Source organism: Coregonus lavaretus (genome assembly GCF_964263955.1).
Source record: "Coregonus lavaretus genome assembly, chromosome: 2".
In the NCBI taxonomy this organism is placed as follows: domain Eukaryota; kingdom Metazoa; phylum Chordata; class Actinopteri; order Salmoniformes; family Salmonidae; genus Coregonus; species Coregonus lavaretus.
In genome coordinates, this window is record NC_139989.1 from 63,754,952 (window position 1) to 64,012,451 (window position 257,500).

The 257,500-nt window shown below is 43.8% G+C and overlaps 7 protein-coding genes across 7 annotated transcripts; 3 read left to right on the forward strand and 4 right to left on the reverse strand.

The window, feature by feature from the left end:
• Nucleotides 1-40,248: 40,248 nt before the first annotated feature.
• On the reverse strand, nucleotides 40,249-137,525 carry tbcd (tubulin folding cofactor D). Its single transcript, XM_084179877.1, has 39 exons — nucleotides 137,412-137,525; nucleotides 136,891-137,083; nucleotides 136,630-136,680; nucleotides 136,424-136,521; nucleotides 133,593-133,694; nucleotides 130,010-130,156; nucleotides 129,838-129,893; nucleotides 129,482-129,614; nucleotides 127,385-127,430; nucleotides 126,219-126,351; nucleotides 125,847-125,989; nucleotides 125,484-125,544; nucleotides 125,115-125,189; nucleotides 123,463-123,557; nucleotides 112,327-112,483; nucleotides 101,250-101,307; nucleotides 100,643-100,672; nucleotides 99,833-99,918; nucleotides 96,130-96,210; nucleotides 95,767-95,840; nucleotides 95,198-95,315; nucleotides 94,834-94,894; nucleotides 93,488-93,510; nucleotides 93,242-93,336; nucleotides 91,892-91,968; nucleotides 89,984-90,065; nucleotides 89,724-89,842; nucleotides 88,974-89,059; nucleotides 86,622-86,762; nucleotides 84,379-84,462; nucleotides 82,474-82,632; nucleotides 81,546-81,684; nucleotides 74,451-74,572; nucleotides 74,109-74,186; nucleotides 72,113-72,202; nucleotides 71,613-71,700; nucleotides 71,409-71,518; nucleotides 41,090-41,174; nucleotides 40,249-40,620 (listed from the first exon to the last, which is right to left on the reverse strand). Exons 2-39 carry the CDS (start codon nucleotides 137,072-137,074, stop codon nucleotides 40,606-40,608), a joined length of 3,582 nt encoding a protein of 1,193 aa, XP_084036003.1. The 5' UTR covers nucleotides 137,075-137,083; nucleotides 137,412-137,525; the 3' UTR covers nucleotides 40,249-40,605.
• Nucleotides 117,827-124,327, forward strand: LOC311143978 (zinc finger protein 750-like). The gene is made up of 3 exons (XM_084179888.1): nucleotides 117,827-117,953; nucleotides 120,532-121,862; nucleotides 122,041-124,327. The coding sequence occupies exons 2-3, from the start codon at nucleotides 120,559-120,561 to the stop codon at nucleotides 122,852-122,854; spliced, it is 2,118 nt and encodes a 705-aa protein (XP_084036014.1). The 5' UTR covers nucleotides 117,827-117,953; nucleotides 120,532-120,558; the 3' UTR covers nucleotides 122,855-124,327.
• A 1,115-nt stretch (nucleotides 137,526-138,640) lies between the features above and the next one.
• On the reverse strand, nucleotides 138,641-153,409 carry LOC311150561 (ketosamine-3-kinase-like). Its single transcript, XM_084188039.1, has 6 exons — nucleotides 153,140-153,409; nucleotides 152,454-152,605; nucleotides 152,161-152,252; nucleotides 151,948-152,021; nucleotides 151,514-151,636; nucleotides 138,641-139,486 (listed from the first exon to the last, which is right to left on the reverse strand). Exons 1-6 carry the CDS (start codon nucleotides 153,278-153,280, stop codon nucleotides 139,145-139,147), a joined length of 924 nt encoding a protein of 307 aa, XP_084044165.1. The 5' UTR covers nucleotides 153,281-153,409; the 3' UTR covers nucleotides 138,641-139,144.
• A 180-nt stretch (nucleotides 153,410-153,589) lies between these two features.
• LOC311103418 (ADP-ribosylation factor-like protein 16) lies at nucleotides 153,590-157,669 on the forward strand. Its single transcript, XM_084144985.1, has 5 exons — nucleotides 153,590-153,733; nucleotides 154,129-154,187; nucleotides 154,301-154,417; nucleotides 156,459-156,574; nucleotides 157,031-157,669. The coding sequence occupies exons 1-5, from the start codon at nucleotides 153,673-153,675 to the stop codon at nucleotides 157,191-157,193; spliced, it is 516 nt and encodes a 171-aa protein (XP_084001111.1). The 5' UTR covers nucleotides 153,590-153,672; the 3' UTR covers nucleotides 157,194-157,669.
• Nucleotides 157,670-159,748: 2,079 nt separating this feature from the next.
• On the reverse strand, nucleotides 159,749-208,903 carry LOC311103407 (epsin-3-like). The gene is made up of 15 exons (XM_084144975.1): nucleotides 208,588-208,903; nucleotides 199,827-200,002; nucleotides 198,001-198,536; nucleotides 197,512-197,670; nucleotides 193,387-193,470; nucleotides 193,091-193,204; nucleotides 192,331-192,508; nucleotides 174,707-174,828; nucleotides 173,021-173,098; nucleotides 172,039-172,128; nucleotides 169,253-169,339; nucleotides 165,883-166,078; nucleotides 164,232-164,405; nucleotides 161,675-161,917; nucleotides 159,749-161,368 (listed from the first exon to the last, which is right to left on the reverse strand). Exons 3-15 carry the CDS (start codon nucleotides 198,067-198,069, stop codon nucleotides 161,079-161,081), a joined length of 1,884 nt encoding a protein of 627 aa, XP_084001101.1. The 5' UTR covers nucleotides 198,070-198,536; nucleotides 199,827-200,002; nucleotides 208,588-208,903; the 3' UTR covers nucleotides 159,749-161,078.
• Nucleotides 208,904-229,738: 20,835 nt separating this feature from the next.
• LOC311146579 (dexamethasone-induced Ras-related protein 1-like) lies at nucleotides 229,739-231,148 on the forward strand (the record flags this gene model as incomplete). Its single annotated transcript, XM_084183096.1, has 2 exons — nucleotides 229,739-230,426; nucleotides 230,622-231,148. The coding sequence occupies 2 exons, from the start codon at nucleotides 229,739-229,741 to the stop codon at nucleotides 231,146-231,148; spliced, it is 1,215 nt and encodes a 404-aa protein (XP_084039222.1).
• A 7,502-nt stretch (nucleotides 231,149-238,650) lies between these two features.
• On the reverse strand, nucleotides 238,651-249,591 carry LOC311106181 (radical S-adenosyl methionine domain-containing protein 1, mitochondrial-like). The gene is made up of 11 exons (XM_084148497.1): nucleotides 249,198-249,591; nucleotides 248,616-248,749; nucleotides 247,720-247,924; nucleotides 246,587-246,809; nucleotides 246,090-246,232; nucleotides 245,495-245,558; nucleotides 245,187-245,334; nucleotides 240,770-240,824; nucleotides 240,249-240,352; nucleotides 238,886-238,988; nucleotides 238,651-238,796 (listed from the first exon to the last, which is right to left on the reverse strand). Exons 1-11 carry the CDS (start codon nucleotides 249,339-249,341, stop codon nucleotides 238,731-238,733), a joined length of 1,389 nt encoding a protein of 462 aa, XP_084004623.1. The 5' UTR covers nucleotides 249,342-249,591; the 3' UTR covers nucleotides 238,651-238,730.
• Between the last annotated feature and the right edge of the window lie 7,909 nt (nucleotides 249,592-257,500).

A 257,500-nucleotide genomic window follows, 5' to 3' on the forward strand; every position in this document is an offset into this window, starting at 1 on the left:
TAGTGGGTTCGATCCCCGGGACCACCCATACACAAAAATGTATGCACGCATGACTGTAAGTCGCTTTGGATAAAAGCGTCTGCTAAATGGCATATTATTATTATTATTATTATTATTGCCATTCAGATTGGAGAGGTTCAGTAGAGGGTCAATGGAAGTAAACACAGTTTACCCTCCTTTTGAGGAAAAATGCATTAAAAATAAGCTTTACTTTTTTCACGGCGACAGGCGATCAGAGTTGACCTATTTTTTTTACCCCTACATGACTGAAATACACACATTGAATATTAAAACTACTGGTCTAAAGGGTCAGATACAGAACTGGATCAGCACACTGCCTCTCCCTCCATTCATACCAGAAGCCTCTCTGTGATAGAGTTACAGTCTACAAAAGCGTCAGATTTCATCCAGTGGCCCTATCATGAACCGTGTAAACCATGCACTCTGAGTTTTGGGCTGTGTATGGGTAGAAGTTTGGTTTCAAATTCATCCCACTCCTTCCAACTAGCCAGCTCAGTCTCCCCTGGCTGTTTTGATCCCTCATCTCTCTCTTCCTGTATCTCTGTGTTTTGGTAACTTTCTCATACTCATCCTCAACACATTGACTGAGACAAAACATGGTGGAAAAACGGAACTGAAAGTGACCAAATCAAATGAAAATAACAATAGCTTTATTTTATCAAAATGGTGTTTGAATGCTTGTGTTTGTGTGTGAGTTCAATACATCCTATCATTAATCACAATCACAACCCTGTTGTCTGACTGTCTCTGTAACTAAGGACCCTGTAACCAAGGGAGGGCACCGTTTTTTCCCCAGACTCCTTAACTCAGTGTCAGGGTGAGGCCCTGGGTCGGGATCGGCTGTTTGCACAGTCCAATGAGCTTTGTGTCAATGTGGGATGTCGTCATAGCAACCAGACTGACCCCCGCCGACCCCTGGACATATGTCACGACTTTAGGAAGAGAGAGGAGACGCAACCTGGATATAACCATATAAATACAGCCATTAGACAGAGGAGACACAACCTGGATAAAACCATATAAATACAGCCATTAGAGACAGAGGAGAAACAACCTGGATATAACCATATAAATACAGCCATTAGAGACAGAGGAGACACAACCTGGATATAACCATATAAATACAGCCATTAGAGACAGAGGAGACAAAACCTGGATATAACCATATAAATACAGCCATTAGAGACAGAGGAGACACAACCTGGATATAACCATATAAATACAGCCATTAGAGACAGAGGAGACACAACCTGGATATAACCATATAAATACAGTAGATACAGAGGAGACACAACCTGGATATAACCATATAAATACAGTAGAGACAGAGGAGACACAACCTGGATATAACCATATAAATACAGCCATTAGACAGAGGAGACACAACCTGGATATAACCATATAAATACAGCCATTAGAGACAGAGGAGACACAACCTGGATATAACCATATAAATACAGCCATTAGAGACAGAGGAGACACAACCTGGATATAACCATATAAATACAGTAGAGACAGAGGAGACACAACCTGGATATAACCATATAAATACAGCCATTAGAGACAGAGGAGACACAACCTGGATATAACCATATAAATACAGCCATTAGAGACAGAGGAGACACAACCTGGATATAACCATATAAATACAGTAGAGACAGAGGAGACACAACCTGGATATAACCATATAAATACAGCCATTAGAGACAGAGGAGACACAACCTGAATATAACCATATAAATACAGCCATTAGACAGAGGAGACACAACCTGGATATAACCATGTAAATACAGCCATTAGAGACAGAGGAGACACAACCTGGATATAACCATATAAATACAGCCATTAGACAGAGGAGACACAACCTGGATATAACCATATAAATACAGCCATTAGACAGAGGAGACACAACCTGGATATAACCATATAAATACAGCCATTAGACAGAGGAGACACAACCTGGATATAACCATATAAATACAGCCATTAGACAGAGGAGACACAACCTGGATATAACCATATAAATACAGTAGAGACAGAGGAGAAACAACCTGGATATAACCATATAAATACAGTAGAGACAGAGGAGACACAACCTGGATATAACCATATAAATACAACCAATAGACAGAGGAGACACAACCTGGATATAACCATATAAATACAGCCATTAGACAGAGGAGACACAACCTGGATATAACCATATAAATACAGACATTAGACAGAGGAGACACAACCTGGATATAACCATATAAATACAGTAGAGACAGAGGAGACACAACCTGGATATAACCATATAAATACAGCCATTAGAGACAGAGGAGACGCAACCTGGATATAACCATATCAATACAGCCATTAGAGACAGAGGAGACACAACCTGGATATAACAATATAAATACAGCCATTAGACAGAGGAGACACAATCTGGATATAACCATTTCAATACAGCCATTAGAGACAGAGGAGACACAACCTGGATATAACCATATAAATACAGCCATTAGAGACAGAGGAGACACAACCTGGATATAACCATATAAATACAGTAGAGACAGAGGAGAAACAACCTGGATATAACCATATAAATACAGCCATTAGAGACAGAGGAGACGCAACCTGGATATATCCATATAAATACAACCATTAGAGACAGAGGAGACACAACCTGGAAAAAACCATATAAATACATCCATTAGAGACAGAGGAGACACAACCTGGAAATAACCATATAAATACAGTAGAGACAGAGGAGACACAACCTGGATATAACCATATAAATACAGTAGAGACAGAGGAGAGACAACTTGGATATAACCATATAAATACAGCAATTAGACAGAGGAGACAGAACCTGGATATAACCATATAAATACAGCCATTAGACAGAGGAGACACAAACTGGATTTAACCATATAAATACAGTACAGACAGAGAAGACACAACCTGGATATAACCATATAAATACAGTAAAGACAGAGGAGACACAACCTGGATATAACCATATAAATACAGCCATTAGAGACAGAGGAGACACAACCTGGATATATCCATATAAATACAACCATTAGAGACAGAGGAGACACAACCTGGATATAACCATATAAATACAGTAAAGACAGAGGAGACACACCCTGGATATAACCATATAAATACAGTAGAGACAGAGGAGACACAACCTGGATATAACCATATAAATACAGCCATTAGAGACAGAGGAGACACAACCTGGATATAACCATATAAATAAAGCCTTTAGACAGAGGAGACACAATCTGGATATAACCATATCAATACAGCCATTAGAGACAGAGGAGACACAACCTGGATATAACCATATAAATACACTAGAGACAGAGGAGAAACAACCTGGATATAACCATATAAATAAAGCAATTAGAGACAGAGGAGACACAACCTGGATATAACCATATCAATACAGCCATTAGAGACAGAGGAGACACAATCTGGATATAACCATATAAATACAGCCATTAGAGACAGAGGAGACACAACCTGAATAACCATATAAATACAGCCATTTGAGACAGAGGAGACACAACCTGGATATAACCATATAAATACAGCCATTAGACAGAGGAGACACAACCTGGATATAACCATATAAATACAGCCATTAGAGACAGAGGAGACACAACCTGAATAACCATATAAATACAGCCATTTGAGACAGAGGAGACACAACCTGGATATAACCATATAAATACAGCCATTAGACAGAGGAGACACAACCTGGATATAACCATATAAATACAGCCATTAGATACAGAGGAGACACAACCTGGATATAACCATATAAATACAGTAGAGACAGAGGAGACACAACCTGGATATAACCATATAAATACAACCATTAGAGACAGAGGAGACACAACCTGGATATAACCATATAAATACAGTAGAGACAGAGGAGATACAACCTGGATATAAACATATAAATACAGCCATTAGAGACAGAGGAGACACAACCTGGATATAACCATATAAATACAGCCATTAGACAGAGGAGACACAACCTGGATATAACCATATAAATACAGTAGAGACAGAGGAGACACAACCTGGATATAACCATATAAATACAGTAGAGACAGAGGAGAGACAACCTGGATATAACCATATAAATACAGCCATTAGACAGAGGAGACAGAACCTGGATATAACCATATAAATACAGTAAAGACAGAGGAGACACAACCTGGATATATCCATATAAATACAACCATTAGAGACAGAGGAGACACAACCTGGATATAACCATATAAATACAGTAGAGACAGAGGAGACACAACCTGGATATAACCATATAAATACAGCCATTAGAGACAGAGGAGACACAACCTGGATATAACCATATAAATAAAGCCATTAGACAGAGCAGACACAATCTGGATATAACCATATCAATACAGCCATTAGAGACAGAGGAGACACAACCTGGATATAACCATATAAATACACTAGAGACAGAGGAGAAACAACCTGGATATAACCATATAAATAAAGCAATTAGAGACAGAGGAGACACAACCTGGATATAACCATATAAATACAGCCATTAGACAGAGGAGACAGAACCTGGATATAACCATATAAATACAGCCATTAGAGACAGAGGAGACACAACCTGGATATAACCATATAAATACAGCCATTAGAGACAGAGGAGACACAACCTGGATATAACCATATAAATACAGCCATTAGACAGAGGAGACACAACCTGGATATAACCATATAAATACAGCCATTAGAGACAGAGGAGACACAACCTGGATATAACCATATAAATACAGTAGAGACAGAGGAGACACAACCTGGATATAACCATATAAATACAGCCATTAGAGACAGAGGAGACACAACCTGGATATATCCATATAAATACAACCATTAGAGACAGAGGAGACACAACCTGGATATAACCATATAAATACAGTAGAGACAGAGGAGACACAACCTGGATATAACCATATAAATACAGCCATTAGACAGAGGAGACACAATCTGGATATAACCATATCAATACAGCCATTAGAGACAGAGGAGACACAACCTGGATATAACCATATAAATACAGTAGAGACAGAAGAGAAACAACCTGGATATAACCATATAAATACAGCCATTAGAGACAGAGGAGACACAACCTGGATATAACCATATAAATACAGCCATTAGACAGAGGAGACACAACCTGGATATAACCATATAAATACAACCATTAGAGACAGAGGAGACACAACCTGGAAATAACCATACAAATACAACCATTAGAGACAGAGGAGACACAACCTGGATATAACCATATAAATACATCCATTAGAGACAGAGGAGACACAACCTGTAAATAACCATATAAATACAGCCATTAGACAGAGGAGACAGAACCTGGATATAACCATATAAATACAGCCATTAGACAGAGGAGACACAATCTGGATATAACCATATAAATACAGTAGAGACAGAGGAGACACAACCTGGATATAACCATATAAATACAGTAAAGACAGAGGAGACACAACCTGGATATAACCATATAAATACAGCCATTAGAGACAGAGGAGACACAACCTGGATATATCCATGTAAATACAACCATTAGAGACAGAGGAGACACATCCTGGATATAACCATATAAATACAGTAGAGACAGAGGAGACACAACCTGGATATAACCATATAAATACAGCCATTAGAGACAGAGGAGACACAACCTGGATATAACCATATAAATACAGCCATTAGACAGAGGAGACACAACCTGGATATAACCATATAAATACAGCCATTAGAGACAGAGGAGACACAACCTGGATATAACCATATAAATACAGTAGAGACAGAGGAGACACAACCTGGATATAACCATATAAATACAGCCATTAGAGACAGAGGAGACACAACCTGGATATATCCATATAAATACAACCATTAGAGACAGAGGAGACACAACCTGGATATAACCATATAAATACAGTAGAGACAGAGGAGACACAACCTGGATATAACCATATAAATACAGCCATTAGAGACAGAGGAGACACAACCTGGATATAACCATATAAATACAGCCATTAGACAGAGGAGACACAACCTGGATATAACCATATAAATACAGTAAAGACAGAGGAGACACAACCTGGATATAACCATATAAATACAGTAGAGACAGAGGAGACACAACCTGGATATAACCATATAAATACAGCCATTAGAGACAGAGGAGACGCAACCTGGATATATCCATATAAATACAGTAGAGACAGAGGAGACGCAACCTGGATATATCCTTATAAATACAACCATTAGAGACAGAGGAGACACAACCTGGATATAACCATATAAATACAGCCATTAGAGACAGAGGAGACACAACCTGGATATAACCATATAAATACAGCCATTAGACAGAGGAGACACTATCTGGATATAACCATATCAATACAGCCATTAGAGACAGAGGAGACACAACCTGGATATAACCATATAAATACAGTAGAGACAGAGGAGAAACAACCTGGATATAACCATATAAATACAGCCATTAGAGACAGAGGAGACGCAACCTGGATATATCCATATAAATACAACCATTAGAGACAGAGGAGACACAACCTGGATATAACCATATAAATACAACCATTAGAGACAGAGGAGACACAACCTGGAAATAACCATATAAATACAACCATTAGAGACAGAGGAGACACAACCTGGATATAACCATATAAATACATCCATTAGAGACAGAGGAGACACAACCTGGAAATAACCATATAAATACAGTAGAGACAGAGGAGACACAACCTGGATATAACCATATAAATACAGTAGAGACAGAGGAGAGACAACCTGGATATAACCATATAAATACAGCCATTAGACAGAGGAGACAGAACCTGGATATAACCATATAAATACAGCCATTAGACAGAGGAGACACAATCTGGATATAACCATATAAATACAGTAGAGACAGAGGAGACACAACCTGGATATAACCATATAAATACAGTAAAGACAGAGGAGACACAACCTGGATATAACCATATAAATACAGCCATTAGAGACAGAGGAGACACAACCTGGATATATCCATATAAATACAACCATTAGAGACAGAGGAGACACAACCTAGATATAACCATATAAATACAGTAGAGACAGAGATGACACAACCTGGATATAACCATATAAATACAGCCATTAGAGACAGAGGAGACACAACCTGGATATAACCATATAAATAAAGCCATTAGACAGAGGAGACACAATCTGGATATAACCATATCAATACAGCCATTAGAGACAGAGGAGACACAACCTGGATATAACCATATAAATACAGTAGAGACAGAGGAGAAACAACCTGGATATAACCATATAAATAAAGCCATTAGAGACAGAGGAGACACAACCTTGATATAACCATATAAATACAGCCATTAGACACAGGAGACAGAACCTGGATATAACCATATAAATACAGCCATTAGAGACAGAGGAGACACAACCTGGATATAACCATATAAATACAGCCATTAGAGACAGAGGAGACACAACCTGGATATAACCATATAAATACTGCCATTAGACAGAGGAGACACAACCTGGATATAACCATATAAATACAGCCATTAGAGACAGAGGAGACACAACCTGGATATAACCATATAAATACAGTAGAGACAGAGGAGACACAACCTGGATATAACCATATAAATACAGCCATTAGAGACAGAGGAGACACAACCTGGATATATCCATATAAATACAACCATTAGAGACAGAGGAGACACAACCTGGATATAACCATATAAATACAGTAGAGACAGAGGAGACACAACCTGGATATAACCATATAAATACAGCCATTAGAGACAGAGGAGACACAACCTGGATATAACCATATAAATACAGCCATTAGACAGAGGAGACACAACCTGGATATAACCATATACATACAGTAGAGACAGAGGAGACACAACCTGGATATAACCATATCAATACAGCCATTAGAGACAGAGGAGACACAATCTGGATAAAACCATATAAATACAGTAGAGACAGAGGAGAAACAACCTGGATATTACCATATAAATACAGCCATTAGACAGAGGAGACGCAACCTGGATATATCCATATAAATACAACCATTAGAGACAGAGGAGACACAACCTGGATATAACCATATAAATACATCCATTAGAGACAGAGGAGACACAACCTGGAAATAACCATATAAATACAGTAGAGACAGAGGAGACACAACCTGGATATAACCATATAAATACAGTAGAGACAGAGGAGAGACAACCTGGATATAACCATATCAATACAGCCATTAGACAGAGGAGACAGAACCTGGATATAACCATATAAATACAGCCATTAGACAGAGGAGACACAACCTGGATATAACCATATAAATACAGCCATTAGACAGAGGAGACAGAACCTGGATATAACCATATAAATACAGCCATTAGAGACAGAGGATACACAACCTGGATATAACCATATAAATACAGCCATTAGAGACAGAGGAGACACAACCTGGATATAACCATATAAATACAGCCATTAGACAGAGGAGACACAACCTGGATATAACCATATAAATACAGCCATTAGAGACAGAGGAGACACAACCTGGATATAACCATATAAATACAGTAGAGACAGAGGAGACACAACCTGGATATAACCATATAAATACAGTAGAGACAGAGGAGACACAACCTGGATATAACCATATAAATACAGCCATTAGAGACAGAGGAGACACAACCTGGATATAACCATATAAATACAGTAAAGACAGAGGAGACACAACCTGGATATAACCATATAAATACAGTAGAGACAGAGGAGACACAACCTGGATATAACCATATAAATACAGCCATTAGAGACAGAGGAGACGCAACCTGGATATATCCATATAAATACAGTAGAGACAGAGGAGACGCAACCTGGATATATCCTTATAAATACAACCATTAGAGACAGAGGAGACACAACCTGGATATAACCATATAAATACAGCCATTAGAGACAGAGGAGACACAACCTGGATATAACCATATAAATACAGCCATTAGACAGAGGAGACACTATCTGGATATAACCATATCAATACAGCCATTAGAGACAGAGGAGACACAACCTGGATATAACCATATAAATACAGTAGAGACAGAGGAGAAACAACCTGGATATAACCATATAAATACAGCCATTAGAGACAGAGGAGACGCAACCTGGATATATCCATATAAATACAACCATTAGAGACAGAGGAGACACAACCTGGATATAACCATATAAATACAACCATTAGAGACAGAGGAGACACAACCTGGAAATAACCATATAAATACAACCATTAGAGACAGAGGAGACACAACCTGGATATAACCATATAAATACATCCATTAGAGACAGAGGAGACACAACCTGGATATATCCATATAAATACAACCATTAGAGACAGAGGAGACACAACCTAGATATAACCATATAAATACAGTAGAGACAGAGATGACACAACCTGGATATAACCATATAAATACAGCCATTAGAGACAGAGGAGACACAACCTGGATATAACCATATAAATAAAGCCATTAGACAGAGGAGACACAATCTGGATATAACCATATCAATACAGCCATTAGAGACAGAGGAGACACAACCTGGATATAACCATATAAATACAGTAGAGACAGAGGAGAAACAACCTGGATATAACCATATAAATAAAGCCATTAGAGACAGAGGAGACACAACCTTGATATAACCATATAAATACAGCCATTAGACAGAGGAGACAGAACCTGGATATAACCATATAAATACAGCCATTAGAGACAGAGGAGACACAACCTGGATATAACCATATAAATACAGCCATTAGAGACAGAGGAGACACAACCTGGATATAACCATATAAATACAGCCATTAGACAGAGGAGACACAACCTGGATATAACCATATAAATACAGCCATTAGAGACAGAGGAGACACAACCTGGATATAACCATATAAATACAGTAGAGACAGAGGAGACACAACCTGGATATAACCATATAAATACAGCCATTAGAGACAGAGGAGACACAACCTGGATATATCCATATAAATACAACCATTAGAGACAGAGGAGACACAACCTGGATATAACCATATAAATACAGTAGAGACAGAGGAGACACAACCTGGATATAACCATATAAATACAGCCATTAGAGACAGAGGAGACACAACCTGGATATAACCATATAAATACAGCCATTAGACAGAGGAGACACAACCTGGATATAACCATATACATACAGTAGAGACAGAGGAGACACAACCTGGATATAACCATATCAATACAGCCATTAGAGACAGAGGAGACACAACCTGGATAAAACCATATAAATACAGTAGAGACAGAGGAGAAACAACCTGGATATTACCATATAAATACAGCCATTAGACAGAGGAGACGCAACCTGGATATATCCATATAAATACAACCATTAGAGACAGAGGAGACACAACCTGGATATAACCATATAAATACATCCATTAGAGACAGAGGAGACACAACCTGGAAATAACCATATAAATACAGTAGAGACAGAGGAGACACAACCTGGATATAACCATATAAATACAGTAGAGACAGAGGAGAGACAACCTGGATATAACCATATCAATACAGCCATTAGACAGAGGAGACAGAACCTGGATATAACCATATAAATACAGCCATTAGACAGAGGAGACACAACCTGGATATAACCATATAAATACAGCCATTAGACAGAGGAGACAGAACCTGGATATAACCATATAAATACAGCCATTAGAGACAGAGGATACACAACCTGGATATAACCATATAAATACAGCCATTAGAGACAGAGGAGACACAACCTGGATATAACCATATAAATACAGCCATTAGACAGAGGAGACACAACCTGGATATAACCATATAAATACAGCCATTAGAGACAGAGGAGACACAACCTGGATATAACCATATAAATACAGTAGAGACAGAGGAGACACAACCTGGATATAACCATATAAATACAGTAGAGACAGAGGAGACACAACCTGGATATAACCATATAAATACAGCCATTAGAGACAGAGGAGACACAACCTGGATATAACCATATAAATACAGTAAAGACAGAGGAGACACAACCTGGATATAACCATATAAATACAGTAGAGACAGAGGAGACACAACCTGGATATAACCATATAAATACAGCCATTAGAGACAGAGGAGACGCAACCTGGATATATCCATATAAATACAGTAGAGACAGAGGAGACGCAACCTGGATATATCCTTATAAATACAACCATTAGAGACAGAGGAGACACAACCTGGATATAACCATATAAATACAGCCATTAGAGACAGAGGAGACACAACCTGGATATAACCATATAAATACAGCCATTAGACAGAGGAGACACTATCTGGATATAACCATATCAATACAGCCATTAGAGACAGAGGAGACACAACCTGGATATAACCATATAAATACAGTAGAGACAGAGGAGAAACAACCTGGATATAACCATATAAATACAGCCATTAGAGACAGAGGAGACGCAACCTGGATATATCCATATAAATACAACCATTAGAGACAGAGGAGACACAACCTGGATATAACCATATAAATACAACCATTAGAGACAGAGGAGACACAACCTGGAAATAACCATATAAATACAACCATTAGAGACAGAGGAGACACAACCTGGATATAACCATATAAATACATCCATTAGAGACAGAGGAGACACAACCTGGAAATAACCATATAAATACAGTAGAGACAGAGGAGACACAACCTGGATATAACCATATAAATACAGTAGAGACAGAGGAGAGACAACCTGGATATAACCATATAAATACAGCCATTAGACAGAGGAGACAGAACCTGGATATAACCATATAAATACAGCCATTAGACAGAGGAGACACAATCTGGATATAACCATATAAATACAGTAGAGACAGAGGAGACACAACCTGGATATAACCATATAAATACAGTAAAGACAGAGGAGACACAACCTGGATATAACCATATAAATACAGCCATTAGAGACAGAGGAGACACAACCTGGATATATCCATATAAATACAACCATTAGAGACAGAGGAGACACAACCTAGACATAACCATATAAATACAGTAGAGACAGAGATGACACAACCTGGATATAACCATATAAATACAGCCATTAGAGACAGAGGAGACACAAACTGGATATAACCATATAAATAAAGCCATTAGACAGAGGAGACACAATCTGGATATAACCATATCAATACAGCCATTAGAGACAGAGGAGACACAACCTGGATATAACCATATAAATACAGTAGAGACAGAGGAGAAACAACCTGGATATAACCATATAAATAAAGCCATTAGAGACAGAGGAGACACAACCTTGATATAACCATATAAATACAGCCATTAGACAGAGGAGACAGAACCTGGATATAACCATATAAATACAGCCATTAGAGACAGAGGAGACACAACCTGGATATAACCATATAAATACAGCCATTAGAGACAGAGGAGACACAACCTGGATATAACCATATAAATATAGCCATTAGACAGAGGAGACACAACCTGGATATAACCATATAAATACAGCCATTAGAGACAGAGGAGACACAACCTGGATATAACCATATAAATACAGTAGAGACAGAGGAGACACAACCTGGATATAACCATATAAATACAGCCATTAGAGACAGAGGAGACACAACCTGGATATATCCATATAAATACAACCATTAGAGACAGAGGAGACACAACCTGGATATAACCATATAAATACAGTAGAGACAGAGGAGACACAACCTGGATATAACCATATAAATACAGCCATTAGAGACAGACGAGACACAACCTGGATATAACCATATAAATACAGCCATTAGACAGAGGAGACACAACCTGGATATAACCATATACATACAGTAGAGACAGAGGAGACACAACCTGGATATAACCATATCAATACAGCCATTAGAGACAGAGGAGACACAACCTGGATAAAACCATATAAATACAGTAGAGACAGAGGAGAAACAACCTGGATATTACCATATAAATACAGCCATTAGACAGAGGAGACGCAACCTGGATATATCCATATAAATACAACCATTAGAGACAGAGGAGACACAACCTGGATATAACCATATAAATACATCCATTAGAGACAGAGGAGACACAACCTGGAAATAACCATATAAATACAGTAGAGACAGAGGAGACACAACCTGGATATAACCATATAAATACAGTAGAGACAGAGGAGAGACAACCTGGATATAACCATATCAATACAGCCATTAGACAGAGGAGACAGAACCTGGATATAACCATATAAATACAGCCATTAGACAGAGGAGACACAACCTGGATATAACCATATAAATACAGCCATTAGACAGAGGAGACAGAACCTGGATATAACCATATAAATACAGCCATTAGAGACAGAGGAGACGCAACCTGGATATATCCATATAAATACAACCATTAGAGACAGAGGAGACACAACCTGGATATAACCATATAAATACAACCATTAGAGACAGAGGAGACACAACCTGGAAATAACCATATAAATACAACCATTAGAGACAGAGGAGACACAACCTGGATATAACCATATAAATACATCCATTAGAGACAGAGGAGACACAACCTGGAAATAACCATATAAATACAGTAGAGACAGAGGAGACACAACCTGGATATAACCATATAAATACAGTAGAGACAGAGGAGAGACAACCTGGATATAACCATATAAATACAGCCATTAGACAGAGGAGACAGAACCTGGATATAACCATATAAATACAGCCATTAGACAGAGGAGACACAATCTGGATATAACCATATAAATACAGTAGAGACAGAGGAGACACAACCTGGATATAACCATATAAATACAGTAAAGACAGAGGAGACACAACCTGGATATAACCATATAAATACAGCCATTAGAGACAGAGGAGACACAACCTGGATATATCCATATAAATACAACCATTAGAGACAGAGGAGACACAACCTAGATATAACCATATAAATACAGTAGAGACAGAGATGACACAACCTGGATATAACCATATAAATACAGCCATTAGAGACAGAGGAGACACAACCTGGATATAACCATATAAATAAAGCCATTAGACAGAGGAGACACAATCTGGATATAACCATATCAATACAGCCATTAGAGACAGAGGAGACACAACCTGGATATAACCATATAAATACAGTAGAGACAGAGGAGAAACAACCTGGATATAACCATATAAATAAAGCCATTAGAGACAGAGGAGACACAACCTTGATATAACCATATAAATACAGCCATTAGACAGAGGAGACAGAACCTGGATATAACCATATAAATACAGCCATTAGAGACAGAGGAGACACAACCTGGATATAACCATATAAATACAGCCATTAGAGACAGAGGAGACACAACCTGGATATAACCATATAAATACAGCCATTAGACAGAGGAGACACTATCTGGATATAACCATATCAATACAGCCATTAGAGACAGAGGAGACACAACCTGGATATAACCATATAAATACAGTAGAGACAGAGGAGAAACAACCTGGATATAACCATATAAATACAGCCATTAGAGACAGAGGAGACGCAACCTGGATATATCCATATAAATACAACCATTAGAGACAGAGGAGACACAACCTGGATATAACCATATAAATACAACCATTAGAGACAGAGGAGACACAACCTGGAAATAACCATATAAATACAACCATTAGAGACAGAGGAGACACAACCTGGATATAACCATATAAATACATCCATTAGAGACAGAGGAGACACAACCTGGATATATCCATATAAATACAACCATTAGAGACAGAGGAGACACAACCTAGATATAACCATATAAATACAGTAGAGACAGAGATGACACAACCTGGATATAACCATATAAATACAGCCATTAGAGACAGAGGAGACACAACCTGGATATAACCATATAAATAAAGCCATTAGACAGAGGAGACACAATCTGGATATAACCATATCAATACAGCCATTAGAGACAGAGGAGACACAACCTGGATATAACCATATAAATACAGTAGAGACAGAGGAGAAACAACCTGGATATAACCATATAAATAAAGCCATTAGAGACAGAGGAGACACAACCTTGATATAACCATATAAATACAGCCATTAGACAGAGGAGACAGAACCTGGATATAACCATATAAATACAGCCATTAGAGACAGAGGAGACACAACCTGGATATAACCATATAAATACAGCCATTAGAGACAGAGGAGACACAACCTGGATATAACCATATAAATACAGCCATTAGACAGAGGAGACACAACCTGGATATAACCATATAAATACAGCCATTAGAGACAGAGGAGACACAACCTGGATATAACCATATAAATACAGTAGAGACAGAGGAGACACAACCTGGATATAACCATATAAATACAGCCATTAGAGACAGAGGAGACACAACCTGGATATATCCATATAAATACAACCATTAGAGACAGAGGAGACACAACCTGGATATAACCATATAAATACAGTAGAGACAGAGGAGACACAACCTGGATATAACCATATAAATACAGCCATTAGAGACAGAGGAGACACAACCTGGATATAACCATATAAATACAGCCATTAGACAGAGGAGACACAACCTGGATATAACCATATACATACAGTAGAGACAGAGGAGACACAACCTGGATATAACCATATCAATACAGCCATTAGAGACAGAGGAGACACAACCTGGATAAAACCATATAAATACAGTAGAGACAGAGGAGAAACAACCTGGATATTACCATATAAATACAGCCATTAGACAGAGGAGACGCAACCTGGATATATCCATATAAATACAACCATTAGAGACAGAGGAGACACAACCTGGATATAACCATATAAATACATCCATTAGAGACAGAGGAGACACAACCTGGAAATAACCATATAAATACAGTAGAGACAGAGGAGACACAACCTGGATATAACCATATAAATACAGTAGAGACAGAGGAGAGACAACCTGGATATAACCATATCAATACAGCCATTAGACAGAGGAGACAGAACCTGGATATAACCATATAAATACAGCCATTAGACAGAGGAGACACAACCTGGATATAACCATATAAATACAGCCATTAGACAGAGGAGACAGAACCTGGATATAACCATATAAATACAGCCATTAGAGACAGAGGATACACAACCTGGATATAACCATATAAATACAGCCATTAGAGACAGAGGAGACACAACCTGGATATAACCATATAAATACAGCCATTAGACAGAGGAGACACAACCTGGATATAACCATATAAATACAGCCATTAGAGACAGAGGAGACACAACCTGGATATAACCATATAAATACAGTAGAGACAGAGGAGACACAACCTGGATATAACCATATAAATACAGTAGAGACAGAGGAGACACAACCTGGATATAACCATATAAATACAGCCATTAGAGACAGAGGAGACACAACCTGGATATAACCATATAAATACAGTAAAGACAGAGGAGACACAACCTGGATATAACCATATAAATACAGTAGAGACAGAGGAGACACAACCTGGATATAACCATATAAATACAGCCATTAGAGACAGAGGAGACGCAACCTGGATATATCCATATAAATACAGTAGAGACAGAGGAGACGCAACCTGGATATATCCTTATAAATACAACCATTAGAGACAGAGGAGACACAACCTGGATATAACCATATAAATACAGCCATTAGAGACAGAGGAGACACAACCTGGATATAACCATATAAATACAGCCATTAGACAGAGGAGACACTATCTGGATATAACCATATCAATACAGCCATTAGAGACAGAGGAGACACAACCTGGATATAACCATATAAATACAGTAGAGACAGAGGAGAAACAACCTGGATATAACCATATAAATACAGCCATTAGAGACAGAGGAGACGCAACCTGGATATATCCATATAAATACAACCATTAGAGACAGAGGAGACACAACCTGGATATAACCATATAAATACAACCATTAGAGACAGAGGAGACACAACCTGGAAATAACCATATAAATACAACCATTAGAGACAGAGGAGACACAACCTGGATATAACCATATAAATACATCCATTAGAGACAGAGGAGACACAACCTGGAAATAACCATATAAATACAGTAGAGACAGAGGAGACACAACCTGGATATAACCATATAAATACAGTAGAGACAGAGGAGAGACAACCTGGATATAACCATATAAATACAGCCATTAGACAGAGGAGACAGAACCTGGATATAACCATATAAATACAGCCATTAGACAGAGGAGACACAATCTGGATATAACCATATAAATACAGTAGAGACAGAGGAGACACAACCTGGATATAACCATATAAATACAGTAAAGACAGAGGAGACACAACCTGGATATAACCATATAAATACAGCCATTAGAGACAGAGGAGACACAACCTGGATATATCCATATAAATACAACCATTAGAGACAGAGGAGACACAACCTAGACATAACCATATAAATACAGTAGAGACAGAGATGACACAACCTGGATATAACCATATAAATACAGCCATTAGAGACAGAGGAGACACAAACTGGATATAACCATATAAATAAAGCCATTAGACAGAGGAGACACAATCTGGATATAACCATATCAATACAGCCATTAGAGACAGAGGAGACACAACCTGGATATAACCATATAAATACAGTAGAGACAGAGGAGAAACAACCTGGATATAACCATATAAATAAAGCCATTAGAGACAGAGGAGACACAACCTTGATATAACCATATAAATACAGCCATTAGACAGAGGAGACAGAACCTGGATATAACCATATAAATACAGCCATTAGAGACAGAGGAGACACAACCTGGATATAACCATATAAATACAGCCATTAGAGACAGAGGAGACACAACCTGGATATAACCATATAAATATAGCCATTAGACAGAGGAGACACAACCTGGATATAACCATATAAATACAGCCATTAGAGACAGAGGAGACACAACCTGGATATAACCATATAAATACAGTAGAGACAGAGGAGACACAACCTGGATATAACCATATAAATACAGCCATTAGAGACAGAGGAGACACAACCTGGATATATCCATATAAATACAACCATTAGAGACAGAGGAGACACAACCTGGATATAACCATATAAATACAGTAGAGACAGAGGAGACACAACCTGGATATAACCATATAAATACAGCCATTAGAGACAGACGAGACACAACCTGGATATAACCATATAAATACAGCCATTAGACAGAGGAGACACAACCTGGATATAACCATATACATACAGTAGAGACAGAGGAGACACAACCTGGATATAACCATATCAATACAGCCATTAGAGACAGAGGAGACACAACCTGGATAAAACCATATAAATACAGTAGAGACAGAGGAGAAACAACCTGGATATTACCATATAAATACAGCCATTAGACAGAGGAGACGCAACCTGGATATATCCATATAAATACAACCATTAGAGACAGAGGAGACACAACCTGGATATAACCATATAAATACATCCATTAGAGACAGAGGAGACACAACCTGGAAATAACCATATAAATACAGTAGAGACAGAGGAGACACAACCTGGATATAACCATATAAATACAGTAGAGACAGAGGAGAGACAACCTGGATATAACCATATCAATACAGCCATTAGACAGAGGAGACAGAACCTGGATATAACCATATAAATACAGCCATTAGACAGAGGAGACACAACCTGGATATAACCATATAAATACAGCCATTAGACAGAGGAGACAGAACCTGGATATAACCATATAAATACAGCCATTAGAGACAGAGGAGACGCAACCTGGATATATCCATATAAATACAACCATTAGAGACAGAGGAGACACAACCTGGATATAACCATATAAATACAACCATTAGAGACAGAGGAGACACAACCTGGAAATAACCATATAAATACAACCATTAGAGACAGAGGAGACACAACCTGGATATAACCATATAAATACATCCATTAGAGACAGAGGAGACACAACCTGGAAATAACCATATAAATACAGTAGAGACAGAGGAGACACAACCTGGATATAACCATATAAATACAGTAGAGACAGAGGAGAGACAACCTGGATATAACCATATAAATACAGCCATTAGACAGAGGAGACAGAACCTGGATATAACCATATAAATACAGCCATTAGACAGAGGAGACACAATCTGGATATAACCATATAAATACAGTAGAGACAGAGGAGACACAACCTGGATATAACCATATAAATACAGTAAAGACAGAGGAGACACAACCTGGATATAACCATATAAATACAGCCATTAGAGACAGAGGAGACACAACCTGGATATATCCATATAAATACAACCATTAGAGACAGAGGAGACACAACCTAGATATAACCATATAAATACAGTAGAGACAGAGATGACACAACCTGGATATAACCATATAAATACAGCCATTAGAGACAGAGGAGACACAACCTGGATATAACCATATAAATAAAGCCATTAGACAGAGGAGACACAATCTGGATATAACCATATCAATACAGCCATTAGAGACAGAGGAGACACAACCTGGATATAACCATATAAATACAGTAGAGACAGAGGAGAAACAACCTGGATATAACCATATAAATAAAGCCATTAGAGACAGAGGAGACACAACCTTGATATAACCATATAAATACAGCCATTAGACAGAGGAGACAGAACCTGGATATAACCATATAAATACAGCCATTAGAGACAGAGGAGACACAACCTGGATATAACCATATAAATACAGCCATTAGAGACAGAGGAGACACAACCTGGATATAACCATATAAATACAGCCATTAGACAGAGGAGACACAACCTGGATATAACCATATAAATACAGCCATTAGAGACAGAGGAGACACAACCTGGATATAACCATATAAATACAGTAGAGACAGAGGAGACACAACCTGGATATAACCATATAAATACAGCCATTAGAGACAGAGGAGACACAACCTGGATATATCCATATAAATACAACCATTAGAGACAGAGGAGACACAACCTGGATATAACCATATAAATACAGTAGAGACAGAGGAGACACAACCTGGATATAACCATATAAATACAGCCATTAGAGACAGAGGAGACACAACCTGGATATAACCATATAAATACAGCCATTAGACAGAGGAGACACAACCTGGATATAACCATATACATACAGTAGAGACAGAGGAGACACAACCTGGATATAACCATATCAATACAGCCATTAGAGACAGAGGAGACACAACCTGGATAAAACCATATAAATACAGTAGAGACAGAGGAGAAACAACCTGGATATTACCATATAAATACAGCCATTAGACAGAGGAGACGCAACCTGGATATATCCATATAAATACAACCATTAGAGACAGAGGAGACACAACCTGGATATAACCATATAAATACATCCATTAGAGACAGAGGAGACACAACCTGGAAATAACCATATAAATACAGTAGAGACAGAGGAGACACAACCTGGATATAACCATATAAATACAGTAGAGACAGAGGAGAGACAACCTGGATATAACCATATCAATACAGCCATTAGACAGAGGAGACAGAACCTGGATATAACCATATAAATACAGCCATTAGACAGAGGAGACACAACCTGGATATAACCATATAAATACAGCCATTAGACAGAGGAGACAGAACCTGGATATAACCATATAAATACAGCCATTAGAGACAGAGGATACACAACCTGGATATAACCATATAAATACAGCCATTAGAGACAGAGGAGACACAACCTGGATATAACCATATAAATACAGCCATTAGACAGAGGAGACACAACCTGGATATAACCATATAAATACAGCCATTAGAGACAGAGGAGACACAACCTGGATATAACCATATAAATACAGTAGAGACAGAGGAGACACAACCTGGATATAACCATATAAATACAGTAGAGACAGAGGAGACACAACCTGGATATAACCATATAAATACAGCCATTAGAGACAGAGGAGACACAACCTGGATATAACCATATAAATACAGTAAAGACAGAGGAGACACAACCTGGATATAACCATATAAATACAGTAGAGACAGAGGAGACACAACCTGGATATAACCATATAAATACAGCCATTAGAGACAGAGGAGACGCAACCTGGATATATCCATATAAATACAGTAGAGACAGAGGAGACGCAACCTGGATATATCCTTATAAATACAACCATTAGAGACAGAGGAGACACAACCTGGATATAACCATATAAATACAGCCATTAGAGACAGAGGAGACACAACCTGGATATAACCATATAAATACAGCCATTAGACAGAGGAGACACTATCTGGATATAACCATATCAATACAGCCATTAGAGACAGAGGAGACACAACCTGGATATAACCATATAAATACAGTAGAGACAGAGGAGAAACAACCTGGATATAACCATATAAATACAGCCATTAGAGACAGAGGAGACGCAACCTGGATATATCCATATAAATACAACCATTAGAGACAGAGGAGACACAACCTGGATATAACCATATAAATACAACCATTAGAGACAGAGGAGACACAACCTGGAAATAACCATATAAATACAACCATTAGAGACAGAGGAGACACAACCTGGATATAACCATATAAATACATCCATTAGAGACAGAGGAGACACAACCTGGAAATAACCATATAAATACAGTAGAGACAGAGGAGACACAACCTGGATATAACCATATAAATACAGTAGAGACAGAGGAGAGACAACCTGGATATAACCATATAAATACAGCCATTAGACAGAGGAGACAGAACCTGGATATAACCATATAAATACAGCCATTAGACAGAGGAGACACAATCTGGATATAACCATATAAATACAGTAGAGACAGAGGAGACACAACCTGGATATAACCATATAAATACAGTAAAGACAGAGGAGACACAACCTGGATATAACCATATAAATACAGCCATTAGAGACAGAGGAGACACAACCTGGATATATCCATATAAATACAACCATTAGAGACAGAGGAGACACAACCTAGACATAACCATATAAATACAGTAGAGACAGAGATGACACAACCTGGATATAACCATATAAATACAGCCATTAGAGACAGAGGAGACACAAACTGGATATAACCATATAAATAAAGCCATTAGACAGAGGAGACACAATCTGGATATAACCATATCAATACAGCCATTAGAGACAGAGGAGACACAACCTGGATATAACCATATAAATACAGTAGAGACAGAGGAGAAACAACCTGGATATAACCATATAAATAAAGCCATTAGAGACAGAGGAGACACAACCTTGATATAACCATATAAATACAGCCATTAGACAGAGGAGACAGAACCTGGATATAACCATATAAATACAGCCATTAGAGACAGAGGAGACACAACCTGGATATAACCATATAAATACAGCCATTAGAGACAGAGGAGACACAACCTGGATATAACCATATAAATACAGCCATTAGACAGAGGAGACACAACCTGGATATAACCATATAAATACAGCCATTAGAGACAGAGGAGACACAACCTGGATATAACCATATAAATACAGTAGAGACAGAGGAGACACAACCTGGATATAACCATATAAATACAGCCATTAGAGACAGAGGAGACACAACCTGGATATATCCATATAAATACAACCATTAGAGACAGAGGAGACACAACCTGGATATAACCATATAAATACAGTAGAGACAGAGGAGACACAACCTGGATATAACCATATAAATACAGCCATTAGAGACAGACGAGACACAACCTGGATATAACCATATAAATACAGCCATTAGACAGAGGAGACACAACCTGGATATAACCATATACATACAGTAGAGACAGAGGAGACACAACCTGGATATAACCATATCAATACAGCCATTAGAGACAGAGGAGACACAACCTGGATAAAACCATATAAATACAGTAGAGACAGAGGAGAAACAACCTGGATATTACCATATAAATACAGCCATTAGACAGAGGAGACGCAACCTGGATATATCCATATAAATACAACCATTAGAGACAGAGGAGACACAACCTGGATATAACCATATAAATACATCCATTAGAGACAGAGGAGACACAACCTGGAAATAACCATATAAATACAGTAGAGACAGAGGAGACACAACCTGGATATAACCATATAAATACAGTAGAGACAGAGGAGAGACAACCTGGATATAACCATATCAATACAGCCATTAGACAGAGGAGACAGAACCTGGATATAACCATATAAATACAGCCATTAGACAGAGGAGACACAACCTGGATATAACCATATAAATACAGCCATTAGACAGAGGAGACAGAACCTGGATATAACCATATAAATACAGCCATTAGAGACAGAGGATACACAACCTGGATATAACCATATAAATACAGCCATTAGAGACAGAGGAGACACAACCTGGATATAACCATATAAATACAGCCATTAGACAGAGGAGACACAACCTGGATATAACCATATAAATACAGCCATTAGAGACAGAGGAGACACAACCTGGATATAACCATATAAATACAGTAGAGACAGAGGAGACACAACCTGGATATAACCATATAAATACAGTAGAGACAGAGGAGACACAACCTGGATATAACCATATAAATACAGCCATTAGAGACAGAGGAGACACAACCTGGATATAACCATATAAATACAGTAGAGACAGAGGAGACACAACCTGGATATAACCATATAAATACAGCCATTAGAGACAGAGGAGACACAACCTGGATATAACCATATAAATACAGTAGAGACAGAGGAGACACAACCTGGATATAACCATATAAATACAGCCATTAGAGACAGAGGAGACGCAACCTGGATATATCCATATAAATACAACCATTAGAGACAGAGGAGACACAACCTGGAAATAACCATATAAATACAACCATTAGAGACAGAGGAGACACAACCTGGATATAACCATATAAATACATCCATTAGAGACAGAGGAGACACAACCTGGAAATAACCATATAAATACAGTAGAGACAGAGGAGACAAAACCTGGATATAACCATATAAATACAGTAGAGACAGAGGAGAGACAACCTGGATATAACCATATCAATACAGCCATTAGACAGAGGAGACAGAACCTGGATATAACCATATAAATACAGCCATTAGACAGAGGAGACACAATCTGGATATAACCATATAAATACAGTAAAGACAGAGGAGACACAACCTGGATATAACCATATAAATACAGCCATTAGAGACAGAGGAGACACAACCTGGATATATCCATATAAATACAACCATTAGAGACAGAGGAGACACAACCTGGATATAACCATATAAATACAGTAGAGACAGTGGAGACACAACCTGGATATAACCATATAAATACAGCCATTAGAGACACAACCTGGATATAACCATATAAATACAGTAGAGACAGAGGAGACACAACCTGGATATAACCATATAAATACAGTAGAGACAGAGGAGACACAACCTGGATATAACCATATCAATACAGCCATTAGAGACAGAGGAGACACAACCTGGATATAACCATATAAATACAGTAGAGACAGAGGAGAAACAACCTGGATACAACCATATAAATACAGCCATTAGAGACAGAGGAGACGCAACCTGGATATATCCATATAAATACAACCATTAGAGACAGAGGAGACACAACCTGGAAATAACCATATAAATACAACCATTAGAGACAGAGGAGACACAACCTGGATATAACCATATAAATACATCCATTAGAGACAGAGGAGACACAACCTGGAAATAACCATATAAATACAGTAGAGACAGAGGAGACACAACCTGGATATAACCATATAAATACAGTAGAGACAGAGGAGAGACAACCTGGATATAACCATATCAATACAGCCATTAGACAGAGGAGACAGAACCTGGATATAACCATATAAATACAGCCATTAGACAGAGGAGACACAATCTGGATATAACCATATAAATACAGTAGAGACAGAGGAGACACAACCTGGATATAACCATATAAATACAGTAAAGACAGAGGAGACACAACCTGGATATAACCATATAAATACAGCCAATAGAGACAGAGGAGACACAACCTGGATATATCCATATAAATACAACCATTAGAGACAGAGGAGACACAACCTGGATATAACCATATAAATACAGTAGAGACAGAGGAGACACAACCTGGATATAACCATATAAATACAGCCATTAGAGACAGAGGAGACACAACCTGGATATATCCATATAAATACAACCATTAGAGACAGAGGAGACACAACCTGGACATAACCATATAAATACAGTAGAGACAGAGGAGACACAACCTGGATATAACCATATAAATACAGCCATTAGAGACAGAGGAGACACAACCTGGATATAACCATATAAATACAACCATTAGAGACAGAGGAGACACAACCTGGATATAACCATATAAATACAGTAGAGACAGAGGAGACACAACCTGGATATAACCATATAAATACAGTAGAGACAGAGGAGACACAACCTGGATATAACCATATAAATACAGCCATTAGAGACAGAGGAGACGCAACCTGGATATATCCATATAAATACAACCATTAGAGACAGAGGAGACACAACCTGGATATAACCATATAAATACAGCCATTAGAGACAGAGGAGACACAACCTGGATATAACCATATAAATACAGCCATTAGACAGAGGAGACACAATCTGGATATAACCATATCAATACAGCCATTAGAGACAGAGGAGACACAACCTGGATATAACCATATAAATACAGTAGAGACAGAGGAGATACAACCTGGATATAACCATATAAATACAGCCATTAGAGACAGAGGAGACACAACCTGGATATAACCATATAAATACAGCCATTAGACAGAGGAGACACAACCTGGATATAACCATATAAATACAGCCATTAGAGACAGAGGAGACACAACCTGGATATAACCATATAAATACAGCCATTAGACAGAGGAGACACAACCTGGATATAACCATATAAATACAGCCATTAGACAGAGGAGACACAACCTGGATATAACCATATAAATACAGTAGAGACAGAGGAGACACAACCTGGATATAACCATATAAATACAGTAGAGACAGAGGAGAGACAACCTGGATATAACCATATAAATACAGCCATTAGAAAGAGGAGAGACAACCTGGATATAACCATATAAATACAGCCATTAGACAGAGGAGACAGAACCTGGATATAACCATATAAATACAGCGATTAGAGACAGAGGAGACACAACCTGGATATAACCATATAAATACAGTAGAGACAGAGGAGACACAACCTAGATATAACCATATGAATACAGCCATTAGAGACAGAGGAGACACAACCTGGATATAACCATATAAATATAGTAGAGACAGAGGAGAGACAACCTGGATATAACCATATAAATACAGCCATTAGAAAGAGGAGAGACAACCTGGATATAACCATACAAATACAGCCATTAGACAGAGGAGACAGAACCTGGATATAACCATATGAATACAGTAGAGACAGAGGAGACACAACCTGGATATAACCATATAAATACAGTAGAGACAGAGGAGAGACAACCTGGATATAACCATATAAATACAGCCATTAGAAAGAGGAGAGACAACCTGGATATAACCATATAAATACAGCCATTAGACAGAGGAGACAGAACCTGGATATAACCATATAAATACAGCGATTAGAGACAGAGGAGACACAACCTGGATATAACCATATAAATACAGTAGAGACAGAGGAGACACAACCTGGATATAACCATATAAATACAGTAGAGACAAAGGAAACACAACCTGGATATAACCATATAAATACAGTAAAGACAGAGGAGACAACCTGGATATAACCATATAAATACAGCCATTAGAGACAGAGGAGACGCAACCTGGATATATCCATATAAATACAACCATTAGAGACAGAGGAGACACAACCTGGATATAACCATATAAATACAGCCATTAGAGACAGAGGAGACACAACCTGGAAATAACCATATAAATACAGTAGAGACAGAGGAGACACAACCTGGATATAACCATATAAATACAGTAGAGACAGAGGAGAGACAACCTGGATATAACCATATAAATACAGTAGAGACAGAGGAGAGACAACCTGGATATAACCATATAAATACAGCCATTAGAGACAGAGGAGACGCAACCTGGATATATCCATATAAATACAACCATTAGAGACAGAGGAGACACAACCTGGATATAACCATATAAATACAGCCATTAGAGACAGAGGAGACACAACCTGGAAATAACCATATAAATACAGTAGAGACAGAGGAGACACAACCTGGATATAACCATATAAATACAGTAGAGACAGAGGAGAGACAACCTGGATATAACCATATAAATACAGCCATTAGAAAGAGGAGAGACAACCTGGATATAACCATATAAATACAGTAGAGACAGAGGAGACACAACCTGGATATAACCATATAAATACAGTAGAGACAAAGGAAACACAACCTGGATATAACCATATAAATACAGTAAAGACAGAGGAGACAACCTTGATATAACCATATAAATACAGCCATTAGAGACAGAGGAGACGCAACCTGGATATATCCATATAAATACAACCATTAGAGACAGAGGAGACACAACCTGGATATAACCATATAAATACAGCCATTAGAGACAGAGGAGATGCAACCTGAATATAACCATATAAATACATTAGAGACAGAGGAGACACAACCTGGATATAACCATATAAATACAGCCATTAGACAGAGGAGACACAACCTGGATATAACCATATAAATACAGCCATTAGAGACAGAGGAGACACAACCTGGATATAACCATATCAATACAGCCATTAGAGACAGAGGAGACACAACCTGGATATAACGATATAAATACTGTAGAGACAGAGGTGACACAACCTGGATATAACCATATAAATACAGCCATTAGAGACAGAGGAGACACAACCTGGATATAACCATATAAATACAGCCATTAGACAGAGGAGACACAACCTGGATATAATCATATAAATACATTAGAGACAGAGGAGACACAACCTGGATATAACCATATAAATACAGCCATTAGAGACAGAGGAGATGCAACCTGGATATAACCATATAAATACAATAGAGACAGAGGAGACACAACCTGGATATTACCATATAAATACAACCATTAGAGACAGAGGAGACACAACCTGGATATAACCATATAAATACAGCCATTAGAGACAGAGGAGACACAACCTGGATATAACCATATAAATACAGCCATTAGAGACAGAGGAGACACAACCTGGATATAACCATATAAATACAACCATTAGACAGAGGAGACACAACCTGGATATAACCATATAAATACAGACATTAGAGACAGAGGAGACACAACCTGGATTTAACCATATAAATACAGCCATTAGAGACAGAGGAGATGCAACCTGGATATAACCATATAAATACAATAGAGACAGAGGAGACACAACCTGGATATTACCATATAAATACAACCATTAGAGACAGAGGAGACACAACCTGGATATAACCATATAAATACAGCCATTAGAGACAGAGGAGACACAACCTGGATATAACCATATAAATACAGCCATTAGACAGAGGAGACACAATCTGGATATAACCATATAAATACAGCCATTAGAGACAGAGGAGACACAACCTGGATATAACCATATAAATACAGTAGAGACAGAGGAGAGACAACCTGGATATAACCATATAAATACAGTAGAGACAGAGGAGACACAATCTGGATATAACCATATCAATACAGCCATTAGAGACAGAGGAGACACAACCTGGATATAACCATATCAATACAGCCATTAGAGACAGAGGAGACACAACCTGGATATAACCATATAAATACAGTAGAGACAGAGGAGAAACAACCTGGATATAACCATATAAATACAGCCATTAGAGACAGAGGAGACACAACCTGGATATAACCATATAAATACAGCCATTAGAGACAGAGGAGACACAACCTGGATATAACCATATAAATACAGCCATTAGAGACAGAGGAGACACAACCTGGATATAACCATATAAATACAGCCATTAGAGACAGAGGAGACACAACCTGGATATAACCATATAAATACAGCCATTAGACAGAGGAGACACAACCTGGATATAACCATATAAATACAGTAGAGACAGAGGAGACACAACCTGGATATAACCATATAAATACAGCCATTAGAGACAGAGGAGACACAACCTGGATATAACCATATAAATACAGTAGAGACAGAGGAGACACAACCTAGATATAACCATATAAATACAGCCATTAGAGACAGAGGAGACACAACCTGGATATAACCATATAAATACAGTAGAGACAGAGGAGACACAACCTGGATATAACCATATAAATACAGTAGAGACAGAGGAGAGACAACCTGGATATAACCATATAAATACAGCCATTAGAAAGAGGAGAGACAACCTGGATATAACCATATAAATACAGCCATTAGACAGAGGAAACAGAACCTGGATATAACCATATAAATACAGCGATTAGAGACAGAGGAGACACAACCTGGATATAACCATATAAATACAGTAGAGACAGAGGAGACACAACCTGGATATAACCATATAAATACAGTAGAGACAAAGGAAACACAACCTGGATATAACCATATAAATACAGTAAAGACAGAGGAGACAACCTGGATATAACCATATAAATACAGCCATTAGAGACAGAGGAGACGCAACCTGGATATTTCCATATAAATACAACCATTAGAGACAGAGGAGACACAACCTGGATATAACCATATAAATACAGCCATTAGAGACAGAGGAGACACAACCTGGAAATAACCATATAAATACAGTAGAGACAGAGGAGACACAACCTGGATATAACCATATAAATACAGTAGAGACAGAGGAGAGACAACCTGGATATAACCATATAAATACAGTAGAGACAGAGGAGAGACAACCTGGATATAACCATATAAATACAGCCATTAGAGACAGAGGAGACGCAACCTGGATATATCCATATAAATACAACCATTAGAGACAGAGGAGACACAACCTGGATATAACCATATAAATACAGTAGAGACAGAGGAGACACAACCTGGATATAACCATATAAATACAGCCATTAGAGACAGAGGAGACGCAACCTGGATATATCCATATAAATACAACCATTAGAGACAGAGGAGACACAACCTGGATATAACCATATAAATACAGCCATTAGAGACAGAGGAGACACAACCTGGAAATAACCATATAAATACAGTAGAGACAGAGGAGACACAACCTGGATATAACCATATAAATACAGTAGAGACAGAGGAGAGACAACCTGGATATAACCATATAAATACAGCCATTAGAGACAGAGGAGACGCAACCTGGATATAACCATATAAATACAGCCATTAGAGACAGAGGAGACGCAACCTGGATATATCCATATAAATACAACCATTAGAGACAGAGGAGACACAACCTGGATATAACCATATAAATACAGTAGAGACAGAGGAGACACAACCTGGATATAACCATATAAATACAGCCATTAGAGACAGAGGAGACGCAACCTGGATATATCCATATAAATACAACCATTAGAGACAGAGGAGACACAACCTGGATATAACCATATAAATACAGCCATTAGAGACAGAGGAGACACAACCTGGATATAACCATATAAATACAGCCATTAGACAGAGGAGACACAATCTGGATATAACCATATAAATACAGCCATTAGAGACAGAGGAGACACAACCTGGATATAACCATATAAATACAGTAGAGACAGAGGAGAGACAACCTGGATATAACCATATAAATACAGTAGAGACAGAGGAGACACAATCTGGATATAACCATATCAATACAGCCATTAGAGACAGAGGAGACACAACCTGGATATAACCATATCAATACAGCCATTAGAGACAGAGGAGACACAACCTGGATTTAACCATATAAATACAGTAGAGACAGAGGAGAAACAACCTGGATATAACCATATAAATACAGCCATTAGAGACAGAGGAGACACAACCTGGATATAACCATATAAATACAGCCATTAGAGACAGAGGAGACACAACCTGGATATAACCATATAAATACAGCCATTAGACAGAGGAGACACAACCTGGATATAACCATATAAATACAGCCATTAGAGACAGAGGAGACACAACCTGGATATAACCATATAAATACAGCCATTAGAGACAGAGGAGACACAACCTGGATATAACCATATAAATACAGCCATTAGACAGAGGAGACACAACCTGGATATAACCATATAAATACAGTAGAGACAGAGGAGACACAACCTGGATATAACCATATAAATACAGCCATTAGAGACAGAGGAGACACAACCTGGATATAACCATATAAATACAGTAGAGACAGAGGAGACACAACCTAGATATAACCATATAAATACAGCCATTAGAGACAGAGGAGACACAACCTGGATATAACCATATAAATACAGCCATTAGACAGAGGAGACACAACCTGGATATAACCATATAAATACAGTAGAGACAGAGGAGACACAACCTGGATATAACCATATAAATACAGTGGAGAGAAAGGAAATACAACCTGGATATAACCATATAAATACAGTAAAGACAGAGGAGACAACCTGGATATAACCATATAAATACAGCCATTAGAGACAGTGGAGACGCAACCTGGATATATCCATATAAATACAACCATTAGAGACAGAGGAGACACAACCTGGATATAACCATATAAATACAGCCATTAGAGACAGAGGAGACACAACCTGGATATAACCATATAAATACAGTAGAGACAGAGGAGAGACAACCTGGATATAACCATATAAATACAGCCATTAGAAAGAGGAGAGACAACCTGGATATAACCATATAAATACAGCCATTAGACAGAGGAGACAGAACCTGGATATAACCATATAAATACAGACATTAGAGACAGAGGAGACACAACCTGGATTTAACCATATAAATACAGCCATTAGAGACAGAGGAGATGCAACCTGGATATAACCATATAAATACAATAGAGACAGAGGAGACACAACCTGGATATTACCATATAAATACAACCATTAGAGACAGAGGAGACACAACCTGGATATAACCATATAAATACAGTAGAGACAGAGGAGACACAACCTGGATATAACCATATAAATACAGCCATTAGAGACAGAGGAGACACAACCTGGATATAACCATATAAATACAGTAGAGACAGAGGAGACACAACCTGGATATAACCATATAAATACAGCCATTAGAGACAGAGGAGACGCAACCTGGATATATCCATATAAATACAACCATTAGAGACAGAGGAGACACAACCTGGATATAACCATATAAATACAGCCATTAGAGACAGAGGAGACACAACCTGGATATAACCATATAAATACAGCCATTAGACAGAGGAGACACAATCTGGATATAACCATATAAATACAGCCATTAGAGACAGAGGAGACACAACCTGGATATAACCATATAAATACAGTAGAGACAGAGGAGAGACAACCTGGATATAACCATATAAATACAGTAGAGACAGAGGAGACACAATCTGGATATAACCATATCAATACAGCCATTAGAGACAGAGGAGACACAACCTGGATATAACCATATCAATACAGCCATTAGAGACAGAGGAGAGACAACCTGGATATAACCATATAAATACAGTAGAGACAGAGGAGAGACAACCTGGATATAACCATATAAATACAGCCATTAGAGACAGAGGAGACACAACCTGGATATAACCATATAAATACAGCCATTAGACAGAGGAGACACAACCTGGATATAACCATATAAATACAGCCATTAGAGACAGAGGAGACACAACCTGGATATAAACATATAAATACAGCCATTAGAGACAGAGGAGACACAACCTGGATATAACCATATAAATACAGCCATTAGACAGAGGAGACACAACCTGGATATAACCATATAAATACAGTAGAAACAGAGGAGACACAACCTGGATATAACCATATAAATACAGCCATTAGAGACAGAGGAGACACAACCTGGATATAACCATATAAATACAGTAGAGACAGAGGACACACAACCTAGATATAACCATATAAATACAGCCATTAGAGACAGAGGAGACACAACCTGGATATAACCATATAAATACAGCCATTAGACAGAGGAGACACAACCTGGATATAACCATATAAATACAGTAGAGACAGAGGAGACACAACCTGGATATAACCATATAAATACAGTGGAGAGAAAGGAAACACAACCTGGATATAACCATATAAATACAGTAAAGACAGAGGAGACAACCTGGATATAACCATATAAATACAGCCATTAGAGACAGTGGAGACGCAACCTGGATATATCCATATAAATACAACCATTAGAGACAGAGGAGACACAACCTGGATATAACCATATAAATACAGCCATTAGAGACAGAGGAGACACAACCTGGATATAACCATATAAATACAGTAGAGACAGAGGAGAGACAACCTGGATATAACCATATAAATACAGCCATTAGAAAGAGGAGAGACAACCTGGATATAACCATATAAATACAGCCATTAGACAGAGGAGACAGAACCTGGATATAACCATATAAATACAGCGATTAGAGACAGAGGAGACACAACCTGGATATAACCATATAAATACAGTAGAGACAGAGGAGACACAACCTAGATATAACCATATAAATACAGCCATTAGAGACAGAGGAGAAACAACCTGGATATAACCATATAAATACAGCCATTAGACAGAGGAGACACAACCTGGATATAACCATATAAATACAGTAGAGACAGAGGAGACACAACCTGGATATAACCATATAAATACAGTAGAGACAAAGGAAACACAACCTGGATATAACCATATAAATACAGTAAAGACAGAGGAGACAACCTGGATATAACCATATAAATACAGCCATTAGAGACAGAGGAGACACAACCTGGATATAACCATATAAATACAGCCATTAGAGACATAGGAGACACAACCTGGATATAACCATATAAATACAGCCATTAGAGACAGAGGAGACACAACCTGGATATAACCATATAAATACAGCCATTAGAGACAGAGGAGACACAACCTGGATATAACCATATAAATACAGCCATTAGAGACAGAGGAGATGCAACCTGGATATAACCATACAAATACATTAGAGACAGAGGAGAGACAACCTGGATATAACCATATAAATACAGCCATTAGACAGAGGAGACACAAACTTGGATATAACCATATAAATACAGACATTAGAGACAGAGGAGACACAACCTGGATTTAACCATATAAATACAGCCATTAGAGACAGAGGAGATGCAACCTGGATATAACCATATAAATACAATAGAGACAGAGGAGACACAACCTGGATATTACCATATAAATACAACCATTAGAGACAGAGGAGACACAACCTGGATATAACCATATAAATACAGCCATTAGAGACAGAGGAGACACAACCTGGATATAACCATATAAATACAGCCATTAGAGACAGAGGAGACACAACCTGGATATAACCATATAAATAAAGCCATTAGAGACAGAGGAGATGCAACCTGGATATAACCATACAAATACATTAGAGACAGAGGAGAGACAACCTGGATATAACCATATAAATACAGCCATTAGAGACAGAGGAGACACAACCTGGATATAACCATATAAATACAGCCATTAGAGACAGAGGAGACACAACCTGGATATAACCATATAAATACAGTAGAGACAGAGGAGACACAACCTGGATATAACCATATAAATACAGTAGAGACAGAGGAGACACAACCTGGATATAACCATATAAATACAGTAGAGACAGAGGAGACACAACCTGGATATAACCATATAAATACAGCCATTAGACAGAGGAGACACAAACTTGGATATAACCATATAAATACAGACATTAGAGACAGAGGAGACACAACCTGGATTTAACCATATAAATACAGCCATTAGAGACAGAGGAGATGCAACCTGGATATAACCATATAAATACAATAGAGACAGAGGAGACACAACCTGGATATTACCATATAAATACAACCATTAGAGACAGAGGAGACACAACCTGGATATAACCATATAAATACAGCCATTAGAGACAGAGGAGACACAACCTGGATATAACCATATAAATACAGCCATTAGAGACAGATGAGATACAACCTGGATATAACCATATAAATACAGTAGAGACAGAGGAGACACAACCTGGATATAACCATATAAATACAGCCATTAGACAGAGGAGACACAACCTGGATATAACCATATAAATACAGCCATTAGACAGAGGTGACACAACCTGGATGTAACCATATAAATACAGGGGGGGGGGGGGGGGGCAGGGTTGAGACAAAGGTGACAAGGGGGGACAAGGACATGCCCTCCTAGCCTTTAGGAGAAACAACACACGTCTCTGGGGCATTATGCTGATGACACACATCTCAAGAGTATTGTGGAATGCGACAATGACCATCAGCCTTGGTAGGATGAGAGAGGAGCGTGATGGATGGTGTGATTGAATGTGTGACAGGCGTCTAAATTAAAGGAATAAAGGATGGAGTGATGGACGAGAAGGAAGTAGAGGAGAGAGGAGACTTGGGGTTTCACACGGGAGAGGACGTGACCTGCTAGCTCTGGGACGGGGGTGATAAATCGATAATACATCTCTAATAGAAACCCCACAACTCTACTGCCATCTCTAATATAAACCCCACAACACTACTGTCATCTCTAATACAAACCCCACAACACTACTGCCATTTCCAATAGAAACCCCACAACACTACTGACATCTCTAATAGAAATCCCACAACACTATTGCCATCTCTAATAGAAACCCCACGACACTACTGCCATCTAATTCAGAATAAAGTCGGTGGAATTCAGGGGTCTCACACAAACTATCCTGACCCCTCCCTGCATAGCACACACAACCCAATATAAACACGCTCACACAGACACCCTCTGACAGTCCACTCACACAGACACCCTCTGACAGTCCACTCACAAAGACACACCCTCTGACAGTCCACTCACACACACACCCTTTGACAGTCCACTCACACAGACACACCCTCTGACAGTCCACTCACAAAGACACACCCTCTGACAGTCCACTCACACAGACACACCCTCTGACAGTCCACTCACACAGACACACCCTCTGACAGTCCACTCACACAGACACACCCTCTGACAGTCCACTCACACAGACACACCCTTTGACAGTCCACTCACACAGACACACCCTCTGACAGTCCACTCACACAGACACACCCTCTGACAGTCCACTCACACAGACACACCCTCTGACAGTCCACTCACACCCTCTGACAGTCCACTCACACAGACACACCCTCTGACAGTCCACTCACACACACACACACACTTGCCTGAGCCTAATTTGAATTCCTAACTCCTTTTCCTAACTGAGATTAAAGATATCAGACTGTCAAATAGCATGTCTTATAATGGTCTGAGTATGTTCATGTATAATCATTAGGGCTTACATAGTGTGTGGTCAGTGGTGGAAAAAGTACCCAATTGTCATACATGAGTAAAAGTAAAAGATACCTTAATAGAAAATGACTCAACTAAAAGTGAAAGTCACCCAGTAAAATACAACTTGAGTAAAAGTCTAAAAGTATTTGGTTTTAAATATACTTAAGTATGAAAAGTAAATGTAATTGCTAAAATATACTTAAGTATCAAAAGTAAAAGTATAAATCATTTCAAATTCCTTATATAAAGCAAACCAGATGGCACCATTTATTTTATTATATTTTTATTACGGAAAGTCAGGGGCACGCTCCAACACGCAGACATCATTTACAAACAAAGCATTTGTGTTTAGTGAGTCCGCCAGATCAGAAGCAGTAGGGATGACCAGGGATGTTGTCTTGATAAGTATGTGAATGAGACCATTTTCTGTCCTGCTAAGCATTCAAAATGTAACCAGTACTTTTGGGTGTCAGAGAAAATGTATGTAGTAAAAAGTACATTATTTTCTTTAGGAATGTAGTGAAGTAAAAGTTGTGAAAAATATACCTAGTAAAGTAAAGATTCCCCCCAAAACTACATAAAGTATTTTTACTTAAGTACTTTACACCACTGTGTGTGGTGTTGTATCCATGTATAACCATTAGGGTTTAGGCAGTAGCGTGTGTGTGTGTGTGTGTGTGTGTGTGTGTGTGTGTGTGTGTTGTGGAACAGTAGTGTGTGTGTGTGTGTGTGTGTTGTGGAACAGTAGTGTGTGTGTGTGTGTATGTGTTGTGGAACAGTAGTGTGTGTGTGTGTGTGTGTGTTGTGGAACAGTAGTGTGTGTGTGTGTGTATGTGTTGTGGAACAGTAGTGTGTGTGTGTGTGTATGTGTTGTGGAACAGTAGTGTGTGTGTGTGTTGTGGAACAGTAGTGTGTGTGTGTGTGTGTGTGTTGTGGAACAGTAGTGTGTGTGTGTGTGTTGTGACAACAGTTAGTCAGAGGACAAGTGCTAGTGACAGCTGAACAGTCAGCTGGTGAGAGAAAGGCTGAGCCCAGGGAAAGTAGAGCTGCACAGGAACACACACACACACACACACACAGGCAGGCATCCATGTACACATGCACAACCACAAAGACCCACACAAATACACACACACACACAGTGAAGGGGTGGACAACTTGATATATGTATAACAGATATGACTTCCAGCTGGGCTGTACCCACAGCTGACCATGATCCTTACCACTGGATATATTGTTATACTGAAGGCTTAAGGACGTTGACTTTCTACCAGGCATAGCCCCCGCTTGACACTACTCAGAGGGGCCAGAGGAAGGTCACAGGTCATCCCCTCTAACCCCTGACCTCTACAGGCCAAGCAGAGAGGATGTAATTAACCAGGGCAAACAGGCATGGAACCCAAACTGACAACCAAAGACAAATTACCACTGCTTTAGTGGCTGTCTGAGGGTAAACAACCCACTGGTTAAATGGTTAATGATTACATGTCATGAAGAGGAATGGAAGCAGGCTGGACAACTCAAATAGATGAGGCTTCAAGTAAACGCTCTACTAGGAGATGTGTTTACGGCTGAAAAAGACAGAGAGAGTGTTTTTTTGTTGTAACGACAAATCATGGCACACACTATAATTTTAAATATAACTTTTTTTCCTAAAACCCAAATACAAGCAATGAAATGAATGAAAATAAGATAAAACAATCGCCAACACTGAACATTCTGTTTATTGTAATGTACAAGGACAGATAGTGTTGAAAGACACAACTACCAACCTGTCACAACAAGCAGCTAAATACTAAACGACAAAAACACAGGCGATACAAGCTATGGACTGAATTAATGAAAGTCAAAGGCCCTTCCTCCCTCCTCTAAATGACTTTCAAACACTAAACAGAGCCTGATTTGTTGATGGAACTTGCATGGATAGATAACCTTGAAAGAAGCAGCAACTCCCAGCCTGTCATAACAACTACCAGCCCGTCACAACAACTACCAGCCAGTCACAACAACTACCAGCCAGTCACAACAACTACCAGCCTGTCACAACAACTACCAGCCAGTCACAACAACTACCAGCCTGTCACAACAACTACCAGCTAGTCACAACAACTACCAGCCTGTCACAACAACTACCAGCCCGTCACAACAAGTACCAGCCTGTTACAACAACTACCAGCCTGTCACAACAACTACCAGCCTGTCACAACAACTACCAGCCTGTCACAACAACTACCAGCCCGTCACAACAACTACCAGCCTGTCACAACAAGTAGCTGCTGTTGCGTTTGCTAGTGGGGCACATTCTCTTCCAAGTCCCAGTCAGTTGATACTATAAGCACATAGGGAAAACTCTTACACGTCTACAGCTGGCCATGCTCAAATTGGATGACATAAGGTCTAGATTTAATGGGTATTTAAGGGGTATTATCACTGCTCTACTATGGAATGTGTAGCATGTCAGAGAGAGAAGAGGCCACAGGGTGGGACAGACGGGAGGGGGGAGAAGAGATTCTCACTATCAAATGTGCTGACGGGCAAATTCCCTCTCACCCGGCTATCTCAGAAATGTAACGCTGCTGAAAGACTGTCTCTTTTTATTGCAATCTCCTCTCTCCTTCATTCCTCGTCCTATATTCCAGGTCTCCCTCCCCTCTCCTCCCCGCTCTCCTTCATTCCTAATCCTATTTCCAGGTCTCCCTCCCTGCTCTCCTTCATTCCTAGTCCTATATTACAGGTCTCCCTCCCCGCTCTCCTTCATTCCTCATCCTATATTCCAGGTCTCTCTCCTTCATTCCTAGTCCTATATTCCAGGTCTCCCTCCCCTCTCTCCTTCATTCCTCGTCCTATATTCCAGGTCTCCCTCTTCTCTCTCCTTCATTCCTGGTCCTATATTCGGGGTCACCCACCACCTCCCCTCTCTCCTTCATTCCTGGTCCTATATTCGGGGTCACCCACCCCTCCCCTCTCTCCTTCATTCCTGGTCCTATTTCTCCCCTTACTAGGAGAAAACTGTTTAAGAGCACTGAACTCATTATGAAAAGTGTGCAGGACGTTTTTCTGAAACAATGGTGACTATTGAGTTCGTCATGACAGGGTTTCTCTATCTTCTCCTCCCCCCAAAAAAGTCAATAAATTGGAAACGGGAAAATCATGATGGTGTTTCTGTTTGTTTATTGACAGATCATGACTTGTTTCGTTTATAACTTTTTCAGTCCACATTCTCATTCAAAGACGTTCCACAACCAGACAGACAGACAGACAGACATACAGAGAGACAGACAGAGAGGAATGATGAATCCCAAATCGACCCAGACTACTTTCCATTTTAATGACCATACCAGCATACCAATTAGAATGTACTGTAGCAAAGTGTGTGGGTCTTGGAATATCACTGAAGACTGTGACCTTTTAGAAGTGCAGCTGTACTTAGTGATGTGTCACACAGAATGCCATCCTGAAGGATCCTGTGCTCCAGTTCTTTAGTTCCTGCTGAGAATAGTTTCCCCCAGGCCTACTGAACAGGACCCTACGGAAGAAAACAGGAAGAGTACAAAAAAGAAAAGCGAAAATAAAATACAATATTGAAGTTAATCAGATGTGTCAAGGAGCTAAAAGTGGATAACATTTGTTGTTTCTTTTCATAGACAGAAAACTAAATCAAGTCATTACTCTGATAAATAGTTGAAGGTCATATCTTTGAAAGGTTCTCTCTTATCGGAGCATACCTCGTTTCCAGACTAATTACACAGTAAAGTGAATCAAGGTTTGGCAGGCAGAGGAAAGGCAGGCATCTGGGTCTAATAAGGAACAGTCAACCTTACTAACAACCAAACACAGTTCTTCAGATTACAACACTGATAGGAATGGGCTACTACCCTGCAACAGCACCTGACTTATGGCATTAGACTAATACAATATTCAATCATTTATTCATTAATCCATCCACACATGCAAAACACACCAAATCTGTTGATTAGCAGTTCTCAAATGGTTACCTTGGCAACGAGCTGGGGCTTCTGTACTCCTAGCCAATCACAGAGCTGGTTTCTGTGGGTCCTCACCGTGGCAATGTCCTCCTCCCTAAAATCAGAGGACAACATCATGTGAAGACGCCAGAATAACACTACAGTAAGACTGACACTACAGGAAGACTGACCCTACAGTAAGACTGACCCTGCAGAAAGACTGACCCTACAGAAAGACTGACCCTACAGTAAAATTGACCATACAGGAAGACTAACCCTACAGGAAGACTGACCCTACAGGAAGACTGACCCTACAGGAAGACTAACCCTACAGGAAGACTAACCTTACAGTAGGACTAACCCTACAGGAAGACTGACCCTACAGGAAGACTAACCCTACAGTTGGACTAACCCTACAGGAAGACTAACCCTACAGGAAGACTAACCCTACAGGAAGACTAACCCTACAGGAAGACAAACCCTACAGGAAGACTAACCCTACAGTAAGACTAACCTTACAGGAAGACTGACCCTAGAGGAAGACTGACCCTACAGTAGGACTAACACTATAGTTGGACTAACCCTACAGTAAGACTAACCCTACAGTAAGACTAGCCCTACAGGAAGACTAACCCTACAGTAAGACTAATCCTACAGTAAGACTAAGCCTACAGTAAGACTAAGCCTACAGTAAGACTGACACTACAGGAAGACTGACCCTACAGTGTGACTAACACTACAGTTGGACTAACCCTACAGGAAGACTAACCCTACAGTAGGACTAACCCTACAGTAGGACTAACCCTACAGGAAGACTAACCCTACAGGAAGACTAACCCTACAGGAAGACTAATCCTACAGGAAGACTAACCCTACAGTAGGACTAACCCTACAGTAAGACTAACCCTATAGGAAGACTGACACTACAGTTGGACTAACCCTACAGTAAGACTGACACTACAGTAAGACTGACACTACAGTAAGACTGACACTACAGTAGGACTAACCCTACAGTAAGACTAACCCATTAGTTGGACTCACCCTACAGGAAGACTAACCCTACAGTTGGACTCACCCTACAGGAAGACTGACCCTACAGTAAGACTAACCCTACAGGAAGACTAACCCTACAGTAGGACTAACCTTACAGGAGGACTAACCCTACAGTTGGACTAACCGTACAGGAAGACTAACCCTACAGTAAGACTAACCCTACAGTACGACTAACCCTACAGTAAGACTAACCCTACAGTAAGACTAACCCTACTGTTGGACTAACCCTACAGGAAGACTAACCCTACAGGAAGACTAACCCTACTGTTGGACTAACCCTACAGTAAGACTGACACTACAGTAAGACTAACCCTAGAGTAAGACTAACCCTACAGGATGACTAACCCTACAGTAAGACTCACGCTACAGTAAGACTAACCCTACAGTAAGACTAACCCTACAGTAGGACTAACCCTACAGGAAGACTAACCCTATAGTTGGACTCACCCTACAGGAAGACTAACCCTACAGTTGGACTGACCCTACAGGAAGACTAACCCTACAGGAAGACTAACCCTACAGGAAGACTAACCCTACAGTTGGACTAAGCCTACAGTAAGACTAACCCTACAGGAAGACTGACCCTACAGGAAGACTGACCCTACAGTAGGACTAAAACTATAGTTGGACTAACCCTACAGTAAGACTAGCCCTACAGGAAGACTAACCCTACAGTAAGACTAAGCCTACAGTAAGACTAAGCCTACAGTAAGACTAACCCTACAGTAAGACTAACCATACAGTAAGACTAACCCTACAGGAAGACTAACCCTACAGTAATACTAACCCTACAGTTAGACTAACCCTACAGTTAGACTAACCCTACAGTAAGACTAACCCTACAGTAAGACTAGCCCTACAGTAAGACTAGCCCTACAGGAAGACTAACCCTACAGTAAGACTAAGCCTACAGTAAGACTAAGCCTACAGTAAGACTAAGCCTACAGTAAGACTGACACTACAGGAATACTGAACCTACAGGAAGACTGACCCTACAGTGTGACTAACACTACAGTTGGACTAACCCTACAGGAAGACTAACCCTACAGTAGGACTAACCCTACAGTAGGACTAACCCTACAGGAAGACTAACCCTACAGGAAGACTAATCCTACAGTAGGACTAACCCTACAGTAAGACTAACCCTATAGGAAGACTGACACTACAGTTGGACTAACCCTACAGTAAGACTGACACTACAGTAAGACTGACACTACAGTTGGACTAACCCTACAGTAAGAATAACCCTTTAGTTGGACTCACCCTACAGGAAGACTAACCCTACAGTTGGACTCACCCTACAGGAAGACTGACCCTACAGTAAGACTAACCCTACAGGAAGACTAACCCTACAGTAGGACTAACCTTACAGGAGGACTAACCCTACAGTTGGACTAACCGTACAGGAAGACTAACCCTACAGTAAGACTAACCCTACAGTAAGACTAACCCTACAGTAAGACTAACCCTACAGTAAGACTAACCCTACAGTAAGACTAACCCTACAGTAAGACTGACCCTACAGTAGGACTGACCCTACAGTAAGACTAACCCTACAGTAAGACTAACCCTACAGTAAGACTAACCCTACAGTAAGACTAACCCTACAGGAAGACTAACCATACAGTAAGACTAACCCTACAGTTAGACTAACCCTACAGTTAGACTAACCCTACAGTTGGACTAACCCTACAGGAAGACTACCCTACAGTTGGACTAACCCTACAGTTGGACTAACCCTACAGTAGCACTAACCCTACAGTAAGACTAACCCTACAGTAAGACTAACCCTACAGTAAGACTAACCCTAGAGTAAGACTAACCCTACAGGAAGACTAACCCTACTGTTGGACTAACCCTACAGTAAGACTGACCCTACAGTAAGACTGACCCCACAGGAAGACTAACCCTACAGTAAGACTAACCCTACAGTAAGACTAACCCTATAGGAAGACTAACCCTACAGGAAGACTAACCCTACAGTTGGACTGACCCTACAATACGACTAACACTAAAGTAGGAATAACCCTATAGTTGGATTAACCCTACAGTAAGACTAACCCTACAGTAAGACTAACGCTACAGTAAGACTAACCCTACAGTAAGACTAACCATACAGTAAGACTGACCCTACAGTAGGACTGACCCTACAGGATGACTAACCCTACAGTAAGACTAACGCTACAGTAAGACTAACCCTACAGTAAGACTAACCCTACAGTAGGACTAACCCTACAGTTGGACTAACCCTACAGGAAGACTAACCCTACAGTTGGACTAACCCTACAGTTGGACTAACCCTACAGTAAGACTAACCCTACAGTAAGACTAACCCTACAGTAAGACTAACCCTACTGTTGGACTAACCCTACAGGAAGACTAACCCTACAGGAAGACTAACCCTACTGTTGGACTAACCCTACAGTAAGACTGACACTACAGTAAGACTAACCCTAGAGTAAGACTAACCCTACAGGATGACTAACCCTACAGTAAGACTAACGCTACAGTAAGACTAACCCTACAGTAAGACTAACCCTACAGTAGGACTAACCCTACAGGAAGACTAACCCTATAGTTGGACTCACCCTACAGGAAGACTAACCCTACAGTTGGACTGACCCTACAGGAAGACTAACCCTACAGGAAGACTAACCCTACAGTAAGACTAACCCTACAGGAAGACTGACCCTACAGGAAGACTAACCCTACAGGAAGACTAACCCTACAGGAAGACAAACCCTACAGGAAGACTAACCCTACAGTAAGACTAACCCTACAGGAAGACTGACCCTACAGGAAGACTGACCCTACAGTAGGACTAAAACTATAGTTGGACTAACCCTACAGTAAGACTAGCCCTACAGGAAGACTAACCCTACAGTAAGACTAAGCCTACAGTAAGACTAACCCTACAGTAAGACTAACCATACAGTAAGACTAACCCTACAGGAAGACTAACCCTACTGTTGGACTAACCCTACAGTAAGACTGACACTACAGTAAGACTAACCCTAGAGTAAGACTAACCCTACAGGATGACTAACCCTACAGTAAGACTCACACTACAGTAAGACTAACCCTACAGTAAGACTAACCCTACAGTAGGACTAACCCTACAGGAAGACTAACCCTATAGTTGGACTCACCCTACAGGAAGACTAACCCTACAGTTGGACTGACCCTACAGGAAGACTAACCCTACAGGAAGACTAACCCTACAGGAAGACTAACCCTACAGTTGGACTAAGCCTACAGTAAGACTAACCATACAGTAAGACTAACCCTACAGTAAGACTAACCATACAGTAAGACTAACCCTACAGTAAGACTAACCCTACAGTTGGACTGACCCTACAGTAAGACTAACCCTACTGTTGGACTAACCCTACAGGAAGACTAACCCTACAGGAAGACAAACCCTACAGGAAGACTAACCCTACAGGAAGACTAACCCTAAAGTAAGACTAACCCTACAGTAAGACTAACCCTACAGTAAGACTAACCCTACAGGAAGACTGACCCTACAGGAAGACTAACCCTACAGGAAGACTAACCCTACAGGAAGACAAACCCTACAGGAAGACTAACCCTACAGTAAGACTAACCCTACAGGAAGACTGACCCTACAGGGAGACTGACCCTACAGTAGGACTAAAACTATAGTTGGACTAACCCTACAGTAAGACTAGCCCTACAGGAAGACTAACCCTACAGTAAGACTAAGCCTACAGTAAGACTAAGCCTACAGTAAGACTAACCCTACAGTAAGACTAACCATACAGTAAGACTAACCCTACAGGAAGACTAACCCTACAGTAATACTAACCCTACAGTTAGACTAACCCTACAGTTAGACTAACCCTACAGTAAGACTAACCCTACAGTAAGACTAACCCTACAGTAAGACTAGCCATACAGGAAGACTAACCCTACAGTAAGACTAACCCTACAGTAAGACTAACCCTACAGTAAGACTAACCCTACAGTAAGACTGACCCTACAGTAAGACTGACCCTACAGTAGGACTGACCCTACAGTAAGACTAACCCTACAGTAAGACTAACCCTACAGTAAGACTAACCATACAGTAAGACTAACCCTACAGGAAGACTAACCATACAGTAAGACTAACCCTACAGTTAGACTAACCCTACAGTTAGACTAACCCTACAGTTGGACTAACCCTACAGGAAGACTACCCTACAGTTGGACTAACCCTACAGTTGGACTAACCCTACAGTAGCACTAACCCTACAGTAAGACTAACCCTACAGTAAGACTAACGCTACAGTAAGACTAACCCTACAGTAAGACTAACCCTACAGTAGGACTAACCCTACAGTTGGACTAACCCTACAGGAAGACTAACCCTACAGTTGGACTAACCCTACAGTTGGACTAACCCTACAGTAAGACTAACCCTACAGTAAGACTAACCCTACAGTAAGACTAACCCTACTGTTGGACTAACCCTACAGGAAGACTAACCCTACAGGAAGACTAACCCTACTGTTGGACTAACCCTACAGTAAGACTGACACTACAGTAAGACTAACCCTAGAGTAAGACTAACCCTACAGGATGACTAACCCTACAGTAAGACTAACGCTACAGTAAGACTAACCCTACAGTAAGACTAACCCTACAGTAGGACTAACCCTACAGGAAGACTAACCCTATAGTTGGACTCACCCTACAGGAAGACTAACCCTACAGTTGGACTGACCCTACAGGAAGACTAACCCTACAGGAAGACTAACCCTACAGTAAGACTAACCCTACAGGAAGACTGACCCTACAGGAAGACTAACCCTACAGGAAGACTAACCCTACAGGAAGACAAACCCTACAGGAAGACTAACCCTACAGTAAGACTAACCCTACAGGAAGACTGACCCTACAGGAAGACTGACCCTACAGTAGGACTAAAACTATAGTTGGACTAACCCTACAGTAAGACTAGCCCTACAGGAAGACTAACCCTACAGTAAGACTAAGCCTACAGTAAGACTAACCCTACAGTAAGACTAACCATACAGTAAGACTAACCCTACAGGAAGACTAACCCTACTGTTGGACTAACCCTACAGTAAGACTGACACTACAGTAAGACTAACCCTAGAGTAAGACTAACCCTACAGGATGACTAACCCTACAGTAAGACTCACGCTACAGTAAGACTAACCCTACAGTAAGACTAACCCTACAGTAGGACTAACCCTACAGGAAGACTAACCCTATAGTTGGACTCACCCTACAGGAAGACTAACCCTACAGTTGGACTGACCCTACAGGAAGACTAACCCTACAGGAAGACTAACCCTACAGGAAGACTAACCCTACAGTTGGACTAAGCCTACAGTAAGACTAACCATACAGTAAGACTAACCCTACAGTAAGACTAACCCTACAGTAAGACTAACCCTACAGTAAGACTAACCCTACAGTTGGACTGACCCTACAGTAAGACTAACCCTACTGTTGGACTAACCCTACAGGAAGACTAACCCTACAGTAAGACTAACCCTACAGGAAGACAAACCCTACAGGAAGACTAACCCTACAGGAAGACTAACCCTAAAGTAAGACTAACCCTACAGTAAGACTAACCCTACAGTAAGACTAACCCTACAGGAAGACTGACCCTACAGGAAGACTAACCCTACAGGAAGACTAACCCTACAGGAAGACAAACCCTACAGGAAGACTAACCCTACAGTAAGACTAACCCTACAGGAAGACTGACCCTACAGGGAGACTGACCCTACAGTAGGACTAACCCTACAGTAAGACTAGCCCTACAGGAAGACTAACCCTACAGTAAGACTAAGCCTACAGTAAGACTAAGCCTACAGTAAGACTAACCCTACAGTAAGACTAACCATACAGTAAGACTAACCCTACAGGAAGACTAACCCTACAGTAATACTAACCCTACAGTTAGACTAACCCTACAGTTAGACTAACCCTACAGTAAGACTAACCCTACAGTAAGACTAACCCTACAGTAAGACTAGCCATACAGGAAGACTAACCCTACAGTAAGACTAACCCTACAGTAAGACTAACCCTACAGTAAGACTAACCCTACAGTAAGACTGACCCTACAGTAGGACTGACCCTACAGTAAGACTAACCCTACAGTAAGACTAACCATACAGTAAGACTAACCCTACAGGAAGACTAACCATACAGTAAGACTAACCCTACAGTTAGACTAACCCTACAGTTAGACTAACCCTACAGTTGGACTAACCCTACAGGAAGACTACCCTACAGTTGGACTAACCCTACAGTTGGACTAACCCTACAGTAGCACTAACCCTACAGTAAGACTAACCCTACAGTAAGACTAACCCTACAGTAAGACTAACCCTAGAGTAAGACTAACCCTACAGGAAGACTAACCCTACTGTTGGACTAACCCTACAGTAAGACTGACCCTACAGTAAGACTGACCCTACAGGAAGACTAACCCTACAGTAAGACTAACCCTACAGTAAGACTAACCCTACAGTAAGACTAACCCTATAGGAAGACTAACCCTACAGGAAGACTAACCCTACAGTTGGACTGACCCTACAATACGACTAACACTAAAGTAGGAATAACCCTATAGTTGGATTAACCCTACAGTAAGACTAACCCTACAGTAAGACTAACGCTACAGTAAGACTAACCCTACAGTAAGACTAACCATACAGTAAGACTGACCCTACAGTAGGACTGACCCTACAGTAGGACTGACCCTACAGTAGGACTAACCCTACAGTAAGACTAAACCTACTGTTGGACTAACCCTACAGGAAGACTAACCCTACAGGAAGACTAACCCTACAGGAAGACTAACCCTACAGTAAGACTAACCCTCGAGTAAGACTAACCCTACAGGATGACTAACCCTACAGTAAGACTAACGCTACAGTAAGACTAACCCTACAGTAAGACTAACCCTACAGTAGGACTAACCCTACAGTTGGACTAACCCTACAGGAAGACTAACCCTACAGTTGGACTAACCCTACAGTTGGACTAACCCTACAGTAAGACTAACCCTACAGTAAGACTAACCCTACAGTAAGACTAACCCTACTGTTGGACTAACCCTACAGGAAGACTAACCCTACAGGAAGACTAACCCTACTGTTGGACTAACCCTACAGTAAGACTGACACTACAGTAAGACTAACCCTAGAGTAAGACTAACCCTACAGGATGACTAACCCTACAGTAAGACTAACGCTACAGTAAGACTAACCCTACAGTAAGACTAACCCTACAGTAGGACTAACCCTACAGGAAGACTAACCCTATAGTTGGACTCACCCTACAGGAAGACTAACCCTACAGTTGGACTGACCCTACAGGAAGACTAACCCTACAGGAAGACTAACCCTACAGGAAGACTAACCCTACAGTTGGACTAACCCTACAGTAAGACTAACCATACAGTAAGACTAACCCTACAGTAAGACTAACCCTACAGTAAAACTAACCCTACAGTAAGACTAACCCTACAGTAAGACTGACCCTACAGTTGGACTGACCCAACAGTAAGACTAACCCTACTGTTGGACTAACCCTACAGGAAGACTAACCCTACAGTAAGACTAACCCTACAGGAAGACAAACCCTACAGGAAGACTAACCCTACAGGAAGACTAACCCTACAGGAAGACTAACCCTAAAGTAAGACTAACCCTACAGTAAGACTAACCCTACAGTAAGACTAACTACAGTAAGATACCCTACAGGAAGACTAACCCTACAGTAGGACTAACCCTACAGGAAGACTAACCCTACAGGAAGACTGACCCTACACTTGGACTGACCCTACAGTACGACTGACCCTACAGTACGACTAACACTACAGTTGAACTAACCCTACAGTAAGACTAACCCTACAGTAAGACTAACCCTACAGTAAGACTAACGCTACAGTAAGACTAACCCTACAGTAAGACTAACCATACAGTAAGACTGACCGTACAGTAGGACTGACCCTACAGTAGGACTGACCCTACAGTAGGACTAACCCTACAGTAAGACTAAACCTACTGTTGGACTAACCCTACAGGAAGACTAACCCTACAGGAAGACTAACCCTACTGTTGGACTAACCCTACAGTAAGACTAACCCTCGAGTAAGACTAACCCTACAGGATGACTAACCCTACAGTAAGACTAACGCTACAGTAAGACTAACCCTACAGTAAGACTAACCCTACAGTAGGACTAACCCTACAGTTGGACTAACCCTACAGGAAGACTAACCCTACAGTTGGACTAACCCTACAGTAAGACTAACCCTACAGTAAGACTAACCCTACTGTTGGACTAACCCTACAGGATGACTAACCCTACAGGAAGACTAACCCTACTGTTGGACTAACCCTACAGTAAGACTGACACTACAGTAAGACTAACCCTAGAGTAAGACTAACCCTACAGGATGACTAACCCTACAGTAAGACTAACGCTACAGTAAGACTAACCCTACAGTAGGACTAACCCTACAGGAAGACTAACCCTATAGTTGGACTCACCCTACAGGAAGACTAACCCTACAGTTGGACTGACCCTACAGGAAGACTAACCCTACAGGAAGACTAACCCTACAGTAAGACTAACCCTACAGGAAGACTGACCCTACAGGAAGACTAACCCTACAGGAAGACTAACCCTACAGGAAGACAAACCCTACAGGAAGACTAACCCTACAGTAAGACTAACCCTACAGGAAGACTGACCCTACAGGAAGACTGACCCTACAGTAGGACTAAAACTATAGTTGGACTAACCCTACAGTAAGACTAGCCCTACAGGAAGACTAACCCTACAGTAAGACTAAGCCTACAGTAAGACTAAGCCTACAGTAAGACTAACCCTAAAGTAAGACTAACCATACAGTAAGACTAACCCTACAGGAAGACTAACCCTACTGTTGGACTAACCCTACAGTAAGACTGACACTACAGTAAGACTAACCCTAGAGTAAGACTAACCCTACAGGATGACTAACCCTACAGTAAGACTCACGCTACAGTAAGACTAACCCTACAGTAAGACTAACCCTACAGTAGGACTAACCCTACAGGAAGACTAACCCTATAGTTGGACTCACCCTACAGGAAGACTAACCCTACAGTTGGACTGACCCTACAGGAAGACTAACCCTACAGGAAGACTAACCCTACAGTTGGACTAAGCCTACAGTAAGACTAACCATACAGTAAGACTAACCCTACAGTAAGACTAACCCTACAGTAAGACTAACCCTACAGTAAGACTGACCCTACAGTTGGACTGACCCTACAGTAAGACTAACCCTACTGTTGGACTAACCCTACAGGAAGACTAACCCTACAGTAAGACTAACCCTACAGGAAGACAAACCCTACAGGAAGACTAACCCTACAGGAAGACTAACCCTAAAGTAAGACTAACCCTACAGTAAGACTAACCCTACAGTAAGACTAACCCTACAGGAAGACTGACCCTACAGGAAGACTAACCCTACAGGAAGACTAACCCTACAGGAAGACAAACCCTACAGGAAGACTAACCCTACAGTAAGACTAACCCTACATGAAGACTGACCCTACAGGAAGTCTGACCCTACAGTAGGACTAAAACTATAGTTGGACTAACCCTACAGTAAGACTAGCCCTACAGGAAGACTAACCCTACAGTAAGACTAAGCCTACAGTAAGACTAAGCCTACAGTAAGACTAACCCTACAGTAAGACTAACCATACAGTAATACTAACCCTACAGTTAGACTAACCCTACAGTTAGACTAACCCTACAGTAAGACTAACCCTACAGTAAGACTAACCCTACAGTAAGACTAGCCCTACAGGAAGACTAACCCTACAGGAAGACTAACCCTACTGTTGGACTAACCCTACAGTAAGACTGACCCTACAGTAAGACTGACCCTACAGGAAGACTAACCCTACAGTAAGACTAACCCTACAGGAAGACTAACCCTACAGTTGGACTAACCCTACAGTTGGACTAACCCTACAGTAAGACTAACCCTACAGTAAGACTAACCCTACAGTAAGACTAACCCTACTGTTGGACTAACCCTACAGGAAGACTAACCCTACAGGAAGACTAACCCTACTGTTGGACTAACCCTACAATAAGACTGACACTACAGTAAGACTAACCATAGAGTAAGACTAACCCTACAGGATGACTAACCCTACAGTAAGACTAACGCTACAGTAAGACTAACCCTACAGTAAGACTAACCCTACAGTAGGACTAACCCTACAGGAATACTAACCCTATAGTTGGACTAACCCTACAGGAAGACTAACCCTACAGTTGGACTGACCCTACAGGAAGACTAACCCTACAGGAAGACTAACCCTACAGTAAGACTAACCCTACAGGAAGACTGACCCTACAGGAAGACTAACCCTACAGGAAGACTAACCCTACAGGAAGACAAACCCTACAGGAAGACTAACCCTACAGTAGGACTAAAACTATAGTTGGACTAACCCTACAGTAAGACTAACCCTACAGTAAGACTAGCCCTACAGGAAGACTAACCCTACAGTAAGACTAAGCCTACAGTAAGACTAAGCCTACAGTAAGACTAAGCCTACAGTAAGACTGACACTACAGGAATACTGAACCTACAGGAAGACTGACCCTACAGTGTGACTAACACTACAGTTGGACTAACCCTACAGGAAGACTAACCCTACAGTAGGACTAACCCTACAGTAGGACTAACCCTACATGAAGACTAACCCTACAGGAAGACTAATCCTACAGTAGGACTAACCCTACAGTAAGACTAACCCTATAGGAAGACTGACACTACAGTTGGACTAACCCTACAGTAAGAATAACCCTTTAGTTGGACTCACCCTACAGGAAGACTAACCCTACAGTTGGACTCACCCTACAGGAAGACTGACCCTACAGTAAGACTAACCCTACAGGAAGACTAACCCTACAGTAGAACTAACCTTACAGGAGGACTAACCCTACAGTTGGACTAACCGTACAGTAAGACTAACCCAACAGTAAGACTAACCCTACAGTAAGACTAACCCTACAGTAAGACTGACCCTACAGTAAGACTGACCCTACAGTAAGACTGACCCTACAGTAGGACTGACCCTACAGTAAGACTAACCCTACAGTAAGACTAACCCTACAGTAAGACTAACCATACAGTAAGACTAACCCTACAGGAAGACTAACCATACAGTAATACTAACCCTACAGTTAGACTAACCCTACAGTTAGACTAACCCTACAGTTGGACTAACCCTACAGGAAGACTACCCTACAGTTGGACTAACCCTAGAGTTGGACTAACCCTACAGTAGCACTAACCCTACAGTAAGACTAACCCTACAGTAAGACTAACCCTACAGTAAGACTAACCCTAGAGTAAGACTAACCCTACAGGAAGACTAACCGTACTGTTGGACTAACCCTACAGTAAGACTGACCCTACAGTAAGACTGACCCTACAGGAAGACTAACCCTACAGTAAGACTAACCCTACAGTAAGACTAACCCTACAGTAAGACTAACCCTACAGTAAGACTAACCCTATAGGAAGACTAACCCTACAGGAAGACTAACCCTACAGTTGGACTGACCCTACAATACGACTAACACTAAAGTAGGAATAACCCTATAGTTGGATTAACCCTACAGTAAGACTAACCCTACAGTAAGACTAACGCTACAGTAAGACTAACCCTACAGTAAGACTAACCATACAGTAAGACTGACCCTACAGTAGGACTGACCCTACAGTAGGACTGACCCTACAGTAGGACTAACCCTACAGTAAGACTAAACCTACTGTTGGACTAACCCTACAGGAAGACTAACCCTACAGGAAGACTAACCCTACTGTTGGACTAACCCTACAGTAAGACTAACCCTTGAGTAAGACTAACCCTACAGGATGACTAACCCTACAGTAAGACTAACGCTACAGTAAGACTAACCCTACAGTAAGACTAACCCTACAGTAGGACTAACCCTACAGTTGGACTAACCCTACAGGAAGACTAACCCTACAGTTGGACTAACCCTACAGTTGGACTAACCCTACAGTAAGACTAACCCTACAGTAAGACTGACCCTACAGTAAGACTAACCCTACTGTTGGACTAACCCTACAGGAAGACTAACCCTACTGTTGGACTAACCCTACAGTAAGACTGACACTACAGTAAGACTAACCCTAGAGTAAGACTAACCCTACAGGATGACTAACCCTACAGTAAGACTAACGCTACAGTAAGACTAACCCTACAGTAAGACTAACCCTACAGTAGGACTAACCCTACAGGAAGACTAACCCTATAGTTGGACTCACCCTACAGGAAGACTAACCCTACAGTTGGACTGACCCTACAGGAAGACTAACCCTACAGGAAGACTAACCCTACAGTTGGACTAACCCTACAGTAAGACTAACCATACAGTAAGACTAACCCTACAGTAAGACTAACCCTACAGTAAGACTAACCCTACAGTAAGACTGACCCTACAGTTGGACTGACCCTACAGTAAGACTAACCCTTTAGTTGGACTCACCCTACAGGAAGACTAACCCTACAGTTGGACTCACCCTACAGGAAGACTGACCCTACAGTAAGACTAACCCTACAGGAAGACTAACCCTACAGTAGGACTAACCTTACAGGAGGACTAACCCTACAGTTGGACTAACCGTACAGTAAGACTAACCCAACAGTAAGACTAACCCTACAGTAAGACTAACCCTACAGTAAGACTGACCCTACAGTAAGACTGACCTTACAGTAAGACTGACCCTACAGTAGGACTGACCCTACAGTAAGACTAACCCTACAGTAAGACTAACCCTACAGTAAGACTAACCATACAGTAAGACTAACCCTACAGGAAGACTAACCATACAGTAATACTAACCCTACAGTTAGACTAACCCTACAGTTAGACTAACCCTACAGTTGGACTAACCCTACAGGAAGACTACCCTACAGTTGGACTAACCCTAGAGTTGGACTAACCCTACAGTAGCACTAACCCTACAGTAAGACTAACCCTACAGTAAGACTAACCCTACAGTAAGACTAACCCTAGAGTAAGACTAACCCTACAGGAAGACTAACCGTACTGTTGGACTAACCCTACAGTAAGACTGACCCTACAGTAAGACTGACCCTACAGGAAGACTAACCCTACAGTAAGACTAACCCTACAGTAAGACTAACCCTACAGTAAGACTAACCCTACAGTAAGACTAACCCTATAGGAAGACTAACCCTACAGGAAGACTAACCCTACAGTTGGACTGACCCTACAATACGACTAACACTAAAGTAGGAATAACCCTATAGTTGGATTAACCCTACAGTAAGACTAACCCTACAGTAAGACTAACGCTACAGTAAGACTAACCCTACAGTAAGACTAACCATACAGTAAGACTGACCCTACAGTAGGACTGACCCTACAGTAGGACTGACCCTACAGTAGGACTAACCCTACAGTAAGACTAAACCTACTGTTGGACTAACCCTACAGGAAGACTAACCCTACAGGAAGACTAACCCTACTGTTGGACTAACCCTACAGTAAGACTAACCCTCGAGTAAGACTAACCCTACAGGATGACTAACCCTACAGTAAGACTAACGCTACAGTAAGACTAACCCTACAGTAAGACTAACCCTACAGTAGGACTAACCCTACAGTTGGACTAACCCTACAGGAAGACTAACCCTACAGTTGGACTAACCCTACAGTTGGACTAACCCTACAGTAAGACTAACCCTACAGTAAGACTGACCCTACAGTAAGACTAACCCTACTGTTGGACTAACCCTACAGGAAGACTAACCCTACAGGAAGACTAAGCCTACTGTTCGACTAACCCTACAGTAAGACTGACACTACAGTAAGACTAACCCTAGAGTAAGACTAACCCTACAGGATGACTAACCCTACAGTAAGACTAACGCTACAGTAAGACTAACCCTACAGTAAGACTAACCCTACAGTAGGACTAACCCTACAGGAAGACTAACCCTATAGTTGGACTCACCCTACAGGAAGACTAACCCTACAGTTGGACTGACCCTACAGGAAGACTAACCCTACAGGAAGACTAACCCTACAGGAAGACTAACCCTACAGTTGGACTAACCCTACAGTAAGACTAACCATACAGTAAGACTAACCCTACAGTAAGACTAACCCTACAGTAAGACTAACCCTACAGTAAGACTAACCCTACAGTAAGACTGACCCTACAGTTGGACTGACCCTACAGTAAGACTAACCCTACTGTTGGACTAACCCTACAGGAAGACTAACCCTACAGTAAGACTAACCCTACAGGAAGACAAACCCTACAGGAAGACTAACCCTACAGGAAGACTAACCCTACAAGAAGACTAACCCTAAAGTAAGACTAACTCTACAGTAAGACTAACCCTACAGTAAGACTAACTACAGTAAGATACCCTACAGGAAGACTAACCCTACAGTAAGACTAACCCTACAGGAAGACAAACCCTACAGGAAGACTAACCCTACAGGAAGACTAACCCTACAAGAAGACTAACCCTAAAGTAAGACTAACCCTACAGTAAGACTAACCCTACAGTAAGACTAACTACAGTAAGATACCCTACAGGAAGACTAACCCTACAGTAGGACTAACCCTACAGGAAGACTAACCCTACAGGAAGACTGACCCTACACTTGGACTGACCCTACAGTACGACTGACCCTACAGTACGACTAACACTACAGTTGAACTAACCCTACAGTAAGACTAACCCTACAGTAAGACTAACCCTACAGGAAGACTAACCCTACAGTAAGACCAACCCTACAGGAAGACTAACCTACTGTTGGACTAACCCTACAGTAAGACTAACCCTACAGTAAGACTAACCCTACAGTTGGACTGACCCTACAATACGACTAACACTAAAGTAGGAATAACCCTATAGTTGGATTAACCCTACAGTAAGACTAACCCTACAGTAAGACTAACGCTACAGTAAGACTAACCCTACAGTAAGACTAACCATACAGTAAGACTGACCCTACAGTAGGACTGACCCTACAGTAGGACTGACCCTACAGTAGGACTAACCCTACAGTAAGACTAAACCTACTGTTGGACTAACCCTACAGGAAGACTAACCCTACAGGAAGACTAACCCTACTGTTGGACTAACCCTACAGTAAGACTAACCCTCGAGTAAGACTAACCCTACAGGATGACTAACCCTACAGTAAGACTAACGCTACAGTAAGACTAACCCTACAGTAAGACTAACCCTACAGTAGGACTAACCCTACAGTTGGACTAACCCTACAGGAAGACTAACCCTACAGTTGGACTAACCCTACAGTTGGACTAACCCTACAGTAAGACTAACCCTACAGTAAGACTAACCCTACAGTAAGACTAACCCTACTGTTGGACTAACCCTACAGGAAGACTAACCCTACAGGAAGACTAACCCTACTGTTGGACTAACCCTACAGTAAGACTGACACTACAGTAAGACTAACCCTAGAGTAAGACTAACCCTACAGGATGACTAACCCTACAGTAAGACTAACCCTACAGTTGGACTGACCCTACAATACGACTAACACTAAAGTAGGAATAACCCTATAGTTGGATTAACCCTACAGTAAGACTAACCCTACAGTAAGACTAACGCTACAGTAAGACTAACCCTACAGTAAGACTAACCATACAGTAAGACTGACCCTACAGTAGGACTGACCCTACAGTAGGACTGACCCTACAGTAAGACTAAACCTACTGTTGGACTAACCCTACAGGAAGACTAACCCTACAGGAAGACTAACCCTACTGTTGGACTAACCCTACAGTAAGACTAACCCTCGAGTAAGACTAACCCTACAGGATGACTAACCCTACAGTAAGACTAACGCTACAGTAAGACTAACCCTACAGTAAGACTAACCCTACAGTAGGACTAACCCTACAGTTGGACTAACCCTACAGGAAGACTAACCCTACAGTTGGACTAACCCTACAGTTGGACTAACCCTACAGTAAGACTAACCCTACAGTAAGACTAATCCTACAGTAAGACTAACCCTACTGTTGGACTAACCCTACAGGAAGACTAACCCTACAGGAAGACTAACCCTACTGTTGGACTAACCCTACAGTAAGACTGACACTACAGTAAGACTAACCCTAGAGTAAGACTAACCCTACAGGATGACTAACCCTACAGTAAGACTAACGCTACAGTAAGACTAACCCTACAGTAAGACTAACCCTACAGTAGGACTAACCCTACAGGAAGACTAACCCTATAGTTGGACTAAGCCTACAGTAAGACTAACCATACAGTAAGACTAACCATACAGTAAGACTAACCCTACAGTAAGACTAACCCTACAGTAAGACTGACCCTACAGTTGGACTGACCCTACAGTAAGATTAACCCTACTGTTGGACTAACCCTACAGGAAGACTAACCCTACAGTAAGACTAACCCTACAGGAAGACAAACCCTACAGGAAGACTAACCCTACAGAAAGACTAACCCTAAAGTAAGACTAACCCTACAGTAAGACTAACCCTACAGTAAGACTAACCCTACAGGAAGACTGACCCTACAGGAAGACTAACCCTACAGGAAGACTAACCCTACAGGAAGACAAACCCTACAGGAAGACTAACCCTACAGTAAGACTAACCCTACAGGAAGACTGACCCTACAGGAAGACTGACCCTACAGTAGGACTAAAACTATAGTTGGACTAACCCTACAGTAAGACTAGCCCTACAGGAAGACTAACCCTACAGTAAGACTAGCCCTACAGTAAGACTAAGCCTACAGTAAGACTAACCCTACAGTAAGACTAACCATACAGTAAGACTAACCCTACAGGAAGACTAACCCTACAGTAATACTAACCCTACAGTTAGACTAACCCTACAGTTAGACTAACCCTACAGTTAGACTAACCCTACAGTAAGACTAACCCTACAGTAAGACTAACCCTACAGTAAGACTAGCCCTACAGGAAGACTAACCCTACAGTAAGACTAAGCCTACAGTAAGACTAAGCCTACAGTAAGACTAAGCCTACAGTAAGACTGACACTACAGGAATACTGAACCTACAGGAAGACTGACCCTACAGTGTGACTAACACTACAGTTGGACTAACCCTACAGGAAGACTAACCCTACAGTAGGACTAACCCTACAGTAGGACTAACCCTACAGGAAGACTAACCCTACAGGAAGACTAATCCTACAGTAGGACTAACCCTACAGTAAGACTAACCCTATAGGAAGACTGACACTACAGTTGGACTAACCCTACAGTAAGACTGACACTACAGTAAGACTGACACTACAGTTGGACTAACCCTACAGTAAGAATAACCCTTTAGTTGGACTCACCCTACAGGAAGACTAACCCTACAGTTGGACTCACCCTACAGGAAGACTGACCCTACAGTAAGACTAACCCTACAGGAAGACTAACCCTACAGTAGGACTAACCTTACAGGAGGACTAACCCTACAGTTGGACTAACCGTACAGGAAGACTAACCCTACAGTAAGACTAACCCTACAGTAAGACTAACCCTACAGTAAGACTAACCCTACAGTAAGACTGACCCTACAGTAAGACTGACCCTACAGTAGGACTGACCCTACAGTAAGACTAACCCTACAGTAAGACTAACCCTACAGTAAGACTAACCATACAGTAAGACTAACCCTACAGGAAGACTAACCATACAGTAATACTAACCCTACAGTTAGACTAACCCTACAGTTAGACTAACCCTACAGTTGGACTAACCCTACAGGAAGACTACCCTACAGTTGGACTAACCCTACAGTAGCACTAACCCTACAGTAAGACTAACCCTACAGGAAGACTAACCCTACTGTTGGACTAACCCTACAGTAAGACTGACCCTACAGTAAGACTGAACCTACAGGAAGACTAACCCTACAGTAAGACTAACCCTACAGTAAGACTAACCCTACAGTAAGACTAACCCTATAGGAAGACTAACCCTACAGGAAGACTAACCCTACAGTTGGACTGACCCTACAATACGACTAACACTAAAGTAGGAATAACCCTATAGTTGGATTAACCCTACAGTAAGACTAACCCTACAGTAAGACTGACCCTACAGTAGGACTGACCCTACAGTAGGACTGACCCTACAGTAGGACTAACCCTACAGTAAGACTAAACCTACTGTTGGACTAACCCTACAGGAAGACTAACCCTACAGGAAGACTAACCCTACAGGAAGACTAACCCTACTGTTGGACTAACCATACAGTAAGACTAACCCTCGAGTAAGACTAACCCTACAGGATGACTAACCCTACAGTAAGACTAACGCTACAGTAAGACTAACCCTACAGTAAGACTAACCCTACAGTAGGACTAACCCTACAGTTGGACTAACCCTACAGGAAGACTAACCCTACAGTTGGACTAACCCTACAGTTGGACTAACCCTACAGTAAGACTAACCCTACAGTAAGACTAACCCTACAGTAAGACTAACCCTACTGTTGGACTAACCCTACAGGAAGACTAACCCTACAGGAAGACTAACCCTACTGTTGGACTAACCCTACAGTAAGACTGACACTACAGTAAGACTAACCCTAGAGTAAGACTAACCCTACAGGATGACTAACCCTACAGGAAGACTAACCCTACAGGAAGACAAACCCTACAGGAAGACTAACCCTACAGTAAGACTAACCCTACAGGAAGACTGACCCTACAGGAAGACTGACCCTACAGTAGGACTAAAACTATAGTTGGACTAACCCTACAGTAAGACTAGCCCTACAGGAAGACTAACCCTACAGTAAGACTAAGCCTACAGTAAGACTAAGCCTACAGTAAGACTAACCCTACAGTAAGACTAACCATACAGTAAGACTAACCCTACAGGAAGACTAACCCTACAGTAATACTAACCCTACAGTTAGACTAACCCTACAGTTAGACTAACCCTACAGTAAGACTAACCCTACAGTAAGACTAGCCCTACAGTAAGACTAGCCCTACAGGAAGACTAACCCTACAGTAAGACTAAGCCTACAGTAAGACTAAGCCTACAGTAAGACTAAGCCTACAGTAAGACTGACACTACAGGAATACTGAACGTACAGGAAGACTGACCCTACAGTGTGACTAACACTACAGTTGGACTAACCCTACAGGAAGACTAACCCTACAGTAGGACTAACCCTACAGTAGGACTAACCCTACAGGAAGACTAACCCTACAGGAAGACTAATCCTACAGTAGGACTAACCCTACAGTAAGACTAACCCTATAGGAAGACTGACACTACAGTTGGACTAACCCTACAGTAAGACTGACACTACAGTAAGACTGACACTACAGTTGGACTAACCCTACAGTAAGAATAACCCTTTAGTTGGACTCACCCTACAGGAAGACTAACCCTACAGTTGGACTCACCCTACAGGAAGACTGACCCTACAGTAAGACTAACCCTACAGGAAGACTAACCCTACAGTAGGACTAACCTTACAGGAGGACTAACCCTACAGTTGGACTAACCGTACAGGAAGACTAACCCTACAGTAAGACTAACCCTACAGTAAGACTAACCCTACAGTAAGACTAACCCTACAGTAAGACTGACCCTACAGTAAGACTGACCCTACAGTAGGACTGACCCTACAGTAAGACTAACCCTACAGTAAGACTAACCCTACAGTAAGACTAACCATACAGTAAGACTAACCCTACAGGAAGACTAACCATACAGTAATACTAACCCTACAGTTAGACTAACCCTACAGTTAGACTAACCCTACAGTTGGACTAACCCTACAGGAAGACTACCCTACAGTTGGACTAACCCTACAGTTGGACTAACCCTACAGTAGCACTAACCCTACAGTAAGACTAACCCTACAGTAAGACTAACCCTACAGTAAGACTAACCCTAGAGTAAGACTAACCCTACAGGAAGACTAACCCTACTGTTGGACTAACCCTACAGTAAGACTGACCCTACAGTAAGACTGACCCTACAGGAAGACTAACCCTACAGTAAGACTAACCCTATAGGAAGACTAACCCTACAGGAAGACTAACCCTACAGTTGGACTGACCCTACAATACGACTAACACTAAAGTAGGAATAACCCTATAGTTGGATTAACCCTACAGTAAGACTAACCCTACAGTAAGACTAACGCTACAGTAAGACTAACCCTACAGTAAGACTAACCATACAGTAAGACTGACCCTACAGTAGGACTAACCCTACAGTAGGACTGACCCTACAGTAGGACTAACCATACAGTAAGACTAAACCTACTGTTGGACTAACCCTACAGGAAGACTAACCCTACAGGAAGACTAACCCTACTGTTGGACTAACCCTACAGTAAGACTAACCCTCGAGTAAGACTAACCCTACAGGATGACTAACCCTACAGTAAGACTAATGCTACAGTAAGACTAACCCTACAGTAAGACTAACCCTACAGTAGGACTAACCCTACAGTTGGACTAACCCTACAGTAAGACTAACCCTACAGTAAGACTAACCCTACAGTAAGACTAACCCTACTGTTGGACTAACCCTACAGGAAGACTAACCCTACAGGAAGACTAACCCTACTGTTGGACTAACCCTACAGTAAGACTGACACTACAGTAAGACTAACCCTAGAGTAAGACTAACCCTGCAGGATGACTAACCCTACAGTAAGACTAACGCTACAGTAAGACTAACCCTACAGTAAGACTAACCCTACAGTAGGACTAACCCTACAGGAAGACTAACCCTATAGTTGGACTCACCCTACAGGAAGACTAACCCTACAGTTGGACTGACCCTACAGGAAGACTAACCCTACAGGAAGACTAACCCTACAGGAAGACTAACCCTACAGTTGGACTAACCCTACAGTAAGACTAACCATACAGTAAGACTAACCCTACAGTAAGACTAACCCTACAGTAAGACTAACCCTACAGTAAGACTGACCCTACAGTTGGACTGACCCTACAGTAAGACTAACCCTACTGTTGGACTAACCCTACAGGAAGACTAACCCTACAGTAAGACTAACCCTACAGGAAGACAAACCCTACAGGAAGACTAACCCTACAGGAAGACTAACCCTACAGGAAGACTAACCCTAAAGTAAGACTAACCCTACAGTAAGACTAACCCTACAGTAAGACTAACTACAGTAAGATACCCTACAGGAAGACTAACCCTACAGTAGGACTAACCCTACAGGAAGACTAACCCTACAGGAAGACTGACCCTACACTTGGACTGACCCTACAGTACGACTGACCCTACAGTACGACTAACACTACAGTTGAACTAACCCTACAGTAAGACTAACCCTACAGTAAGACTAACCCTACAGTAAGACTAACCCTACAGGAAGACTAACCCTACAGTAAGACCAACCCTACAGGAAGACTAACCTACTGTTGGACTAACCCTACAGTAAGACTAACCCTACAGTAAGACTAACCCAACAGTAAAATTAACCCTACAGTAAAACTAACCCTACAGTAAGACTAACCCTACAGTAGGACTAACCCTACAGGAAGACTGACCTTACAGTTGGACTGACCCTACAGTACGACTAACACTAAAGTTGGACTAACCCTACAGTAAGACTAACCCTACAGGAAGACTAACCCTACAGTAAGACTAACCCTACAGTAAGACTAACCCTACAGTAAGACTAACCCTACAGTAAGACTAACACTAAAGTAGGACTAACACTACAGTTGGACTAACCCTACAGTAAGACTAACCCTACAGGAAGACTAACCCTACAGGAAGACTAACCCTACAGGAAGACTAACCCTACAGTAAGACTAAGCCTACAGTAAGACTGACACTACAGTAAGACTAACCCTACAGGAAGACTGAACCTACAGGAAGACTGAACCTACAGTGTGACTAACACTACAGTTGGACTAACCCTACAGGAAGACTGACACTACAGTAAGACTGACACTACAGTAGGACTAACCCTACAGTAAGACTAACCCTACAGTAAGACTAACCCTACAGGAAGACTAACACTATAGTTGGACTCACCCTACAAGAAGACTAACCCTACAGTTGGACTGACCCTACAGGAAGACTGACCCTACAGTAAGACTAACCCTACAGGAAGACTAACCCTACAGTAAGACTAACCCTACAGTAAGACTAACCCTACAGTAAGACTGACCCTACAGTAGGACTAACCCTACAGTAAGACTAACCCTACAAGAAGACTAACCCTACAGTAAGACTAACCCTACAGTAAGACTAACCCTACTGTTGGACTAACCCTACAGGAAGACTAACCCTACAGTAAGACTAACCCTACAGTATGACTAACCCTACAGTAAGACTAACCCTACAGTAAGACTGACCCTACAGTAAGACTGACCCTACAGTAAGACTGACCCTACAGTAAGACTAACCCTACAGTAAGACTAACCCTACAAGAAGACTAACCCTACAGTAAGACTAACCCTATAGTTGGACTCACCCTACAGTCAGACTAACCCTACAGTAAGACTAGCCCTACAGTAAGACTAGCCCTACAGGAAGACTAACCCTACAGTAAGACTAAGCCTACAGTAAGACTAAGCCTACAGTAAGACTAAGCCTACAGTAAGACTGACACTACAGGAATACTGAACGTACAGGAAGACTGACCCTACAGTGTGACTAACACTACAGTTGGACTAACCCTACAGGAAGACTAACCCTACAGTAGGAGTAACCCTACAGTAGGACTAACCCTACAGGAAGACTAACCCTACAGGAAGACTAATCCTACAGTAGGACTAACCCTACAGTAAGACTAACCCTATAGGAAGACTGACACTACAGTTGGACTAACCCTACAGTAAGACTGACACTACAGTAAGACTGACACTACAGTTGGACTAACCCTACAGTAAGAATAACCCTTTAGTTGGACTCACCCTACAGGAAGACTAACCCTACAGTTGGACTCACCCTACAGGAAGACTGACCCTACAGTAAGACTAACCCTACAGGAAGACTAACCCTACAGGAAGACTAACCCTACAGTAGGACTAACCTTACAGGAGGACTAACCCTACAGTTGGACTAACCGTACAGGAAGACTAACCCTACAGTAAGACTAACCCTACAGTAAGACTAACCCTACAGTAAGACTAACCCTACAGTAGGACTGACCCTACAGTAAGACTAACCCTACAGTAAGACTAACCATACAGTAAGACTAACCCTACAGTAAGACTAACCCTACAGGAAGACTAACCATACAGTAATACTAACCCTACAGTTAGACTAACCCTACAGTTAGACTAACCCTACAGTTGGACTAACCCTACAGGAAGACTACCCTACAGTTGGACTAACCCTACAGTTGGACTAACCCTACAGTAGCACTAACCCTACAGTAAGACTAACCCTACAGTAAGACTAACCCTACAGTAAGACTAACCCTAGAGTAAGACTAACCCTACAGGAAGACTAACCCTACTGTTGGACTAACCCTACAGTAAGACTGACCCTACAGTAAGACTGACCCTACAGGAAGACTAACCCTACAGTAAGACTAACCCTACAGTAAGACTAACCCTACAGTAAGACTAACCCTACAGTAAGACTAACCCTATAGGAAGACTAACCCTACAGGAAGACTAACCATACAGTAAGACTAACCCTACAGTAAGACTAACCCTACCCTACAGTAAGACTAACCCTACAGTAAGACTAACCCTACAGTAAGACTGACCCTACAGTTGGACTGACCCTACAGTAAGACTAACCCTACTGTTGGACTAACCCTACAGGAAGACTAACCCTACAGTAAGACTAACCCTACAGGAAGACAAACCCTACAGGAAGACTAACCCTACAGGAAGACTAACCCTACAGGAAGACTAACCCTAAAGTAAGACTAACCCTACAGTAAGACTAACCCTACAGTAAGACTAACTACAGTAAGATACCCTACAGGAAGACTAACCCTACAGTAGGACTAACCCTACAGGAAGACTAACCCTACAGGAAGACTGACCCTACACTTGGACTGACCCTACAGTACGACTGACCCTACAGTACGACTAACACTACAGTTGAACTAACCCTACAGTAAGACTAACCCTACAGTAAGACTAACCCTACAGTAAGACTAACCCTACAGGAAGACTAACCCAACAGTAAGACCAACCCTACAGGAAGACTAACCTACTGTTGGACTAACCCTACAGTAAGACTAACCCTACAGTAAGACTAACCCAACAGTAAAATTAACCCTACAGTAAAACTAACCCTACAGTAAGACTAACCCTACAGTAGGACTAACCCTACAGGAAGACTGACCTTACAGTTGGACTGACCCTACAGTACGACTAACACTAAAGTTGGACTAACCCTACAGTAAGACTAACCCTACAGGAAGACTAACCCTACAGTAAGACTAACCCTACAGTAAGACTAACCCTACAGTAAGACTAACCCTACAGTAAGACTAACACTAAAGTAGGACTAACACTACAGTTGGACTAACCCTACAGTAAGACTAACCCTACAGGAAGACTAACCCTACAGGAAGACTAACCCTACAGGAAGACTAACCCTACAGTAAGACTAAGCCTACAGTAAGACTGACACTACAGTAAGACTAACCCTACAGGAAGACTGAACCTACAGTGTGACTAACACTACAGTTGGACTAACCCTACAGGAAGACTGACACTACAGTAAGACTGACACTACAGTAGGACTAACCCTACAGTAAGACTAACCCTACAGTAAGACTAACCCTACAGGAAGACTAACACTATAGTTGGACTCACCCTACAAGAAGACTAACCCTACAGTTGGACTAACCCTACAGTAAGACTGACACTACAGTAAGACTGACACTACAGTTGGACTAACCCTACAGTAAGAATAACCCTTTAGTTGGACTCACCCTACAGGAAGACTAACCCTACAGTTGGACTCACCCTACAGGAAGACTGACCCTACAGTAAGACTAACCCTACAGGAAGACTAACCCTACAGTAGGACTAACCTTACAGGAGGACTAACCCTACAGTTGGACTAACCGTACAGGAAGACTAACCCTACAGTAAGACTAACCCTACAGTAAGACTAACCCTACAGTAAGACTAACCCTACAGTAAGACTGACCCTACAGTAAGACTGACCCTACAGTAGGACTGACCCTACAGTAAGACTAACCCTACAGTAAGACTAACCCTACAGTAAGACTAACCATACAGTAAGACTAACCCTACAGGAAGACTAACCATACAGTAATACTAACCCTACAGTTAGACTAACCCTACAGTTAGACTAACCCTACAGTTGGACTAACCCTACAGGAAGACTACCCTACAGTTGGACTAACCCTACAGTTGGACTAACCCTACAGTAGCACTAACCCTACAGTAAGACTAACCCTACAGTAAGACTAACCCTACAGTAAGACTAACCCTAGAGTAAGACTAACCCTACAGGAAGACTAACCCTACTGTTGGACTAACCCTACAGTAAGACTGACCCTACAGTAAGACTGACCCTACAGGAAGACTAACCCTACAGTAAGACTAACCCTACAGTAAGACTAACCCTACAGTAAGACTAACCCTACAGTAAGACTAACCCTACAGTAAGACTAACCCTATAGGAAGACTAACCCTACAGGAAGACTAACCATACAGTAAGACTAACCCTACAGTAAGACTAACCCTACCCTACAGTAAGACTAACCCTACAGTAAGACTAACCCTACAGTTGGACTGACCCTACAGTAAGACTAACCCTACTGTTGGACTAACCCTACAGGAAGACTAACCCTACAGTAAGACTAACCCTACAGGAAGACAAACCCTACAGGAAGACTAACCCTACAGGAAGACTAACCCTACAGGAAGACTAACCCTAAAGTAAGACTAACCCTACAGTAAGACTAACCCTACAGTAAGACTAACTACAGTAAGATACCCTACAGGAAGACTAACCCTACAGTAGGACTAACCCTACAGGAAGACTAACCCTACAGGAAGACTGACCCTACACTTGGACTGACCCTACAGTACGACTGACCCTACAGTACGACTAACACTACAGTTGAACTAACCCTACAGTAAGACTAACCCTACAGTAAGACTAACCCTACAGTAAGACTAACCCTACAGGAAGACTAACCCAACAGTAAGACCAACCCTACAGGAAGACTAACCTACTGTTGGACTAACCCTACAGTAAGACTAACCCTACAGTAAGACTAACCCAACAGTAAAATTAACCCTACAGTAAAACTAACCCTACAGTAAGACTAACCCTACAGTAGGACTAACCCTACAGGAAGACTGACCTTACAGTTGGACTGACCCTACAGTACGACTAACACTAAAGTTGGACTAACCCTACAGTAAGACTAACCCTACAGGAAGACTAACCCTACAGTAAGACTAACCCTACAGTAAGACTAACCCTACAGTAAGACTAACCCTACAGTAAGACTAACACTAAAGTAGGACTAACACTACAGTTGGACTAACCCTACAGTAAGACTAACCCTACAGGAAGACTAACCCTACAGGAAGACTAACCCTACAGGAAGACTAACCCTACAGTAAGACTAAGCCTACAGTAAGACTGACACTACAGTAAGACTAACCCTACAGGAAGACTGAACCTACAGGAAGACTGAACCTACAGTGTGACTAACACTACAGTTGGACTAACCCTACAGGAAGACTGACACTACAGTAAGACTGACACTACAGTAGGACTAACCCTACAGTAAGACTAACCCTACAGTAAGACTAACCCTACAGGAAGACTAACACTATAGTTGGACTCACCCTACAAGAAGACTAACCCTACAGTTGGACTGACCCTACAGGAAGACTGACCCTACAGTAAGACTAACCCTACAGGAAGACTAACCCTACAGTAAGACTAACCCTACAGTAAGACTAACCCTACAGTAAGACTGACCCTACAGTAGGACTAACCCTACAGTAAGACTAACCCTACAAGAAGACTAACCCTACAGTAAGACTAACCCTACAGTAAGACTAACCCTACTGTTGGACTAACCCTACAGGAAGACTAACCCTACAGTAAGACTAACCCTACAGTATGACTAACCCTACAGTAAGACTAACCCTACAGTAAGACTGACCCTACAGTAAGACTGACCCTACAGTAAGACTAACCCTACAGTAAGACTAACCCTACAAGAAGACTAACCCTACAGTAAGACTAACCCTATAGTTGGACTCACCCTACAGTCAGACTAACCCTACAGTAAGACTAACCCTACAGTAAGACTAACCCTACAGTAAGACTAACCCTACAGTAAGACTAACCCTACAGTTGGACTAACCCTACAGTAAGACTGACCCTACAGTAAGACTGACCCTACAGTAAGACTAACCCTACAAGAAGACTAACCCTACAAGAAGACTAACCCTACAGTAAGACTAACCCTACTGTTGGACTAACCCTACAGGAAGACTAACCCTACAGTAAGACTAACCCTACAGTAAGACTAACTCTACAGTAAGACTAACCCTACAGTAAGACTAACCCTACAGGAAGACTAACCCTACAGTAAGACTAACCCTACAGTAAGACTAACCCTACTGTTGGACTAACCCTACAGGAAGACTAACCCTACAGTAAGACTAACCCTACAGTATGACTAACCCTACAGTAAGACTAACCCTACAGTAAGACTGACCCTACAGTAAGACTGACCCTACAGTAAGACTGACCCTACAGTAAGACTAACCCTACAGTAAGACTAACCCTACAGTAAGACTAACCCTACAGTAAGACTAACCCTACAGTTGGACTAACCCTACAGTAAGACTGACCCTACAGTAAGACTGACCCTACAGTAAGACTAACCCTACAAGAAGACTAACCCTACAAGAAGACTAACCCTACAGTAAGACTAACCCTACAGTAAGACTAACCCTACTGTTGGACTAACCCTACAGGAAGACTAACCCTACAGTAAGACTAACCCTACAGTAAGACTAACTCTACAGTAAGACTAACCCTACAGGAAGACTAACCCTACAGGAAGACTAACCCTACAGTAAGACTAACCCTACAGTAGCACTAACCCTACAGTAAGACTAACCCTACAGTAAGACTGACCCTACAGGAAGACTAACCCTACAGGAAGGCTAACCCTACAGTTGGACTAACCCTACAGGAAGACTGACCCTACAGGAAGACTGACCCTACAGGAAGACTGACCCTACAGGAAGACTAAACCTACCGTAAGACTGACCCTATAGTGCAATGACTCCTCTAGAAAACACTGTGTGACCAATGACCAGTTAGTAGACAAGGGAAAAGCCTCATTGTCTGGAAATGGTCTTTAGCAGTTTAATAAATTAGTAGCAGGAGACAATATTATTATTATTACCGTATTATTATTAAAATAGTCCACCGCTCATTTCTTGTTAAAACCATTTCCAGTAAGTAAGGGGTTTCCCTTTACTAGTTAATGTCCTTAAAACCCTGCACCCAAAGACCTGTTACAAGGTCTGTCCTTAAAACCCTGCACCCAAAGACCTGTTACAGAGGTCTGCCCTTAAAACCCTGCACCCAAAGACCTGTTACAAGGTCTGCCCTTAAAACCCTGCACCCAAAGACCTGTTACAAGGTCTGCCCTTAAAACCCTGCTCCCAAAGACCTGTTACAAGGGCTGTCCTTAAAACCCTGCACCCAAAGACCTGTTACAAGGTCTGCCCTTAAAACCCTGCACCTAAAGACCTGTTACAAGGTCTGCCCTTAAAACCCTGCACCCAAAGACCTGTTACAAGGTCTGCCCTTAAAACCCTGCACCCAAAGACCTGTTACAAGGTCTGCCCTTAAAACCCTGCACCCAAAGACCTGTTACAAGGTCTGTCCTTAAAACCCTGCTCCCAAATACCTGTTACAAGGTCTGCCTTTAAAACCCTGCACCCAAAGACCTGTTACAGGGTCTGCATCCCAATTCTCCACACTTCTCCCAAAGTGTACATTTGCACACTTCCTCTCCTGGATTTAAAAGCATAGGATTGGAGGGGGCTTAGACCATTGTTAACTTCATGACTGGGAGTGTGCAAATGAAACACCGGGAGAAGGGTGGAGAATCGGAACGCAGCTATGGTCTATTGCGTTGAGCACGCCAGTTCCTGTCTTCATTCCACTGACCAGTTGGTGTCACTCAGCGAGGTCATGACGTCATCCATCACGTCAGGGTCGATGACATCATCGTAGGTCAGCAGCATCTCGTACACCTGGCTGGCTGTGGTCTTCCTGATCTGTAGAGAGAGAGCATGTTACACCTGGCTGGCTTTGGTCTTCCTGATCCGGGGGGGGGGGGGAGCGCGCGCGAGAGAGAGAGCGCTAACTCACCACAGGGAAGGGGTGACAGAGAAGAAGCAGCAGCTGAAACAGAACCTTCTTACGGACCTCTCCCTGGAACTGGATCAGACCACAGAACCTACAGGAGGGGAGAGAGAGGGTTAGGGTGGGAGATCAAGGGGTAGAGTGTGTATATCAGTTTGTCTGTTATGAGTGAATGTGTTAACACTGTATTACAAGTGAGATGCAGTCCAGATGCATTTGGAGTATGAGTGATTGCTACAGTAATGTTAGAGGATCCTCACACAGTGATACAGGAGCAGAGCTTCTGAATGTCGTGTGTGTGAATGAATGAATTACATTTTATTTTCGTGTCAAATCGCCAGTTGGCAACCCATCCCTTATGGGATTAATTGACAGATAAACAAACATTACAATCATTCACTGTGGTAATTAAATAATAATTATTATGTGTGTGTGTGTGAGTGAGTTAGTGAGTGCAGGCGTGAGTCACAGATGTTCCTGTGTGTGTTAAAAGATACCCCACTCACACAGCGATAGCGGAGCGTAGCTTCTGAGTGTCCTTGGACTTTTTAATTTCTTCCTTACAGAGAGCCAACAGGTCCACACAGAACTGATGACTACAGAGAGAGAGAGAGAAAACGAGAGACAGACAGAGAGAAGAGAGACAAAGCAGAGAAAAAGAGAGAGACAGAGAGTAGAGAGAGACAGAGAGGAAATAACAGATTAGTTTAGCTTCTATTAATTCAATCAGACAATATATGACATTTCTTCATGTATTCTAGATATACAACACTATTAATCTTCTATATACAGTGGGGAGAACAAGTATTTGATACACTGCCGATTTTGCAGGTTTATCTACTTACAAAGCATGTAGAGGTCTGTAATTTTTATCATAGGTACACTTCAACTGTGAGAGACGGAATCTAAAACAAAAATCCAGAAAATCACATTGTATGATTTTAAAGTAATTAATTTGCATTTTATTGCATGACATAAGTATTTGATACATCAGAAAAGCAGAACTTAATATTTGGTACAGAAACCTTTGTTTGCAATTACAGAGATCATACGTTTCCTGTAGGTCTTGACCAGGTTTGCACACACTGCAGCAGGGATTTTGGCCCACTCCTCCATACAGACCTTCTCCAGATCCTTCAGGTTTCGGGGCTGTCGCTGGGCAATACGGACTTTCAGCTCCCTCCAAAGATTTTCTATTGGGTTCAGGTCTGGAGACTGGCTAGGCCACTCCAGCACCTTTAGATGCTTCTTACGGAGCCACTCCTTAGTTGCCCTGGCTGTGTGTTTCGGGTCATTGTCATGCTGGAAGACCCAGCCACGACCCATCTTCAATGCTCTTACTGAGGGAAGGAGGTTGTTGGCCAAGATCTCGCGATACATGGCCCCATCCATCCTCCCCTCAATACGGTGCAGTCGTCCTGTCCCCTTTGCAGAAAAGCATCCCCAAAGAATGATGTTTCCACCTCCATGCTTCACTTTTGGGATGGTGTTCTTTGGGTTGTACTCATCCTTCTTCTTCCTCCAAACACGGCGAGTGGAGTTTAGACCAAAAAGCTCTATTTTTGTCTCATCAGACCACATGACCTTCTCCCATTCCTCCTCTGGATCATCCAGATGGTCATTTGCAAACTTCAGACGGGCCTGGACATGCGCTGGCTTGAGCGGTGGAACCTTGCGTTCGCTGCAGGATTTTAATCCATGACGGCGTAGTGTGTTACTAATGGTTTTCTTTGAGACTGTGGTCCCAGCTCTCTTCAGGTCATTGACCAGGTCCTGCCATGTAGTTCTGGGCTGATCCCTCACCTTCCTCATGATCATTGATGCCCCACGAGGTGAGATCTTGCATGGAGCCCCAGACCGAGGGTGATTGACCGTCATCTTGAACTTCTTCCATTTTCTAATAATTGCGCCAACAGTTGTTGCCTTCTCACCAAGCTGCTTGCCTATTGTCCTGTAGCCCATCCCAGCCTTGTGCAGGTCTACAATTTTATCCCTGATGTCCTTACACAGCTCTCTGGTCTTGGCCATTGTGGAGAGGTTGGAGTCTGTTTGATTGAGTGTGTGGACAGGTGTCTTTTATACAGGTAACGAGTTCAAACAGGTGCAGTTAATACAGGTAATGAGTGGAGAACAGGAGGGCTTCTTAAAGAAAAACATACAGGTCTGTGAGAGCTGGAATTCTTACTGGTTGGTAGGTGATCAAATACTTATGTCATGTAATAAAATGCAAATTAATTACTTAAAAATCATACAATGTGATTTTCTGGGTTTTTGTTTTAGATTCCGTCTCTCACAGTTGAAGTGTACCTATGATAAAAATGACAGACCTCTACATGCTTTGTAAGTAGGAAAACCTGCAAAATCGGCAGTGTATCAAATACTTGTTCTCCCCACTGTATATCCTGTTTCTGCTGTTTCTGTGAGATAATGAAGTAGTATTGAGTCCTACCTAACAGGCATCAATAAAGCAACATTATATAACATGAACACTACTAGACTCACTCCTGGTCAGTAGTGAAGGTGTCAAAGCAGGCTCGAGCCAGCATCTGGTCCAGCATCTTCAGGAAGGGGACCGACACCCTACACAGACACACATTACCTTTAGCTTATCTTTATTTTACCAGGTTAGTTTCATTGAGATTGACACTAGGGAGACCGGGCTCAAAATAGAATAATGTGTAAAAAAATACATCGTTTTTTTAAAACTATCAATTTTAATCTCCCACGTATTGCATAAGTGGACTGTAAGAAATAAATAGATAGAAGAGTGTGTGCATGTGTACAAAGGGTGTGTGTGTGTGTGTGTGTGTGTGTGTGTGTGTGTGTGTGTGTGTGTGCGCCTACCTGTCATTTCTCAGGTTGTCTCTGAAGACGCGTAGCAGTGTGTCACTAAACTGTCCCAGAGCGGCTGTATCCTGCTGAATCAACATCAGGTGGTCAAACAGAGACTGGGAGGAGAAACGAACCTGGAGATGGAGAGATAAGGAGAGAGGGAGAGGGGAGGGGGGATGTAGAGCGGGAAAGAGATGGAGGGAGGGAGGGAAAGGGAGAGAGGAGGGGGGAGAGAGGGATGTTGAGAGGGAAAGAGATGGAGGGAGAGGGAGACAGGGGGAGAGAGAGAACCCCATAACAATAAAACATGATATTACCGCTCCGTTTAAAATTGCGTAAGTCTAGATTGACAGTGTGAGAAGCCACATTGAGCAACATTAAGTCTAAAGTCCCAAATGGCACTGTATTTCCACTGTAGTGCACTACTTTTGGCCAGAGTCCAGAGGGAATAGGGACACACACACTGATTTCGTGGTATAATTTCCCCTCACATAGTGATGACGTCATGAAACTGAGTGACAGTGAAGGCTATGAAAGCTGCTCATCGTTCACACAGCTACAACACAGCATCAAGATCCGCTGGAGACAGCAGAAGAAGAGAGGAATTCTGTCTTTCTTTTCTATATCGGCAGTTACAACGGTCTGTGGTGATGACATGGTCTTTCAGGGGGTATGAGAGAGTTGGACTAAGCAGTGGGAGAGGGGCAGGGAGAAAGAGAGGAAGGGTAGTCTCACTAGAGATCGTTTATGTATAATACAGCAACACAAAATGTGAAACGGCAGTAAACAAGACTAGGAGGGTGAGAAAGAGTTTCCAGGGATCCAACAGGATGCTTCATCACTTTGGACTCTGTGTGAGAACCAACTCCAAATCAGCCTAGGATCACAGTTCTGGCTACCTCAGCCTAGGATCACAGTTCTGGCTACCTCAGCCTAGGGACACAGTTCTGGCTACCTCAGCCTAGGGACACAGTTCTGGCTACCTCAGCCTAGGGACACAGTTCTGGCTACCTCAGCCTAGGGACACAGTTCTGGCTACCTCAGCCTAGGATCACAGTTCTGGCTACCTCAGAAGTGTGTGTGTGTGTCTCCAGACCAGTCCATCCAGATTATAGCAAGAGTCTACCAAGCCACAGGTCCAGAGAGTGAGAGATAGTGAGAGTGAGAGACAGAGACAGAGACAGAGACAGAGACAGAGACAGAGAGAGAGAGAGACAGAGAGAGAGAGACAGAGAGAGACAGAGGGAGAGACAGAGAGAGACAGAGGGGCCAGGCCAGATCACCTCTCAGGGAATAGGTTTACAGGCATTGTTGGCAGATGACCGTAGCTTTACCACCCTCACTACACCTATTAAAACCATCACCTTATTGTTCTACATTACCTCCACAAACTGAAATGGGTTAAAAATAAACCTAACCACCACAAATCATCGTTAAGTGTTGAGCGTGTATCCCCATGGGCATTAGTCACACCGGAGGGGTTGGCTTTCACTAGCTGACTGGGGCTGAGGGGGGAGAGAGACCAGGGATGTCTCACATGGCATCCTGCTCCCTTTATAAAGCACTACTTTCCAACCTCTATGGGCCCTGGACAACAATAGTACACTACAGTAAGGGAAAAAAGTATTTGATCCCCTGCTGATTTTGTACGTTTGCCCACTGACAAAGACATGATCAGTCTATAATTTTAATGGTAGGTTTATTTGAACAGTCGGAGACAGAATAACAACAAAAAAAGACAGAAAAACGCATGTCAAACATTTTATAAATTGATTAGCATTTTAATGAGGGAAATAAGTATTTGAACCCTCTGCAAAACATGACTTAGTACTTGGTGGCAAAACCCTTGTTGGCAATCACAGAGGTCAGACGTTTCTTGTAGTTGGCCACCAGGTTTGCACACATCTCAGGAGGGATTTTGTCCCACTCCTCTTTGCAGATCTTCTCCAAGTCATTAAGCTTTCGAGGCTGACGTTTGGCAACTCAAACCTTCAGCTCCCTCCACAGATTTTCTATGGAATTAAGGTCTGGAGACTCGCTAGGCCACTCCAGGACCTTAATGTGCTTCTTCTTGAGCCACTCCTTTGTTGCCTTGGCCGTGTGTTTTGGGTCATTGTCATGCTGGAATACCCATCCACGACCCATTTTCAATGCCCTGGCTGAAGGAAGGAGGTTCTCACCCAAGATTTGACGGTACATGGCCCCGTCCATCGTCCCTTTGATGCGGTAAAGTTGTCCTGTCCCCTTAGCAGAAAAACACCCCCAAAGCATAATGTTTGACGGTGGGGATGGTGTTCTTGGGGTCATAGGCAGCATTCCTCCTCTTCCAAATACGGCGAGTTGAGTTGATGCCAAAGAGCTCAATTCTGGTCTCATCTTACCACAACACTTTCACCCAGTTCTCCTCTGAATCTTTCAGATGTTCATTGGCAAACTTCAGACGGGCCTGTATATCTGCTTTCTTGAGCAGGGGGACCTTGCGGGCGCTGCAGGATTTCAGTCCTTCACGGCGTAGTGTGTTACCAATTGTTTTCTTGGTGACTATGGTCCCAGCTGCCTTGAGATCATTGACAAGATCCTCCCGTGTAGTTCTGGGCTGATTCCTCACCGTTCTCATGATCATTGCAACTCCACGAGGTGAGATCTTGCATGGAGCCCCAGGCCGAGGGAGATTGACAGTTCTTTTGTGTTTCTTCCTTTTGCGAATAATCGCACCAACTGTTGTCACCTTCTCACCAAGCTGCTTGGCAATGGTCTTGTAGCCCATTCCAGCCTTGTGTAGGTCTACAATCTTGTCCCGGACATCCTTGGAGAGCTCTTTGGTCTTGGCCATGGTGGAGAGTTTGGAATCTGATTGATTGATTGCTTCTGTGGACAGGTATCTTTTATACAGGTAACAAGCTGAGATTAGGAGCACTCCCTTTAAGAGTGTGCTCCTAATCTCAGCTCGTTACCTGAATAAAAGACACCTGGGAGCCAGAACTCTTTCTGATTGAGAGGGGGTCATACTTATTTCCCTCATTAAAATGCAAATCAATTTATAAAATTTTTGACATGCGTTTTCCTGGATTTTTTTGTTGTTATTCTGTCTCTCACTGTTCAAATAAACCTACCATTAAAATTATAGACTGATCATTTCTTTGTCAGTGGGCAAACGTACAAAATCAGCAGGGGATCAAATACTTTTTTGCCTCACTGTATGTAAGGAATTGGGTGCCATTTGGGATACAGCCTGGGTCTGAGAGGGGAGAGGAACAAGGGTACTGGGTCTGGGAGCCGTTGGAGGTTGGACCCCCAGTTTGAGAACCCCTATCTGGGCCAGGATCATGCAGAGTGATGGGAACGGGCCAGGACCGTGCAGAGTGATGGGATCAGGCCAGGACCGTGCAGAGTGATGGGAACGGGCCAGGATCGTGCAGAGTGATGGGAACGGGCCAGGACCGTCGTGCAGAGTGATGGGAAAGGGCCAGGACCGTCGTGCAGAGTGATGGGAAAGGGCCAGGACCGTGCAGAGTGATGGGAAAGGGCCAGGACCGTGCAGAGTGATGGGAAAGGGCCAGGACCGTGCAGAGTGATGGGAAAGGGCCAGGACCGTGCAGAGTGATGGGAACGGGCCAGGACCGTGCAGAGTGATGGGAACGGGCCAGGACCATGCAGAGTGATGGAAACGGGCCAGGAGTGGTGGAGTATCAGTAGAGCAAAGCATCAGACACGCTTTATATAAAACCTTTATTCATTCATTCATCCATCCATCCATCCATCACACACACACACACAAACACACACAGAGACACACACACACTTTCCACCTTCATTCATCACACAACGCAGAGACGAATGGCTTAAGATGGGAAAGGACGTTTGCTTAAAGAAAGGAAAGACTACACCAGCCCTGCCAATAACACTCAAAACAGTTCCATTTGTTCTGGATGAGCTCCCATCTTTGTTTTGGGTTTTAGGTTCTTATTTACAGGAACCAGGTGGATGTGGGCCAGAGGAGCGTCAAGCTGATGCCTGGTGCCTGAGAAACAAAGACTGATAGAACAGATCAGAGGAGAGGTACTGGATCCTCAGTGGTTTTAATATTAGCAGTCTGATGAGCTCTAGCCGCCTCTGTTGGCCTACAGACACACACACACACACACACACACACACACACACACACACACTGGAGAGAGGAGTTGTCAAACCACCTTTCACAAAGGTTATTTTCCAGGGACAACATCATGACTTTCATTTGACTCACAAACATGCAGTCTTTGGACCACAGTGTGGGGACCAGAGTGTATGGACCATGGACAGTGAGGTCTAGTAGTGTGTGGTACTGGTACTGGTACTGGGGCAGACAGTGAGATACAGAGTACAGACAGATAGCTACAGACACATAGCTTCAGACACATACAGTGGGGGAAAAAAGTATTTAGTCAGCCACCAATTGTGCAAGTTCTCCCACTTAAAAAGATGAGAGAGGCCTGTAATTTTCATCATAGGTACACGTCAACTATGACAGACAAATTGAGATTTTTTTTCTCCAGAAAATCACATTGTAGGATTTGTAATGAATTTATTTGCAAATTATGGTGGAAAATAAGTATTTGGTCACCTACAAACAAGCAAGATTTCTGGCTCTCACAGACCTGTAACTTCTTCTTTAAGAGGCTCCTCTGTCCTCCACTCGTTACCTGTATTAATGGCACCTGTTTGAACTTGTTATCAGTATAAAAGACACCTGTCCACAACCTCAAACAGTCACACTCCAAACTTCACTATGGCCAAGACCAAAGAGCTGTCAAAGGACACCAGAAACAAAATTGTAGACCTGCACCAGGCTGGGAAGACTGAATCTGCAATAGGTAAGCAGCTTGGTTTGAAGAAATCAACTGTGGGAGCAATTATTAGGAAATGGAAGACATACAAGACCACTGATAATCTCCCTCGATCTGGGGCTCCACGCAAGATCTCACCCAGTGGGGTCAAAATGATCACAAGAACGGTGAGCAAAAATCCCAGAACCACACGGGGGGACCTAGTGAATGACCTGCAGAGAGTTGGGACCAAAGTAACAAAGCCTACCATCAGTAACACACTACGCCGCCAGGGACTCAAATCCTGCAGTGCCAGACGTGTCCCCCTGCTTAAGCCAGTACATGTCCAGGCCAGTCTGAAGTTTGCTAGAGTGCATTTGGATGATCCAGAAGACGATTGGGAGAATGTCATATGGTCAGATGAAACCAAAATATAACTTTTTGGTAAAAACTCAACTCGTCGTGTTTGGAGGACAAAGAATGCTGAGTTGCATCCAAAGAACACCATACCTACTGTGAAGCATGGGGGTGGAAACATCATGCTTTGGGGCTGTTTTTCTGAAAAGGGACCAGGACGACTGATCCGTGTAAAGGAAAGAATGAATGGGGCCATGTATCGTGAGATTTTGAGTGAAAACCTCCTTCCATCAGCAAGGGCATTGAAGATGAAACGTGGCTGGGTCTTTCAGCATGACAATGATCCCAAACACACCGCCCGGGCAACGAAGGAGTGGCTTCGTAAGAAGCATTTCAAGGTCCTGGAGTGGCCTAGCCAGTCTCCAGATCTCAACCCCATAGAAAATCTTTGGAGGGAGTTGAAAGTCCATGTTGCCCAGCGACAGCCCCAAAACATCACTGCTCTAGAGGAGATCTGCATGGAGGAATGGGCCAAAATACCAGCAACAGTGTGTGAAAACCTTGTGAAGACTTACAGAAAACGTTTGACCTGTGTCATTGCCAACAAAGGGTATATAACAAAGTATTGAGAAACTTTTGTTATTGACCAAATACTTATTTTCCACCATAATTTTCAAATAAATTCATTAAAAATCCTACAATGTGATTTTCTGGAAAATTTGTTCTCATTTTGTCATTTTTAAAACAGAATCGGCACAATGAACACACCCCTAATCCCACGCAAACACAGTCTCTTTCATAGCAGCCACATAGAAACAGCTCGCTGTTTATATAATTCCTTCTCACATCTACCTACTCGCTCTCCTCCTCTCACCTCTCCTCCTCTCACCTCTCTCCTCCTCCCCTTCGCTTGTGGACTTCAGTGCACAACACATCAGCTGTCTGTGCCCAGGCGAAAAAACTTTCCAAGCCAAACCTTCATAACATGACCGCTAACAGACTACATCGTTGTCACGTCATGGTAAACCCGCTACAATCATGCAGTACAGTTAGCAGCAAGCAGTTACACCGCCGGGCCCCGGTGGCAATAAATTAATAACACCAAAAGCTTATCTTGACTTGGAAGAGTTCCAGTGTTGGATAGCCATAGCCAGCTAGCTAACATAGCATCCCTCTCTGTTTGAGCAGGGTGTTTGAGTAGGCTAAACTAGCTAGCTGCATTAGCTAGCTAAGTAAGTAAAAGTGAAAAAAATACAAAATATAGCTCTTTCTCTCTCACTCTTGCTTCTCCTACATTTTTTTATAAATTAATTTGTTCAAAACTGTTAAACTATTGGCTTTCTCTCTCTTTGAGTCAACTACTCACCACATTTTATGCACTGTAATGCTAGCTAGCTGTAGCATATGCTTTCAGTACTAGATTAATTCTCTGATGCTTTGATTGGGTGAACAACACGTCAGTTCATGCTGCAATAGCTCTGATAGGTTGGAGGACGTCCTCCGGAAGTTGTCATAATTACTGTGTAAGTATTTGGAATGGGGTGAGGACCATGAGCCTCCTAGGTTTTGTATTGAGGTCAATGTACTCAGAGGAAAATGGAAACTAGCTGTCCTCCGGCTACACCATGGTGCTACCCTACAGTGTGCTGTTGAGGCTACTGTAGACCTTCTTCGCAAAATAGTGTGTTTTAATCAATTATTTGGTGATTTAGTATAGTTTATCTAAAAACGATAACTTTTTTAATGTTTCACTATTTTAATTTTTATGAAATTCACTGAGGAGGATGGTCCTCCCCTTCCTCCTCTGAGGAGCCTCCACTGCTACAGACACATAGCTACAGACACAGAGCTACACACAGCGCTACAGACACAGTGCTACAGACACAGCGCTACAGACACAGCGCTACAGACACAGTGCTACAGACACAGCGCTACAGACACGTACCGTAGACTCAGTCAGTCCTCCTACAGACACGGTCAACCCCAGTAGTGTGTGGTACTGGTATTGGGGCAGTCTCAGCAGCTGGGTGATGTGGGGGAAGGCCTGAGACGGAGCATTCCAGTTCAGACTCTCTGCCCCTTCACTGAGAGAGAGAGAGAGCGAGAGAGCGAGAGAGCGAGAGAGCGAGAGAGAGAGAGAGAGAGACACACACACACACAGGGTTAGGGTCAATTCAGCTTTTCAATTCAATAAGTGAATTAAAATTCAATTATTTCATTGAAATGTGCCCACTGTCTTGTATGAGATGACCCTAAGCCATCCATAGATGGAGAACACATATCCAACACGCTTGTCATGAATGGATACATGGAATGGTCAAAGGCACTAACATGGCGTCCAGTTAGACAAACTCTTAACGGCTCAGAGACGACTTATCCAACTCTTTCAGATCACTGAAGTCCCTACGGGGAAGTTCAGGCTAGGGGTTGTTTCTGGACAGGGCCTTAGACTCACACAGCGAAGAGTAGAGTTCTCTGATCCCCTTCTAACAGCCTGAGGGGTTAGTTAGTAGTTACTTCTTATTAGCACCGACTGCTGATAGCTGCTTAATTTGCTTGCTGACTATGACTGTGGTATGTGGTTGTCTCACCTAGCTATCTGATAACTACTCTATTGAGGGATAATGTGCTGACTATGACTGTGATATGTGGTTGTCTCACCTAGCTATCTGATAACTACTCTATTGAGGGATAATGTACTGACTATGACTGTGATATGTGGTTGTCCCACCTAGCTATCTGATAACTACTCTATTGAGGGATAATGTGCTGACTATGACATGTGGTTGTCTCACCTAGCTAGCTTAAGATATAAGTCACTTTGGATAACAGTGTCTGCTAAATGACTAAAATGTAAATGTATTTAGACTCACGGAGGGAAGATGGCGAGCAGCTCCTCCCGGTGGGGGATGTGAGGTACTGCAGGGTTGTTACTATGGAGGAGCCTGATGAACACTGATCCAGCATGGGCTCTGTAGCGATCTATCTTCTCTGCTGACTGCTGGGCCAAGCTACACATCATACCATTCACCCTGAGGAAGAGAGGAGAGAGGGAGGAGAGGAGGAGAAGAGAGGGATGAGAGGAGGAGATGAGAGGAGAGAGAGGAGAGATGAGAGGAGGGATGAGATGAGGAGGAGAGGAGAGATGAGAGGAGAGGAGAGAGGAGAGATGAGAGGAGGAGAGGAGAGAGGGATGAGAGGAGAGGAGAGAGGGATGAGAAGTGAGGAGGAGAGAGGAATGAGAGGAGGAGAGGAGAGATGAGAGGAGGAGAGGAGAGATGAGAGGGGGATGAGATGAGAGGAGGAGAGGAGAGAGGAGAGGAGATAGGAGAGATGAGAGGAGGAGAGGAGAGAGGGATGAGAGGAGAGGAGAGAGGGATGAGAAGAGAGGAGGAGAGGAATGAGAGGAGGAGAGGAGAGAGGGATGAGAGGAGGAGAGGAGAGAGGGATGAGAGGAGGAGAGGAGAGAGGGATGAGAGGAGGAGAGGAGAGAGGGATGAGAGGAGGAGAGGAGAGATGAGAGGGGGAGGAGAGGAGAGGAGAGGAGAGGAGAGGAGAGGAGAGGAGAGGAGAGGAGAGGAGAGGAGAGGAGAGGAGAGGAGAGGAGAGGAGAGGAGAGGAATGAGAGGAGGAGAGGAGAGAGGGATGAGAGGAGGAGAAGAGAGGGATGAGAGGAGGAGATGAGAGGAGAGATGAGAGGAGGGATGAGATGAGGAGGAGAGGAGAGATGAGAGGAGAGGAGAGAGGAGAGATGAGAGGAGGAGAGGAGAGAGGGATGAGAGGAGAGGAGAGAGGGATGAGAAGTGAGGAGGAGAGAGGAATGAGAGGAGGAGAGGAGAGATGAGAGGAGGAGAGGAGAGATGAGAGGGGGATGAGATGAGAGGAGGAGAGGAGAGATGAGAGGAGAGGAGATAGGAGAGATGAGAGGAGGAGAGGAGAGAGGGATGAGAGGAGAGGAGAGAGGGATGAGAAGAGAGGAGGAGAGGAATGAGAGGAGGAGAGGAGAGAGGGATGAGAGGAGGAGAGGAGAGAGGGATGAGAGGAGGAGAGGAGAGAGGGATGAGAGGAGGAGAGGAGAGATGAGAGGGAGAGGAGAGGAGAGGAGAGGAGAGGAGAGGAGAGGAGAGGAGAGGAGAGGAGAGGAGAGGAGAGGAGAGGAGAGGAGAGGAGAGGAGAGGAGAGGAGAGGAGAGGAGAGGAGAGAGGGATGAGAAGAGAGGAGGAGAGGAATGAGAGGAGGAGAGGAGAGAGGGATGAGAGGAGGAGAGGAGAGATGAGAGGGGCAGGAGAGGAGAGGAGGGATGAGAGGAGGAGAGGAGAGGAGAGAGGGATGAGAAGAGAGGAGGAGAGAGGAATGAGAGGAGGAGAGGAGAGAGGGATGAGAGGAGGAGAGGAGAGATGAGAGGAGGAGAGGAGAGTGGAGATGAGAGGGGGATGAGAGGAGAGGAGGAGAGAGGGATGAGAGGAGGAGAGAGGGATGAGAGGAGGAGAGGAGAGTGGGATGAGAGGAGGAAAAGAAGTGGGAATGAATGAATGGAGAGGGAATTAACGGATGAGAATGTAAAAAGGTGGTCAGGGAGGGAATGAATGAATGAAGAGCTACGGCTAAGACTCTTTAATTCCTACTATATAAAATAACAAATGTCATAACACCTTTCTTACCTTCTATATAGCACGCTTATGAATGATTTGTGAAGCATCTATGAAGGCCTTATGAAGGTTTTATAAAGTTGTTAGTTTAAAGTGGTACAGCGTGATTGAGGAAGTTATTCTACTCACAGGTCTTGGGAGAGTAGTTGTGGAGCGGTGCCGACCACCAACAGAGTCACCTCCATCAGACTAGTCATGGCTGCCTCTCTCACCCTGGAGAGGAGGAGAAGAGAAATTAATACCTTAAACACACACACACACCTGAAATGCCACTTGTCATGCCACCGCCCCCAGGGTCCTAAAAGCTAATATTCAAATCAGTTTGGTCATGTCCCGAGGGCAGCTTTAGTTTGTGTGATGTGGTAATGAGGATATCTACTCTAACGTCACGCCCTGAGAGAGGAGCTACAGTGTCTGTGTGTGCGAAGCGACATTTAACAGGTGGAGAGAATGCCGTAGAAGGGGTCCAGTTCATCAGACAGACAGATTAGTTCATGTAATATTAAGGCTGCAACAGGGAGTAAAGGTCATAGATCAGATTCATCATTCCCTTGAGGCAACCAGTTCAAACTAACAGTTACAGTGGCATGCAAAAGTATTCATCCCCCTTGGCGAATTTCCTATTTTGTTGCATTACAACCTGTAATTTAAATGGATTTTTATTTGGATTTCATGTAATGGACATACACAAAATAGTCCAAATTGGTGAAGTGAATTAAATGAAAAAATTCTAAATAATAAATAACGGAAAAGTGGTGCGTGCATATGTATTCACGCCCTTTGCTATGAAGCCCCTAAATAAGATCTGGTGCAACCATTTACCTTCAGAAGTCACATAATAGTTAAATAAAGTCCACAACAAACCTGCCAAGAGAAGGCCACCCACCAAAACTCACGGACCAGACAAGGAGGGCATTAATCAGAGAGGCAACAAAGAGACCAAAGATAACCCTGGAGGAGCTGCAAAGCTCCACAGCAGAGATTGGAGTATCTGTCTATAGGACCACTTTAAGCCGTACACTCCACAGAGCTGGGCTTTATGGAAGAGTGGCCAGAAAAAAAGCCATTGCTTAAAGAAAAAAATAAGCAAACACGTTTGGTGTTCGCCAAAAGGCATGTGGGAGACTCCCCAAACATATGGAAGAAGGTACTCTGGTCAGATGAGACTAAAATTGAGCTTTTTGGCCATCAAGGAAAACGCTATGTCTGGCGCAAACCCAACACCTCTCATCACCCTGATAACACCATCCCCACAGTGAAGCATGGTGGTGGCAGCATCATGCTGTAGGGATGTTTTTCATCGGCAGGGACTTGGAAACTGGTCAGAATTGAAGGAATGATGGATGGCGCTAAATACAGGGAAATTCTTGAGGGAAAACTGTTTCAGTCTTCTAGAGATTTGAGATTGGGACGGAGGTTCACCTTCCAGCAGGACAATGACCCTAAGCATCCTGCTAAAGCAACACTCGAGTGGTTTAAGGGGAAACATTTAAATTTCTTGGAATGGCCTAGTCAAAGCCCAGACATCAATCCAATTGAGAATCTGTGGTATGACTTAAAGATTGCTGTACACCAGCGGAACCCATCCAACTTGAAGGAGCTGGAGCAGTTTTGCCTTGAAGAATGGGCAAAAATCCCAGTGGCTAGATGTGCCAAGCTTATAGAGACATACCCCAAGAGACTTGCAGCTTTAATTGCTGCAAAAGGTGGCTCTACAAAGTATTTGCTTTGGGGGGGTGAATAGTTACGCACGCTCAAGTTCTGTTTTTTTGTCTTATTTCTTGTTTGTTTCACAATAAAATATTATTTTGCATCTTATGTAAATCAAATAATACAAACCCAAACCCCCCCCCAAAAAATCCATTTTAATTCCAGGTTGTAAGGCAACAAAATAGGACAAATGCCAAGGGGGGTGAATACTTCCGCAAAGACACTGTAGTTCATGTTGGGTGAGCAGCAGCATTGAAGGCCAGGCAACAGGCCTAACCTGATTAATTCAAGGTTAAATCAATCAAAAACAGATATAATTGCCACAGAACTGTCCTGTTAGACAAAAAGGTGATTCAATCCCTCCTTCCTCCCCTCTCTTGTCCACCTCACAGAGGAATGTGTCCCCACTGGAGAACGACAGAGAGAAGGACAGCGAGAGAGAGAGAGAGCGAGAGAGAAAAAGAGCGAGCGAGAGAGAGAGAGAGAGAGAGAGAGAGAGAGAGACAGATAGAGAGACAGAGAGAAAGTCTGTCCCACAGCTGGGTCAGGTGACACGCCAGGTGACATTCCTGTCAGGTAAACTAACTAAGCATTGCCCGGGGCCACCAGGTGTGACACATGCCTGTAGGGCAGGGAGAAGGGGTAAACCAGCTGTCACTTACCAGGACCCTACGTCTCCTCTGCTGTCCAGTGTGTAGTCAGTCATACAGTCCAGCAGAACTCTGTAGACAGCTGACACGTTCCCCTCACACACCACAGAGTCAGAACTACCCTTGGCTGATATCCCCGCTGTCACACACACCCTGACAGAGACACAGATAGATAGAGGGGGTTAGGAGGGGAGAGAGAGGGAGAGAGACAGAGAGACAGAGACACAGACACCGAGAAACAGACACACAGAGAAACATGATAGACAGGTCCTGCAGGTACAACCAGCTGGTTCTTTACTTCTGGCTACAACCCTAATGCTAACGTTGACCTGTTATCCCAGAAGACAGACAGACAGACAGACAGACAGACAGACAGACAGGGAGGGAGGGAGGGAGGGAGGGAGGGAGGGAGGGAGGGAGGGAGGGAGGGAGGGAAACAGATGGGAACAGGAGAGGGAACAAGATAGGCACTGTGTGTAAGACAGGCTGGAAGATGCCAAGAGATGAGGAGGGAGGGAGGGACAGAGGGAGAGAGAGAGAGAGAGAGAGAGAGAGAGGTGGTGGAGAGAAGCTGGGAGAGAGGGTGGAGAGAGGCTGGGAGTGGAGGAGAGGAGAGAGGCTGGGACAGGTGGAGAGATGGAGGAGTGGTAGAGTGGAGAGGTGGAAGGTAGAGGTGGAGGGGTGGAGGCATGGAGAGATGGAGGCGTGGAGAGGTGGAGAGTCGTAGGAGTGGGGGAGTGGAGAGATGGAGTGGAGAGGTGGAGGAGTAGAGAGGTGGAGGTGTGGAGGAGTGGAGAGGTGGAGAGATGGAGGAGTGGTAGGGTGGAGAGGTGAAGGGTAGAGGTGGAAGGGTGGAGAGGTGGAGGAGTCAGGAGTGAAGAGGTGGAGTGGAGAAACGGAGAGGTGGAGTGGAGGCGTAGAGAGGTGGAGGTGTGGAGATGTGGAGAGATGGAGGAGTGGAGAGGAGTAGAGGGGGGAGGAGTGGAGAGAAGAGGAGTGGAGAGAAGAGGTGGAGTATAGAGGTGGAGGAGAGGAGAGGTGGAGGAGTATAGAGGTGGAGGAGTGGAGAGGAGAGGTGGAGGAGTGGAGAGAAGAGATGGAGGAGTATAGAGGTGGAGGAGTGGAGATGTGGAGGAGTATAGAGGTGGAGGAGTGGAGAGGAGAGGTGGAGGATTGGAGAGAAGAGGTGGAGGAGTGGAGAGAAGAGGTGGAGGATTGGAGAGAAGAGGTGGAGGAGTGGAGAGGAGAGGAGAGGTGGAGGAGTATATAGGTGGAGGAGTTGAGAGGAGAGATGGAGGAGTGGAGAGAAAAGATGGAGGAGTATAGAGTTGGAGGAGTGGAGAGGAGAGGTGGACTATAGAGGTGGAGGAGTGGAGAGGAGGAGGAGTGGAGAGGAGAGGTGGAGGAGTATAGAGGTGGAGGAGTGGAGAGGAGGGGTGGAGGAGTATAGAGGTGGAGGAGTGGAGAGGAGAGATGGAGGAGTATAGTGGAGGAGTGGAGAGGAGGAGGAGTGGAGAGGAGAGGTGGAGGAGTGGAGTGGAGAGGAGGAGGAGGGGAGAGGAGAGGTGGAGGAGTATAGAGGAGGAGGAGTGGAGAGGAGAGGTGGAGGAGTATAGAGGAGGAGGAGTGGAGAGGAGAGGTGGAGGAGTATAGAGGTGGAGGAGTGGAGAGGTGGAGGAGTATAGAGGTGGAGGAGTGGAGAGGAGGAGGAGTATAAGTATAGAGGTGGAGGAGTGGAGAGGTGGAGGAGTATAGAGGTGGAGGAGTGGATAGGAGGAGGAGTGGAGAGGTGGAGGAGTGGAGAGGTGGAGGAGTGGAGAGGTGGAGGAGTGGAGGAGTATAGAGGTGGAAGAGTGGAGAGGTGGAGGAGTGGAGAGGTGGAGGAGTATAGAGGTGGAGGAGTGGAGAGGTGGAGGTGTGGAGAGGTGGAGGAGTATAGAGGTGGAGGAGTGGAGAGGTGGAGGAGTGGAGAGGAGGAGGAATATAGAGGTGGAGGAGTGGAGAGGAGGAGGAGTGGAGAGGTGGAGGAGTATAGAGGTGGAGGAGTGGATAGGAGGAGGAGTGGAGAGGTGGAGGAGTGGAGAGGTGGAGGAGTGGAGAGGTGGAGGAGTGGAGAGGTGGAGGAGTATAGAGGTGGAGGAGTATAGAGGTGGAGGAGTGGAGAGGAGGAGGAGTGGAGAGGTGGAGGAGTGGAGAGGTGGAGGAGTATAGAGGTGGAGGAGTGGAGAGGTGGAGGAGTGGAGAGGAGGAGGAGTATAGAGGTGGAGGAGAGGAGAGGTGGAGGAGTATAGAGGTGGAGGAGTGGAGAGGTGGAATAAGAGGAGATAGATGAAGAAGAGGAGAGATTATAGAGGACAGACTCACTGTGCCATGGCCTTGGCAGCATCTCTCCTGGCCTCAGTGAAGCATACCTCCCTCTGACTACAGCTCTGCTGAAGACCTGACAGGATCTGACACACACACAAACACACGTTTCAAAGGTAGTCTGACGAAGTGTGGTGCTGAAACTGACCTGAGGCACTGTGTAGAATGCTACTATAATAGAATATGGTCATAGTGAAAAGAGGTTGCTCACCCCAACATGTCAGCATAATCTATCAGTATAATACTGAATCAGGCTGTTGACGTGTTCCTGGTGTAGTGTTATTAACTATAACAGATGTATAGTACCTGGTGTAGTGTTATTAACTCTAACAGATGTATAGTACCTGGTGTAGTGTTATTAACTAACAGATGTATAGTACCTGGTGTAGTGTTATTAACTATAACATATGTATAGTACCTGGTGTAGTGTTATTAACTCTAACAGATGTATAGTACCTGGTGTAGTGTTATTAACTAACAGATGTATAGTACCTGGTGTAGTGTTATTAACTAACAGATGTATAGTACCTGGTGTAGTGTTATTAACTCTAACAGATGTATAGTACCTGGTGTAGTGTTATTAACTAACAGATGTATAGTACCTGGTGTAGTGTTATTAACTAACAGATGTATAGTACCTGGTGTAGTGTTATTAACTCTAACAGATGTATAGTACCTGGTGTAGTGTTATTAACTCTAACAGATGTATAGTACCTGGTGTAGTGTTATTAACTAACAGATGTATAGTACCTGGTGTAGTTTTCCATGGATCATGAACCTTGGTAGAGAACCCAGGGCCAGTGCACTGCCACACCGGGTCAATACCTCCGTACTCTTTAACCCTGCTATATACTGGGACACCAGGACCTCTACACACAGAAAACACACACAGGCGGACAGACAGATTAGATCACAGGAGTTAGAGTTAGAGGAATCCAGAATACTGTGTAAGGTATGGCAAATTTTTATGAAGCCTTCTAAATGGTACAGTATCCCCCCATGCTACCCACTCTGCATCTGGGGGTCAGCCATGCCTGGCTGCGGCTGGTAGTACTGCTCACACAGTGCTGCCAGTGCTGACACCGCTGCCTCCTACAGGGGGGGAGGACCACATTACACATAAACCATTATACAGTGCGTCGCGTATGCCAACTTGATGTCATGAGAGTCCATAATAAACAGTTGTATTTGTTGTGTTCGCTATGTACAGGGCCTTCGGAAAGTATTCAGACCCCTTGACTTTTTTACATTACAGCCTTATTCTAAAATGGATTAAATAAATACAAATCCTCAGCAGTCTACACACAATACCCCATAATGACAAAGCGAAAACAGGTTTTTAGAAATGTTTGCAAATTTATTAAAAATAAAAAAACAGAAATACCTTTTTTACATAAGTAGTCAGACCCTTTGCTATGAGACTCGAAATTGAGCTCCGGTGCATCCTGTTTCCATTTATCATCCTTGAGATGTTTCTACAACTTGATTGGAGTCCACCTGTGGTAAATTCAATTGATTGGACATGATTTGGAAAGGCCCACACTTGTCTATATAAGGTCGAAGGAATTGTCCGTAGAGCTCCGAGACAGGATTGTGTTGAGGCACAAATCTGGTGAAGGGTACCAAAATAATTCTGCAGCATTGAAGGCCCTCAAGAACACAGTGGCCTCCAGCATTCTTAAATGGAAGAAATTTGGAACCACCAAGACTCTTCCTAGAGCTGGCCACCCGGCCAAACTGAGCCATCGGGGGAGAAGGGCTTTCATCAGGGAGGTGACCAAGAACCCGATGGTCACTCTGACAGAGCTGTAGAGTTCCTCTGTGGAGATGGGAGAACCTTCCAGAAGGACAACCATCTCTGCAGCACTCCAACAATCAGGCCTTTGTGGTAGAGTGGCCAGACAGAAGCCACTCCTCAGTAAAAGGCACATGACAGCCTGCTTGGAGTTTGCCAAAAGGCACCTAAAGACTCTCAGACCATGAGAAACAAGATTCTCTGGTCTGATGAAACCAAGATTGAACTCTTTGGCCTGAACGCCAAGCATCACATCTGGAGAAAACCTGGCACATTCAGTATGGTGAAGCATGGTGGTGGCAGCATCATGCTGTGGGGATGTTTTTCAGCGGCACGGACTGGGAGACTAGTCAGGATCGAGGGACAGATGAACGGAGCAAAGTACAGAGAGATCCTTGATGAAACCTGCTCCAGAGCACTCAGGACCTCAGACTGGGGCGAAGGTTCACCTTCCAACAGGACAATGACCTTAACCACTCAGCCAAGACAACGCAGGAGTGGCGTCGGGACAAGTCTCTGAATGTCCTTGAGTGGCCCAGCCAGAGCCCGGACTTGAACCCGATAGAACATCTCTGGCAAGACCTAAAAATAGCTGTCCAACAATGCTCCCCATCCAACCTGACAGAGCTTGAGAGGATCTGCAGAGAAGAATGGGAGAAACTCCCCAAATACAGGTGTGCCAAGCTTGTAGCGTCATACCCAAGAAGACGAGGCTGCAAAGTACTGAGTAAAGGGTCTGAATACTTATGTAAATGTGATATTTCCGTTTTTTGCAAAATTTGCTAAGATTTCTTTAACTGTTTTTGCTTTGTCATTATGGGTTTTTGTGTGTAGATTGATGAGGGGGAAAACATTTTTTAAATACATTTTAGAATAAGGCTGTAACCTAACAAAACGTGGAAAATACTTTCCAAAGGCACTGTACAATATAAATCCCACAATAAAGGGATTTCACAATATGGTGTGTGTGTGTGTGTGTGTGTCTGTTAAGGTTATTGTTAGGTTTAGGGGTTACGGAAAATAGGATTTAGAATGGGAATCAATTGTTTGGTCCTCACAAGAATAGTAAAACAAACGTGTGTGTGTGTGTGTGTGTGTGTGTGTGTAGAATGCTGTACTGTACCTTGATACCGTCCCTAGGTCCAGGTGAGATGAGGTGGAGGCTCTTCAAGGTGTCGTCTATCAGCCACTGCCAGCCAGCTGAAACAGACAGGGTTTACTCTGTCATGACGTGTCAGTGGTTTGAACAGTACAGAGACATTGCCAGCCAGCTGAAACAGACAGGGTTTACTCTGTCATGACGTTTCAGTGGTTTGAACAGTACAGAGACACTGCCAGCCAGCTGAAACAGACAGGGTTTACTCTGTCATGACGTTTCAGTGGTTTGAACAGTACAGAGACACTGCCAGCCAGCTGAAACAGACAGGGTTTACTCGGTCATGACGTTTCAGTGGTTTGAACAGTACAGAGACACTGCCAGCCAGCTGAAACAGACAGGGTTTACTCTGTCATGACGTGTCAGTGGTTTGAACAGTACAGAGACACTGCCAGCCAGCTGAAACAGACAGGGTTTACTCTGTCATGACGTGTCAGTGGTTTGAACAGTACAGTACTGCCCCTCCTGGCTCTAACGGTGGGGCGTGGCTTGTCCATTATTATACACCATCTGTTAATCATTAACAAACACAGCCCAGGTATAACCATGACAACAGATAAAACAAGTGGTTACTACTGTTAAACAGCTCTCTGTTAGACAGCTCTTTGTTAACTATAGCCCAGGTATAACCCTTTTCCTGTTCCAACAAAACCTTCAGGAAGATAATAGCCAGTTTATTGATGCTATACGGTCCCTAATTACATTCAACCCCTGGTCGATTTCTTCTTGAGCGGATGGTCGGGGGGCCGGAACATAGTTATAAATAATTTGTATACTGCAAATTGACCGCGAGAATCCCAAATAGATGTAGTATTTGACAAAAACAGAATAATTTCAAACCTTGATTACATTGGGATACGATCACATATGCCTCTATTTATGCGTGGGAATACTTGGGAACAGATTTCTCAAAAAGTTTTTCTGGTGATTTTACAGTCTTTTATGTCCAACAACGAAAATGATTTTTAAAAAATCTAATAAAATCTCTGAAAACACATACCGTAAAATGACCCGCAGGATGTATTTGACCTGTGGGCCGCCTATTGAGAAACCCTGCTAGATGAAGGAATCATTCAGATAAGGCCTGAATATTTATGCTCTTGGGGCGGCAGGTAGCTTAGTGGTTAAGAGCGTAGTGCCAGTAACCGAAAGGTCGCTGGTTCTAATCCCCGAGCCGACTAGGTGAAAAATCTGTTGATGTGCCCTTGAGCAAGGCACTTAACCCTAATTGCTCCTGTAAGTCGCTCTGGATAAGAGCGTCTGCTAAATGACAAAAATGTAAATGTAAATGTAAATATCAACGAAATGAAAACTCACTGATGACAGGGTCGTCCTTGAAAGGCATCTTGGAGAGGGACATCTTCTCAATGAGAGAACAGACTGCAGGCCTCATCAGCTCACCACCAAAGCCCCTACACAGACAGGAGACAACAGCACACGTGTACACCCCAACATTTTTTTGCGGTTGCACAACATACTGGTCTGAAACCTTTAAAGGGGCATTAGAACTCCTGAAACAGTCCAAACCAGAATGAGGAGAAAGAGGAAAACAACAGTGCTTACCTGTACTGCTTTCTGTCAAATAGCTGGAAGACATAAAACACATGATGAAAAGACTGCTAATGTACAACTTTAAAGACAACAACATGTACCTATGTTGGTACAACTGACTCAGGTGAATGGTCAACATCAACATGTACCTATGTTGGTACAACTGACTCAGGTGAATGGTCAACATCAACATGTACCTATGTTGGTACAACTGACTCAGGTGAATGGTCAACATCAACATGTACCTATGTTGGTACAACTGACTCAGGTGAATGGTCAACATCAACATGTACCTATGTTGGTACAACTGACTCAGGTGAATGGTCGACATCAACATGTACCTATGTTGGTACAACTGACTCAGGTGAATGGTCGACATCAACATGTACCTATGTTGGTACAACTGACTCAGGTGAATGGTCGACATCAACATGTACCTATGTTGGTACAACTGACTCAGGTGAATGGTCAACATCAACATGTCTTCTGTATACCCCCCTACCTTGTCACAACACAACTGATTGGCTCAAACGCATTAAGAAGGAAAGAAATTCCACAAATTAACTTTTAAGAAGGCACACCTGTTCATTGAAATGCATTCCAGGTGACTACCTCATGAAGCTGGTTGAGAGAATGCCAAGAGTGTGCAAAGCTGTAATCAAGGCAAAGGGTGGCTACTTTGAAGAATCTCAATTATAAAATATATTTTGATTTGTTTAACACTTTTTAGTTACTACATGATTCCATTTGTGTTATTTCGTAGTTTTAATGTCTTCACTATTATTCTACAATGTAGAACTTCTGACTGGTACTGTATGTTGGTACAACTGACTCAGGTGAATGGTCAACATCAACATGTACCTACGTACATCAACCGGTACCCCCTGTATTTAGCCTCGCTATTGTTATTTTTACTTCTGCTCTTTAATTTGTTACTTTTATTTAATATTATTTGATTTTGTATTTCTTTGTAAAAAAAAATTAATTGGTATTCTTTCTTAAAACTGCATTGTTGGTTAAGGGCTTGTCAGTAAGCATTTCACTGTAAGGTCTACTACACCTGCTGTATTTGGCGCATGTGACAAATACAATTTGATTTGATTTTGGTACAACTGACTCAGGTGAATGGTCAACACTTGAGACAACATACATGTGGGTGAAAAGACACCGGAGGAGAGAAAGAGGAAGAGAGTAGTGAGAGAGAGAGAGAGAGAGAAAGGGAGAGAGAGAGGGTAGTGAGAGAGAGAGAGAGAGAGAGAGAGAGGGTAGTGAGAGAGAGAGAGAGAGAGAGAGAGAGAGAGAGAGAGAGAGAGAGAGAGAGAGAGAGAGAGAGAGTAGCAAGAGAGAAGTGAACTAACCCTCTGGTGAATGCTCTTGAGTCCATCCACACAGTCTGAAGAGATGAGCTCTGTCACCGGTCTACAATCCAATGCAATTCAATTTTATTGTCCATATGTTCCAGCGAACAACAGAAATGTTCAATCCCCCCAGATAGCACATATCTCACACACAGTTGGGTCTACAATAGATAGAGACAGTCAATTACCTATGACCTTATAGAAGCCAAGGGCTTAAGTCAAATCAGGAAGTCAAATCACGGGTCGATATGCAAAACAAAAGCTGTCATTGTGGATGGATTTATTACATAACAACGTTCATGTGGTTTTCCTATAAGTACGGCCAATAGTGTAATTGGCTGGTTGAGAGGTGAGGTTTCAGTACCTGTTGTTCTGATTGGCCAGCTTGTAGAGGGCGTGGCTGATCTCAGCAGATGCCAGAATGGCGCCATGGCGACTGTGGAGATCAATGCCCAACGCAACGGGCAGCAGCTGAGGCATAACTGAAAATATAATAATCCAAATATAAAACGTAATTCTAACTCAATAATTGTGTGTCTTTTTCATACCTTGCAGGGACACCTGACAGAACATCAACAGGGCAGAGGTGTGGGTGTGGTTAATATATTTGAATATAACCTGAATGATTTGTGGCCTGGCTGGTCTACCTGTAATGCCGCAGCCTCCGGCACACTTCTACGATGTCGCCATAGTGTCCAATCTGGCCTAATGCCCTTTGACCTCTCTCTGTGTGTTCCCTATGTGTTCAATAAAATACCATTCTAAAAAAATAAAAAATAATAATAATAATAATAACTTGACAGATGTAAGGACCCAGACACAACAACAGTGATTGCAGCTGAACGTCACCCAGTCCATTCCACAGTAAGACAACGACGTCAAAGCTGTGTTGCGTTAGAGCGGGTAGGGAACAGGATGAATGACATAGCTCACCTGTTGCGGCCATATAATCAGGTGCTTGAGGCGTCAGATTATGCAGAGCCTTTGTCGCTAGCTCACGGATCACCCTGCAACACAACAGAGAAACACGCAGAGGAGAATTTCACCTTCTCCATTACATACAACAGTTTCAACACTAATAGGCTACACACAGTACGAATGTCTGCATACGGATATCAGACCTGGGCCAAACACATATGACAAATACTTCCAAATACTAACTTGAGGTGAGCTTGATTTAGCTTCTGGGACTATTCCATTGGTTCCATGGTAGCGGGCAAACTAAATCAAGTACAGTATTTGAAAGTATTTGATTAAAGTCTAAAGGACATGGAGGAGGACAGGAAAGGCCCTTACCCGTCCCAGTGGTTGATCTTCATGGCTACCAAGTGGTCTATCATGGGCCTGGTGTATTCAGGGAAACTGGCGATGTATACACTGAAGAGAACGAGACAAGAGGTTATTACTATTTTACTACTACAGGTAATGCTATAACTACTACTACAGGTAATGTTATAACAACCACAGGTAATGTCATAACAACAACTACTACTACTACTACTACAGGTAATGTTATAACAACTACTACTACAGGTAATGATATAACTACTACTACAGGTAATGTTATAACAACTACTACTACAGGTAATGTTATAACAACTACTACTACTACTACAGGTAATGTTATAACTACTACAGGTAATGTCATAACAACTACTACTACTACTACTAGTACTACTACTACTACTACAGGTAATGTTATAACAACTACAGGTAATGTTATAACTACTACAGGTAATGTCATAACAACTACTACTACTACTACTACAGGTAATGTTATAACAACTACTACTACAGGTAATGATATAACTACTACAGGTAATGTTATAACAACTACTACTACAGGTAATGTTATAACAACTACTACTACTACAGGTAATGTTATAACAACTACTACTACTACTACAGGTAATGTTATAACAACAACTACTACTACTAAAGGTAATGTTATAACAACAACTACTACTACTACTACTACTACTACTACAGGTAATGTTATAACAACTACTACTACAGGTAATATTATAACAGGGTGAACAAATACTACTACAGGTAATGTTATAACAACTGCTACTACAGGTAATGTTATAACAACTACTACTACTACTACTACTACAGGTAATGTTATAACAACTACTACTACTACTACTACTAATACTACTACTACAGGTAATGTTATAACAACTACAGGTAATGTTATAACAACTACTACTACTACAGGTAATGTTATAACAACAACTACTACTACAGGTAATGTTATAACAACAACAACTACTACTACTACTACTACTACTACTACTACTACTACTACTACTACTACTACTACTACTACAGGTAATGTTATAACAACTACTACTACTACAGGTAATGTTATAACAACAACTACTACAGGTAATGTTATAACAACAACTACTACTACTACTACTACTACAGGTAATGTTATAACAACAATTACTACTACTACAGGTAATGTTATAACAACTACTACTACAGGTAATGTTATAACAACTACTACTACAGGTAATATTATAACAACTACTACAGGTAATGTTATAACAACTACTACTTCAGGTAATATTATAACTACTACTACTACTACTACTACTAATATTATAACTACTACTACTACTACTACAGGTAATATTATAACAACTACTACTACAGGTAATATTATAGCAACTACTACTACAGCTAACCCTAACTACAGTGCAGGACACAGCTAACCCTAACTACAGTACTAGACACAGCTAACCCTAACTACAGTGCTGGACACAGCTAACCCTAACTACAGTGCTGGACACAGCTAACCCTAACTACAGTACTAGACACAGCTAACCCTAACTACAGTGCTGGACACAGCTAACCCTAACTACAGTGCTGGACACAGCTAACTACAGTGCTGGACACAGCTAACCCTAACTACAGTACTAGACACAGCTAACCCTAACTACAGTACTAGACACAGCTAACCCTAACTACAGTTCTGGACACAGCTAACCCTAACTACAGTACTGGACACAGCTAACTACAGTGCAGGACACAGCTAACCCTAACCACAGTTCTGGACACAGCTAACCCTAACTACAGTGCTGGACACAGCTAACTACAGTGCTGGACACAGCTAACCCTAACTACAGTGCTAGACACAGCTAACTACAGTGCTGGACACAGCTAACCCTAACTACAGTGCTAGACACAGCTAACCCTAACTACAGTGCTGGACACAGCTAACCCTAACTACAGTGCAGGACACAGCTAACCCTAACTACAGTGCTGGACACAGCTAACCCTAACTACAGTGCTGGACACAGCTAACCCTAACTACAGTGCTGGACACAGCTAAACCTAACTACAGTGCTGGACACAGCTAACCCTAACTACAGTGCTGGACACAGCTAACCCTAACTACAGTGCTGGACACAGCTAACCCTAACTACAGTGCTGGACACAGCTAACCCTAACTACAGTGCTGGACATAGCTAACCCTAACTACAGTACTGGACACAGCTAACCCTAACTACAGTACTGGACACAGCTAACCATAACTACAGTGCTGGACACAGCTAACCCTAACTACAGAACTGGACACAGCTAACCCTAACTACAGTACTGGACACAGCTAACCCTAACTACAGTGCTGGACACAGCTTACCCTAACTACAGAACTGGACACAGCTTACCCTAACTACAGTACTGGACACAGCTAACCCTAACTACAGAACTGGACACAGCTAACCCTAACTACAGTACTGGACACAGCTAACCCTAACTACAGTACTGGACACAGCTAACCCTAACTACAGAACTGGACACAGCTTACCCTAACTACAGTACTGGACACAGCTAACCCTAACTACAGAACTGGGCACAGCTAATCCTAACTACAGTACTGGACACAGCTAACCCTAACTACAGTACTGGACACAGCTAACCCTAACTACAGTACTGGACACAGATATTTGAAGGCTGCTTTACAACAACATTTAGCGTCACTCTACAGTACATATTCTCAGTTTATTTCCTCAACAACATCTTGGGCCTCAACAGTAATCTGCTGCTACAGTCAGAAGTGTAGTAAGTCTACCCCGGGGCTACATTCTTTAACACGGTTTGCTCCGTGACGTGGGAGGAATGTTTACTCTGACAGTACAGGTGGTGGTAGAAACGTCACCCATAGGGTTAGGATGGCGACGGTCCCATTCCACAGTGAGGCAGGACTGCGTCTGAAATGGCACCCTAGTGAACTACTTTTAAGAAGGGAGAATAGGACGCCATTTCAGACGCAGTCAGTGACGTAGTGCACATAGAAATTACTTTTGCAGTTTAAGTTCCCAAGTTAAAATGGGTTTCCATCGCGTTTTTCAATTCTACCGATGGTTTTGTCAACTTTGGTCTTGGCACGTGCGCTCTGGCCAACAGCTCGCAGATACAATGCGGGTAGGCTAGCCTACATGATGAGATTATTATGGATAAGACCTAGATTATTTTTATTTGTCAAACGGCAGCCAAGCATTGAAGCATCGATCATGTCACCAGAATAAGACCCTCGATATTTATTGGAAATGAGCATTAAGCTCATCACCGTGCACTTTCACCACCCTGTGAAGTTCATCATAACTTATTTTATATGTAGCCTAATAAACTGAATGCTTTTCCGAGTCGCAGTGGGAGGACCACACAGCATATCATCGCAGGACTCAAAGTTTACTTCCATATGATGGTTATTATATCAATATTTTTGCATAAAGGCGTTTCCACCGCCATTTCTAACATAATACATTTTACCAACACAAAAAGATCCCACCAAGTTGAATAAACAAATTGTCTGTTGACAAATATGAAATTGTACCGACGTCTTGTTTCCATCAGCCCGGTAGTGACCTTTTTCAAGCGTCAAGTAATTCATCCTCATGAAATGGTTGGATGGAAACCTCAGGAGGCCATTTTGGCTCAAGAGCTCCCCCAGAGGCAAAAGCTCTGTAGAGTATCTTTAACTCACCTGATGGTCAGGTAGCAATTGTTCAGGTTCCCAACAGCAAAGTAGTCAGCTGCTACTACTATGTCGATACCGTAGGGGAATGTGCCCTGGAGAGAGAGGGATCAGATCTATGGTTTTACTTATGTACCAAGAGAACAGTGTTTCAGTGTGACCGGCAGGGTTCGAACCCAGGTCTCCTGTTAGACCGCTGTGCTAAAGCCTATGCATTAGACCAGGGAGCTAACACAAATCTCCAGGTCTCAGGCAAAAACACCTGTGTCCATCAGTAAACCCATGGTGTACGCTATCAGCCACAATGAATGATATGAACAGTTGAATGATATGAGCAGTTGAACAATATGAAATCCCAATGGTAATCACATTTTGATAACTAGTCACTAGATCTGATGCCCAGCTTGGTAAGTGCTGGCGGCACACAAAGCATATTAATCTATGCCTGTGGCCAAGTCAGTGTAGGCATCTCTTGATCAGCACATAATGTCATTTTTCTGGCAGTTGTTGATCTGTTTAAAGGACTTTGGTGACAGTCAGGGCACGTTACAGTTAGACCTGGATGGCAAGTGATCATTACAACCAGTTGTTGATCTGTTTAAAGGACTTTGGTGACAGTCAGGGCACGTTACAGTTAGACCTGGATGGTAGGTGATCATTACAACCAGTTGTTGATCTGTTTGAAGGACTTTAGTGACAGTCAGGGCACGTTACAGCTAGACCTGGATGGTAGGTGATCATTACAACTCTAATTTACTGTGTATCATAGCATTAGTCATGTAATAATAACTTATGGTTTTGGTAACTGGGTTCACAAACCTGTCTTCCCACATTCTCCTGGAAGGCAGCCTGGGAGAGAAGGGAGAACAACAGAGAGTTAGAAGTTAGATTATAGTCAGTAGTGAGATCTGACAGAAATGACAGGGTTAGAGTCAAAGAGACAGAAGTTAGATTATAGGCAGTAGTGAGATCTGACAGAAATGACAGGGTTAGGTTCAATTCAGGTAATCCAGGAAGTTAATAAAAATTCAATTCATGAATAAATAAATAAAATGTCCCATTATTTTCAATGATGTTTTTAAAATGTATTAATTGAATTTCAATTAATTCCCTGGATTTATTGAATTGAAAACGGAGAGCGAGAGAGCGAGAGAGAGAGAGAGCGAGAGAGACAGCGAGCGAGAGAGCGCGAGAGAGACAGCGAGAGAGAGAGAGACAGCGAGAGAGAGAGAGAGAGAGAGAGACAGCGAGCGTGAGAGAGACAGCGAGCGCGAGAGAGACAGCGAGCGCGAGAGACAGCGAGCGCGAGAGAGACAGCGAGCGAGAGAGAGAGCGAGAGCGAGAGAGAGAGAGAGAGAGAGAGAGAGAGCGAGAGCGAGAGCGACAGCGACAGCGCGAGAGAGAGAGAGAGAGAGAGGTCACTCACTGACGCAGCTCTACGACAGTTGATGTTTCGGTCAAACACAGCAGTGATCACCAGAGCACTGAGAAGACAGGGAGGGAGGGACACAAATTGATGGACAGGTAAACATCCACTGATACACAGGCAGGGAATGTATTTACTACCTTTATGGTAGTGGGTATTGGGCCACAGTGAAGTCATTGCTATGATCAGACAGGAGAGAACCCTTGAAGATCACCCAAGTTTGACCTTGTGGTTGTTGATAAAAGCATTATGAACTACTAAGCTACCACTCAAGTAAAGCGTTAGCCAGTTTCTTGGTTGACCTTGTGGTTGTTGATAAAAGCATTATGAACTACAAAGCTACCACTCTACACACTTTTTTGGGGGGGGGGATGGATCAGCTTAATATTGCAGATAGATTGTATCTTCTATCAATGTAATTGTCTGCATCACTTCCAATCCCCCATGTTTTTTTTATATATATACTCCCCTTTATTACTTTTCAACCCCGCCATCCTTTCCCTACTTGGAGTAAATTAGTGAACAACAATGCCCAGGCCTCTACTTCCGGTCTATACTTACTATCTACACCTTATGGACACAGTTAATTTTACAATAATTCTATTATATATATATATATATATATATATATATATATATATATATATATATATATATATATATATATATATATATATATATATATATATATATATATATATATATATATATATATATATATATATAAAAAAATTGCTCCTGAACTTCTTCTACTCTCAACCTCTCCGATCATTTTCATGATGTCCATCCGGTTTGCTTCTATATGCCATATCTTTCTAACTGTGCTCTTTCCCAAAAGCTCCCAACATACAACCTATATACTTATTATGGACACAGTATGCTTACATTATGAGCTATCTTTGTTATTATTTGTTGTTATTTGTTATTAGTCCCATCCTTCAACTCTATTCAATACCTCCCATCTATCTCTTAACACCATCCATATAGGATTTCTATTTGCCATATATATTTCAACCGTTCTGTGATGTTTTACAAAAGTTCTGAACCTTTCTATTCTCATTGCTTCTACAGATTGTGAATTAAAAATAAACATTTTTGCTAAAAGTATTATTATATTATTGATCGATTGACTATGACTTTTCAGATCACCCAGTAATGCGATCTGCAAGGTTAGCTCCAGGTAAATATTGCAATCCTTTAGCCATTCCTGGACCTGTGTCCAAAAACAAGCTACAAATGGACAGAACCAAAACAAATGATCTAATGATTCTGTCTCTTCACAGCAAAATCTGCAGAGCTGGGAAGATTGTATCCCCCATATAAATAACATTCTATTGGTAGCAAGAATTTTATATAATAATTTAAATTGAAAGATTCAAATTTTTGAATCCGGTGTCGTTTTGCGTGTCAGTTCATAAACACTATGCCATGGGATCGGTACGTCAAAAATCTCTTCCCAACTATTTTGCAATCTATATGGGACGGCTGTCAATCCTTTGGTCCTTAAGTGAAACTGATATACTTTTTTATTTATCACAGTTTTCCTTAACCAATTATGTTCTTTAATGCAAGGCCGACAGACAAGTTCCTTACTTTCTCCCCCTTCCACTTTCCGCTTCCACTTTTGCGGTAAGGCTGCAATTATTTGGTTGTAATTTTGGGTAGTGCAGACATTTCCATATGGTTTTGTTAGCTGCATTTGCGACATAACTCCACTAGTCCTACCGATGATATCATTTACGAAGATTATACCTTTTTTAAACATTCTGTCAAAAAATAAAGGTTTTTTGTCAATTAGTATATTTTAATTTAACCACAATATTTGTTGCATTATTTGTTCTGTCGTTTCTGGAGGATTAATTGTATACCCTTTGTTGGCAATGACACAGGTCAAACGTTTTCTGTAAGTCTTCACAAGGTTTTCACACACTGTTGCTGGTATTTTGGCCCATTCGTCCATGCAGATCTCCTCTAGAGCAGTGATGTTTTGGGGCTGTCGCTGGGCAACACAGACTTTCAACTCCCTCCAAAGATTTTCTATGGGGTTGAGATCTGGAGACTGGCTAGGCCACTCCAGGACCTTGAAATGCTTCTTACGAAGCCACTCCTTCATTGCCCGGGCGGTGTGTTTGGGATCATTGTCATGCTGAAAGACCTAGCCACGTTTCATCTTCAATGCCCTTGCTGATGGAAGGAGGTTTTCACTCAAAATCTCACGATACATGGCCCCATTCATTCTTTCCTTTACACGGATCAGTCGTCCTGGTCCCTTTGCAGAAAAACAGCCCCAAAGCATGATGTTTCCACCCCCATGCTTCACAGTAGGCATGGTGTTCTTTGGATGCAACTCAGCATTCTTTGTCCTCCAAACACGACGAGTTGAGTTTTTACCAAAAAGTTCTATTTTGGTTTCATCTGACCATATGACATTCTCCCAATCCTCTTCTGGATCATCCAAATGCACTCTAGCAAACTTCAGACGGGCCTGGACATGTACTGGCTTAAGCAGGGGGACACGTCTGGCACTGCAGGATTTGAGTCCCTGGCGGCGTAGTGTGTTACTGATGGTAGGCTTTGTTACTTTTGTCCCAGCTCTCTGCAGGTCATTCACTAGGTCCCCCCGTGTGGTTCTGGGATTTTTGCTCACCGTTCTTGTGATCATTTTGACACCACGGGGTGAGATCTTGCGTGTAGCCCCAGATCGAGGGAGATTATCAGTGGTCTTGTATGTCTTCCATTTCCTAATAATTGCTCCCACAGTTGATTTCTTCAAACCAAGCTGCTTACCTATTGCAGATTCAGTCTTCCCAGCCTGGTGCAGGTCTACAATTTTGTTTCTGGTGTCCTTTGACAGCTCTTTGGTCTTGGCCATAGTGGAGTTTGGAGTGTGACTGTTTGAGGTTGTGGACAGGTGTCTTTTATACTAATAACAAGTTCAAACAGGTGCCATTAATACAGGTAACGAGTGGAGGACAGAGGAGCCTCTTAAAGAAGAAGTTACAGGTCTGTGAGAGCCAGAAATCTTGCTTGTTTGTAGGTGACCAAATACTTATTTTCCACCATAATTAGCAAATAAATTCATTAAAAATCCTACAATGTGATTTTCTGGATTTTTTTCCTCATTTTGTCTGTCATAGTTGACGTGTACCTATGATGAAAATTACAGGCCTCTCTCATCTTTTTAAGTGGGAGAACTTGCACAATTGGTGGCTGACTAAATACTTTTTTCCCCCACTGTATCTACTAGTTCTAATGTATCCATGACATTCACAATTTCCTTAAGAGCATGTGGGTGATTGTTTGTGGTGTGATTTCCTTTACGGTCCATTGAGCTATTTAAAACAGTATTATAATCCCCCACCATAATAATATTGTCTTGAATTGCTTGCAGGGTTGATAATTTATTATATATATTGTCAAAGAATTGTGGATCATCATTATTTGGTCCGTAAAGGTTAATGAGACATATCTGTTTATGGTCCAATAACATATTTAAAATAATCCATCTACCTTGTGTATCTATTTGGATAATTTGCACATTCGGATCGAAATTACTATTAATTAATATCATCACCCCTTTTGAATTTCTTTGCCCATGGGAGAAGTATATTTCGACCTTGTGGTTGTTGATAAAAGCATTATGAACTACTAAGCTACCACTCAAGTAAAGTGTTGGCCAGTTTCTTAGTCGACCAACTGAAGAAAAACGACCTAATCTGTACTGAGAACCAAAACTCAACAAGTTGACGACGTGCCAACAACAACCTGAAGTAACCTATGATTACATCTGACTCTGGGGGACCCTTCTGTAGTCACTGACTCTGGGGGACCCTCCTGTAGTCACTGACTCTGGGGGACCCTCCCGTAGTCACCGACTCTGGGGGACCCTCCCGTAGTCACCGACTCTGGGGGACCCTCCCGTAGTCACCGACTCTGGGGGACCCTCCCGTAGTCACCGACTCTGGGGGACCCTCCCGTAGTCACCGACTCTGGGGGACCCTCCCGTAGTCACCGACTCTGGGGGACCCTCCCGTAGTCACCGACTCTGGGGGACCCTCCCGTAGTCACCGACTCTGGGGGACCCTCCCGTAGTCACCGACTCTGGGGGACCCTCCCGTAGTCACCGACTCTGGGGGACCCTCCCGTAGTCACTGACTCTGGGATCCTCCCGTAGTCACTGACTCTGGGACCCTCCTGTAGTCACTGATAGTGGTCTTTCATCACGCCGTTGACATCTCATCTCTTCTCTCTCTCCTTACAAATCATTCCACTATTTCTTTCCTCCTTCACAATCTCTTTCTGTCCTCCCTCTAAGTGTTATAGGAAGGTGTAGGTGTGTGAACTAGGCTGCTGAGGGATACTCAGTCCCTCTGACAGCCAGCCAGCCAGGCAGCCAGCCAGGTAGGGAGGGAGAAACTGCCCCAGGCTCTGTTTGCTCTCCCACTGTTCTCTCTGTCCCTGGACACTAACCTGACTAACTCTGTTCTCTCTGTCCCTGGACACTAACCTGACTAACTCTGTTCTCTCTGTCCCTGGACACTAACCTGACTAACTCTGTTCTCTCTGTGCCTGGACACTAACCCTAATCTGACTAACTCTGTTCTCTCTGTCCCTGGACACTAACCCTAACCTGACTAAATCTGTTCTCTCTGTCACTGGACACTAACCTGACTAAATCTGTTCTCTCTGTCCCTGGACACTAACCTGACTAAATATGTTGTCTCTGTCCCTGGACTCTAACCTGACTAACCACTCTGGTTTCAGTGAGCAACAGTCCACGGACTGGGGGGAGGAAAATAAAGAAAGAGATAGTTCCCGAGGACATCCTGCATCTTATCCTGAGTGACAGTGTCTAATAGTGACCAAGCACACCGTCTGTGTGCGTGCGTGTGCACACCCCCGTGTGTTCGTGACAACAAACGGTTGTGTTGCATGCAAACAGCACACTAAAGGAATAAAAATGTCATGAGGCCTTGATGAAATCAGGAGCAGGACCGAGCATGCCTGAGCCCCGCTACCAAACAGCCACCGAAACCAACCACGCCAGGCGAAACCTGGCAGGGCTGGCTGCAGGGCTGGGAATGAACAGGAGGCTGGTGTGTGTAGGGGGGGGGCGTTCAAACTGACACTGCAGAGCTGATCTGCACAGTCACAGGGGCCCACAGGCCCACACACGTCCACGGAGGGAGGGGGGAGGGAGGAAGGGAGAGAAAGGGGGATGGAAAGGGAGGGAGGGAGGGAGGGAGGGAGGGAGGGAGGGAGGGAGGGAGGGAGGGAGGGAGGGAGGGAGGGAGGGAGGGAGGGAGGGAGGGAGGGAGGGAGGGAGGGAGAGAAAGGAGGGAGGGAGAGAAAGGAGGGAGGAAGGAGAGAGGGAGGGAGAAGCAGGGCATCTAAATTAATGTGAACTTCTCTGCAGACACAGGTAGGAAAGGTGTGGAGTCATGCACAGCTTAGAGCTACACCTGATACCTGCACACACACAGAGATACCTGACTGACACCTGATACCTGAACCTGCACACACACAGAGATACCTGACTGACACCTGATACCTGAACACACACAGAGATACCTGACTGACACCTGATACCTGAATCTGCACACAGAGAGATACCTGACTGACACCTGAACCTGCACACACACAGAGACACCTGACTGACACCTGAGACGTGAACCTGCACACAGAGATACCTGACTGACACCTGATACCTGAACCTGCACACAGAGATGCCTGACTGACACCTGATACATGAACATACACAGAGATACCTGACTGACACATGATACCTGAACCTGCACACACAGAGATACCTGACTGACACCTGATACCTGCACACACACAGAGATACCTGACTGACACCTGATACCTGAACCTGCACACACAGAGATACCTGACTGACACCTGAGACCTGAACACACACAGAGATACCTGACTGACACCTGAGACCTGAACCTGCACACACACAGAGATACCTGACTGACACCTGATACCTGAACCTGCACACACACAGAGATACCTGACTGACACCTGATACCTGAACCCACACACAGATACCTGACTGACACCTGATACCTGAACCTGCACACACACACACACACACACAGATACCTGACTGACACCTGATACCTGAACCTGCACATACAGAGATACCTGACTGACACCTGAACCAGCACACACACACATACCTGACTGACACCTGATCACACACAGAGATACCTGACTGACACCTGAGACCTGCACACACACAGAGATACCTGACTGACACCTGAGACCAGAACCTGCACACAAACAGGAGATACCTGACTGACAACCAAGGCCCTCCACTCATCACTCTCTCCTCTCACCACTTCCTCCTCTCTTCTTCTCTCATCACTCTCTCCTCAGCATGGCAAGGAACATCCAGTCATCCACAGTAACATTAACACAAGACCTTCAGTCACCTTTAATCCTTTCAGGGACAAAGGAGCGTCTGCCTGCCTGTCTGCCTGCCAGTGAAATACAATAAGCCTGGACACCGCTCCAAACCAAACGAGTTAGACACGTAGTATGGCTTAACAGCCAGAGAGAGATGGTTTCATCATGCTGAGGTGTGGATGAGGAGCAGGCAGAGACAGAGGCTTGTGGTAATGACCACAGTACATACAATACGGATGTTACTGGGAACTATGATAATGACCACAGTACATACGATACTGATGTTGTTACTGGGAACTATGATCATGACCACAGTACATAAGATACTGTTGTTACTGGGAACTATGATAACGACCACATTACATACGATACTGTTGTTGTTACTGGGAACTATGATAATGACCACAGTACATACAATACTGTTGTTGTTACTGGGAACTATGATAATGACCACAGTACATACAATACTGTTGTTACTGGGAACTATGATAACGACCACAGTACATACGATACTGTTGTTGTTACTGGGAACTATGATCATGACCACAGTACATAAGATACTGTTGTTACTGGGAACTATGATAACGACCACAGTACATACAATACTGTTGTTACTGGGAACTATGATAATGACCACAGTACATACGATACTGATGTTGTTACTGGGAACTATGATCATGACCACAGTACATAAGATACTGTTGTTACTGGGAACTATGATAACGACCACATTACATACGATAATGTTGTTGTTACTGGGAACTATGATAATGACCACAGTACATACAATACTGTTGTTACTGGGAACTATGATAACGACCACAGTACATACGATACTGTTGTTACTGGGAACTATGATAACGACCACAGTACATATGATACTGTTGTTACTGGGAACTATGATAACAACCACAGTACATACGATACAGTTGTTGTTACTGGGAACTATGATAACCACCACAGTACATACGATAATGTTGTTGTTACTGGGAACTATGATAATGACCACAGTACATATGATACTGATGTTGTTACTGGGAACTATGATAACGACCACAGTACATAATATACTGTTGTTGTTACTGGGAACTATGATCATGACCACAGTAAATAAGATACTGTTGTTACTGGGAACTATGATAACGACCACAGTACATACAATACTGTTGTTACTGGGAACTATGATAATGACCACAGTACATACGATACTGATGTTGTTACTGGGAACTATGATCATGACCACAGTACATAAGATACTGTTGTTACTGGGAACTATGATAACGACCACAGTACATACAATACTGTTGTTACTGGGAACTATGATAACGACCACAGTACATACGATACTGTTGTTGTTACTGGGAACTATGATAATGACCACAGTACATACGATACTGTTGTTACTGGGAACTATGATAACGACCACAGTACATACAATACTGTTGTTACTGGGAACTATGATAACGACCACAGTACATACGATACTGTTGTTGTTACTGGGAACTATGATCATGACCACAGTACATAAGATACTGTTGTTACTGGGAACTATGATAACGACCACAGTACATACGATACAGTTGTTGTTACTGGGAACTATGATAACCACCACAGTACATACGATAATGTTGTTGTTACTGGGAACTATGATAATGACCACAGTACATACGATACTGATGTTGTTACTGGGAACTATGATAACGACCACAGTACATAATATACTGTTGTTGTTACTGGGAACTATGATCATGACCACAGTAAATAAGATACTGTTGTTACTGGGAACTATGATAACGACCACAGTACATACAATACTGTTGTTACTGGGAACTATGATGATGACCACAGTACATACGATACTGATGTTGTTACTGGGAACTATGATCATGACCACAGTACATAAGATACTGTTGTTACTGGGAACTATGATAACGACCACATTACATACGATACTGTTGTTGTTACTGGGAACTATGATAATGACCACAGTACATACAATACTGTTGTTACTGGGAACTATGATAACGACCACAGTACATACGATACTGTTGTTGTTACTGGGAACTATGATAATGACCACAGTACATACGATACTGTTGTTGTTACTGGGAACTATGATAATGACCACAGTGCATACGATACTGTTGTTGTTACTGGGAACTATGATAACGAACACAGTACATACGATACTGTTGTTACTGGGAACTATGATAACGACCACAGTACATACAATACTGTTGTTACTGGGAACTATGATAACGACCACAGTACATACGATACTGTTGTTGTTACTGGGAACTATGATCATGACCACAGTACATAAGATACTGTTGTTACTGGGAACTATGATAACGACCACAGTACATACAATACTGTTGTTACTGGGAACTATGATAATGACCACAGTACATACGATACTGATGTTGTTACTGGGAACTATGATCATGACCACAGTACATAAGATACTGTTGTTACTGGGAACTATGATAACGACCACAGTACATACAATACTGTTGTTACTGGGAACTATGATAATGACCACAGTACATACGATACTGATGTTGTTACTGGGAACTATGATCATGACCACAGTACATAAGATACTGTTGTTACTGGGAACTATGATAACGACCACATTACATACGATACTGTTGTTGTTACTGGGAACTATGATAATGACCACAGTACATACAATACTGTTGTTACTGGGAACTATGATAACGACCACAGTACATACGATACTGTTGTTGTTACTGGGAACTATGATAATGACCACAGTACATACGATACTGTTGTTGTTACTGGGAACTATGATAATGACCACAGTGCATACGATACTGTTGTTGTTACTGGGAACTATGATAACGAACACAGTACATACGATACTGTTGTTACTGGGAACTATGATAACGACCACAGTACATACAATACTGTTGTTACTGGGAACTATGATAACGACCACAGTACATACGATACTGTTGTTGTTACTGGGAACTATGATCATGACCACAGTACATAAGATACTGTTGTTACTGGGAACTATGATAACGACCACAGTACATACAATACTGTTGTTACTGGGAACTATGATAATGACCACAGTACATACAATACTGATGTTGTTACTGGGAACTATGATCATGACCACAGTACATAAGATACTGTTGTTACTGGGAACTATGATAACGACCACAGTACATACAATACTGTTGTTACTGGGAACTATGATAATGACCACAGTACATACGATACTGATGTTGTTACTGGGAACTATGATCATGACCACAGTACATAAGATACTGTTGTTACTGGGAACTATGATAACGACCACATTACATACGATACTGTTGTTGTTACTGGGAACTATGATAATGACCACAGTACATACAATACTGTTGTTACTGGGAACTATGATAACGACCACAGTACATAAGATACTGTTGTTGTTACTGGGAATTATGATCATGACCACAGTACATAAGATACTGTTGTTACTGGGAACTATGATAATGACCACAGTACATACAATACTGTTGTTACTGGGAACTATGATAATGACCACAGTACATACGATACTGATGTTGTTACTGGGAACTATGATCATGACCACAGTACATACAATACTGTTGTTACTGGGAACTATGATAACGACCACAGTACATACGATACTGTTGTTACTGGGAACTATGATAACGACCACAGTACATACGATACTGTTGTTGTTACTGGGAACTATGATAACCACCACAGTACATACAATACTGTTGTTGTTACTGGGAACTATGATAATGACCACAGTACATAAGATACTGTTGTTACTGGGAACTATGATAATCAAACTTTAGACCATGCGTACACACTGTTTCTAGTGGGTGAAGTATTGCATAGCAAGAAAGCAGAAGTAGCCTAGTATTTATTTATTTTTATTTTACCTTTATTTAACTATGCAAGTCAGTTAAGAACAAATTCTTATTTACAATGACGGCCTACACCGGCCAAACCCGGACGACGCTGGAACAATTGTGCGCCGCCCTATGGGACTCCCAATCACGGCCGGTTGTGATACAGCCTGGAATCGAACCAGGGGGTCTGTAGTGACACCTCAAGCACTGAGATGCAGTGCCTTAGACCACTGCGCCACTCGGAAGCCCATAGCCTTGCGCAGATGGGAAATATACGATTACGCTCTTATTAACAAAAAAAACAACCGGTAGTTAAATATAATAACAAGATGCAATCATTTGTCGTTAGCGATAGAGCGAAAATCTAAAAAGATTCTTTGCATTCTAAAATAATTTGAAATAGGCGTCTACTCTGGGTGTACAAAACAATAGGAACACCTTCCTAATATTGAGTTGCCCCCCCCCCTTAACAAACCTCAATGTAGTGTCTGTTGTTTATGCTGCTGTGAACTACTATCATTAAGGACAATTCTAACGAGATCTTGAAGTGGACTGTATTTGAAACATTGTCATCTAAAAGCCCATGTTTAACCTTAGGCCAGAATCCTACCTTGAGATGTGCAAGTTTTCAAACAAATCTTCAATTGACATCAATTCATGAACTGAATTTCAATTCACTACCTGAATTGAGCAAATTAAAAAAGGAAATTGACCCCGAACCGGGGTCAGAGAGACAGAGGAGGATGATGAAGAAGTGTTACCAGGCGATCTGCGTGACGAAGGGCTTTAGCTCGGTGGGCTCGTAGGCCCTGGCAAACGCCCAGCAGACGTAGCAGGCTGCGTCCCGTACGTTAGAACCAACGCTACACGCTCCTCTCTTTTCATCATAGACCAGGGCCTTCAGGATCAGAGGCACCACTGGAGGGAGAGAGAGATATGAGAGAGAGATATATATGAGAGAGAGAGAGAGAGAGAGAGGTTAGACAGAGACAGAGAGAGAGACAACGCTAACATTTATAAAGAGTTCAGAAGTAGTGTACAGGCAGTTCATTATAACTTAATATGTACAGTGAGGGAAAAAAGTATTTGATCCCCTGCTGATTTTGTACGTTTGCCCACTGACAAAGACATGATCAGTCTATAATTTTAATGGTAGGTTTATTTGAACAGTGAGAGACAGAATAACAACAAAATAATCCAGAAAAACGCATGTCAAAAATGTTATACATTGATTTGCATTTTAATGAGGGAAATAAGTATTTGACCACTCTGCAAAACATGACTTAGTACTTGGTGGCAAAACCCTTGTTGGCAATCACAGAGGTCAGACGTTTCTTGTAGTTGGCCACCAGGTTTGCACACATCTCAGGAGGGATTTTGTCCCACTCCTCTTTGCAGATCTTCTCCAAGTCATTAAGGTTTCGAGGCTGACGTTTGGCAACTCGAACCTTCAGCTCCCTCCACAGATTTTCTATGGGATTAAGGTCTGGAGACTGGCTAGGCCACTCCAGGACCTTAATGTTCTTCTTCTTGAGCCACTCCTTTGTTGCCTTGGCCGTGTGTTTTTTTTGGTCATTGTCATGCTGGAATACCCATCCAAGACCCATTTTCAATGCCATGGCTGAGGGAAGGAGGTTCTCACCCAAGATTTGACGGTACATGGCCCCGTCCATTGTCCCTTTGATGCGGTGAAGTTGTCCTGTCCCCTTAGCAGAAAAACACCCCCAAAGCATAATGTTTCCACCTCCATGTTTCACGGTGGGGATGGTGTTCTTGGGGTCATAGGCAGCATTCCTCCTCCTCCAAACACGGCGAGTTGTTGATACCAAAGAGCTCGATTTTGGTCTCATCTGACAACAACACTTTCACCCAGTTCTCCTCTGAATCATTCAGATGTTCATTGGCAAACTTCAGACGGCCCTGTATATGTGCTTTCTTGAGCAGGGGGACCTTGCGGGCGCTGCAGGATTTCAGTCCTTCACGGCGTAGTGTGTTACCAATTGTTTTCTTGGTGACTATGGTCCCAGCTGCCTTGAGATCATTGACAAGATCCTCCCGTGTAGTTCTGGGCTGATTCCTCACCGTTCTCATGATCATTGCAACTCCACGAGGTGAGATCTTGCATGGAGCCCCAGGCCGAGGGAGATTGACAGTTATTTTGTGTTTCTTTCATTTGCGAATAATTGCACCAACTGTTGTCACCTTCTCACCAAGCTGCTTGGCGATGGTCTTGTAGCCCATTCTAGCCTTGTGTAGGTCTACAATCTTGTCCCTGACATCCTTGGAGAGCTCTTTGGTCTTGGCCATGGTGGAGAGTTTGGAATCTGATTGATTGATTGCTTCTGTGGACAGGTGTCTTTTATACAGGTAACAAGCTGAGATTAGGAGCACTCCCTTTAAGAGTGTGCTCCTAATCTCAGCTCGTTACCTGTATAAAAGACACCTGGGAGCCAGAAATCTTTCTGATTGAGAGGGGGTCAAATACTTATTCCCCTCCTTAAAATGCAAATAAATGTATAACATTTTTGACATGCGTTTCTGTATATATTTTTTAAATTCTGTCTCTCACTGTTCAAATAAACCTACCATTAAAATTATAGACTGATCATTTCTTTTTTCTTTTTTTGGGGGGGGTGTTAGATTAATTTGGATTTTAAGAATAATGACTAAAGGATTTTACCCCAAATACAGTATAAATGTTAGAATTATCATGTAGTGTCAACCCACTAACAGAGGGGGCGGTACAAAGGTGGGAGGAGTCAAGTCCAGGAGGTATAAAATCGTATGTTTGGGTCTTTGAAACCAGAGCTCTCTCCATGAATAAAAATACAGATAAGACTTGTGAGTTGTGGACCTTGAATCATTGATGATTAAAACCAGAGCCTTACAACCTCTGGTAATGATTCAAGCTTAGGTTGAATTAGAGATAGAAATTCACATGACAGGGGGGAGAGAGACCTGCCATATATATTTTTTTTAATCAACAAGGTTACATAGACAGGTGGGACTCCTACCAAGATGCTTTATGAATACAGGCCAAGAAAGGAGCTGGATGACGGATCCAGAGAGCTTTCACAACTTCACCACCGCAGAATAATCAGTACAAAGGGACAGATTTCCATACAACATGTACTTTAGTTATTAATAATAAAGAGTTTGTTTTACTTTAGAGAAAGAAGAAAAACCAATGAAGCCTTCAGAGACGGATCACCCCGACATGCACATTATCCTTGCAGGAAAAAAGTCTCAAAATCAGGGGTAGACTGATCATTTCTTTGTCAGTGGGCAAACGTACAAAATCAGCAGGGGATCAAATACTTTTTTCCCTCACTGCAGGTCATCAATAAAGTGATATATAACTAATCTATTGAAATTGTGTGATTGCCATTTTGTTGGTGTAAGGTATACATAGCTGCATTACTACTGTTTTACTAAATCCATAAGTCCAATCACATCATAGCTTTCTCCATCTCCCCTGACAACAGTTTTATCACAATGGCAGTTTTATTGTTGTTCATGTGGGATTCTAAGTCATGTGACCTATTCAGAACGTCTTCCTCTCCTGGCCTCATTGGTTTACTTTAATGCAAGAGACTCAGTGACTGGTGGGATTAATAGTGTTGATGTAAACCAACACCTCTCACATCTTTTATTGCCAAGAGAGAAACCCTACGATAGTTTTCGCTACTGTGGTGGAATAAGCAACTTCAACTCCTATGACGGTGTACCGCAGGTAAACCTAGTGGGCAAAACTGGTTGAAATGATGTTGAAATGACGTTATTTCAACCAGTTTTACCCACAAGTTTCTGATACACACTACCTGAGAACTGGAGAGGGAAAAGCAGGGTGACATGACTCATCGGAAATGAAAGCTGATAACAGCCAAGAGTAAACTACTTAAGCCAAAACCACATTCAATGGCAGCAAATTTTGCGTGCTCTAGTAGAGAGCGTCAATTCACATACACTGTGTAGCGTATGCCAACTTAATGTCATGAGAGTCCATAATAAACAGTTGTATTTGTTGTGTTCGCTATGTACAGTGCATTCTGAAAGTATTCAGATCTTGACTTTTTCCACATTTTTGTTACGTTACAGCCTTATTCTAAAATGGACTAAATTTTTTATTTTTATCTATCCCACAATGACAAAGCAAAAACAGGTTTTTAGAAATTTTAGCAAATGTATTAAAAATTAAAAAAACGGAAATATGACATTTACATAAGTATTCAGACCCTTTACTCAGTGCTTTGTTGAAGCACTTGGCATTAATTACTGCCTTGAGTGTTTTTGGGTATGCGCTACAAGCTTGGCACACCTGTATTTGGGGAGTTTCTCCCATTCTTCTCTGCAGATCCTCTCAAGCTCTGTCAGGTTGAATGGGGAGCGTTGCTGCACAGTTATTTTCAGGTCTCTCCAGAGACGCTCGATATGGTTCAAGTCCGGGTTTTGGCTGGGCCACTCAAGGACATTCAGAGACTTGTCCCGAAGCCACTCCTGCGTTGTCTTGGCTGTGTGGTTAGGGTTGTTGTCCTGTTGGAAGGTGAACCTTCGCCCCAGTCTGAAGTCCTGAGCGCTCTGGAGCAGGTTTTCATCAAGGATCTCTCTATACTTTACTCGATTCATCTTTCCCTCAATCCTGACTCGTCTCCTAGTCCCAGTCGCTGAAAAACTCTGTCGCTCTGTCAGAGTGACCATCGGGTTCTTGGTCACCTCCCTGAACAAGGCCCTTCTCCCCTGATTGCCCAGTTTGGCCGGGTGGCCAGCTCTAGGAAGAGTCTTGGTGGTACCAAACTTCTTCCATTTAAGAATGATGGAGGCCACTGTGTTCTTGGGGACCTTCAATGCTGCAGACATTTTTTGGTACACTTCCCCACATCTGTGCCTCGACACAATCCTGTCTCGGAACTCTACAGACAATTCCTTCGACCTCATGGCTTGGTTTTTGCTCTGACATGCAATGTCAACTGTGGGATCTTATACAGACAGGTGTGTACCTTTCCAAATCATGTCCAATCAATTTAACTTACCACAGGTGGACTCCAATCAAGTTGTAGAATCATCTCAAGGATGATTTATATTTACATTTATGTTACATTTACGTCATTTAGCAGACGCTCTTATCCAGAGCGACTTACAAATTGGTGCATTCACCTACATGATCAATGGAAACAGGATGCACCTGAGCTCAATTTCGAGTCTCATATCAAAGGGTCTGAATACTGTAAATAAGGTATCTGTTTTTTATTTTTAATACATTTGCAAAAAAATCTAAAAACCAGTTTTTGCTTTGTCATTATGGCGTATTGTGTATAGATTGATGAGAGAAAAAATTTAATTAATCAATTTTAGAATAAGGCTGTAACGTAACAAAATGTGGAAAAAGTCAAGGGGTCTGAATACATTCCGAATGCACTGTAGGCCTATAAAGAATTTAGCTAGTCTCGTTTTTTCTACAGCAGTATTATCTCTAGAACGTTCCTTCAGTTTCCCAGTCGCAGCCTGCCTTTGCTATAAGCCTGTGCACGAAATCAACAAAAGGTAGGTAGGCATAAAGTTTCAAATATATACTATAGATACTGGCAGCTAAACGTATCAACACTAAATAGACACTTTTTAACTATGTCAATTCCAGACGTAACAATGCACAAGGGCAATTTATCCGCTCACTAGCAGCTTCGAGTAGAAACGAGAAATATAGACATGCTTTCTAATTTGAAGCACACGACGCCGTCGACAGCGTTGACGCTCGCTGCCCGTCTCTCTTTACTGTCATTTCACTACCGTGCATTTCTAATTCCAGCGTGTTCACTTGCGTAAAAAAACAACAACACTTTTGTTTGATTTGGGTTGACACTGAACATTATAAAGGCTGCCGCTGATATAAAGTCACAGGTAGAGCCAAACACCATTACCCTTATTTGCCTGGATGCAAATTACCTTTTCATTGCTACCAAATGTCTAACAACATCCTCGGAATGTTGTGGGAACTTCTGTTAAAGCACTTCTCTCTAACACACACACAGAGAGAGAGAGAGAGGTTTTCTCCCATCATATAAATGGTGGCTCAGGGCCTGAGTAATATTCAGCTAGGATGGATGTTGCCTGAGGGCCCGACTGATGCAGTTGGAGGCTACGCCCCCTCAGGGATCTACTGCTGCTGGAGGCCACGCCCACTCAGGGCCCTACTGTTACTGTTAGGATAAAGTAGGCTCCGCCCCCTAGGTAGCTAGCCCAAGGTGACAGGACAGGCAAGACCTCACAGACAGGAAGTCAGATCAACACTTACCACAGACCAGGCAGCAGAGAGCACACACACATTTGGGACTCGGGACACTACTGGAGAGATTGGTACAGAACTACTGGCTGGTCCTCACAAACAGAGCAGGTAAGACCACTTTCTCACTACCTAACTACGACGGGTTTAACCGGCCAAGGGAAACGGCAGTTGGTGAATGCGATCGAGCTCTTCAGATCACGACAAGCAGTTATTTATTCCACATATCCAGCTTGAACGGTACCTTGTAACCTGTCTGTGGTTCAGTGTGTGCGGGTGTACATGTGAAGCTGAATCTACAGGTGTATTTGGGGTGAGGTGAGACTGTGCACCTGTTATGCCACCTGTTACCTGTGTTTTAATAACCTACTGCCTGCATGGTACTGACGGACGGACCCACAAACACGCCTGGCAATTAGCTCAACAGTCAACACTGGCTTGTTATGTCTGAGACAGAGGAAGTGGACCATAGGACGTGGAAATGATTAAAACATGTTGATGGTTTAGATTAACCAGATGTTCACTAAGAAAGAACACCTGGTAAGATATGGATGAGGGGGGGTTGAGTTGGGAAAGTTGGAAAACTATAAGAAAATTGAGTTGTTTCTGTGAGGGGCTTTGTATCTGGTAGACTATGAGTGTTGGTCATGTTCCAGATAATGAAAGCAAGATATTACAACTAAAAAGGTTTTCCAACCGATTTCTCTTCTTGAGAAGGGAGTGGCGTTCCATTCTGCACCACACCTGGGCAGGAACCTGAGAGACGACTTCTTGCGACAGTGTGTGACGGAACAGTTCGGTCTCTTTAGGCGGAGCCCTGAACCGTGTGTTTGTGTGTGTGTGTGTGTGTGTCCTAAACCTGAAGACATGGCCTTAGGTGACAGCTCCTTCTCAAAGGAAAAAAATCGGAATTGTTATATATCCGTTAAACTGAGATGGTTCTCATTTGAATACCAGTTCCAATTTAGATGTGCATTAATGCCCTTTATTCTGGTGCTGGTGCATCTTAGCCAGTTTACTATGCGCACACACACATACATACACACTTTTCCCTGTAAGTAAGCCCCTGACTCCTGAGTAACAGTCTCTCCAGGAAGACCATGCTGTCAGAAGGCCAGGTAGATCTGGTGTGATGAGCTCCTCAGATAGCCTAGCTGCCTACTGCAATAGAGCTGTGCATAGAGCCCCGTATCGGCTGCATCCCGCTGCACTGCAGGCGTAGTCATGGGAAACAGGTGCCTTTCGGTTCCCACGCCTTCAGGCAGGCAGCGGAGAGTTTAGTGAGAGTGAGAGAGAGAGGAGCATGTCGCTACACGCCCTCCAGGTCGGCTAGGCTGGGTGAGGTCTATGATGCAGGTCTGCTAGACTGGGTGAGGTCTATGATTTTTTTCTAGACTTAACCAGCCACCCATGACAGTGATGGGTCTATGTAAAGAGACTTAACCAGCCACCCATGACAGTGATGGGTCTATGTAGAGAGACTTAACCAGCCACCCATGACAGTGATGGGTCTATGTAGAGAGACTTAACCAGCCACCCATGACAGTGATGGGTCTATGTAGCGAGACTTAACCAGCCACCCATGACAGTGATGGGTCTATGTAGCGAGACTTAACCAGCCACCCATGACAGTGATGGGTCTATGTAGAGAGACTTAACCAGCCACCCATGACAGTGATGGGTCTATGTAGCGAGACTTAACCAGCCACCCATGACAGTGATGGGTCTATGTAGCGAGACTTAACCAGCCACCCATGACAGTGATGGGTCTATGTAGCGAGACTTAACCAGCCACCCATGACAGTGATGGGTCTATGTAGAGAGACTTAACCAGCCACCCATGACAGTGATGGGTCTATGTAGAGAGACTTAACCAGCCACCCATGACAGTGATGGGTCTATGTAGAGAGACTTAACCAGCCACCCATGACAGTGATGGGTCTATGTAGCGAGACTTAACCAGCCACCCATGACAGTGATGGGTCTATGGAAATAACATACAGGTGGTTTGCATACTGTGAAAGTTGGACAGTTGTTCCTTGTTCCAAACATAACATACAGAGCAACGGTTAGTGGACTAGGTTAGTCTGAGTGCCTCTATACACACAGAGGCAGACCCTCACTACTATCTGTCCATCTGTCACAAGTTTGACTCAATTAATACTCCTAAATGTCATACTAGGATGCTTGGCTTGATCCGTTTTGGACAGATCCAGGTGTGTATATATATATATATTTGTGGACTAGACTATATGTTTCACGACTTTAGGGAGGGATCTTGTTTCTTTGGCCTGAGCAGATAAAGGACACAGACAGAGGAGAGGAGAAGTCAGTGTAAACTAGCCTAACTACCCTCCTCCTCTCCTCTCCTCTCCTCTCCTCTCCTCTCCTCTCCTCTCCTCTCCTCTCCTCTAGTTGAACCAGTTAAACTAGCCTATTAGCTATGTTAATCCTACTCAGTAAACGCTGTGAGAATGTGGTGTTAACAAACTTCAACAAAAGGATAATTAACAAAAGGTCCTAAAATACTAATATACCCTGACATTTCCTTAAAGAACATTAATGATGTAAAGAAACCACATTTCATTGTACACATAATGACATGATGTGAAGAAAGCATTATAAATGTATGTCAATGTACAGCACAACTAATCCATCAATCTGTTATCTCCTCCTCTTGTCTTTCCAGTGAAACTGCACACACACCAGATCCAAAATGCTCACCGTTCAGGAGCGCAAGCCCAAGAGGCCTCACTACATCCCACGGCCCCCAGGCAAGCCCTACAAGTACCAGTGTTTCCAGTGCCCCTTCACTTGCAACGAGAAGTCTCACCTCTTCAACCACATGAAGTATAACCTGTGTAAGAACTCCATATCACTGGTATCTCAGAAAGGGGGTCACACAGGGAGGCAGACCAAGACCCCTGGCCCTGCCAAGGACAAACTGTCATCTTTAACCCTGAAAGAGAACTCAGGCCCACTTCCTTTGAAGCGGGACATGACCCCTGAGGGTCACAGAGGAGGAGTGGAGAACAGGAGAGAAGAGAAGGAGGAGAGAGAGGAGAGAGAGGAGGAGTGTGGGAGTCCAGTCAGGAAGGACATTCAGAGTGTGATCAAATCAGACACAAGGGAACTCAAAGAGGCCAAGGCTTTGCCACGCCCGTCAGCCTTCTTCCAAGTCACACCCAATCGGGAGAACCCAGAGGGCGGGCTAAAGTCGCCAAACAACCAATCAGAGGAGCCGTCTCTGACTCCGCCCATGCCATCATTCCATAACCCCACCTTCGCCTGGGGCCCAATGGCCGCAGCCTCCATGCCGCTGAAGCCCCTCCCACCGCACATAATACCCGAGTACCCTCCCTACCCGTTTCCCGATCGCCACCCGGCCCTCCACCCCCTCTACCAGCCCTACTTCATCCCAAGGATGCATCACCTTTCTGGGCCAAACTCCCAGACCTACCGGCCTACCTTCCTGGAGACCCCACAAAGAACTGTGATACCCCTGAACCCGGACCACTCCCACCCTTCTGACATCCCTCCGTATCCCTACAGATACGGTCTCCACCTGCCCTATGGCCTGTACCACCCCCCAGACCACCACCACCCCATCCCAGGCTCCAGGTACCTTCCTCTGGATGTGTACGGCCCAGGACCAGGCCCCGGCCTGGGACCTAGGGACTATGACTTCTACATCCACCCTAGGCTCCATGGTGAACCTCACAGTAGACCCACTGAGGAAGGGAACAGCCAGGGGGAGCAGAGCGGAGACAAGCCCATTAGACTAAGCCCCATGGAGGGGTGTTCTGCCTTGGGCTCCCCTGACAGACCCAGCCCTCCACACCCCTTCACCCAGAGAGACACTACTGAGGGTTCCAGATACACTGTCCTGGGGGAACCACAGCCTGTCAACCAATCAGGAGGACCAGAGCCAGCCTCTCAACCAATCAGAGTAGACGTGAACAAAGAGGACGCACCACAGAGCTTGTTGATGCAAGTGGGGACGAAGCACATGGAAAGAGGGTAAGCGATGATACAACATGCACAAGCATTCTCCTCACACACTGGTTCATGGTTCATTCAAATTCAAAGCTCTTTACCAGCCAAAACACCTAAAGCTCTAAATAGTCAATTCAAATGTATCATTGGATGTCTAATCGTATATGTCTAAGCATATTACATGTCTTCCATCCTCATTCAGGTCGGCAGCCGACAGCGCAGAGCCCTCCACCTCTGACGAAAGCAACGACTCCTCATCTGAACGAGATGAGGATGATGAGGTTGAAGATACTGAGGAAGATCTGATCCCCCTGAACCTCTCCAAAAAGGACCAGGAGTCTGACCTCCTCACCAGCAGGAGGAGCTGTCCTGAAACACGGCACACAGAGGAGGACCTGCCATTAAACCTCAGCCTTAGGGCCACACCAGGCAGTCCAGATCACTGCTCCAAAATGGCCGCCTCAAGAGGTTTTCAACGGGGCTCCAGCACAGATCATTGCTCCAAACTGGCCGCCTTAATCGCAGTGGGTCTCAGTCAACAGGGCTCCAGCCCAGCTCCCACCCAAACAGACAAGGAGCCCAGTGACCAACAGAGACAGACTGCAGCCCTGGCTCTCTGCCAGCTGGCTAGCTCCTCCTCCTCCTCCTCCTCCTCCTCCTCCAGCCTCCGCTCTACTGCAGCAGACAGCCTGTCAGTACGTCCAACACCAACAAACTCTGGCAGCCATAGCTGCCCCTGTCCCCCAACAACCACAGCCCTCGCCAGGGAGGTGAAACACACAACTTCAGGCCTCTCTAAGAAGGTCAAACAGGTACACACAGCCAAGGGCCAGGCTGAACAGTCTAGTGCCAAGGCTAGGGGGGTGAAGAGAGCTGCCAGGGGAGAGAGCCAGCTACCAGCCAGGGAAAACACCAAGCTTACAGCACCTCAGAAACAGAGACCGACTAAGAAGGCCAGGGTGGTGATGGAGACAGGAGGAGGGAGAGCACTGAGGAGGAGACCTCTCTGCTGCTGAACACTAAAGTGCCAGTTGAACCAATCCCCATTCACCTGGCACAGGCAGTCAACAGTGGCCCCCAGTCTAGGACCAGGATGTAAAGGAGCTGTACAGTTGAACCTCCATGGACCCTCCCCTGTCTGTCTATAGGATGATCAAATATTTACCAAACACTAAAAGCAAGACTCATGTTTTAAACCAACATGTCGTAGGCTATAGGGACTGGGGAAACCCTGTCAAAAACCTTCTCACCTGCACTGACTTGGCCCAGGGTAGCCTTTTTATATCAACGTTAACCCTTTCCATTTGATCACAGAACGCTGTATATAACAAGGGTGGAACTATTTAAGTGACTATAATATGTTGTATACTACAAGGTGCATGGTGATGGGATAAGGTGTATATATTTAATACTGTCCTAAAAAAAAAAGCTTTACTAAAATAAAATCTGTCCATATTTATCCATGGGTTGTTGCCTGGCTGTTGTGACTGAGGGTCTATGGAGAAGGGAAGTGCAGTCTAGGGGTTGCTTTGCTGGTACAGAGGACATATGTAGTAGTAGTTGATATACAAGAAGCTCCCGCACACTGCTCTAGCAAAGTATGTGCAGGGTTGTTGTTACGTACCGTCCGGGAGACGAGCGGGCACCAGCAGGCCTCTTCTCCCCAGCTCTGCCAGGGCCAAGCAGCCTCCATGCCACGCGTTGTCTGTCTCCTGGAAACTACAACAGAAACACACAAAGGATAACATTTGAGCTCCGCAAAACTGACCTGAGCTCCGTAAAACTTACCTTAAAGGTAATGAACAGTCAAAATCATGTTTTTCATGAAATTGGATGATATTTGGATGAAATCAGATCAAAATGTGATGACCAAAGTATGAAAAATGACTGTTGCTTCTACATTGATCAAGTTTTATCATAAAGTTACTGGTCCCCTCCCCCATGTCAAACACTTGGATTCAGGAGGTGGGATTATTAAGGTGATATCATCCCAACTCTCATTTTAATACACCAATGGTAACATGATATTCTCTAACCTAAATTAAATAAGTAGCGCCTTGTAACCAACATCAGAGAAGGCGTGTTTGCAGAGGGGCGTGGTTTATATAGTTAGATAGCTACTCTGCTGGTGCCAAGATGTGACTGTAGGGTGTCAGCAAATATAATTAAAAGGAAGGGTCGTTCAAAACTCTGATGCAGTTGTCATGTCAATACATCCGTCAGTGTTGCTGTGAACCGCATCACAAGAGACATGCCAAAACGAGAAATGTATATATTTTTTTGTTACATCAGTAGCTAGGTTTCCATCAATTGGCAACAGATTTTCATGTGAATATTCTAGAATCCGCATAAAGAAAATATGTGAATTTTCCCACCAGTGGTGTGTTTCCACCAAAAGGTCCTGTTGAGGATAAAAGTACGTGCGTGATGACGTAGTGCACACAAAATGTACTTTTTCGCTTAAGTTTTCATTTACCGAATAAAAATTCAAAAAGTTCATTGTGTTTACATCGCATTTTCAACTCTACCGATAGTTTTGTCTGGTCTTGGCACCTGCGCTCTGGCCAACAGCAAACACAGTGCAGGTAGGTTGGATAAGAGCGAGAACATTTTTATTTGTCAAGCATCGATCATGTCACCAGAATAAGACCCTCCATATTTATTGGAAAGGAGCATTAAGCTCATCACCGTGCACTTTCACCACCCTGTGAAGTTCATCATAACTTATTTCATCTGTAGCCTAATAAACTGCATGCTTTCCCGAGTGGTAGTGGGAGGACCACACACACACCATATCATTGCGTGACTCCAAATTTACTTCAATATGATGGTTATTTTATCAATATTTGCTGCGCATAAAGTCGTTTCCACCGCCATTTCCTGCATAATTAATTTTACAGACAAAAAAAGATCCCACCACGTCGAACAAAGAAATTATCTGTCGCCGTTTTATAAAATGACCCCTAAACTTTTCGGTTTCCATCACAGCTGTCGTGACTTTCATTTTGCTTGAGATGATTTTACTACAACACTGCATCCAAGTTGCTTGACATAGGCGTTTCAAACACCTGTCAGTCAAGGCGAGCTCATGAATATAAAGCTCCCCGCCCACTCAAAAGGCTATTTTACATGGGAATCAGAACGACTATTTTTGGAGCTTTAATACCATAACATATCTCTGTAAATTGTCTGATAGGATGTTCTCCCCAGTGGCACAGACAAACAGCATAACATAACACAGATGGAATGCAAAGCTGTAAATGCACCAGTTGTTACCTGAAACACTCCAACACTGATCCAACCACCTCGTCAGCCAGCTCCTTGGGGAGTCTCCCCGTCACCCTCCCAATACTGAGAACACATGTTGGATCTTACCTTAGGTTTGTCTAAACAGGTGCCACATGAATAAGAGTCATTTATTATGTACTTCATCAACATGAGGGAGTGCTTCTGCCTATAGGCAGCTTTCTGGATTTTAGGCGTTTTGTCTGTTCAGATGCCACCCACATAAGAGTCATTTATTACGTACTTCATCAACATGACAGACATTACTCAGTGCTCCTGCCTATAGGCATCATTCTACCTTCTGAAAGACAGACTATTTGTGTTTATCACTGTTAATAAAATGTGACAACAAGGTTCTACCCCTTAGCTGCAGACCAGCGGACGATGGTCTCCTTGTCTTTCAGCCCACCCAACAGCTGCTCTGTGAAATAAAAAAGACAGAGAGAGAGTCACTACCTGAATAGCTGTGACTGAACACCATAACAGACCTGACGTGGGTCAAGTTCAGTAGGGCATACCCTAACAAAATGTTTTGCAACAGAACATGTCAATCTGTGTTGTTATTGGTCAAGCAGTTCAGGATGTTGCACTCCCTACTGAACATAAGATCATTAACACCAATGAGACAGTGAGAAAAACCAAATGAGAGACACAGTGAGACAGAGACAGAGAGACAGAGAGAGAGAGAGAGAGAGAGAGAGAGAGAGAGTAATGCTGACTGACCGATGACGTTCTCCACCTCCTCAGGGATATCATAGTCCTCCTCCTGGCTCTGGGTCTCCATGTCTGGGCTAACAGCCTCTACAGTGGAGCTAGACTGGGACTGGGACAGGTTGGCTGCCAGGGAGCGACTACCTCTCTGGTACCTGAATGAGAAGCAAACACACAAAGTCTCAACACAGTGTTTCCTTTAGGAAATGTTCTACGGCAAAGGCTCCCAAATTAACATTTAGGGAGTGTGTGTGTCTCCTCCACTGCTTGAGGAAGGTGAGACAGTCTCTGCATCAGCTTGACCCCTACCTCAGTGTGTGTGTGTGTGTGTGTGTGTGTGTGTGTGTGTGTGTGTGTGTGTGTGTGCGCGCGCATGCGTCTCACCTCCACTTGGCCAGTCGCGGCTTGAGGAAGGTGAGACCCAGTCTCTGTATCAGCTTGACCCCCAGCTTCCTCAGCATAGCCTGGCTGCTCTCTGCCACATGACGCTGGTCCAGACACTGCAGCACCACCGGAGCTGGGGAACACACACACAGACACACATTAGTATCATGGTAACACTACACTGGCCCAGACACTGCAGCATCACAGGTTAAGCCAGGCATACGATTCAGCTGTCCCAGACAAGTTCTTGAGATCGGAGACAAACTCCTCATGTCGTTGCCTACTCGGGGCGTGTGGCCGTCACCGACGCTCGTTTAATGTGAGCGGGTCAGAGATGCAATCTGAGGGCTACCCATCTCGTCTTTGAGCCATCACGATATTTTTAAAATCTTTTTTCGGCACAAAATCTCAAACGCTCTTGTAGTGTGAGATGTGCAACGACAACTTTTGAGAACGGTGATTAGCAATAGCCAATGAGAGCTGGCCAGAGAAGAAGCCAGTGAGATGACGACGTTGTTTCCCATCACCCAGAATGGGTAGACTCTGGAGCAGGAACCATGACTACTATTAGCATGTGTTTGTACCTGCCTTTAACCAAACCGTCAAATCGTTGCAGCTCTGAAGTTTACAAGCAATGTTATTCAATTCTAAATGCATTGGCTAGATATTTCAACTCCGTAGTTCAAGTGTGAATGTCTGACTGAAAACATTTATGAGGCTGCTTTGAGCCACAGCTCCTTGTAGCTACGTTAACAATCTATTCACATCATTGTTTTGGCGAGACAGCGTGGTATGGAGAATCCTCACTACCAAGTGACTCCCCGTCTGTGTCACATGGTTTAATGTGCTCACCACTACATTGGCAAGACAAAACACTACAGGATAGACGGTGGTTCAATGTGAGAGGCTCAGCGATGTCAGGATTCAGACAGTGGTGAAGTGTACACCCAGCATTAGTATCTCACATCATCACCTACAGCCAGTATCACAACATGGTCACATCAGTCAACATCAGAAGATCACCTACATTCAAGTTATTTAGCAGATGCTCTTATCCAGAATGGAGGGACAACAGGTACATTCAATTAAAGGAGGTAAGACAACTTCTTATCACAATCTAAAGTCAAATTGCTGATCAAAAAGCAACTATTGAAGGACATTCTTACCATACTGGAGAAAGTCATCTCTCTTGCCATGCTTGAATAGCTGGGCCTAGAAGACAGAGGAGAGAGAGGTGAGAGGAAAGAGAGGGGAGAGGACAGGAGAGAGAGAGAGAGCGGTGAGACAGGAGAGAGAGCGGTGAGACAGGAGAGAGAGCGGTGAGACAGGAGAGAGAGAAGTGAGACAGGAGAGAGAGAAGTGAGACAGGAGAGAGAGAAGTGAGACAGGAGAGAGAGAAGTGAGACAGGAGAGAGAGAAGTGAGACAGGAGAGAGAGAAGTGAGACAGGAGAGAGAGAAGTGAGACAGGAGAGAGAGAAGTGAGACAGGAGAGAGAGAAGTGAGACAGGAGACAGGAGAGAGAGGAGAGACAGGAGAGAGAGGAGAAACAGGAGTGAGGAGAGACAGGAGAGTGAGGAGAGAGAGGAGAGTGAGGAGAGAGAGGAGAGTGAGGAGAGAGAGGAGAGACAGGAGAGAGAGGAGAGACAGGAGAGACAGGAGAGACAGGAGAGACAGGAGAGAGAGGAGAGACAGGAGAGAGAGGAGAGACAGGAGAGAGAGGAGAGAGAGGAGAGACAGGAGAGAGAGGAGAGAGAGGAGAGACAGGAGAGACAGGAGAGAGAGGAGAGACAGGAGAGAGAGGAGAGACAGGAGAGAGAGGAGAGAGAGAGGAGAGAGAGGAGAGACAGGAGAGACAGGAGAGACAGGAGACACAGGAGACACAGGAGAGTCAGGAGAGTCAGGAGAGTCAGGAAAGAGAAGAGAGACAGGAGAGAGAGGAGAGTCAGGAGAGAGAGGAGAAAGAAGAGACAGGAGAGAGAGGAGAGAGAGGAGAGACAGGAGAGAGAGGAGAGTCAGGAGAGAGAGGAGAAAGAAGAGACAGGAGAGAGAGGAGAGAGAGGAGAGACAGGAGAGAGAGGAGAGTCAGGAGAGAGAGGAGAGAGAAGAGACAGGAGAGAGAGGAGAGACAGGAGAGAGAGGAGTCAGGAGAGACAGGAGAGAGAGGAGAGACAGGAGACAGGAGAGAGAGGAGAGTCAGGAGAGAGGGCAACAACATCAATATCGTGGAGGAGATCAAAATAATACATTTTCCTTTAAAGTTGTGAAATTCCAACACCTATTTTGTTCATAATGTTGTGCCTCCTGCCCTTTTAAGGGTTCGATCAACATGTTGTTTGGGGTTAAAGCACCACAAACCTCTACCTTCTCCATGTCTTTACATTGTAGCAGCAAGGACTTACATTGGCATTGAAAGTAACCAATAAAGGTTCATCTTAACCACTCTTCTAATAACACTCTCGGTCTCTTTCCCCATTTCTCAGTGGCTCTTTTTAAGTTTTGCTGCATGGTGAAATTCAAAATGCAACTTTGCAAAAAAAAAAGCTTACTAGAGCCAGTCTAAGCCCCTTAAGGCAGTCAGAACACACAGAGCCAGTTTAAGCCCCTTAGGGCAGTCAGAACACACAGAGCCAGTTTTAAACGCTCTGAGTGCCACATAGAGACAAGCCGGTTTCCCCTCCCAGTCATATTACAGAAGCACAGAGAGAAGGAGAAACGGTTTGAAAACAGGTAGCGCCAGTTTCAACGCCAATAATATGACTTTTACACACTGCTCGCTTGAGGGTTGCATTAAATTAGCTTTTTAGACTAACTGACACAACACAAGAGTTAACCTGAAAAAATAGACTAATCCACTGTTTAATCAAGGAGGTTGGTGACGGCACAACTACAGGACAGGAAGAGATGAAAGAGAAAGACAAGCTGGAAGAGCGTGAGGGACTGGGGGTTAGTTAGTTAGGCCACAGCACCTCTATGGACTACTACACTGATCCTAGATCTGTTTGTGCTGTATAGCCAACCCCTAGGGATCTGGGATACCAGCTCCTAAAACAGGTCTGGGACCAGTCATCAAACACTCACAACAGGTACAGCACTATACACCTGCCAAACCTGCCAAACCCACAAGAGCTATGATCTCCCACAAACATACATGTAGGCTCTTGTAAACTAGGCCTTCACACTGATCACTGCAATCCACACTTACATGCGCTCACGGACAGACGAACTGTGTGTGTGTGTGTGTGTGTGTGTGTGTGTGTCGTACCAGAGACTGCAGGGCCCCGTCCAGGATCACAGTACCTCCCATGGTCTGGTCACTGGCCTGAGAGATGGTGGTCAGACTCCAGTCCAGGAAGTCTCCTAGTCGCTTCAGCTTCACATCAGGACGCGTCACAAACCTGCAAACACAGGCAGTTAGATGACAACACGCAAGGACCACTCCGTAAACTGCAAACACAGGCAGTTAGATGACGACACGCTAGGAACACTCCGTAAACTGTGTGTGTGTGTGTGTGTGGCCTAGGCATCTTCAAGTACAAGTCCTCCCTCTTCTGGCTAGAACATGAAATGCAACACAAATGTTGCTTTTTTTGGTTTTAAACAATAAGGTTGAATACTCACTTTGATACCAACACAGAGGCAGCATCCCTGGACTTATCACTGACCATCAGGTAAGACTGGAAATAACAACAGAGAAATGGTTAGCTACAAACTAAATACATCATACATGGACTGGACCTGGGAGAACACGGCGGAACATTGCCCACCGGCAGGAGAGGCTGGAATTAGTTACCTTGGCGACGGCCAGAATGCGGTCCATGATTGGCTCTCTGGCCTGGCCGGGGTCAGAGGTCAGGTGACCGTCAAGACGGGAGAGGTCAAAGGGTATCAGACAGGTCATAGACAGCCACAGCAGCAACATGTAGCGGGTCTCCCAGGTCTAACACAAGGGGCAGAGGAAGGGTTAGGGTTAAAGGTCAAAGGGTATCAGACAGGTCATGGACAGCCACAGCACCAACATGTAATGGTCTCCCAGGTCTGGCAGGAAGGGGCAAGGAGAGAAACATTTGAATTTACTTTATTGAATCCTAGAGGGGAAATTGGCTGTGAGGGTAGGCAACAACACATCTGCCATGCTGACCCTCAACATAGGGTGCGTGCTTAGTCCCCTCCTGTACTCCTTGTTCACCCACAACTGCGTTGCCACGCACGACTCCAACACCATCATTAAGTTTGCCCACGACACAACGGTGATCACCGATGACGATGAAACAGCCTATAGGGAGGAGGTCAGAGATCTGGCAGCGTGGTGCCAGAACAACAACCTCTCCCTCAGCAAGACAAAGGAGCTGATCGTGGACTACAGGAAACAGAGGGCCGAGCACACCCCCATTCACATCGAAGGGTCTGTAGTGGAGCGTGTCGAGAGCTTCAACTTCCTCAGTGTCCACATCAATAAGGATCTATCGTGGTCCAAACATACCAACACAGTTGTGAAGAGGGCACGACAACGCCTCCTCCCCCTCAGGAGGTTGAAAAGATCCTCAAAAAGTTCTACAGCTGCACCATTGAGAGCATCTTGACTGGCTGCTTCACTGCTTGGTATGGCAACTGCTTGACCTCCGACCGCAAGGCACTACAGAGGGTAGTGCGTACGGCCCAGTACATCACTGGGCCGCGGTGTCAGAGGAAGGCCCGAAAAATTGTCAAAGACTCCAGCCACCCAAGTCATAGACTGTTCTCTCTGCTACCGCACGGCAAGCGGTACCGATTCACTAAGTTTGGAACCAATAGGACCCTGAACAGTTTCTACCCCCAAGCTATAATACTGCTAAATAGTTAGTTAAATAGTTAACCAATAGCTACCCGGACTATCTGCATTGACCCTTTTTTGACTTATCACATACGCTTCTGCTACTGTTTATATGTACAGTCGTGGTCAAAAGTTTTGAGAATGACAAGTATTGGTCTTCACAAAGTTCGCTGATTTAGTGTTATGAGATATTTTTGTCAGATGTTACTAAGGTATACTGAAGTATAATTACAAGCATTCCATAAGTGTCAAAGGCTTTTATTCACAATTACATTAAGTTTATGCAAAGAGTCAATATTTGCAGTGTTGACCCTTCTTTCTCAAGACTTCTGCAATCCGCCCTGGCATGCTGTCAATTAACTTCTAGGCCACATCCTGACTGATGGCAGCCCATTCTTGCATAATCAATGCTTGGAGTTTGTCAGAATTTGTGGGTTTTTGTTTGTCCACCCGCCTCTTGAGGATCGACCACAACTTCTCAATGGGATTAAGGTCTGGGGAGTTTCCTGGCCATTGACCCAACATTTTGATATTTTGTTCCCCGAGCCACTTCGTTATCACTTTTGCCTTATGGCAAGGTGCTCCATCATGCTAGAAAAGGTATTGGTTGTCACCAAACTGTTCTTGGATGGTTGGGAGAAGTTGCTCTCGGAGGATGTGTTGGTACCATTCTTTATTCATGAATGGTACCAACACATCTTAGGCAAAATCGTGAGTGATCCCACTCCCTTGGCTGAGAAGCAACCCCACACATGAATGGTCTCAGGATGCTTTACTGTTGGCATGACACAGGTCTGATGGTAGCGCTAACCTTGTCTTCTCCGGACAAGGTGTTTTCCGGATGCCCCAAACAATCGGAAAGGGGATTCATCAGAGAAAATGACTTTACCCCAGTCCTCAGCATTCCAATCCCTGTACCTTTTGCAGAATATCAGTCTGTCCCTGATGTTTTTCCTGGAGAGAAGTGGCTTCTTTGTTGCCCTTCTTGACACCAGGCCATCCTCCAAAAGTCTTCGCCTCACTGTGCGTCCAGATGCACTCACACCTGCCTGCTGCCATTCCTGAGCAAGCTCTGCACTGGTGGTGCCCCGATCCCGCAGCTGAATCAATTTTAGGAGACGGTCCTGGCGCTTGCTGGACTTTCTTGGGCGCCCTGATGCCTTCTTCACAACAATTGAACCTCTCTCCTTGAAGTTCTTGATGATACGATAAATGGTTGATTTAGGTGCAATCTTACTAGCAGCAATATCCTTGCCTGTGAAGCCCTTTTTGTGCAAAGCAATGATGACGGCACGCGTTTCCTTGCAGGTAACCATGGTTAACAGAGGAAGAACAATGATTTCAAACACCAGCCTCCTTTTAATGCTTCCAGTCTGTTATTCTAACTCAATCAGCATGACAGAGTGATCTCCAGCCTTGTCCTCGTCAACACTCTCACCTGTGTTAACGAGATAATCACTGACATGATGGCAGCTGGTGCTTTTGTGGCAGGGCTGAAATGCAGTGGAAATGTTTTTTGGGATTAAGTTCATTTTCATGGCAAAGAGGGACTTTGCAATTAATTGCAATTCATCTGATCACTCTTCATGACATTCTGGAGTATATGCAAGTTGCCATCATCAAAACTGAGGCAGCAGACTTTGTGAAAATTAGTATTTGTGTCATTGTCAAAACCTTTGACCACGACTGTACATATCTACCTCAACTACCTCATATCCTGCACATAGACTCAGTACTGGTACCCCGTGTATAAAGCCAAGTTATCGTTACTCATTGTGTATCTATTATTACGTGTTTTACTTTTCTATTCTTTTTTTCTCTCTGTATTGATGGGAAGGGCCCATAAGTAAGCATTTCACTGTCAGTCTACACCTGTTGTTTACCAAGCATGTGACGAATACTATTTGATTTGTATCCATAACAAGATACAGACAGGGCCAACACAAAGACAAACATTAGCTTCTACACATACGATACATTAAACAACTTGGAAGTAAACAGTTTCAAGTTAGCTAAATCACTATAGGCCTAATCTAGAAAGCAACAAGAGGGTAAAAGTGGCGCAGTGGTCTAAGGCACTGCATCGCAGTGCTAGCTGTGCCACTAGAGATCCTGGTTCGAATCCAGGCTCTGTCGTAGCCGGCCGCGACCGGGAGACCCATGGGGCGGCGCGCACAATTGGCCCAGCGTCGTCCAGGGTAGGGGAGGGATTTGGCCGGCAGGGGATGTAGCTCAGTTGGTAGAGCATGGCGTTTGCAACGCCAGGGTTGTGGGTTCGATAAAATAATGTATGCACTAACTGTAAGTCGCTCTGGATAAGAGCGTCTGCTAAATGACTAAAATGTAAAATGTAAATGTAAAAGCAATGGATACTCTGCTTACGAATGTGCAATGTAATGATTATAAATGTATACTTAATAAAAGGTACCCCTTCAAGTAAAGGGTTATCCTTCCATTGAGGTCTTGTAACATGAGAAATCAGGGGGTCTACATTAGCTACTGGGCTAGGAAGTGACAGACTCACCTTCCATTGAGGTCTTGTAATTAAGGAATTCAGGCTCACCTCTGGGTCTTTGGGGTCCTGTCGACACAGGAGGTCCAGGACTGGCTGGACATCAGCCACCTCATGGGGGAAGAGCTGCATGAAGATCTTATACCCTCTCACCTGGCCAAGACAAAAACACCAGGGGGTTAGGAGTCTGGCTTGTCACAACTGCACAGGCTGAGAAAGCTGAGCACAATACTTCTAACTCTAGTCTGAGACTGTAGGGTAAGACGCCACTGAATCAACACACACAACAGAACACTTGGCTTCGTGAACTGAAATCTTGCTATCTGTGTGACCAACTGGATTCAAACCTGGGTGACACAATAGCGTTAAACCGCTGAGCTAAAGCCAAGACATTAGCTTGAGAAGCTAACGCGAGTCTATAGGTCTCAGTCAAGGTTACTCATCATAGGAGCGTGGTTCATCAAACCACCAACTTTACATCTATCTGTAGTTACCTTGGAGATGATACACAGTGCATTCGGAAAGTATTCAGACTCCTTCACTTTTTCCACATTTTGTTATGTTACAGCCTTATTCTAAAATGAATGACATTTAATGTTTTCCTCATCAATCTACACACAATACCCAATAATGACAAAGCAAAAAGGTTTTTAGAAATGTTTGCAAAAAAACAAAAAAAACAAACATAAATACCTTATTTACATAGGTATTCAGACCCTTTGCTATGAGATTCAAAATTGAGCTCCGTTGCATCCTGTTTCCATTGATCATCCTTGAGATGTTTCTACAACTTGATTGGAATCCACCTGTGGTAAATTCAATTGATTGGACATGATTTGGAAAGGTACATATCTGTCTATATAATGTCCCACAGTTGACAGTGCATGTCAGAGCAAAAACCAAGCCATGAGGTTGAAGGAATTGTCCGTAGAGCTCCGAGACAGGATTGTGTCGAGGCACAGATCTGGGGAAGGGTACCAAAACATTTCTGCAGCATTGAAGGTCCCCAAGAACACAGTGGCCCCCATCATTCTTAAATGGAAGAAGTTTGGAATCACCAAGACTCTTCCTAGAGCTGGCCACCTGGCCAAACTGAGCAATCGGGGGAAAAGGGCCTTGGGGGGAGGCGACCAAGAACTCAATGGTCACTCTGACAGAGATCCAGAGTTCCTCTGTGGAGATGGGAGAAACTTCCAGAAGGACAACCATCTCTGCAGCACTCCACCAATCAGGCCCTAATGGTAGAGCGGTCAGACGGAAGCCACTCCTCAGTAAAAGGCACATGACAGCCCACTTGGAGTTTGCCAAAATGCACCTAAAGGACTCTCAGACCATGAGAAATAAGATTCTCTGGTCTGAATAAACCAAGATTGAACTCATTGGCCTGAATGCCAAGCATCACATCTAGAAAAAACCAGGCACTGGTCATCACCTGGCCAATACCATCCCTACGGTGAAGCATGGTGGTGGCAGCATCATGCTGTGGGGATGTTTTTCAGCGGCAGGGACTGTGAGACTAGTCAGGATCGAGGGAAAGATGAACGGCGCAAAGTACAGAGATCCATGATGAAAACCTGCTCTGACTGGGGCGAAAGTTCACCTTCCAACAGGACAACGACCCTAAGCACACAGACAAGACAACGCAGGAGTGGCGTCGGGACAAGTCTCTGAATTTCCTTGAGTGGCCCAGCCAGAGCCTGGACTTGAACCTGATCAAACATCTCTGGAGAGACCTGAAAGTAACTGTGCAGCGACGCTCCCCAACCAACCTGACAGAGCTTGAGAGGATCTGCAGATAAGAATGGGAGAAACTCCCCAAATACAGGTGTGCCAAGCTTGTATCGTCATACCCAAGAAGACTCGAGGCTGTAATCGCTGCCAAAGTTGCTTCAACAAAGTACTGAGTAAAGGGTTTGAATACTTATGTAAATGTGATATTTCATTATTTTATTTTGTATACATTTGCAAAAACCTGTTTCTGCATTGTCATTACGGGGTATTGTGTGTAGATTGATGAGGGAAAAAAACAATTTAATCCATTTTAGAATAAGGCTGTAATGTAACAAAATGTAGAAAATGTGAAGGGGTCTGAATACTTTCCAACTGCACTGTATATGAATACATCTGTCTGTAGTTACCTTGGATATGATGTAGCTGAATACATCTGTCTGCAGTTACCTTGGAGATGATGTAGCTGAATACATGTCTGTAGTTACCTTGGAGATGATGTAGCTGAATACATCTGTCTGTAGTTACCTTGGAGATGATGTAGCTGAATACATGTCTGTAGTTACCTTGGCGATGATGTAGCTGAATACATCTGTCTGTAGTTACCTTGGAGATGATGTAGCTGAATACATCTGTCTGTAGTTACCTTGGAGATGATGTAGCTGAATACATCTGTCTGTAGTTACCTTGGAGAGGATGTAGCTGAATACATCTGTCTGTAGTTACATTTACATTTACATTTTAGTCATTTAGCAGACGCTCTTATCCAGAGCGACTTACAGGAGCAATTAGGGTTAAGTGCCTTGCTCAAGGGCACATTTACGTCATTTAGCAGACGCTCTTATCCAGAGCGACTCACAAATTGGTGCGTTCACCCTATAGCCAGTGGGATAACCACTTTACAATTTTTGGGGGGGGGGGGGGGGGGGGGGTAGAAGGATTACTTTATCCTATCCCAGGTATTCCTTAAAGAGGTGGGGTTTCAAATGTCTACCTTGGAGATTATGTAGCTGAATACATCTGTCTGTAGTTACCTTGGAGAGGATGTAGCTGAATACATCTGTCTGTAGTTACCTTGGAGATGATGTAGCTGAATACATCCGTCTGTAGTTACCTTGGAGATGATGTAGCTGAATACATCTGTCTGTAGTTACCTTGGAGATGATGTAGAGGAATTTGAAGCCCAGGTGAACCAGTAGAGGAGGAGACTGTTCACTCCTGATGAGGTCCAACAGCAGGTTCAACATCCACTCTGTGGTCACAGGAAAGAAACACTGTCATCATCATGCGATCATAACAAGCGCACGTTTCACTAATGCAGAAGATCATGTGCTGTGCGTGTCTGTATGTGTGTTGTTACCCAGATGTGGATCCAGAAGATGGGGCTGCTCTTGATAACGGTCCATTATCACTGTAGAAAAAAAATAACTGGTCAACATAAAGTTGTTGACTTTTCTTTGACTGCTTATGATTGTGGTATGTATAGGTTATGAATGTGTTATTACGACTTATGTCTGTAGTTAGTACAAGCATTTAGGCCTAAAGCCCACAGACTGTTCCATGCAAGACTGGATTAAGTTGGCCACAACAACAGACTAAACATGTAGAGTATGAATCTCACCGAGGAACCTCTCTATGGCTGACTCCAGTGTCACGATGTTCTCGTGAACCTCTGGTAGGTTGGAGATCAGGGCTCGAATCTCAGTGCTCTCTGTAAAACCTCCCAAGACACTGGCTTTAGCGATCACCTCGGGCTCCCCGCCGCCGCCTCCATCCTCCCCGGAATCCATGTCGGTCTGGGCCATTATACTTGCCTAGATTACCGGTATGACAGATTTGATACATTTCATGCACTTGGTTATATGCATGTCTACTGTCTAATGTTTAAACACACGTCTTCATAATAGCTAGCAAGTGTAGCTAGTTTGCCTTGTAGTTTTCATAGCTAGATGAGAACAGTGTGACGCCTAGCATGGGCGTGTCACTGAATTGGTTCTATCCATGCCGATACTAGCCAATGATGCTAGCTTACTAGCTAGTGCTGTTGGTTGGCAAGTGGCAACATAAATCAAACAGAATTTGAGTGATCAGTGAACACACACAGCTCATACATTTGGTTATCGTAAGCTTATGAATGCATACCTGTAGTTATGAAAATTCTGTCCAGAAAATGAATTATTATAACTTCGGATGATGATGCTCACGCAGTTGCGGATGTCTGTTATCTGTTGTGAAGTTTGCAAGTTGCTCCACCCTACAGTACGTTAAGCGAATGGGGACAAAAAGCGTTTCGTTAATGAGAGACGCGCCACACCAAAGAGGTTCATGCATCATGCATGTCTCTTCAATCTCTTGCATCAGACATATTCAGAGGTGGAAATATTATCTCACCTCATGTATATTATGAAAATAAAAAATAAAATACACTGAGCGTACAAAACATTAAGAACACCTGCTCATTCCATGACATAGACTGACCAGGTGAATGCTATGATCCCTTATTGATTTCACCTGTTAAATTTACATTTTAGTCATTTAGCAGACGCTCTTATCCAGAGCGACTTACAGGAGCAATTAGGGTTAAGTGCCTTGCTTAAGGGCACATCAACAGATTTTTCACCTAGTCGGCTCGGGGATTAGAAGAGCACAACGCTCTTACCCACTAAGCTCCCTGCCTCAATCAGTGTAGATGAAGGGGAGGAGACAGGTTAAATAAGGAAGTTTAAGCCTTGAGACAATTGAAACATGGATTGTGTATGTGTGCCATTCAGAAGGTGAATGGGCAAGACAATATATTTAAGTGCCTTTGAACAGGTTATGGCAATAGGTGCAAGGCACACCGGTTTGTGTGTGTCAAGAACTGCAACGATGCTGGGTTTTTCACACTCAACAGTTTCCTGTGTGTATCAAGCACAGGAGGCTGCTGAGGAGAGAACAGCTCATAATAATGGCTGAAACGGAGCAAATGGAATGGCATCAAACACCTGGAAACCATGTGTTTGATACCATTCCACCGATTCCACTAGTCATTAACACAAGCCCGTTCTCCCCAATTAAGGTGCCACCAAACCTCCTGTGGTATCAAGAATGGTCAACCACCCAAAGGACATCCAACTTGACACAACTGTGGGAAGCATTGGAGTCAACATGGGCCAGCATCCCAGTGGAACACATTCGACCCCTTGTAGAGTCCATGCCCCTACGAATTGAGGCTGTTCTGAGGGCAAATGAGGGTGCAACTTAATAATAAGAAGGTGTTCCTAATGTTTTGTACACTGTTGCCCTTTTTTAGGTTATTGTCCTTATTGAGGTATTCAAAAACCTAGTTTAGTGTATATTGGCCAGGATACAGGAAGAACCAACACCAAAGAAGCAAGTAATGTACTTTATTTAGCATTGCATTATTAGTATTAACACAGCTTTTAACAAAGCTAATTATTACAACTCAAACAGATCATAACCTTGCTTGCTGCTATGTTTCTTATTTAAGCAGGATGTGCAATACTCTGTTTTACACTGTAGCATTAAAATCACAATTATGCTTTCAAACAGCTGTGGAATGTGAACTCAAAAATGATATATTTCTCAAGCATTTCAAGATAAATAGGAATATAGAATGGGATTCTGTGGAATCTCTCTTCTATACCATAGCATCATAGTTTTCTTGTTTCTTGCTTTTTGAGTTAAAAGGTTTTCGAAAGAACTAATATTTTCACCCAAAAATTGATTTGTTCCCTTCTGGATGGAACACTAAGCTGCAGTGTAAGACTTTGTAAGGTCCTTCAAGCTGGTCAGTGTCATTGGTGTGTTTATGTTACAGAGCATTATGGGTAGTGTAGTTGTACATCATGCTACTGTACAGCGATGATCAGTGGTCAGTATTTGACCAGATCCTTCATGATCCTCAGTGAGGACCCTCTGTATCCTCCACCAAAGTGATTCCAGTGGTTCAGATAGTGGAAGAGTTGGTACAGCTGATTCCTCTTATCAAACCCCGGGGCCTTGGGGATCTTGTTGTGGTACCCAGAGTAGAAGGAGTCACTGAAACCTCCGAACATCCCGGCGATGCCCAGCTCGTACTCAGCGTGGCCATAGAAGGAGGCAGGGTCGAAAATGACAGGGCCGTCGGAACACTCTGCCACGTTTCCCCCCCACAGGTCCCCGTGAAGCAGGGCGGGGAACACCTCGATGTCGGTAAATAGCTGAGGGATCTTCAGCTAAGGAGAGGAAAGGAGATATCAGACAGAAGATCAATCACCCATAAAGTCCTCTCAGATCTCAAAAAGTGCATAGGGGTAAGGGGTTGGTTTGGGATTGGGCATAGTAGAGAACCATGTTGAGCTGCTGCTGTAGTCTGTGTTGTTGTTTTAACAGTTACCTGTAGGGGTGATGATATTAATTAACAGTAATTTCGATCCGAATGTGCAAATTGTCCAAACAGATACGCAGGGTAGATGAATTATTTTAAATATGTTATTGGACCATAAACAGATATGGCTCATTAAACTTTATGGACCAAATAATGATGATCCACACTTCTTTGACAATATATATAATATGTACATGGTCACCCCCATTTTCGGGCATCAAAAAACATTGGACAATTTAACATAATGTAGAATAAAGTAATCATTGTTAATATTTGGTCGCATATCCTTTGCATGCAATGACTGCTTGAAGTCTGCGATGCATCGACATCACCAGACGCTGGGTATCTTCCGTGGTGATGCTCTGCCAGGCCTGTACTGCAGCCATCTTCAATTCCTGCTTGTTTCGGGGACTTATTGCCTTCAGTCTCCTCTTCAGCATGTAAAATGCATGTTCAATTGGATACAGATCCGGTGATTGACTCAGCCAGTCAAGGATTTTCCACTTTTTGGCCATCAAAAATCCTTTCATTGCTCTAGCAGAATGTTTAGGGTCATTGTCTTGTTGCATGATGAAGTGCCGTCCAATGAGTTTGGAGGCATTTGGTTTTATCTGAGCAGATAAAATATTTCTGTAGAATCAGAATTCATTGTTCTACTTCTGTCTGCAGTCACATCATCGATGAAGACAAGTGAGCCTGTTCCACTGGCAGCCATACAGGCCCAAGCCATAACACCCCCTCCACCATGTTTCACGATGAGGTGGTAAGCTTTGGATCATGGGCATTTCTTTTTTTTCTCCACACTTTCCTCTTTCCATCACTCTGGTACATGTTCATCTTTGTCTCATCTGTCCACAATACTTTTTTCCAGAACTCTTAGGGCTCTTTTAGGTGCTTTTTAGCAAACTGTAATCTCGCCTTTCTGTTCTTCAGGCTTATCAGTGGTTTGCATCTTGTAGTGTACCCTCTGTAGTCCTGCTGGTGTAGTCTTCTACGTATGGTAGACTTTGACACATCTACACCTGCATCCAGGAGAGTGTTTTTGATCTGTTGGGCTGTTGTCAGGGGGGTTTTCTTCACCATAGAGAGTATTCTCCGGTCATCCACTACAGTGGTCTTCCTCTGTCTACTGGGTCTTTTGACATAATTGAGTTCACTGGTTGTTTTTTTCTTGTTAATAATGAACCAAACTGTTGACTTGGGCATGGCCAGGGTTTTTGCAATGTTCCTGATTGATTGATTTTCATTTCTGAGCCTTATGACGGCCAGCTTCATTTGCATCGACACTGCTGTCTTCCTCATGTTGTCACACCCCAACAACAACCCCAAAGGCAATAGCAAAGTCTAGAATCAATACTATTCATCAACAGCTCTCCTGCATTCACTAACGACACAAATGAATACACCTGCCTAACGACACACATCTGTGAAGCCAATTTAACAAATACTTGTAGTACCTTAAAATGGGTGGACCATGTACAAAAGGTGCTGTCATTTCTAAACGGTTCATCCGATATGTACAGTGGGGGAAAAAAGTATTTAGTCAGCCACCAATTGTGCAAGTTCTCCCACTTAAAAAGATGAGAGAGGCCTGTAATTTTCATCATAGGTACACGTCAACTATGACAGACAAAATGAGGGGGAAAAATCCAGAAAATCACATTGTAGGATTTTTAATGAATTTATTTGCAAATTATGGTGGAAAATAAGTATTTGGTCAATAACAAAAGTTTCTCAATACTTTGTTATATACCCTTTGTTGGCAATGACACAGGTCAAACGTTTTCTGTAAGTCTTCACAAGGTTTTCACACACTGTTGCTGGTATTTTGGCCCATTCCTCCATGCAGATCTCCTCTAGAGCAGTGATGTTTTGGGGCTGTCGCTGGGCAACACGGACTTTCAACTCCCTCCAAAGATTTTCTATGGGGTTGAGATCTGGAGACTGGCTAGGCCACTCCAGGACCTTGAAATGCTTCTTACGAAGCCACTCCTTCGTTGCCCGGGCGGTGTGTTTGGGATCATTGTCATGCTGAAAGACCCAGCCACGTTTCATCTTCAATGCCCTTGCTGATGGAAGGAGGTTTTCACTCAAAATCTCACGATACATGGCCCCATTCATTCTTTCCTTTACACGGATCAGTCGTCCTGGTCCCTTTGCAGAGAAACAGCCCCAAAGCATGATGTTTCCACCCCCATGCTTCACAGTAGGTATGGTGTTCTTTGGATGCAACTCAGCATTCTTTGTCCTCCAAACACGACGAGTTGAGTTTTTACCAAAAAGTTATATTTTGGTTTCATCTGACCATATGACATTCTCCCAATCGTCTTCTGGATCATCCAAATGCACTCTAGCAAACTTCAGACGGGCCTGGACATGTACTGGCTTAAGCAGGGGGACACGTCTTGCACTGCAGGATTTGAGTCCCTGGCGGCGTAGTGTGTTACTGATGGTAGGCTTTGTTACTTTGGTCCCAGCTCTCTGCAGGTCATTCACTAGGTCCCCCTGTGTGGTTCTGGGATTTTTGCTCACCGTTCTTGTGATCATTTTGACCCCACGGGGTGAGATCTTGCGTGGAGCCCCAGATCGAGGGAGATTATCAGTGGTCTTGTATGTCTTCCATTTCCTAATAATTGCTCCCACAGTTGATTTCTTCAAACCAAGCTGCTTACCTATTGCAGATGCAGTCTTCCCAGCCTGGTGCAGGTCTACAATTTTGTTTCTGGTGTCCTTTGACAGCTCTTTGGTCTTGGCCATAGTGGAGTTTGGAGTGTGACTGTTTGAGGTTGTGGACAGGTGTCTTTTATACTGATAACAAGTTCAAACAGGTGCCATTAATACAGGTAACCCCGTGGAGAGGCAGTCAACCTCGGGAGAGGTTGTGTTTTTCTCTAGCTGGAGGTAAGCAGGAGGTAAGCTTCTCATATGGTGTTGAGTAAAGCTTAACCATGTATTAGATCGTAGGTAGGTAGTTAGTTGTAGTTAGGTATTGTATTTATCATAGGTTAGTATTGTTGTTATTGTAGGTTTCCGTAGGTAATAGTAGGTTAGTATCGAAGCACGAGGCTAGCTAGCTAGCGGGTAGCTACTGGTAACGATTAGCAACGGTGGAGAGCTGTTTCCAATGTTAATGTGCTGCTAGCCAACGTTTAATTGTTTGCTGCGTTATGCGTTATGAAAGGAACTAGACACGGACATGAATTATCTGTTTAGTGTGCTAACACACTCTTGGCAGTTTGTTGTAACCAAGTATTGGTGCTAAATTGTGTGTTAATGGATGCTAGCTTGCTAGTTAGCTACGGCGTCATAGCTAGGCATCGTGGGTTGTTGTGGTTAGTTACTGTAGGTTGGCAGTGTCTTCGGCCGTGCCGGCTGTAGCACGAAGCGAGCTAACTAGCTGTTTTTTTCGAACAGAGTCAGAGTCAACACAGTAGCCATTGTGTGCCGGGGGTAGCACGAAGCTAGCTAGCTAGCCGTTCTTCAAACAAAGTCAACACAGTGGCCATTGCTAGCTACCCACCACGACCAGCTAACTGTACTGTAGTAGCTAAATACAATATACTTGTCCTAGCTAGCCAACGTTTAATCATTGCTGCGTCATGAAAGGAACTTGACACAGACACGAATGATCTGTTTAGTGTGTTATCACACTATTGGTGTGTCTTGGCAGTGTCTTCGGCCGTGCCGGCTGTTCGAACAGAGTCAGAGTCAACACAATAGCCATTGTGTGCCGGGTGTAGCACGAAGCTAGCTAGCTAGCCGTTCTTCAAACAAAGTCAACACAGTGGCCATTGCTAGCTACCCAACACGACCAGCTAACTGTACGGTAGTAGCCAAATACAATATACTTGTCCTAGCTAGCCAACGTTTAATCATTGCTGCGTCATGAAAGGAACTTGACACAGACACGAATGATCTGTTTAGTGTGTTATCACACTATTGGTGTGTCTTGGCAGTGTCTTCGGCCGTGCCGGCTGTTCGAACAGAGTCAGAGTCAACACAATAGCCATTGTGTGCCGGGTGTAGCACGAAGCTAGCTAGCTAGCCGTTCTTCAAACAAAGTCAACACAGTGGCCATTGCTAGCTACCCAACACGACCAGCTAACTGTACGGTAGTAGCCAAATACAATATACTTGTCCTAGCTAGCCAACGTTTAATCATTGCTGCGTCATGAAAGGAACTTGACACAGACACGAATGATCTGTTTAGTGTGTTATCACACTATTGGTGGTTTGTTGTGACCAAGTGTTGGTGCTAAACGGTGTGTTATTGTTATTGGATGCTAGCTTGCTAGTTAGCTATGGTGTCATAGTTAGCTAGCTGAATAAAGTGGTTGAGTCTATTCCTTTAAACATTGAACCGCTGTGGTTCACAACAATTCTGATTTCTAAAGGTGGAAGTTGGGAGAGTTTTTGTTCGGGTGGTTCAGTGAAACAATTTTAGTTTCTGAGGTAGAAGTTTTTGGTGAGGGAGGCCCTGCTCTCTCCTCTCCCAGATGCTTAGCTCATTTCATTCCGATCTCCTCTGCATTTTTGTAGCCATTTGCTACAGCCTGTCAACTATGCCTCTGCCTATCCCTGTTCTCTCCTCTCTGCACAGGCTACACAAACGCACCACACCGCGTGGCTGCTGCCTCTCTAACCTGGTGGTCCCCGCACGCACCCCACACCTGGAGTTCCAGGTCGCAGGCAGCCTCTGGAACTGCCGTTCTGCTGCCAACAAAGCTGACTTCATCCCAGCCTATGCCAACCTCCAGTCCCTCGACTTCCTGGCGCTGACGGAAACATGGATCACCACTGAAAACACTGCTACTCCTACTGCTCTCTCCTCGTCTGACCATGTGTTCTCGCATACCCCGAGAGCATCTGGTCAGAGGGGTGGTGGTACAGGAATCCTCATCTCTCCCAAGTGGACATTCTCAATTTTTCCCCTAACCCATCTGTCTATCTCCTCATTTGAATTCCATGCTGTCACAGTCACTAGCCCATTTAAGCTTAATATCCTTGTCATCTATCGCCCTCCAGGTTCCCTTGGAGAGTTCATCAATGAGCTTGACGCCTTGATAAGTTCCTTCCCTGAGGATGGCTCACCCCTCACAGTTTTGGGGGATTTCAACCTCCCTATGTCCACATTTGACTCATTTCTCTCTGCCTCCTTCTTTCCACTCCTCTCCTCTTTTGACCTCACCCTCTCACCGTCCCCCCCCACTCACAAGGCAGGCAATACGCTTGACCTCATCTTCACTAGATGCTGCTCCTCTACTAATCTCACTGCAACTCCCCTCCATGTCTCCGACCACTACTTTGTTTCCTTTTCTCTCTCGCTCTCCTCCCACACTACTCACTCTGCCCCTACACAGATGGTAATGCGCCGCCGCAACCTTCGCTCTCTCTCTCCCACTACTCTCTCCTCTTCCATCCTATCATCTCTTCCCTCTGCTCAATCCTTCTCCCTCCAATCTCCTGATTCTGCCTCCTCAACCCTCCTCTCCTCCCTTTCTGCATCCTTTGACTCTCTGTGTCCCCTATCCTCCCGGCCGGCTCGGTCCTCCCCTCCAGCTCCGTGGCTTGATGACTCATTGCGAGCTCACAGAACAGAGCTCCGGGCAGCGGAGCGGAAATGGAAGAAAACTAAACTCCCTGCCGACCTGGCATCTTTTCACTCCCTCCTCTCTACATTTTCTTCATCTGTTTCTGCTGCTAAGGCCACCTTCTACCACTCTAAATTCCAAGCATCTGCCTCTAACCCTAGGAAGCTCTTTGCCACATTTTCCTCCCTCCTGAATCCTCCCCCCCCCCCCCCCCCACTCCTCTCTCTCTGTGGATGACTTCGTCAACCACTTTGAAAAGAAGGTTGACGACATCCGATCCTCGTTTGTTAAGTCTAATGACACTGCTGGTCCTGCTCACACTGCCCTACCCTATGCTTTGACTTCTTTCTCCCCTCTCTCTCCAGATAAAATCCTGCGACTTGTGACTGCAGGCCGCCCAACAACCTGCCCGCTTGACCCCATCCCCTCCTCCCTTCTCCAGACCATCTCCGGTGACCTTCTCCCCTACCTCACCTCGCTGATCAACTCATCCTTGACCGCTGGCCATGTCCCTTCCGTCTTCAAGAGAGCGAGAGTTGCTCCCCTTCTCAAAAAACCAACACTCGACCCCACTGATGTCAACAACTACAGACCAGTATCCCTTCTTTCTTTTCTTTCCAAAACTATTGAGCGTGCCGTCTTTAGCCAACTCTCTTGCTATCTCTCTCAGAATTACCTTCTTGATCCAAACCAATCAGGTTTCAGGACTGGTCATTCAACTGAGACTGCTCTTCTCTGTGTCACGGAGACTCTCCGCACTGCTAAAGCTAACTCTCTCTCCTCTGCTCTTGTCCTTCTAGACCTGTCTGCTGCCTTTGATACTGTGAACCATCAGATCCTCCTCTCCACCCTCTCCGAGCTGGGCATCTCCGGCGCGGCTCACTCCTGGATTGCGTCCTACCTGACCGGTCGCTCCTACCAAGTGGCGTGGCGAGAAGCTGTCTCCGCACCACGTGCTCTCACCACTGGTGTCCCCCAGGGCTCAGTTCTAGGCCCTCTCCTTTTCTCCCTATACACCAAGTCACTTGGCTCTGTCATATCCTCACATGGCCTTTCCTATCATTGCTACGCTGACGATACACAACTAATCTTCTCCTTTCCTTCTTCTGATAACCAGGTGGCGAATCGCATCTCTGCATGTCTGGCAGACATATCAGTATGGATGACGGATCACCACCTCAAGCTGAACCCTGGCAAGACGGAGCTGCTCTTCCTCCCGGGGAAGGACTGCCCGTTCCATGATCTCGCCATCACGGTTGACAACTCCGCTGTGTCCTCCTCCCAGAGTGCGAAGAGCCTAGGCGTGACCCTGGACAACACCCTGTCGTTCTCCGCCAACATCAAGGCGGTGACCCGCTCCTGCAGGTTCATGCTCTACAACATTCGGAGAGTACGACCCTGCCTTACACAGGAAGCGGCACAGGTCCTAATCCAGGCACTTGTCATCTCCCGGCTGGACTACTGCAACTCGCTGTTGGCTGGCCTCCCTGCCTGTGCCATTAAACCCCTACAACTCATCCAGAATGCCGCAGCCCGTCTGGTGTTCAACCTTCCCAAGTTCTCTCACGTCACCCCCCTCCTCCGCACACTCCACTGGCTTCCAGTTGAAGCTCGCATCCGCTACAAGACCATGGTGCTTGCCTATGGAGCAGTGAGGGGAACGGCACCTCTGTACCTTCAGGCTCTGATCAGTCCCTACACCCAAACGAGGGCATTGCGTTCATCCACCTCTGGCCTGCTGGCTCCCCTTCCTCTGCGGAAGCATAGTTCCCGCTCAGCCCAGTCAAAACTGTTCGCTGCTCTGGCACCCCAATGGTGGAACAAGCTCCCTCACGACGCCAGGACAGCGGAGTCACTCACCACCTTCCGGAGACATTTGAAACCCCACCTCTTTAAGGAATACCTGGGATAGGATAAAGTAATCCTTCTACCCCCCCCCCCCCCCCCCCCCAAATTGTAAAGTGGTTATCCCACTGGCTATAGGGTGAACGCACCAATTTGTGAGTCGCTCTGGCTAAGAGCGTCTGCTAAATGACGTTAATGTGCCCTTGAGCAAGGCACTTAACCCTAATTGCTCCTGTAAGTCGCTCTGGATAAGAGCGTCTGCTAAATGACTTAAATGTAAATGTAAATGTAACGAGTGGAGGACAGAGGAGCCTCTTAAAGAAGAAGTTACAGGTCTGTGAGAGCCAGAAATATTGCTTGTTTGTAGGTGACCAAATACATATTTTCCATCATAATTTGCAAATAAATTCATAAAAAATCCTACAATGTGATTTTCTGGAGAAAAAAATTCTCAATTTGTCTGTCATAGTTGACGTGTACCTATGATGAAAATTACAGGCCTCTCTCATCTTTTTAAGTGGGAGAACTTGCACAATTGGTGGCTGACTAAATACTTATTTTCCCCACTGTATCTATTTATTATTGCCATCGAGATGTTAGCTATTAAAATCAGATCCAACAATAATATCAAGGGATTAGAAATCCAGGGCTTAAAAACAAAGGTGTCATTGTACACTGATGATTCATGTTTTCTTTTAAATCCACTTGAGTCCCTCCACAGCCTCATAGAGGATCTAGATACATTTTCTAACCTCTCTGGATTACAACCAAATTATGATAAATGTACTATATTACGTATTGGATCACTAAAAAATACAATTTTTACATTACCATGTAGTTTACCAATAAAATGGTCTGATGGTGATGTGGATATACTCGGAATACATATCCCAAATGAAATAAATGATCTCACTCCAATAAATGTTAATAGAAAGTTAGCAAAAATAGATAAGATCTTTCTACCATGGAAAGGTTAAATACCTGTCAATTTGTGGAAAAATCACCCTGATTAACTCTTTAGTATTATCCCAGTTTACCTATTTGCTTATGGCCTAGCGAACAGTTTTTGAAATTATATAAGAAAAAAAATATTCTATTTTATTTGGAATGACAAGCCAGACAAAATTAAACGGGCCTATTTATATAATGAATATGAATTCGGAGGACAGAAATGATTAAATATTAAAGCATTAGACCTATTACTAAAAGCTTCAGTCATACAAAAGTTATACTTAAATCCGAACTGGTTCTCTAGCAAAATTAGTAAAATTGTCTCAACCAATGTTCAAGAATGGCCTTTTTCCCTTTATTCAGATTACAACCTCTCACTTTAAGTTATTTGAAAAGGAAATAATCTCCCAAATATCACTATTTCTAAAACAAGCCATAGAAAGTTGGTTGCAATTTCAATTTAATCCTCCAGAAACGACAGAACAAATAATGCAACAAATATTGTGGTTAAACTCAAATATATTACATTTTTTTGACAAAATGTTTAAGAAAGGTATAATCTGCGTAAATGATATTATTGGTAGGACTGGTGGAGTTATGTCGCACATGCAGCTAACAAAAACATATGGAAATGTCTGCTCTACCCAAAACGACAACCAAATAATTGCAGCATTACCGCAAAAATGGAAAAGGAAAGTGGAAGGTGGAAAAAGTAAGGAACTTGTCTGTCGGCCTTGCATTAAAGAATATAATGGGTTAAAGAAAATTGTGATAAATAAAAAAGTATACCAGTTTCATTTAAGGACCAAAGGATTGACAGCTGTCCCATATAGATTGCAAAATAGTTGGGAAGAAATTTTTGACGTACCGATTCCATGGCATAGTGTTTATGAATTGATACACAAAACGACGCCGGATTCAAAACTTAGAATTTTTCAATTTAAATTATTATATAAAATTCTTACTACCAATAGAATGTTATTTATATGGGGGATACAATCTTCCCAGCTCTGCAGATTTTGTTGCGAAGAGACAGAATCATTAGATCATTTGTTTTGGTACTGTCCATTTGTAGCTTGTTTTTGGACACAGGTCCAGGAATGGCTAAAGGATTGCAATATTTACCTGGAGCTAACCCTGCAGATAGCACTACTGGGTGATCTGAAAAGTCATAGTCAAACGATCAATAATATAATAATACTTTTAGCAAAAAAAATTATATTCAATTTACGATCTGTAGAAACAATGAGAATAGAAAGGTTCAGAACTTTTGTAAAACATCACAGTACAGTTGAAAAATATATGGCAAATAGAAATCCAATATGGATGGTGTTACGAGATAGATGGGAGGTGTTGAATGGAGCTGAAGGATGGGACTAATAGCAACACCTAATAACAACAAGATAACTAATGTAAAGCATACTGTGTCCATAATAAGTATACAGTGGGGGGAAAAAGTATTTAGTCAGCCACCAATTGTGCAAGTTCTCCCACTTAAAAAGATGAGAGAGGCCTGTAATTTTCATCATAGGTACACGTCAACTATGACAGACAAATTGAGAAAAGAAAATCCAGAAAATCACATTGTAGGATTTTTAATGAATTTATTTGCAAATTATGGTGGAAAATAAGTATTTGGTCACCTACAAACAAGCAATATTTCTGGCTCTAACAGACCTGTAACTTCTTCTTTAAGAGGCTCCTCTGTCCTCCACTCGTTACCTATATTAATGGCACCTGTTTGAACTTGTTATCAGTATAAAAGACACCTGTCCACAACCTCAGTCACACTCCAAACTCCACTATGGCCAAGACCAAAGACCTGTCAAAGGACACCAGAAACAAAATTGTAGACCTGCACCAGGTTGGGAAGACTGAATCTGCAATAGGTAAGCAGCTTGGTTTGAAGAAATCAACTGTGGGAGCAATTATTAGGAAATGGAAGACATACAAGACCACTGATAATCTCCCTCGATATGGGGCTCCACGCAAGATCTCACCCCGTGGGGTCAAAATGATCACAAGAACGGTGAGCAAAAATCCCAGAACCACTCGGGGGGACCTAGTGAATGACCTGCAGAGAGCTGGGACCAAAGTAACAAAGCCTACCATCAGTAACACACTACGCCGCCAGGGACTCAAATCCTGCAGTGCCAGACGTGTCCCCCTGCTTAAGCCAGTACATGTCCAGGCCCGTCTGAAGTTTGCTAGAGTGCATTTGGATGATCCAGAAGACGATTGGGAGAATGTCATATGGTCAGATGAAACCAAAATAGAACTTTTTGGTAAAAACTCAACTCGTCGTGTTTGGAGGACAAAGAATGCTGAGTTGCATCCAAAGAACACCATACCTACTGTGAAGCATGGGGGTGGAAACATCATGCTTTGGGGCTGTTAAGGGTCCAGGACGACTGATCCGTGTAAAGGAAAGAATAATGGGGCCATGTATCGTGAGATTTTGAGTGAAAACCTCCTTCCATCAGCAAGGGCATTGAAGATGAAACGTGGCTGGGTCTTTCAGCATGACAATGATCCCAAACACACCGCCCGGGCAACGAAGGAGTGGCTTCGTAAGAAGCATTTCAAGGTCCTGGAGTGGCCTAGCCAGTCTCCAGATCTCAACCCCATAGAAAATCTTTGGAGGGAGTTGAAAGTCCGTGTTGCCCAGCGACAGCCCCAAAACATCACTACTCTAGAGGAGATCTGCATGGAGGAATGGGCCAAAATACCAGCAACAGTGTGTGAAAACCTTGTGAAGACTTACAGAAAACGTTTGACCTGTGTCATTGCCAACAAAGGGTATATAACAAAGTATTGAGAAACTTTTGTTATTGACCAAATACTTATTTTCCACCATAATTTGCAAATAAATTCATTAAAAATCCTACAATGTGATTTTCTGGATTTTTTTTCCTCATTTTGTCTGTCATAGTTGACGTGTACCTATGATGAAAATTACAGGCCTCTCTCATCTTTTTAAGTGGGAGAACTTGCACAATTGGTGGCTGACTAAATAATTTTTTCCCCCACTGTATATATATATATATATATATATATATATATATATATATTTGCGAGAGAAAAAAACATATGGGGGATTGGAAGTGATGCAGACAATTACATTGATGGAAGTTACAATCTATCTGAAATATTTAAAGCTGATCTACCCCCTAAAAAAAAAAAAAAAAAAAAAACAGTTACCTGTAGCTGGGACCATAGTTCCCTATAGTTACCTAGCTATATAGTTACCTGTAGCTGGGACCATAGTTCCCTGTAGTTACCTAGTTATACAGTTACCTGTAGCTGGGACCATAGTTCCCTGTAGTTACCTAGTTATACAGTTACCTGTAGCTGGGACCATAGTTCCCTGTAGTTACCTAGTTATACAGTTACCTGTAGCTGGGACCATAGTTCCTGTAGTTACCTAGTTATACAGTTACCTGTAGCTGGGACCATAGTTCCCTGTAGTTACCTAGTTTTACAGTTACCTGTAGCTGGGACCATAGTTCCCTGGCCTCCCTGTCTCCATAAGACGTCTCCACCATGTTGAGTTGGTGCTGTAGTCTGTGCTGAGAGTAGAATGTTACCCAGTCACTCTGCCACTCATTCTCCTGATGAGAGAGAGACAAAGAGAGGTTAGAAAGTGGAACACAGATAAATGTCATTCAAAAAGTGGCAGGTTTTCTCATCCAGTTTGTCTTTTAAATCCCATGTTGAAGGCACAGTGATGCCGAAACGTTGGTGGTTTACCCAATAAATTACTGGGAGCTTGTATATTGAGTGTGTGACTCTGTTTATTTATTTGTACAGCATACAGTTTAAATCCCATGTTACCACATATTCCAGTCTCGTATTCACTTGTGGGAAAGGTGGAAATCTAGTTGTCACCCAATATCAGACAATCTGTTGCATAGTAGCTCACCTGAGGGAGGTATCCACAGCACGTGGGGACATGGAACCCAAACTGGTCAATGACAGGAACATCAGGTCCTTTTCCTGTTTACATTTAATAGAGTGGTGAGTGAAGGCATGCAGTAGTCTGATGTTGTATACGTGAGAAAGCTTGACTTTTAAACTGTACGAATTGTTTTACCCAAAAAAATTGATCAGTCAATCAATGGACTAGGTGAGTTACCAACTGTCTGCTGTTCCTTGTTCTGTCTGTCCCTGTGTCTCTGGTTGTGTAGGTGCAGATCAGCCAGACGCTCTCCCAGCTGCTTAGAGTGCCTGGGGGAATCAATCAGACAATCATTAACACACTCAATCATCACAATAAAGTCTGACATAACACTAATACTTTACTAATGCATACAGAAGAAGAAGAAGACGAAGAAGAAGAAGAAGAAGAAGAAGAAGAAGAAGAAGAAGAAGAAGAAGGAGGAAAGATCAAATACGTGTATTATACAGTATATGAGGAGATTCTCTTACCTGCTGAGACCCCTCATGTCAACATGTTCCATGACGAACACAGCCCCTCCTGTATCCAGCTCTATCACCTTGACAGGCTTGGGGACCTTCACTGTGTCTGTCATAACGATGGCTTCCAAGCTAGCCAGCTCCCCATCAAACATACGCTTCGCCTGGGGGACGAGGATAGGAGACGTGAGGATCATCATGACATTGACCAAAGAATTATACCATACCTTGAGATAGTGGCACAGCCCTTTGTGATGAAATGTATTGTACAGAAAAAGTGATTATGTATGTTTCTATGTACAATTGATCACTTGTTTACAAAACATGCAAAACTAGCCTCCCACGGAAGTAGTCTAGCAGCCTTCAGAGAAGGCAGTTTATGACTTTTCAGAGGTCAGGATTAGGGCTGTCCCATCACATAAAAACATCCAGCTCTGTGCACAACAGTGCCCTGATTTTGCCAGCACATGACTGGATGGCTATATTGTGAATCCTAATCCTTTGCTCTCAGAGTGCTGGCTACTGTAATTCATTTGATACAGTGTGTAGCTAAATAGCTTGCAACAAAATAATGTTTGATATTTCTGACAAATTATCCTTATTAGGCTACTATTTTACAGTGCTAATCTATTTTGAGTGACTTCATATGTCAATGTAAAGGCATGCAGTATGGAATTGGTATTAAGTAAATGAAGAACCTGACTCTTGTGGTTGATCTTGACAAACACTCTCCCGTGGTCAGTATCAAAGCTCTGTCCCTGGCTGATACAACCACCTCCAGAATGGCCAGTTGACTTAAGCATGGATGTTCCCAGCTCCTTCTTCAGCTGAGCTTCCATGGCTGTTCTCCAAGATGCTCTCCAAACGCTTGAAGAATAACCTATTGCTGAACTTAGCTGCACACCACCGGGGTGGATTGTTTGACTCCCAAACTTCTTTAGGTTTGACTCCCACTCCTGTAGCTGTCTGTTTATGTTTTGACAACTGGGTGGAAGAAGGCGTGGCTTGTTTTCGAAGGAAAGGAAGTGATTAAATGTTTTGGTTCCGGGTCAGTCGGCAATGAAACGACTAATGGGAAACTGGATTTGCAATGATTTACTTCTTATTTGTGCAATCATAGTTGATCATATGAGCGTCGCAATGGTGTCAAAGGAAGCTGGAGAGGCTTGCTTGCTAGCTAACTAGTCTCGAAAAGTTTGATACGGATGAAGTCTTTGTTGGATTTTACGAAATGTGTTTGCTGCTCGGTGCGACCGGTGTTGGAAAGACGCTGCTCTTGAAACGTTTACAGAATATCCTTTCAAACTAGCCATCATTGAGATTAATGTAGCAAGCAAGCAAGATAATAAGCTAGCTAGCTAACGTTAGCAATTATGACCATGGCTGCATCTCAATAATGTTTTGGCTTCCTTTCCTCGTATCCTCTTCTTCATCTGCTTGGAGTCTGATTACAGTTTTCCAATACACATCCACCATATTCTTCTTCTCACTTATCCTATGTTTTAATATCAGTGCAAATGAAGGAGAGGAGACCGGAAGAGGGGGCCGCTGTTGACTATTGAGAAGACGCAGCCCATGTCTCACTCCAACATGTATCTTCAGAGGACATTTCCATGCCATCCTGTCTCATAAATAACAACCGCTAACGTCACAGTGTCTATTTAATCACCCTTAACAGACGATTCACAGCTCAGTTTGAGAGATGGGACAACTGATTTAGGGGAACCCCCTGTTACTCTACCTACGGTGAGTCCATTCAGTATTCACCACAGTGATTGTTGCGTCAGTCACCATTCGAGGGTGTCTTTAAAACAGAAAAGGAATATTCTAGACTACTATTATGTATCCCTCTATTACAGGTGGGCACCAACCTGACAGACCTGACTCTGAAGAGGAAGAGGGTGACCGTGAGAGAGCTGGGAGGCTGTATGGGACCTATCTGGCCCAGCTACTATACGGACTGCTCCTCTGTCATCGTGAGTCCAGAACCACATCCATACAGTGTATAAGTCGAGTTAATATATCTACTCTAAAGAAGAAGATGATGACAGTGTGAGAGCTGGGGGAGGGAGGCAGGCAGGCAGGCAATCTGGTCCAGATACTACCTACACTGAATGCTCCTCTGTTATTGTCCATAGACATTTTATAAATTAAACCTTTTATGGATTCAGGTTTGTCCAATTGAGATCAAATCTCTTTAGCAAGAGAGCCCTGGTCCAAGATAGCAGTAGCATGAGAACCACGTCATGACTCCTATATAGGAAGACGTTTCTCTCAATTTGGGAATAATTCATTGTAAGTGCTTGGAATGATCTCAATAATACTTTGTACACATAATACATTGATTGTGAAGTTTAATGCAAAAATAGTAAATATTTCTATATGATTAATAAGCAAAGCTCCTCTGATCAAAAATAGAGATCAACCAGAGGTTTGAATAGGCTAATATCACTGCAATACATGGTAGACCATCAGCCCACTGAACTGGGAAAGGATAGGATAAAGTAATGTGTTTGCTGCTCGGTGCGACCGGTGTTGGAAAGACGCTGCTCTTGAAACGTTTACAGAATATCCTTTCAAACTAGCCATCATTGAGATTAATGTAGCAAGCAAGCAAGATAATAAGCTAGCTAGCTAACGTTAGCAATTATGACCATGGCTGCATCTCAATAATGTTTTGGCTTCCTTTCCTCGTATCCTCTTCTTCATCTGCTTGGAGTCTGATTACAGTTTTCCAATACACATCCACCATATTCTTCTTCTCACTTATCCTATGTTTTAATATCAGTGCAAATGAAGGAGAGGAGACCGGAAGAGGGGGCCGCTGTTGACTATTGAGAAGACGCAGCCCATGTCTCACTCCAACATGTATCTTCAGAGGACATTTCCATGCCATCCTGTCTCATAAATAACAACCGCTAACGTCACAGTGTCTATTTAATCACCCTTAACAGACGATTCACAGCTCAGTTTGAGAGATGGGACAACTGATTTAGGGGAACCCCCTGTTACTCTACCTACGGTGAGTCCATTCAGTATTCACCACAGTGATTGTTGCGTCAGTCACCATTCGAGGGTGTCTTTAAAACAGAAAAGGAATATTCTAGACTACTATTATGTATCCCTCTATTACAGGTGGGCACCAACCTGACAGACCTGACTCTGAAGAGGAAGAGGGTGACCGTGAGAGAGCTGGGAGGCTGTATGGGACCTATCTGGCCCAGCTACTATACGGACTGCTCCTCTGTCATCGTGAGTCCAGAACCACATCCATACAGTGTATAAGTCGAGTTAATATATCTACTCTAAAGAAGAAGATGATGACAGTGTGAGAGCTGGGGGAGGGAGGCAGGCAGGCAGGCAATCTGGTCCAGATACTACCTACACTGAATGCTCCTCTGTTATTGTCCATAGACATTTTATAAATTAAACCTTTTATGGATTCAGGTTTGTCCAATTGAGATCAAATCTCTTTAGCAAGAGAGCCCTGGTCCAAGATAGCAGTAGCATGAGAACCACGTCATGACTCCTATATAGGAAGACGTTTCTCTCAATTTGGGAATAATTCATTGTAAGTGCTTGGAATGATCTCAATAATACTTTGTACACATAATACATTGATTGTGAAGTTTAATGCAAAAATAGTAAATATTTCTATATGATTAATAAGCAAAGCTCCTCTGATCAAAAATAGAGATCAACCAGAGGTTTGAATAGGCTAATATCACTGCAATACATGGTAGACCATCAGCCCACTGAACTGGGAAAGGATAGGATAAAGTAATCCTTCTACCCCCCCCCCCCCCCCCCTATAAAAAAAAAAAAAAAGTAAAGTGGTTATCCCACTGGCTATAGGGTGAATGCACCAATTTGTAAGTCGCTCTGGATAAGAGCGTCTGCTAAATGACGTAAATGTAAAACTGGGAGATCATCTGTGCATTCTGCATAATTTCAGGCGTGTCAACTGCAGGCATGAATGATTTAAAATAAAATAATTGTTGTTTGTCCTCTATATAGTTCATGGTGGACTCTGCCAACACCACCCAGATCTCGTCCTCCTGTATCCAGCTCCTGTCTGTCCTCTCTGCTGAACCTCTCCACACAGCCTCTGTCCTGGTTATCTTCAACAAGAGGTCTTGTAGTAACACAGACACTACAAATTCTCTGGACAAGATCAGTGTATTTTATAGGTGAAACATTCAGAAAGTTCCAGATAGAAATGTAATGAATAGATGTGACATAATCCCCTATTTTCTACATGACAGACAATCAGGTTTATTCAGCACAATACAGTTCTATCTGAATGTTTTGCAACATTGCACCTTACTAGACAGACCCCTGGCTACGAAACAGACGTATCTAATTCCTCCCAATATACTCCCACTTTAAATGCTTTTTTCCCAAACAGACAGTTTCTCTCCCTCCCTGCAACGTTCCTGACTGATTCTCCACCCTTCTTCTCAGGATCTCTATTGTACCATGAGTCTAGTAGAGATTAGCTTTATTCACCTCCTTTGCATAAGTGATCAACAGTGCCTCTCCCTCCCTCTGCAAATTTCTAACCCTTTCTCCACCCGCCCTTCCTCCAGGGACCTCCCTTGTACCATGAGTCTCGTAGAGATGATGTCACTGTTCAGGATGGATGACATCATCGCCTCTGCCACCCAGCCAATCACAACCCTGGAACTGAGCGCTCGATCCGGCCAGGGGCTCCAGGAGGTGTTGGCCTGGCTGGACTCCACCCCTAACTGACTGACTGACTGACTGGCTGGCTGACTGATGTCATAGAAGCATCTTCCTTTCAGGAAGCAGTTCCTCATTACTGGTGCTTTCAAGACAGCTGGGAAAAATACGAGGTCATATCATGACGTCAGTGATCTTCAGGTCGGAAAGTCGGAGCACTAGAAAGAGGCCCAAGTTCCCGAGTTGGAATTCTAAGTTGGATGACCGTTCAAAACGATTTTCTCAGTCGGAGCTCGTCCCCCCTCAGTTGTCACACCAAGAATGATGCCGTCATTCACATGGGATCACGTCTTCTTGAGGAGGCGGGATATTAATGCTCTTACAGCTGGAATATCATCCCTGTATTTATTGCCAACACTCTGTATAGATACTGTATCTACCAGGATTTGTTTTTTAAAGGCTGAGGGAGAACACTGTTACAGTGGGGGAAAAAAGTATTTAGTTAGCCACCAATTGTGCAAGTTCTCCCACTTAAAAAGATGAGAGAGGCCTGTAATTTTCATCATAGGTACACGTCCACTATGACAGACGAAATGAGAATTTTTTTTCCAGAAAATCACATTGTAGGATTTTTTATGAATTTATTTGCAAATTATGGTGGAAAATAAGTATTTGGTCAATAACAAAAGTTTCTCAATGCTTTGTTATATACCCTTTGTTGGCAATGACACAGGTCAAACGTTTTCTGTAAGTCTTCACAAGGTTTTCACACACTGTTGCTGGTATTTTGGCCCATTCCTCCATGCAGATCTCCTCTAGAGCAGTGATGTTTTGGGGCTGTCGCTGGGCAACACGGACTTTCAACTCCCTCCAAATATTTTCTATGGGGTTGAGATCTGGAGACTGGCTAGGCCACTCCAGGACCTTGAAATGCTTCTTACGAAGCCGCTCCTTCGTTGTCATGCTGAAAGACCCAGCCACGTTTCATCTTCAATGCCCTTGCTGATGGAAGGAGGTTTTCACTCAAAATCTCACGATACATGGCCCCATTCATTCTTTCCTTTACACGGATCAGTCGTCCTGGTCCCTTTGCAGAAAAACAGCCCCAAAGCATGATGTTTCCACCCCCATGCTTCACAGTAGGTATGGTGTTCATTGGATGCAACTCAGCATTCTTTGTCCTCCAAACACAACGAGTTGAGTTTTTACCAAAAAGTTATATTTTGGTTTCATCTGACCATATGACATTCTCCCAATCCTCTTCTGGATCATCCAAATGCACTCTAGCAAACTTCAGACGGGCCTGGACATGTACTGGCTTAAGCAGGGGGACACGTCTGGCACTGCAGGATTTGAGTCCCTGGCGGCGTAGTGTGTTACTGATGGTAGGCTTTGTTACTTTGGTCCCAGCTCTCTGCAGGTCATTCACTAGGTCCCCCCGTGTGGTTCTGGGATTTTTGCTCACAGTTCTTGTGATCATTTTGACCCCACGGGGTGAGATCTTGCGTGGAGCCCCAGATCGAGGGAGATTATCAGTGGTCTTGTATGTCTTCCATTTCCTAATAATTGCTCCCACAGTTGATTTCTTCAAACCAAGCTGCTTACCTATTGCAGATTCAGTCTTCCCAGCCTGGTGCAAGTCTACAATTTTGTTTCTGGTGTCCTTTGACAGCTCTTTGGTCTTGGCCATAGTGGAGTTTGGAGTGTGACTGTTTGAGGTTGTGGACAGGTGTCTTTTATACTGATAACAAGTTCAAACATGTGCCATTAATACAGGTAACGAGTGGAGGACAGAGGAGCCTCTTAAAGAAGTTACAGGTCTGTGAGAGCCAGAAATCTTGCTTGTTTGTAGGTGACCAAATACTTATTTTCCACCATAATTTGCAAATAAATTCATAAAAAATCCTACAATGTCATTTTCAGGAAAAAAAATTCTCAATTTGTCTGTCATAGTTGACGTGTACCTATGATGAAAATTACAGGCCTCTCTCATCTTTTTAAGTGGGAGAACTTGCACAATTGGTGGCTGACTAAATACTTTTTTCCCCCACTGTATATCATTTGGTTCAAGAATTTTCAAACGGGGAAATGCATAATCATGTGTGGAGTAGTGTCCTCGATGTAGCCTAACTATACTGGAGTAGTGTCCTCGATGTAGCCTAACTATACTGGAGTAGTGTCCTCGATGTAGCCTAACTATACTGGAGTAGTGTCCTCGATGTAGCCTAACTATGCTGGAGTAGTGTCCTCGATGTAGCCTTACTATACTGGAGTAGTGTCCTCGATGTAGCCTTACTATGCTGGATTCATTGATATGGGGAAATGATGGATGACAGTGGAAATACAGTAACTGTTATACAGATGTTTGGCATCCAGGGGGCAGATAAACATGGTGTACAAAAGTCAACCCTTCAAAGATTGTGCTTTTCTAAGCATTCAATATGTAGAAACATTACATAATAAAATGTTTGATATTACAATCTAGGGCTAGGCCTATATATACACAGTCATGTATTAACAGATGTAAACCGGTTGAATGGTATCAAAACAACAAGTCAAGAAATATAATATTGATCAAAAATGATCATGAAATAAAAGCTATAAAATATGAATGAATGCCAATCCAAGGTGTTATTAGTTAATTATACCCTTATATTTGATGATGACAATCAGTGTTTCACAAGCAATGAGAATAAAAAAAATCATGATTTCAATTCAACATTCTTCTAATATGTTGCCTTGCTTATAGGGTCGAATTCTAACTTCCACTGCAATTGAATTTCCACTTCTCCCATTGACATCAATGCAAAATTCAACTTGAAGCGAGAGCGTTAGGATTTGCCCCTGTAGTGAATCCTGCAGTTATTCCGGTCCCTTGAAAAGCAGATTTCATTCAGTTATCCCCCAAAGGAATCCCACTCCAGTCCACTACAATACAATCAAACTACATTAGAATCTTTCTCACCATCAACACTGTTCCATTCCAACAGAAAACCACCATTACACAAGAACTCACTCTGAGTGAGTCTTACTAGGCCTAATGCAACAAAAAGGAAACTTAAAACTGAGTGGTCATTATATGGATGTGGGTTGTCTGGCGTCTCATCACCGGTGTGGCATGTTCTCTGTCCGTTCTCAGAAAGCAAGAGTTGCAGTCTGTGCTGGGAAACATACTGAACGTTTGCAGACAGAAATAGATTGAATAGAGCTGACACACTTCCCTTATTCTATCTGGCAGACAATCATATCTGTTCTATATGATACATTTCTATCTGAGCATTCTGTAACGTTACATCCTCCTGAAAAGACTTGTCCGAGTTATCCCCTGGGGCATCATGGGAGACATAATAGGAGAGAAAGAGCCGACCAATGAAAGCAGTCCAGAGAGCGGACCAACCAATCAGCATAGAGCAGTGCGGCGGAACAGTGGGCGTCCTGTCCCAGTGCATTGTGGTCCGTCGATCGGAGAGATAAGCAGGCATATCTGGTGTACAATCAGTTCAGTGCTGGATCAGGAGCAACATTGAGGAGCCAATCAAACTAAAGTATGCAGCAGAGTGGGCGGGGCATGTGACTAGGTAGGAAGCAGTTGGAAAAGCAGTTAACTAACCTGGTCCCAGATCTGTTTGTGTTGTATAGCCAATGACCATAGTTGGAAAGAGGGCACGAACAGATCTGAGAATAGGTTAGTGCTTACACACTCGCTTTGTAAAGTATTGCTAAGTACTTTAGCATCAAAATGTCTTCACCCACTGTGCTTACTACAGCGAAGGATGAGCTTGGGCATAGGCCTGTATGTATCAGGATCAGGTTACTATAGACCTAAACAAGTTCTGTTCTCTCTCTTTCTACCTCTCCTTCCTCCTCCATCAGGTGATCTACTGCACATGGCAGACGTTGGTGTTGGTCCACCTTCCCTGTTACGGGGTTCTGTCCAGTTCAGCTGGACAGGCATCATAGGAAGGGGTTCTGACTGTGCTGGTCTCCCAGAGACAAGATGGATGAGAGGGGTAGCAGGGGCTGTGGCAGCCCAGGTATGTCCAGGGCTCCCTGGGTGGGCTGGGTGAGGGAGGAGGGAAGGCTGGCCGGCTGGTGGCTGGAGGGCAGGGGCAGAGAAGCACTGTAGGGCAGGGAGGGAGGACCGGAGGGGGGGACGGGGGACGTGGAGCTGGGACGCATCTGATTCAGAGTGAGACGAGGCTGTTCACTCTGGAACGGGTTGAGGGGAGATGGAGCACTCAGACCTGGAGGGGGGAAGGAGATAGGGGAAGAGAGAGAGGGGGGTAGAGAGAGGTTGGGGAGAGAGACAGAGGGAGAGAGGTAGAGAGAGAGAGAGAGAGAGAGAGTCAGTAGAAGCACTTTTAACCATTACACATTAAATGTTTAAATACTTTACCTGCACTTGATTATTAAGTTTGCCCAGTAAGCTACGATAGGATCAATGGAATAGTCCCAAAAGAGCAAACTTCAAGCTGTAATTGCCCCAGATCTGAGTAAGTGACTGAGTAGCACTTTTGGATGGGGTACATGGTATGGTTGGCTGTGTTCACCTGAGAGGAAGGGGTTCTTGGTTTTGGCTGGGGGGTTGGCTGGTATCAGGCTGTCCAGATTGACCAGGGAGGCCCCTGTGGGCCCCAGGAAGGATTCAGGGGTCCGGCAGGTCCGAGGGCTGGGGACCCCCAGACTGTCCACTAAACGAGACAGATCAAACAGCTCCGGGCTGCCCTCACCCTCACCACGACTGTTCAGGCTGAAATGACCTCCGTCCATCGCCTCGTCAAACAGGTCACCATCTAATGGAGAGTACAAATATGTTTAAATGTTCAAATATGTTTAGAAATGTATGCTTCTACCCGTACATACATGCAGTGAAGGAAAAAAGTATTTGATCCCCTGCTGATTTTGTACGTTTGCCCACTGACAAAGACATGATCAGTCTATAATTTTAATGGTAGGTTTATTTGAACAGTGAGAGACAAAATAACAACAACAACAAAATTCCAGAAAAACGCATGTCAAAAATATTATAAATTGATTTGCATTTTAATGAGGGGAATAAGTATTTGACCCCTCTGCAAAACATGACTTAGTACTTGGTGGCAAAACCCTTGTTGGCAATCACAGAGGTCAGACGTTTCTTGTAGTTGGCCACCAGGTTTGCACACATCTCAGGAGGGATTTTGTCCCACTCCTCTTTGCAGATCTTCTCCAAGTCATTAAGGTTTCGAGGCTGACGTTTGGCAACTCGAACCTTCAGCTCCCTCCACAGATTTTCTATGGGATTAAGGTCTGGAGACTGGCTAGGCCACTCCAGGACCTTAATGTGCTTCTTCCTTAGCCACTCCTTTGCTGCCTTGGCCGTGTGTTTTGGGTCATTGTCATGCTGGAATACTCATCCACGACCCATTTTCAATGCCCTGGCTGAGGGAAGGAGGTTCTCACCCGAGATTTGACGGTACATGGCCCCGTCCATCGTCCCTTTGATGCGGTGAAGTTGTCCTGTCTCCTTAGCAGAAAAACATCCCCAAAGCATAATGTTTCCACCTCCATGTTTGTCGGTGGGGATGGTGTTCTTGGGGTCATAGGCAGCATTCCTCCTCCTCCAAACACGGCGAGTTGAGTTGATGCCAAAGAGCTCGATTTTGGTCTCATCTGACCACAACATTTTCACCCAGTTCTCCTCTGAATCATTCAGATGTTCATTGGCAAACTTCAGACGGGCCTGTATATGTGCTTTCTTGAGCAGGGGGACCTTGCGGGTGCTGCAGGATTTCAGTCCTTCACGGCGTAGTGTGTTACCAATTGTTTTCTTGGTGACTATGGTCCCAGCTGCCTTGAGATCATTGACAAGATCCTCCCGTTCTGGGCGTTCTCATGACCATTGCAACTCCACGAGGTGAGATCTTGCATGGAGCCCCAGGCCGAGGGAGATTGACAGTTATTTTGTGTTTCTTCCATTTGCGAATAATCGCACCAACTGTTGTCACCTTCTCACCAAGCTGCTTGGCGATGGTCTTGTAGCCCATTCCAGCCTTGTGTAGGTCTACAATCTTGTCCCTGACATTCTTGGATAGCTCTTTGGTCTTGGCCATGGTGGAGAGTTTGGAATCAGATTGATTGCTTCTGTGGACAGCTGTCTTTTATACAGGTAACAAACTGAGATTAGGAGCACTCCCTTTAAGAGTGTGCTCCTAATCTTAGCTCGTTACCTGTATAAAAGACACCTGGGAGCCAGAAATCTTTCTGATTGAGAGGGGGTCAAATACTTATTTCCCTCATTAAAATGCAAATCAATTTATAACATTTTTGACATGCGTTTTTCTGTATTTTGTTGTTGTTATTCTGTCTCTCACTGTTCAAATAAACCTACCATTAAAATTATAGACTGATAATTTCTTTGTCAGTGGGCAAACGTACAAAATCAGCAGGGGATCAAATACTTTTTTCCCTCACTGTATGTTACATGTTGTTACATGATACATAGAAATGTGTTAAACAAAAGGTAGCAGGTGTGTGTGTCTGTGTGTGTGTGTCAGTGTCTGTGTGTGTGTCTGTGTCTGTGTGTGTGTCTGTGTGTGTGTGTGTGTCTCTGTGTGTGTGTCTCTGTGTGTGTGTGTCTCTCTGTGTGTGTGTGTGTGTGTCTCTGTGTGTGTGTGTGTGTCTCTGTGTGTCTCTGTGTGTGTGTCTCTGTGTGTGTGTCTCTGTGCGTGTGTCTCTGTGCGTGTGTCTCTGTGCGTGTGTCTCTGTGTGTGTGTGTGTGTGTGTGTCTCTGTGTGTGTGTGTGTGTCTCTGTGTGTGTGTGTGTGTCTCTGTGTGTGTGTGTCTCTGTGTGTGTGTGTCTCTGTGTGTGTGTGTCTCTCTGTGTGTGTGTCTCTGTGAGTCTGTGTCTCTGTGTGTGTGTGTCTCTGTGTGTCTGTGTCTCTGTGTGTGTGTGTGTCTGTGTCTCTGTGTGTGTGTGTGTGTGTCTCTGTGTGTGTGTGTGTGTCTCTGTGTCTGTGTGTCTGTGTCTCTGTGTGTCTCTGTGTGTGAGTGTGAGTGTGAGTGTGTGTGTGTGTGTGTGTGTGTGTGTGCATGTTTAGCCATAGGGAGCCAGAGATAGCCAGTCACCTGTAGGGCTGCCAGTTCGAAGAACAGCTGGGACAGAGAATGGGTCTGCTACCCCCGGGTTCTCCCAGGGGTCCGGAGGGGACCGGCTACGCTCCCAAGGAGGGGCGGAGCTACTGGAGGTGGGAGGAACCATCCAGGGAGACTCTATCACAGGGGGAGTGGAGCGAGCCTCCACTGCAGTAACAGGACAGGGTAAGGATTTACATTATTACACGTCTATAAGCAGATCATAAACATTCCATTAGAGTTACACAAAGCTTTATTAACATTATTTGCAAACTGTTTCACAGTTTTCTTTTATATGAGGGTGTGTATTGGTAAGAGAATAACTACCAGAGCCTGGAACACATTATGTAATCAATTGATTTGGGCTATTGGCCTACAGTACAGTATGAGTGGTGAGCAGAGAGAGAGATAATGTTATTGGCCTACAGTATGAGTGGTGAGCAGAGAGAGAGATAATGTTATTGACCTACAGTATGAGTGGTGAGCAGAGAGAGAGATAATGTTATTGGCCTACAGTACCGTATGAGTGGTGAGCAGAGAGAGAGATAATGTTATTGGCCTACAGTACAGTATGAGTGGTGAGCAGAGAGAGAGATAATGTTATTGGCCTACAGTACCGTATGAGTGGTGAGCAGAGAGCGAGATAATGCTGGAGGGCAGACAGTACAGTACGAGTGGTGAGCAGAGAGAGAGATAATGCTGGAGGGCAGACAGTACAGTATAAGTGGTGAGCAGAGATAGCGAGCGAGAGAGAGAGATAATGCTGGGATAATGCTGGAGGGCAGACAGTAGACTGTAACTGTATTAATGAGTCAGTGCTGACTGAGGACGGACTGTAACTGTATTAATGAGTCAGTGCTGACTGAGGACAGACAGTAGACTGTAACTGTATTAATGAGTCAGTGCTGACTGAGGGCAGACAGTAGACTGTAACTGTATTAATGAGTCAGTGCTGACTGAGGACAGACAGTAGACTGTAACTGTATTAATGAGTCAGTGCTGACTGAGGGCAGACAGTAGACTGTAACTGTATTAATGAGTCAGTGCTGACTGAGGACAGACAGTAGACTGTAACTGTATTAATGAGTCAGTGCTGACTGAGGGCAGACAGTGCAGTATAATGAGGATACAGTCCCAATTCACTCTCTATCCCTTCCCCCTGGTCCTATCCCTTCCCCCTGGTCCTATCCTTTCCCCCTGGTCCTATCCCTTCCCCCTGGTCCTATCCCTTCCCCCTGGTCCTATCCCTTCCCCCTGGTCCTATCCCTTCCCCCTGGTCCTATCCTTTCCCCCTGGTCCTATCCTTTCCCCCTGGTCCTATCCTTTCCCCCTGGTCCTAACCTTTCCCCCTGGTCCTATCCTTTCCCCCTGGTTCTATCCCTTCCCCCTGGTCCTATCCTTTCCCCCTGGTCCTATCCCTTCCCCCTGGTCCTATCCCTTCCCCCTGGTCCTATCCCTTCCCCCTGGTTCTATCCCTTCCCCTGGTCCTAACTACACTGTGTATACATATCCAGACCAATACATGTCTATGATCCAGACCCTTCAGATCGGAGGAAGGGGTAGGGCCAAGGTTGAAGGGTTAGGGAGTGAATTGGGACCGGCTGTTAAGAGTTAGAGCTCTTTAGAGGCTTGGAGCAGCTCTTACCCAGTGAGTCCCAGGGGTCGGAGGCTGCCCCAGCCCCAGGCAGGTGACCAGCCCCAGCAGCAGCCTGGGCCTGGGGGAGGGGGTGGTGGAGAGGGGTGCGGATGTTCCCCCCTGGCAGGTCCCAGGGGTTGGCGCTAGAACTAGGAGGCACCTCAGACGACACAGCAAACACCTCCACCAGGTCCATCATGGCAGACTATCCACAGAGAAAGAAGAAACAGGTTCTAATCATTAAATAGGTAAGTCTTGTCGGAGTCAGAGCGGCCCATAGAGCAGGAGCCTGTGTCCTGTTTCTGTAGCGTGAGGCAGCGTGATGTACAAATACACCCCCTGGACAGGACGCTAGTCTGTTGCAGGGCCTTATAGTTATAGTCATAGGAGTTATAAGATAGGTGGATAGTCATAGGAGTTATAAGATAGGTGGATATAGTCATAGGAGTTATAGGATAGTCATAGGAGTTATAAGATAGGTGGATAGTCAAAGGAGTTATAGGATAGGTGGATATAGTCAAAGGAGTTATAGGATAGGAGGATAGTCATAGGAGTTATAGGATAGGAGGATAGTCATAGGAGTTATAAGATAGGTGGATAGTCATAGGAGTTATAGGATAGTCATAGGAGTTATAGGATAGGAGGATAGTCATAGGAGTTATAGGATAGGAGGATAGTCATAGGAGTTATAGGATAGGAGGATAGTCATAGGAGTTATAAGATAGGTGGATAGTCATAGGAGTTATAGGATAGTTATAGGAGTTATAGGATAGGAGGATAGTCATATGAGTTATAGGATAGGAGGATAGTCATAGGAGTTATAAGATAGGTGGATAGTCATAGGAGTTATAGGATAGGTGGATAGTCATAGGAGTTATAGGATAGGAGGATGGAGTTATAGGATAGTCAAAGGAGTTATAGGATAGGAGGATAGTCATAGGAGTTATAGGATAGGAGGATAGTCATAGGAGTTATAGGATAGGTGGATAGTCATAGGAGTTATAAGATAGGTGGATAGTCATAGGAGTTATAGGATAGTCATAGGAGTTATAGGATAGGAGGATAGTCATAGGTGTTATAGGATAGGAGGATAGTCATATGAGTTATAAGATAGGTGGATAGTCATAGGAGTTATAGGATAGGTGGATAGTCATAGGAGTTATAGGATATGAGGATATAGTCATAGGAGTTATAGGATAGTCATAGGAGTTATAGGATAGGAGGATAGTCATGAGTTATAGGATAGGAGGGTAGTCATAGGAGTTATAGGATAGTCATAGGAGTTATAGTATAGGTGGATAGTCATAGGAGTTACAGGATAGTTATAGGATAGGAGGATAGTTATAGCATATATGGGGATAGTCATATGGGTTATAGGATAGGTGGAAAGTCATAGGAGTTATAGTCATAGGAGTTATAGGATAGGTGGATAGTCATGAGTTATAGGATAGTGATAGGAGTTATAGGATAGGAGGATAGTCATAGGAGTTATAGGATAGGAGGATAGTCATATGAGTTATAAGATAGGTGGATAGTCATAGGAGTTATAGGATAGGTGGATAGTCATAGGAGTTATAAGATAGGTGGATAGTCATAGGAGTTATAGGATAGTCATAGGAGTTATAGGATAGGAGGATAGTCATAGGAGTTATAGGATAGGAGGATAGTCATAGGAGTTATAAGATAGGTGGATAGTCATAGGAGTTATAGGATAGGTGGATAGTCATAGGAGTTATAGGATAGGAGGATGGAGTTATAGGATAGGAGGATAGTCATAGGGGTTATAGGATAGTCATAGGAGTTATAGGATAGGTGGATAGTCATAGGAGTTATAGGATAGTCATATGAGTTATAGGATAGGAGGATAGTCATAGGAGTTATAGGATAGTCATAGGAGTTATAGGATAGTCATAAGAGTTAGGATAGGTGGATAGTTATAGGATAGGTGGATAGTCATAGGCGTTATAGGATAGGTGGATAGTCATAGGAGTTATAAGATAGGTGGATAGTCATAGGAGTTATAGGATAGGTGGATAGTCATAGGAGTTATAGGATATGAGGATATAGTCATAGGAGTTATAGGATAGTCATAGGAGTTATAGGATAGGAGGATAGTCATGAGTTATAGGATAGGAGGGTAGTCATAGGAGTTATAGGATAGTCATAGGAGTTATAGTATAGGTGGATAGTCATAGGAGTTACAGGATAGTTATAGGATAGGAGGATAGTTATAGCATATATGGGGATAGTCATATGGGTTATAGGATAGGTGGAAAGTCATAGGAGTTATAGTCATAGGAGTTATAGGATAGGTGGATAGTCATGAGTTATAGGATAGTGATAGGAGTTATAGGATAGGAGGATAGTCATAGGAGTTATAGGATAGGAGGATAGTCATATGAGTTATAAGATAGGTGGATAGTCATAGGAGTTATAGGATAGGTGGATAGTCATAGGAGTTATAAGATAGGTGGATAGTCATAGGAGTTATAGGATAGTCATAGGAGTTATAGGATAGGAGGATAGTCATAGGAGTTATAGGATAGGAGGATAGTCATAGGAGTTATAAGATAGGTGGATAGTCATAGGAGTTATAGGATAGGTGGATAGTCATAGGAGTTATAGGATAGGAGGATGGAGTTATAGGATAGGAGGATAGTCATAGGGGTTATAGGATAGTCATAGGAGTTATAGGATAGGTGGATAGTCATAGGAGTTATAGGATAGTCATATGAGTTATAGGATAGGAGGATAGTCATAGGAGTTATAGGATAGTCATAGGAGTTATAGGATAGTCATAAGAGTTAGGATAGGTGGATAGTTATAGGATAGGTGGATAGTCATAGGCGTTATAGGATAGGTGGATAGTCATAGGAGTTATAGGATAGTCATAGCAGTTATAGGATAGGTGGATAGTCATAGGCGTTATAGGATAGTCATAGGAGTTATAAGATAGTCATAGGCGTTATAGGATATACATTATATACTCTAGGTTACATAGAGTAGTACGGTGTGTTAACTGTTCCTACACTCTAGGTTACATAGAGTAGTACGGTGTGTTAACTGTTCCTACATTATATACTCTAGGTTACATAGAGTAGTACGGTGTGTTAACTGTTCCTACATTATATACTCTAGGTTACATAGAGTAGTACGGTGTGTTAACTGTTCCTACATTATATACTCTAGGTTACATAGAGTAGTACGGTGTGTTAACTGTTCCTACATTATATACTCTAGGTTACATAGAGTAGTACGGTGTGTTAACTGTTCCTACATTATATACTCTAGGTTACATAGAGTAGTACGGTGTGTTAACTGTTCCTACATTATATACTCTAGGTTACATAGAGTAGTACGGTGTGTTAACTCTCCCTACCCCAATTCCACCAGACGCCGCCTCCCGTTTGCTCTCTTCAAGAGCTTTCTGGAGCAACGACTCGTCTCCTTGGCGACTCTGTTGCTCCTGGCAACACACACACACACACAGACGCATGGACGCTGTTAGGGCATGACAGGGCTCGGAGACAAGCTCACTGATTCTAACACACACACACACACACTGGCCGAATCCCAAATGGCACTCTATTTTCATATATAGTGCACTATGGGACCAGGACCCATAGGGCACTACATAGGGAACAAATGTAGTGCTTTGACTCTGGTGAAAAGTAGTGCACTATATAGGGAATAGGGTTCTGGTCTAAAGTAGTGCACTATGTAGGGAATAGGGTTCTGGTCTAAAGTAGTTTACTATATAGGGAATAGGGTTCTGGTCTAAAGTAGTGCACTATATAGGGAATAGGGTTCTGGTCTAAAGTAGTGCACTATATAGGGTGCCATTTGGAACGTAGACAGTCTTTACACACAGTCACAGTACTAACTCAGAGAAACAGTCACAGTACTAACTCAGAGAAACAGACACAATAACAGAAATGCATGGTTGGACAACAGACTACTGAACCACAGCAACAACACGTCTACTAACTGGACATGACATGACATGCGAGTAGGAACGGCATCACTGATTCTCACATACTGACTCCATGTACTGACTCCATGTACTGACTCCATGTACTGACTCACACATAGTCAGACATACACATAGACACAACACATGCATGGTCACACAACAACAACACATGTCTAGAAGCTGGACAAGACATGTGAGAAGGAAGAGAAGGCATCAGAGAGACAGACGGAGACAGAGAGTCTACTCCGGTCAGAGAGGAGAGCAGTCAAGCACAAGTCACTCAGTGAGTAACTGCTTCCATTGTGCCACCCTGGCAGAGAGAGAGAGAGAGGGGCAGAGAGAGGCAGAGAGAGGCAGAGAGAGAGAGAGAGAGAGAGAGACAGCGAGAGAGAGACAGAGAGGCAGAGAGGCAGAGAGAGAGAGAGGCAGAGAGGCAGAGAGAGAGAGAGAGAGAGGCAGAGAGAGAGAGAGAGAGAGAGAGAGAGAGAGAGAGAGACAGCGAGAGAGAGAGAGACAGCGAGAGAGAGAGAGACAGCGAGAGAGAGAGAGAGAGGCAGAGAGGCAGAGAGGCAGAGAGAGAGAGAGAGAGAGGCAGAGAGAGAGAGAGAGAGAGAGAGAGAGAGACAGCGAGAGACAGCGAGAGAGAGAGAGACAGCGAGAGAGAGAGAGACAGCGAGAGAGAGAGAGACAGCGAGAGAGAGAGAGACAGCGAGAGAGAGAGAGACAGCGAGAGAGAGAGACAGCGAGAGAGAGAGACAGCGAGAGAGAGAGACAGCGAGAGAGAGAGACAGCGAGAGAGAGAGACAGCGAGAGAGAGAGAGAGACAGAGAGAGAGAGAGAGAGAGACAGCGAGAGAGAGAGAGAGAGACAGAGACAGCGAGAGAGAGAGAGACAGCGAGAGAGAGAGAGACAGCGAGAGAGAGAGAGAGACAGCGAGAGAGAGACAGCGAGAGAGAGAGAGAGACAGCGAGAGAGAGAGAGACAGCGAGAGAGAGAGAGAGAGAGAGAGAGAGACAGCGAGAGAGAGAGAGACAGCGAGAGAGAGAGAGACAGCGAGAGAGAGAGAGACAGCGAGAGAGAGAGAGACAGCGAGAGAGAGAGAGACAGCGAGAGAGAGAGAGACAGCGAGAGAGAGAGACAGCGAGAGAGAGAGACAGCGAGAGAGAGAGACAGCGAGAGAGAGAGACAGCGAGAGAGAGAGACAGCGAGAGAGAGAGACAGAGAGAGAGAGACAGAGAGAGAGAGAGAGAGAGACAGCGAGAGAGAGAGAGAGAGACAGAGACAGCGAGAGAGAGAGAGACAGCGAGAGAGAGAGAGACAGCGAGAGAGAGAGAGACAGCGAGAGAGAGAGAGAGACAGCGAGAGAGAGAGAGACAGCGAGAGAGAGCGAGAGAGAGAGAGAGACAGCGAGAGAGAGAGAGACAGCGAGAGAGAGAGAGAGAGAGAGAGAGAGACAGCGAGAGAGAGAGACAGCGAGAGAGAGAGACAGCGAGAGAGAGAGAGAGAGACAGCGAGAGAGAGACAGCGAGAGAGAGAGAGAGACAGCGAGAGAGAGAGAGAGAGACAGCGAGAGAGAGAGGGAGGGAGAGAGAGAGAGAGAGAGAGAGCCAGGGAGAGAGAGAGAGAGAGAGAGAGAGAGAGCCAGTGGAGCAAGAGAAGCAGAGTGAGTTCCCAGTCTAGAGAAGCAGAGTGAGTGAGTTCCCAGTCTAGAGAAGCAGAGTGAGTTCCCAGTCTAGAGAAGCAGAGTGAGTTCCCAGTCTAGAGAAGCAGAGTGAGTTCCCAGTCTAGAGTGTAAAACATTGAGGATGGGGGGATGAGCAGCCAGACAGGAGGAAGGAAGGAAAGAAAGAGAGGTGTTGAGCAGTGCTGAGCTGAAGGACCAGAAGGGGTTAGACACAAGACACAAAACACAGGGGGCTCAGGGGGAGAGAACATGCTCCCCCATTCCCCTCTCAGTGGGCCAAACCTCGTCCCTGTGTAGTGCACTACTTTGGGCCTGAAACCTTTGTGGCTGGCCTGGTCAAGCAGTCTGACCGCTGCACTCACTCACGTTTCTGTTTCACTACACCAGAATGTGAGCTGGCAGGGGGATCAGGCTGGTTCCACCAGGCCACTATCACGCAGTGCACTAGGTAGTGTGTAGGGTGCCATGTGGGTCTTGGCCAGTGACACCCAGGGCCAGGGGGCGCTACCTGCTGGTGCTCCTCTTTGCTCAGGCTCAGGGCGATCCGGAGCTGTGTCTCTTCATCCATATCCAAGGCAACCGGAGGAGGCGGGGCCGGCTAGAAGGGAGCCAAATGGGTGTGTGGAGGAGGAGGGAAATACAGATCAGTCGTTGGTGGACAAATAAAAAAAACACACTTCCTAACCTGCCATGATATTCACATTGGTGCATTTCCAGGTTGTCTTTTAGTTTTTTTTTACAGACGCACCGCGAATCTCAGAACAACGCTGTATCACACCATGTGGTTGCTGAGACATGCAAAAAAAGACGACCTGGAACGCCACCGTTGTTGATAAAAGACGACCTGGAACGCCACCATTGTTGATAAATGACGACCTGGAACGCCACCGTTGTTGATACATTGCATGGAAGGCAAGCCACTCTAGAACCTATAGAATTATGAGTGTTCACAGACAACCAATCAGGACAAAGGATGACGTCTCTTTGCCCCTCCCCAAGACAGGGATTGGTGTGTACACCAGAAGAGGTCAGAGGGTCAGAGGGCGGGATCTCATACCATTGGTCTAAAGAGAGAGGGAGATGGTGCTATTGGTTAGTGGAAACAGAAGGATGCAGCCTTATCCAATCTGTGACGAGGGAAAAGGTGCAGCACAACAAGCTGCTTGGCTGTTCAGGAACCAGGGTCAAAGTTCATTTTACCCACAGGTCTAAGAGAGAGAGCTTGCTTCAGTATAGCAGCAGGAGGTAAAATGGTTTGGTTAGGTTTAGCATTGCAAAGTTCAGGTAACTTTCCTGAAATTCCCTAGTTTCCTAGAAATCCCAGTTGAATGATTCCCAGAATCAGGAGGGAATATAGAGGGAGAGAAATCTCCAACCGGGATTTCTGGAAAACCTGGGAATTTTGGGAATGTTTCTGGATTTTTTGCAACCCCAGTTAGGGTTGAGGATGCAGAGGCTAGAGGGAATGACTCCCTACATCTCAGCAGTACCTTCTGAGCTTCCTCCTCGCTGAGGCTCATAGCGATCTGGAGCTGGGTCTGTTCATCAATGTCCACCGGGGGAGCAGGCTGGAGTGTTAAAGGGGGGCGTGTTATTAGTACGGCTAACTGCAGTCAAAACACTTCTGGTTTTTATTATTTCTAACCAGGGATCAGGGACACCAGGTGAGTGGACTCTGGTCAATAAATGACATGAATTGATGAATTAACAGGTAGAAAAGAGAACCTGAAATCATTTGTCTCTCGACGGCCAGTAGTTGAACAGCTTCGTGTTAGGAGTTGGACTAACAACTGGAAATTCCGCTTATAATGTTAGTCAATGATTAGTTAGTGTGTGTTTTACAAAAAGATCTAAGAGTTTGTGTGTTTTACAAAAGGAGCTAAGAGTTTGTGTGTGTTTTACAAAAGGAGCTAAGAGTTTGTGTGCTTTACAAAAAGATCTAAGAGTTTGTGTGTGTTTTACAAAAGGAGCTAAGAGTTTGTGTGTTTTACAAAAGGAGCTAAGAGTTTGTGTGCTTTACAAAAATATCTAAGAGTTTGTGTGTTTTACAAAAAGATCTAAGAGTTTGTGTGTGTTTTACAAAAGGAGCTAAGAGTTTGTGTGTTTTACAAAAGGAGCTAAGAGTTTGTGTGTGTTTTACAAAAGGAGCTAAGAGTTTGTGTGTGTTTTACAAAAAGATCTAAGAGTTTGTGTGTGTTTTACAAAAGGAGCTAAGAGTTTGTGTGTTTTACAAAAGGAGCTAAGAGTTTGTGTGTTTTACAAAAGGAGCTAATAGTATGTGTGTTTTACAAAAGGAGCTAATAGTTTGTGTGTTTTACAAAAGGAGCTAAGAGTTTGTGTGTGTTTTACAAAAGGAGCTAAGAGTGTGTGTGTTTTACAAAAGGAGCTAAGAGTTTGTGTGTTTTACAAAAGGAGCTAATAGTTTGTGTGTGTTTTACAAAAGGAGCTAAGAGTGTGTGTGTTTTACAAAAGGAGCTAAGAGTTTGTGTGTGCTTTACAAAAGGAGCTAAGAGTTTGTGTGTTTTATAAAAGGAGCTAAGAGTTTGTGTGTTTTATAAAAGGAGCTAAGAGTTTGTGTGTTTTATAAAAGGATCACCATCTAACAATACAGTAATACAGAGACACAAAGGCCATTCAGTGCCATCAATAACAGGCTAGCTAACAGTGGATCAATACCAGGCTATCTAACAGTGGACGAATGGCTCCATCTTGTCCAGTCGAGTCACTCATTCACTCAGCACAGCTGCCGGCGGATCATTCTCTGCAGCATCGCTCTCTGTAATTGGCCAGATCGGCGGCCAACTCTGAGTATCAGTGTCTTTGATTGGCCAGATCTGTGTTATAGATCGCATCACAAGGAGAGAGGGATGATATTGGTTTCTATTAAAGGCTCAGTGAAATGGATGACACTTAGAGGACAGAGAGAGAGGGAGAGAGAGACGGGGGGGGGGGGGGGGAGCTCTGCAGGAGAGTGCGTATGAGTGGGAGGGAGGCAGCCACATTCACAACATTCTCACACTGCATGTAGTCAGAGTGTCAGTGCCTCTTGTTCAGTGTGTGTGTGTGTGTGTGTGTGTGTGTGTGTGTGTGTGTGTGTGTGTGTGTGCATACCCATGAGTGTGTGTGTGTGTGTGTGTGTGTGTGTGCATACCCATGAGCGTATGTGTGTGTATCACCTTTTCACTCTCCTCTCGGCTCATGGCCAGAGCCAGCTGCAGTTGTAGCTCCTCCTCCCCGCTGGTCTGGGGGCGGGCCTGCTCCATGTCTGATGCGGCACGGCGAGGGGAGGAAGAGGTGGCTGGGAGGAGGAAGAGGAGGACAGAGGGAGGGAGGAGAGAGAGAGAGAGAGAAAACAGTCATTTTAGTCTGTGATTTTAAGAGCAGAGTTTTAGAGAGAGCTGGCACTGGGTTTGCATGTTAAGTCAACCAGTGTGTGTTGTGTTATTCCAGCAGGGCTGTGCTGTGTTGGCATGGCATGCTCTGCCTTGGTCTGCAAGGGTGCGCCCCAAATGGCAACCTATTCTCTATATTGTGCACTGGTCTAAAGTAGTGCACTATATAGGGAATATGATGCCATTTGGGATAAGCCTAACTGCTGCTCTCTGCCTGCCTGCACTAGGAACAATGGTGGCTTGTGTGGAGCAGTGGAGGAGGTAGAGGAGAGGGAGAGGGGGAGGGGAGATGGAGGAGGTAAAGGTAGAGGGGGTATAGGAGGAGGTAGAGGAAGTAGAGGAGGAGGTAGAGGAGGGGGTAGAGGAGGAGGTAGTGGAGGAGGTAGAGGGGGTAGTGGAGGAGGTAGAGGGGGTAGAGGAGGAGGTAGAGGGGGTAGAGGAGGAGGTAGAGGAGGAGGTAGAGGTAGGGGGTAGAGGAGGAGGGTAGAGGGTAGAGGAGGAGGGTAGAGGGGGTAGAGGAGGAGGTAGAGGAGGAGGTAGAGGGGTAGTGGATAGAGGTAGTGGAGGTAGAAGTAGAGGTGGTAGAAGGGTAGAGGAGGAAGAGGGGGTATAGGAGGAGGTAGTAGGGGTAGAGGAGGTTGAGGGAGTCTGTAGTGTGCCATTTCCCCAAATCCTCTGGGTCGGTTCCAAGACAGGCCAGCAGGTTTAGGGGAGAGGAGGGCACACACACAAAGGTTTGGGGTAGGTGATAAGTTGACTAAATTATCACGATAACGATAAATTGAAAGATACATTTATTAATGTGCACCACAGTTATTTAAAAAAAATATTACCCTTAAAACGAATACTACTACTTTAAATGTTGTAGCTATCAATTGTCCCATCAACAATCACGCATATTAGCAAACTTATTTCATTTTAAACTTTACCTTTCTCTAGGCTGTAAGGGAGGTGGGGGGGTCATGGCTGTAAGGGAGGGGGCTGTGGAGGGAGGCAGTACATTTACATTGACATTTTAGTCATTTAGCAGACGCTCTTATCCAGAGTGCATACTTTTTTTTCTTCTTCCATACAGTACTGTATATATGTCCCAAATGGCACCCTATTCCCTACGTAGTGCACTACTTTTAACCAGAGCCCATATAAAGGCAATATGGTGTGATTTGGGATGCAGCCATTGGCACGTCCAGTCTCTCTCTGCTGAACCCCAATCACTTCCGGTACACTGCCTCTCAATGTAGCCCGCCTGGGCTGGAATGTACTCTGGCTGGGCCAGCTGGGACCAGACCTGGGTTCAAATACTATTTCAAATCTTCTCAAATAGTTTTAAGCGTTTGCTTTAGCCTGCCTGGAGTGCCAGATGGGTAGAGTCTGCACGGTTATTCTATTGGTTCCATTAAGACAGACAAGCTCAATCAAGCACAGCCAAAGTATTTTTGAAATTATTTCAAATCGTATTTGAACCCAGGTCTGTCTGGGACGGGACAGGAATGCCACAGTGCCAGGCCAACCCTCTGAACCCCACTCAACCACCCAGCCCCAGCCCATCAATCAGGTCCGTCTAAGCCCTCAACGACAGACAAGACAGGACAAGACAGGACAAGACAGACAGACACAGACAGACTCAAAGATCATCAATCCAGGACACACAGTATGTCCTCCGACCTCAACTGTCCTTCTGTAACGGTGTTGAAATGGGGCAGAAAACAGGCAAGAGTGTCAATCTGGATGTAGTCTGAATCATTTCACAGTAATTACAAGAAGCAATCTCCAAAGTATGTAGTAATATCAAAAGTAAGAAGAATTATCCAGCACCAAGTGGGGGATTAGCTGAGTACTTTTTAGCTGATCAACCCTAGTAATTGTTTCACAGTGAGAAAATGAAATTGTATGATATTGTTTGTACTGTAATTGTATTTAAACAATATGAAATATTTGATCTAATTCCTGTCCGCTGTGGACTACTTTCCCCTGTCCCTGTTGTAACAACCATTCATCTGGACCGCTGGGACTGGTTCTGATCCATACAGTACTGTATGTGAGGAAAGGAGGAAACCTGGCACCATCCCTAAGGTGTCAAAGCTTCAGGATGTAAAACACTTTTCAGTGTAAGCTTAAACGACTAAAACCAGATCTAAAATATGTAGAAAAGATAATGGACCTATATAATTTTTAAATAACAATCACCAAAATAAAAACTAGAAAGTCAGGGAGAATAACACATTTTACAAATGATGCATTCAGGAGTATTTTTGTGATGGCATGGGGCCCCCATTGATTTTGTTATAATGTTTGAGTCACTCAGATAGCATAAGCCATGGCAACTTGTGTAGAATTTAAGGAAATTAGCTTTAAAACTGCACATTTTGACAATGCGGCCAACAGGAGGGCCTCTAAAATGTCCAGTCGGCAACCGCACCAGTGGCCACGCCCATGGTCACGCCCATGGTCACGCCCATGGTCACGTCCATGGTCACGTCCATGGCTACGCTCCCACCACGCCCATGGCCACGCTCCCACCACGCCCATGGCCACGCCCCCACCACGCCCATGGCCACACTCCCACCACGCCCATGGCCACGCTCCCACCGCCCATGGCCACGCCCCCACCACGCCCATGGCCACGCCCCCACCACGCCCATTGCCAAGCTCCCACCACGCCAATCACCTAAGCCCCATTTTGACCCAGAAAAAACTCTGGTGTGTGTTGGTGCGTGTGTGTGTCTGTGGGAAAATCAAACATGCCACAGACACCAGAAGTATAACGTTAACACAGTGTGACTAACTGAAACCATGCTCATGCTACATAGCTTCCCCACACACCCTACACACACTATAGATACCAGATCACACACACCCTATAGATACCAGATCACACACACCCTACACACACTATAGATACCAGATCACACACACCCTATAGATACCAGATCACACACACCCTACACACACTATAGATACCAGATCACACACACCCTACACACACTATAGATACCAGATCACACACACCCTATAGATACCAGATCACACACACCCTACACACACTATAGATACCAGATCACACACACCCTACACACACTATAGATACCAGATCACACACACCCTATAGATACCAGATCACACACACCCTACACACACTATAGATACCAGATCACACACACCCTACACACACTATAGATACCAGATCACACACACCCTATAGATACCAGATCACACACACCCTACACACACTATAGATACCAGATCACACACACCCTATAGATACCAGATCACACACACCCTACACACCCTATAGATACCAGATCACACACACCCTACACACACTATAGATACCAGATCACACACACCCTACACACACTATAGATACCAGATCACACACACCCTACACACACTATAGATACCAGATCACACACACCCTACACACACTATAGATACCAGATCACACACAGCTGGTGCACAGACCTCACACATAATACACAGGCAACTGGCTGTGGTCTCAGTACCATCCTACTGTACTATCTAACAACTCCACCACATCCTACTGTATCATAATACCACTGTACTATCTAACAACTCCACCACATCCTACTGTATCATAATACCACTGTACTATCTAACAACTCCACCACATCCTACTGTATCATAATACCACTGTACTATCTAACAACTCCATCACATCCTACTGTATCATAATACTACTGTACTATCTAACAACTCCATCACACACTACTGTATCATAATACTACTGTATTAACAACTCCACCACATCCTACTGTATCATAATACTGCATCCTTCTATCTTACTACTGTGTCATGTTCCAATCGTAGTATTACTACCACACACTATCACATCGTACTACTACACACACCCAATTGTATCTTAACATATACAGTACCAGTCAAAAGTTTGGACACACCTACTCATTCCAGGGTTTTTCTTTATTTTTACTATTTTCTACATTGTAGAAAACTATGAAATAACACATATGGAATCATGTAGTAATCAAAATATATTTTATATTTGAAATTCTTCAAATAGCCACCCTTTACCTTGATGACAGCTTTGCACACTCTTGGCATTGTCTCAACCAGCTTCACCTGGAATGCTTTTCCAACAGTCTTGAAGGAGTTCCCACATATGCTAAGCACTTATTGGCTGCTTTTCCTTCACTCTGCGGTCCGACTCATCCCAAACCATCTCAATTGGGTTGAGGTCAGGGGATTCTGGAGGCCAAGTCATCTGATGCAGCACTCCATCACTCTCATTATTGGTAAAATAGCCCTTACACAGCCTGGAGGTGTGTTGGGTCATTGTCCTGTTGAAAAACAAATGATAGTCTCACTAAGCCCAAACCAGATGGGATGGCGTATCGCTGCAGAATGCTGTGGTAGCCATGCTGGTTAAATGTGCCTTGAATTCTAAATAAATCACAGTGTCACAAGCAAAGCACCCCCACACCATAACAACTCCTCCTCCATGCTTTACGGTGGGAAATACACATGCAGAGATCATCCATTCACCCACACCGCATCTCACAAAGACACGGCGGTTGGAACCAAAAATCTCAAATTTGGACTCCAGACCAAAGGACACATTTCCACCAGTCTAATGTCCATTGCTCATGTTACTTGGCCCAAGCAAGTCTCTTCTTATTATTAGTGTCCTTTAGTAGTGGTTTCTTTGCAGCAATTCGACCATGAAGGCCTGATTCACACAGTCTCCTCTGAACAGTTGATGTTGAGATGTGTCTGTTACTTGAACTCTGTGAAGCATTTATTTGGGCTGAGATTTCTGAGGCTGGTAACTCTAATGAACTTATCCTCTGCAACAGAGGTAACTCTGGGTCTTCCATTCCTGTGGCGGACCTCATGAGAGCCAGTTTCATCATAGCGCTTGATGGTTTTTGCGACTGCACTTGAAGAAACTTCCAAAGTTCTTGAAATGTTCCGTATTGACTGACCTTCATGTCTTAAAGTAATGATGGACTGTTGTTTCTCTTTGCTTATTTGAGCTGTTCTTGCCATAAAAGAAATTCCACAAATTAACTTTTAAGAAGGCACACCTGTTAATTGAAATGCATTCCAAGTGACTACCTCATGAAGCTGGTTGAGAGAATGCCAAGAGTGTACAAAGCTGTCATCAAGGTAAAGGGTGGCTATTTGAAGAATCTCAAATATAAAATATATTTTGATTTGTTTAACACTTTTTTGGTTACTACATGATTCCATATGTGTTATTCCATAGTTTTGATGTCTTCACTATTATTCTACAATGTAAAAAATAAAGAAAAACCCTTGAATGAGTAGGTGTGTCCAAACTTTTGACTGGTAGTGTACAATGTGGTCAACTCAAATCGGTGGCCTTAGTCAAATTTTGATGGCTATAATATAATAACTGTCAAATCTAGAATGTGCTTGACACAAACCGTTCAAAAGGCACTTAAATATTTTGTCTTGCCCGTTCACCCTCTGAATGGCACACATACACAATCCATGTCTCAAGGCTTAAAAATCCTTCTTTAACTTGTCTCCTCCCCTTCATCTACACTGATTTAAGTGGATTTAACAAGTTACATCAATAAGGGATCATTGCTTTCACCTAGATTCACCTGGTCAGTCTATGTCATTGAAATAGTAGGTGTCCTTAATGTTTTGTATACTCAGTGTATGTTTATTTAAATAATATGTTTTGGACCAATTTAATGAACCGGCAAACACAGGTAGTTAGAGTCAGAGAGAGGACCCACAGCCACCATGCAGTGGTACTAAAACCCCCCAGGCCAGAGGTAGTGAGAGTCAGAGAGAGGACCCACAGCCACCATGCAGTGGTACTAAAACCCCCCAGGACAGAGGTAGTTAGAGTCAGAGAGAGGACCCACAGCCACCATGCAGTGGTACTAAAACCCCCCAGGACAGAGGTAGTGAGAATCAGAGAGATGACCCACAGCCACCATGCAGTGGTACTAAAACCCCCCAGGCCAGAGGTAGTTAGAGTCAGAGAGATGACCCACAGCCACCATGCAGTGGTACTAAACCCCCCAGGCCAGAGGTAGTGAGAGTCAGAGAGAGGACCCACAGCCACCATGCAGTGGTACTAAAACCCCCCAGGCCAGAGGTAGTTAGAGTCAGAGAGAGGACCCACAGCCACCATGCAGTGGTACTAAACCCCCCCAGGCCAGAGGTAGTGAGAGTCAGAGAGAGGACCCACAGCCACCATGCAGTGGTACTAAACCCCCCAGGCCAGAGGTAGTGAGAATCAGAGAGATGACCCACAGCCACCATGCAGTGGTACTAAACCCCCCCAGGCCAGAGGTAGTGAGAGTCAGAGAGAGGACCCACAGCCACCATGCAGTGGTACTAAACCCCCCAGGCCAGAGGTAGTGAGAATCAGAGAGATGACCCACAGCCACCATGCAGTGGTACTAAACCCCCCCAGGCCAGAGGTAGTGAGAATCAGAGAGATGACCCACAGCCACCATGCAGTGGTACTAAACCCCCCCAGGCCAGAGGTAGTGAGAGTCAGAGAGAGGACCCACAGCCACCATGCAGTGGGACTAAAACCCCCCAGGCCAGAGGTAGTGAGAATCAGAGAGAGGACCCACAGCCACCATGCAGTGGTACTAAAACCCCCCAGGACAGAGGTAGTGAGAGTCAGAGAGAGGACCCACAGCCACCATGCAGTGGTACTAAACCCCCCCTGGACAGAGGTAGTTAGAGTCAGAGAGAGGACCCACAGCCACCATGCAGTGGTACTAAAACCCCCCAGGACAGAGGTAGTGAGAGTCAGAGAGAGGACCCACAGCCACCATGCAGTGGTACTAAACCCCCCCAGGCCAGAGGTAGTGAGAGTCAGAGAGATGACCCACAGCCACCATGCAGTGGTACTAAAACCCCCCAAGCCAGAGGTAGTGAGAGTCAGAGAGATGACCCACAGCCACCATGCAGTGGTACTAAAACCCCCCAGGCCAGAGGTAGTGAGAGTCAGAGAGAGGACCCACAGCCACCATGCAGTGGTACTAAAACCCCCCAGGACAGAGGTAGTTAGTCAGAGAGAGGACCCACAGCCACCATGCAGTGGTACTAAACCCCCCCAGGCCAGAGGTAGTGAGAGTCAGAGAGAGGACCCACAGCCACCATGCAGTGGTACTAAAACCCCCCAGGCCAGAGGTAGTTAGAATAGAGAGAGGGCCCCTGGGCTTGGTGGCATGTCTGCTGCCATCACCCTAGAACTGGAACAATTGCTGCTGACGCATAATACATGATCCCCAGTCCCAGCTAGCTAAACATGGCTACCACAGCACAACCATGTATACACAGAGCCATGATGAGACAGGGAAAAAAGGTAGTGAGTGTGTGTGTGTCCTATTCTTTGTGGTTGCTGTTCAGCTGGAGTGAAAGAGAACAGGTGACTGGTAGGAATGCAGATATCCACATTTACATTTTAGTCATTTAGCAGACGCTCTTATCCAGAGCGACATACAGTTAGTGAGTGCATACATTTTCATACTGGCCCCCCGTGGGAAACGAACCCACAACCCTGGCGTTGCAAGCGCCATGCTCTACCAACTGAGCTACAGGGGACTACAGATATAGAGAGCATCTCACACACACACTTGGATAGCGTAACCAAAACGAACAAACACTTTATGTAGGAATGGGTTAATAACCAGGATGAGACAATAGACGGAGACATTGGTTGTTTCCCAAATGGCACTCTATTCCCTATACAGTGCACTACTTTTGACCAGAGCCCTTAGGCCCCGTGTAGCTCAGTTGGTAGCGCATGGTGCTTGCAACGCCAGGGTTGTGGGTTCGATTCCCACGGGGGGCCAGTATGAAAATGTATGCATTCACTAACTTTAAGTCGCTCTGGATAAGAGCGTCTGCTAAATGACTAAAATGTAAATATGGAACAGAGTACCGTTTGGGACTTGTCCAGGTCCTTATGTCCAGCTGTCTGTTACATGGACCAACAGGACAATAGCACCTAATTGAATAGGGCCTATGAGGGACAATGACCATAACCACAGAAACAGAATCTCTTATCCCGTCATTGACATGAATGGGGAGGCCCGTTCTATAGATTATATTTCTATGAACACAACCAGCCATCTCTACAATGAATCCAGATACCGCTGACGTGACTTACTATCTGTATCTCTGGAGCCCCAAGTAACTGAACGTTTAGTCCCTTTTTCTGATGACACACACAGACACAGACACTGACTGACACGTTGATAAGATAAGAGCAGTGAGTTCTTACTGAGCATACGTCGTAAGCCATCTATGTGTTCCAGAATCATCTACTGTATGTCATGGTCACAAGATAAGAACAGGAGGAGCCAAAACATTCCACCCCAAATCCCCATGAGTAAGAAGGAAGAGGTTAGGGGTTGCTGCACGACAGGGGAGGTAGAGACAGAGATGCACTTTTTCCTCTACTGTGAGAAATACTCCCAAATAAGATCATCTTTTTTTTTCAAGAAAATATCTCAATCAATTCCCAACTTCTGTACATTTACTAATTACATAAAGCTGGGAATTATTCTGGGTGAGGGAGAAACCGCAAATATTACTGCCAGAGATGTATATGATTGCCATAGCCTGAGGGACATCCCATGACCATTAATTCCCTATAGTATTGACATTGTATATAACTGAAAGTAATACATAGTGGAACCATCATCATGTACATGTTGTTATTTATTTATTAGACATTCTTTCTTTGTCTTTTTATAATCTTATTTTTTATTTAATTACATTTATCGACCGAAGATTCCCCAATACAACAGCAGTAGTGTTGTACCTGTAAACATGATTATTATTATTATTACTGGAAATTAACTGGATTTCAATATCCTCATAGCATTGTATTTACTGAAATGCTGTACCACTATAGCGCTTTGGCAATATCTACAAATTGTATTTCGTGCCAATAAAGCAATCTGAATTTGGTTGGGCTTTAAACACACTAGGTTGTTTCCTGTGGGATAATACTAACATTGAGAATTTGATAGCAAACTCACTACGTACTGACTAGCTGTACCTTCGCTGCCAGTGCAGACCTGAGCAGAGCCAGACCACATCTCTCAACATGGATGCTCTGTGAAGAATGGAATGGAATGGCTAATCTTATCAAGGTTTCAGGCATTCAAGCGTTCATTACATTCTGGCTCCATTATGTATTCCAGTGCCTCTTCAATGCTTCAGGAACATGTTTGGCCTTTTAAAATGTGTCCCTGCTATCAATCAAACTGTAATATACTGTCAATAGCCGGCTACCACCCAGTATCTTTTTTTAAATTTTAATATGCCATTTAGCAGACGCTTTTATCCAAAGCGACTTACAGTCATGCGTGCATACATTTTTTTTTGTGTATGGGTGGTCCCGGGGATCGAACCCACTACCTTGGCGTTACAAGCGCCGTGCTCTACCAGCTGAGCTACAGAGGACCACAGTATCTTAGTAACTGCTGCCCAATGTACATAGTAATTGAACACTGGCCACTTAAATAATGTTTACACACTGTTTTACCCACTTCATATGTACAGTGGGGGAAAAAAGTATTTAGTCAGCCACCAATTGTGCAAGTTCTCCCACTTAAAAAGATGAGAGAGGCCTGTAATGGAAAATAAGTATTTGGTCACCTACAAACAAGCAAGATTTCTGGCTCTCACAGACCTGTAACTTCTTCTTTAAGAGGCTCCTCTGTCCTCCACTCGTTACCTGTATTAATGGCACCTGTTTGAACTTGTTATCAGTATAAAAGACACCTGTCCACAACCTCAAACAGTCACACTCCAAACTCCACTATGGCCAAGACCAAAGAGCTGTCAAAGGACACCAGAAACAAAATTGTAGACCTGCACCAGGCTGGGAAGACTGAATCTGCAATAGGTAAGCAGCTTGGTTTGAAGAAATCAACTGTGGGAGCAATTATTAGGAAATGGAAGACATACAAGACCACTGATAATCTCCCTCGATCTGGGGCTCCACGCAAGATCGCACCCCGTGGGGTCAAAATGATCACAAGAACGGTGAGCAAAAATCCCAGAACTACACGGGGGGACCTAGTGAATGACCTGCAGAGAGCTGGGACCAAAGTAACAAAGCCTACCATCAGTAACACACTACGCCGCCAGGGACTCAAATCCTGCAGTGCCAGACATGTCCAGGCCCGTTTGAAGTTTGCTAGAGTGCATTTGGATGATCCAGAAGAGGATTGGGAGAATGTCATATGGTCAGATGAAACCAAAATAGAACTTTTTGGTAAAAACTCAACTCGTCGTGTTTGGAGGACAAAGAATGCTGAGTTGCATCCAAAGAACACCATACCTACTGTGAAGCATGGGGGTGGAAACATCATGCTTTGGGGCTGTTTCTCTGCAAAGGGACCAGCACGACTGATCCGTGTAAAGGAAAGAATGAATGGGGCCATGTATCGTGAGATTTTGAGTGAAAACCTCCTTCCATCAGCAAGGGCATTGAAGATGAAACGTGGCTGGGTCTTTCAGCATGACAATGATCCCAAACACACCGCCCGGGCAACGAAGGAGTGGCTTCGTAAGAAGCATTTCAAGGTCCTGGAGTGGCCTAGCCAGTCTCCAGATCTCAACCCCATAGAAAATCTTTGGAGGGAGTTGAAAGTCCGTGTTGCCCAGCGACAGCCCCAAAACATCACTACTCTAGAGGAGATCTGCATGGACAATTGGTGGCTGACTAAATACTTTTCCCCCCCACTGTATATACTGTATACTAGTCAAGGCTCATCCTATATAACTACTGCTGTACACACATTTTCTATTCATATACTGTCCATACTGTCTATACACACCATTTATATATACAGTACCAGCCAAAAGTTTGGACACATCTACTAATTCCAGGATTTTTCTTTATTTTTTTACTATTTATTACATTGTAGAATAATAGTGAAGACATCTAAACTATGAAATAACACATATGGAATCATGTAGTAACCAAAAAAGTGTTAAACAAATCAAAATATATTTGAGATTCTTCAAATAGCCACCCTTTGCCTTGATGACAGCTTTGCACACTCTTGGCATTCTCTCAACCAGCTTCATGAGGTAAATTTAATATAATATAAAGTAGTCAGCTGGAATGCATTTCAATTAACAGGTGTGCCTTCTTAAAAGTCAATTTGTGGAATTTCTTTCCTTCTTAATGCGTTTGAGCCAATCAGTTGTGTTGTGACAAGGTAGGGGGGTATACAGAAGGTAGGGGGGTATACAGAAGATAGCCCTATTTGGTAAAAGACCATGTCCATATTATGGCAAAAACAGCTCAAGTAAGCAAAGAGAAACGACAGTCCATCATTACTTTAAGACATGAAGGTCAGTAAATCCGGAACATTTCAAAAACTTTGGAAGTTTCTTCAAGTCCAGTCGCAAAAACCATCAAGCGCTATGATGAAACTGGCTCTCATGAGGTCCGCCACAGGAATGGAAGACCCAGAGGTACCTCTGCTGCAGAGGATAAGTTCATTAGAATTACCAGCCTCAGAAATTGCAGCCCAAATAAATGCTTTACAGAGTTCAAGTCACAGACACATCTCAACATCAACTGTTCAGAGGGGACTGTGTGAATCAGGCCTTCATGGACAAATTGCTGCAAAGAAACCACTACTAAAGGACACCAATAAGAAGAAGAGACCTGCTTGGGCCAAGAAACACGAGCAATGGACATCAGACTGGTGGAAATGTGTCCTTTGGTCTGGAGTCTAAATTTGAGACTTTTGTGAACTTGGGTGAACAGATGATCTCCGCATGTGTAGTTCCCACCGTAAAGCATGGAGGAGGATGTGTTACGGTGTGGAGGTGCTTTGCTTGTGACACTCTGTGATTTATTTAGAATTCAAGGCACACTTAACCAGCATGGCTACCACAGCATTCTGCAGCGATACACCATCCCATCTGGTTTGGGCTTAGTGGGACTATCATTTGTTTTTCAACAGGATAATGACCCAAAACACACCTCCAGGCTGTGTAAGGGCTATTTTACCAAGAAGGAGAGTGATGGAGTGCTGCATCAGATGACCTGGCCTCCACAATCCCCCGACCTCAACCCAATTGAGATGGTTTGGGATGAGTTGGACGGCAGAGTGAAGGAAAAGCAGCCAACAAGTGCTCAGCATATGTGGGAACTCCTTCAAGACTGTTGGGAAAGCATTCCAGGTGAAGCTGGTTGAGAGAATGCCAAGAGTGTGCAAAGCTGTCATCAAGGCAAAGGGTGGCTATTTGAAGAATTTCAAATATAAAATATATTTTGATTTGTTTAACACTTTTTAGTTACTACATGATTCCATATGTGTTATTTCATAGTTTTGATGTCTTCACTTATTCTACAATGTAAAAAATAGTCAAAATAAAGAAAAACCCTTGAATGAGTAGGTGTGTCCAAACTTTTGACTGGTACTGTATACACAGTGCATTCGGAAATAATATACATATTATTCTGACATTACTTGTTCTGATATGTCTTCATTTTTTTTTTTTTTTACTTGTGTATTATGTGTGTATTGTTATCGTATTGCTAGATATTGCTGCACTGTTGGAGCTGGAAACATAAGCATTTCGCTGCTCCTGCGATAACATCTGCAAACCTGTGTCCACGACCAATAAACTCTGATTTGATTTTACATTCAGTATGAGTTGGTCATTGTGACTAGCTTTGCACTTGGCTAGCTAACAGTAGCTGCTAGGGGTAAGTCATAACCTACATATGTATTTAGATTGTAGTTAGGTATTGTTGGTAGTTATCGTGGGTTGTTGTATGTAATTATTGTAGGTTAGTATTGTATTCGGCGGCGCCGGGCGTAGCACGAAGCTAGCTGGCTAACCCTCCACCTGGACTAGCTGGCGAGTAGCAATTAGCAACGGTATAGTTATTTCACGCCTGGGAGTGCCTGTGGTTACGCCAGCTGGCTGCCTACAATGATTACATACAATAATTGCCTACCATTCAGCTGTTTTCTAACCTTATGTCTGAACCGTTAACGTTAGGTAGCAAGTGGCTACTGTGCTTGAAATTTAGCTAGCTTGTTGCTACCTGGATAGCTACTAGTAAACAATAGCTGGAACGACCTAGCGAACAGACGCGAACTGGCTGAGTCAATTCAGTGGCTAGCTTTGCACTTGGCTAGCTAACAGTAGCTACTAGGGGTAAGTCATAACCTACATTTGTGTTTTGTTTTTTACATATTGATAGCCCGAGTCGTTCAGGGAATTCGGGACATGGGTGACTAGTTAACGTTAGTTTGGCTCTCTGTGTTTTCGTGCCGTTCGTGCTGCGCCTAGTTAGCTAGCTGAGTTAGTCTATTCATAGAAACATTGAACCGCTGTAGTTTACAACAATTATAGTTTCTGAGGTGGAAGTTGGGAGAGTTATATTTGGGAGTTGTGGTGAGGGAGGCCCGCTCTCTCCTTTCCCAGATGTTTAGTTCATTTCATTCCGATCTCCTCTGCATTATTGTTGCCATTTGCTGCAGCCTGTCAACTATGCCTCTGCCTATCCCTGTTCTCTCCTCTCCGCACAGGCTACACAAACGCCTCACACCGCGTGGCTGCTGCCTCTCTAACCTGGTGGTCCCTGCACGCACCACTCACCTGGAGTTCCAGGTCTCAGGCAGCCTCTGGAACTGCCGTTCTGCTGCCAACAAGGCAGACTTCATCCCAGCCTATGCTACCCTCCAATCCCTCGACTTCTTGGCGCTGACGGAAACATGGATTACCACTGAAAACACTGCTACTCCTACTGCTCTCTCCTCGTCTGACCATGTGTTCTCGCATACCCCGAGAGCATCTGGTCAGCGGGGTGGTGGCACAGGAATCCTCATATCTCCCAAGTGGACATTCTCAATTTTTCCCCTAACCCATCTGTCTATCTCCTCATTTGAATTCCATGCTGTCACAGTCACTAGCCCATTTAAGCTTAATATCCTTGTCATCTATCGCCCTCCAGGTTCCCTTGGAGAGTTCATCAACGAGCTTGACGCCTTGATAAGCTCCTTTCCTGAGGATGGCTCACCCCTCACAGTTTTGGGGGATTTCAACCTCCCTACGTCTACATTTGACTCATTTCTCTCTGCCTCCTTCTTTCCACTCCTCTCCTCTTTTGACCTCACCCTCTCACCGTCCCCCCCTACTCACAAGGCAGGCAATACGCTTGACCTCATCTTTACTAGATGTTGCTCTTCTACTAATCTCACTGCAACTCCCCTCCATGTCTCCGACCACTACTTTGTATCCTTTTCTCTCTCGCTCTCCTCCAACACTACTCACTCTGCCCCTACACAGATGGTAATGCGCCGCCGCAACCTTCGCTCTCTCTCTCCCACTACTCTCTCCTCTTCCATCCTATCATCTCTTCCCTCTGCTCAATCCTTCTCCCTCCAATCTCCTGATTCTGTCTCCTCAACCCTCCTCTCCTCCCTTTCTGCATCCTTTGACTCTCTGTGTCCCCTATCCTCCCGGCCGGCTCGGTCCTCCCCTCCAGCTCCGTGGCTTGATGACTCATTGCGAGCTCACAGAACAGAGCTCCGGGCAGCGGAGCGGAAATGGAAGAAAACTAAACTCCCTGCCGACCTGGCATCTTTTCACTCCCTCCTCTCTACATTTTCTTCATCTGTTTCTGCTGCTAAGGCCACTTTCTACCACTCTAAATTCCAAGCATCTGCCTCTAACCCTAGGAAGCTCTTTGCCACATTCTCCTCCCTGCTGAATCCTCCTCCACCCCCCCCCCCCCCCCCTCCTCCCTCTCTGTGGATGACTTCGTCAACCACTTTGAAAAGAAGGTTGACGACATCCGATCCTCGTTTGTTAAGTCTAATGACACTGCTGGTCCTGCTCACACTGCCCTACCCTATGCTTTGACTTCTTTCTCCCCTCTCTCTCCAGATAAAATCCGGCGACTTGTGACTGCAGGCCGCCCAACAACCTGCCCGCTTGACCCCATCCCCTCCTCTCTTCTCCAGACCATCTCCGGTGACCTTCTCCCCTACCTCACCTCGCTGATCAACTCATCCTTGACCGCTGGCCATGTCCCTTCAGTCTTCAAGAGAGCGAGAGTTGCACCCCTTCTCAAAAAACCAACACTCGATCCCACTGATGTCAACAACTACAGACCAGTATCCCTTCTTTCTTTTCTTTCCAAAACTATTGAGCGTGCCGTCTTTAGCCAACTCTCTTGCTATCTCTCTCAGAATTACCTTCTTGATCCAAACCAGTCAGGTTTCAGGACTGGTCATTCAACTGAGACTGCTCTTCTCTGTGTCACGGAGGCTCTCCGCACTGCTAAAGCTCACTCTCTCTCCTCTGCTCTTGTCCTTCTAGACCTGTCTGCTGCCTTTGATACTGTGAACCATCAGATCCTCCTCTCCACCCTCTCCGAGCTGGGCATCTCCGGCGCGGCTCACTCCTGGATTGCGTCCTACCTGACCGGTCGCTCCTACCAAGTGGCGTGGCGAGAAGCTGTCTCCGCACCACGTGCTCTCACCACTGGTGTCCCCCAGGGCTCAGTTCTAGGCCCTCTCCTATTCTCCCTATACACCAAGTCACTTGGCTCTGTCATATCCTCACATGGCCTCTCCTATCATTGCTACGCTGACGATACACAACTAATCTTCTCCTTTCCCCCTTCTGATAACCAGGTGGCGAATCGCATCTCTGCATGTCTGGCAGACATATCAGTATGGATGACGGATCACCACCTCAAGCTGAACCTTGGCAAGACGGAGCTGCTCTTCCTCCCGGGGAAGGACTGCCCGTTCCATGATCTCGCCATCACGGTTGACAACTCCGTTGTGTCCTCCTCCCAGAGTGCGAAGAGCCTTGGCGTGACCCTGGACAACACCCTGTCGTTCTCCGCTAACATCAAGGCGGTGACCCGATCCTGCAGGTTCATGCTCTACAACATTCGGAGAGTACGACCCTGCCTTACACAGGAAGCGGCACAGGTCCTAATCCAGGCACTTGTCATCTCCCGTCTGGATTACTGCAACTCGCTGTTGGCTGGGCTCCCTGCCTGTGCCATTAAACCCCTACAACTCATCCAGAATGCCGCAGCCCGTCTGGTGTTCAACCTTCCCAAGTTCTCTCACGTCACCCCGCTCCTCCGCACACTCCACTGGCTTCCAGTTGAAGCTCGCATCTGTTACAAGACCATGGTGCTTGCCTATGGAGCTGTGAGGGGAACGGCACCTCCGTACCTTCAGGCTCTGAAGCTGGTTAGGAGAATTAACGTACCAGGTTAGGAGAATTAACGTAGCAGGTTAGGAGAATTTACGTAGCAGGTTAGGAGAATCAATGTAGCAGGTTAGGAGAATTAACATAGCAGGTTAGGAGAATTAACGTAGCAGGTTAGGAGAATTAACGTAGCAGGTTAAGGTTACTACAAGCTTCACTCCGTTGATCTACGTGTGCGCATGGGTGGAGTTGAATTTTTGGAGCAGCGGACACGTTTTGGTAACATGATATCCTCACTATTCACACGGGGGCAATAGCAAAGTGTTTTTATTTTTGTAATTTAATTTTTTGTGAAAGCAAGTAAGAGTCGCCTTACTTGCTAGTTGTAGCTAGCTGGCACCCTGGCTAGCTGGCTTTAGCCTAGCTAAAAATATAGCAAGCTAGCTAGCCTTTTTAGCTTCCCACTTCTCCATGTGAAATAATCAGATTTATAATGACAAAATATGCCCAGGTAAATATTCGTATACTTTCCGGTGTAACCTAAAACATTATCCCAGTTTGATATGCTGCCTGTGTATTAATTCCCCTATCAACAAAAAATAGAACGTCATCATGTTTTGGTCACAGAGAAAAAAGCATGTGTCTAGTTAGCTGGCTACAGCAAGTTCTACCATTTCACAATAGCCTGGAATCACTAGTTATTACTTCTAAACAAAATACCTTTTTGGGGTGGATTCTTGTTGTTTGGTTTACTGTTTGAACAGTTGCTGACATTATATTTGGTTATCAATGCAAAATAGGCTACTTTGATGAATAGCCTATATAACCTATAGATCATATCAAGGAACCAAGCGACAACACTGCCCCCACGGCTGCAGAAGGAATGATACGGCGCGTCTCAATTTGAAGGAAGTAAAAAAAATATGTTGAATGCCAGAGCGTATCACAAGGAGACTGCCCTTTTGTGACGAAAAACAACGTTGCAACTCTGCATCTTGTGCCACCGTAGACCGCGTAGTAAAGCTTTAGGAGAATCAGGTTAAGGTTAGGAAAAGGGTTAGGGTTAGCTAAAATGCGAAAATCGTCCCTGATGCGACTCGAACGTATCTATCCACAACCAGGCCTGACCCTTAGAACAGCCTTCGTTTCCAATAACGCGATTATGCGTGCGTGACAGCATATCCCAGTTGCGTACTACTCACAATTGAAAGAGGAATTGGACTCCCTGGACCGGCTGAAGTCATCCCCGTAGAGAGCAGTCATGCTGGGCTGGCTGGTGCGGCGGCCTGGGTACGGTGGAGGCAGAGAGCCAGAGCCCATCCCTGACCCTGCGGCTGCTGCAGCCATCCTCTCCTTGGTCTTCAGGGCCAGGGTCCTCTCCTAGAGAAATAGATAGCTAGGTATTTAGATAGGTATTTTATTCATCACTGATGGGGACATTAAGGACCAGTTTCCTGGACACAGATTAAGCCTAGTCCGGGACAAAAAAAAAACAGATCAATGGAGAATCTCCACGTGTTTAAGTCTAGGACTAGGCTTAATCTGTGTCTGGGAAACCACCCCTTCGTGTCAAACAGAAGTACAGGACTAGGCTTAATCTGTGTCTGGGAAACCACCCCTTCATGTCAAACAGAAGTGCAGGACTAGGCTTAATCTATGTCTGGGAAACCACCCCTTCATATCAAACAGAAGTCTAGGACTAGGCTTAATCTGTGTCTGGGAAACCACCCCTTCATGTCAAACAGAAGTCTAGGACTAGACTTAATCTATGTCTGGGAAACCACCCCTTCATGTCAAACAGAAGTCTCAGACTAGGCTTAATCTGTGTCTGGGAAACCACCCCTTCATGTCAAACAGAAGTCTAGGACTAGACTTAATCTATGTCTGGGAAACCACCCCTTCATGTCAAACAGAAGCAGACATACAAACAACAAAACCAAACAAACTGGTGCCATGTCATACCTGCTTCAGCCTCTCCTCATCCCTCATCAGGGCCACCATCTGCTTGGCCTTCTCCCTAACGTTGACCCCCTGGTCCCTGCCATCTCTGTCTGTGAACTGGAAGTCCCGTAGGGTCTAGAGAGGAAGACGAGGAAGAGGAGGAAGAGGAAGAAGATATTATTTATTATACTTTTTTTGCAGATTAGTTTTTTTGGTTTCAACCCAACCCCCGGAGAAAGAAACCCTTCAGAAGCCAGCTCAGTGCACTCCAAAGTCATTTCTCCCGACAGACTCGGGATTCGAACCGTCGATCTAACCTGTATGGTGTAGACGTTCTCCCTGCACTGCTGCGCCACGCGTTCCGAGCCCGTTTTGATCAGGTAGTCGAGTAGCGTCAGGGCCTAGTAATAAAATAATAATACACTTCTCTTATACACATTTCAAACAGACACCGCTCAAATCTAACAGTAGATAAAAAGACAAAGACAAAAAACAGACACCGCTCAAATCTAACAGCAAATAAAAAGACAGAGACAAAAAAACAGACACCGCTCAAATCTAACAGTAAATAAAAAGACAAAGACAAAAAAATAGACACCGCTCAAATCTAACAGTAGATAAAAAGACAAAGCCAAAAAACAGACACCGCTCAAATCTAACAGTAAATAAAAAGACAAAAAAACAGACACCGCTCAAATCTAACAGTAGATAAAGACAAAGCCAAAAAAAACAGACACCGCTCAAATCTAACAGTAAATAAAAAGACAAAGCCAAAAAAACAGACACCGCTCAAATCTAACAGTAGATAAAAAGACAAAGCCAAAAAAACAGATACCGCTCAAATCTAACAGTAGATAAAAAGACAAAGCCAAAAAACAGACACCGCTCAAATCTAACAGCAGATAAAAAGACAAAGCCAAAAAACAGACACCGCTCAAATCTAACAGTAGATAAAAAGACAAAGCCAAAAAACAGACACCGCTCAAATCTAACAGTAGATAAAAAGACAAAGACAAAAAAATAGACACCGCTCAAATCTAACAGTAAATAAAAAGACAAAGACAAAAAAACAGACACCGCTCAAATCTAACAGTAAATAAAAAGACAAAGACAAAAAAACAGACACCGCTCAAATCTAACAGTAAATAAAAAGACAAAGACAAAAAAACAGACACCGCTCAAATCTAACAGTAAATAAAAAGACAAAGACAAAAAAACAGACACCTCTCATCTAACAGTAAATAAAAAGACAAAGACAAAAAAACAGACACCGCTCAAATCTAACAGTAAATAAAAAGACAAAGACAAAAAAACAGACACCGCTCAAATCTAACAGTAAATAAAAAGACAAAGACAAAAAAACAGACACCTCTCATCTAACAGTAGATAAAAAGACAAAGCCAAAAAAACAGACACCGCTCAAATCTAACAGTAGATAAAAAGACAAAGACAAAAAAACAGACACCGCTCAAATCTAACAGTAAATAAAAAGACAAAGACAAAAAAATAGACACCGCTCAAATCTAACAGTAAATAAAAAGACAAAGACAAAAAAACAGACACCTCTCAAATCTAACAGTAAATAAAAAGACAAAGACAAAAAAACAGACACCGCTCAAATCTAACAGTAAATAAAAAGACAGACAAAAAAACAGACACCGCTCAAATCTAACAGTAAATAAAAAGACAAAGACAAAAAAACAGACACCTCTCAAATCTAACAGTAAATAAAAAGACAAAGACAAAAAACAGACACCGCTCAAATCTAACAGTAGATAAAAAGACAAAGCCAAAAAAACAGACACCGCTCAAATCTAACAGTAGATAAAAAGACAAAGCCAAAAAAAACAGACACCGCTCAAATCTAACAGTAGATAAAAAGACAAAGCCAAAAAAACAGACACCGCTCAAATCTAACAGTAGATAAAAAGACAAAGACAAAAAAACAGACACCGCTCAAATCTAACAGTAAATAAAAAGACAAAGACAAAAAAATAGACACCGCTCAAATCTAACAGTAAATAAAAAGACAAAGACAAAAAAACAGACACCGCTCAAATCTAACAGTAAATAAAAAGACAAAGACAAAAAAATAGACACCGCTCAAATCTAACAGTAAATAAAAAGACAAAGACAAAAAAACAGACACCTCTCAAATCTAACAGTAAATAAAAAGACAAAGACAAAAAAACAGACACCGCTCAAATCTAACAGTAAATAAAAAGACAGACAAAAAAACAGACACCGCTCAAATCTAACAGTAAATAAAAAGACAAAGACAAAAAAACAGACACCCCTCAAATCTAACAGTAAATAAAAAGACAAAAAAACAGACACCTCTCAAATCTAACAGTAAATAAAAAGACAAAGACAAAAAACAGACACCGCTCAAATCTAACAGTAGATAAAAAGACAAAGCCAAAAAAACAGACACCGCTCAAATCTAACAGTAGATAAAAAGACAAAGCCAAAAAAACAGACACCGCTCAAATCTAACAGTAGATAAAAAGACAAAGACAAAAAAACAGACACCCCTCAAATCTAACAGTAAATAAAAAGACAAAAAAACAGACACCTCTCAAATCTAACAGTAAATAAAAAGACAAAGACAAAAAACAGACACCGCTCAAATCTAACAGTAGATAAAAAGACAAAGCCAAAAAAACAGACACCGCTCAAATCTAACAGTAGATAAAAAGACAAAAAAACAGACACCTCTCAAATCTAACAGTAAATAAAAAGACAAAGACAAAAAACAGACACCGCTCAAATCTAACAGTAGATAAAAAGACAAAGCCAAAAAAACAGACACCGCTCAAATCTAACAGTAGATAAAAAGACAAAGCCAAAAAAACAGACACCGCTCAAATCTAACAGTAGATAAAAAGACAAAGACAAAAAAACAGACACCCCTCAAATCTAACAGTAAATAAAAAGACAAAAAAACAGACACCTCTCAAATCTAACAGTAAATAAAAAGACAAAGACAAAAAACAGACACCGCTCAAATCTAACAGTAGATAAAAAGACAAAGCCAAAAAAACAGACACCGCTCAAATCTAACAGTAGATAAAAAGACAAAGCCAAAAAAACAGACACCGCTCAAATCTAACAGTAGATAAAAAGACAAAGACAAAAAAATAGACACCGCTCAAATCTAACAGTAGATAAAAAGACAAAGCCAAAAAAACAGACACCGCTCAAATCTAACAGTAAATAAAAAGACAAAGACAAAAAAACAGACACCCCTCAAATCTAACAGTAAATAAAAAGACAAAAAAACAGACACCTCTCAAATCTAACAGTAAATAAAAAGACAAAGACAAAAAACAGACACCGCTCAAATCTAACAGTAGATAAAAAGACAAAGCCAAAAAAACAGACACCGCTCAAATCTAACAGTAGATAAAAAGACAAAAAAACAGACACCTCTCAAATCTAACAGTAAATAAAAAGACAAAGACAAAAAACAGACACCGCTCAAATCTAACAGTAGATAAAAAGACAAAGCCAAAAAAACAGACACCGCTCAAATCTAACAGTAGATAAAAAGACAAAGCCAAAAAAACAGACACCGCTCAAATCTAACAGTAGATAAAAAGACAAAGACAAAAAAACAGACACCCCTCAAATCTAACAGTAAATAAAAAGACAAAAAAACAGACACCTCTCAAATCTAACAGTAAATAAAAAGACAAAGACAAAAAACAGACACCGCTCAAATCTAACAGTAGATAAAAAGACAAAGCCAAAAAAACAGACACCGCTCAAATCTAACAGTAGATAAAAAGACAAAGCCAAAAAAACAGACACCGCTCAAATCTAACAGTAGATAAAAAGACAAAGACAAAAAAATAGACACCGCTCAAATCTAACAGTAAATAAAAAGACAAAGACAAAAAAACAGACACCTCTCAAATCTAACAGTAAATAAAAAGACAAAGACAAAAAAACAGACACCGCTCAAATCTAACAGTAAATAAAAAGACAAAGACAAAAAACAGACACCGCTCAAATCTAACAGTAGATAAAAAGACAAAGACAAAAAACAGACACCGTTCAAATCTAACAGTAGATAAAAAGACAAAGCCAAAAAACAGACACCGCTCAAATCTAACAGTAGATAAAAAGACAAAGACAAAAAAACAGACACCGCTCAAATCTAACAGTAAATAAAAAGACAAAGACAAAAAAACAGACACCGCTCAAATCTAACAGTAAATAAAAAGACAAAGACAAAAAAACAGACACCGCTCAAATCTAACAGTAGATAAAAAGACAAAGCAAAGCGTTAAACAATAAAAGCAGAATGATGATTAAAATGTTTACAAAATACACAGGAACAGGATATTTGAATGAAGGAACACTAACAATTGTATATAGTAAATATCATAGAGAAAACAGTTAGTTTCCGAAGCCAGGAAAAACAGGTGAATGTTGACCTTGTAGACGTGTCTCCAGTTCTTCCCGCTGTCATTGAGGCGTTTCCAGATCATGCCCATGACCTCAGTGAACGCAACCACGTTGAAGGTCAGGTCAGCGATCTCTGACATCAGAGAGGAGGGGGGACCCCACGGGTCATTGGAGGTCGCCTCGCGGACCTTAAAATAATAATATTAATACATATTTAGTTTGATAAAATATAATTCAGGCTGATCTCATTTTGTCAGCTATGCGCCATTTAAAAAGTAATTTCCGAATGAGCCCACCATATGCATCGTTCACTGTGAATGCAGTCTCCGCAAACATTGCTTTTAAAAGCACCAACAAAAGCACGATCGATTTGAATCCCGGCCTAAGATCAATTATAAAGTAGAATATATAAGAATGATATATGATGGCGCGTTTCTCAGACCCAAAGAAGCTTTACAATATATACAGGTAACCATAAACATGTTAAACAGCAAAAAACAATGAGCACAACAACAAACCTTGATCTCTGCCTCTGAGTATTGGTTGACCATGTTCTTCACCTGGCGGCGGAGCGATGACGTCTGCATGGTGATTGGTCGGTGTTTCACAGGTGTTAAGAAGTGGGTAATGGAATCAAACAGTGGGCCCGCCCACTAGCGTTCTTCTCACAGGTAGAGTTAAGGAGGGATGGAGGAGGGAGGTGGGGGGGGGGGGAGAAGGAGGAGGTCAGAAGAGTTAAGGAGGGATGCAGGAGGGAGGTAGGGGGGAGAGGAGGAGGAGGTCAGTAGAGTTAAGGAGGGATGCAGGAGAGAGGTAGGGGGGAGGAGGAGGTCAGTAGAGTTCAGGAGGGATGCAGGAGGTAGGTAGGGGAGGAGGAGGAGGAGGTCAGTAGAGTTAAGGAGGGATGCAGGAGGGAGGTAGGGGGGAGAGGAGGAGGAGGTCAGTAGAGTTAAGGAGGGATGCAGGAGGGAGGTGGGGGGGAGGAGGAGGAGGTCAGTAGAGTTAAGGTGGGGATGAGATGAGATGTGGACCTCTACGCCCAGGGTGTGTGTTCCTAGTGAGGAAGAGAACATCACAGTTAGACTGACATACAGATGCACACTGTAATATCAGTGACCAGTAGACCAGGGTAGTGTCCCAAATGGCACCCTATTCCATATATAGTGCACTACTTTGATCAGTGATGATCAGTGATGACACCAACTGAATGAACTTTTAAAATGTTGCATTCATAAGGCAGGTATACAAATAACCATGACCTTTGACTCACTCTGATAAACAACAGAGCATCATATACTGATACCTCTGGGTTAACAGAGCACCATATACTGATACCTCTGGGTTAACAGAGAACCATATACTGATACCTCTGGGTTAACAGAGCACCATATACTGATACCTCTGGGTTAACAGCGCACCATATACTGATACCTCTGGGTTAATAGAGCACCATATACTGATACCTCTGGGTTAACAGAGCACCATATACTGATACCACTGGGTTAACAGAGCAACATATACTGATACCTCTGGGTTAACAGAGAACCATATACTGATACCTCTGGGTTAACAGAGCACCATATACTGATACCTCTGGGTAAACAGAGCACCATATACTGATACCTCTGGGTAAACAGAGCACCATATACTGATACCTCTGGGTTAACAGAGCACCATATACTGATACCTCTGGGTTAACAGAGCACCATATACTGATACCTCTGGGTTAACAGAGCACCATATACTGATACCTCTGGGTTAACAGAGCACCATATACTGATACATCTGGGTTAACAGAGCACCATATACTGATACCTCTGGGTTAACAGAGGACCATCTACTGATACCTCTGGGTTAACAGAGGACCATATACTGATACCTCTGGGTTAACAGAGCACCATATACTGATACCTCTGGGTTAACAGAGGACCATATACTGATACCTCTGGGTTAACAGAGCACCATATACTGATACCTCTGGGTTAACCGAGTACCTTATACCGATACCTCTGGGTTAACCGAGTACCATATACTGATACCTCTGGGTTAACAGAGCACCATATACTGATACCTCTGGGTTAACAGAGCACCATATACTGATACCTCTGGGTTAACAGAGCACCATATACTGATACCTCTGGGTTAACAGAGCACCATATAATGTAGGGGTGTAACGATTCGTTTTAACAACGATTCGATTTGTATCACGATTCGTGGTTGTCGATACGATTCAAGGACGATATTGGTTCATTTAGAACGATACGATCCGAAACGATTCAGTGACTTGAAATCGATTCAGTAACCTTTTAGCCAAAAATTCAACCAGTGTGACTGAAATAAATACCTGGATACTGGACAGTGCAGGTGAAGTTTCCTAGATTCCTGTTTCTTGTAAGGACCGCAATGGTGGCTTGATAATTTCTCGCTCGTCGGCTTCTCCGCTGTCGTCCGCCATGCTATGTTTTGTTGTCTTGGCGCCTTTGCGCTGCTGCTGGCGCGATGACGTCACGGATAGGCAGACTGAATCGAGTAATGTTTAAAGCCTTTATCATTAAAAGTGCTAAGAAAAAACATCCATATAAAGTCTGACGTGCTTAAATCCAATGGGTTATTTCCTAGTATCGATACAATCGATTTATTACATTTTAAAACGATGTTAGATCGATATATGTTGTCCAAAAGGCCAACTCGCCAAGCACAGATCGATGTAGTTGGATCATAGGAATATAAATCGATACATCGATGTAGTAGATGGATCGTTACACCCCTAATATAATGATACCTCTGGGTTAACAGAGCACCATATACTGATACTTCTGGGTTAACAGAGAACCATATACTGATACCTCTGGGTTAACAGAGCACCATATACTGATACCTCTGGGTTAACAGAGCACCATATACTGTAGATAGTACTTATCTCTAAATCAGATCATACTGATACCTCTGGGTTAACAGAGCAACATATACTGATACCTCTGGGTAAACAGAGCACCATATACTGATACCTCTGGGTTAACAGAGCACCATATACTGATACCTCTGGGTTAACAGAGCACCATATACTGATACCTATGGGTTAACAGAGAAACATATACTGATACCTCTGGGTTAACAGAGCACCATATAATGATACCTCTGGGTTAACAGAGTACCATATACTGATACTTATGGGTTAACAGAACCATATACTGATACCTCTGGGTTAACAGAGCACCATATACTGATACCTCTGGGTTAACAGAGCACCATATACTGATACCTCTGGGTTAACAGAGTACCATATACTGATACCTCTGGGTTAACCAAGCACCATATACTGTAGATAGACATGTTTAGGTGATTTAGAGATAAGTACTATCTTAATCCATGTCTCTTTAAAAAAAAAAACACGACCCCTCATCCCATTCATGTTATTACAGTAGAAGGAAACACCCCATTCATGTTATTACAGTAGAAGGAAACACCCCATTCATGTTATTACAGTAGGAGGAAACACCCCATTCATGTTATTACAGTAGGAGGAAAACACCCCATTCAAGTTATTACAGTAGGAGGAAACACCCCATTCATGTTATTACAGTAGGAGGAAACACCCCATTCATGTTATTACAGTAGGAGGAAAACACCCCATTCATGTTATTACAGTAGGAGTTAACACCCCATTCATGTTATTACAGTAGGAGGAAAACACCCCATTCATGTTATTACAGTAGGAGGAAACACCCCATTCATGTTATTACAGTAGGAGGAAACACCCCATTCATGTTATTACAGTAGGAGTTAACACCCAATTCATGTTATTACAGTAGGAGGAAAACACCCCATTCATGTTATTACAGTAGGAGGAAACACCCCATTCATGTTATTACAGTAGGAGGAAACACCCCATTCATGTTATTACAGTAGGAGTTAACACCCCATTCATGTTATTACAGTAGGAGAAAACACCCCATTCATGTTATTACAGTAGGAGGAAACACCCCATTCATGTTATTACAGTAGAAGGAAAACACCCCATTCATGTTATTACAGTAGGAGGAAACACCCCATTCATGTTATTACAGTAGGAGGAAACACCCCATTCATGTTATTACAGTAGGAGGAAAACACCCCATTCATGTTATTACAGTAGGATGAAACACCCCATTCATGTTATTACAGTAGGATGAAACACCCCATTCATGTTATTAGAGTAGGAGTAAAACACCCCATTCATGTTATTACAGTAGGAGGAAACACCCCATTCATGTTATTAGAGTAGGAGTAAAACACCCCATTCATGTTATTAGAGTAGGAGGAAACACCCCATTCATGTTATTAGAGTAGGAGGAAACACCCCATTCATGTTATTACAGTAGCAGGAAAGCAGAACAACTGATCCCAGCACCTCCCAGACCTGTATAGTGAAACACAACACCTGGGCTCAGTTTTCTCTGAAAAGAGAGAGCGAGAGAGAGAGAGAGCGAGAGAGAAAGAGAGACATGGTGGCACCTGACCACACACAGAGAGCTGACTATAGACGCTCTTCCCTCCCACTCTGTCCAGTCAGCCATTTCAGAATCATGAAGGACAAAAGGACGTTTATTTTTTTACAGGAATACAAATATTAGTTTTGAGGAGGGGGACTAAACCGCAAGGACATAGCCCTTTGACCAAAGCCTATAAGGGGATATATAGGGGGTAGGGTGCAATTTGGGACGCATACCTAGAAAATAAAATCCTGTACACTGCCATTGCCAGTATCACTTGTTTGTTAAGCTTACGGCCTTTGTCAAAGCTTTTGCTTTCATTCCAAATTGCACCCTATTCCCTATATAGTGCACTACTTTTGACCAGAAGGAAACAGGTTGCCATTTGGGATGAATCATAGGCACTTTCTCCTTTGAAAGTTGTGTTATCACAACAGACAGGGAGGAACCCACCCCCTGCTTGTTTTTCTGACAGGATTCCATCATCACCATGGCAGCATAGCAGGAAAGCGGCTTGGGACCCTAAGGTGAGAGTTACCAAACAGCTATGGACAAACCTGTTACACTACTGTAATAGGAAATGGCTATGGACAAACCTGTTACACTACTGTAATAGGAAAGCATAGGGCTCACCTGTATGCACACTCCAACACATCCCTGTCCCAGACCTGACGAAGATCCTTATAGGATAGAAACATTGTGAACTTATAAACATACATGTTGGAGCAATTCAATTGGAGCAATTCAATTGAGCGGGGGCTACTTTACTAGTACAAGATTGTTTCAGCCCAGCAGCACCCCATGAACAGTGATGTGACTTTAACTACATACACTCTGGTAAAAAATGTGGCACTCTCTTCTGTGTCCAGTCTTTTAGAAGAAACAATGGGTATAGAATAATACAACAACAGAACAGCCATGGTATGGACTACAACAACCTACTTAACGTTACCACCATGCTGCTTGGGCCCTGAGTCATCCCAGACACCACTACAACAACCTACTTAACGTTACCACCATGCTGCCAGGGCCCTGAGTCAGCCCAGACACCACTACACCAAACTACTTAATGTTACCACCATGCTGCCAGGGCCCCGAGTCAGCCCAGACACCACTACACCAAACTACTTAATGTTACCACCATGCTGCCAGGGCCCCGAGTCACCCCAGACACCACTACACCAAACTACTTAATGTTACCACCATGCTGCCAGGGCCCTGAGTCAGCCCAGACACCACTACACCAAACTACTTAATGTTACCACCATGCTGCCAGGGCCCCGAGTCAGCCCAGACACCACTACACCAAACTACTTAATGTTACCACCATGCTGCCAGGGCCCCGAGTCACCCCAGACACCACTATACCAAACTACTTAATGTTACCACCATGCTGCCAGGGCTTGAGTCATCCCAGACACCACTACACCAAACGACTTAATGTTACCACCATGCTGCCAGGGCCCCGAGTCAGCCCAGACACCACTACACCAAACTACTTAATGTTACCACCATGCTGCCAGGGCCCTGAGTCAGCCCAGACACCACTACACCAAACTACTTAATGTTACCACCATGCTGCCAGGGCCCTGAGTCAGCCCAGACACCACTACACCAAACTACTTAATGTTACCACCATGCTGCCAGGGCCCTGAGTCAGCCCAGACACCACTACACCAAACTACTTAATGTTACCACCATGCTGCAGGGGCCTGAGTCAGCCCAGACACCACTACACCAAACTACTTAATGTTACCACCATGCTACTTGGGCCCTGAGTCAGCCCAAACACCACTACACCAAACTACTTAATGTTACCACCATGCTGCCAGGGCCCTGAGTCAGCCCAGACACCACTACACCAAACTACGTAATGTTACCACCATGCTACTTGGGCACTGAGTCAGCCCAGACACCACACTACTTAATGTTACCACCATGCTGCCAGGGCCCTGAGTCAGCCCAAACACCACTACACCAAACTACTTAATGTTACCACCATGCTGCCAGGGCCCTGAGTCAGCCCAGACACCACTACACCAAACTACTTAATGTTACCACCATGCTACTTGGGCCCTGAGTCAGCCCAGACACCACTACACCAAACTACTTAATGTTACCACCATGCTGCCAGGGCCCTGAGTCAGCCCAGACACCACTACACCAAACTACTTAATGTTACCACCATGCTGCCAGGGCCCTGAGTCAGCCCAAACACCACTACACCAAACTACTTAATGTTACCACCATGCTGCCAGGGCCCTGAGTCAGCCCAGACACCACTACACCAAACTACGTAATGTTACCACCATGCTGCCAGGGCCCTGAGTCAGCCCAGACACCACTACACCAAACTACTTAATGTTACCACCATGCTGCCAGGGCCCTGAGTCAGCCCAGACACCACTACACCAAACTACTTAATGTTACCACCATGCTGCCAGGGCCCTGAGTCAGCCCAAACACCACTACACCAAACTACTTAATGTTACCACCATGCTGCCAGGGCCCTGAGTCAGCCCAGACACCACTACACCAAACTACATAATGTTACCACCATGCTGCCAGGGCCCTGAGTCAGCCCAGACACCACTACACCAAACTACTTAATGTTACCACCATGCTGCCAGGGCCCTGAGTCAGCCCAAACACCACTACACCAAACTACTTAATGTTACCACCATGCTGCAGGGGCCTGAGTCAGCCCAGACACCACTACACCAAACTACGTAATGTTACCACCATGCTACTTGGGCCCTGAGTCAGCCAAAACACCACTACACCAAACTACTTAATGTTACCACCATGCTGCCAGGGCCCTGTCAGCCAAAACACCACCATCACTCCAGTAACTTTCCTCTCATAATTCAGCCGTACCTATTAAACAAAGTGTTTTGGAGCAAACACACTGAGGATCAATCCTCTAACTCAGGATCAATCCTCTAACCTAGTCAGAAGTTGGCCTGGTCGTAGGTCTCCATGTCTGAAACTTCTAGAGGCTTTAGGATTGAAGGCACCATCTGGCAGTCCGACGGACGAATCTGGTTTTGGCGGATGCCAGGAGAACGCTACCTGCCCCAATGCATAGTGCCAACTGTAAGAAAGAATAATGGTCTGGGGCTGTTTTTCCATTGTTCGGGCTAGGCCCCTTAGTTCCAGTGAAGGGAAATCTTCTACAGCATACAATGACATTCTAGATGATTCTGTGCTTCCAACTTTGTGGCAACAGTTTGGGGAAGGCCCTTTCCTGTTTCAGCATGACAATGCCCCCGTGCACAAAGCGAGGTCCATGCTGAAAAGGTTTGTTGAGATCGATGTGGAAGAACTTGACTGGGCTGCACAGAGCCCTGACCTCAACCCCATCAAACACCTTTGGGATGAATTGGAATGCCGACTGCGAGCCAGGCCTAATCACCCAACATCAGTGCCCGACCTCACTAATGCTTGTGGCTGAATGGAAGCAAGTCCCCGCAGCAATATTCCAACATCTAGTGGAAAGCCTTCCCAGAAGAGTGGAGGCTGTTATAGCAGCAAAGGGGGGACCAACTCCATGATTTTGGAATGAGATGTTCGACGAACAGGTGTCATACTTTTGGTCATGTAGTGTAGATGGTGTCTTTTAGAATTGGTGCTATTGACTTGTATTGATCCAGCTGAAGCCCTCTTGAATGTATTGGTCCAGCTGAAGCCCTCTTGAATGTATTGATCCAGCTGAAGCCCTCTTGAATGTATTGATCCAGCTGAAGCCCTCTTGAATGTATTGATCCTGCTGAAGCCCTCTCAAATGTATTGCTAATGTGATTTAAAAATCTGGCATCATTACCAAGGTACCAGGGAAAAGTAGTGCTTCACTGCAAGACCTGGTTTGACAAGACTGGTATATAGATTATAGATATGTACTACTAATAAACCCCTTATAAAGTACACTTCCATGTAAAAATCTTGTAACCCAGAACCAAATTCTCATATGAACGCTGGCCTCCGGCCTGCTAATGTTACGAATGTTGGGAGAGATCACAGGTAACTAACTAAAATAAGAACATGACTCAGTAGGTCTACCTAGCCTCCATTGCTGTGGTATAGGGCCATATGGCTGAAACAGTAACATCAGTGTCATAATCCTGGATGGAAATAGACTGGTGACTGATGAAAACAGCCAGCCATGGATGCTTCCTGTAGGGTCAGATGACCACTACCACTATCTACAATGGTCCTTTCACATACAGTCCAGAAACAATCTCTAGAACCTACCTCTTGGCTTATATAAGAAGCCAAAGGTGTTTGATGGGGTTGAGGTCAGGGCTCTGTGCAGCCCAGTCAAGTTCTTCCACACCAATCTCTAGAATCTACCTCTTGGCCTCTTATATAAGCTAGGTGGAACCGTCGCCATAGGATTTACACTGAAATAAGACAAAAAGCTGCAACACTCAGGCTAGGACCTAGCTGCAACACTCAAGCTAGGTCCTAGCTGCAACACTCAAGCTAGGTCCTAGCTGCAACACTCAGGCTAGCTAGGCCTCTGTTTTCTATCTAAATTAGGAATGGGTTCTATTTCCTTTCGCTTTCCTCACTCCATCCATAATGCAGGCTTGAGGATTGAACTACACTTCTGTCTACCCTATATCCACCTTGTCATGCCTACAGGGTACCATCGCCTTCTCTCATTCAGTCAGTGGGTCAATGAGAAGCAGTGGGCAGTAGACAGCTCACATCACACACACACACTTCATTCATACATTCATTCAATCCTGTCGTTCTCCGCCAACATCAAGGCGGTGACCCGCTCCTGCAGGTTCATGCTCTACAACATCCGGAGAGTACGACCCTGCCTTACACAGGAAGCGGCACAGGTCCTAATCCAGGCACTTGTCATCTCCCGTCTGGACTACTGCAACTCGCTGTTGGCTGGCCTCCCTGCCTGTGCCATTAAACCCCTACAACTCATCCAGAATGCCGCAGCCCGTCTGGTGTTCAACCTTCCCAAGTTCTCTCACGTCACCCCCCTCCTCCGCACACTCCACTGGCTTCCAGTTGAAGCTCGCATCCGCTACAAGACCATGGTGCTTGCCTATGGAGCAGTGAGGGGAACGGCACCTCTGTACCTTCGGGCTCTGATCAGTCCCTACACCCAAACGAGGGCATTGCGTTCATCCACCTCTGGCCTGCTGGCTCCCCTTCCTCTGCGGAAGCATAGTTCCCGCTCAGCCCAGTCAAAACTGTTCGCTGCTCTGGCACCCCAATGGTGGAACAAGCTCCCTCACGACGCCAGGACAGCGGAGTCACTCACCACCTTCCGGAGACATTTGAAACCCCACCTCTTTAAGGAATACCTGGGATAGGATAAAGTAATCCTTCTACCCCCCCCCCCAAAAAAAATTGTAAAGTGGTTATCCCACTGGCTATAGGGTGAACGCACCAATTTGTGAGTCGCTCTGGCTAAGAGCGTCTGCTAAATGACGTAAATGTGCCCTTGAGCAAGGCACTTAACCCTAATTGCTCCTGTAAGTCGCTCTGGATAAGAGCGTCTGCTAAATGACTAAAATGTAATGTAAATACTCACAGACAAACAGGGCTGGTCTAACAAACCAACAACTGCAGATTGCCCCTTTAACAGCTATCTTCTAAGAGGACCTAATGATTCCCTCATACAACTGAGAGACCATGCCCTAGCCCTTGATGAAACATAACTCCAACCCTGCATGAGCACAAGTAGAATAAAAGTTATAAACTATGTATGACTAAGCATGAAAACGTGTTACAGGCCTATTCTTTGATGTAGGATCAAAAGCCTGCAAGTATATACACAGCACCGATGGGTCGGGACCTGTAAATCCATGGGTGGGACACAGGTAGGCCAGTGGGTTGGGACCTGTAAATCCATGGGTGGGACACAGGTAGGCCTACATTCGTTTATGTAGCTAATGCTAGACAGATAGGCCTACCTGAGCCTGTGTAATGCAGGTGGGATCATGGTTTCATTTGAATGTTAAAAACCTTAGAAAGAGGCCCACAAATAATTTCTGACAATAGTCCATCTCTGGATTGATTTCAGAATTGGCTCCATTGTAAAGAATGTTCAGACACCTTGCTGTAGTTTGTTACATTGTAACGAATGAGTAGGCCTATCGGCCATATGCCAAAGTAACCGCCTACAATAGCCTTCATGACTTAACATCATAGGTGTGTCAGATTTAAGCAATTGGGGATAGTTTTCTTGTTCATTTCCTGCTATCCTTACTGTTGACAAGTGTCTGCCCAACCTAGCACCTGGGTCTACCGTTTTAACAAGCTTGTAGCTATATCCTAGATGCTTCGCAAGCAATTTATTTTTTGGATTAATGGCCCTTGTCCAAGGTATCAGTTTCGCCCTCCGAGTTTAGGTATAAACTGGGGCGAATGAACCCACATCATGCAGCACATTGCGTCAGATAGGACAGAGTAGGGCCCTGTTTCCCAAAACACCACAGCAGAACAGAGCAGCGAGCCCAGCCAGGCAGGCACAGAGCATAACAGTGACTCAGCTATTGGTGCTAACAGTTAAAGATTAAACCGACCCAACAAACTGCTGAAACAAACCGAAAATCACGTCTACTAAACAACCGGACAGTTTCCCGAAACCCCTTTCCTACTTACCTCTTGCATCGCGCGTCATTGGCTTCCCAACTTTGGGACCCTTTCAAAAGAAATACCTCCTCTCCTCAACATGTTTCCGAGCTCCTGTTTCGAATGAAAAATAAACTCGTTTAAAAGGGTACTAAAAGCCACAAACGAAAAAGGATCTCCAGAGCAGTTCACGATTATGTCCGGAAGGAATGTTCAGAATATTATTGTTTTCGGTGCAGGTGTCTTTAAATTCTATCTGGTGTCCGGTAGAAAAGTTTATTGTGTGTGCATGAGACTGAACACACAAACACACGAGCGCCGTGCTCGAAGATGGCAAAGAAACCCCCCTGAGCACACAAGGTAAAATGCCACAACCGAGGGAGAGAGGGAGAGGTAGGTGGGGTTGTGAGTGGTGCATGCGGAGTCAGGCTTTAACCCGTTGTCTCCCGGTTGGAAAGCAACTCCATTCTTTCTCGCGCTCTCTCTCAATTCAATTTCAATGTAAGGGCTTTATTGGCATGGGAAACATATGTTTACATTGCCAAAGCAAGTGAAGTAGATAATAAACAATAAAACATTTACAGTAAAGTTACACTCACAAAAGTTCAAAAAGAATAAAGACATTTAAAATGTCATATTATGTCTATATACAGTGTTGGAATGACGTGCAAATAGTTAAAGTACAAAAGGGAAAATAAATAAACATAAATATAGGTTGTATTTACAATGGTGTTTGTTCTTCACTGTGTCTCTAATATGGTCATACATTTGGCAGGAGGTTAGGAAGTGCAACTCAGTTTCCACCTCATTTTGTGGGCAGTGTGCACATAGCCCGTCTTCTCTTGAGAGCCAGGTATGCCTTCGGCGGCCTTTCTCAATAGCAAGGCTATGCTCACTGAGTCTGTACATAGTCAAAGTATTGACTTTGGGGTCAAGTTTTCTGTTTTTTTGTCTTATTTCTTGTTTTGTTTCACAATAAAACATATTTTGAATCTTCAAAGTGGTAGGCATGTTGTGTAAATCAAATGATACAAACCCTCTCTGCAGGTCATTCACTAGGTCCCCCCGTGTGGTTCTGGGATTTTTGCTCACCGTTCTTGTGATCATTTTGACCCCACGGGGTGAGATCTTGCGTGGAGCCCCAGATCGAGGGAGATTATCAGTGGTCTTGTATGTCTTCCATTTCCTAATAATTGCTCCCACAGTTGATTTCTTCAAACCAAGCTGCTTACCTATTGCAGATTCAGTCTTCCCAGCCTGGTGCAGGTCTACAATTTTGTTTCTGGTGTCCTTTGACAGCTCTTTGGTCTTGGCCATAGTGAAGTTTGGAGTGTGACTGTTTGAGGTTGTGGACAGGTGTCTTTTATACTGATAACAAGTTCAAACAGGTGCCATTAATACAGGTAACGAGTGGAGGACAGAGGAGCCTCTTAAAGAAGAAGTTACAGGTCTGTGAGAGACAGAAATCTTGCTTGTTTGTAGGTGACCAAATACTTATTTTCCACCATCATTTGCAAATCAATTCATTAAAAATCCTACAATGTGATTTTCTGGGAAAAAAAATCTCAATTTGTCTGTCATAATTGATGTGTACCTATGATGAAAATTACAGGCCTCTCTCATCTTTTTAAGTGGGAGAACTTGCACAATTGGTGGCTGACTAAATACTTTTTTTCCCCACTGTATAGCGTCTCTTAATATTATTCAGTTCCTTTGGCTTTAATGCCTCATGATTGAGCATAGCTCTGTTCAAGTAGAGTGTGATTTTGCTGTGATCTGATAGGGGTGTCAGTGTGCTGGCTGTGAACGCTCTAAGAGACTCTGGGTTGAGGTCAGTGATAAAGTAGTCTACAGTACTACTGTCAAGAGATGAGCTATAGGTGTTCCTACCGTAGGAGTCCCCGGGAAGTCTACCATTGACTGTGTACATACCCAGCGTCCGACAGAGCTGCAGGAGTTGTGAACCGTTTTTGTTTGTTGTGTTGGCTAAGGGGGCATATGGGGGAGGGAATGGTATATAAAGGGGACAACAGATACAGGGTGTCAGATACAACTCTTGGTCTGTTTGATGAGTACTTTAACAAATGGTCCCTCATTTCTCATTACACAGATATACTGGTATGTTACTGCATTGTTTATGATTTATATGGAGAGTCAGTGTCTATGACAGATTATAGAGAGATAGATGGAGAGTCAGTGTCTATGACAGATTATAGAGAGATAGATGGAGAGTCAGTATCTATGACAGATTATAGAGAGATAGATGGAGAGTCAGTGTCTATGACAGATTATAGAGAGATAGATGGAGAGTCAGTGTCTATGACAGATTATAGAGAGATAGATGAAGAGTCAGTATCTATGACAGATTATAGAGAGATAGATGGAGAGTCAGTGTCTATGACAGATTATAGAGAGATAGATGGAGAGTCAGTATCTATGACAGATTACAGAGAGATAGATGGAGAGTCAGTGTCTATGACAGATTATAGAGAGATAGATGGAGAGTCAGTATCTATGACAGATTATAGAGAGATAGATGGAGAGTCAGTATCTATGACAGATTATAGAGAGATAGATGGAGAGTCAGTGTCTATGACAGATTATAGAGAGATAGATGGAGAGTCAGTATCTATGCCAGATTAAAAGTGGTGATGATGATGATGATGATGGTGATGATGATGATGATGAAAGTGGTGATGATGATGAGGATGATGATGATGATGATGATGATGATAGTAATGACGATGAACGTGGTGATGATGATGATGACTCGCAGTACTTACAGTAAGGACATTCTCTCAGGGTCATATTAAGACAGAGTGGAGAGCCAAAGGGATTCCATTAAGCACTCTATTCCCTGTTCCCCAATGCACGCACACACACACACACACACAGTCTTGTGCAGCTAACCTTGTTGGGACATACAATTCAGTCCCATTCAAAATCCTATTTTCCCTAACCCCTAACTCTAAACCTAACCCTAACCCTAACCCATACCCTAACCCTAACTCTAACCCTAACCTTAACCCAAAAACCTAACCTTAACCCTAACCCTAAAACTAACCCTATCTCCTAAGCCTAACCCTAACCCTAAACCTAATTCTAACCCTACCACTAATTCTAACCTTAACCCTAAACCCCCTAGAAATAGCATTTGACCTTGTGGGGACCAACAAAATGTCCCCAGTTGGTCAAATTGTTCTTGGTTTACTATTCTTGTGTGGACTTCTGGTCCCCACGAGTATAGTTAAACACATCCACACAGACACACAGACACACACAGACAAACACACTACTCTCTCTTGACTTGTCTCCACTAATGGGATGTTGTGTGATGTCACTTCCTTATGCATAATACAATGCAAGCCTCTCCTCTGAATCTGTTTCTCTCTCAGAGGAAATAAGTAAACATTCTCTTCTGTTTGTGTGTGTGTGTGTGTGTGTGTGTGTGTGTGTGTGTGTGTGTGTGTGTGTGTGTGTGTGTACTTTTGTGTGAGATTAGGTTACACATATCATGTTTGTAATGCACACACACACAGATACACACACACAACAACAACATCAACATCAACAACAACATCAACAACAACTACCCCCCCCACCCCCTCACACACAAATCATAATAATAATGTAGAGATGAACCTGTACCCAACAGTAACCAATCAAAGTGAAAGAGCATTCCTGTACAGGTCGACTTAGAAAGCTGCTGATCATGTGACTGACTCCATGGTTACAGACAGGAATCAGGATATTCAGGAAATACCTGCTCCCTCCGCCTTGGAGTGACAAACATTCCACTCACAGAGACCGTGTCCCGTAGGAATAGTATTAGAGAGGTGGTGAAGGTGTGGGCCAGTATGAAAAATGTATGCACTCACTAATTGGAAGTCGCGCTGGATAAGAGCGTCTGCTAAATGACTAAAACGTAAAATGTAAAACGTGTGTGTTGTGAGCAGTCTAGGGTGGTTGGAGCGCGTCCGCTTCACTTCAGTGAATGTCAGTTCCTCTCTATGTGTAATGGATCCTTCTTTTCAGGGGGCGTAGTGCACTTGTTGGTTCTGCAATTTCACACTGTTTTTTCATTCACATCACAGTCAGTCATCTACTAAAAGGTTGATGAGCAGTACCCTTCACTGTGTCTCAAATGGTACCCTTTTCCCTATATAGTGCACTACTTTTGACCAGAGCCTTATAAGAATAGGGTGTCATTTGGGGACACAGTCTTCCCTGTCTCATGTGTTCTCTCTAGGCCTCCATCCCTCTCTGTCTGGCCACCAACACCAGCCTGTCTTTATACCTCCTGAAAACAGACTCCTGTCTTTATACCTCCTGAAAACAGACTCCTGTCTTTATACCTCCTGAAAACAGACTCCTGTCTTTATACCTCCTGAAAACAGACTTGGGTCTTTATACCTCCTGAAAACAGACTCCTGTCTTTATACCTCCTGAAAACAGACTCCTGTCTTTATACCTCCTGAAAACAGACTCCTGTCTTTATACATTTTCATACAAAGCCCTTAGTCTATTAAACAACTACCATTGTCTCTCTACAAAGCTCTTATGAAACTAGTACACAAATACACTGAGTATACCAAACATTAGGAACACCTTCCTAATTTTGAGTTGCACCCCACCCCTTTTGCCCTCAGAACAGCCTGAATTCATCTGGGCATGGACTCTACAAGGTGTCGAAAGCATTCCACATGGATGCTGGCCCATGTTGACTCCAATGCTTCCCACAGTTGTGTCAAGTTGGCTGGATGTCCTTTGGGTGGTGGACCATTCTTGATACACACGGGAAACTGTTGAGCGTGAAAAATCCAGCAGCGTTGAAGTTCTTGACACAAACCGGTGCGCCTGGAACCTACTACCATACCTTGTTCAAAGGCACTTACATTTATTGTCTTGCCCATTCACCCTCTGAATGGCACACACACACAATCATGTCTCAATTGTCACAAGGCTTAAAAATCCTTCTTTAACCTGTCTCCTCCCCTTCATCTACACTGATTGAAGTGGATTTAACAAGTGACATCAATAAGGGATCATAGCTTTCACCTGGATTTATCTGGTCAGTCTATGTCATGGAAAGAGCAGGTGTTCTTAAATATTTTGTATACTCAGTGAAAGGGTGAAATCGACGATGTCGTCATCTCTGCTGCCCTCATGTGGTTGTGCCTCAACAGTGTCTCTGCTCTTTTCTAAGGTTGTGTGTTTCATCTGTAGTTTCATCAGAATGTCTTATCAAGTGGGGACTGCAAACAGGAAAAAGTCTAAGTCACAAATGACGCAGGTTGGCATTTATTGTCATGAATCTTGCCCTAGAGGCAGCTCTGCAGAGTGGTCACTAGCTGGCACAGCCACAAACTCATAAAATCTGTTTTTGGACCTAACCTTAACCACACTGCTAACCCTAACGTCTGACCCTAACCTTAAATTAAGAGCAAAAACCTAATTTAGGTTTTCATGAATTTTTACGATATAGACAATTTTGACTTTGCAGCTGGCCTTTCTTGCGGAAATTTGCTCAGTTCTGCCTCCAGGGAAATATTCATGACAATAAACGTCCACTTGCACAAATGACACCCTATTCCCTACGTAGTGCACTACTTTTGATCTGGGCCCATAGGGCTCTGGTCAAAAGTAGTGCACTATATAGGGAATATTGTGCCATTTGGGACGCATTTCAAATCTCTTGACCAGACTATCCTACTGTCTGATTCCTCTCTTTACACCATAGACTATGCGCCTCAGTGAGTTTGAAATGTCACAGAATATCTACTGAATGTATTTTAAACTGTTTCCATAGGCCTGTGTGGGTGGCAAATACCTCAAAGTAATGGATTTTATGCACAAGTATACCCTGTATATCTGTAAAAAAAAAAAAAGAAGAGCCGTTATCTACTTAACATTTTAAAAACAGTTTATTACAGATTTCACTTTTAGGAGAAGGGTTCTGGGCTTTTGTCAAGCCCTTTAGACTCTTCAGTAGGCGACAGAACGTTGAAGTGGTGATAGAATGCAGCCTTGAGTTCCGAGATGTAGCAACCAGAGAGCTGTTTCCATGGCAACGTGGATCTACCTTCGCTTTCCTCCATCAGGAGCACACTCAGTCCCATTACTCTGTTGTGTGTGGAGAAAAGAACTGTGTGTGTGTGTGTGTGCGTCCCAAATGGTACCCTATTCCCTATACTGTCCACTACTTTTGAGCAGAGCCCTATAGGCCTTGGCCAAAAGAAGTGCACTACATAGGGAATAGGGTACCATTTCGGACGTATCCAGTGTAGCTGTGTGGAGAAAATAAATCTTATGTGCTGTGTACTTGTTCAAGACAGTGACCTTGATTAGAAAAAAGGAGAGGAGATGGAAAGATGGAGAAATTGAGAGATGGGGCGATGGGGAGATGATGTGAGGAGTGGGTAGTTTTTTTTATGTGTTGTTGCGTCTGTTCTGTTATTGAGTGTCACTCTGTCTCCACTCCAATATCTGGTTTTCACTTAATCCAGAAAACTTCAACAGTCAATCCTACTCCATAGGGCTGGTTTCACCATACCCAGACTCTCCATTGATATAAAAACTATGGTTTTTCATTGATATGTCAAAGTGTTTGAAAGTGTAAGAGTAAGGTCCAGCACACTGGCCCAGAATGTTCTCTGCTTTAACCTAGGTCCAGCATTTCACATCTTCTGGTATCAGACAGTATGGTATCTGGCCCAGAATGTTCTCTGCTTTAACCTAGGTCCAGCATTTCACATCTTCTGGTATCAGACAGTATGGTATCTGGCCCAGAATGTTCTCTGCTTTAACCTAGGTCCAGCATTTCACATCTTCTGGTATCAGACAGTATAGTATCTGGAACATATTCTGAACAGACTCAGTACCCAACAAGTAACAATACTGATATTCTGTTCCTGTAGGCCTGTTTGTCCTTTCCATTTGGAGGAGTAATATCATGTGTTCAAAAAGAGCTGTGATGTCGTGTGTCCTCTCTGCTTTACATGTGATGATGGTGATAATGATGATGACGATGACGGTGATGATGACGGTGACGATGATGGTGATGATGATGATGATGGTGGTGGTGGTGATGATGATGGTGATGATGATGATGGTGATGATGATGGTTATGATGATGATGATGACGATGATGACGTGATGATGACGGTGATGATGATGGTGATGATGCGTCCTTCTCGGTCATATGTTGATTTTCCCATGGATGACAGGCCAGCAGGTGTCACGGTCAAAGTGTTCCCTCCTGGACATACAGGCACAGCAGGTGTCACAGTCAAAGTGTTTCCCCTGGACATACAGGCACAGCAGGTGTCACGGTCAAATTGTTCCCCCCTGGACATACACGCGCAACAGGTGTCACGATCAAAGTGTTCCCACTAGACCCACTGTCACAATGATGTAGACAGAGAGAGAGAGAGAGAGAGAGAGAAAGCATTTCTGACAAATAAAAACAGATTGATGGATAGGACAGGGACAGCAAATTAAGGGATAGATCTGTTGTTGTGCGTTCTGTTTTTCTCAGGGCATTGTAGGTCACTGCGAAATCACATTACTGTTTTTCATTTACGATTACTAGTTCGATGATTCATCGCTGATGGTATTGCCTTGAACAACATTGAAAGTGTAGGCATATCTTTCAAATACAACCCACTGGCTGGTTCTGAACCACCATCATTAAATATGAAGTAAGAACAGGATGTGCCCATTCTTCCCTCTCTGAAAGTGAGATGGTGTCAGCGTCCCAAATGGCACCCTATTCCCTATGTAGTGCACTACCACTGGTCAAGAGTAGTGCACGGAGTAGGACACAGGGTTCCATTTGGGACGCAAGCCAGTATGACACAATCAAATATGATCCAGTTTATTACCTCAGTTCTAAAGAGAGGGACTGCATCAGTATTTTTTGTGATTCATAGCAGCACTTGAGGGTGTTAATGAATATTTAAAGTTGTGTTCCAAATAGCACCCTATTCCCAGCCCTATAGGCCCTGGTCAAAAGTAGAGCACTATATAGGAAATAGGGTGGCATTTGGGACTCAACGGAAGTCTATCCACAGGAGGGATGAAGTAAGTAGCCTGCGAAGGGCGTGATCACAGTGAAACTGAACACGATGAGGCAACAAAAAAATACATAATGTGTCACACTGCAGAAAGCACTAAAACTATTAAGCCTAAAGGTAAATAACATCAGCCACAGCAAATAGACCAACCTGTTGTTGTTTTACTGCTGCGTGGACACTGATCCTGGGACTGCACAGGAAATCATTTTAGATCATTATTTCACGTTGCAAACAATGTGATGCTTTTGAATTTCACGCTTCAATTTCGCTCCCATTATTATCCACACAAACCCTAACCCTTTGCATTATGGAAATACTGTGATGCTTTTGAAAAGTCTAGTTTGATTAAATTTTTATAACACGTCATATCTTTTTATAGCACACAAATTAGCCAACCTGGTCACAAAGAGGAACCATTAGGAAACCAATTAGTGACCACAAACAGATAACAATTATCTGAATTACTGCAGTGTACCATGCAGGAGAAACACTATGTCTGTTACTGCAGGTCACCATACAGGAGAAACACTATGTCTGTTACTGCAGGTCACCATACAGGAGAAACACTATGTATGTTACTGCAAGTCACCATACAGGATAAACTCTATGTCTGTTACTGCAGGTCACCATACAGGAGAAACACTATGTATGTTACTGCAAGTCACCATACAGGAGAAACACTATGTCTGTTACTGCAGGTCACCTCGGTTCTAAAGAGAGGGACTGTATCAGTATTTTTTGTGATTCATAGCAGCACTTGAGGGTGTTAATGAATATTTAAAGTTGTGTTCCAAATGGCACCCTATTCCCATCCCTATAGGCCCTGGTCAAAAGTAGAGCACTATATAGGAAATAGGGTGGCATTTGGGACACAACCGAGGTCTCTCCACAGGAGGGATAAAGTAAGTAGCCTGCGAAGGGCGTGATCACAGTGAAACTGAACATGATGAGGCTCAAAAACATAATGTGTCACACTGCAGAAAGCACTAAAACTATTGAGCCTAAAGGTAAATAATATCAGCCATAGCAAATAGACCATAATATTGTTGTTTTACTGCTGCATGGGACACTGATCCTGGGACTGCACAGGAAATCGTTTTAGATCATTATTTCACGTTGCAAACAATGTGATGCTTTTGAATTTCACGCTTCAATTTCGCTCCCATTATTATCCACACAAACCCTAACCCTTTGCATTATGGAAATACTGTGATGCTTTTGAAAAGTCTAGTTTGATTAAATTTTTATAACACATCATCGAGAAACAAAAACGTAATCTCTTTTTATAGCACACAAATTAGCCAACCAGGTCACAAAGAGGAACCATTAGGAAACCAATTGGTGACCACAAACAGATAACAATGATCTCAATTACTGCAGTGTACCATGCAGGAGAAACACTATGTCTGTTACTGCAGTGTACCATACAGGAGAAACACTATGTCTGTTACTGCAGGTCACCATACAGGAGAAACACTATGTCTGTTACTGCAGGTCACCATACAGGGGAAACACTATGTCTGTTACTGCAGGTCACCATACAGGGGAAACACTATGTCTGTTACTGCAGGTCACCATACAGGAGAAACACTATGTCTGTTACTGCAGGTCACCATACAGGAGAAACACTATGTATGTTACTGCAAGTCACCATACAGGAGAAACACTATGTCTGTTACTGCAGGTCACCTCGGTTCTAAAGAGAGGGACTGCATCAGTATTTTTTGTGATTCATAGCAGCACTTGAGGGTGTTAATTAATATTTAAAGGTGTGTTCCAAATAGCACCCTATTCCCTACGTAGTGCACTACCACTGGTCAAATGGCACCCTATTCCCTATAGGCCCTGGTCAAAAGTAGAGCACTATATAGGAAATAGGGTGACATTTGGGACACAACCGAGGTCTCTCCACAGGAGGGATAAAGTAAGTAGCCTGCGAAGGGCGTGATCACAGTGAAACTGAACATGATGAGGCTCAAAAACATAATGTGTCACACTGCAGAAAGCACTAAAACTATTGAGCCTAAAGGTAAATAACATCAGCCACAGCAAATAGACCAACCTGTTGTTGTTTTACTGCTGCGTGGGACACTGATCCTGGGACTGCACAGGAAATCATTTTAGATCATTATTTCACGTTGCAAACAATGTGATGCTTTTGAATTTCACGCTTCAATTTTGCTCCCATTATCAGGAGAAACACTATGTATGTTACTGCAGGTCACCATACAGGAGAAACACTATGTCTGTTACTGCAGGTCACCATACAGGAGAAACACTATGTCTGTTACTGCAGGTCACCATACAGGAGAAACACTATGCCTGTTACTGCAGTGTACCATACAGGAGAAACACTATGTCTGTTACTGCAGGTCACCATACAGGAGAAACACTATGCCTGTTACTGCAGTGTACCATACAGGAGAAACACTATGCCTATTTGTGCACACAATAAATGATGATCTGTTACGTTTCCCAGGAATATTCCACACCTATGTGTGGAGCCCCAGGACCCATGATGACTAGCTAGCTGGGTGATATATGTGTGGAGCCCCAGGACTCATGATGACTAGCTACAGTGGGGAAAAAAAGTATTTAGTCAGCCACCAATTGTGCAAGTTCTCCCACTTAAAAAGATGAGAGAGGCCTGTAATTTTCATCATAGGTACACGTCAACTATGACAGACAAATTGAGGAAAAAAAATCCAGAAAATCACATTGTAGGATTTTTTATGAATTTATTTGCAAATTATGGTGGAAAATAAGTATTTGGTCACCTACAAACAAGCAAGATTTCTGGCTCTCACAGACCTGTAACTTCTTCTTTAAGATGCTCCTCTGTCCTCCACTCGTCAACTGTAATAATGGCACCTGTTTGAACTTGTTATCAGTATAAAAGATACCTGTCCACAACCTCAAACAGTCACACTCCAAACTCCACTATGGCCAAGACCAAAGACCTGTCAAAGGACACCAGAAACAAAATTGTAGACCTGCACCAGGCTGGGAAGACTGAATCTGCAATAGGTAAGCAGCTTGGTTTGAAGAAATCAACTGTGGGAGCAATTATTAGGAAATGGAAGACATACAAGACCACTGATAATCTCTCTCGATCTGGGGCTCCACGCAAGATCTCACCCCGTGGGGTCAAAATGATCACAAGAACGGTGAGCAAAAATCCCAGAACCACACGGGGGGACATAGTGAATGACCTGCAGAGAGCTGGGACCAAAGTAACAAAGCCTACCATCAGTAACACACTACGCCGCCAGGGACTCAAATCCTGCAGTGCCAGACGTGTCCCCCTGCTTAAGCCAGTACATGTCCAGGCCCGTCTGAAGTTTGCTAGAGTGCATTTGGATGATCCAGAAGAGGATTGGGAGAATGTCATATGGTCAGATGAAACCAAAATAGAACTTTTTGGTAAAAACTCAACTTGTCGTGTTTGGAGGACAAAGAATGCTGAGTTGCATCCAAAGAACACCATACCTACTGTGAAGCATGGGGGTGGAAACATCGTGCTTTGGGGCTGTTTTTCTGCAAAGGGACCAGGACGACTGATCCGTGTAAAGGAAAGAATGAATGGGGCCATGTATCGTGAAATTTTGAGTGAAAACCTCCTTCCATCAGCAAGGGCATTGAAGATGAAACGTGGCTGGGTCTTTCAGCATGACAATGATCCCAAACACACCGCCCGGGCAAGGAAGGAGTGGCTTTGTAAGAAGCATTTCAAGGTCCTGGAGTGGCCTAGCCAGTCTCCAGATCTCAACCCCATAGAAAATCTTTGGAGGGAGTTGAAAGTCTGTGTTGCCCAGCGACAGCCCCAAAACATCACTGCTCTAGAGGAGATCTGCATGGAGGAATGGGCCAAAATACCAGCAACAGTGTGTGCAAACCTTGTGAAGACTTACAGAAAACGTTTGACCTGTGTCATTGCCAACAAAGGGTATATAACAAAGTATTGAGAAACTTTTGTTATTGACCAAATACTTATTTTCCACCATAATTTGCAAATAAATTCATTAAAAATCCTACAATGTGATTTTCTGGATTTTTTTTCCTCATTTTGTCTGTCATAGTTGACGTGTACCTATGATGAAAATTACAGGCCTCTCTCATCTTTTTAAGTGGGAGGACATGCACAATTGGTGGCTGACTAAATACTTTTTTTCCCCACTGTAGCTGGGTGATGTGGGTAGAGAGCCGCCACATTATTACAGAGAGAGGGGAGAACAGGGCCAGGGTTGTCCCGCCGCCCACGTCTCATCGGATGTCCAGAAATAGCCAAACTCAAATGTCTAATTATACCCCATATACCTCTAATTATACCCCATATACCTCTAATTATACCCCATATACCTCTAATTATACCCCATATACTCCTAATTATACCCCATATACCTCTAATTATACCCCATATACCTCTAATTATACCCCATATACTCCTAATTATACCCCATATACTCCTAATTATACCCCATATACCTCTAATTATACCCCATATACCTCTAATTATACCCCATATACCTCTAATTATACCCCATATACCTCTAATTATACCCCATATACCTCTAATTATACCCCATATACTCCTAATTATACCCCATATACTCCTAATTATACCCCATATACCTCTAATTATACCCCATATACTCCTAATTATACCCCATATACTCCTAATTATACCCCATATACCTCTAATTATACCCCATATACCTCTAATTATACCCCATATACCTCTAATTATACCCCATATACTCCTAATTATACCCCATATACTCCTAATTATACCCCATATACTCCTAATTATACCCCATATACCTCTAATTATACCCCATATACTCCTAATTATACCCCATATACTCCTAATTATACCCCATATACTCCTAATTATACCCCATATACTCCTAATTATACCCCATATACCTCTAATTATACCCCATATACCTCTAATTATACCCCATATACTCCTAATTATACCCCATATACCTCTAATTATACCCCATATACCTCTAATTATACCCCATATACTCCTAATTATACCCCATATACTCCTAATTATACCCCATATACTCCTAATTATACCCCATATACCTCTAATTATACCCCATATACTCCTAATTATACCCCATATACTCCTAATTATACCCCATATACTCCTAATTATACCCCATATACCTCTAATTATACCCCATATACTCCTAATTATACCCCATATACTCCTAATTATACCCCATATACTCCTAATTATACCCCATATACCTCTAATTATACCCCATATACCTCTAATTATACCCCATATACCCCTATTTATCCCCATATTTTATTTCACCTTTATTTAACCAGGTAAGCCAGTTGAGAACAAGTTCTCATTTACAACTGCGACCTGGCCAAGATAAAGCAAAGCAGTGCGATAAAAACAACAACACAGAGTTACATATGGGGTAAACAAAACATAAAGTCAAAAATACAACAGAAAATATATATACAGTATGTGCGAATGTAGTAAATTATGGAGGTAAGGCAATAAATAGGCCATTGTGCAAAATAGTTACAATTTTGTATTAACACTGGAATGATAGATGTGCAAAAGATGATGTGCAAATAGAGATACTGGGGTGCAAATTAGCAAAATAAATAACAATATGGGGATGAGGTAGTTGGGTGGCCTAATTTCAGAATGGCTGTGTGCAGGTGCAGTGATCGGTAAGCTGCTCTGACAACTGACGCTTAAAGTTAGTGAGGGAGATAAGAGTCTCCAGCTTCAGAGATTTTTGCAGTTTGTTACAGTCATTGGCAGCAGAGAACTGGAAGGAATGGCGGCCAAAGGAGGTGTTGGCTTTGGGGATGACCAGTGAGATATACCTGCTGGAACGCAGACTACGGGTGGGTGTTGCTATGGTGACCAGTGAGCTAAGATAAGATGGGGGATTTGCCTAGCAGTGATTTATTGATGACCTGGAGCCAGTGGGTTTGGCGACTAATATGTAGTGAGGGCCAGCTAACAAGAGCGTACAGGTCACAATGGTGGGTAGTTGTCACGATCGTCTGAAGGAGGAGACCAAAGCGCAGCGTGTTGAGTGAACATGATGACTTTATTTATAAAAGCAACCACGAAAAAACAACAAAAGACGATACGTGAAGTTCTCTATGACACCGACTGAACATAGCACAAGGAAACAAAAACCCACAAACACAAGGTGAAAAACACACAGAATATATATGGCTCCCAATCAGAGATAACGAGCCGACAGCTGACACTCGTTACCTCCGATTGGGAGTCATTAACCAATTACCAAAAACACAAACAAATGAAACTCACCCATACCCAACACCACCAAAACAACATACACTCTAGCTCACATACACAAGTCCTAGAGCCAGAGTGTCACAGTACCCCCCCCCTAAAGGTGCGAACTCCGGGCGCACCAGCCCACAGTCTAGGGGAGGGTCTGGGTGGGCGTCTGTCCACGGTGGCGGTTCTGGCCCCGGTCGTGATCCCCACCCCACCACAGTCACAACCTGCTTAAGTAGCCTCCTACACATTACCACCCCCCAACTACACCCCACTGGTTTAAGGGGCGGCACCGGACTAAGGGGCAGCACCGGACTACGGGGCAGTACCGGACTAAGGGGCAGTACCGGACTAAGGGGCAGTACCAGGCTAAGGGACAGCACCAGGATAAGGGACAGCACCAGGATAAGGAGCAACACCGAGCTAAGGGGCAGCACCTGACTAAATGGCGGATCCTGGCTGGCTGGCTCTGGCGGATCCTGGCTGGCTGGCGGATCCTGGCTGGACGGCTCATGGCTGGCTGACGGATCTGGCTGCTCATGGCTGGCTGACGGATCTGGCTGCTCATGGCTGGCTGACGGATCTGGCTGCTCATGGCTGGCTGACGGATCTGGCTGCTCATGGCTGGCTGACGGATCTGGCTGCTCATGGCTGGCTGACGGATCTGGCTGCTCATGGCCGACTGACGGATCTGGCTGATCCTGTCTGGCGGAAGGCTCTGGCTGATCCTGTCTGGCAGAAGGCTCTGGCTGATCCTGTCTGGCGGAAGGCTCTGGCTGATCCTGTCTGGCGGAAGGCTCTGGCTGATCCTGTCTGGCGGAAGGCTCTAGCGGCTCCGGTCTGGCGGACGGCTCTGATGGCTCATGGCAGACGGGCGGCTTTGCAGGCTTTGGGCAGACGGGCAGTTCAGGCCCCGTTGGGCAGACGGCAGACTCTGGCCGTCTGAGGCGCATCGTAGGCCTGGTGCATGGTGCCGGAACTGGAGGTACCGGGCTGAGGACACGCATCTCAGGGCTAGTGCGGGAAGCAGCAACAGGGCATGCTTGGCCCTGGGGACGCACCGTAGGCCTGATGCGTGGTGCCGGAACTGGAGGTACCGGGCTGAGGACACGCATCTCAGGGCTAGTGCGGGGAGTCGGAACAGGGCATGCTGGACCCTGGGGACTCCCATAACGCCTAGTGCGGGGAGCCGGAACAGGGCATGCTGGACCCTGGGGACTCACCTCACCCCTAGTGCGGAGAGCAGGAACAGGCCGGGCTGGGCTGGCGACGCGCACCGTATCCCTGGTGCGAGTGGCCGGAACAGGCCGGGCCGGGCTGGCGAAGCGCACCGTATCCCTGGTGCGTGGAGTAGGAACAGGCCGGGCTGGGCTGGCGACGCGCACCGTATCCCTGGTGCGAGTGGCCGGAACAGGCCGGGCCGGGCTGGCGAAGCGCACCGTATCCCTGGTGCGTGGAGTAGGAACAGGCCGGGCTGGGCTGGCGACGCGCACCGTATCCCTGGTGCGAGTGGCCGGAACAGGCCGGGCCGGGCTGGCGAAGCGCACCGTATCCCTGGTGCGTGGAGTAGGAACAGGCCGGGCTGAGCTGGCGACGCGCACCGTATCCCTGGTGCGAGTGGCCGGAATAGGCCGGACCGGGCTGGCGTAGCACACCGTGGACCTGGTGCTTGGAGTAGGAACAGGCCGGTCCGTACCGGGAACACACACCACTGGCCTCAACCGAGGATCAGGAACGGGCCGGACCGGACTGGCAACACACATCAGTCCTTCACGCCGTGCCACACACACTTCCCTCCTTCTACTCGCCAATAGCCCCCTTGACCTGGTAGCCTCCTGAATCCGTCCCTTCTCTGCCTCCGTCAGCCCCCTTAACCTGGCAGCCTTCTGACTCTGCCTTGTGGCAGCCTCCTGCTGCTCAGTCGCCCAAGCCATGTGCCCCCCCCAAAAAATTTCTTGGGGTTGCCTCTCGTCCTTCCGACGTTGGCTCTGCCGACGCCGTTGCTCCTCTCTCCGTCGCCTCTCCTCTGTCTCGCTCCATGGACGGCGATCCATGCCATCCAGGATTTCTTCCCACGTCCAGGACCCTTTACCGTCCAAAAGCTCTTCCCATGTCCAGACCCTCGGCTCCTGGACACGCTGCTTGGTCCTTTGATGGTGGGTTTTTCTGTCACGATCGTCTGAAGGAGGAGACCAAAGCGCAGCGTGTTGAGTGAACATGATGACTTTATTTATAAAAGCAACCACGAAAAAACAACAAAAGACGATACGTGAAGTTCTCTATGACACCGACTGAACATAGCACAAGGAAACAAAAACCCACAAACACAAGGTGAAAAACACACAGAATATATATGGCTCCCAATCAGAGATAACGAGCCGACAGCTGACACTCGTTACCTCCGATTGGGAGTCATTAACCAATTACCAAAAACACAAACAAATGAAACTCACCCATACCCAACACCACCAAAACAACATACACTCTAGCTCACATACACAAGTCCTAGAGCCAGAGTGTCACAGTAGTATATGAGGCTTTGGTGACAAAACGGATGGCACTGTGATAGACTACATCCAATTTGCTGAGTAGAGTGTTGGAGGCTATTTTGTAAATGACATCGCCGAAGTCAAAGATCGATAGGATAGTCAGTTTTACGAGGGCATGTTTGGCAGCATGAGTGAAGGAGGCTTTGTTGCGAAATAGGAAGCCGATTCTAGATCTAACTTTTGATTGGAGATGCTTAATGTGAGTCTGGAAGGAGAGTTTACAGTCTAACCAGACACCTAGGTATGTGTAGTTGTCCACATACTCTAGGTCAGACCCGCTGAGAGTAGTGATTCTAGTCGGGTGGGCGGGTGCAAGCAGCATTCGGTTGAAAACCATGCATTTAGTTTTACTTGTGTTTAAGAGCAGTTGGAGGCTACAGAAGGAGTGTTGTATGGCGTTGAAGCTCGGAGGTTTGTTAACACGGTGTCCAATGAAGGGCCAGATGTATACAAAATGATGTCGTCCGCATAGAGGTGGATCCGAGCGTCACCAGCAGCAAGAGCGACATCATTGATATACACAGAGAATAGAGTCGGCCCGAGAATTGAACCCTGTGGCACCCCCATAGAGACTGCCATAGGTCCAGACAACAGGCACTCCGATTTGACACATTGAACTCTCCCTGAGAAGTAGTTGGTAAACCAGGCGAGGCAGTCATTTGAGAAACCAAGGTTATTTAGTCTGCCAATAAGAATGCGGTGGTTGACAGAGTCGAAAGCCTTGGCCAGGTCGATGAAGACGGCTGCGCAGTACTGTCTTTTATCGATTGCAGTTATAATATCGTTTAGGACCTTGAGCGTGGCTGAGGTGCACCCATGACCAGCTCGGAAACCAGATTGCATAGCGGAGAAGGTAGGGTGGGATTCGAAATGATCGGTGATCTGTTTGTTAACTTGGCTTTCAAAAACTTTTGAAGGGCAGGATGGATATGGGTCTGTAACAGTTTGGATCTAGAGTGTCACTCCTTTTGAAAAGGGGGATGACCGCGGCAGCTTTCCAATCTCTGGGGATCTCAGATGTTACGAAAGAGAGGTTGAACAGGCTAGTAATAGGAGTTGCGACAATCTCGGCGACTAATTTTTAGAAAGAAAGGGTCCAGCTTGTCTAGCCCAGCTGATTTGTAGGGTTCCAGATTTTTCAGCTCTTTCAGAACATCAGCTGTCTGAATTTGTGTAAAGGAGAAGTGGGGGGGGGGGGGGGGGGGGGGGGGCATGGGCAAGTTGCAGCGGAGGGTGCAGAGCTGGTGGCCGGGGTAGTGGTAGCCAGGTGGAAAGCATGGCCAGCCGTAGCAAAATGCTTGTTGAAATTCTCGATTATTGTAGATTTATCGGTGGTGACAGTGTTTCCTAGCGTCATTGCAGTGGGCAGTTGGGAGGAGGTGCTCTTATTCTCCATGGACTTTAGTGTCCCAAAACTTTTGGGAGTTAGTGCTACAGGATGCAAATTTCTGTTTGACAAAGCTAGCCTTTGCTTTCCTAACTGATTGTGTATATTGGTTCCTGACTTCCCTGAAAAGTTGCATTTCGCGGGGGCTGTTCGATGCTATTGCAGTACGCCACAGGATGTTTTTGTGCTGGTCAAGGGCAGTCAAGTCTGAGGAGAACCAGGGGCTATATCTGTTCTTAGTTCTGAATTTGTTGAATGGGGCATGCTTATTTAAGATTGAGAGGAAAGCACTTTTAAAGAACAACCAGGCGGCCTCTACTGACGGAATGAGGTCAATATCCATCCAGGATACCCGGGCCAGGTCAATTAGAAAGGCCTGCTCGCTAAAGTGTTTTAGGGAGCGTTTGACAGTGATGAGGGGTGGTCGTTTGACCGCGGACCCATTACGGACGCAGGCAATAAGGCAGTGAAAGCTGAGATCCTGGTTGAAGACAGCGGAGGTGTATTTAGAGGGCAAATTTGTCAGGATGATATCTATGAGGGTGCCCATGTTTACAGATTTTGGGTTGTACCTGGTAGGTTCGTTGATCATTTGTGTGAGATTGAGGGCATCTAGTTTAGATTGTAGGTTGGCCGGGGTGTTAAGCATATCCCAGTTTAGGTCACCAAGCAGTACAAACTCTGAGGATAGATGGGGGGCAATCAGTTCACATTTGGTGTCCAGGGCACAGTTCGGGGCTGAGGGGGGTCTGTAGCAAGCAGCAACAGTGAGAGACTTATTTCTGGAAAGGTGGATTTTTAGAAGTAGAAGCTCAAACTGTTTGGGCACAGACCTGGATAGTATGATAGAGCTCTGCAGGCTATCTCTACAGTAGATTGCAACCCCACCCCCTTTGGCAGTTCTATCGAGACGGAAAATGTTGTAGTTGGGGATGGACATTTCTGAATTTTTGGTGGCCTTCCTAAGCCAGGATTCAGACTGCTAGAACATCAGGGTTGGCGGAGTGTGCTAACGCAGTGAATAACTCAAACTTAGGGAGGAGGCTTCTGATGTTAACGTGCAAGAAACCAAGGCTTTTACGGTTACAGAAGTCAACAAATGATAACGCCTGGGGAGTAGGAGTGATACTGGGGGCTACAGGGCCTGGGTTAACCTCTACATCACCAGAGGAACTGAGGAGGAGTAGAATAAGGATATGGCTATAGGCTTTAAGAACTGGTCTTCTAGTGCGTTGGGTACAGAGAAAAAAAGGGGCAGATTTCCGGGCATTGTAGAATAGATTCAGGGCATTATGTACAGACAAGGATATGGAAGGATATGAGTACAGTGGAGGTAAACCTAAGCGTTGGGTAACGATGAAAGAGATAGCATCACTGGAGGCACCGATTGAGTCGGTCTCCGCGTGTATGGGGGGTGGGACAAAGGAGCTGTCTAAGGCAGGTTGAGCTGGGCTAGGGGCTCTACAGTGAAATAGTACAATAAGAAATAACCAAAACAGCAATAAGCAAGGCATATTGACATGGGAGAGAGGCATAAAGCAATCACAGGTGTTATTCGAGAGAGCTAAGACAACTGCTGGTAATGGCGACAAAGTTTGGGCTGAGGCTAAACATAAACAGGATGCTGTACCGTATAAAGGAACAGTCCAGCAGGCATCAGCTGTATAGCTGAGTTATCATAAGGTCCGGTGAACCGCAATAGGAGAGTTCGGAGGTAGTTTGGGGGTTGCTACAGCACTGGCGAGCAAGAGGCCCGGCTTGCGTGTGCTAGCGGGCTGGGGCTAGCAGATGGATCTTCGTGGTCGACGTCGTAACGGGAAGCCTGTTGAAACCACATCAGACGATTTAGTCGGCAAACCAGTCGTGTTGGATTGGCGGGGCTCCGTGTCAACACTAGGAGGTCCCGTCCGGTTGACAGAGAGGTAGCTGGGATGTGGGCCTGGCTCGAGGCTAGCTCAAGGCTAACTGGTGCTTGCTAAGGGGCAATGGTAATTAGCCAACGACAACAGCCATTTGGTTGCAGCTAGCTGGTTGCGATGATCCGGCGCTAGGGTCCAGTGATTCCGGCAGAAAATCCGATATGCTCTGGGTCGATAGCACGCTGTGCAGACTGGCTGACAAATTGTCCAGGCCAGAGCTAGAGCTGGCTGGTGGGTAGTGCAGGCCACAGACAATGGTGAAGATGCTAACGGTGGCTAATAGCAAGTAGCTAGCTCTAATCTAATCTCTAATTATACCCCATATATCCCTAATTATACCCCATTTCATCACCTTTATTATTTTTAAAAATGTTTTGATGATTTTATAACCTTTTCCCTGATAAAGGTACATGTTATTTTATTTTTTACAACCATTACATGTAGTCAAGAAACATTGCTGTTGTAGTTCAGTCAAGTTCTTCCTTCCAATGTAGGATCAATGTGTCTCTGTCCAGCACTGCTCAGATCCTTATTTTCAGCACTGCTTCCATCTCTAGCTGTGATCCATCACTAACTGTGCTCCATCTCTAACTGTGCTCCATCTCTAACTGTGCTCCATCCCTAGCTGTGCTCCATCCTCCTTTGTCATGGGCTTCCCTGACATGTGCAGAAGCCCTGAAAGTTATTGCATTGTATTAATTACATTTAATAAAGGATTGGAAGGCTATAGCCTTCACCTGACTGATATCATATGAACACAGTTATTTCTATGATACTACTATAAAAGGAGCGGAGTGTTGATGCGGTGTGAAGATTCTATCTAATGACGTAGCAACCAATCTGTCCGTCCAGACACTATAAATACCCGCGCCGACGCTCCTCTCTGCACACTCCAATGCAACACAACACATGGGGAAGCAACAGGTGTAACATAACTGTAACAACAGACATTCCGGATGATCCCCGTGCCTGGAAGGAACATGGAGGTGAACACAACAGAGAAAGTAGTCTACCTTTCCGTTGATGGCACCGCCGACACGTTCAGCTCTTGTGCCACTGCCGGACATCCACCGACCCAGCTCAACATGGACGATAATTTTGAACAACAAACGATTTCCAACCAGCTTCCCAATGTTAAAGTCACAGGTGTCAACTGTCAATCACCTACAATCCTCATGCAATACAAAAAGGTCTCAAACATGACCAAGGCGAGTAAAGGGATATTTAAAACGGTCACTGAGCACTGGAGACACACCAACAAGAAGACGAGGGTGGTCCGGTCTTCCAGCACGGGGACCACTCGCGCTACATCCTCGGAAAGGTTCCCCAAAAGAAGATCCTTCGACCCGCTAGCGACGTTGAAGCTCCCGGACCAAACTCCATGCACCGCGCCACTGGAGGAGCTGCGCCTCACCAAGCCCCGTAACTGCCGCCGCGTTGTAGTCCTCGGCGCGCCCAGAGTGGGCAAGACGAACATTCTCAGGCGGTTCCTGAACGACGGGTTCGAGGAACAGTACGAGCCGACGGCAGAAGACTTCCACAGGAAGTTGTACCAGATCCGAGGAGAAACCTATCAGATTGATATCCTGGACGCAGCGAAGGAGAGAGACTTCCCCGCTAGACGGAGGCTGTCCATACTGACAGGTGTGTAGGTTATGAGTGTATAGGCTATTGACTTTGTATAGATCTAATGCATTGAGTTGGACAATGAAAAGTGTTTTGTGTACATTGCATTTGCCTTTGCATAGCCTTGATCTAATACATTGAGTTGGAAAATTAATGTGGGTGTTTTTTTTGCATTTAATCAAATCACTAAATCTGTACTCTTCCCTCCAACAGGTGACATATTTCTCCTGGTGTTCAGTGTGGATGACAGAGACTCCTTCAAAGAGGTGTACACACTGCGCAAAGAGATAATAGCAGCCAAGACCAAGCTGATGAAGCTTAAAGAGAATGCCCGGGTTCCCATAGTGATATGCGGCAACAAAGTGGACTTAGAGGCGGAGAGGGTCATCGGTCGTCCGGAGATGTTCCAAGCTCTTGGAGAGGACACGGCGCTCTTCGAGACATCAGCCAAAGACAGTACCAGTCTAGAAGAGATGTTCGAAGCCCTCGTCAAGCTAGGCGGTCTCCCTACCGAGACGCGTCCGTCTCAGCACTGCGAGATCTCCATCCGTACCTACCAGGCGCTGAGCACCAGCAGAAGCCGTTGTGGCAGACGTAGCCGTGCGTTGGTTCCAAACGCGCCATGCGGTGCGGTGTACCCACTGGCCCGCCGCCCCAGCTTTAACAGCGACCTACAGCGGGTAATGGGCCCCAGTCCCACTAAACGGAGCAAACCCATAGAGAAGTGTCAAATTCAATGAATTGAGGGACTTCTCAGTACAATAAACATATTGTAGTATTACAATATATAACCATTATGTCAAGAGTTATACTCTGCTTTAGGCAACTGGCTGGACCAGTTGAGCCAACTATGTAAATGTTATTTTCTTTGTGTACTGTGAAATAAATACAAAATATATTATCATATTGATATGAGTTTTGTTGTGATATTTTAGTTAGCCTATCATTTTACACTTTAGTCAATTTGCAGACGCCCAGAGCGACATTCAACTGAGTTAGTAGGAAAAAAACAACTATCATAGACAATTTTACACAAGTAATTGATATCAAACAATTTATCAGCTGAGCTACAAAGCTTCATATCAAATACGTAGGATTACCATTTATGGACAGATTCAGAGGGAAAGTATGTGGGTGGTAAAAGCCTGCCGGGTGCTATGTTCTATAACATCTCTCCGGTGGGCACGTCAGTTCTCTACTTTCTGTTAGAAGCTCAAGGCAATGCTTTGAGTGTGGAGCATTTCCGAGTGAATGCAATGCGCGCCACCCCCCACCCACACAATCCAGAGCTTTCTATTGCAATGAAACGCTCTTAATGACGTCACTTAATCGTGTTCAATTAACCATAGAATTTACACAATTACGCATAGCCATAGTATCAGCACGGAAGTGGGAGTGCTTTTATAGGTCGGCATAATTATAAATGCCAGGGTTATTAAGTTGATTACCAAATATTGAAATAAACAGGCCTACAGTATTTCCATGGGGAAATGTGAATGTGATATTTTCCATCCTCTCCGTTTCAGCACCATGGACAGGACGTACCAAAATGTGAGTTCATACAGGAGTAGTTCTAAGGGAAACATGATCAAATATTAACCGTCACTCATTAAATACTTGTGGGTACCATGTCGTTAACTGTGAATACTGCAGTTCCAATGTAGAGCCGAAAGTCTCCCTTGTGACAGACAAACTGCATATAATTCCTTTTGGGGCAAGTAGACAAAACCATTAACTCTGAATGTGAAAACATTGAGAGAGAGAAAGAGAGAGAGCACAACGCCCTGCAGACTTAGGCTACATCCATGGCAAGACATATATTTCAGAAGACATATTATTCTAAAACATGATTCTATTAATTTATTTTATGATAGAGCTTACAGTCGTGCCCTTGTCTAAAGCAAAGGTTCACCACATTGAATTTCCTTTAATTATAAAAAACTAATAAAAATAAACAGATTGTTTATCAAAAGAACTCATCGGAACACTCAAACACTGTGACGTGGTAATTGAAGAGTTTCATTCCAAAACGCTATATATCCATTTTCAGAAATGTTGGTAAATTAGCTTTTATTGTTTAAAGAAATGTGTTTGTTTTTTCACTATCTAATCACTCATGCCATTGTTCAATGACAGACGTGTTTAGTTTAAAATCACCTGTTTCATTTCAGAAACAAATAATCATGTTTTTTCTCTCTACAAATTCTATATATCCGCCTCACTCTCAGAGAAATAAGTAGTACTTTAAGTTTTACACAGTCAAATGTAACAAATAACTTTTTTATATATTAAAAGAATTGAAAAAAATGATACATTTGTGATATCAAAAAGAAAGAAAAAGTAAACAATTATTCAATACAGTAATATGAGATCTGTATGTAAAACATTTACATTTCAAATCGTAGTCATTTAGCAAATGCTCTTATCCAGTGCAGCTTACAGTAAGTGCATTAAATCTTAAAATATGGTGAGACAACCACATATCAGTCAAATATACAGGATAGGAACATAACGACCGGGAGACCCATGGGGCGGCGCACAATTGGCCCAGCGTCGTCCAGGGTAGGGGAGGGAATGGCCGGCAGGGGATGTAGCTCAGTTGGTAGAGCATGGCGTTTGCAACGCCAGGGTTGTGGGTTCGATAAAATAATGTATGCGCTAACTGTAAGTCGCTCTGGATAAGAGCGTCTGCTAAATGACTAAAATGTAAATGTAATAACATTCCAGCTAAACAATGTATAGTGTTTAGCATAAAAAACGTTTTAATATACATCTAAAATCTATGAATTAAAAAAAATATGAGAACAAGAATATTTTACACACATGAAGGTACCCACCCATAAGCAATCATTTCTGATGAAAAAACACAAATGTGAAAATTTGGTGGCTATAGTGTTTTGGAAATTAACTCTTCAATTATTGATGCAATTAAAAGGCTGTGGTTCAATACTATTCTTCATATAGAATGTATCATTCTATGAGTCTGCTTGGTACATTGGGTCATAGAGCCGCATCAATGAACGACTCACTTGTATTCATTGGGTCCTTGTCAACAGCCTCCAGATTTGACCGCACGTGCAGATGCTCCACATGTGCCTTAGCTGTTGAAATGCAAAAACTCAGCAGCACCTTGTAGGAGTGGTGAACATTACCCAGCACTGTCAGTACTGTTAAACATCCACTCACATTACTGCTAATCATTCATACAAATATCTCTGAAGAACAGAGCAGCAAAACAACACTAACATAGGCATAACGATACCAAGGAGGGCTCCTAAATGGCACCCTATTCCCTACATAGTGCACTACTTTAAACCAGAACCCTATGGGCCCTGGTCAAAAGTAGTGCACTACATAGGGAATAGGGTGCCATATGTGACCGACTTACACTGCACTATACAGCACGTGATCTGGCTTCACATGAAGAGCTGAAAAGACCCTGGACTCGATGAATTTCACAAAGGACTCTTTTTATAATGGCCGCCTTCTCTCCTTCTCTATACAGGTAAACAAAGGGCCTTGAAATCGTCAGAGAAACACAAAAGTGGAAAACATGAGTTTGGAGTAATAGGCAGAGAAGCAGAGAGATCTAATTCCCACATGCTCCATTTAAAATGATAGCTACATCAAATTACATTAATGTCCTTACATGGAGACATGGAGAGACAGAGACATGGAGAGACAGAGACATGGAGAGACGGAGACATGGAGAGACGGAGACATGGAGAGACGGAGACATGGAGAGACAGAGACACGGAGAGACGGAGACATGGAGATACGGAGACATGGAGAGACAGAGACATGGAGAGACGGAGACATGGAGAGACGGAGACATGGAGAGACAGAGACATGGAGAGACGGAGACATGGAGAGACAGAGACATGGAGAGACGGAGACATGGAGAGACAGAGACATGGAGAGACAGAGACATGGAGAGACAGACACATGGAGAGACAGAGATATGGAGAGACAGAGACATGGAGAGACAGAGACATGGAGAGACAGAGACATGGAGAGACGGAGACATGGAGAGACAGAGATATGGAGAGACAGAGACGGAGACATGGAGAGACAGAGACATGGAGAGACAGAGACATGGAGAGACAGAGACATGGAGAGACGGAGATATGGAGAGACGGAGACATGGAGAGACGGAGACATAGAGAGACGGAGACATAGAGAGACAGAGATATGGAGAGACAGAGATATGGAGAGACAGAGACGGAGACATGGAGAGACAGAGACATGGAGAGACAGAGACATGGAGAGACGGAGACATGGAGAGACAGAGACATGGGGAGACATGGAGAGACAGAGACATGGAGAGACAGAGACATGGAGAGACAGAGACATGGAGAGACGGAGACATGGAAACATGGAGAGACGGAGACATGGAGAGACGGAGACATGGAGAGACAGAGACATGGAGAGACAGAGACATGGAGAGACAGAGACACGGAGAGACGGAGACATGGAGATACGGAGACATGGAGAGACGGAGACATGGAGATACGGAGACATGGAGAGACAGAGACATGGAGAGATGGAGACATGGAGAGACGGAGACATGGAGAGACAGAGACATGGAGAGACAGAGACATGGAGAGACAGAGACACGGAGAGACGGAGACATGGAGATACGGAGACATGGAGAGACAGAGACATGGAGAGACGGAGACATGGAGAGACGGAGACATGGAGATACGGAGACATGGAGAGACAGAGACATGGAGAGATGGAGACATGGAGAGACGGAGACATGGAGAGACAGAGACATGGAGAGACAGAGACATGGAGAGACAGAGACACGGAGAGACGGAGACATGGAGATACGGAGACATGGAGAGACAGAGACATGGAGAGACGGAGACATGGAGAGACGGAGACATGGAGATACGGAGACATGGAGAGACAGAGACATGGAGAGATGGAGACATGGAGAGACGGAGACATGGAGAGACAGAGACATGGAGAAACAGAGACATGGAGAGACAGAGACACGGAGAGACGGAGACATGGAGATACAGAGACATGGAGAGACGGAGACATGGAGAGACGGAGACATGGAGAGACAGAGACATGGAGAGACGGAGACATGGAGAGACAGAGATATGGAGAGACAGAGACAGAGACATGGAGAGACAGAGACATGGAGAGACAGAGACATGGAGAGACAGACACATGGAGAGACAGAGATATGGAGAGACAGAGACATGGAGAGACAGAGACATGGAGAGACGGAGACATGGAGAGACGGAGACATGGAGAGACGGAGACATGGAGAGACGGAGATATGGAGAGACAGAGACGGAGACATGGAGAGACAGAGACATGGAGAGACAGAGACATGGAGAGACAGAGACATGGAGAGACGGAGACATGGAGAGACGGAGACATGGAGAGACGGAGACATGGAGAGACGGAGACATGGAGAGACAGAGATATGGAGAGACAGAGATATGGAGAGACAGAGACGGAGATATGGAGAGACAGAGACATGGAGAGACGGAGACATGGAGAGACGGAGACATGGAGAGACGGAGACATGGAGAGACAGAGACATGGAGAGACAGAGACATGGAGAGACGGAGACATGGAGAGACGGAGACATGGAGAGACAGAGACATGGAGAGACAGAGACATGGAGAGACAGAGACATGGAGAGACAGAGACATGGAGAGACGGAGACATGGAGAGACGGAGACATGGAGAGACAGAGACGGAGACATGGAGAGACGGAAACATGGAGAGACGGAGACATGGAGAGACAGAGACATGGAGAGACAGAGACATGGAGAGACAGAGACATGGAGAGACGGAGACATGGAGAGACGGAGACATGGAGAGACAGAGACATGGAGAGACAGAGACACGGAGAGACGGAGACATGGAGATACGGAGACATGGAGAGACAGAGACATGGAGAGACGGAGACATGGAGAGACGGAGACATGGAGAGACAGAGACATGGAGAGACGGAGACATGGAGAGACAGAGATATGGAGAGACAGAGACGGAGACATGGAGAGACAGAGACATGGAGAGACAGAGACATGGAGAGACAGACACATGGAGAGACAGACACATGGAGAGACAGACACATGGAGAGACAGAGATATGGAGAGACAGAGACATGGAGAGACAGAGACATGGAGAGACAGAGACATGGAGAGACGGAGACATGGAGAGACGGAGACATGGAGAGACAGAGATATGGAGAGACAGAGACGGAGACATGGAGAGACGGAGACATGGAGAGACAGAGACATGGAGAGACAGAGACATGGAGAGACAGAGACATGGAGAGACAGAGACATGGAGAGACGGAGACATGGAGAGACGGAGACATGGAGAGACAGAGATATGGCGAGACAGAGATATGGAGAGACAGAGACGGAGACATGGAGAGACAGAGACATGGAGAGAGAGACATGGAGAGACGGAGACATGGAGAGACAGAGACATGGAGAGACGGAGACATGGAGAGACGGAGACATGGAGAGACAGAGACATGGAGAGACGGAGACATGGAGAGACGGAGATATGGAGAGACAGAGACGGAGACATGGAGAGACGGAAACATGGAGAGACGGAGACATGGAGAGACGGAGACATGGAGAGACAGAGACATGGAGAGACAGAGACATGGAGAGACAGAGACATGGAGAGACAGAGACATGGAGAGACGGAGACATGGAGAGACGGAGACATGGAGAGACGGAGATATGGAGAGACAGAGACGGAGACATGGAGAGACGGAAACATGGAGAGACGGAGACATGGAGAGACAGAGACATGGAGAGATGGAGACATGGAGAGACGGAGACATGGAGAGACGGAGACATGGAGAGACAGAGACATGGAGAGACAGAGACATGGAGAGACGGAGACATGGAGAGACAGAGACATGGAGAGACAGAGACATGGAGAGACGGAGACATGGAGAGACAGAGACATGGAGAGACGGAGACGGAGACATGGAGAGACAGAGACATGGAGAGACAGAGACATGGAGAGACAGAGACATGGAGAGACAGAGACATGGAGAGACAGAGATATGGAGAGACAGAGACGGAGACATGGAGAGACGGAGACATGGAGAGACGGAGACATGGAGAGACAGAGACATGGAGAGACGGAGACATGGAGAGACAGAGACATGGAGAGACAGAGACATGGAGAGACAGAGACATGGAGAGACGGAGACATGGAGAGACAGAGATATGGAGAGACAGAGACGGAGACATGGAGAGACAGAGACATGGAGAGACGGAGACATGGAGAGACGGAGACATGGAGAGACGGAGACATGGAGAGACAGAGACATGGAGAGACGGAGACATGGAGAGACAGAGACATGGAGAGACGGAGACATGGAGAGACAGAGACATGGAGAGACGGAGACATGGAGAGACGGAGACATGGAGAGATGGAGACATGGAGACATGGAGAGACGGAGATATGGAGAGACAGAGACGGAGACATGGAGAGACGGAAACATGGAGAGACGGAGACATGGAGAGACAGAGACATGGAGAGACAGAGACATGGAGAGACGGAGACATGGAGAGACAGAGACATGGAGAGACAGAGACATGGAGAGACGGAGTATTGGAGAGACAGAGACATGGAGAGACGGAGACATGGAGAGACAGAGACATGGAGAGACGGAGACATGGAGAGACAGAGACATGGAGAGACGGAGACATGGAGAGACGGAGACATGGAGAGACGGAGATATGGAGAGACAGAGACGGAGACATGGAGAGACGGAGACATGGAGAGACGGCAACCCACACTACATAGACACAGCTGATATTGTGTGCATTCCAAATGGCATCCTTTTCCCTATGTTGTGGTACTGTCTTCAGGCTTCAACAATACGCTCCAGTCTACAGTGTTGTGGTGCTGTCTTCAGGCTTCAACAATACGCTCCAGTCTACAGTGTTGTGGTGCTGTCTTCAGGCTTCAACAATACGCTCCAGTCTACAGTGTTGTGGTGCTGTCTCCAGGCTTCAACAATACGCTCCAGTCTACAGTGTTGTGGTGCTGTCTCCAGGCTTCAACAATACGCTCCAGTCTACAGTGTTGTGGTGCTGTCTCCAGGCTTCAACAATACACTCCAGTCTACAGTGTTGTGGTGCTGTCTCCAGGCTTCAACAATACACTCCAGTCTACAGTGTTGTGGTGCTGTCTCCAGGCTTCAACAATACGCTCCAGTCTACAGTGTTGTGGTGCTGTCTCCAGGCTTCAACAATACGCTCCAGTCTCATAGTGGCTTCCAGGTAACTCTCCAGGATCTCTCTCTCTCCCCCCTCTCTGTCAGCCAGGCTTGGAGACTCTCCGTCCTCCATCTCTCTGGTCTCCTACGCTGGACACCCTGGCCTGCTGCTGGAGCCCCTGGGTGATGTGGGTCTCCAGACACCCTGGCCTGCTGCTGGAGCCCCTGGGTGATGTGGGCCTCCAGACACCCTGGCCTGCTGCTGGAGCCCCTGGGTGATGTGGGCCTCCAGCTCCAGTAGCAGGGTGGGTAACATGCTGTCCATTAAGGCCAGACCCTGCCACGAGCACCGCAGACCCCTACACAGAAGACAAAAAGGGGTTGTCAGTGTTTCCCAAACTCTGTCCTGGGGACCCCAAGGGGTGCACGTTTTGGTTTGTGCCCTAGCACTACACAGCTGATTCAAATAATCAAAGCTTGATGATGAGTTGGTTATTTGAATCAGCTGTATAGTGGGGGGGGAAACCCTGTGTTACTTAGAGACTCAAACAGACATGGAGATACAACCACTGGGTCCCACTTTAAACAGACCACAAGTTATCATTCTTAATGAAGCCCTCAAACTCTTTGTGAATGCTCTATAAAAAAGGCTTTATGAATTGTAGTTTGTTTAAAGTGGGACCAACTATTGTATACTTCCCAATAAACTGAAGAGAGAATTTTCTGAGCTCCTTCAATAATATAATAAAAAGTAAATACAGTGAGGGAAAAAAGTATTTGATCCCTCTGCAAAACATGACTTAGTACTTGGTGGCAAAACCCTTGTTGGCGATCACAGAGGTCAGACGTTTCTTGTAGTTGGCCACAAGGTTTGCACACATCTCAGGAGGGATTTTGTTCCACTCCTCTTTGCAGATCTTCTCAAAGTCATTAAGGTTTCGAGGCTTTTTGAGGTGTCTTTTATACAGGTATCAAACTGAGATTAGGAGCACTCCTAATCTCAGCTCGTTACCTGTATAACAGACACCTGGGAGCCAGAAATCTTTCTGATTGAGAGGGGTCAAATACTTATTTCCCTCATTAAAATGCAAATCAATTTATAACATTTTTGACATGCGTTTTTCTGGATTTTTTGTTGTTGTTATTCTGTCTCTCACTGTTCAAATAAACCTACCATTAAAAGTTATAGACTGATCATGTCTTTGTCAGTGGGCAAACATACAAAATCAGCAGGGGATCAAATACTTTTTCCCCTCACTGTATGACAGAACAGGATAAACAGGTTACCATTGGTTACCTGTCATCCAGGATTAGAAGGCCTGTCTGTTGAAGGTATGTGTTACCTGTCATCCAGGATTAGAAGGCCTATCTGTTGAAGGTCTGTGTTACCTGTCATCCAGGATTAGAAGGCCAGTCTGTTGAAGGTCTGGGTTACCTGTCATCCAGGATTAGAAGGCCTGTCTGTTGAAGGTCTGGGTTACCTGTCATCCAGGATTAGAAGGCCTGTCTGTTGAAAGTCTGGGTTACCTGTCATCCAGGATTAGAAGGCCTGTCTGTTGAAGGTCTGGGTTACCTGTCATCCAGGATTAGAAGGCCTGTCTGTTGAAAGTCTGGGTTACCTGTCATCCAGGATTAGAAGGCCTGTCTGTTGAAGGTCTTGTACTTCAGAGGATGAGCTGAGAATCTGGTGTAGATCTGCCCTGGGACTGAACAACTGCCAATGCTGCCGCAGAAATACCATGAATCAGAAACATAAACCCAGATGTAGACAGAAAGAAAGGTGAATCAGAATAGTGGTGTGCAACATACTGAACACAACGTACGGTTAGAACATGTTTTTGTCCATTGATGATGGACCCTATTGACACAAACAATGAATCTAGAAACAATTGAAACATCCTCTTGTTATAGCATCTACTGTGTGTATATACTGTTTAGTATGTGGACAGACTATGTAAACATAATCTGACCAAATGATGTGAGACTTTTGTTCTGGGATAACCAGGATTACCTGGTGAGTGATGCTGTCAATGTTCTGGGTTAACCAAGATTACCTGGTGAGTGATGCCGTCAATGTTCTGGGTTAACCAAGATTACCTGGTGAGTGATGCCGTCAATGTTCTGGGTTAACCAAGATTACCTGGTGAGTGATGCCGTCAATCAAACGCAGTCCCATGACCAACACTTCCTCCAATCTGCAATCAGAATAATAAAGTGAACAAGTTGCTACAGTATATCTGCCATGCTGTGAGTAAGGAAGCCTTGTCCAAGCCAGAATGGCCCATAGGGCAGGATTTCCTGTTTCTGTAGCGTGAGCGCTTGATGTACAAATCCCATGCTATGAGTGAGTCTGGAGTATTGTTGGAAGTATGCTATTAACGTGCAGCACCGTATGAACTCTGCAGGTGAACAGTTTTATTGAAAGTAGACCATTAACGTGCAGCACCGTATGAACTCTGCAGGTGAACAGTCTGAAGCAGACAGTAGATCAGCTGACTCACAGTCAACCAGTATGTTCATACCGTCTATTGGCTGATATGGGACTTACAGCGTTATTTTATTTTATTTTATTTCACCTTTATTTAACCAGGTAAGCCAGTTGAGAACAAGTTCTCATTTACAACTGCGACCTGGCCAAGATAAAGCAAAGCAGTGCGATAAAAACAACAACACAGAGTTACATATGGGGTAAAACAAAACATAAAGTCAAAAATACAACAGAAAGATATATATACAGTGTGTGCAAATGTAGCAAGTTATGGAGGTAAGGCAATAAATAGGCTATAGTGCAAAATAATTACAATTAGTATTAACACTGGAATGATAGATGTGCAAGAGATGATGTGCAAATAGAGATACTGGGGTACAAATGAGCAAAATAAATAACAATATAGGGATGAGGTAGTTGGGCGGGCTAATTTCAGATGGGCTGTGTACAGGTGCAGTGATCGGTAAGGTGCTCTGACAACTGATGCTTAAAGTTAGTGAGGGAGATAAGAGTCTCCAGCTTCAGAGATTTTTGCAATTTGTTCCAGTCATTGGCAGCAGAGAACTGGAAGGAATGGCGGCCAAAGGAGGTGTTGGCTTTGGGGATGACCAGTGAGATATACCTGCTGGAGCGCATACTACGGGTGGGTGTTGCTATGGTGACCAATGAGCTAAGATAAGGCGGGGATTTGCCTAGCAGTGATTTATAGATGGCCTGGAGCCAGTGGGTTTGCCAACGAATATGTAGTGAGGACCAGCCAACAATAGCGTACAGGTCACAGTGGTGGGTAGTATATGGGGCTTTGTTTTTTTATTTATTTGCTGAGTAGAGTGTTGGAGGCTATTTTGTAAATGACATCGCCGAAGTCAAGGATCGGTAGGATAGTCAGTTTTACGAGGGCATGTTTGGCAGCATGAGTGAAGGAGGCTTTGTTGCGAAATAGGAAACCGATTCTAGATTTAACTTTGGATTGGAAATTCTTAATGTGAGTCTGGAAGGAGAGTTTACAGTCTAACCAGACACCTAGGTATTTGTAGTTGTCCACATACTCTAGGTCAGACCCGTTGAGAGTAGTGATTCTAGTCGGGTGGGCGGGTGCAAGCAGCGTTCGGTTGAAGAGCATGCATTTAGTTTTACTAGTGTTTAAGAGCAGTTGGAGGCTACTGAAGGAGTGTTGTATGGCATTGAAGCTCGTTTGGAGGTTTGTTAACACAGTGTCCAATGAAGGGCCAGATGTATACAAAATGGTGTCGTCTGCGTAGAGGTGGATCTGAGAGTCACCAGCAGCAAGAGCGACATCATTGATATACACAGAGAAAAGAGTCGGCCCAAGAATTGAACCCTGTGGCACCCCCATAGAGACTGCCATAGGTCCAGACAACAGGCCCTCCGATTTGACACATTGAACTCTATCTGAGAAGTAGTTGGTGAACCAGGCGAGGCAGTCATTTGAGAAACCAAGGCTATTTAGTCTGCCAATAAGAATGCGGTGGTTGACAGAGTCGAAAGCCTTGGCCAGGTCGATGAAGACGGCTGCACAGTACTGTCTATTATCGATCGCGGTTATAATATCGTTTAGGACCTTGAGCGTGGCTGAAGTGCACCCATGACCAGCTCGGAAACCGGATTGCATAGCGGAGAAGGTACGGTGGGATTCGAAATGGTCGGTGATCTGTTTGTTAACTTGGCTTTCAAAAACTTTCGAAAGGCAGGGCAGGATGGATATGGGTCTGTAACAGTTTGGATCTAGAGTGTCACCCCCTTTGAAGAGGGGGATGACCGCGGCAGCTTTCCAGTCTCTGGGGATCTCAGACGTTACGAAAGAGGTTGAACAGGCTAGTAATAGGGGTTGCAACAATTTCGGCGGCTAGTTTTAGAAAGAAAGGGTCCAGATTGTCTAGCCCAGATGATTTGTAGGGGTCCAGATTTTGCAGCTCTTTCAGAACATCAGCTTTCTGGATTTGTGTGAAGGAGAAGCGGGGGGGGGGCATGGGCAAGTTGCAGCGGAGGGTGCAGAGCTGGTGGCCGGGGTAGTGGTAGCCAGGTGGAAAGCATGGCCAGCCGTAGCAAAATGCTTGTTGAAATTCTCGATTATTGTAGATTTATCGGTGGTGATAGTGTTTCCTAGCCTCAGTGCAGTGGGCAACTGGGAGGAAGTGCTCTTATTCTCCATGGACTTTACAGTGTCCCAAAACTTTTTGGAGTTAGTACTACAGGATGCAAATTTCTGTTTGAAAAAGTTAGCCTTTGCTTTCCTAACTGCTTGTGTATATTGGTTCCTAACTTCCCTGAAAAGTTGCATATCGCGGGGGCTATTTGATGCTAATGCAGTACGCCACAGGATGTTTTTGTGCTGGTCAAGGGCAGTCAAGTCTGAGGAGAACCAGGGGCTATATCTGTTCTTAGTTCTGAATTTGTTGAATGGGGCATGCTTATTTAAGATTGAGAGGAAAGCACTTTTAAAGAACAACCAGGCATCCTCTACTGACGGAATGAGATCTATATCCATCCAGGATACCTGGGCCAGGTCAATTAGGAAGGCCTGCTCGCTGAAGTGTTTTTGGGAGCGTTTGACAGTGATGAGGGGTGGTCGTTTGACCGCGTACCCATTACGGACGCAGGCAATAAGGCAGTGATCGCTCAGATCCTGGTTGAAGACAGTGGAGGTGTATTTAGAGGGTAAGTTAGTCAGGATGATATCTATGAGGGTACCCATGTTTATGGATTTAGGGTTGTACCTGGTAGGTTCGTTGATAATTTGTGTGAGATTGAGGGCATCTAGTTTAGATTGTAGGATGGCCGGGGTGTTAAGCATTTCCCAATTTAGGTCACCAAGCAGTACGAACTCTGAGGATAGATGGGGGGCAATCAATTCACATATGGTGTCCAGGGCACAGCTGGGGGCTGAGGGGGGTCTGTAGCAAGCGGCAACAGTGAGAGATTTATTTCTGTAAAGGTGGATTTTTAGAAGTAGAAGCTCAAACTGTTTGGGCACAGACCTGGATAGTATGATAGAGCTCTGCAGGCTATCTCTACAGTAGATTGCAACTCCACCCCCTTTGGCAGTTCTATCTAGACGGAAAATGTTATAGTTGGGGATGGAAATTTCAGAATTTTTGGTGGCCTTCCTAAGCCAGGATTCAGACACTGCTAGAACATCAGGGTTGGCGGAGTGTGCTAACACAGTGAATAACTCAAACTTAGGAAGGAGGCTTCTGATATTTACGTGCAGAAAACCAAGGCTTTTACGGTTACAGAAGTCAACAAATGAAAGCTCCTGGGGAGTAGGAGTGATACTGGGGGCTGCAGGGCCTGGGTTAGCCTCTACATCACCAGAGGAACAGAGGAGTACTAGAATAAGGATACGACTAAAGGCTTTAAGAACTGGTCTTCTAGTGCATTGGGTACATAGAATAAAGGGGGCAGTTCTCCGGGCATTGTAGAAAAGATTCAGGGCATTATGTACAGAAAAGGATATGGAAGGATATGAGTACAGTTAAGGTAAACCTAAGCGTTGGGTAACAATGAAAGAGATAGCATCACTGGAGGCACCGATTGAGCCGGTCTCGGCGTGTATGGGGGGTGGAACAAAGGAACTATTTGAGGCAGTTTGAGAGGGACTTGGGGTTCTACAGTGAAATTGTATAATAAGAACTAACCCAAACAGCAATAGGCAAGGCATATTGACATGGGAGAGAGGCATAAAGCAATCACAGGTGTTATTAGAGAGAGCTAAGACAACAACTGGTAATAGCGATAAAGTTTGGGCTGAGGCTAAACAGGACAGGGTACAGTGTAAAGGAACAGTCCAGCAGGCATCATGAAATGTGATAGTTTGTTATTCCTTATTTCCTGTGACGAGAACCTTATCGCGATTACGTGGCACAACACAATTTTCTGATTGTACAGACAGACCACTTAGAAGTAAAATCAAAGGTGAAAATAGTTATTTTACCCACTCATAGAACATCGATTATTAGTTTCATTCTGGAGTGGATTATCCCTTTAACGAGCAGCACGGTTTGAACTCTGCAGGTGAACAGCCTGAAGCGGAAAGTAGTTGACTCACAGTCCCAGGTGGGTGAGGGGTATCCTGCGTCGAGTCCCGTGACCCCTCTGCTGCACCTCTCTCACCCAGACATCAGGCTCCAGAGTCTGGGTACGGGCCTCTCGACATACACCCCCCTCTCCATGGGGGACGAAGCGACCATGGGCTCCTGGCAGACAGAAGAGTCCCACTTCAAATAAACAACCACTTATAAAGGCTTTATAGAGCATTCATAAAGGTGTTATACAGCATTCATAAAGTTGTTATAGAGCATTCATAAAGGTCTTATAGAGCATTCATAAAGCATTCATAAAGCACTATTAACTCACCAGGGCCCACTCCAAGGTACTGACTGGCCTTCCAGTAGCTCATATTGTGTTGGCTGATGGCACCCTTCAAAACAAACATAAAATACACAAGGTATATTACAGATGTGTCCCAACTGTAGCAGGTAATATTAATATTCAATAGTTACGACAACCAATACAGCACAGAGAATAGCCTGGTGTTTCTACTGCAGGGTTTTCTCCTAAAGGTGTTTCTACTGCAGGGTTTTCTCCTAAAGGTGTTTCTACTGCAGGGTTTTCTCCTAAAGGTGTTTCTACTGCAGGGTTTTCTCCTAAAGGTGTTTCTACTGCAGGGTTTTCTCCTAAAGGTGTTTCTACTGCAGGGTTTTCTCCTAAAGGTGTTTCTACTGCAGGGTTTTGTATTAAAGGTGTTTCTACTGCAGGGTTTTCTCCTAAAGGTGTTTCTACTGCAGGGTTTTCTCCTAAAGGTGTTTCTACTGCAGGGTTTTCTCCTAAAGGTGTTTCTACTGCAGGGTTTTCTACAGCAAGGTTTTCTGTTAAAGGTATTTCTACTAATGGCACAGTAGTAGGACAGACACAAGGACTCACACACACAGAGAGAGAGAGTAGAACTTACATTTCTTGCAAAGTTGGACACCTCATACTGCAGATAGCCTCTATTCTGAAGAATCCTCCTGGCAGATTCATACATGACAGCTGTGATGTCATCACTGGGCACGCTCAGTTGGCCTTTCTGAACCTGGCTGAAGAGCTGTGTGCCTGCAGTTGACATGTTTACATTGGAGTCATTTAGCAGCAGAAGCTCTTATCCAGAGTGACTTACAGTCAGTGCATATATTCATTTGGATACCTATTAGCTGTTACAATCACAACAGCTACTAATTCAACTACGGTAAGTAAAAACAACCACATATCACAGTCACTGCAAGTAAAAACCTTCTTCAGAATATCTGCAGGTTCAGTCTGCTGGGGGCAGTGTAGTGGTAGAGTTCCTGCTACTTCCTCTCATGTATCCTCTCCTCCATCTCCCCATCTCATGTTCTGATCTGTACATTAAACTTCTAAATACTCACGCACAAAAAAAACAATCAGTGTTTGTAAGAAAAGACATGCCTCTCTCCAGGGTCAGCTGGTACAGGGAGACGTGGTCATCACACACCGACAGCAGCTCATCCAATTCCAACTCCCAGGATGCAACGCTCTGACCAGGACGTCCGAACATGACGTCGACCGACACCCTGCCCGGGCAGAGCCTCCGAGCCTCCGCTACGGTCTGTAAAGCATGCTGAGTGTTATGGTCTCTCCCCAGAACCTTCAGGTCGTCGTCCCGGAGAGACTGTTGGTTGAAAAGAAGCAGACATATGAGAGACATGTTAGAACAGTGTTTCCCAAAGCTCTCCTTCAGCTCCCCAGTTCCACATATGAAAAGGACACTTGGTTCTCAGAACAAAGCTAGTGATCAGTAACTGACTGTTCAGAACAAAGCTAGTGATCAGTGACTGACTGTTCAGAACAAAGCTAGTGATCACTGACTGACTGTTCAGAACAAAGCTAGTGATCAGTGACTGACTGTTCAGAACAAAGCTAGTGATCAGTGACTGACTGACTTCAGAACAAAGCTAGTGATCAGTGACTGACTGACTTCAGAACAAAGCTAGTGATCAGTGACTGACTGTTCAGAACAAAGCTAGTGATCACTGACTGACTGTTCAGAACAAAGCTAGTGATCACTGACTGACTGTTCAGAACAAAGCTAGTGATCAGTAACTGACTGTTCAGAACAAAGCTAGTGATCAGTGACTGACTGTTCAGAACAAAGCCAGTGATCAGTGACTGACTCTTCAGAACAAAGCTAGTGATCAGTGACTGACTGTTCAGAACAAAGCTAGTGATCAGTGACTGACTGTGTTGCTTCATTCTAAAGGCTGCATCACACTCTTGTCCTCCTGGCCTTCTCCTCTCCTTTTCCTCTCCTTCTTTCCTTCTCCTTCTCCTCCTCTCCTTCTCCTCTCTTCTCCTCCTCCTCTCCTTCTCCTCTCCTTCTCTCTCCTTCTCCTCTTTCCAACATTAACAATGTTTTCTATTCTTTCAGTTTCCGTAGCAGAAAAGGTTTTATGGGATAGGGTTGCTAGCCTCCGCCTGACCATTCCCATTATGTACAGTAGAAGGATGTAATTCAACACTTCTGAGAATGCTTTCAGGAAATCTACTATGTGCAACTGACTGAATACCGGCCTTAATTGCACCTGCACTCCGATGGAAAAACGGTTGACGCCAGCATGGAGGAAGTTCTCCAACTTAGAGCTTCCTATGGGGGTGGGGTTGACCTCCAGAGTGACCTCCGCCTCCTCTGATAGGCCAGCGTGCCTGGCAACCGTCTCCAGGACCGCAGCAATGGCGGCGGGGTGGGCCAGGCTGGGAGTCCCGCCTCCAAAAAACACGGAGGTGATACTGAAGACGAGAGAGAGAAGAGAGACAGGGAGAGAGAGACAGGGAGAGAGAGAGAGACGGAGAGAGAGAGAGAGAGAGAGAGAAGAGAGAGAGACAGGGAGGGAGGAAGAGAGAGACAGGGAGGGAGGAAGAGAGAGACAGGGAGGGAGGGGGAGAGAGACAGGGAGGGAGGGGGAGAGAGACAGGGAGGGAGGGGGAGAGAGACAGGGAGGGAGGGAGAGAGAGAGAGACAGGGAGGGAGGGAGAGAGAGAGAGACAGAGAGCGAGGGAGAGAGACGGAGGGAGGGGGAGAGAGACAGGGAGAGTGGGGGAGAGAGACAGGGAGGGAGGGGGAGAGAGACAGGGAGGGAGGGGGAGAGAGAGGACAGGGAGAGAGAGAGGACAGGGAGAGAGAGAGGACAGAGAGAGAGAGAGAGAGAGAGAGAGAGAGAGAGAGAGAGAGAGAGAGAGATGTTAAAATAGAAGGAAGAAAAATGCTAAGACTCTTGACTTGGAGTTGAATTCCAGGAGGTGGAGGAGCAGCCTGAGTGAGTCTGAAATGGCACCCTATTCCCTATATAGTCAGCCTCAGGCACTCTGGAAATAGTGCACTGTATAGGGAATAGGGTGCCATTTCAGATGCACCCATGGAGACACTAAAGCTAAAGGCGATGGCACACAGAGGAGGGTTGAATTTAGACGGTAAACCTACCGGGACACCTGGCTGAGCTTTAGTAAGGTCTCGGTCTCCCGCTGGAGACACTCCAACATGACGTCCTGGTTGTCAGAGCGAGGGATGTACTTGTTGAAGTTACAGTAGGAGCATCTCTTCAGACAGTAGGGCCACTATGAACAGGAGAGGGTCAGGGTCAGGATCAGGGTTAGGGTTAGGGTTAGGGACAGGGTCAGGGTTGCAATTGTTGAAGTTACAGTAGACAGAGGAGGCTGGGGGGAGGAGCTATAGGAGGACAGGCTCATTGTAATGGCTGGAATGGAATCAAATGGAACTGTGTCAAACATGTTGTTCCCATGTGTTTGGCACCATTCCATTGATTCCATTCCAGCCATTATAATGAGCCCGTCCTCCTATAGCACCTCCCACCAGCCTCCTCTGCAGTAGGCGCATCTCCCCAGACAGTATGGCCACTGTGGGGTGGATGACACAAATGAGTTTGACTGACAAAGTGTTGGTTGAAATCGGCTCTCATTCATTCATTGCCTTTTGAGAGAAGGATAGATACCAGAAAGAAAGAGAGATAGAGAGATGCTCATTGAGTAGTCTACCAATACTCACGTGCACATAGAGTGAAGCCTCCGTTGAGAATGGTGGAGAGGAGAACCCGGCTAACTTGGAAACTGCACCACTCACTTCACTACTGAAACACCGACCCAAGCAGACCGTAGGCCCGCGGGCTGCTGTTAGAAATGCTTTCAGCATCCTTTCACTCAATATGTGAGCGAATGTCAGACAATCATTTCAAGTTGTTGCACTACAGCGTAATACAGTAGTACAGCGTAAGTTGGTTGCCCTTGAACTGTAACACCTACCACATGCAAGTCAAACTAACCGGTTATTTTGGTAACACCATATCGATTTATCTATCCGTGTTTTACCGCGGGCATAATCATGACATGACACAATGTAGCTAAAACGTTACTGTCCATAGACCGTGTAGTAGCAGAAGCAATAGCATGCGATCAACTTACTACCGCAACACACATCTAGAAACAGGAAGACAACAAACCGATTTCCGTTATATGTAATACCTACTACGACCAGACGGTGGTGCTGTTTCGTTTGATTTAAATTAGCCACTGAGCCGTACAGGCAGAATGATTGGTCATCCTGCCGTTAGTGTAACTGTATATAGAGACACGTGACCACTGAGCGCCATAATACAGCAGACTAATCTCATCTCTAACCATATGGTGGATCGGGAGATGTCAGATGTCTCCAAGCAATAGGTTTGAAATGTAAGCGAAATAGAGCTGTAGCAGAAGTTGTTACTATTTAGATGATGTGGACCTCTTCACATGGACCAAACATGAAGTTTGGAATCAAAGAAGACAAGTGCTACATGGCAGTAGACAAACGGAAATGGAAACATCTATTTCTATGGAAACAAATGGAAACATCTATTTCTATGGAAACAAATGGAAACATCTATTTCTATGGAAACAAATGGAAACATCTATTTCAATGGAAACAAATGGAAACATCTATTTCTATGGAAACAAAGGGAAACTTCTGTTTCTATTTCACGTACTTTTGGAACACACTTTTATTTTTTTAATTTTTTTATTTCACCTTTATTTAACCAGGTAAGCCAGTTGAGAACAAGTTCTCATTTACAACTGCGACCTGGCCAAGATAAAGCAGTGCGATAAAAACAACAACACAGAGTTACATATGGGGTAAAACAAAACAAAGTCAAAAATACAACAGAAATAAATATATATACAGTGTGTGCAAATGTAGCAAGTTATGGAGGTAAGGCAATAAATAGGCTATAGTGCAAAATAATTACAATTAGTATTAACACTGGAATGATAGATGTGCAAGAGATGATGTGCAAATAGAGATACTGGGGTACAAATGAGCAAAATAAATAACAATATAGGGATGAGGTAGTTGGGCGGGCTAATTTCAGATGGGTTGTGTACAGGTGCAGTGATCGGTAAGGTGCTCTGACAACTGATGCTTAAAGTTAGTGAGCGAGATAAGTGTCTCCAGCTTCAGAGATTTTTGCAATTTGTTCCAGTCATTGGCAGCAGAGAACTGGAAGGAATGGCGGCCAAAGGAGGTGTTGGCTTTGGGGATGACCAGTGAGATATACCTGCTGGAGCGCATACTACGGGTGGGTGTTGCTATGGTGACCAATGAGCTAAGATAAGGCGGGGATTTGCCTAGCAGTGATTTATAGATGGCCTGGAGCCAGTGGGTTTGGCGACGAATATGTAGTGAGGACCAGCCAACAAGAGCGTACAGGTCACAGTGGTGGGTAGTATATGGGGCTTTGGAGACAAAACGGATGGCACTGTGATAGACTACATCCAATTTGCTGAGTAGAGTGTTGGAGGCTATTTTGTAAATGACATCGCCAAAGTCAAGGATCGGTAGGATAGTCAGTTTTACAAGGGCATGTTTGGCAGCATGAGTGAAGGAGGCTTTGTTGCGAAATAGGAAACCGATTCTAGATTTAACTTTGGATTGGAGATTCTTAATGTGAGTCTGGAAGGAGAGTTTACAGTCTAACCAGACACCTAGGTATTTGTAGTTGTCCACATACTCTAGGTCAGACCCATCGAGAGTAGTGATTCTAGTCGGGTGGGCGGGTGCAAGCAGCGTTCGGTTGAAGAGCATGCATTTAGTTTTACTAGTGTTTAAGAGCAGTTGGAGGCTACTGAAGGAGTGTTGTATGGCATTGAAGCTCGTTTGGAGGTTTGTTAACACAGTGTCCAATGAAGGGCCAGATGTATACAAAATGGTGTCGTCTGCGTAGAGGTGGATCTGAGAGTCACCAGCAGCAAGAGCGATGTCATTGATATACACAGAGAAAAGTGTCGGCCCAAGAATTGAACCCTGTGGCACCCCCATAGAGACTGCCATAGGACCAGACAACAGGCCCTCCGATTTGACACATTGAACTCTATCAGAGAAGTAGTTGGTGAACCAGGCGAGGCAGTCATTTGAGAAACCAAGGCTATTTAGTCTGCCAATAAGAATGCGGTGGTTGACAAAGTCGAAAGCCTTGGCCATGTCAATAAAACGGCTGCACAGTACTGTCTATTATCGATCGCGGTTATAATATCGTTTAGGACCTTGAGCGTGACTGAAGTGCACCCATGACCAGCTCGGAAACCGGATTGCATAGCGGAGAAGGTACGGTGGGATTCGAAATGGTCGGTGATCTGTTTGTTAACTTGGCTTTCAAAAACTTTTGAAAGGCAGGGCAGGATGGATATGGGTCTGTAACAGTTTGGATCTAGAGTGTCACCCCCTTTGAAGAGGGGGATGACCGCGGCAGCTTTCCAATCTCTGGGGATCTCAGACGTTACGAAAGAGAGGTTGAACAGGCTAGTAGTAGGGGTTGCGATAATTTCGGCGGCTAGTTTTAGAAAGAAAGGGTCCAGATTGTCTAGCCCAGATGATTTGTAGGGGTCCAGATTTTGCAGCTCTTTCAGAACATCAGCTGTCTGGATTTGTGTGAAGGAGAAGCGGGGGGGGCATGGGCAAGTTGCAGCGGAGGGTGCAGAGCTGGTGGCCGGTGTAGTGGTAGCCAGGTGAAAAGCATGGCCAGCCGTAGCAAAATGCTTGTTGAAATTCTCGATTATTGTAGATTTATCGGTGGTGATAGTGTTTCCTAGCCTCAGTGCAGTGGGCAGCTGGGAGGAAGTGCTCTTATTTTCCATGGACTTTACAGTGTCCCAAAACTTTTTGGAGTTAGTGCTACAGGATGCACATTTCTGTTTGAAAAAGTTAGCCTTTGCTTTCCTAACTGCTTGTATATATTGGTTCCTAACTTCCCTGAAAAGTTGCATATCGCGGAGGCTACACTAAAGGCACTGTTCCACATTCTTGATAGGATCAGATAGGTCTGTCTATCAAATCAAATCAAATCAAATTGTATTGGCCACATGCGCCGAACACAACAGGTGTAGACATTACAGTGAAATGTTTACTTACAGCCCTTAACCAACAATGCATTTATTTTTAAATAAAAAAGTAAAATAAAACAACAACAAAAAAGTGTTGAGAAAAAAAGAGCAGAAGTCAAATAAAATAACAGTAGGGAGGCTATATATACAGGGGGGTACCGGTGCAGAATCAATGTGCGGGGCACCGGCTAGTTGAGGTAGTTGAGGTAATAGAGATTGACCTATCATTTATTACCCTGTTCTTCTCACAGGATCAAACATAGCTCTGCATCCCAAATGACACCCTATTCCCAATCAAGTGTACTACTTTTGATCAGGGCCCATTGGGAGCCATTTAGGACAATGGACCCTGGTCAAAAGTAGTGCACTATATAGGGAATAAGATGCTATGTGGGACTTGGCCATGGGCTACAGTACATAATGAGCTATTGATCTGTCGCTCCTGATGTACAACTGTCTGCTGTTCTGTTCACTGGCCTGTTCTGTTAGTCTGGATAACCTGCCTAAATGACTACCGCCTCGTAGCACTCACATCAGTAGCCATGAAGTGCTTTGAAAGGCTGGTCATGGCTCACATCAACACCATCACCCCGGAAACCTTAGACCCACTCCAATTTGTATACCGCCCCAACAGATCCACAGATGACGCAATCTTCATCGCACTCCACACTGCCCTTTCCCACCTGGACAAAAGGAACACCTACAGTCATGGCCAAAATTGTTGGCACCCCTGAAATTTTTCCAGAAAATGAAGTATTTCTCACAGAAAAGTATTGAAATTACACATGTTTTGCTATGCACATGTTTATTTCCTTTGTGTGTATTGGAATAACACAAAAAAAAACAGGAAAAAAGCAAATTTGACATAATTTCACACAAAACTAAAAAAATGGGCCGGACAAAGTTATTGGCACCCTTTCAAAATTGTGGATAAATAAGTTTGTTCCAAGCATGTGATGCTCCTTTAAACTCACCTGGGGCAAGTAACAGGTGTGGGCAATCTAAAAATCACACCTGAAAGCAGATAAAAAGGAGAGAAGTTGACTCAGTCTTTGCATTGTGTTTCTGTGTGTGCCACACTAAGCATGGAGAACAGAAAGAGGAAAAGAGAACTGTCTGAGGACTTGAGAACCAAAATTGTGGAAAAATATCAACAATCTCAAGGTTACAAGTCCATCTCCAGAGATCTAGATGTTCCTTTGTCCACAGTGCGCAACATGATCAAGAAGTTTGCAACCCATGGCACTGTAGCTAATCTCCCTGGACGTGGACGGAAGAGAAAAATTGATGAAAGGTTGCAACGCAGGATAGTCCGGATGGTGGATAAGCAGCCCCAAACAAGTTCCAAAGAAATTCAAGCTGTCCTGCAGGCTCAGGGTGCATCAGTGTCAGCGCGAACTATACGTCGAAATTTGAATGAAATGAAACGCTATGGCAGGAGACCCAGGAGGACCCCACTGCTGACACAGAGACATAAAAAAGCAAGACTACAGTTTGCCAAAATGTACATGAGTAAGCCAAATTCCTTCTGGGAGAACGTCTTATGGACAGATGAGACCAAGATAGAGCTTTTTGGTAAAGCACATCGTTCTACTGTTTACCGAAAATGTAATGAAGCCTTCAAAGAAAAGAACACAGTACCTACAGTCAAATATGGTGGAGGTTCAAAGATGTTTTGGGGTTGTTTTGCTGCCTCTGGCACTGGGTGCCTTGACTGTGTGCAAGGCATCATGAAATCTGAGGATTACCAAAGGATTTTGGGTCGCAATGTAGGGCCCAGTGTCAGAAAGCTGGGTTTGCGTCCGAGATCATGGGTCTTCCAGCAGGACAATGACCCCAAACATACTTCAAAAAGCACCCAGAAATGGATGGCAACAAAGCGCTGGAGAGTTCTGAAGTGGCCAGCAATGAGTCCAGATCTTAATCCCATTGAACACCTGTGGAGAGATCTTAAAATTGCTGTTGGGAAAAGGCACCCATCCAATATGAGAGACCTGGAGCAGTTTGCAAAAGAAGAGTGGTCCAAAATTCCGGGTGAGAGGTGTAAGAAGCTTATTGATGGTTATAGGAAGCGACTGATTTCAGTTATTTTTTCCAAAGGGTGTGCAACTAAATATTAAGTTAAGGGTGCCAATCATTTTGTCCGGCCCATTTTTTGAGTTTTGTGTGAAATTATGTCAAATTTGCTTTTTTCCTGTTTTTTTTGTGTTATTCCAATACACACAAAGGAAATAAACATGTGCATAGCAAAACATGTGTAATTTCAATACTTTTCTGTGAGAAATACTTCATTTTCTGGAAAAATTTCAGGGGTGCCAACAATTTTGGCCATGACTGTATGTGAGAATGCTGTTAATTGACTACAGTTCAGCGTTCAACACCAAAGTGCCCTCAAAGCTCATCACTAAGCTAAGGATCCTGGGACTAAACACCTCCCTCTGCAACTGGATCCTGGACTTCCTGACGGGCTGCCACCCAGGTGGTAAGGGTAGGTAACAACACATCTGCCACGATGATTCTCAACATGGGGGCCCCTCAGGGGTGCGTGCTTAGTCCCCTCCTGTACTCCCTGTTCACCCACGACTGCGTGGCCAAGCACGACTCCAACACCATCATTATGTTTGCTGACGACACGACGTTGGTAGGCCTGATCCCTGACAATGATGAGACAGCCTATAGGGAGGAGGTCAGATACCTGGCAGTGTGGTGCCAGGACAACAACCTCTCCCTCAACGTGAGCAAGACAAAGGAGATGATCGTGGGACTACAGGAAAAGGAGGGCCGAACACGCCCCCGTTCACATCGACGGGCTGTAGTGGAGCGGGTCGAGAGTTTCAAGTTCCTTGGTGTCCACATCACCAACAAACTATCATGGTCCAAACACACTAATGAAAGTTGTGAAAAGTGCACGACAACATCATTTGCCCCTCAGGAGACTGAAAAGATTTGGCATGGGTCCCCAGATCCTCAAAAAGTTCTACAGCTGCACCATCGAGAGCATCCTGACCGGTTGCATCACCGCCTGGTATGGCAACTGCTCGGCATCCGACCGTAAGGCGCTACAGAGGGTAATGCGTACAGCCCAGTACATCACTGGGACCAAGCTTCCTGCCATCCAGGAAGACCCAAAAAATGGTCAAAGACTCCAGTCACCCAAGTCATAGACTGTTCTCTCTGCTACCGCACGGCAAGTTGTACCGGAGCGCCAAGTCTAGGTCCAAAAGGCTCCTTAACAGCTTCGACCCCCAAGACATAAGACTGCTGAACAATTAATCAAATGGCCACCGGACTATTTGCATTGACCCCCCCCACTCGCTTTTTATTATCTATGCAGAGTCACATTACCCCTACCTACATGTACAAATTACCTTGACTAACCTGTACCCCCACACATTGACTCGGTACCGGTACCCCCTGTATATAGCCTCGTCATTGTTATTTTATTGTGTTACTTTTTATTTTTATTTTTTACTTCAGTTTATTTAGTAAATATTTTCTTAACTCTATTTTCTTAAAACTGCATTGTTGGTTAAGGGCTTGTAAGTAAGCATTTCATGATAAGGTCTACACCTATTGTATTCGGCGCATGTGAGAAATAACATTTTATTTGATTTTATTTGATACTGGTACAGTTCAACTGATTGACCTCTAGAGGAGTTTAATGATCTAAGCTGCTATACTGTATAATGATGTTATGTACAGTAGGTCACACTTTAAACAAGCAACAACCTGTACAGGCTTCATAGAGCATTCATAAAGGCTTCATAGAGCATTCATAAAGCCACTGTGCTTCTGTATCTGCATTGCTTGCTCTTTGGGAGTTTAGGCTGGGTATCTGTGTGACAACTGCTGATGTAAAAAGGCTATATAAAATACATTTGATTGATTGATTGAGCACTACATAGATTTGTAAGCAAAGTCATACTACGTAAAGGGTGATGAAATCATACTACTACTACGTAAAGGGTGATGAAATCATACTACTACTACGTAAAGGGTGATCAAATCATACTACTACTACGTAAAGGGTGATCAAATCATACTACTACTACTACTGTAAGTAAAGAGTGATAAACGCTTACATCAGGTGTGCCGAATTAATGTTTGCTTTAAAGTAGGACAATTACATATAACATTTCATAAGCCAGACATAATCAGGCCTTCATTCTCCATCACCCTATTTATTTGTTTGACTCTACCATCGTTTTATCGGTTGATATGGCAACATGCATATGTGTCACAGATGAATTCAGTCATGCGAACCAAACGCTCTCCTGACATAACATTGACCTCTGACTGAACCACACTCTGGCACTATGGTGAATGCTCTGTGGAAACACTACTTATACCTGTCCAGACCCTACAGATCTGCAATCAGAGGGTTAGGGTCGGGGTTAGGGAAAGGGAGGGGAGCATTTTGGGAACAGCTTGATTGGTTTGCATGACTGAATTCACCTGTGACATGTTGTCATATCCAATATTAACAGCAGTCCTGTTTGAACGTCATGTCCCTCCCTGTACATCACTCTGGCATTCATCTCTGCACAGCAGGAGACTGCTTATCAGTTTGGACATAAATAGTCTCACATGACGAAGAGATAGCACTACATTAATCAGAATACAGAATGTTCATGCATTTGTTGTAAGACTCAGTGACAGTTCCATATATATTTACTGTAGACTTAGTGGCAGTGCCATATATATTTACTGTAGACTCAGTGGCAGTGCCATATATATTTACTGTAGACTCAGTGACAGTGCCATATATATTTACAGTAGACTCAGTGGCAGTGCCATATACATATATTTACTGTAGACTCAGTGGCAGTGCCATATATATTTCTAAATCAAATCAAATCAAATGTATTGGTCACATACACATGGTTAGCAGATGTTATTGCGAGTGTAGCGAAATGCTTGTGCTTCTAGTTCCGACAG

Coding starts and splice junctions, on each gene's coding strand:
- LOC311143978 (XM_084179888.1), top strand. CDS start 120,559: ATGCTCACCGTTCAGGAGCGCAAGCCCAAGAGGCCTCACTACATCCCA. Junction 121,863..122,040: donor ACGAAGCACATGGAAAGAGG/GTAAGCGATGAT, acceptor ATCCTCATTCAG/GTCGGCAGCCGACAGCGCAG.
- tbcd (XM_084179877.1), bottom strand. CDS start 137,074: ATGGCCCAGACCGACATGGATTCCGGGGAGGATGGAGGCGGCGGCGGG. Junction 130,157..133,592: donor AGGACCCCAAAGACCCAGAG/GTGAGCCTGAAT, acceptor CCCTTGTGTTAG/ACCTGGGAGACCCGCTACAT. Junction 126,352..127,384: donor AGATGACTTTCTCCAGTATG/GTAAGAATGTCC, acceptor TGTGTTCCCCAG/CTCCGGTGGTGCTGCAGTGT.
- LOC311150561 (XM_084188039.1), bottom strand. CDS start 153,280: ATGGAAGCTCAGCTGAAGAAGGAGCTGGGAACATCCATGCTTAAGTCA. Junction 152,606..153,139: donor AGATCAACCACAAGAGTCAG/GTTCTTCATTTA, acceptor CTCGTCCCCCAG/GCGAAGCGTATGTTTGATGG. Junction 152,022..152,160: donor CAAGGAACAGCAGACAGTTG/GTAACTCACCTA, acceptor AAATGTAAACAG/GAAAAGGACCTGATGTTCCT.
- LOC311103418 (XM_084144985.1), top strand. CDS start 153,673: ATGTGTTTGCTGCTCGGTGCGACCGGTGTTGGAAAGACGCTGCTCTTG. Junction 153,734..154,128: donor GCTCTTGAAACGTTTACAGA/ATATCCTTTCAA, acceptor CAGACGATTCAC/AGCTCAGTTTGAGAGATGGG. Junction 156,575..157,030: donor CTGGTTATCTTCAACAAGAG/GTCTTGTAGTAA, acceptor CCCTTCCTCCAG/GGACCTCCCTTGTACCATGA.
- LOC311103407 (XM_084144975.1), bottom strand. CDS start 198,069: ATGCAGACGTCATCGCTCCGCCGCCAGGTGAAGAACATGGTCAACCAA. Junction 169,340..172,038: donor GCAAAGAGGAGCACCAGCAG/GTAGCGCCCCCT, acceptor GTGTGTTGCCAG/GAGCAACAGAGTCGCCAAGG. Junction 166,079..169,252: donor CGGCGTCTGGTGGAATTGGG/GTAGGGAGAGTT, acceptor CTCTGTGGATAG/TCTGCCATGATGGACCTGGT.
- LOC311106181 (XM_084148497.1), bottom strand. CDS start 249,341: ATGCTGAAAGCATTTCTAACAGCAGCCCGCGGGCCTACGGTCTGCTTG. Junction 246,810..247,719: donor GTTTTTCCATCGGAGTGCAG/GTGCAATTAAGG, acceptor TTCAACCAACAG/TCTCTCCGGGACGACGACCT. Junction 240,825..245,186: donor CCCCTCACCCACCTGGGACT/GTGAGTCAACTA, acceptor TTCTGATTGCAG/ATTGGAGGAAGTGTTGGTCA.